This window comes from Psittacula echo (genome assembly GCF_963264785.1).
Source record: "Psittacula echo genome assembly, chromosome: 20".
NCBI classification, from domain to species: Eukaryota; Metazoa; Chordata; class Aves; order Psittaciformes; family Psittacidae; genus Psittacula; species Psittacula echo.
The window spans coordinates 4767691-5030991 of NC_137756.1; the positions used below are offsets into that span (position 1 = coordinate 4767691).

At 43.3% G+C, this 263301-nt stretch overlaps 5 protein-coding genes and 1 long non-coding RNA gene across 19 annotated transcripts; 2 read left to right on the plus strand and 4 right to left on the minus strand.

Annotated features, from left to right (window-relative positions):
- Nucleotides 1–9429: 9429 nt before the first annotated feature.
- On the plus strand, nucleotides 9430–129480 carry UNC80 (unc-80 homolog, NALCN channel complex subunit; the record flags this gene model as incomplete). Of its 3 annotated transcripts, XM_080632001.1 has the most annotated exons (65): nucleotides 9430–9521; nucleotides 10872–10920; nucleotides 15885–16041; nucleotides 16942–17240; nucleotides 19832–19955; nucleotides 21734–21807; nucleotides 22233–22372; nucleotides 26377–26638; nucleotides 31451–31585; nucleotides 32221–32443; nucleotides 33833–33973; nucleotides 34818–35086; nucleotides 35727–36089; nucleotides 36887–37033; nucleotides 38929–39076; nucleotides 40402–40550; nucleotides 42317–42483; nucleotides 43177–43278; nucleotides 44580–44788; nucleotides 45319–45425; nucleotides 45932–46031; nucleotides 50776–50948; nucleotides 56387–56599; nucleotides 60676–60811; nucleotides 63331–63464; nucleotides 66568–66733; nucleotides 70229–70432; nucleotides 71926–72026; nucleotides 74846–75043; nucleotides 76497–76604; nucleotides 77333–77471; nucleotides 79021–79202; nucleotides 79574–79705; nucleotides 80252–80438; nucleotides 81456–81587; nucleotides 82098–82241; nucleotides 83739–83839; nucleotides 85214–85300; nucleotides 86066–86249; nucleotides 87265–87359; nucleotides 88260–88349; nucleotides 88752–88853; nucleotides 91687–91867; nucleotides 92695–92963; nucleotides 95032–95166; nucleotides 95912–96050; nucleotides 97680–97776; nucleotides 98450–98620; nucleotides 98821–98913; nucleotides 101032–101067; nucleotides 101406–101624; nucleotides 104684–104884; nucleotides 106826–106949; nucleotides 109229–109354; nucleotides 111207–111330; nucleotides 112045–112251; nucleotides 113822–114006; nucleotides 114900–115065; nucleotides 115889–116068; nucleotides 118097–118235; nucleotides 120255–120311; nucleotides 126367–126448; nucleotides 127050–127161; nucleotides 128377–128588; nucleotides 129211–129480. In XM_080632001.1, the coding sequence occupies 65 exons, from the start codon at nucleotides 9430–9432 to the stop codon at nucleotides 129478–129480; spliced, it is 9990 nt and encodes a 3329-aa protein (XP_080488127.1). The 3 variants fall into 3 exon arrangements, with proteins under 3 accessions (XP_080488127.1, XP_080488128.1, XP_080488129.1); XM_080632002.1 differs by lacking the exon at nucleotides 70229–70432 and having other exon boundaries at nucleotides 44580–44794; XM_080632003.1 differs by lacking the exons at nucleotides 70229–70432; nucleotides 120255–120311 and having other exon boundaries at nucleotides 36887–37018; nucleotides 44580–44794.
- On the minus strand, nucleotides 124447–132691 carry LOC308228626. Its single transcript, XR_013958219.1, has 3 exons — nucleotides 132184–132691; nucleotides 125108–125255; nucleotides 124447–124914 (listed from the first exon to the last, which is right to left on the minus strand). It is a non-coding gene; the product is annotated as an uncharacterized lncRNA (long non-coding RNA).
- A 119-nt stretch (nucleotides 132692–132810) lies between these two features.
- Nucleotides 132811–139084, plus strand: RPE (ribulose-5-phosphate-3-epimerase). 2 transcript variants are annotated; one of them, XM_080632101.1, is made up of 8 exons: nucleotides 132811–132939; nucleotides 133036–133115; nucleotides 133193–133332; nucleotides 133619–133753; nucleotides 133916–134002; nucleotides 134400–134952; nucleotides 135823–135936; nucleotides 138945–139084. In XM_080632101.1, exons 1-6 carry the CDS (start codon nucleotides 132818–132820, stop codon nucleotides 134520–134522), a joined length of 687 nt encoding a protein of 228 aa, XP_080488227.1. In that variant the 5' UTR covers nucleotides 132811–132817; the 3' UTR covers nucleotides 134523–134952; nucleotides 135823–135936; nucleotides 138945–139084. The 2 variants fall into 2 exon arrangements, with proteins under 2 accessions (XP_080488227.1, XP_080488228.1); XM_080632102.1 differs by lacking the exon at nucleotides 135823–135936 and having other exon boundaries at nucleotides 138945–139079.
- KANSL1L (KAT8 regulatory NSL complex subunit 1 like) lies at nucleotides 138337–204385 on the minus strand. 9 transcript variants are annotated; one of them, XR_013958227.1, is made up of 17 exons: nucleotides 204324–204385; nucleotides 200305–200510; nucleotides 196464–197581; nucleotides 180900–181041; nucleotides 175374–175571; nucleotides 172744–172865; nucleotides 168043–168244; nucleotides 156602–156737; nucleotides 153091–153201; nucleotides 152758–152895; nucleotides 150422–150546; nucleotides 148900–149024; nucleotides 147940–147994; nucleotides 142371–142483; nucleotides 140739–140919; nucleotides 139835–140137; nucleotides 138337–139743 (listed from the first exon to the last, which is right to left on the minus strand). XR_013958227.1 is itself a non-coding variant. In XM_080632093.1 (16 exons), exons 2-16 carry the CDS (start codon nucleotides 200380–200382, stop codon nucleotides 139889–139891), a joined length of 3090 nt encoding a protein of 1029 aa, XP_080488219.1. In that variant the 5' UTR covers nucleotides 200383–200510; nucleotides 204324–204385; the 3' UTR covers nucleotides 138337–139888. The 9 variants fall into 9 exon arrangements, 8 of the variants coding, with proteins under 8 accessions (XP_080488219.1, XP_080488220.1, XP_080488218.1 ...); XM_080632093.1 differs by having other exon boundaries at nucleotides 138337–140137; nucleotides 180900–181038; XM_080632094.1 differs by having other exon boundaries at nucleotides 138337–140137; nucleotides 150422–150501.
- Nucleotides 204386–204859: 474 nt separating this feature from the next.
- ACADL (acyl-CoA dehydrogenase long chain) lies at nucleotides 204860–222478 on the minus strand. Of its 3 annotated transcripts, none has more exons than XM_080632032.1 (11): nucleotides 222425–222478; nucleotides 220120–220281; nucleotides 216457–216594; nucleotides 215866–216030; nucleotides 214831–214897; nucleotides 213460–213624; nucleotides 212692–212793; nucleotides 211327–211440; nucleotides 209144–209271; nucleotides 207123–207209; nucleotides 204860–205436 (listed from the first exon to the last, which is right to left on the minus strand). In XM_080632032.1, exons 1-11 carry the CDS (start codon nucleotides 222472–222474, stop codon nucleotides 205343–205345), a joined length of 1272 nt encoding a protein of 423 aa, XP_080488158.1. In that variant the 5' UTR covers nucleotides 222475–222478; the 3' UTR covers nucleotides 204860–205342. The 3 variants fall into 3 exon arrangements, with proteins under 3 accessions (XP_080488158.1, XP_080488157.1, XP_080488159.1); XM_080632031.1 differs by lacking the exon at nucleotides 222425–222478 and adding an exon at nucleotides 222269–222365; XM_080632033.1 differs by lacking the exons at nucleotides 215866–216030; nucleotides 222425–222478 and adding an exon at nucleotides 222269–222365.
- A 14196-nt stretch (nucleotides 222479–236674) lies between these two features.
- On the minus strand, nucleotides 236675–254077 carry MYL1 (myosin light chain 1; the record flags this gene model as incomplete). The annotated part of the gene is made up of 6 exons (XM_080632055.1): nucleotides 236675–236703; nucleotides 237230–237307; nucleotides 237819–237992; nucleotides 239611–239754; nucleotides 242869–242896; nucleotides 253958–254077. 6 exons carry the CDS (start codon nucleotides 254075–254077, stop codon nucleotides 236675–236677), a joined length of 573 nt encoding a protein of 190 aa, XP_080488181.1.
- Nucleotides 254078–263301: the final 9224 nt, after the last annotated feature.

Consider the following 263301-nt stretch of genomic DNA (forward strand, 5'->3'; position numbering starts at 1 on the left):
CTGGCTTTATATGGGTAATACAACTGCAGTATGTTACATTGGACAATTATTGTTGCTCTGCTCTGTCTTGCATGGAGTACCGTACTATGATAAAATGCATTTTTACCTTTCATGTGCCTGAAGGCCATCCACCTCTTTCTGAAGAGCCTTGTTAATATCCCAAGTTGCTCATTTCACTGTTCTGTTGATAGCTGGGGAAATGAAAGAAATTGCCCATTGTAAGTTATGACAGGTTAAACGAACAGTTTGCGTAGCAGAAGGAAGGGCATATAGAGAAATTCAAGTTTAATTAAAAAAAGAAAAAAAAAAGTGTTATTTTGTATAAATGAGTAGATCAAAAGTTGAATTAAGTTATTAACATTTTTTTGGGGCCTGGTTAATTATGTCAGTGTATAGCTGAAAAGCCAATAAATTATTTAACTAATAACTAAAAGTAGTAGTTGAAAACATTCAAACCATGCTTGGGGAAGTGCCGTAATAAAGCTGTTGAAAGCAGCACTTCCACCCCAACAGACTTGTGTCTGATTAGAAAGTTGGTTAAGCGGCTAGATTTGTGTATGCACCACCGGTTTCACATCCTTTCCATCTGTTTGATACAGTATTATAGATATATATATATTTCTCTGTGGCCATTTGTGATACGCCCTCCTCATATACTTGAATATTCTACTTCTTTATTCACAGTATCTGTGTCTCTTGCACCCTTTGGTGTTGCAATTTTAGGTATGTAAAAGTAGATGTTAGCAGGGTTTTTTTTCCCTATTCGTAAGAATACATTTAAAAAAAAGATGAAAATTTTAGCATGAAGTTGCTTTCTGTAACAACTAAAAGCCGTGACCCTGTTTTAGTGCCAGATGCAAGTCTCTTCTGTGATGCTAGAAAAAGGATTCCTTCCCTCTTCCCTTCTCTCCCTTTCTTCACAAAGGTATGATTTTTGTGGGGTCCGGATGTTTGTAAAAGGGTCTCCAAAGATGGCTGAGTTTGGATTCTGAATTTAAAAAAAAAACCTCCACAATAGTTTGGTTCTGGGTTGTTTGGGTTTTTTTTTTTCCTTTCCTGTTTTATTTTTTATTTTGGTTGGTTGGTCTTGTTTTGGGTTTTTTTTAACTCCTGTAGTAACAGTGAATGTTGGATTTATTTATTTTTTTCTTTTGCTAAAGTTGAAACACAGAAAAAAAGTATTAATATGTTTTTTTCCACTCATTTAGGGATGACTTATACACTCAGGCACTCAGATAACAGTGATAAACATAACAGAGATGCCTGTAAGTTGTAGTATGCGGATAAATAAAATGAGCCCCCTAGACTGGGTTGCCATAGCGGTTCATTAATAAATAGGGCATCTTAAAACCTGAGCAAAGCGGGATCATACTGACTATCAAAAGTATAAGGAAAAGTGTGCATAAAAGATGGAAGGCAGAGATACATAAACAACCGATTACCTGTGGGAACTCCGACACTATCTTATGGACACTTAAGAGAACACTGAAGGTAATATGGTAGTATTACGCATCAGCAGATAATCACCTGCTGGTACTATATGTACAGTAGACATACGGAATGACCAGTTTACGTTCTTGCAGATTGTTTGATCTTTTCCTTTTGAAATCTCTCAACTAAACTTTGCACTGTCAGTTGAGCTATACTCGGTACATGTATTAGGTTAACATTGTGTGTTGGAAGCTTTTGATCTGTTCTTTTTCCTTCTTAATTTGTATGTGTGCGTGTGTGTGTGTTGGGCTTTGATCTGAAAAGACTCAGAGAGATTTTTATGTCTGTGGAGAAGCATTCTAATAAGTAATAGCACAGGATTCCCCGCCATTAAATTCAGGTAGTAAATGCAGTTACTAGACAGTAAGTGTTCAGTGGACCAAAGGGGGATTTTGGCTAAGCTGTCACAGCAGCACAAAGACAAAGCAAAAAGGTTACATCTCTAAAAATTTTACTGAAGATGAACTCCTAACAGCCCCACACATGACACTGCAGCTCTGCAAAAAGCTTTTTCACACTGTGAAGTACCTAATACTGCTTGTAAGTCAGTTGTTTTATACAAAGGACAGGGAGTTTAGAACCATGCTAAGTACATTTGGATTTCTGCCTTGTATTTGTTATACTTTTGGTTAGAGTAATACTACAATTTCCATGGAAACAGTGTCAAGGGAGGTACATTAAAAGCCTCTTCCCATTTTTCCTGGAAAAACAAGAAAGATGGAAGGAAAAACAACAGCATAGCGCGTTGCTCTGATCATACTGTCAATTACTATAAATTAACCTTGAGCGGGGGTTTATTAATGCCTTTGGCCAATGTGGGAGAGAAACTACAGTACTACTGAACCTCAGCTTCTCTGAAGCTGAACACTAGCTAGTGAGAACACTGTTAACTAGGGAGTCAAGGTTTTTTGATTACCTTTTAAAATGGACAAATTCTAGAAAATGAAGCTTAGTTAATCCACCTATGAGTACAGAGTTAGAGAGGTGTAACACTCCAAGTCATTTATTTCGTGCATTAAAATGAGCTTTCTTGTCTTGATTTGAGCAAAGATCTTTGTAATCATAATCATTACTTCCATAGACAGAATGCTAGAACACTGTGGAGTTAGATGAAATCAAGAGTTTTGTGCTGTTAAATAAATAAATAAATAAAACCCCCAAGTTATGTTACATGATTCTAGATGGTCACTGAAATGCTCATACTAATCTTCTCAAGAAGAGTTTTTAAAACAACAGTTTGTAAATACGTAATGCCCACTAAAGAAGATAGGGCCAGCTTCCTGGAACCCGCATCCGTTGTGTTTCTTTTCCACAGGCATGTTGAGCCAGCAGGTATGCTGGGTGCCTAAGCCCCAACCCTGTAACAAAGCAGAAATAATCCAGATAAAAGGAATGGTGAAATCTTGTTTGGATAGATAGGGGAGAGCCCCAAATTAATAATGCATCAAGTTGTAGAGACAAAAGTGCTTCTGCCCCATCTGCAGAGTTCTGTTTCTATGTAACCACAAGCAGAAAGAAATCAAAGTTGAGCAAAGCTCTGTCCAGCAATTGTTAAGGAAAAACTGATACCGATGAGGGACATTGTATGCCCACAAGGGCTATGTATATTTTCACTGTACAGCAGTAAATGGTACTATCCATTCAACACACTGCTAAGGTACAGTAGTAGCCTCATCGTGACTGCTTACAGACCTAAGTTTGCCTATATGCACGACCCAAAGGGAGTCGAAAGGCAGCCTGTGTGGCCTGTCACACGTGAGCAGAAGTTTTTTCCGTGCTGGACCAAATACCGTTTGAAACCCAAGTACAAATATCCCTTCAAAGGCAAACGCCTTGAAGAGTAGATCATGTTTGCTATGAAAATCAACGCAGGTAGATTTCTAGCCTAGGTGTCTGTGGAGTTCACTGACTAGTCAGATTGCTAAAGCAACTCCCTCTGCAACTCCAGCAATTCCCACTACAGGAAGGTAAATTAGTTTCACACTTGGAAAAGTCAAGCACATAAAAGCCACTTCAACTTTAGCAAAGAGAAAAAGCCAACAAATAATCATGCTGTATGCTGGGATGTCAAGGAATACAGTCTGCTGTTACAAACCTGTGTTTTTCTCTGATAACTCTAGAGCCTGTTACCATAAGAGGCATTTCTTGAATGGCTGGTGGTAGGTAGTTCATGTTTTTCAATCCGATTTGCAATTGTATTTGTTGCTGTATAGTGATTGTTTTGCAAAATAAAATCGCTTGTCATCTAAACGCTTGTGTTGGTTTCCAGTGTTTGCGGTGCAGCTCCTCCTGCGTTCAACCACTGCGCGCTGCTGCCCTGCATGGAAACAAGTTATGGTGCACCCCTGCCATTGAGGTCAGCCTTACCAGAAGAGTCAGAGAGGATTAAATCCCTTTTCCTCAGTTAATCTCTGTTACTTCTTGCCAAAGGAATCAGTTTTTACAGCTGGTGCTCTCTCCTGTGGGGTGTATTTCCCTGCTTATGTGAACACACGATCCTGGCCTTCATCCTGGGGTCCTGGCCTACAGGTGAGGCTCAGCATTACCCTGGAGCTGCCCACTGAGCCCTCCAGGCCGAAAGACCCACCAATGAGCCGGCATCCCCCCCCTTGCCACGGTGTTGGCTTTAGCGCAGGGGTGTGTGAGGGCATCGCCAATGGCCGGAGCCTCCCTCTGTCCAAGCTGGTTGCGAGCGTGTCCCGGTTCTGGATCACGGTTCCACCACTCCGCCCACCTGGCTGAGCGGTCCGGGAGTCACCTTCCGCGGTCAGGCAGCAACCTCTGCCCATGAGAGGCGGTGGGGCTGGTGTTTTAGGGCTGATAACCCCATTTTCCGCTGCGGCCCTCGTGGGGAAAATGGCGGCCGCCGCCTCACCTCACGCCCGGCGGGGGCGCGGGCTCCCGCGAGGCCGCTAACGGTCGCCAGGCGGCCGTTGAGTTTGGCGCCATGAGGGGGCCGGCTCTCCCGCTCCCTCCTCTCCTCACAGCGCGGGGGGCGGCCTCGGCGCCATGAGGGGCTCGCAGGGGCCGTGTCGGGGGCCCTGCGGCCGGAGGTGCGGCAGAGCCTCCCGGGCCCTCGGCAAGCTGCGCTTTTCACGTGGTGCTGCAATATTCAGAAATAAATGCTGTCAGACCACCTGGAGGAATAATGAAGTGCTGTTAATTATCCATTAGAAGCGCTCTCCTAAGGGTGCTTAAGCACAAGGCAGAACTAATGTATCATCTGCTAAACGGATTGAGAGGTTTGAGAACAGGAGGGGTGAATCCTGATTTAAGTATTCACAGCTAGAGTCAACGGTTAAGGGCAGCAGGTAAGAACCCGTTTCCTCCTTTCCAAGTGAAGGAAGAAGAGCTAATATCGCTATGATTGTTGTGTCTTACTAGCAGCACGTGGTAGATGTATTTTATAGCTTGCTAGCGGGCTGTGATGGTGGAGCACTGAGGTGAGTACAAGCTGTAAATAAAACCTTAGTTACAGTGGTGTTGGCAGTGTGGGAAGTGCAGGAATCCTGCTGCAATGTTTGCTGGGTGTAGAGAGGGTCTGTCCTGCTTCTGCGTGTCGCGGTTCATGGGGTTTTCCTTGCATTGTGCAGGAATGTGGTAGAAGAGGCCAGTGGGTAGTTAAAAGTATGGATCAGAGCAGAGTGGCAGGCACAAGGCCTTTCACCTGGAGCTGGGTGGCCACACACGGAAGTCCTAGTTGATGCTTCGAAGATAAAAGGCTCTCTGATGGTGGGGCTCCCAAACCTGACTTGTGTGAGCACCCTTGGAAGGAGAAGTATGTGGGTGGAGGCAGTTCTCAGCTCTCTTCTGAGCAGCAGAGAGGAACATGTTTGGTAACTTGGTGGAACGAGAGATTCCCACTTCGTTCTCCCGGAAGAAGGGAGAAGGTGCTTGGGTGAGGTGGGGTTTGGGGGGAGATTTGTTGTGTTTATCCTTTTCCCAAAAGGAAGTAAAAGGTTTGCAGCTAATAACCAAAGCAATCACATCCCAGGGCTTGGAGAGCCCTCATGCAAGGGCTGGTATGATAACTTGGCAGTGAAAGCTTTACTTCATTTCCCCCCAAGGTCTTGTCCAGAGACTCCCTATGTTATCCTGTAGGATTTTGTTCCATCTCTCTGTGCCTTACCTAGTTGGAGCATAACCTGTTACGTACTTAAATGCAATTATATGGCTCTGTGAATATGATTTGTTGCTTGAATGTTATGCAAAGGCAGTAACTCTTTCTGCAGTGACTGCAGATCCTCCCCTATGGAGGATCTGTGTTCCTGCTCTGTTTTGAAATAGGATTCTCACATGTATGAGTACTATGCCACTCCTACTGATTCCAGCTGAATGTGGCCTAGGCATTAAATATATGATTGTCCTTGCGGAGTCTGATCCAGCTGGACTATAGCCTGCTCCCTCCCAAATTCATGTAGCAACAGCAGCAAGCCTCGTAGTTTTAGGGGTTCATTTATCCTTGTTTCTGAACACATTGGCAGCAGGGCTGGCAGCAAGAGTGTTGAATGAGACGTCTGAAGAACCTTAGTTGAAGTTTTTTTGTGACGAGTTTAAAAGCTTTCCTGACTTTCTTAAATTTTTACAAAACAGCTAGGAAGGAGGGAATCAGATCCTTGTTTTGAGCTCCCCTGAACCTCTCCCTTGTGTAGCTCATGATAGTGCAAAGAGGATGTATACAGTTCCTAGGCTGAAACAGCAGCCTTTGATCTGTTCTTTATACTGATGTGAATGACAAAGTATACAATACTGCTAGTGAAGTAGCCCTCTGAGCTCACTCTCTGTTGATGCTCTGTGTTCTAGTGTAGTTATTTAACAAGGTCCAAAGACTTCCTAGGAAGATAAATGGATAAATGAATAACTTTTGCTTCTACCAGACATACAAGAACGGGTAAAATGAGTGGTATCCATCAGTGTTGACTTTCTGTGACTGGTTGTCCAACTAAACTTGGGGTTTGTGGAGCGTTGTGTTCTTGTTTTCATCCTCGGCTGTTTAGGCCTAAACAGCTCCATTGGACTAACCACACTAAGTTTCTCTGGTGTCCCTGTAAATCAGGAGAATTTGTAGGAGCTTTTGGCTGCAGTCTGTGAGCAGGCTGCAGTGCTGTTTTGCTCTGGCATTTCCTGTTTTGTAGCAGAGCATGGGAATGATAAGATTATATTTATAGCAGCAAACAGGAAGCTATTGTAAGCGACTCGTTCTTGAATGTAGGAATAAGGAGAGAGACATGTAAAAAAAAAAAAAAGCAAACAAACCCCATATGTGAACTGTGCTTACTGATTACTGAGAGGATGCAAGTGTGTGTCGTGGTTTAAGCCCAGCCAGTAACTCAGAACCACGCAGCTGCTCGCTCGCTCCTCCGCTTCTTCCCCCACTCCCGGAGGATGGGGAGGAGAATTGAAAGAATGCAACTTCCACGAGTTGAGATAAGAACAGTCCAGTAACTAAGGTATAATACAAAACCACTACTGCTACCACCAATAATAATGGTAAGGGAAAATAGCAAAGGAAGAGAATATAACCACTCACTGACCAATACCCAGCCCGACCCGAGCAGCAATCTAGCCCTTCCGGGTAACTGCCCCAGTTTATATAGTGGGCATGACGTCCTGTGGTATGGAATGCCTCTTTGGCTAGTTTGGGTCAGGTGTCCTGCCTCTGCTTCCTCCCAGCTTCCCCTCCTCCCTGGCAGAGCATGAGACTGAGAAAGTCCTTGGTCAGAGTAAACATTACTGAGCAGCAACTAAAAACATTGGTGTTATCAGCGCTGTTCCCAGACTGAAAATCAAAAACACAGCACTGCACCAGTCACCAAGAAGGAGAAAAATGACTGCTACTGCTGAACCCAGGACATTCCATAACACATTAAAGGACTGGAAAAAGGAATTACTTAAAAATAACTTTATCACTCCTACTGTGTTTTCTTTCAATTCTGACTGTCAGTAGGCAAGCTGGCAGGAATTAAAACTCAAATTTGCTTTCCTAACAAGAAGACTGTGTATACAAAGTCCTGAATCCATTGAAGGGATGTGGAGTTGGGAAACATCTTCAATACATAACTTGCTTTTAGAAGTGATTTGTTTTACCCATCTTCTCTCTGTAGTTCTCATAAGATTATTTCTTTTCCTGTCTGAAATCATTTAACTGAAGGAAAGAAAATAGTAATTTAAAACTTTCCTGTCTGAGCAAGCTCATTCTGTGAATAAAAAGGCCTTACTTCTGTGCCCCAGCAGAAACTGACTGACAGCAAAAATCCTAACCAGCCGAATGTGACAAACAAACCCAGTCGGTTTAGCATTTCAGCACGTGGGCAGATTTTAATTATTTAAACTTTTTGTTTGTAAACATATTGTTTAGGTTTTGCTTAACAGATAAACTTCTAACTGACTTAGTACTCCTTTTGTGCAAGAGGGCGATGTAGACTGTGTAGGGTACTGTTCCTTGTAAGTGGAGATCCAGACTAGCCTAAGGCACTGCAACAAAGGGTTGGGTTGGGCACCAGGAAAAACGTTATCCCATTGGGAATACATGCAGATTATCAAAGGCACTGGGTTTTCAGCAAACCTGTTCGTCAAAGTACCCACAATGAAGGAAATAGGTGGTGTTGATCAGTTCAGCACCTGCTCCAAGAAGGAATTACCTTGGTCAGTCTTTTAAGTGCCTAATAGTAAGTAGGAAGGTTCAGTGACAGGAAGAAATATGGCATTGGCTTGTTGGAGCATCTCTCTCTGAACTTGCAATCTTTTTATATAAGCAATGGAATAGCACTTTTTGTGTGTGTGAAAAATTAACTGATAAGGGTCTTTTGTTATATTCTGTTAATTATTTATAGTAATATACTATCTTCTGATAGGTAGGAGAACTAATCTAACAGTGACTGAGAAGTATTTCCAGCAAACCCAACTCAAACATGTCTTTATATTAGTCAAATCAGTCTGGTGTCTAGTTGGAAACACAAGTATATCTGCTTTGGTGGTCACCATCCTCTTCACCCCTGTTTGTCTCAACTCTTGCTGTGTAAGAAAAGCCCAAGGAATAACTACCCAAATTTCCCTTGCTCCTACCACCAATCTTTGCTTTCAGTTACTGGCTTCCTTTCTCTCCCCACTCTTAAGATAAACGGTTATCTCCCCACTTAACAGCCTTGCTCCATGGTGCATCAGACGCTTTGAGGGCTCTTGCCGTTGTAGATCCCCAAGCAAGGTAACCTAGCCTTATAAACGACTAACGAACTCCCCACCACGCGCACGTTTTTCAGCCCTCTCGATTCTGTTCCTCTGCGGCTGTGGGGATGCTTGACCAGGCTTCCCCCGATTCACAGGAGCAGCGCATTTGAACTTCTCCCTGCCGCAAGCGGGCTTCGAGGGAGGGAAAGAGGAAGAGAGGTAGTCGCTCTCCTGACCCGCCCGTTTCTCGGCTGCTTTGCATCTTCCTCTCGCTGCGGGTTGGCGCGGCCTCGAAACTTTCCCGCGGTGAGCGCCGCGCCCGAGGGAGGGAAGGAGGGAAGAGGCAGAAGGAGCGCTGCTGCTCCGGTGCCTGGGGGAGCAGCCCCGCGACCCTCCCCAGGCGCTGAAGTTTTGCGGGAGGCCCGGGCCGGGCCGGGGTGGTGCCACCGCCCCCCGCGCCCGCCCGCCCTCCTCCGTCACCGCTTGCCGGCGCGGCACTCCGTGCTGGAGCTGTCCACAGAGGGAGGTGCTGAAGGCAGGGAGGAAGCAGAGGGACGCGGACATCTTCGCTCCCCTAATTTCCTCCCTGCCTTCTGCAGCCATTTTGCACCAGCAAAGCTGAAGGGAGGTGTAAGAGGGGAGGGAGCGGGTGGGCTGCAGAGGATGAAGGGAAGAGGGTAAAGAGTTGCGGAGAGCGAAGAGGCAGCCATGGGAGATCCCGACTGGTACGTCTGCTAAGACTGGCTCACAGCAGCAGTTATCATCAGCACCATGGTGAAAAGGAAAAGCTCAGAGGGCCAGGAGCAGGAGAGCGGCCGTGGCATCCCTCTGCCCATCCAGACCTTCCTCTGGAGGCAAACCAGGTGAGAGCAGCAAGCCCTGGGTACTTGGGATATAGCTGCAACAGGGCAGTGGGGGGGGATGGGGGGGTGGCGCGGGCCAGCTGCAGCCCAGTGGCTAGGAGGAAGCAGTTATTGCAGCTGCAACATGAAGGCATGAAATAAGCAGTTCTCTTTGCACTCAGTATAGAGCGATCTGTGTGTAGCGGGGATGGGGGAAGGACTGGAGGCGGCTTAACCTAGTGGCAGTCCCAGGCAGCTTCTTGATTTGACTTTAAAACATCCATGTGTATGTGTTTCTATGCACTTTTCCCCTCCTCACTGTCCCCTGTACCCACTTTCCCTGTTCTCTCCTTCCCCACACTTTTAAGAGGACTTCTGGAGCTCTGGTACCAGAAGCAGCATCCCTCAGTGCTGCATCAGACTTGCGGCTTTGCTTGTATCTCTATTTGCTTGTATCTCTATTTGCTTGTATCTCTATTTGCTTGTATCTGTATTTGCAGCCATCCTGGAGCTGTAATCTATGCTTTGAGAGGTCAGCATGCAAACAGATATGTCAAAGTCTCACCTTATTTCATTGGGTTGGAAAGTAATGATGCGTGAGAGGCAGGCTGAATGTATGGCTGGGGCTGTATGTTCCCTGTGAATCCTGTCTTCCTCTTGTCTTAACAGAATTCTAAACTGAAAACATTGCGGGAGCTGAGGGGGAGGTTGGAAGGTTTGAAGGTTGTGGCTCTAATTTAAGGCCTCAGTCACAAAATCCATTTATTCCACCTTTTGTGTCCTCAAAAAAAACCCCAACTCCCTAAAATAATGCTGTAATAAGGTGACCTGATTTTTTATTTTTTTTAATATTTAACTCTGATCACATTCTGGAGGGGAGTGATAGCAGAGGGTGGGTGTTCTCTACCTCTGGTGTACAGGCCTGCATTTCGTCATAAGCTTTCCACATCAGAAACTGTGGAGGAAAATACATAATACTAAACCGGCAAATGGAGCTCTTGCTTAAAGCAGAGGCAAGGGGAAGTTCAGCAATATTTAACACATTTTAAATAGAATATGTTGAAAATCTTTCACTCAGGTAAAATGGCTGAAAACTGCTGGGGGAAGATTTTAGTCATGGGGAACAGGACTTTTCTTGAGGGTGGATTAACTGCCTCTTGGCATATCAGTGTGGGTACTTTTGCCTTCTAGAAAAGGTAACAGCGTTTTGTCAGATGTCATCAACAGGTATCTGAGCATTATTATGGCCTTACAACTTCCTTTACATTAAATTTCTCAGCCTTTTGCTAACCTTCTGACATGAGAAAAATAACTAAGCAAAATCTACTTTTGAAGTATTGGATCTCTAACTCTTTTTCTCCTTTCCTTCAGTGCATTTTTAAGACCTAAACTGGGGAAACAATATGAAGCATCCTGTGTGGTATGTACATGTTTCTCTTTTTCAACTCTTATGAGTAACTAACTTTTCATGCAACTTGATCTGACCATGGTGGCTGATCAGAAGCTTCTCGGCTTACACCAGAAGTGAATTTAGTCTATTCAACTTAATTTTGAACTTTCAATCACATGAAGGATTTGAAGTTGTTTCCCACCTAGAGAATTTGGATATCATGTGCATCTCTAGACACAACAAAAATAAATTGATTTGGATATTATTAATTGAACCAATTAGTAATTAAACAAAGTAAATAATGGTATGGGCAGACTGATCTATGACAGTCTGGGTCTAAACTTGCAGTTCATCATGTGCGTATGTGCTTTCAGATTAGATTGATGTAATTTCAGTTTGCAGTCACTGGAGTTCTTTCAGACTTACAATATTGAAAATCTGAACATTACTGACAGGCTTTAAACAGTACTTTTACCATTGTGCAAAATGAAAATACCTCCTCTACTGGAGGGAGTTCTGCTGGAAAACAGAGGGAGTATGTCTTAGAAGCGTAATTAAAGAGGGGTTATTATGCAGATACTATTAACTCTTTATTTCTAACTGTATTTCAAATGAAACTTCAATCTACTTGTCTAAATGGAAGAGAAAAGAAACGCATGCAGCAAGTTAAAGTAAGATGGGTGTCTAGGGAATTTCAGAGTTCCGTGAACTGTTGCTGATCTTTGGATGACTTAAAGTACATTAAGCAGTTGCAGCCAGACTTGACAGACTGGAAAAACTTGGTCTGGACATGTATCTTAATAGTTTAAAGTACTTAGGTCTCTCTGCAGCATTTTTCTGACTTCCTCCTCACAAGATATTAAGCTGGTGAAGCCCTAGTTGCTACTGACTAATTTTCTTCTAAGAAATCCATAAATCTTTCAGGGTTCTTGCTAGATGCCAGATACTGATACACAAGGCTGCTGGCTTACTGTGTTGTTGAGTAAAATGAATTGCAGTTCTGGCAGATGGAGCAAAAGGCATTATCACTGGTTTTTACCATTTTATATCAGGTTTAAAACTCGCACAGAAAATGGATTTTTTTGCCTTATGAACTTTACCAGGAGCCTCAGCAGTGTGCAGGAGCCATGCCTCGAAGCACCTACTATCTGAGGCTGTGGCCTATCTGTGAGCTAATGTTTGTCTCTGTTGGGTCGAGGGACACAGCTTCCTTCTCTCTGTGTTCCCCAGGAGGTACCTGTCTGTCTGTGACTGCCTTGTGCTTCATGCTGTGCTGTTGGCATCAGGTCTTCCTCTATGTCCCCCAGGCTGATTCTAAAGCACCTTTCTTTTGTGAGCACGTATCAGAATTTACTAGGCGTAAAAACAAAACAGAAAGCCCAAACAAAGCAAAAAGCCACCAACCAACCAACCAACAACAACCAAACAACAAAAAAAAAAAAACCCTGAACTGCAAGACAGCATAAATCACATGCTTCAGACAAGGGAAAGGAGGCTCTGGAAAAATGCATTTAATGAAGGACAAATCCATTTCCATCCCTGAGATGAAGGAAAACTTGATTCTCCTCTAATCCTTAACATAATCATTAAATTATGGTAGAAGGCTTTCAAAGGTGGGGCATAGTTTTGAGCAATTGATGGGATACAGCCTGAGCTGCTGCATCTGCCATCTTCTTTTACTTACCAGTTTCCTATCCCTGACAATGCACTGGAGTGCATTGGAGTGTTTGCCCACATCAAAATAACCTGTAGTATCCAGTGGGGTAGCAGAGTGCAGTGTGCATGGGTGAGACAGGGTTTCTGGAACTTCACAGGTAGTTGGCTTGTCTTCTGAAACATCAAGCTGGTTATCTAACACCACTGTGTTGACTAATGTGCCTAAAAATACTGTGCATCTGTTATATGAGCTGTCTTTTTAAAATTCTCCAGCCAGAATTGTTCTAGGCATGTCTATAGGCTGTTAACTGTCTGACAATGCATATGACACAACATGGTGCAGCATTCTATTATTATTCTTGGCTCTAAACTTGCTGCAGTAGAACTTGCTGCATATTGTGCATTGAGGAAACAGATGCTGGAGGCCTAGATTCAGTGAGAACAGCGTCTGGTCTGCAAGAGCAGATTTCATTGCTGCTTAGAGCTTTGCTTTATGCCGTAATACTTGAGGGAAAATCTGGCCTTGTTTTCCTTACCTGAACAATTGCACTGACTTCAATTGGACTATGAAAAATAGCCTTTAATCTGGAGATAAATACCCTCTTCCCACCCTGCATTGTCTTACACTGTGTAAATGGTCTTATGCCTCAGTATGGACTCAATGTTCTTCCTTCTCTCCATTCTGAAGTTGTTCTGCCCTGACACGATGACATTGCTAATGTGCGTGAGTGAAACCTGTAAATGACCCCATGGGAATGAAAACAGTTCTGTATAAAGTCAATGCATTTTTTTGAGTGAGGATAAGTGGACTCAAGGATATGGTTTAAATTCTTTTACTCTGGATTTCACTGGGCATGGAAGAACCCAGATGTTTCCGGGAGCATCCTATAAATTCAAAGTTTACCTCTTTTCTGTTTTTTTTCTTTTTTTTCTTTTTTTTTTTTTTTCCCAAATGTAGTAATATGTTTTGTTGTTATGAATGATCAAAGGACAGATATGGAACAGATCTTAATAACATGCCACCTTTTTTTTTTATCTAGCCAATGGATGTGGTTGCAGAAAATTGATTTTTTTCTGAACATGGGAATTTTCTGTAAATAAAGTGCTTGGCATCTGTGTTTCATTGCTTTTCACTGTTAGTACTATTACTATGTTTGTGAATAACGAAGCCTTGCCACCTCTGTGCTATGAACCCCTAGATTAATGTTTTAGATCTTTCCAGGAACTCTTCCCTACTCAAAGGACCTTCCTCAGACTGATTATATTTCCTACCTGCATTTCAAGTTCTTTCCAGTCTGAAGTGACTTTAGCAATGGACCCTGCTTTCCACCATGATGCAGCCTGAACTTTGGAAGAACAGGGCGGTAAAGTTCCCTCCAAGGACAGAAGTCTGGTTCAGAAAGCACTAATAGTTTCTCTGTGTCTCTGCCAGGGTCCTGCTGTACATACAGTAGGTTAAGCACTGGGCCCTGCTCTAGGGCTGTTTCTCTAGAGGGTGCCTTCAGCTCATCTGGCACTCCTGAGAGCCATCCCTTCGTGTTCCCCCTATTCCTGGACTGATAGGAAGAATGGCAGGAGACTGTTTTCTTCTGTAGACAATGTGGTCCCCAGCAGATTGCTGTAAAGAGTGATGTGAAGCATCCTTTCCCTGGTAGATATATTATCCAGTCCTATTGTAAAGAAATACACATTGCTGCCAGCCTAATCCATGGCACATTATTTTTGACTAATCCTCAGGAATCCAGTGATTTTGTCCATGTATTGCAACTAATGCCCTCCAATTTCAGCCATTGCTCCATAAAGGGAGTCTGTTGAGTCTGTTGACTAGAACCTGGGAGTTCTAGTAGGTGGGCAGTGTGACTCTGTACACACGTAACGGTTGTTGGCAGCTTTCATGTTTATTGCCAGTATTTCCTCAGGTTCAGTTTGTGTTGCTAAAGGGCTTAGTCTGCTGTATGCACACTAGGTTCTGGATACCCCTCAAATACATTTGGATAAATCATACAGTCCATCTCACCACCTCTTTGTCTATGCCTGGTGCTATTGGGGAGCTTCTGTCTTAGGTGGTAAGTACAGATGTGTGTTTCTCCTCGTCCATGCTGGCCAGATTGGAGCTGTTATGGGAATGCTGTAAAACCATAATAGTGCAGCATTATGCCTGCGTTAGGGCATCCTGCCCTTCAGTAGAGGAGCTCATGTCTGCCCACAGTAGCAGATGTGGCCATCACATGAAACAAGTGTGCTGAGCTGCTGGGGTATGCAGAAGAGTGCATGTTAGCGCTGGTTAGCGTGCCATGCCTGGGAGTGACTGGTCAGATAGGAGAGCTGGGTCATGGCTGCTGCTCTGCTTTTCTTCTTTATAATGAAGTCTGTTCTTATTAACACCCCACCCCAGTTTTACAGGAAAAATCAGTATGACTGGTGTTGAAGGATAAGCTTTATGAATTTGGAGTGAGGGCATTTGGAGCATCCATTAGGTAGTGAATGCCAACAGTTAACTTGTTTGCCCAGAGCTTGATAAAATTGGTTTAACAGCTTGTGAGCAAATGGGTAGCCAGGAGGCTAAGCTGGCATTGTCAGCTTACGATGTGCATTGTCAGTAAGTGTTTCTTCTCTTTAGGAACTTCACTGAAGGAATATAACTGCTTTTGTGACCTATAATGAGATCTTTGTGTCTGAACAGAGGAACAACTTACCAAAACGGTTGGAGCAACTAGCAATAAGAAACTTCCTTAGGGATTTCAAAGGCAGATAGTCTTATTTTGTGCTGCTTGAGGTGGAAATAATGAACTTGCTGCAGCCATCAGCTCTTTTAAGTGTTCAGAAAACCATTACAGCATGGCTCGACAAAAAATTTTGTACATTGATTATTTTTTGTGGCAGGGTGTGAAAACATTTCCTAAGGCCTATATACCTTTAATGGGTTGCCCTTTATGTTACACTAAACCGAAAGAGCATCTGTGTGTGAAAAGAATCTCCAGCTCTCAGCTCCACAAGTACAGGCTTCATTAGCTCCTGTGACTTTCAACAGGATTACTGCATGCCAGATTAATGCCCAGCACAACTGTAAGTCTGCCTTGATGTCAACGCTTACTAATATACACAATGTTTGCTCTAATTCTGTTTTTATTACAGAAAGTATATTGAGTGGCCCATTAATTTCTTAGCCAAGTACGTCCATATGCCTGGTGAACTTTAGCTACAGTGTGGCTTTCAGGAAAAGTATTACACGCTGTGCTTACAGATCGCAGGTTTTGGCAAGAGAGCATTCTATGTACTAGAAGGTATGTGCAGAAATAGATACACAGTGTCTTTTTTTTCTTTGTTCTTACTTTTAGTCTTTTGAAAGAGTTTTAGTAGAGAACAAGCTGCATGGCCTTTCTCCAGCTCTCTCTGAAGCCATCCAGAGCATTTCTCGCTGGGAACTCGTCCAAGCTGCGCTCCCGCATGTGCTGCACTGCACCGCCACATTGCTCTCCAACCGAAACAAGCTAGGTTAGTGCTCATGTGAGTCTGGTTTTCCGTTCCTGAAGTTATCAGTCAAAATATGACACACTGAGGCTCAGGGTACCAACCTATTCTAAAGCCTAGAATCCCACTTAGTTCATTCTGTGGAATTGCCCTTTCTTCATCTGTTCTCCTTTATAGCAGGGTTACCTGTGGGAGCTTCCACAGTAAAACTTATGGTCTAATGAGCTGAAGAGTCAAAGCAGTTAAATAATAATTTGCTAGTTATTTTTCAGAGATAGTAGAACTAGCTTTAGCGAAAGACGGATTTACCCAGCAGGCATGGCATTCTTGAAGGAATAGATACTTCTTCCAAGGCGTGCTGCAGTGGCCAATTGCAGCAGGCACTTCTAATATTTTCAGTTCTTTTTATTCTTTTCTTTAATACTCTTTTTATTCAGGCCAATGCATGTGATTCTCAGCAGATAAGTCAATTGCGTAATAAGGATAGGGCTTGCTTTGTTAGTCTTTTACTGATTTCAGCAGTGATTTCAGCAGGAATTTGCTTCATGAGACATGCCAGTAGGGAACATTAACAGAGCACAGCTTGAGCACCTTGCAGTGCTCACTTGCATTTCGTCTTACTCATTAGAGTCAAACAGACAAGACTGTCGAGGTTGCGTCTTTTAGGACCACTCTATGTCCCCACATTCAGCTTGCGACTGACGTTTCAGCGACTGAAGTGCAAATGCTGTGAAGTAAATGGAGACTTGTGAATTAGGTTTCAGACATAGAGAAACACTATGCTGATACTTGTAATGATGGAATTTTAATTTTCCAGTGCTCATCAGGAAGTTGGATGGCCACTTCCCTATGCAGTTCTGAAAGTCTCAGCAGTACCATTAGTGGAAACCCTGTGAGATACTGTGATGCATTTTTTCCATCCAGGACATCAGGATAAGCTTGGAGTAGCTGAAACAAAGCTTCTACACACTCTTCACTGGATGCTGCTGGAGGCCCCTCAGGACTGCAGCAACGACCGATTTGGAGGAGACAGAGGCTCTAGTTGGGGAGGGAGCAGTAGCGCCTTTATCCATCAGGCTGAAAATCAAGGATCACCAGGACATCCCCGGCCCAGCACCACGAATGATGAGGAGGAAAATAACAGAAGGAAGTTCTTCCAGAACTCCATGGCCACAGTGGAGCTTTTTGTGTTCCTCTTTGCTCCCCTTGTTCACAGGATTAAAGTAAGTGGGACACTGATGGGCTACATGTGCAGAAACAGCTCTGAGCCAGAAAAGAATGATTTTGCCTTTGAGATTGTTATTTAATTCAGCCTACACAGTGGGAGACCACTAGAAATGCTTTAATAAGTTGGCAGAATACCACTGCCATCAGGAGGAAATACTTCCAGTGACATGAACAATCATTGCAGCATCAGGCAGACACAAACGCAATAAATCTGAAGTGAGCCATTTTAACCCCTCTGGAGTGACAAAGATCCGTGGTCTTTGGGAAGTCTTTGGGACGCTGGAACTTGCAGAAAAGATTGTGACCTTTAGCTTGCTCCTGTGATTCTCAGCCACTGGTTAGAAGGGCCTTGCTAGTTTTTCAGGGATTCCACCGTGAGGCTGCCACTGGGATTTATTATTGTCATTACTAATCATCTTTATGCTAATTACCAGGAATGCATGATATTGGTACAAGCATGGCAGTGGCAAAGGCTATTGAGCATTCCTTTGTTCTGAAGTTGGAAGCAGGCTGCAGGCTTCCTGTCTGCTGAGGTCCCTCTATTGGTTTTGGGCTGAGTGCATTGGGCTTTGCAGAGGGGTGTGATGAGGAGCATGCTTGGCCTCCTGCCTCTTGTCTTCAGCCTCTCTGGAGAGCTACCTTTACGTTTCCAGCTGGGCCTCAGAATAGAAACTGGTTCTGGAGAGTAGGTGCTTGGAAAAGGTCTGTAAAGTCATAAAGTGATGGAGGCTGTTAACTCTTTGAATCCTGCCTTGTGTGCTGCAACAGTTGAATAAGAAAGTACAGGAAATAAAAGGTCATCTTGGTTAAGGCTGGTGAAAGCAGGTCTGGAGAGCTAGGTTTTTTTCCCTGCTTCTGCTGTTAAATTCATGTACAGTACTGCTCAATTCATTTAGGCCAAATTTTTCATACTTCTTTGCTAGTTCACATTTTCTCTGTAAGCTGCAGGGCCATGACAGGAAGAAATGCTGAATTCTTCCCATTGCTACACATACAAGTGTGGGCTGCCCTTTGAATAAGTTAAATGAAACTGGAAGGAGACCCCAGCTGTTAGAGATTAGGTTTCCATTTTTTAATATTAATCTTTCTGGGATGTAGTTTCCCATTTAGAAGATGGGATTGATAACAATATCTCCTGTTTACCTTGAAAATTTCTGAGATTTCTGAGATACTGTAGTGATGAACATTGAAAAGCCCATGAAAACATGCCTATTTCTGTCATCAAAGCAGAGCTCAAAAATGGTGAGGTAAATGAGACGTGACTGACTCACTAAGTCAGCGTTGTCCCCTCTGTGTTTCACAGTGGTAGAGGTCTCAGGGGAAGAATATTGGTCTGATCAGACAACCAAAGTTGGGCCCAAAGACTTGCAGAGGCCAACCTAGATGATGGAATTCGTAACTTCTGAGAGGATCTTGAGTATTTAGCAATGAGCTTTTAAATGAGGCTTTTGGAGGCTGAAGGGGATGCATGTAATCCTTTAACTTAACAACTGTGTTGGCATGACACCAAAAGCTAGCAGTGCAAAGTAAAAATGCAGCTCGTTACTGCTACTACTTCCAAAAGCTTTGCAATATGCTCCATAGTAAAAATAGTAATTAAAACGAAGCCTAGTTTATAACAAGGCTTGTGAGCTCAAAAGGATGAGACAACACTAATGAAAAGTGGGGAATAGAAGGGCTGGATGGAGAGCTACAAGCAGGCACCTTCAGCTCTTCTTTTAGCTCTGAGACATGCGGAGCTGTGTCAACAGGAAATGATGTTGCAGCTGTAATTAGGCTGCCAGAACTGCTATTACCATGTTTGTTTGCTTTGTGGGGATAGCTGGACTATACCAACAGCAGTATCTCCTAATGTAGATCTGCCCTTAGATCAAGTAAGTGCATACCTGTACCTTGATCCTGCTAAGATTTACTTGTGTACTAATTTACATTATTTCAGCTACTTGCATACATAAAACGATGATGGCATGAGTGTAAGTAGTACCAATATCTCATATATATATACACATATATGTATATATATACCCATAGCTCAGGTACTAACAGTGCAAATAATAATGACATTATTGTATACTGCTAGTTCAGAGTAATTTGTACTCAAACAAAAATGACAGAAAATTTGTAATCAAACTCAATTTCTAAGTAATGTTTTAATATTTAGTAGTATTATTCTTTTGGGGCAAGAAGTTCAAACGTCAGAGTGTAAATCCTAACCCTGAGATTGAATACTGTGGTTATATATGGTCAGAAGGGATGCTCAGTGATACACGAATGGCCTTTTACAGCTTAATGTCCTAGTAAAAACAGGGTTCATAACTAGTATAGCATTTTTATTTGGAAAAAGCCTCTTGTGTATTTTTCCATTGAGATTTCCCTATTGTTTTTTAATAGTGATACTTGAAATGTATTAATGCCTGATGAACAGTGTCAGTGGCCCTTGCATTAGCATATACTGACCTCAGAACTGCACATGGGATCACTCATTTCTTGTAGGACCTGTGCGTCAGAGATATGACAGTCCTTTTAGACTGGAAACAAGAATCTTTCATATAAGCTTGTGTAATACAACTTCTGTTTGTCTTCCTAGGAGTCAGACCTGACGTTTCGCTTGGCTAGTGGCCTTGTTATTTGGCAGCCTATGTGGGAACACAGGCAGCCTGAAGTTTCTGCCTTCAATGCTCTTGTAAAACCAATCAGGAACATCGTTACAGGTCTGTGAGTTTGCTGTGGTAATGTGGCTCCTGAGAGCTGAGAAGCCTTTCCTTTGTCTGATGATGCCTTATGTTCTGTGGCCATCATATTTGAAGGAGTATTTTGATCTTGTTGGAAATAGTCAAACTTTTGAGAGTAGTTTAAAGTTGTTCCCCCTCAGAGTCAACTGACATTTGCATAAGAATTAAATAGGAAATGAGAGAGAAATCACAAATAGGAAATGAGAAACTCTTCAGTAGAGTTATCATTTCCTGACAGTCTCATATCTCTGTTTCACCATATGTTCCTTAGTTGCTAAGAAGGGCAAAGGCAGTATCTGTTAGCAGCCTGACACGTGTGGGGAAGGCCTTCCCAGGCTGGCAGTGGACAAAAATGTGAAGAGTGCACAGTTGGCAGTGTAGGTTCTCCTCCTATCTCGAATGTGAATTTCACCATTTTATGAAATTAAACAAGGTAGTTTCAGGAAGCTCCAAAGAAGGCTTAGGTTGTGAATTCTTTTTTGCATACTAGAAGGGGTTGCTTTTTCTTTGTACTTCAGCTATAATGAGACTAGAGTTGGGTGCTTAGGCTTCCAAGCCTTTGTGTCTGGCCTAGTTCTAAAAACCCCTTTTTGCTTCTAAGTTTTTAGACCATAGTTTTGCATAGTTCCTACAAGGTAATGAATTGAAATCGAAACCCAGTGAATTGCTAGGTTTATTGCTGTAGCATTGCTTGCTTGTTCTCAAAAGCATGGAGCTGGAATTTTCACAGTAGTTCGCCAAATCAGACTTTTTCTGGTGGCAAGTCATTTTGGATGTCATATTTTGTTCTGAAGGCTTTGTAGGTCTCTGGGACAGTCCAGAATTGAAAAAGAATCAGGTCTTTGAAATGATTTAAGCCGATCTTTGGTATCTAGCTGTTCCTCCCTCTGCTTCAATTTCTGGAATTCAAAAAATAGGATTTCAGCCCTGGAAAGTTTTCTTTGCCTGTTGGTATTTTTTTCCATAGGTCTGGAGCATGGTCAGTAAATCCCTAAAGAATAATTTCATGTGTAAAGTGAAATGAAAATGCTCTGTTATGTTTTGAAAATGGTTTCAGCAGAAGAGAAATAGAAATTGGAACGAGGTTCTTTATATCAACGAAGATTTTGTTGTCTCAAATTGGGTCAAAAAAGTTTCATTTACTTAAATTTTCCTTCAAACAATGAATTAAAAAATTCTACTGAAGGAGATTCAAATAGTTTTGTTTGGAGTCAGTCTGATACCGAGTCACATCTGAACAGCTTGAGATGAGACAGGATTTCAAGGACTGTCATCCTGGCCTTTGTGATGCCCTTGTTCTGCTAGAGTATCGCTGATTAAACTTTCTGCATGTCAGTCGTGTGTCTCCTGTGGTGAAGGCATTTGTCAAATTGGAAATCACGATACATTCTGAGAGATGTAACCTAGAAAAGGAGTGTAATGTATGTAAAAATAACAGGAGGAAGAGCTCAAAAATAAAAGGCACTAGTATACATAGGAAAACACTATTTGTTGCCAAATGGATTTAGGATAAAATTTATATTCAAATTTAATTAAAAAAATAGAGATTTTCAGCAGATAAGATGGTGACAATAAAACTGAGAGGATTGTGCAAAAATTAAACCAGTTCTTTATATGGCTGTGACTAATGCCTAGGAAGTCAGGAGCAGAAAGATACTGCTTTGGAGTTGTTTTTGTTTTCTGGTTTATCCTTACAGTGGTATGTTCTAATATTAGAGGTAATTCCTGAAATGTCCTCCTTTGCCTCCTTTTCTCAGCTAAGAGAAGTTCTCCCACCAACAACCAGAGCGTGACCTGTGAATCCCCTAATCTGGACAGTGCACATACCGAGGTAAGTTTTATGCTAAGGTTAGACAAGCTTGAATAAGGAGCTGAGGGAGGGGGGAAATTAATATTGAAACAGCACTTGGAGTTGCCATCCGAAAGTATTGCATCTCCAGAAGTTAACCCTTCTTCACAGTTCTTCTGAATGCTCCCAACCCTGTCTGCAGTGCAACCAATGGGTATGGGGTATACTTCTCAGGATCTCCTTGGCCTTATTCTGTCTTACGTATTTTCTGGAGCACGAGCCGTGTCTTACCCTGTGCCTCTACAATGCCTAATACTGAGAAGCCCCAGGCTTGATCAGTCTCTCCCTGGTATTACCATGGTATTATGGTATAAGTAATAGTCATGTCTAAGTATAAATTGCAGTAAGAAAACTAATATGGAAGAGATAAATATATACCTATTTCTTTTTATTAAAACTATCCAAAGGGACTGCAGGTGGTCTGTGAGACAACCCAGCCAGATTCTGTACCTCCGAAGGCCACTTTTTCAGCATGTCATCGTGGAAACTCCTTGGATGGAAGCGTATCCTCCCAAACCTCTCAGGAGAGAGGTACTGCACATCCCAGGTACAAATCCCTTCAGCAGAAAGTTAGGCTGGTGTGACTCAATGGTGGAGGTCACTAAAGTCCTTTGTCTTGAATCTGCTGTTGTCCATACACACCAAGGGTGCTGAGTGTTTATGTCAATTCAACAAATCGCAGTTCTGGGTGATGAGCAAGGTGGTGGCACATGATATTCAATGTCACTTTCATTGGAGAAATCTCTAGCTGGTCAGTTGGAACAGTTTCTTTGATCTTTTCTAATATGTTAGTTTATTTTAATCAAAGACACTAACATATAAGGTGCAGGTTCAACACTACTTTGGAGCTTGGATTCAGTCTTAGGCAACTGGTATAATTTCTGGCTTCCTTCTGGTCAAGTTTCCTTTAGCAAAGGACTGTTGCAAGTCTCTCTCCATTGCCCTTACTATGCCTTCTCTGCATCCTGCTGCTTAGCTTGCTTTAGAATACTGGCCCAAAGGAACAGACTAATGAAGAAGCCCAGCCATGTATACTTCCTCCCAGCTTGCCCTGCAGAGCTCAGGCCATGCTTTTCCAGCATGGCGCTGATAAATTAACATCTTTTTATCTAGATTTGTGCACAGAAAGACAGAACCAGATTTTCAATAGTGCTGGACTCTCGGTAGTGCCATAAAGTAAGTGAAGCTGATGAATGTTTTCAGGGGATGGAGAGGGAGGGAACCCTAGCGTATTTTTAGATCCTTATGGATTTAAGAGTGTCATTTAAACCCCTCCTGAAAATTTTGGTCCAGTTGTTTCTCTCTTTTGGAAATGTCATATCCAAAGCACTGCAGTGTTTTATGAAATTGCTTCATTACCGCAACAGAAGAAATGTGGGATGGAGTGGGTTTCTGGATATAGTCTAGGAAAGGCTGATTTCTCAAAAAGGGCTTTGGTGCACCCTTTCACTCTAAGACTCTGATCCCATCAGGAGGCGTCCCTAAGGATTTTATATCAAGGCTGCTGTTAGTTGTGGGTCTTTATTTAATTTGTATTAATGGGAGCCAGTAAAACTGAAGCTGGGGACAGAACTGCCTTTCTGTGTCTGATCACTGCTGCTCAGAGTGCACAGCCATAGAAAAAATAAGCAGTCTTTTAAGAAGACAGAATCAGGTGATCGATTTGTCAGGCTGGTTCTGGTGGTTGCTATGGGGATGAAGCTTCAGACAGGCTTTGAAGAGAGCATCATTATGCCTCCTCATTTGCAGGACTCATTGATCAGTTAAAACTGTACAGGGAGCTTTGGTTGCCAGGCAACAGACAACTGGGGAACAAATGTTGTTTACTCTGCTTACCAACAGCCGCAGTATTCCTTTGTCCTTGGCCCGGGTTGAAGGAAGGCTGCCTTTTCACTCTCCCTGTAGTCACAGGCCGATCATATGAACACTACATTTCCTTCTAAATGAAGTACAGAGTTTAATTTCTGGTTCCTCAGACGCTTCCTGAGCAAATGGCTTCTTCCTCTGATCCTGGCTGATTATGCCTGCTCCACACAGTGAAATTCTCCATTTACAGATGATGTAGTTTAACACTGAGGCAAGTAAAGCCAAGCCCTTTATCCAGCTGCTGCCTTGAACACACTGTCTGGGAATAGACTTTACAGGAAGGACTTCTGAGATAAATATTTCATAAGGAGAACATGCCTTGCTCCAAGCTGTGTGGTGCCTCAGGTTTGCCTGCGCTGCATACAGGGGAGCATGAAAGGCTGTTTAGAGTCAGACACTGATCTGTGTCCTGCAAAGTGACCGAGAGCAATGCATCTTCCTCTGCAATTGCCTGAGGTGGTAGCCTTTATTTCCTTTGCTGGGGTGCTTTGAGTATCCCAGCTATCCTTATGTTTTTTTACAGACCTCATCTATGTGACACAATCTTGACTGCTACAAAACCAGCCTTCACATTAGGTTTATGGGGAAAACTTTATAGCATATCCATCTATCATGGTTTTCTCCTTCCTAATTCAGCTTTTCAGGGTTTTGTAACAGCTCATCTTAAAGCCATCAAACTTGTAACATTTTTGCCTTGAATACACTGGGGGGAGAAGCTTTGAATCTATAGATTGCAGATAGTGACATATGCTGACACAGACGGGCAGGTCTGCAGTCGCCAAGTGCCTGTGTGGCTGGCAGCTAACCAGCTCCTGCAGGTTGGAGTTCTAGATGCATGCATTGCTTCAAGCACAGCCTTGCCACCTGCCCTCTTTTTCCAAACATGTAATATGGGGCCGGGTTCATGTGATTCCAAGTGGTGTCAAAGTTCATAGGCACTTCTTTATCCTTTGCCAGTTCTGTATCTGCCTTGGATGCACAGGACAGCTTTGTGGCACTTGGCAGTGATCCAGCAAAGCACTTCAAGCATGCCTTTTACTCTAGGCACTTAGAGGTTCCACTGGTCAGTATTGTTGCTTGTTCCCCAGTGCTCTGCTGGACTGTGGCCTTGGATGCCTCTGTTCAGAATGTGAAATGGGGGTGTCCTGCCAATGCTGTTTGCATGTTTGTGTAGCAGAGTTGAGAGTAAAAATGGCTTTTAAAAAAACATAAATACCTGATGTTCTTGTGATGATTCCCAAATGCCTGAGAATACAAATCATGGAAGTGCTGTTCATTTTTATAGAATCCAAAAATCACAGCAGTACTCAGCTCAGTGTGTTTCTAACACCGTGAGTGGAAACATCTAAAATGGGTACTTTGGCAGGCAAAAAAAAATAGACAAATCTCCAGAGCTCCTGCCCCACCCCCAGCATTTCACACCTTTCGCCATGTGATTTTCATTCCTTCCAACTCTCTTTCACTGCTATATTTCTGACAGATTGTCTTTTAACAGCTAGTGACTGTGCAGGGGGTAGGTCAGGCCAGTTGTACTCTGCTGGCTGGGAGAGAAATGGTATCAAAAATAAGTAGTAAAAAAGTTGGGGCATTTCAGTGCAGTAAGATTGGCTCTGGAGACAGACATGATTTTGATCAGAGCCTTGGGCAGCATGGTCTAGGGTGAATCAGAATCAGAATTACCAGGTTGGAAGGGACCTTCAAGATCATCAAGTCCAACCCATGCCCTACACCTTGACAGGTGTCTCTGCCCATGACGGGTTGGAACTAGATGACTTTAAGGTCCTTTCCAACCCAAACTATTCTATGATTCCTTTAAAATCTGAAATCCCTGGAGTTTCATTTCTGAGGCTTAGTACAGATATCTTGCTTTTGCATGCACTAACTTCTGCAATACTTAGGAAATTCCATACTAAAACCCATCAGGAAATGACACCACCTGAAAGGCAGAAAAATTATAATGAAGGCTAAAAATGCTCCTTTTCTCCAGCACACCCTGGCAAAAGAGTGTCTGTAACAGTTTACTTGTATAAGAATCAATTTAATTAGCTTAAAGGGTTAACTAACTTAGCTTAGCCTGCTCCTTCTTAAGTAAGGCCTGATTTGTACAAATGTAAACCATTCCTAAACATGTATTACTAGTATCTGAACAGCAGAAGCTCAAGGGTTGTTTGTTTCCAGCTGAACAAATTACTCAGCACAAGTGCTGGAGGCCTGCCTTCACACCACAGTTTAAGGAAGCAAACCTGTTCAAGAAAACACTTAAGAAAGCATGTACTTGAGTCCTCGAGGGAGCTCAAAGTTAGATATCCACTTACGTGTCTTCAGTAATGCTTTCCTCTGTCAGGGCCTTACTCCCAAAGGGTCGGTATCAGATGTCTCTTTAAACTCAAGCAGGCACAGCTGTGTGCACATCCTAGTGATTTCTGCAGAGATTGGCTTACAGCTCTTGATGAGTGCTTAAATTTTAGGCCTTTTAGTTGAGCTCTTGAGTCTTTAAGGGTGGACCAGCTTGAATGCTAGGACAGAACTGGTTTCTGGCTATCCAAGAAGACTTTGTGGTATCAAGCATGATCCCTTAAAGAACAGCTGAACATACAAACCTGACAGATCATTGTTGAGTAGTTCTTTATTCAGAGAGCTGAGGAACCTGATGACTAACATTTCTACTCCTACTCTTTGGAACAGGGTGTCCTTGGTGATCCCACCATGCCAGAAGTCTCGCTATGCCACATACTTCGATGTAGCAGTGCTGCGCTGCCTGCTGCAGCCACATTGGTCCGAGGAGGGCACACAGTGGTCACTAATGTACTACCTGCAGAGGCTGAGGCACATGCTACAGGAAAAGCCAGAGAAACCACCTGAGCCAGAGATCACCCCTTTACCAAGACCTCGCAGCAGCTCCATGGTGGCTGCTGCGCCCTCTCTGGTGAATACCCACAAAACTCAGGTAAGCAGTTGCCATCAATAAGAAAATAGGAACTGTTGTGGTGATGCTGGGAAGTGATGGCTGGATAACTAGTGAAAAACACCACTTTGGTGCTGGTTAAGCTGCTCAGAGATCAGATATGTGCATCACTTCAGAAGGAGACCTTGAGAACAATGAGATGTTTGGAGGCAGAATGTGATGCAGAGAGTCAGAGCTGGTGCTTGATTAAAGTTCAAGGGTTGACTTGGGATAATTAATCTCAGGTGAACTGTGATAACATTAGTTTTTAATGTGAGAATATACTAATGTAGTTGTCAGAAGAAACCAGGTTGCCTGTATGTTATGTTGTAATGCTCAGAACTCATGGAGCTTTGGTGTAACTCCTTGAAAGAGAGAAAAGGAATCACAGTTAGTATAGCACTGAACACTCCAGGCAAACATCTGGGTTAAAATACTGGAGTAGACTTTGCAAGCAGTGGCAGTGAGCAAAAGCCCTCCACATTGTTATGTCTTTTCCTGCTGTTGTTCTTCCTGCATAACTTTTACCTCTGTATTTGCCAACAAAACCTCTGTAGACAAACTGTCCTAATAGGTGTCAAGACTTGCTCTCTGTTCTGTTGGAAAAGGAACCCCAGGCTCCTGACCTTGGTACAGTAAAGATCTTCATGTTAGAGCTTAAATGTTTTTTTGGTTTGGGTAGCTCCCTTGTGTATTCCAGGGATAAAAAGGGGATGCTGCTGCAGTTTCATTTAATCTCCTTGTTGATTTGTGCTACTTTTAGGTTGTGCACTTTTTTCCTGTCATGTGGGCTCTTAACAGCAAATTCTGATTTAGTGAGTAGATGGAAATGCCTAACTGAATTTAATACAGATGCTATTTTTGCAGTTCAATTTTATGCCACACCTCAAGTAAAAGGCTGTACCTTCTGTTAATATTGCTGTCAAATGTCTGCCTTGAGTCAGAATTCTCAGAATTTTTGGTGTTTTTTTTCTTAAAATCCTTGCTTCCAATATTGTAGAGCTCTGGCAGTTTTTGAGATGTCAGTTTGTAAGGGAGAAGGGTGAAATATCTGTTCTCCTGTATAGCCTGGGTGCTTGTAAGCCAGAAGACAAGCATAAGCAGTGTAAATATTAGTACTGTTATTTTTAAATCTCAGGGTTTTATAGGCATTCTTATGTTTTTTATGGAGGGCTGGTGGTAACTTGTGGTTTTAAGGGCTTAGCAGGGCAGTGTTTTTTAAACTGTGTTATACTTTAGTGTCATTTCTATAAAACGGTGCCCATTTCATCCCTGTAAAACCTTGACATACCTCCATGAATTCCAGGTGATATGAAATACTCTTCAGTCTTAATCTACGTTTGCATGGAGATTTTATAAGATTGCTGTGCATGTACAGAAAAGCCTTCCTTAATATCGTCTCCTGGAAGGAGAATTGGAAGATATTGCTCCTTATGTGATTCACTGTTTCCATGCATCTACTGTCCTTTTGCCCTTGCTCAGAAGAACCCAAATTCAGTTACTGGTGCAACAGTGCAGTGGTTCTCAGCACAGTGGCAGCATGAATGCGGTTGTTTTCCATAGGCACTGTTTGCAGTAGTTCTGGTTCTTCTGTATATACTGTGAAAGGCTTCCCTCCTTTCACACACTTGGCTATTTCTTGCTTCTCCAGGCTGTTTCTCTTGCAAAAGATTCCTTTACATAGTTGCTGTTCACTAACATTCTTCTGTTAAAGCCATTTGGCAATTCTACTGGGTACTTTGTAGCTGTTGAGGACTGTGTCCAGGGCATTCTTCCCTCCAGGGCTAGGTTTGATTGCTTTTGGTAACCTCTGTGTCAGTCCTGTGTATTTTTACTGTACTTCATCAAATTGGAATTCTGTTTAAAAGGGTTTCCAATTTGTTATGCAGAACAGCTGTGATGGAGGAGTTGAAATGCTCTTCCATGTAGCTGAAGTCTCAGCTCATGCCCTGCTGCTTTACAACTCTGAGGACTGAAATCTGTGCAATTCACAGAGACACCGAGGCTGTCTTTCATCCCAGCCAGTTGTAAGGGCTTAACTGCCGTTGCCAAATTCAGAGTCTCATCACTCAAGGTTTTTTGCTTGTTAGAGGCAAGAATGCCACCTCCATTGGGTGAAGATTTGTAATTTCTTTCCATCCGAGTATATCTAACGATATACTTAAAGCCTGCTTTTTCTGTCTAGATCTTAAATTCCTGACACGGTCATCATTTCTGCTCAAAGACTGATCAATGGCTTTTCAGAAATACCAGCACTCTGTGTTTCAGCAGGCTAGATATAAAGTAGCAGGCAAAGGCTGATTTAAGACAAAACCAGCTGCCTGCAAATCGCATCAGGGACCAGTAGATTTTTCTGGTAAATCGACATTCTTTTTATTGTTCTGCAGTTTATCAGGGTAGCTTCCTGCATCTCTCTAAGCCTCAGCAAAACTCTCACATTTCTTCCTGGTTTCTGTGTGCCTGAAATCACGTTTCAAATATGGGCTAAAGCAGCTGAGATTGAGAGAACTTGAGTATTGACTAGTAAACTAGCAGCAAAGAATGTCAGCACTCCCTGTTGCATAGGAAAAGGAGTATTGAATGGAGTGTGAACGAAACAAATACTAGCTTCCTCTAGAAAGTGACTTTAGTCTAAACATATTTCAGACCTGGCAGCATATGCTAAAGGAAGTCTGCATTGCACCTGTACACAGTGAATTTAGTATGAGGAATTCAGAATAAGTATATAGGATGTGGCTCAGAGGCTCGCAAATCTCTGCACTAACATTGCAGGGGCAAAGAGCCAAAGCTTAAATTAAGCATAAGACCAATGCAGATGTAACGCTTGCTGCAATGCTAATATCAAGCCAAGAGTCTCAAGTGTAATAGCTTGAGAGCTGAGAAATATACTAATGAGCTGTAGCCATACAGTCATGCAGAAGGAAGGCAAACCAAAACTGAAACAACAAAACCTAGAGTAGCAGCCCCCAAACTGTTGTGTTTTCTTACCCATCTTATGCATACCATAATTGCCACATAGTCCCCTGCACAGAATAGCCACATTTGTAATCAGTTGTCAACAGGCATCCTAGCTTTATTCATTAAAATACATCACAGACCACACTGTGGATTTAAGGTGATTCTGTAATTTGCTTTTCTAGTGTTTGCTTGACACCTACCCTAAGCAGATTTCAGAACTGGGGCTGGGTCTTCCTGTGTGTTTGTATGGCTTCTAATCCAGGAGGCCCCGATCCTTACTCTGTCCTTTTGGTGACTGTAAGCACCTCATAAAACACTGATTTACAAACTAATGGACAAAGATAACGAATCTGAAATAAATCCATATGATGAGCTCTCTGGCTGTCTTCAGCCAGAAAAGGTCAGAGAGCTCTAGAAGCTAAGAACTAAGCCATATGGAGTACTTGCTGGCCTCACTGTTGAGAGCACCTAGGGTTGAATCCTGATTTGCTGTCTATAGAATTTATATATGACTCCTCCCCTGAATCTTTAGGGATATATGAAAACGGTTTAAAAGCATATCATGACTGAAAACAATGGTGAAGGGGAATCTTTCTGTTGTGTGTCCCACACACTTCTGAATGGGTGGTCCCCAGTAGTCCAATACTGCAAACACCATAACTGGTGCTTAAGACTTCAGCTGCAAAGACTGTCATTGGCTTTTGCTAGACCTTCATATGCATAAAACTGCGCACTTGTGTACTGCAGAGCTGGCTGGCTCTGCAGAATGCAGTATAGCAGGGCAGAACCTAAACCTCCTATACCATAGAAGTCCCTTCATCTGTTGTTGGCATATGGCTATCACTGGATTGAAAGCAAAGAGGTATTTTAACATGACCGAGTTGTTTAGCTGAACATTTCTGATGGGTGAGCAAGGAAAAGGAGCATCTCCTTTGGAAACATGCTGGTATTTAGGCAGAAGAAAATTACCCTGAGGGAGTTTGGTCAGGTCAGCTGCACAAACGTCTCATGAAGAGTGGCGTCAGATCTTTAATGAGAACAGATGGCCAGGAGCTGAGCTTATGCCACCTTTTGTAGCAAAACCTTTCTTTACAGTAGGCAGCTGTAACGCGTTTTCCTCAGTGCAGAAGGGGAGTAGAGTGCCCTCTACTGAAACCAGAGTAAATTAGTCTCAAGGTTTTCACTGCCGTGGGACATTCGCTGCTATAGCTGGGGAGGCTTTCACGAGTATGATGAGAACTATGACGGACAGACCTTGGAGCACTGTTATTACAAGTGAAGGACGTTACTGATGTGAAATTATTAGGTTTCTGTAGTGAGTAAATAGATTTTTTTTTTTTTTACAAATCCAGTCTGTTGGAATAAGTGCTACTTACTGCACTTCAGGTCCAAAATACATGCTTAAAGGCATATGTTATTTAGGGCATATTCTCTTAGATCTTAAATAAAGTGCTTCAACAAGGGTAGCCATTGTCATTGCTCATAAATGTAAATCAAGGTGTCAAGAAGATCATCAGCTACCCAGAGTCATACCTGGGATCAGAATCAGAGCAGAACACGGTCTTTCATGCCACTAGACCACGCTGGCAGCAAGACCTGAGGCTTTCTGTGGCAGCACAACATGCTGTACTTTATTAATGTGGTTACAGAAATGTTAAGGTCAATAATTCCAGGAGCTTCTAAATTTGGTTTGCTCATTTGTTTTTCTTTAAATGTGTCCATAGTGTCTTGTGTAATGAATTGAAGGTTCTTTTCCTTTACAGTGCTCCTGTGAAAGCTCTTGGAAGTAGCCTTGGTTTTAAAGCTGGTTATCCTCTATTTCTCCTTGTGCTTACTGTCTTCTTTTGGGAGCTGCAGGATCTTACAATGAAATGCAATGAGGAAGAAAAATCACTAAGCACAGAGGCATTTTCCAAGGTTTCAATGACCAACTTGCGCAGGCCAGCAGTTCCAGATCTCTCCACAGACCTGGGGATGAACATCTTCAAAAAGGTGAGAAGAAAATTGTACTTCAATATACCTGTGATTCAGCACCTCAGTGACCTGCTAAGTAGCAGCTGAAGGTCTGCTTGGACTATGTGTTCATGCCATATGTGAGATTGACATCTCTTTTCATTGGAAGTGATTCTGTGTGTTATTACATAGGTTTTTATGTGCACATTCTAAACACAGTACTGAAATCTGTATTCAAATAACTGTCCTGCTGAAATGCACGAGAGTAGGGGACTCAAACGCTGCTGATTTTTAAGTGCTGGTGCTCACTATAGTTCTGGCTGATTCAGTGAGTTCTTCCAGTGTTTTTACTTCATGAAGCTGTGAGTTTGCAACCATCCAGGATACTCAGCAGAGTTTTGTGGATTCTGTGAATCCAGCTCATGGTCTGAGGATGTCATAAAATTATACAAAGGCATCCATCCCAGTGTAAGGAAAGACTGAGTTCCTTTAAATGCTCACATGGTTCCAGAGTGCAATTAGCAGCCATGAGGGTTAAATCTCCCAGATAAAAAGTTTAGAGTAGAAGGTTATACTTCGGCTGCACATCTGTGTTATCCTTTTCCCTCAAATGGTAGCTTGCCATGCCTCAAAGCCTCTACCTGCTCTCATATCTTATCCTCTTCTTCCTGCAGTTCAAGAGCCGCAAAGACGACAGGGAGCGTGAGCGCAAAGGGTCAATTCCTTTCCACCATACTGGGAAGAAGCGGCAGCGAAGGATGGGGGTACCCTTCCTCCTCCACGAGGATCATTTGGATGTCTCACCCACTCGCAGCACTTTCTCCTTTGGCAGTTTCTCTGGAATCGGAGAGGACCGGCGTGGCATTGAGAGAGGAGGATGGCAAACCACCATATTAGGTGAGATGTTGTTATCTCTACCTCAGGTTCTGTCATTCCTATCCTGAACATTCAGAGAACACCAGAGGCTTGCTTTTTCTTCTTCCATCCTATTGCTGTCTTTTGTGTGCTGTTATATACTTGTCCGTAGAAGCGGCAACTCTGCTGACAGCAGACCTGGAAGGACTTCCATTTTAGTTCACTTTCCCTCTGAAAACTACCATCTGTACAGGAATAATAGCTATTGTAGCAACCTGTAGTGATATCTGTACCACTTGAATACACTTCTGAGTGGTAGCAAGTGTTGCACAACTGCAGCTTAAAATAGATTCAAGGAATGGTTGCATCCTTTTCTTTTAAAGAGAGATCTCTGGAGAGGCAGCAGCAATATGGTCATTAGGAGTATGGCAAAAAGATATTCAGTGTTCCTCAAGTGAATGTTGGATACAATATAAATAAAGGTATTGGCTAAGATAGTGAGGATTGCAATTTTTTGATATTGCAAAGGTACTATGCTTAAATATAAATATTGGCTTCCTCAAGCTTCCATGTTCGCTGAACAGTGCTTAGGCTTTGTTTCTGTTTCACAAACTTACTCATAGACTTTCATCCTGGCACCCTTTCTTGGAGACAATAGGCAGCAAAATGATTGCCTAAGGCCATGCCAGAGCCTTCTCATTTTCACTGGCTTAGATGGCATCATTTTGGTGAGGTTTCCATTGTAAACATCTTTTGGACACCAGACAAGGAGCTTAGCCAAGTGAAGCCTTAAAGATTTGTATGGATTTGTATGTATTTGTATGTATTCCTAGAGATTTGTACAAGCATAAAGAATCTAGTATCCAAATCTTCCTTTCCGTATGTTCAGTAGCTCAAGAAATCTGTTAAATTTTGATCTCAGGGGCTCCAGATTCTTCTCCTGGCTTAACTTACAGTTCCTTCTTTCTGATATCTCAGTGAAATCGTGTATTTCAGATTCATTTGTCCACAGATCCTGCCTACTTCAGATAGTCCTCCTCTTTCAGTAGGTTCTTTTGACTTGTAATTTATTGTTTTCCTTTGCTTTAGCACTCCCCATCCTAATATACCTATTTCTTTTGGATAAGAAGAAGCCAAATTCCTATAACCAGCCCCAAAGGATGGAGTCTTTCAGCACTGACAAATCTTTACTGCTGGTGGGTGACGATGTAGGTGTCGGCTAAAATCAGTGTGCTTAGGGGAAGAGCTTTGCGAAGAGTTTGTACATTCAGTCTTTATGTCAGTGAGCCCCACTATAATCTTTGGTTCTGCTTCACAGGGTCCTGAAAGGCCTTCACTTCTGCGGACTCCAGTCCTTCAATTTCTGACCTCAGCTACCTCCAAGCACGTTAGATGAGTAAACTAAATACCCATTTCTTGCCTTCACCCTAGGAAAGTTTACCAGACGGGGGAGCTCTGACACAGCAACGGAGATGGAGAGCCTGAGCGCCAGGCATTCACACTCCCATCACACATTGGTCTCTGATCTGCCGGACCACTCGAACAGCCATGGAGAGAACACAGTCAAAGAAGGTACATTTAACATACCAGGAAAAAAACCGTTTCAATGAAATATCAACTCTAAGAAGCTGAGGAAGGCTAACTGCTTCCTTTTCTGAGTATATGACTAAGTGTTATTTCCTTCCCCCGCCCCCTGCATCTCTTGAGAGGGTTTTTTGTTCTGTGTAGGAAAACGTTCCAAACCTTTCAGGTTGATCTGGTTCAGTTTGTAAAATATAACTTGGCAGCCATCAGCAGAGAGGAGGCAGGGTTTGGTTTTTTTATCACCTTACCACAACAGCACAAAAGTTTGGCAGAAACTTGGTCTTGCTAATTTTAGTGGCTTCCTAAGGAATCTGCTGGGATTCAATGCCTCTTTGCAGTCCACAGCTGCTGTATTGTGCTGAGAATCACAGGTTCTTTCTTATTTCTCCTGGTTCATGGCTTTGAAGCCAGGATAGAAGCCTGGCTTTGAAATTTACTTGAAGTCTTCCTGAGGCTTATCTGTCTTGGAGGCCTCTGCAGAAATAGCACTGCCAGGGTGATCATAATGGGAGACAGGATGCATGATACAGAGGATTCCCTATGCTCTCTCCGCCTGGCTGAATGAACACAGTGAATTAAGGGATAGTGGGCAGTGACAACAAGATTCTGCACTTGGATCACAATAACCCCATGCAGTGCTCCAAGCTTGGGGAAGAGTGGCTGGAAAGTGTTGGGGGTGTTGGTAGCCAGCTGGTTTGAATAGGGGCCAGCAGTGCTCCCAGGTGGCCAAGAAGGCAAATAGCATCCTGGGTTGTAAACAAGCACTGCCCCGGTTATCCGTTTCATTATCCTAGAGATGGAAATTTACAGGTAGCCATTTTCCTCCCTACAGTGCGTTCCCAGATCTCCACCATCACTGTGGCAACTTTCAACACTACCTTGGCCTCATTCAATGTGGGCTATGCTGATTTCTTCAGCGAGCACATGAGGAAGCTTTGCAACCAGGTGCCCATCCCTGAGATGCCCCATGAGCCACTTGCATGTGCCAACCTCCCCCGGAGCCTGACAGACTCCTGCATCAATTACAGTTGCTTGGAGGATACGGATCACATTGATGGAACCAGCAACTTTGTCCACAAGAACGGCATGCTGGATCTCTCGGTAATTGGCAAGGAATGAGGAAAGCCAGGTCCCTCTTCTGTCAATGTAGCAGTACCATTGAGATCAGGGGTTTGATGGGCTTTTCCTCCACCTCTTTATATGACTTCTCTCAGCAGTACATAAAGGTCAGTCAGATACATTTGTGCATATCATAAAAGTCTCCTCTGAGATACTGCAACTCCTGTTATTCCTTGCAAGGAGCGCATGTGCATGTGGAATGCACACATCAAATCTTAAGTGATATTATGTAATGGCTGTGTTCCTGGTGCATGCACCAAGTTCCCTACAAACCAGTATAAAACTGAATAGCACCTTTCTTCTAATGGCACCTTAAAACTCACCTTTTCTGCTTTCCCCTTAATGACTTGACAGCTCCTGGTGCACTGAAGCAGTGTTCTCAGGCTCACAGATGCCATCTCTTGGTTTCCTTTCTTGCCTGACTGTGCCCAGTCTGTGGTTTCTTGTCTTACACCTAGATTGTAAGCTTGAGGGGTTGAGGGTTGTATGTAAATTCATTCTGAGTTTGTACTGTGCCTGCTATAACAAGTCTCTGCTCTGCCTAGGATTTCCAGGCACTAAATAATTTAGCACTAGGAGAGAAAATAAATCAGACTTTAAATATGATGTTTGAATCTCCCAGGTGGTCCTGAAAGCTGTTTACTTGGTCCTGAACCATGACATCAGTTCCCGGGTTTGCGATGTGGCACTGAACATTGTGGAGTGCTTACTTCAGCTTGGTGTGGTGCCCTGTGTAGAGAAGGTTCGGAGGAAGAGTGAGAACAAAGAAAACGAGGCCCCTGAAAAGAGACCAAGTGAAGGATCCTTCCAGCTCAAAGGTGCTGCTTCTGGTGGTTCAGCTTGTGGATTTGGAGCTCCCCCAGTTAGTGGAGCTGGAGATGGAGGAGAAGAAGGAGGTGGTGGAAGTGGTGGAGGCGGTGGAGGTGGAAGTGATGGAGGTGGTGGAGGAGGGCCATATGAAAAGAATGACAAAAACCAAGAAAAGGTTTGTCTTGCTTCCCTTTATACAATTCCCAAAGGTACTGTAAGGTCTGTTAAGATGGAGTATGTGTGTGTATGCAACTGCCCTTCTGGTTTCCCTCCTTGGTTTTGCTTTTGCACCACAATGACAAATTAATTTGATTTACTCTGGTGCTCAGTTGGGGTTCCACAGAAGAAACCTGTTTGGATATTCAAGCACTGTAACTGCAGCGAAGCAGCTGCCAAAAGCACAGTTTGTGAGCCTTGCATGGACGTTTTCAGTATCTTGTCAGAGGGCCTGAAACCCTCAATCACAATGATTTTTTGGGGAGGTTATTATTAATAACTTCTAAGGAAAACCAGAATCCGGTGTGTGAGCAGTTTCTTTTCTTTGGTGGCCACAAATCATGAATTTTTCATTGTTGCTATGAGAATTGGCCAAGAGATGCTGTTGCTGACCCCCAGAGTCATCATTCATAGTAGCATAATACCTAAGACATTTTAAAAAGATGCTTGTTTTTCTGCTCAAGAAAGCCAGCTCTCTGGTTTTTCAGGCAGAATTCTTTGAAGTAAGTGCCGAGTGGTATTCATAGCAGTTTGCACAGGGCTTTGCATTCAAAGCATGGCTTTTTGAGGGGGGATGAAAGGGGCTGGTCCTTAAGCTTGAAAAATAATTGGAGTAAACATTTCAGGAGTAACAACTCAGTAACGGAGTATCTGAGTGTACTCCATACATGGGCAGCAGGATGTTAGAAGTAGAGTACTAGCAAGATACTAGTGGTTGTGCCCTGGTTTCACGGTCTTTCTCTCTGTGACCCCCAGGATGAAGGGCCGTCTGTCAGCACCCATAGGCTGGCACTCACAATGCTCATCAAAATTGTGAAGTCCCTGGGTTGTGCCTATGGTTGTGGAGAAGGACACCGGGGGCTCTCGGGAGATCGCCTGAGACACCAGGTATTCCGGGAGAATGTAAGAGAATTACAGCTCATTTTAGTGTCCCCCCTGTACTTTCGACATCAGCTGCTGATACTGCTGTCTGCCCCTCTGTAGCTTTCTCTGTATTGACAGTATATGTACTGGTCTTTGCCGCAGCTCACAGACTGTGTTGCAGCCCAGCCCTAGCAGATTTGCAGCTGTTGATGTTATTTTCTAGCCCCTGGGGCTTCCTAAGAGCGCACCTGAGGCCCAGGGTGCTTCTCACTTCTCCAATGAATGGGTTGTCTGGGAAGGGGCAAATGGGAGCAAATCCCCTGTGTGAGCTGGTATAAGTGTATTTTCACATTGGCGGTACCCCAACAGAGTATGCTGTTTATAAGAGGTGCAGCTATCGTGGGTTGCATATCTGAATCTAGAAGTCTAAAGTGTAGTTATGTCCACCTTTCTTAATGGTGATTATGACTGGTTGCTGCTGGGCTGCTCCTTCAGCTCCTGATAGTTGGAGTGCACTGTGCTTGCAGGCATGCTAGTGTGCTGCAAGGGATTAGAAGACCCATGCCCTATTTAGGTGCAGGGCGGATGGTCACTTTTGCTTCCTTAGATTTTTGATTCTGCCCAAGTTGAAGCAGTGGAAAGTGCCCAGGATGCAGCCCAGACATCTGACTTCATCTAGAAGTTTGAGTCCCTGAGATCAGCACAATGACCTGTCAAATGGGAGCCTTTCAAAGGCTTTCTCCAGCACATACTTGCTTTCTGTGTTTGCAGCAGGGAGCATTTTTGACGACTAATGAGAATTTACAGTGGTGTAGGTGGGAACCAAGTGCTGCTCCATCGCTTTGTTTAGCCTGAGCCATGCCGACAGAGCTATAATTTGGTTCTGGGATCTGAGCTAGGTGGCTCAGAGATGGATTGGCTGCCTCTGCATCGGGCAGCATTCTTCTCTTAACTAGACTCTTGGGTACTGGGGAGACTGCAGCAGTAGTGTTAGTTCTGGACACAGTGGAACAGATGAGGGTAAGAGAGTCCCCGTGGTAACAGTAAAAAGGTTCTGCACAGAGCACTGGTTGAACACATAGCGTATTCATCAGAATGATGGCTTTTATGTTGCGTTGGAGCTGAGCCAGCCAAACATTTAGGCCTATGCATAACATTAAGCATAAATTAATAGGTCTCTTGGAGCCAAGGTTCTTACCAGACTTATTGAATTGAGGTCCTTATTGGAAGAGATTTTCCTCCACGTCTAAGTCTGCTGCATCTTCTGTGCATTTGTCTGGCCAAACTGCTTTGCATGCATCATTTGTCTTGACTGCATGGACAATCACATGTCGTGAGTTTACTGGAAATTTAAGCCCCCTATTGCAGGTAGCAGAGAGTTCATGTTTCCCATAAAGCTGATATTTCAAATTCTCTAAGTCCAGCATGCATGGGGTCCCAGTAGGATGGATGCCTGTGATAAGAAGTTGACTTCTAATTAACAGCTTTTAAATAAAAAGCTAATTTTTTGCATGATATAAATTGGTCACTGGGTATAGGTGCATCAAATAGGTTGGGTCTGAGCCAGAGGCTGAAAATGCCTGAAGCAAAGAACCTTTTCACCAAGGCAGTAAGTGTGACTGAGATGGGAGAGTCCTATTTCATTCATATTCAGTGAGGTTTTACCCTGAGGTTGGAGAGAGGAGGGTAGGCCTTGAGATATGGCTGGCAGTGACTTCACCACTCCCTTCAAACAGTGGCACCCATACTGGTACACTGCCTCTTGTTGGCTTCAGAGATGAACCTGTCCTCTGTTATAGGACCCAAACCTTCCAGCTCCTAGGGGAGCTACTTTAGACAGCACAGCAGAGCACTGCCTAAGCAAGAGAAAAAAATACCCTGCTCCTCTTAGCAAAACTCAAACATGTACTTTGATGTGATGGATATCATTGCAGGCTCAAAACTGCCTCACAAAGCTGTACAAACTGGATAAGATGCAGTTCCGGCAGACCATGAGGGACTATGTGAACAGGGATTCCCTCAATAATGTGGTGGATTTCCTCCATGCTTTACTGGGATTCTGCATGGAACCAGTCACTGACAGTAAGTACAGCTGGCATCAGAAGCTCTCACTTGAATATTCCTAAACTGTACCACCAGAAAGAAGCCATGCCCTTATCTTTTCCTTTAAAGAGAAAAAAGTGAATAACTATCCTCAGAATATAGAGCATGCCCAGCCAGAGTGGGTCAGAGGAGTTGGATCTCTTCTAATTTTATCACTCAGTGATCTCATATCATCCAATGCACCTGAAATTGAAGGCCTCTCTTTTGATTCATCCTACCTCTTGTTCATGGCTTTTCAGTGGAAATATTTTCTTTCATTGAACTGTGCCTCATGGAGGGTTTCCGCTTCATGATATGGCCAGGCACCAGCTGCAGTGGCCTGCTTGATCCAGGATTTATTCTGACTGGAGGTATAATTGAGCATTAAAACCTTTGGTGCCTCAGGTGAGATAGTAAATAGCAAGAACAGATTGAATAAACAAGAACGTGAACACACAGATGCACATGCCTGCAGTTACAAGTGTGTGTGCATGTGTTTCTATATATATGTATATATGTTTTATTTTTAGTTAGGAAAAAATATTCCGGGTGCTATTAAAATGACCAAACATTTATTTTTTTGTTTAGTTAACTATTCTTTAGTTAACAATGACTGTTTGCAGAGTAGGAATAGCTCCTCTGAAGCACTTAGCGAGTCTGACTAGTCTACTAGTCTACCTCTGATCCCAGGCATTTCAAAGAAAGCATCAAAAATATTATCTAAGAGGCTTCTGTGAAGATGTCCGAGGTCTTTTCCCCAAGTATTCATCAAATATTGACAGGCTCATGCTTTGAAGCATGGCAGCTCATGCAGCTTTTGAAAGGCTTTTCTGTCACCTAATCAAACTGGGATGGTTCTTATTATAAATGTGTAATTCATTTTAGACTCTTTCTGAGAGCTTGGTCATTTTGTGCCTCTTGCAAAAACAGCATTCCTGTAGTGCAGAAGACTTTCTTTTCATGGGTGTTGTCACTTAGTAGCTTAATCAAACATCTCTTGTCCTTTAGAAGAGCAAATAGCAAAGCTGGAGGTATTGTTCACATTTTATGTCTTACTCTGTACATTCTCTAAATGAGACGTGGATAAAGGAAAGCCAGAATGGTCCTGATTGTTTCAGTCCTCTTTCATACTCCAGTTTCTGGAAGATTTCATTTTTTCTCATTTAGTTTAACCTTCCCTTCTGCTTGGTGTGGGATTGTGAGAACTGAGCATAAGATATTAGGTGGGGACTTGCCCATGTATCTGAATCCCTTTATATATGTTTTTAAGCCATCTTTTTAAACCATTTCTAACAATGGGGCTTGCTTGTACTTGAATTTTGCAGACAAAGCTGGATTTGGCAATAACTTCACCACAGTGGACAACAAGTCTACAGCTCAGAGTGTAGAGGGCATTATCGTGAGTGCCATGTTCAAGTCATTGATCACTCGCTGTGCGTCCACTACACATGAACTGCACAGCCCAGAAAACCTGGTAAGCACTTGATTTCATGTTAACAAAGTTACTTTTTCACTTGAGTGCCAACAGTAGGGCTTTACAATGAAGAATTAGTTCAGTTTAGCCAAATCCCTTGAGTGTAGCAAGCTATGCAGTCACAGTTGAAACATGATATAAATGTGATGCCCTTCTTATATTCCTGCCTTGGAACCTCGGGGCTTAGCCAGGATGAAAGTTGTTCCCTCTGAATTGCATTTGTCTCTCTGTTCCAGCAGCTTCTGTGTTGTGTTTTGTTTTGTTTCCAAAGGGATTAGTAGCGTAGTCTGGAGCAAGGGATTAATGAACAAGACCACAGCCAGCATAAATCAACTTTTAGCAAAGTTAAAGCCAGTTTATGTGGTTAAGGACACGCTTGTGGCAGCGTATGTGAGTTACTGAACAGCTATATGGTACATCTGCCCAAGGTATAGACAAACATTCAGTTTACCAGATATCTGGAGGAAAGTAAAGTGCTGCTGCTTGCTGCCTATGTACTGTCTTCCCAGAGCAGTCAATAGACTAGATAGTGTGAGCTCTCTTCTTCCCAATTGGTGCAGAATCTAGCAGCTAATTTCAAAACACCTCCTTTATTATCAGAAATTAGGATTCCTTATGGAAGCAACCAAGAAGCACTCTTGAGGTGCTCTGTAGAGTCCAGCTAAAGGGACAGCTCCATAAAGGGAAGGGAGAGGAAGAAGGAAAACAGTAACATTCTACACCAGCAGGATGGTTTACCTATGTCCATGTCTTCTTTTCCTGCGGATATTCGTCCTTTGAAATGTTTCTTGGCAGAGATGTGGTGGGACACAGAAAAACATGTGTTGTTACTGGATCTAGATTTGTAAATTTTCCTTACAAATTATATGTCTTTCTGGTTTAGTTAGTGTGTACCTTTAAGAATAGCATCATCATTTGTGCCTGTATAGAGAATACAGTACACAGAGTATATATGAAGATTTCCTGTTGTGTCACACTTTAAAGTCAGTCTTGTGTTACATATCTTATGAAAAAAAGCCTTAATCAGTACATAGATCCAATTATATGTTTGCTTGGGGTGGGGGGGTTGTTGTTGAAAGCTGGCTGTGCAGTTCCTAGCTGGGAATTTTTGCAATAACCCAAGATCTTTGAGGAAAGTTTACAGATCAAAAATCAGGACCTGTAAAATTGTTCCCTCCTTCTCCTTGCCCTCAGATATAGAGGTGATTTGTCACATCACAGATGTGCATGAATGTTCAGAACTAAAACCAGCCTTGAGTGTATGAGTAGGCTGGGGAATGAGTGAGTCATTCCTCTTTTTTTCCCATGATGTAAAGCTCTAAAATAATCAAGAAAAATCCCAAGACACCCACTGGTTTTGAAACAAAACATGCAATTTTTTGCACTCTACTGCCCTTTCCCTCCTAACTTTTTCATGTCTTTTAAGGTTTTTTGGGCTAGATGAATGGGATAAACCAGGCTTTAAGTCATCTTTGCAGCTCCCTCATCTTGCAGCTGTTCTAGTCTCTGATACCTCTACATCTGCTGTAGCCCATTACAGAGCATGTTCCCTAGCAATAATGCTCCTCTTTGTCTGCTTCTTCTGAGTGCACTAAATGGAGTTTCCAGCTTTTGATCTCAGCCAGAAAACACAAACCCTGTGGATGGAGAATATACCACACAACAGCTGGAGGCAGTAATGCTGAAGTACCTTAGAAATGACTGATACTGCTTCTTCACAAGCTGCAGACTGAATTCTTTCATTTCCATGATGTCTTGCTACTCAGGGGTTGTACTGCGACATCCGACAGCTGGTCCAGTTTATCAAGGAAGCTCATGGGAATGTATTTCGGAGAGTGGCGCTCAGTGCCCTCTTAGACAGTGCTGAAAAGTTAACACCAGGAAAAAAAACAGAGGAAACAGAGCAAGAGCCGAAACCTTCTGGGAGCAAAAGGTGGGTATGTAGGAGGCAGAAGGGAAATGACCTGCATATGGCTGTATGAATACCTGCACTGAACACAAATGTAGAAAGTCCGAGGGCTTGTGTGTTCTATCATGATAGCGTATGTCAGTTCTTGATGTACAGAATTGTACTGTGGCAGCAGTCTCCTTTAAAACTTAATGAACTGAGAGACAGTAATAGATTTGCAGCAGAAAGTGTTAGCCTAACTCATACATGAGGCCTAAGAGAACAGTGCAATAGAAACTCTGGGAGAAGGAAAGGTTAAGAAAAGTAGGAAGCATAGTGTCAATCCCAAAGCACTGTGTGGACATCGCTTTTAATGTGCATCACATCCTTAGTGTTGTTTATCTAAATCCTGGTTTGCAAAACAAGTCCCAGAATAAATCCAATCCTGCCATGTTTCTTTATCAAAAAGAAATTTTCTCTGGTGCTTTGAGGCTTGCCATATTAAAATATCGGGCAGAAGGATTAACGAAGTTGCAAAACTCATAAAAGCCTTGGCTTTGCTTCTAAGAAGTGATGACTTTTTCTTGAATGATTATATATAGAGGCAGTAAATTGATAAAGAGAGGGTACAAATCTAAAGCAGCTCAGCAGTGCTGGTTTCCATGTCATACAACTATGTGATGACCATGAGATGGGCTATCCATTCACTTTAGCTGATGATTTATATTGTATGTATAGATCTGAGGCAGGAAGTGTCATCATTGACAAAGGCCAGGCATCAGCTGCCCCTGATGAGTGCCGTAGTTACATCTCCAGCCGCCCAATGCAAACGCCAGAACAGTAAGTAAATATTGAGTTGTTTCACATGTTATTGCCAGTTGCTTCCTTCTGGGCTTAGTACAAATGGGCAGGACAGCAAGAGGACTTATCTCTTTGGGTGGTACAACAAACGAGTTAAGTGCTTAGGAGCTACTGATAAAATCCAGGTAATGCTGATCTTGCTGATCTTAGTGCTGCCAATTGGACCCACCCTGATTTTGATGGGAACCAGCAGAGATTTTGCAAATCGCCATGCAGTAGATGTGTCAGTATCTCATACTACCATAGCCATCAATAGACTGTTAGTTCCTCAGAGATGCTATCACAGCTGTTCTCCATGCTTTTTTTGTACTTCTAGGGGATCATTCTATTACTTTTCAGCTTCCAAATCGTTGCTAAGTTGTTCACTGCCTTCCAAGAGATAGCCCATCCTGACCTATCTTGGGCATGTAGTCTCCAAAGATTGGTGCATTTCCCTTATCATCACAGGTGATCTACCAGTTTTCTTAATAAGCAAATCAACCTCCTGTTAGGTATTGCAAGTTTGAAGCCTCTGTTATCCAAAGAGTTCAGCCATTTAATGCTGAAGTAAACGTAATCAATGTTATAAATGGTCACTGGTCCCTAATAACTTCGTACAAGTCATCTGACTTCTCTGTGCCTCTGAATACCCATCTGTCTTGTTAAAGTGCTTTGAGATGCACTGTACGAAGACATTGCACAAGGATACAGAGCTCTATATTCTGTATTCTTCTCCACTAATGGAGCCTGCAAAGTCTCACTGTTACTGAGACTTCAAGGGTAACTGTTTACTGCTCTGCAGAAAAGCAACAAAGCTATGCTGCTCTGAGCCCTGCCATAGCCATGGGAGATTTCAAGAGAATAGCAAAATATGCTGTCCCCATTCCAATACCTTAATGAGAGCTGTGACCCCAGCAGGTTCACAAATGGCTGTCGTGATGTCCAAAAGCTCTCCAGTGCGCCTGTTTATAGAAAGCACCAGTATAGTCTTACCAACGTGTGTCATGTGGACCTAAAGAAGATGATTTCTTTTTCATGTGTAAGAACTAAAAATTGGAATGATCTGTTCAATGGGCAAGTGCCTCAGGGCAGAGAAGATTGTTATTTTGTGCCTTGAACAATACTTAGCATGTTGTCGAACTTAATTGTGTCCCACTGGGAAAAGCATGTTTGGAATTCAAAATTAAACATCTTTAAAGAATAGAGAGGTTAGGAGGGGGCTGTGGGAGGGAGACCTCATTCCCTTGAACATCCAAACTTCTCTGAAATGCAGTTCATGATCTGCATCCCTTTTCTTCCAGTGATGAGCAAATCCAAGGGGCCGTTCTGGGTCGCAAGGACTTCTGGCGAAAGATGTTCAAGTCACAGAGTGCAGCGAGTGATACCAGCAGTCAGTCTGAGCAGGACACATCCGAGTGTACCACTGCTCACTCTGGGACTACCACAGACAGACGTTCCCGCTCCCGTTCCCGACGGATCTCCCTTCGAAAGAAACTCAAACTCCCCATAGGTAAATGTATGTCTCTTCCTGTTCTATATACTTATTGCATGTGCATAGAAACACAGATATACCTGTCTTAAGAAATATTGCAACAAGTTCCTTAGTGTCCAAGTATATTGTATATTCTGCCAAGGAAAGCTGGGAAATGCTGCTCTCCATTTTACAGATGGGGAACTGAGGCAAAGGGAAACGTAAGCAATATGCCAAAGGTACCAGATGATATCTGTGGCAAAATAGAGTATAGAATCTGTGTCTCCAAAGTAGTAGGCTAGTAACTTAATCTCACAGGCATTGTTCTTTGTAGAAGAGAAATATTCCAGATAGAATTCGACAGATAAAGAATGTATCCTTTACAAGTCCCACAAACTGGCCTTGCATGGTAGTTAATACATGTTACATGAAAAGGTTGCCTTCCCCTTTCCTTCTACCTTCCCATACCCTAGCATGGCCACTTTGGAGATATATGCTGGAGTTTCTAATGAATAGATTCTGCTTGGAAGCATTTTCAGAGTGGTCCTGAGTGGCTTATTCTGCAACAGGGAACTGGCTGAAGCGCTCCTCCCTCTCTGGCCTGGCTGATGGGGTGGAAGATCTCCTAGATATCAGCTCTGTCGACCGTCTGTCTTTCATCAGGCAGAGTTCCAAGGTAAATGTGTCAGGCTGAATTGCAGAGAACTTGGAAGGATGGGATCTGTCTGGTTTTATCTGTCCAAGGAAACATTCTACTCATCGTGGACATTGCAGCCAATCTGACTCGGTCATAGAATCTCCAGAGTAGAGTGCCATGGAAATTTTATACTGGACTTTTGTGGTTCATGGTTAGGTTAAACCTATCCAACACTGTACTTGTCAGTCTGCTTTGGTTCACTGAGAGAGAAATGCAGGCTCTGTCAACATGCTTAAGGTTTAATTGTTGGTCACACTTCTCCTTCCTTCTTTGTGCTTTTACAGCCTCTTGCGAAAGACCAAACCTTTAAGCAGAAAGCTTAAAAGATGAAGTGCTTCAGCGTACGTAAATCTGTGCAGACCCACTTGCATTTCTATGGTGATCCTCTGTGCTACAGCCCTTCTGTAGTTGCTTTATGGCTAAGCAAGGAAGACCAAGAGAAAGTGGTATGCTACAACCTCACCTGGCCCTTTGTCTTTGTACAGGTGAAGTTTACCAGTGCAGTGAAGCTGTCAGAAGGTGGGGGGCCAGGAGGTGGCCTGGACAATGGGCGAGACGAAGAGGAGAATTTCTTCAAGCGTCTTGGTAAATGGCGCACCTGCCGAAGACACCCATCCAAGCTTCATCACACAGAAGAAAAAGATGGTTAGAAATCAGGGTTCTCGTCTCCTTTTTTTCTTTCCTTTAAACTTTTTTATTTTTTTAAATCTCTTTCTTTCTGTATTTCACCCCTTTCCCTTTTTTCCTGCTTTTTCCATAGGTTTTGTATCCATTCCTGCCTTTTCCGACTTTTTAGTCTTTGTAACTGTTTTCTTTCCCTTCCTTCTTTCATTTGTTTTGATTTAGAAAAAAAAAAAAAAAGAAAAAATCTAGTAAAGTCAATTTTCTTTAAAAAAATCTAATAAATTCTGCAAATGCAACATTCGGGCTTTTAAAATCAAATTGAATTTGATCACTACACTTAAAAAAATTAATGCTTGCTTCAAAGCACTTACTCAGTTCCAAATTAGGTGTGTAAATCTTTCATTGCCTAATATAACAATGGGTGTTCCATCAGGTTTTCTGTTTGTTGTGTTTTTTTTCTCCCTCCCCAATTTGTGACCATTTGACAGTTCTAGCAAAGACCAGCCCAGAAATGGCAAACCCTGCAAAAACCTTGTTATAATTACCTCTTTTCTTCTGTGTTTGCATGTCTGGTGTCTGCATACCATTCGTTAGGGATGCGGTCCCTTTTTCTTAGCGCACAGCATCATAACGACAACACTACTTTGCCTTTCCACAGAAGTATATTTAATTGCAGTTTATTCTCAAAATCAGCAACGTTTGAAAAGTGCCTTTATGAATAATAGAAGGTCATGATATATTCTGTTTTAAAATGTCATGCAGTGATTCACATGCTCATGTCCTCAGCTCGGAGCTCCTCCTTGTTGTCAGGGAGACAACCTTGTTATCTTGAAGTTCTGTTGCTTTTTTCTCCTTTTTTTGAAGAAAACCCAACCTGACTCCCAAAAACACACAAAAAGGAGTAGATTTTCTTTTTCACCATGGTTTCTGTAGCTTTACAGTAAGTTACATTCTCTGTCATTGTGTTTTTCATTTTCTCACATTACCCTTTGAACACTGCATTGTACGCCTTTTTCACCATCATCCGTCCCAGACCTGCAGTGTAATGCATGTAAGGCATTGTTCAGGCAAGTGATTCTAGCAAAGTAGGAGCCTATCTTGCCAGTGTAAACTGGTCATCATTCTGCCACTGCAGAAACACTGGTGGTGGTTTTCAAATAGGTGATTTGAAAAGGTGAAAAGTATCCTTCCTTTTGAAGGAGAATGGATGAGCCCAGCAGCTTGCTGTACCTTGGTAGCTGAAGGTGAATATTCCCATGATGGAAGGAACTGCACTGTTTTCTTCATCTACTACTGTGAGCTGAAGTAGGTGTGAAGTGCTTCCACCACATTTTCTCCCAGCCCTTACTGGGAACAAACAACTGAGGGACAGTGAGACTTTTATAGGCTGCCACAGCTGTTTCTACAGTGCTCATGTGAGATGTCCTTCATATTTTCGTGTAGGAATTGGGTTTTTTTCATCTTGCTAATGCTGATTTTATGCCCCTGTGAGTTTGCTTCTGCCCAGAGTGCCCATATTCTTGATTTCATGGCACTGATTTGTTCTTGGCCCTGTGAGCGTCTTGTTCAGTGTGTGTGGCACATCTTCTGCTTATACAAAACTCAGATGACATTAGTATTGACTTTTTGAGCTTTGGAAGTGTAGCCCATTCTTCAGTCTTCTGTGAGTAACATCAGAATTTATGTAATGAAAGAAGAGAACTTGAAACGTCTTTTACATGCCAGAGAGAGAATAGATGTACGTGACACATGCTTGGTTTTTATATGCATGCATTAGGAATACCGTAATAGAAGTGATGCAGTGGGTTAAAGACAGACCCCTTGCATGTTAGTATGAGAAACAAGCAAATTGTCCAGTGATGCAGATGGGAAGGGTTGGGCCATTGCCTGGTCCCTAATTGAAGCAAAGAGAGGGCATTTTAAGTTTCTAAGGCAAAGTGTGACAGTTAAGGAAATTGTATCACTGTATCCACAAAGATCACTGGTATGCAATGGTGTGGTTAGCCACATACCCTTAACAAAAATACTAGAGTAATTGGACATGCCTGTGTGTGTACGTACTCACTTGTGCAAAGTGCAGTCAATGTGAGGCCTTTCAGGGTGGGACAGTTCATAACACAGTAGAAATTTCCAGTGCTTCTGTATCTTTCATAAAGATCGGCAGGTTTTATGTGCTTGTGGACAAGAGAATAAAAGCCTGTTGAAGGTGGATGGGCGTTGTATTAAATTCCTTGAGTCTAACCATAAAGCATTGTTTTGGAACCTAGGTCTGCCTTCCCATTCTTGTCATCCATGACACTATACATTTACTTTGCTCATGCTTTTTCCATATGGTGTTTCCTCTTGTGTTTTTGGGGTTTTTAACATAGTAGACCAAATTTAAAAGAAAACAGAGGAGAAATAGATTGCAGTAAAAAAAACCTAAATAATTGAACATAGAATAATTTGTTCCATCATTTATTAATTGTAATCTTCATTGTGATATATCATCTAGACCACTGGAAATTCTGTGTTGGATATGTATGTAAGCATACGTGTGTGTGTGTGTGTATCTGTATGTGTGCATATGTATACATATATATACACATATATATGCACATTCATGCATAACAAAATGTTTCTATTAATGATCTTTTTACCCATACTAAGAACAAAGCATACATACAGCAGTGAGTTACAGTGTGGTTACAGGAGACCCTTAACGTTCCTTCAGGCACTTCCTGAAGACATTGGAAGTGACCACAGAAGTTGCCAGGGTGTTCAGGGCACAACAGCACAGGCAAACCTCAGCACATACTTACTCCAAGTGGTGATCTCGCATTCACACAAGAAGCAACTGTGAGGATGGGAGCTTGGGCATTCAGTGTCCTCCTAGGTTAGGCAGTGGTCTCTGCTCGCTGGGTGAGATCTTTCTGCAGAGCTGTCACATTATCATTACACCAAGGAGGATTCCCATGCTTACAGCAAGGCTACTCCAGGATGGGTGTAGTGGAGGATGCTCATCAGCTGCGTCTGAAAGATTCTCTTGCAAAGCTTCAACAAAGTGCAAGCCAGGGACTGCAAAGGGCTGTAGTGACAGGCTGAGCCTTTGCTAGATCTTTATAGTGGGGGCTAAGGACAGGCCTTAGACGTGCCTTTCTGTGTCAGAAAGCCAAGTTCTTTTCTTTATCTCGTACGGGCATACGCTTAACAGGGCCCTGAATACGAAAACATTTGTTTGTACCTCAAATAAGTTAGTGTCACAACAGTCATAGCAGGAATGCTCAGATAGCCTGCTACAGGCTATAAGTAAACAGGAAGATTTGGAAGAAAAGGGTATTTGTTTATCTGCTCATTTATGTAAGTGTTCTACCTGTTCTTTCTACTTTGTTTGTTTGTTCTGTTTTGGTGAAATATTTCCCAACATAGGAACGTTTTGTTTACTGGAAAACTATGTACGGCTTCATTGGAGAGAGAAAAGCCACAGTTGTTGTAATCTGTTGAACTTTGATATACCTCTGTTTTCCGGGGAGAAGTGAAGACCTAAGCTGTCATTTTCTGTTGTAACTATTGTTTGTGGTACATAAGTTCTTTCCAAGTAATTCTGAGGAATACAATTTCAAAGGGGCTTTGAGTTTCAGCCATTCTTATTTCCTGAGGAAGGAGAAGTCACAAAGTTCTGTAGAGCTGACGTTTTGCCTCTTGTCTTTCAAATCCATGTTTAAAGCCAGTCTTGAATTCCCCACTTGGTGTTCTCTTCTTGTGCTTTTGTCCTTTAGTATTCTGTAAACTTTCGTACTTTCACATGTGAACAGGGTATTATGGATAAGGACTCCCAGAAGCTGACTAGTCTCGTTTTGACCCACCTCCTTGCACTTGAAACTGCTTTCCTGATTTCTGTGTCTTTCTACCACTCTCTCAGCTCTGGCTACCAGCTGCGTAATGGTCTTCTGCATTCAGAAGTGTTCATTCCAATCAGCAATGGAGTTAGTTTATTTATTATGTGAACTCTATACCTGGAGTTTAAAACCGTGCTTGAAAGAAGTCCTGGAGTGAGGTGCTAGCTTCATTTTCAAAAGGAATGCTTATCAGGGAGCTTTCCATCCCAAAGAGTGCACGTCAAGGGAGAGAGGCTGGGATGATGATGATACCTAGGAGTTGAGTCCAGTCTCACTTTGGCTGTTCTGGTAATCACAGAAGATGTATGCCTAAGAAAAGGACAGTACTTGATTTGCACCTAGAACATTTCCAGTATTTGCTGCTCTTTTCTTCTATCCTAGTAAATGACATATTGCTAAATTGATACATGAGGGACAAGATTTATGCATGCTCCCCCTTAAGGTAAACTTAGAGGCAGTAGAGAAGTAGAAGATTATTGAGGAAGAACAGTAAGTAAGACGATTCGAAGAGGTAGGGAAGAAGGGCATATTCTGGTTCACCTATTTTGGAGTAGATCTTGGGCTTCCACACTGAGTATGGTGGAATTGTTTTGGGCAGACATCACTATGACCAAGACCAGAATCGGGCTTGCTCTAGGCCTATTTCATGAGAGTCATGAATATTACAAAAATGTCCCTGTTATCTTCAAGATAGTGCATAGGTGAGGAAGGGCTTTAGGCCAAGACTGTACTCATAAGGATTTTTGTTCCACTTTTTTTCTTGGCGAGAGACTGTGTCCCCTTCTCCCTACCCCTCCCTGCATCCCCTCTGTACTCTGCCTCTTTAGGTTGCCATAGCTTCGATGATCACTTGACCTCCAACCAAGAAGGAGGAAAATCCAAGAACGTTGTGAACCTGGGAGCAATCCGCCAAGGCATGAAGCGCTTCCAGTTTCTCCTGAACTGCTGTGAACCAGGCACTATCCCCGATGCCTCCATTTTGGCAGCTGCTCTGGATCTTGTAAGTCATTCATTGGTGTATTTTTACCTGCTGAGTGAGAAGCACATGCATACGTGGTGGTCCATTGTCATTTACTAATGCTGCTCATGTCCACACAGAAAGTAAAGCCTCACAGCAGTGCCAGCTGGTGGTGTTGCTATTAATTGGAGTTTTAACATCTGTGACTGGAGGAGTATGCAGAGAAATTTGATTTATTTCTTATATGGCTTCCCATAACCAGATTATTGCCAATGCAAAGCTTTTATTGTCAGACTTCAAATTTTGCCCACAGCCATTCTGCTTCTGGTCCTAGTGTCAAAAATAATAGAAAGAATAAGGACTGAAGACTGGCAAACTACTTGGAGAGGCATAGGAATTCCACTCAGGAGTTCTGACAGAGTAATAAATAGCACACTGAATCACCACAGTGGAAAAAATGTCAAATGTCAGAGTGTGCATGCTTTTAAAGGCAGATGTTGCAAATTTGCAGATCCAAATCACTGAAGTGACACAGTTCAGTCCCTCCTTCCTGGCACTGTCTCTTCTGTCTCCCTCCTTTTCTTTGCAGTTGCTGGATTTTTATCAGTCCCTTCCATTTCTAAAGCAGTGGCCTTCAGCCTGTGGTTCATGGGCCAGCAGGGCTCTCTGAGGTGCTTATGTGACAAATACAGCTATGAAAAGCCAATTATTAGCTTCTCTGCACAGTGCTCTTCTTCCTTCCATAAGTGTTTGGATGTCTGCAAACTGGAAAAGATTGAAAGCCAGTGCTCTCAGAGCATCCATGTGCTCTCTATCCCTTTGTCTTCCCGCTTGACACCTCACCTCTGACTGTTGTGCCATTTGTGCTCATATTTAGTTTTTTTACTTGCTGCTCAAGATGCCATGCTCATGGACTCTCCCATTGTGCTAGTGCTGTGCCCTGAGCTGTGCTGCCTTGTCTGCTTCCTAGTTGTAGGGATGTTACATTCCTATGTGCACCACCCCTTTATACCTCCTTCTTGCCCTTGCATCCTTAAGCTGCAGATTCAAGCAAGTCTGCATTAATACTGGCCCGAAGTCGCTGTTGCCATCAGTCCACATCTAGCTCTACTGTTTGGACTGGTCCCTGTCCATCTTCCAGTAGAGAAATGATTTCTTCACTAGCTCCCATTCTTCTATTGTTGTCCTTCTGGCTGGGAGCTATGGTAGCAGTGACTGACAGGAAAGCCTCTCTCATGCTCTCACAGTCAGAAGTGGTTCCTGCCAGTCAGGGTTGCAAGTGTGCTGAGAAGGTTGCTGCAGGGGGAGATAGTCCCTCCTGCTGGTGTGCTGCACAAAGACAACTTCATTCTTCAAGCCTGCCAGGCTGCCACCCCATCATGAATTCTGAACAAACACAGGGAATGTAAGGCACATGGGCAGGAAGGAGCACGTTGCTCACTAAGATCCTTCTGGGGATGCACTACTCTGTGTGCTAATGAATCAGATGATAAAACAGGGGGTGGCAATTATGTCCTTATTGCCTGTAAATGTCTTTTAATTTGCCAAACGTTTAAGCTACCAACTTACTCTGTGCCCGTGTCTAAAGTCAACTGAAAACTACTGGTCAGAGTGAGCTATTTGAAGATGTCTGCTCTGACTGCCAGAGCTGACTTTTACGAAGTAGAGTTTGACCCTGTTTCCTTTCTGCTGAATGATGTCGAAGGCTTTGGTATCTGAAGTTCTAGAAGGTCTGTAGGTAGAGATGAAAGAAGCCTTGTTCTAATTACAGACTTGGGAGTCTCTGCTCAGCTGGCATTTTGTCTACAAAGTATTGGAGATCTATGGAAGTTAAGAAGTGACATGCACTGGAGGTATCAAAAGATGACAGCTTGTCACCTCACTGTAGTGCTTAATGGCAATGTATACCGTTATGGAAAGTTCGCACATTTTATATCAATAGAGCACACCCAACAGAAAACTCTGCTTTTTTAACTTCTGTTTTCAGGTTTTTGAAGTCACAGTTGGAATCAGGTTGGATGCAAATTAAAAAGCTTCTTAAGTAATTTTATCCAGCCTAGTTGCTATGGCAACCTTTAAAAAATGAAAGGCAAACAGCTCCACTTTCAGTTCTATCACAAACTTTTCAAGCCTGCTTTTTCATGCAGATTGTTGAAATTCCATTCATATACCAGTTTGAAGAGCTTTGATCAGCCTGGATGTTTATACAGGTTTGCCACAGTGATTTAAAGAAACTAGAACAGCAAAACAAAAGCATCCTGATAGAGGTAATGATTTGTTTTAAACCGAGTGTTGCCTTAGGTTTAGTAACTTAACGTATTTTCCTGGAAGCAGTGTCCATCCTTGACTGAATTTTATACAACTATAACAATTTATGGCTTTGCAGACATTCGATGATGATAATATATTGCAGACAGTTTAATCCTTTGGTCTCCAGCTTAAATCCAGACTTGGCAAAAGTGAAATTAGTTTTCTTCCTGTCCAGAAATGTTGGAGGTTGAAAGGCAAATAATAGGATATTTCAGTCTGTGGTCAAGTTTCTGTGAGGGTTCTAATAAACCGCTGTTGTATAAAGATGTTAGATAAAGTATCCTAATCGGACCAGTGTAAATGGGGAAATTCCCACGGGGAATGCAAGCTTTCCTTTGGCCAGTTCAGCAATGTGACACCTATCACCATTAGATTTCTCCAGTAAGATATGTAAGCTGATCTGTTCAAACATGTAAATCTCTTACCCTTGTTGAAATGCCATGGTGGCACTGCTTTATGGCAGGATAGAGTTTGAGAGGACCTACTGAGTATTGGAACAGCAGAAGCAAAGTCCAAACTACAAGAATACTTGCCAGCATCTTACTCCACATCAGCCAGGGTCTTAGGTGGCCTCTGGTGTTCCCATGTCCCTGTTTCCATAGCAGAAATATTTGTCCATAGGAGGGCATATGACCTGGAAGGAAATCACAGATTGCTCCAAACAGGTCCTCAGAGTAGATGGCAGGGAACAGGAACAAAGAGCTGTGACATGGATTGTACCTCACTATTTTTAGATATAATCAGAGAGATTTGAACTAGTGTTTTTGAGGCAATTCTCAAGGACACTGGTTAATACCCAGCCAGGTTATTGCTTCTGCTGTTGTTAGTATGGATCAGGTTATCTGTTGGAAAGCTCCAATGGGACCACTTGGAATTTTGTTAAGAAAATGGTGGATTCTTATTGATGTTAATCTATGCAGTACAGGAGCACTTTTCAAAAGGCAAAGCGATACAGTAGGTCTGGTGTTTAATGGACTTGTGAATAGTTTCCAAGGCACAGGCAGGCTTGTGAGAGTATTGCTTCTGTGTTAACTGTTGACAGTGACCATGGTAATTTGTGTTCTTTTCAGCTACGCATCACCTGCCTGATTCATTTCTCTCCATTTGTGATGTGTTTCTCTGTGGTGTGAATCCATCCCTGTCCATTCTGTCACATCTTCATCTTTCTCTTGCTGCTGCTGCTTCAGGTTTCTCTGAGCCTCAGGTAAGCAATCCCGGGGAGCTTGTGCCTCCTCCTTCATGCAGGAGGTCTTCAGTGATTATTAATTTGAAACTTCTGTCCCCCCCCATCCTAAATATCCTCCTTTAGTTGAGTGCTTCCATAATGTTTACAACACATCTTTCCAAGATTCCTGTATGCTAAGACATCGTGGCTTTACTAGTGATGAATTAAAACAGCAGGAGAATAAGGGTCAGGGCTTCATCTTTTCATGTATGGTTAAAGTTTTACTCCATGAGACTAAAGGGATAAAATCCTCTATTATTCTGTGTTCCATATTGCATGTAAGCAACAAATGATTTGGAATGGTGTTTCCAGATGCTAGAATTCAGTTTTGTTTCTGGTTGTCAGTGAACGTCTGGCTTCAGATTTGTGCCTTCCTCATCAGAACACCGGGCCAGCTTTAATGTTTTTATTCAAGAGAATTGCTGAAAGACTGCTGGTTGCTTCTAGTGTTTGAATAAAATAGGAGCAAAAAGCTGCAACAAGGTATTATGTCAGGAAGCAGTTAATGCATGTTTTCTTGTTAATGTGGGCAAACCATTATTTTTTATGCTTTATTTTTTAACGTCCTCTAAAAGACATGACTTCTTCTCAGTCCTGATGTTAGGAATTTCTGGCTGTGAGTTTAGCTGCAGCACAGAATTTCTTCAGTCAATTCCCAAACTTTTGGAACATTGGCCCGAAACATCTTGTTTTCAACTTTTGATTAAAGCACTGATTGGAGGCACTTTTTAATAATATTCTATAGGCTATGTTCCATGGTCTCAGGACTTGCCTGTTATTCATGGACCACAGATGAAGAGCCTTCCCTTAAAAGTTGATACTAATCTGTTTTAATTATCTCATTAAAGCTGTCAGCATCTAAATGTGTGGAGTATACTTGCGCTCTGTGAAATCCCTGCTAGGGAACCTTTCGAAGTAAATTGTGGACATTGTTGTACTTTGAGATACACAAACTGCTGGCCACAGGGTGCTTGTGAAAACTGTAGGAAGAGAGGGGGGAAACTGAATGGAAATGACAGAACCATTTGCTTTTAGGCACTTTTGGTGTCCGTAAAGATGTTATTTTTGCACAGTTGCAGACTTCTGGGAAGAAAGCTCCTTCCTGAGTGTAAGCTACCCTTTGGAAATGAATTACAGCACCCGTTTTTGAACATCTTTGAGAGTTTCAGAAGCATTCTTTTTTGGTCTAGCATGGATCTTGTTGTGGGTGATTTAATACAAACTAAGAAACACTCAATAAAATTTCTCCAATTAAAGAAAAGAGCTCTTCTAGGCTGAGGGCAGGAGGGTTTTCCTCTGAAAAATAGTCAGCCACTTCAAAACACAACTGCCTGGGGTTATTTCACTACTAAATTGTCTGATGCTTGCTAAGGCCATTGAAGTTAAGCCACCAAAATTTCATCGACTTATGCCAGCAATGGACTTCAGTCTCCATATCTGCTTGGTTTAAGTGCAAAATAGCTCTCTTCCTAGTTTCAGCAAGCCTCCATTCGTGCTTCCACCCCCAAGATGCGCAAGGAGAACTTGACAAACTCTAGGATTCATGTGGCCATGCTGCTGTCTGCACTTGGAATATTTGCAGCCTCACAAGCAAAGGTGAAAAGAAAACTTTTCTCATTCCTCCAGTAAGAGTGCCAGATGCACGCTTCTGGTTTCGGCAGTTACATGGTTTCTTAAAGAAAGCATTGCAGAGGGCTGCTGGCACAAGGGTGCTACCAGGTTTATAATGTGGCTCTGTCTGCCCCTCTAGTGGTTGGACTCAGTAGAACTGTTCACTGCTTAAGCTTTGGTGTCGTTAGCTCAAGAGGTGAGATCTACGGCAGAGATTCTTGTTTCGGGTTTGCTCAGTCTGTGTGACTCCATGGCAGGCTTGCAAAGCAGTGGATTAAAGCGCAAAATCCTCTTAATATGTTTGTATTTAAGGTGATTTTTGCAAACGTTTCAGGAGGCTCCTGTAGTGGCAAGAGCAGCCCTGTTCCTGGAGTGTGCGCGCTTCGTTCACCGCTGCAATCGTGGCAACTGGCCCGAGTGGATGAAGGGCCACCATGTGAACATTACTAAGAAAGGTCTGTCCCGTGGACGTTCTCCTGTTGTGGGCAACAAAAGGAACCAGAAGCTGCAGTGGAATGCAGCTAAGCTCTTCTACCAGTGGGGAGATGTAAGTGTTCGTTTCTCTTTTACTTACATTAAGAACTATACCAAAATGTAAAGGTAATTGGATCTTGTACAGAATTTCACTGCCAGTAAACTGAGGAATCATAAGTTTCCCTTCCAACTTGCACTTCACAGCCTGCCAGGATCAGCTCTTCTCTTAATGGAAAGAGACTTTGGTAGGAGGTAGCAGTGTCTCCTCCCCCTGAGGATTCCCTCAGACAATCCATTTCGTCCCCTCTCCTATTTCCAGTACTTACGCATGTGAATGCCTTGGAAGAGTAAGAGCAGGGCGTGTGATGCTACTTGCTTTTTTTCAAGCTTCCAAATATTTTTAGCCCAGGGCTGCTTGGGCTAGATATGGTGCTGTATATTTAGTAATGGATTTCTCTTTGACGAACTTAATTCAGTCTCTTTGCACCCATACCAACTGTTAGCACATTCTTTGGCAAGGAATTCTATAGGGCTACTACATGTCATCTAGAGAACTGTCTTGAGCTTAGCTCCTTCAAGTTTTATTTGATCGCAATCACTTTCCGTCCATAAATTAGGCGGTTGCCCTGTCTGGTGCTGTCAGTGTCTTTGGAAGGCCATTAAGGTGTACCTGCTGAAGGTCTGACACTCGCTGCAATCACTTCACAAAACAGTGGGAGAAGTTCCTTTGGCCTCTGCAGTGCCTGTTACATGTGTCTGTCTGGAAGTGAGCTTTGTGCTTCTCACCTCTTTTCACAAAATGAAAGATTTTTACAGTGAGCATTGTGATCAGGTTTAAAAACAAACAGACATAAATTCCAAGGCTTGGGGGAATTTGAAAACCATGTATTCCACAGTCTTGGAGTATTTACATAAGCCATCCCAAAAGAGCCTTACTGACCCATATTCTCCTAGGTTAAACCAATACATACATCTCAATGGAGCACATTGTAGGCCCACAGCCCAGGAGAAGAACATAGCTTGGGTGTGAGCACCCAAACTAATAAGCTTTGTCTTTTGGCAGCTCTCCTCGTTCCATTTCTGAATCTAACTTAGGGAATGCTACCTGGGCACCCTACTCTCTGTTATGTCTCAAACACAGGTGACTGTAACAGCACAAATACCAAAGATCCTTGAAAAGTGCATAGTGTGAATGCATTTGCTTCTGTATTCCATGAAGTCACCACCTTAGCCTAAAAACTTTGTGGATTCCAAGTGGAGAACATAGAATTACCTAGTCCTAGTATTTTTGCATACACTGCTGACTGTCAGGGCTATCCATTGCTGTTTGCAGACTCTATACATCTAGACATTTCTCTTTTCCTTATTATGACAAAAATGGGAGCAAGTAAGTAACTATTAGAAGCCAGTCAGATTCTCCCTCAGCTGCCAGTTTTACAAGCTGAAACAGTCCATGCTGGAAAAAGTTCAGGAAGGTTTTATTTTCAACATGTTAAAGTACCACTGCATGATGCAAGGTCACATGTGATGGCAGGCAGCATAGCATCATTCTTTTCACCCTGAACTTTAATGACATCATAAGATTTATCTGGATTCATTGTAGAAGCTAGAAATGGTGTGTGTGTGTCAGCTGCTTAGGAACATCCCAGAAGGGAAAAGCCTTACTTTTACTTTAAGGCAGGAGAAGATTTCTTCTTTTTTTACTGCAAGGTGTCCTGCTGCTCAGTAATATTTCTGTTTCTTCTCACTGGAGGCTAGGATGACATAGTTACCTATAGCATCACTGGCCCCCAAAGAGACTCATGCTTCACGATTGGTCTGCACCTAGCACTGCTGAGATGCAGTTCCTTTATGTACTTTATGTTAACTGCTGGGCAAGGCTGGTCCTCTGGCACTGCTTTTCTTCCCAGAAGCTGTTTCAGGTGAAGCTGGCTACAGCCAAACCTGTAGGGCTGGGACCCTGCAAGCTGCAGGCTTCTGTTGGTACTGACCAGGTTCCAACCAGATAAGCTGAGCCATGAGGAGAAACAGCTTGCTGTTGCTGTAATATAGGCACCTGCTGTAGAACATCTTGCTGTTTCTGTGTGTTAACCTGCCCATTTCACTGTGGCACTATCAGCATGAGGGGCTCTGCACTCACATAGCTCCTAAGCAGCTTCAGTACCAAGAAGATGAGCTTCCCTGCCCAGCCCATCTCTGCCTCCATGCTACCAGATGCTTGTCAGCACTAGAGCACACATCCTTTCTGCTTGGTGGCAGCAGAGCTGCGCTCTGGAAGGAAGATTCTTGGACAAAGAGAAGAGAAAATGCACTGAGGCCTTGTTCTGGTTTGGTTTGGTTTTCTTTTCAGTAAATAGGACTGGAAATCTGTGCTAATTCTGGATCCTAGCTTGTCTGTCATTGCTCACTTATTGTGATATATAGAGCTATTATCAAAGTTTAGTGAGACTGAGAATGAATGGTAAAACCTTTTTTGCCCACCCAACTCCTTTAATTCAGCCTCCCTAACATCCATCAAAGACTAACGGCAGTAAACCTCTGCCATGTGAGGTAGGGTTTCGACTGCCCGTGACAGTGATAAGCCTATTGAATCAAGCAATCTCACTTGTTATGCTGTCATTTGAAATAATACAGTGTTAAATCTATTCTGATCAGGTTAGTCTGTCACTTCATTTGGCTGTTTCTTTTAAGAGACATCTTGTTTTAAAGTGTGGCATGCTCTCTGCTGGGAAATAACACAATAGGAATTCAGTCCTCATTAGGTAGAAAGCTGTGGGATTATGTATGATTGCTTTAATATTAGGATGGACTACACAGCATAAATATTATGTGATAAATTAATGCTTTGTGGAGAGGCATGCAGAACATTTCTTCCTTTAAGTGCCTGAAACATGAAAGGGTAAAAAAATGAGAGATGTGGAGTTGTTATTTAGCAATGTGCAGGCTCACAGGCAGCTGAGATTGGCAGTTATTTGGATCATCTTGCAAACCACACCAATACCACCTTATTCTCTTTGTGTAGCAAAGTCTACCCTCTTCATTGTTGCTGGATTTCACAGGAACTGCTTAGTAGTGAGGAAGGATAGTTGTAATAAGTGACTGTTTATGTATTACTGCGTCACTTCAGCCCAGACAGGAAAATTACATAGTGCTGGCATGACCATCAATTCTGACTTGTAGAAGATCCAGAAATGCTCATCAGTATCTTTCTCTGAAGCTATCCCAAAACCAAGAAGGCCAAATGGCAAGTGCTGACAAAAGCTCTGTAATTAAACACATTTCCTATCTCACATAGTTTTACGTGCTTGTCTGTGCTCTCTTCACCTACCTGTAGCAAAGAAAATCAAGCAAATCCTTAAGAACTCTGAAGTGTCTTGGCAGGAAAGCATTCTTCTTGCTAACACACCCTTATCTGTAGCTTTGCTGACAGTACCATGAGGGCTGTTTACATGCTGATAATGATGCTTGCAATCAGCCATGAATAAGTTATCAATGTCTTTCTGGAGAACATAACAGTATCCAGTGGGAATCTGTCTGTGTTCTTTACGTGGATCCCCTCTACACCATTACCCATACACCTTGCCAGCTCTCATAACCGTATTTTCTGCTCATTTTTGGGAAGTGCATCAGGAAATCTTTCCTTTAAAGACAGAAGCAGACTTTCCCACAGTAGTTTTGTGGAGGAAACAGGGACTGCTACCAGATTCCTAAGTCAGAGGATAGTTTCTTAAACAGAAGGCATGCATTCCCAGTGGAAAAACTGAGCAAGAATCTGGAACACATATTTCAAGGGGAGAAAGAAAAGTGGGAGAAATTCATACAAAATAATGACCTGATCTCCTCCTGCCTGTTATGTGCTGGTTTGGGTTGGCGTTTTTGGGAATTAACCAAATCTACAAAAACTTTTTATCCTGAAATTTGACACTGTTTGGGAAAAAAAAGGGGAGGGGGGAATAAATGATGGGTTTGGTAGCAATTACTCTTTTATCTTCACCTTCTCTGCTGCGCTTCACAGACAATGAAACTTAAGCCAGGACATTCTGTTCTGGCAGGAACATCCTCACAACCTGCACTGGGCTGAGCCCTTGACCCCCAGGGTTGGGCTGAAATTCTCACCAGTGTGTGCTTTCTGTTTCTCCCTGTCTGCAGGCGATCGGTGTCCGCCTCAACGAGCTGTGCCATGCGGAGAGTGAGAGCCCTGCCAACCTGCTGGGCCTCATTTATGATGAGGAGACCAAGAGGCGCCTGAGAAAGGAGGATGAGGAAGAAGACTTTTTAGATGACAGTAAGGAGACTCCCTTTACTACAAGAACCCCCGCTTGTAAGAACCTCTGCTTTAGGAGCACTTAATTTTTCTTCTCTTTTCATCCTCTTACCACCCAGCTGTATTTCCCAGTCCCTCACCTTCACCCCAGCTTCCTTCCCTATTCTTTCCGTGCCTGGAAGTACAACATGACAAATGGGGAGCAGCACTGAAAGACTTTGAAGGAAAGGAGGAGGAGGGGGGGGAAGCCAGGCAGTGAGCTGCAATTCCTGTATACTGGCAACTGCAACTGTAAGCAGGGTAATAATTTGTTTCTTGAGTCTTGCTGGCACCTGAGTGCTAAAAGTGGTTCAGACTCCTTCCCGGTTATTTCTGCCAAAATATTTGTGCGAGATCAGCTGGTTTTTTGTTTCTTAACACTGAAGAGTCATCTCCTCACCTGATGTGAGTTGGCACAGCCCTACCAAAGGCTTTTAAATCTTGACTTCAGTATATTTGCCTGATTCTTAAGCAGAAACATAGCACAGTGGTATAAAAGGTATCATTGAAAATCTATGACTTAAGATGACTAAAACACACACATTTGCGCCTGTGTGTGCAGAAGGGTGGGAGGGGGTGACAGATCCCTGACTCTGAAAGTCTAGACAAGCATGAAAACTATAACAAACCCTGTGAATCAAAATAAGCTAAACCACATAGTGTTGTAGGTGTAGGTGAAGGTGGTAACAAACATGTCCTCTCCAGACACCATTTGTTTATACATGTGTGCTGTAACGTACTGCTTCCTGTGTACATATACTGTTGTTCACCATTGAATGTAGCGTGCTAGCACTTTTTCTGTGCCCGGTGTCTTTTTCTGTGGTTCTGGGTTTGTTCTTATCTCTAAATAAAGGCCAACTTTGAAGTCGAGAGGAGTAGGTGGGAACAGTGCAACGGCATTTTTGGGAAATGACCTCAAGAGAAGGCTATTAGCCCTAAGCTAGACCTTCACCCCTTCCACTGTGTGATGTGCCATCACTAGCAGCTTCATGAGTGTGGGCGTCTGTTCTAGATATGTTATTTGCCCTTTTGGAGATGTATCTGAAGCAGGTGGAGGGTGTACTCAAAATTTTCCCTCTCCTGCACTGTAAATGAGCAACTGCATTCCCATTCAAGGGGAGTGGAGTGGAGCTGCTATAAAGGGTGGTCTAAGACAAGCAAATGGACAGAACAGGTTGTGGTCTAGAAAGCCATTTAAAAGCTCAAGTATCCTCCTGAAAGCCAGTGTCTGAGAATAACTGAATCTGAGGGCAGAGATTTTCAACAACTGCCCTGTATGCTGTAAGGACTAGACTGAGGAGCAGGAAATATGCAGTTGAATATTCCGTTGCGCTGTATGTCTCATCTGTATTTGATAGTTCAGATTATTATAGTCCCTACAAAGTCCATAGTTCATTACTGTTAATGTGTACAGAAGAATTAGCAAGCATCACAGAATTAACCTGCTTTTATCTGATCCATGCAGTATCCTCTTACTTGTTTAGTTTGGACTATTTCTTTGCAAAAAGTAACTAGGTCATACATGGGGGAAAGCAGGTGAAAACAAATCTCTCTGACATGTATGTAGATGAAATATCAGGCATATTAAAAATAGATGTGATTAGTTGTTGTCACAACCAATTCGTTTATTTGCCATTTTTGCTGTCTGTTATCCTAAATAGGATTTTCCAAATCGATCAGGTGCTGAAGAATCCTTCTGCAAGCTTTGAGTGCCATTAGATGGGTTACAAAGTGTAGGATTTCTGAAGCTGATTGTTCAGACTCAGTTGAGACAAAACTTCAAGTGTTTCAATAATCCCTCTTCCCTTCCCCACGCTGCTTTAGGTTAAGCATTTGAATGCATAATTTGCTTAAGCAGTTTGATTTTGGTTGTTCCTTGATTATCCAAATAGCACTTGGATTCTCTGCGCAACTAAAGAAGCCTGAGGGGCTGTCGGGGGGGGCTGTCTCTTCCATTTGTCAGGGTAGTAATTAAGAATAGGCACAGTCTAGTCATAACTATGGAGTTTGAGAATTTTTCCTATATTTGAAAGGGGCTGTTTTCTAGAACTGCTGAAGATTTCACTGAGTGCAAAACTGTAAAGGGGAAGAAGGATATCTACTTCTTATCCTGCATTAAGTGAGACCTATAAAAAATGCTCTAAGATTACATTAGTTTAGTAGGTACTACACCCTAATATACTATCATACATGCTATAGTATATATGATATATGTATGTAAACTGTAGTATATATGTAGTGTACTATAATACACTACGGTGTTACTTCAATAGAATAGAATATATACTTTATTACATTATAGTGTGTTAGTACTATTGCAGGGCCTGGTAAATACATGAATTGATACTTGTTTGATTATGTTGCTTTTACTGTAAGAAGAGTCAGAAAAGACTCCTTTTCAGTGCAGCTTGCATTGTGCACCATATGTGAAAATGTCCATCACCTTTTGGTTCCAGGTTATGTATAATCTCCTCGCTCACCATAGAAATATTTTTTCCTAGGCACTGTGAATCCTACCAAATGTTGTTGCCCTTTTGCACTGAAAATGGCAGCCTGTCAGCTTCTTCTGGAGATAACCACTTTCCTTCGAGAGACCTTTCCCTACATGCCCAGGCCACGTACCGAGCCTCTTGTGGTAAGTGAACAGCACATACTGAAGAGGGAGCCATGCCCACAGAAGTTACTGGTCTCTGGCTTCTGTCTGAGGAGAGGTGGAGTGGGGTAGTAACTCAAGTGGACCTCTGATGCAGGAAGAAAGGTGTCATTGGTGAATAGAAGATGGGCGAGGCACATCAAATGGGTTGACTAAGAATATAAGACTGTGGAAGCACAACATGTACCAGAAGTTCATGAAAGTTTCAAACCAGAGAAGAGGACAGATTGAGAAACTGAGCGTGGGGACTTGAGTGGCATGGGAGATGGGCTGCAGGAGGTGACAGTGCTACCTAGCTGATTAGGAGGGACAGTTGACAGAGAACTGAACAGGGCAGCTAGGACAAAGGAAGAAGATGGTTTACAGAGAACTGGATGGAGAGTAAAAGTTGCAGATCTTTGGTTAGATGACAGAACTGAAGGGGAATTAAGGAAAGAGACAAGTCAAAGACACAAGGAAAGAAATAAGCTTCTGTGAGACCGAGCGAGGCACAGGCAAATCTTGCCATGAATAGGAAGCTAAATGACTGATTAGGGGAGAACTAATTTTGTGAACTCATGAAACCTTATTTCCAGTGGTTCATTCTCGTGTGGATTTTCTTACAACTGATAATGCAGTTTAACCTTGCCTTCAGCCCGTTGCTTCACAAAATGCACAGGCACTCAGTTATCTTTTGTCAAATTGGGTTGAAGATGACCATCACCTTTAGAGGTGGTTAGCATGGAATGAGATGAGAATTGAATAGCACACACACAATTTCATCTTTTAAGCCTAATTTATTTATGAAACCAGAAGAAAAATTAAAGAGTGAATGAGAAGATAAGTTTTTCCAAGAGCCCATGAAGGATTTAGCCCTATTATTCTGTTTTTTCTTAATCTCAGCCTTAGATCAAATTTTGCTGATGACAGTTGTGCTTGACAGGCTGATTTGGCTGGGCATTATTGTCATTAGGTTCTGAAATTAATTTCAAAGGCCGTAGATGACCTATGACGAAGTGACTCAGCCCCCAGGCATGCAAGAAGGGCAATTTTAAAACATAGGGATAAATTCAGCTGAAGTCTTCCTAAACACTTGGTTGATATTTTTACCATGTAATAAATGACTGCATCCAAAAGCAGGATAATACCAGAGTTTGGAATTTAGCTCAGTAAAGTAGTTAGGCTTGAAACTAAGAATATGTGGAGTAATGAAGATCAACAGAAATTTGTGCTTTTGTGACAGACAGAAATGCAAATGATAAATAGCTTTTCAGACTTACATGGGAGAGAGGAGAAGGAGTCATTCTGTTATGCACAGGCAGAAGAAACCTTAAGGTCAGTCACATTATGCAAGAGGCTGTTAGAGAAAATGGCCACAGAGTGCTTCTTTTACCTTTGTAGTGGGGGGGGGGAAATAGAACTGACACACTCTGGGTTAAAATGTTAAGTCTCTGTATTTATGGAGTGATGCTTCCTTTCCAAGAGAATCAAGTACATAATGATCCATAGACCTAAAATTCCAGCAGAGGAAAACTCACTCCCATTGGTGTTTGTAGGCATACCTGTTCCATAGGTATGAGCACAGACTTAGCAGCCTAGAAAAAAGTGAAGCATTTGCAATGAACAAGTTGTGGTGGACCAGTTTAACTACCCAAGTCCATCCAGACTTGCCAGGCTGAGTGTAAGCACCCATACCTATACGTGAGTGAGGAAGGCAGTCCTGACTGAAGTTTCAAACAAAAGCCTTTTACTGAAGCTGGTGGAGTAGAGACAAGCTCGCTTTGCACATGTCTGGGAGTGATGAATACATTTTCTTGGAGCCTGCTGCTTCACAGTAGAGCCAGAGAACTGGAACTTGTCATTTGCTGTGGGTGAAAGTCATTCATTTTAGTTTAGCAGTTGCTGAAGATAGATAGACTGTGTGCATTGTCATTTAATTTGAGGGGGCAGCAATTTCCAGTGTCAGCATGTTGACAGGCAGCTGGAGGAGTAATGTGTTCAAGCACTCCAGGTAGGGAAAATCTGGCCATGCCCTAGGACTATACCTGTACTGCTGTCATGGCTTTGCGTATGCATGCTGATTTGTGAAGATGCTGTAATTCAGACAGATTTGATCACAGATTTTTATCCTAAAATACTTTAGCCTTTGTTTCATATCCTAAGCTCTGTCAGATGATGTTTTCATTCAGGTTCACCAGCAATTTACTCACAGCAAGGAGGTTTGTGTCATCTTAGATTTCACCTAGTTACATTTTGGGTGCATAGATCTCAAAGCTGATGATATCCCCAGTCAAAAGGTACAAATGATGTTCTTGAAGAGCCCAGCATTTTAACTGTTTGCCAGTCTGGGAATTCACAGTCCTTCTTTCACCTTTCTCGCTGTGGTTATGGAAAGAGGATGAATGTCCATAGCTTGTGGAAATTTAGGACTTCTGCTTTTTTTGGCTCAAATTAGTAGCCAGTAGGTGACACAAATGGTGCCATTTCTGTTAATAAGAGAGAATGATGGTGCAAACTAGCTTCTCCCTGGTGCAGTGTTTTTTATTTTCCGGAATTTAAGTGCAGCCAACGTTTTTATTACTCCCTGTTTTGTGCTGTGTCCTTTCAGTCTGATCTGCACACAGAAAGCTTGCTCTGGGCCATGCTTTCATGGCTGTCACACTGTCAGCTGCCTTTCTCAGCTTTTCTGCCTTTGATGAGAACAGATCAATGCATTCTCTGATCAACCATGGGTCCTTTTGGAGCAGAGACATAACCATCCACCCAGCATCTTTGGCAACAGCTACCGTTTATTGCCACCTGTCCATGAGGGACTATTTATGTGTTTTTCCCCTCATGAGCCTGCAGACAGGGCACCGATTCACTAAGCAGTGTTAACCTAATAAAGCGTGTTAACACTTCCTAACTCTTCCATCCCGACAGCCTGCCTCAGGGTGCTGCAAGCCCAATGAGTAACTGGATTAGAAAGTGTCAGAGTAGATGGAGAACTGTGTGATAGAAATAAAGTCCCATCTGAAGCAGTTCTTCCTGAAGCTTCTATGGTTGCAGTGGAAAGCATGAGGGCTCATACTGCTTGCACATCTCTGTGGTCTACATCCTGCTACAGGATCTGGAGAGCTGCAGGCTGCGTCTGGACCCTGAGATGGATCGGCACAGGTATGAAAGAAAGATCAGCTTTGCTGGGGTTCTGGATGAAAACGAAGATTCGAAGGATTCCCTGCACAGCAGCAGCCACACCCTCAAATCTGAGGCTGGCTTCGAGGAGAAAAAAGGTTTGTCAGCATAATACGGCTTTTGTATTCTCAGGGCTTGTGAAGTGGCGCTTGATTTTGTGTTTCCATTTGCATAGACCGTGTTAAAAGCAGGCAGCCATGGAGTCACGTGGCTTCGAATCATTTCAGAGACGCTTCTGGCCTTCAGGGTTAAATATAACAAATGTGAGAAGCAAAGATATTAAATTTTATAAAACGCTGCTGTGACTGATGCCAGCTGAGGGCATTGCAAGACTGCTAAAAGGGGGAGGGTGCCTTGTTTGAAACTGTCTCTCAGCGCGATGCTGAGAGGAGCATCGCTATTTGATTCACTTTAAAAATAAAGATCAAAAGTGTTCTTGTTCCTCTTTTATTCTGAGCACAGTTTCTCATTTTGGGAAAACCACAGATAGGAGGGATCTTTCTGTGAAAATCTGTACCAGTTTGGAAGTCAATGGCATCTCACAGAATTAGTGGTTGATCACTTGATCTCTGGAATTCTTTGCTACCACATGAAAAAAACACACATCTCTGTGGCTTTTGATGGCTAGCAGTTTAATGTTCCCAACATATTGTATACTGTACAAGCAAACCTCAAGCTCACTGTGTTTGCTAAGAACAGCAGATTGTTTCCATTTTTGAGCCATCTCACGCAAAACTCGCATACTCTCTGATGGTACAAGTGTTGCAATACAATATACAGTCATCGTGCGTATTTGCAATTAGAGGCTAAAGTGGCAGACAGTTCCTGTAAATGATTTTCCCTCTAAGAAGTTTTCTAAAACTGTTGAAATTCTGTCTCATAATAGCCATATAAAGGTGTTTGAATGATAATTCTGATGACTGTTTGAAAAGGATAAATGTTTGATTGTTTGGAAAGGATGGAGTCTGGCTGGTTATCCTCTAAGAACTGTAATGTGCATTAATGATTCAGAGGAGCTTTTATTGACTTCAGGGGGCTTTGGATAAAGTTTGTGCTTTCTTCAGCTGTGACTGCCACAATTACTGGAGAAGATATTAGAAAACATTAGAACTGCTTCCAAGACTTATGAGTGTGTCAGGTGGGACAGTTAATCCTGTGAAGACAGCTAGGTATACACCTAAGAAAGGTGAGCTGGATAAATTCATGCTCAACTTCATTTTTGGTACCCTCGGCACACTGGCAGCCCGGAGGAGCACACAGCCTTGTGGTCTGTCTGATAGTCTAAGTTCAGCAGGATGATATGTCTCTAACTATTTAGATAAGGAAAAACTTCTTTTCAGGTTTGGCTTTTTATTATTATACTTATGGCAATTACTTGAAACCACTTTTCAGCATCTCAGGCAGCAGTCTTGTCCACTGGGATGTTACCTGAGTGGGAGCGTGCCTATAAGCATGCAGTCCTGCTGGAAAATGCTAGTGGCTGTTCTCTATCCTATTTTTCTCAGAGACAGTGCTGACTTAGATTTTCCTTCATGTGTTACTGTGCTACAGGCAAAATGCAGAACTATTTTTGCAAAGTTAGTATTAACTTTCTGCATCCTTGACTCTGTTAAACTACATTTTCCCTGCAGTTTTGGTCGGGTTTTTTTCCTCATTCTCCCTTTTCCCTAAGCTGCAATGCAGTATTCCTTGACTAAATCTGCCTCTATACTACATGTTAGAGATGGGAAATGTGACTACGGTAGGAAGATTGAATCCTAATGTACTAATATACTCTTGGCAAAAATGGAAACTAAATAAATGCAAGATAATGTTATATTTTAAAATGACAGTAATTAATGTTCTTTTCTCTGGCCACAGCATATTCTTCTGGGGATCCAACTGGGCCAAACATTACAGATGCAGAGGCATCTTTTGTAATCTACACTTTCCTAGATAAGAAAATGTTGTTGTGCAAATGTAACTAAAACTGTGTTGCCTGCAGTGACAGGTTTCTCTGCCTTAACCTCTTTGATAAGTACTAATCTGTTTCCTTTCATTTTTTACTGGAGTGTTAAAAACTTTGCTCTCATTGCTCACCCCAGGTGTGGCTTAACAGCTATCCAAAAGCTGCAAGTTTACTGTATAGAATCTGCTCCAGGTAGGTCTGAAATACAGACACTAAAGCTAGGTAGATGCAGGCTCTCAGAGGATCTTATGTACTCTTTGGGTACTAAAATGGGATTCTACGGACCTGATGAAATGCAGTCACAAGTCCTTAAGTGGTTTGGCATTCGAGGGAAAAGAGCCACTGTATTGAGGCTGATCTGAACAGAATTCAGGCCGTAGTGATTGCTAAAGAACTCAGCATATTCACTTGGAGGGAGATTCTCTGTCACTCAACAGTGATTTGCCCAGCTGTTACATGAGGACTGAGGAGCAGGTCTCAAAACCTATCCAGATATCTTCGTCCAGGATGTTAGCCACTGGAAATGGGATTGGGAATGGGGTTCTGAAGGAATTAGGGGCATTCTCAGGAGTAAAGGTGTGTTAGATTTTGCCTGAAGCCAAAATATAATTCTGTTAAAATATTTTGCTTACCCATGGTATCCAAAAAGCTGTATCCTGTTCATTCTCAACAACACACCAAAATCGATCACACGTGGCCTTGCCTGATTAGATCTGCAGTAAAATGACTGAGTGTTGCAACATTTGGACTGACGTACTGCCATGTACTGCCTTTGAACTAAGAGGAGAATGAAAGTGCAAACGGTTGGTGCTTTGAACATTGAACCATTTCATGTCTGTGCTCATCAAAAATGCAGTGTCAATGGATGTTGTTAATGCCTGAAAGCTGCTGATTTGTCTGAAGGAGAGGATCTACGTGCTCCTGTTTCCTCTAAAGCATTCTAATGATGAAGAGTAACATGCAGAGACACGGATTTATGCAAATCTTACTTCAGAGAAGTCTCACGTGCTAACCCCATGAAGCAGACTACCCTTCTGCAGTCACATGTGCTGTATGAGTAAATAATTGATCCTACTGCAGAGCTCAGTGAGGTTTACAGACCCCAGGCCCACAGGAAAATAGGTTTGTCCATGATGCCTTGTTCATGTTTGGGATTCAGCCATCTGTCCCTAGCAAGAGGGGATTCTGCACTAATGTAAACCCCAGGGGCTGGCAAAGAAAACTGCAGTTTACAACCATTGGGCAGATCCTGTTTCCTGGCAGGAATTGAGTCAAATTGGTGTGAATCGTAAGGTTTTCCTTGTCCAGGTCTTGGGTTTCTGTTAGAGCAGCTGACTCTACTTGCTGGTGGGTGAACAAGGGCTAATTCCAAATACAGACAAGGCCTGAGGTGACGTACCAGGTCTCCAGGAAATGAGGTGCTGAACACGTTTCCATAAAGCATCTTTACTGCCTGATTGACAGAGCTGCATTGGCGGTGGCTTTGGAGGGAGCCTCTGGCCCCACATTCCTTGGTAGAAGAAAAGACGCTGCAGTACAGGCTGACAGCAAAGGGGAGGGAGGGAAGGGAGGGCCAGGATATCTTTCTTTTTTAAATGGGGAAAAATTAAGGGGAAAAAAGTCCTCTTTTATTCTTTTAATACAGTTCCCATCAGGAAGATCAGGATAGGAGGCTCCCGCTTGCTCCAGATTAAAGGAACCCGCAGTTTCCGGGTGAAGAAGGGGGGTTCCCTTTCCAGCATTCGCCGGGCCGGCAGCCTAAAGAGCACCAAGTTATCACGGCAGGACTCAGAGTCTGAGAATGAGGAGCTGCAGCTGTCCCACAGCAGGGACACTGTCACTGATATAGGTAACTTAGACAAGTGGGTGGAAAGGGAGGGGACAATAGGCAGGACCTAAACTCCTGATGTGATTGCAGCAGAGCTAGAAATGACAGGAGACCCTCACCCCAGCAGGCTAGGGGAAACCTAGAGTCCTCTTCAGGTGACTGCCTGAGCCAGGAGCACATTCAAATCCTGGGTGCAGCGTTGGCTCCGTGCACAGGTTAGCAATTCAGAGCTCCGTGTTAGAGCATGAACTCTTGGAATGCTGGTGCCTGCCAGCCAAGCGCATGCTGTCTTTAGGGGAGCACATGCACGTGTGTATATGCACATACACACCCCCCTAAGTCCTATGATACAATGAATACATGAGGTCATATGCATATACTGTCTGTAGTGGCAGGAGAGATATATATATGTACAGACATGCACTTCATATCCTCTGTAGGATATGATGTCATAGGCATGTTTTATGACATGTAATATATATATTCCTATATATAGAACATAACATGTACATGCTACATACTATATTTCTACATATTGGCATATACATATACTTTTACAGTTTACAGATGCCTTTCTTAATCTTCAAAAGATGGATCACCATATGTCTGTCTTACGGAAAGCAAATGAGCATCCTGCCATGAGAAATCTCCATCACAGTTGAACTAAAGGGGTTCCCTCTGCTAGAGATGTTAACCAAAACCTATGGTTTGGACACATTTGGAGCTGAAATAACCTCCCAAGCTTAATGGTCATTTTTATGTTCCCCAAAAGATGCTTCAGTAGGTGAACATGGAGAGTGGGATTGCCTGTTCTGTAGACTGTGGCAAGTCACAGTTAACTCAAAGAGGAGAAAGAAAGGATTAACCAGAATTCATCCCCAGCCATCTCTTTAGAGTGTTACGTTAGTTTGATAGGAGGCCTATGGGTTATGAAATGGCTAGAGGAAACACAGGGATCTGTAAAGTTCCCAGAGAAATCACTCCCTTGCCTGAGTTCTTTAGAACTAGTGTGCTAGAATCAGGATTTTTTTCCCCTTTTATCCCCATAGCATTAGCAGTTTCCATGGGCAATTGGCAGTGACTTTGCCCATTGGCATTTCCAGTTGGATGCCACTTCTGGTTGGATTTTTTTGTTGATGTTTTTAGCCACAGAGCCCAGTCAATGCAGATCACTAAACCAACCATTTGCAGCATCTGAATGGTGCAAAGAATTTGTTTCCAATGTTTTTTGTTTGCCTTCTCCCCTTCCATTGAAGAAAAAAGTGGGGAGGGAGCAGCGTTTGCTAGTGACAACATGGCCTGTGAGCCAAACCTAAATGGTTCTTGTAATTGTCAAGCCAGCATGATCCAAGGACTGGGGAGGGGTGTCCCAATGCAGTCTCTCCAATGTGGCATATTCTGTGTACTCTGGTGTATTCCCACAAGGCTGGCCTGGCTTACAAGTGCTGTCCCTAGTCTTACAGCACACAGGGAGCAATAAAAACAACCACCTTTTGGGTATTTTTCTTTTGAAGAAGGGAGCCCTTGGAGCGCGAGCGAGCCTAGCATTGAGCCCGAGGTGCTGAGCAACACAGGCGCGGAGGAGAACTATCATCGGAACATGTCGTGGCTGCATGTGAGTATAAGTCACCTCCAGTGCTCTCAAGGATGGCATTTTCAGTAGGAAAACCTTCCTGCTGGCAATAACCAGATCACAATCTGTGCTTTCTCCATGTAGCACCAAGGATCTCAAGTGTAAGTAAGCTGTGAACTTTGGAAATGTCTATTTGTCATTTCTAACATGGACTAAAACCAGAAAGCTTTTGTGTTGCTCCCTCTATTTTGTATATTTAAGTTGTATGGCAGAAAGGGACTGTTTCTCTCTAGTGTGCCAGGACAGCCATGCTACCTCAGCTAAGAAATCCATTAGCTCAGTGTTCTATCTTCAGCATGGCTAGTAGGGGTAGTTCAGGAAGAGTAACAGAATGGGCTGCAGTGTGAGCTGGGCTCCCAGCTTCTGGGAGATGGCATTTTAGAAGCTGCTTCAGCTGGAGGTTCTGTCATGACCATTATGTTTCCTAACTGCAAGAAAATTTTTCCTAGGGAGTTTTTCTAACCCCTTTTTTGAGCCAATTTATATACTTTTGTCTCCAGTAACTCTACAACAATGAGCTTAATTATGCACTTTGTGAGGGGAAAAAAAATACCTACTTTTGGAACATTTTCTTTGGTTCCCTTGGATATATTTTATCATGATGTCTAACAGTTTCTGCAGTTTCTGCTGTATCCAATAGATGAAGAGTACAACGGTGCAGATGTGGTTTGGTCATGCAGGGCCTAAGACATCCATTTTGGTGATCTCTGTACCTGTGATTTAGGCATGTCAAAAGTCAGTTGAGCAAGTCTTTACACAGTTCAGTCCACTGGTATCCAAAGACTACACCTTGACCTCTGTTCTCTCATGACACACTGTGATGGTGCAGTATGGACAGCATCTTTTGGAGCAAAGTTGGGTTAACTCCCTGTACACGGACTGATTGTATCCTGCACATGTGTATGAGGACAGATGCTTTTTTGACTTCTTAGTTGCCTTTGAAAAAGATAGCTGCCAGTAAAGAGTTGATGCCCCACACTCTCCCCCAAGCACTTTGCACAGTCTGCTCTCAGCTGCCTCATTCCTATGAGGTTTGGGCAAGAACAGGCTTAATCCAGTACTGTGATGTGAGAAGTTCTTGATAGTTGTCATTTTTGGAAGAGGATGGCAGAGGAGGGAACTCAAATGTCATGTCTTGCAAGCTAGTACTTCAGTCCCTGGACAACCCTGCTTCTCTGTCAGTACTCTAATGCTGTTGGTAATGATTACACTTCCTTTGGAAATTCCAGTGTACTAAACTGAGTACGTTAGTCATGAGAGTATGTATGAGGCAATGAATTGCTAAAGGATAAAGGCATATCCCTAGCCAGCAGCTTAGGATAACTCATGGTGCCTTTGCTCAGTGTGGGAGGATGCATGGACTCATAAACATGAGGCATAAACTGAAGGCAACTCAAGATGTTTGTCTCGCTTTGCATGTGATTAGCCTGCATAGGAGAAGGAAAGGTTTGAAAAATCACCTGTTCCAGTTAATATGAGCACTTTCTGGTTTTGTTTGCTGGAAGGAAGGTGTGGGTGAGTGGGCACTAAAACTACAGGCAAAAAACCCCTGCTTTACTTCATATTCACAAGCAAACCACTCAAAAGGATCACTGGTTCCAGTTGCTTCTATGCAGGCACCAGCATTTCCTTTACTGTCATTTATGGCAACCCAGTGTGTGATGTCCTTACTCTGTGTCTGAGTACTGAACTAGAAGTTGTAACAGTGGAGCAGAGGTGGGGTAGAGGCTATACAATGCTGATCAGATTTATACCATTTGTGTATTGACACAACACCAGCAACTTGAGTTATTCCTGGTTGCCTGTTCTGGCCTAATGTTATTTTGAGGTCAGACAGAGACAAGAATCCCACATACACAGTGCAGATTTGTTTTAAATTAAGCTCCTGGCTTTTTAGAAGCCTAAATATTTGAGGATTGAGAGTGCTGTGGCTCCCTTGCTTTAAAAGAGCCAGCACAGACTGTAAGTGGATGGAAAAGGTGGGATAGCTTCTTTCTGGTAGTTCTGGGTATTTCTACACTAGGTCTGGGATGAAGAGGATTCATAAAGGCCAGTTATGACCCACAGTGTGAATGCTTGTGTATTTTCATCAAAGTGCTAGAAGTGGCTGGGTTTGTGTACTAATATGAACAACGATGTCCAAAGAGCTACTGGACTGTGCTTTGCTCCTCTGGGAAGAAACCCTCTGAGTCACAGCAGAGAGCAGTCACTGTGTATAGACTTACCGAGGCTGTCTTTAGTTAGGTAGTTTAGGGACTAGTAGCAGTGTTGCTGCAGCAGAGCCCAGAATAGCTAAATGCCCAAATATTTACTGTTTCTTAGACAGGTTTTAGAACTCCCTACTGCCATATGGCAGCACCACCAGAAATAGAATGTAAAGCTAGGCTGGATGAGCCTACCCAAGCACAGGGAAGGAAGCATATATAGAACAACTGGCACAGCTTATTCCTACTTGAGAGCATACTGAGACATTTCCTTTCATGTTCCTTGAAGGAAACTAACCCCTGAACCTGGTGGGTTTGCAGCTTGAATGATGATGGAGTAGTTGACAATTTCCAGTGTAAGCCCTCATCTCAGAGTGGTAATACAAGAGCTTTCCTGCAAACTGTTTTCCTCAGCCTTAATCTTGCCACCAGCCAGCCATACACATCTAACAGCAACTCTGTATCTTTGCTTTGTTAACACTAATGTTTCTTTAGCCATGCCTAGCTAGTTAGCTTGAGTGTTTCCGTCACTGGCTGCCTTGTGCCGTTCTCTGTGTACTGCTCTTTTCTGTAGGTAACTATTCTCTTTTTTTCAAGGTTATGATCCTATTATGCAACCAACAAAGTTTCATATGTACCCACATTGACTACTGTCACCCACACTGCTACCTCCATCACAGCCGGTCCTGTGCTCGCCTTGTCCGGGCCATCAAACTCCTGTATGGAGACACAGTGGACTCTCTGCGAGAAAACAGCACATTGAACACTGTGGCAAGAGGCAAAAAGCAAAAGGAAGTGAGTAGCTGGAAAAAGCAGAAGGTTTGGGGTTTGTCTAGGAAGGTCATTATTACCTTCAAGAACTGCATCATGTGCTAAAACTGTTCTTTCACAACAAAACTAATACAGCCTTTCTTAAACACAGCTTTGCATTTAGCGTTATGGAAGGAATGTAATCTGTATTGATTGGAAAGAATCTTAGTTGCTGATAATGTCATTTAAAAGCTTGTAACCTGTTCTGTTATAGCCTCTGTCAGCCACTGGGGGCCCAGTCTCTTTTTCCACGTTTCTTCTCGTCTGTTAATAACTCTTGAAGTTCTTGTGAAATCTTGCATAATTTCTTTCTTTTCAGTTTGAACTCTCACAGCTGTTCCAAGGGCTGTGTACATTAGTCTTTAATGTTGCAGTCTTTTCAGTGGCACACTTTTAGTACCAGTTCAGGAGGATAATCATACAGGATTGTGCCTTTTTAGCCACTTTAGTGGTGCCTTTAACTTCAGTGGAAATAAATCTCTGCTGTCAGTGAAGTGCCCACCCAGGTACCAGCTGAATCCTGTCAATAGGTGGTTAATACTTTCATATACCTGATCACAGCAGACAGACTACAGTTATTCTGAATACTTGTAATGGTGGAGTCATTCAACTGCTTTACTGTAACATTGAAAACTAAAGTGTTCATAAAACTCTTGTGAAGATTTCGGCTGGATAAAGAGGTTATCATCCTGTAAGAGGAAAAGGAAGAAGTAGGAAACAAGTTCATAATGTTTCTTCATCAACTAGCAGATTGTTTCCTGTCAAGTTAGAAAATCAAAGGGTATTTGTATGGAACAAAGCACAGAGCAGATGAAACAACAGCTAATGATTCGGCTTTCCTGGAAACTATAACCGTCCTCTAGCACAGAAAGGTAATGTATCCATTATTTAGAAAGAGAGGCACTCATTTCCTCCACAGAAGGTAGGTTTGAAATGAGCAGCTGGCAGTGTTCATGAAAGGCAGCGGAACAACACCGTGCATTACTGCTGTTTCATCTCCAACTTTAAATTGCAAGGCAAAGTGATACACATTTCATCATTCATCAAACCATCAAAACCTTAGGGAACAGCTAGGAAAAAAGAGGGAAACTATAGATCTCTTACCTCTACCTTCTTAAAGCACTGTTCTCCTGAAATACATGGGTATACCACCTGGAAAGATTGCACAGAGCACATTCACATTCCTTATATGGTTTACTGGCTTCTGCTTTGAGCTTTTATTGGTAAAAACATTGTTAGAAAGAGAGGAAAATTGGATGAGACATTTTCTCACTGATACCAGGCCTTTTGCCAGCACAGGAGAAGGCTTTGAGCTACAGCTCTGCTACTGTATGACTTGTAGTTTATGGAAACCCCTCTTGTCCATGATGTCCCTCTCCACATTTTAGGAAATCTAAATGTGAACTCCGCTTCTTTCTTTCTTCTTTTTTCCTTTCAGTGCTCAGACAAGTCGTGCTTGAGAACTCCTTCTCTAAAAAAGAGAGTGATTGATATCAACTTGGAAGGGAAGAAGGACTCTGGGATGCTAAAATACATCAGGCACCAGGTAATTACTAGGCCATATGCTAGTTAGGGAGGCTGATACTTAGATGCCAGGTTAGGCTGCAACAAGAAGGGAAATACATAAGAATCTCCAAACCCATGTGAAGAACTATTCCTGAATATCAATCAGTTCAGCCCTGCATGTTTTCCTCAGCCAAGTCATGCTAATTTAAGCTTCTTAAGGTATCCCCATCAAAGAATCCTTGAAACATGTAGCTCTATGAAATCGCATTCTGCATCTCTGGCTTCCCACAGCAACTCATGCATCAAAACTGGGGATACAAAACTAAGGAAAATACTTCAAAATTCCACAAATGTGTTTAAATCCACCCTGTCAGTTTACAGCAGCAGTTTTTTTTGTTGTTTCTTGTTCAGTGCTCCTGAAGAAGCAACAGGCTCTTCACAGGCCTGTTCTTAGGAGTCTGTGAGATTTTCATGGATCTGTATCACTGTGCACCACCTTGGGAAAGTTTGGCTTTCCTTTTGTCCTCTTCATCAGTGTTTTGGTGACATGCGTAACTAGCAAAAGACTCAAGGAACCAGTTTGCAAACACTGCTTTTTCATTGTAGGCTGGAAGAAACTGTATTCTATGGAGCATTGTCTGAAATGACTGAAATTAGAAGTTATCAGTGTGTAATCTGCAGACCAAAACTAGTGTAACATTACTGAGTGTTGTTCACTGTGGAGAGTTTGCACAACTCAGCTGTAAGGCATGGCTTGGTTTTTTGCAGGTAATGAGCCTCTCTCCTGCACCTTTGTCACTGCTAATCAAAGCAGCTCCTATCCTCACAGAAGAGATGTATGGGGACATCCAGCCAGCAGCATGGGAGCTTCTGCTCAGTGTGGATGAGCACATGGCTGGAGCAGCAGGTAGGAGAACAAAACCACTTAGTATGGCTGCCCTGGCTGCACAACTCACAGTAGATCACAAGACTTTGCAAGACAGCTTTGTAGTGGAGGAGTCTGAGTGCCATCGAAGGTTTCTTTGGTGCTGTTTGGAGTACTAGCTGGCTGCTCTTCCAAAGCAGCCTCTGACACAAATCTTCCTCCTCCTCCCCTTCCTGAAGGGAGGATTAAAATCCATTTGAGGGTCTGAACTAGCTTTTTAATTAAGAGTTATTTCAGCCCAGGAATAAATTACACTAGTCAAGGTCAAAACATGAAAACTCATTCCGTTGCTATTCACGAGCTGGATTAAAAAGCACCCCTATGTTAGTGTACAACAGCACCATCTACTGACCTCTTCCAAGCCACTATTGCTTTTGAGCCCACACTTTTAAATCAATCGTACTAAGACTTGCCGTAGTTACATTGAAAAGACCAAAGAGTAGACAGTTCCATGGGTTGGTGAAACAGGAAGGTCCCTACAGGTTTGGAGCAGGACTTTGGAGCAGGAACAGAGCCTGTGCAGTGCAAGGCAGGACTTAGGCAGTCAAAGAGCAGCCTTGTTTTTATATGGTGGGGGCTGCCTCCCATTATCACAGCTCTCCTGCCTAGCACCTTCTGAATAAATGTTGAGGCAAACAGGATGGCAGATGTCCTCTTTCTACTGTGGAGGAACAGCCACCAAACCTAGACAAATGGTCTCCAGTGCTCTGTGGTGAGTTACTGGTCAAAGAAGCCACAGACCCCCTCACCCACTGAACTCCTACAGCAACACCGTTCTCTCTGCTTTTGTTTCCTGCTCAGTGCCCATCAGACACTCATTTAGATTAATTGGCCTCCATCATCTGGAGTTTGACTATGCCTGTTTATATTCACAATGCTCAATTGAAACAACTATGGGTCAGTTCAGCCTCTATTGTGCTGTTTCCCATTGTGATCTCGTCCTTTGTCTTGCAATTCATAGCAACTCCGTTTCTAATTGGAGGCAGATTGCAGTCATTGCAGGGTGACCATTTAACTAAGAAACTTCCTTTTTGGTTTTATCCTTGAAAACAGACATGTGAGACCTCTGCTGGGGCACTCTCTTCTGCTCTGAGGGGAAGGCAGAGCTTCTGTTATACCAGCCTTTATTCATCATCACAGAAATCACTCAGAAGTGGCCTCTTTGAAAGCCAAACTCAATTAGTCCTGGTACTTCAAGAGCTGGTACTTCAAGAGCTGCTTTGTATTTTAAAGCAGTCATGACTGAGATTTTTAGTGGGAAGAGCAAAGCTGTATTTTAGTTTAAAAGCAGGTTTTCCAGAAGCTTTTACAAGCCTCACACATAGCGCTGTGTGGCTCCAGAAGGTAGAATCACATGTGCTTGGTTTCATGAAGCAGTACAATTTGTTTTAGGCCTGGCAGACTGCTGATCTCATTTCTGGAGTCAAGATTAGGTTTCTTTTGGTGGGGGTTTGTACAGCTGCAGTTTTTCTCTGCCAAATAAACACATTATTAAGGGAAACAGATGATGAGATGTTCTCTGTCCCTGCAGCTGCCATGTTCCTGCTGTGTGCTGTGAAAGTGCCAGAGGCCGTTTCTGACATGCTGATGTCCGAATTTCATCACCCAGAGACAGTGCAAAGGCTGAATGCCATCCTCAAATTTCACACGCTCTGGAGGTTTAGGTATCAAGTCTGGCCAAGGATGGAAGAGGGAGCACAGCAGATCTTCAAGGTAGATAGGACACATGAAGCACAATGTTGCCATATACAACTTGCCTGGTGGGCTGGATGTGTAATAATGAGTGCCATGAAATCGCCTGAAAATCTGTTTAGAGGAAAAAAAGTGCTTATGTAAATCACACTAATGGGGGAGGTGATGTGTAGGACTCCTGTATAAAATGGGGAGAGGATAGTGGGGGAACAGGTCAGGAAAAACATCGGGGAATGAAAGAGAAATGTGTGTCATGGTGTTACAGTGCAGTGAGATACACAGTTGGGGAAAATTTGCAGATGTAATCTTGGGTAATCTGGGTACTTGTGATTAGCAGTTCTGCCATTGCTAATAGTCTGCTGTATTAAAATGTCTTTCATGTTTTTGTTTAGATCCCTCCTCCAAGTATAAACTTCACTCTGCCTTCGCCTGTCCTGGGAATGCCATCTGTGCCAATGTTTGACCCACCCTGGGTTCCTCAGTGCAGTGGGAGTGTGCAGGATCCCATAAATGAGGATCAGTCGGTAAGCAGTCATCACAAGAGTAAGCAGTGTTTTTTCTCTGTAGCAGCATGGGGAAAGTTAAGCCAAAATATGTAGACTAAATTCTTGAGTTTTCTTGTGTTCCTCAGGTGGGAAAAACCTAGTACACAGTTTGTGTAGGGCACACCGAATTTTCTACATGGGCTTAAGGCTTTTCTGTGTGCTCACTGAGATACTCTACTGCATGTCATATCCCTGGGAGAGATGGTAACTCACATCTTAGAAGCAGACAGCTGTTCTCTCTCCAAGAGAAGATCAGTTCACTCTAACTGCCTGACAGACTGTTCCGTGCATTTTCTGTGCCACTGGTTCATGTGGTTTCTCTTCGGAGAAGTCTGCAGTGAGGCTTATTGTAGACATAGCTGCAAGAGGAGTCTCCTGGTGAATCTCTGGTCAGCTAGCACTAGTCCGATTTGTATTTAGAAACCGAATTGCTGAATGTCACTGAGGTCTCTGGCAGAAAGCGCCGGATGTGTGCATCTCAACTAACACCTTCAGGCCGTGCTCCTTCTCTTTTCTTCCTGACAGAAGTCATTTTCAGCCAGAGCTGTGTCACGTTCCCATCAGCGAGCGGAGCACATCCTGAAGAACCTGCAGCAGGAGGAAGAGAAGAAACGCCTGGGCCGAGAAGCCAGTCTCATCACTGCCATCCCCATCACTCAGGAGGCCTGCTATGAGCCAACCTGCACTCCAAGCTCAGAGCAGGAAGAAGAAGGTGTGCTCCAGGGCCAGAAACTGCATTCCAGGAACCTGAGAGCACCTACCACCAACACAGAGCACTGCTTAGGGGTGTGATGTCCAGGAATATAGATTGTTAGTGTTAAGGAAGTCACAGCCACATCCATTTGTTGGAAAGTCCAAGTCATTGAGAAAAAATGTCATTAAAAATTAGTGCAAGGAAAACATAAAACCTTGGACATACTGAGTACCCGCTGTGTGACTTGAAGTCCCTTTCTCCTTATCCCCCCAGCTTCAGTGAAACTTGCCAGCATTTAACATCTCAAAGCTCCCATCATCTTGCAGGATTTAACACAATGAGAAAAGGCAACACTAGGAATGAAATTTGTCTTTCCTAACTTTAACCTTTTAATAATTACAGGGCAGGAGGAATCTCCCTTTGCCAGTATCTGTCTTAAGACACAGCTTAGGATAGGCTGAATTGCCCGTGCAGTTTTCTACCTTTACGTTGACTAGTGGGGGAGCCTGGCTGACCACCTCAACTTCAGTACTAATCTTTCAGACAGCCTAAGTTACATGACATGTCATGAAAAGCTTAGTCTTTGGGTGAAGATCTTCATTGGTCCAGGCTAACAGAGCACAAAGATGTCATTAAAAGCATTCCAGTGTGTGCCATTAGGTGAGTACAGTGATATTCAGATCTCAGCATAGATTGGGAAGTCTGTTAGCAGAAATCCTAATTCTTAGGAAATACTAAACACCAGCAACCATAGTGGTTAACAGGATGTAGATGAAAAGAAGTATAGAGCTGACTTGGTTACAGGCTGACGCACCAAAGCACTGAACACTCTTAATGGAACAATGCTCTACTAGTTCCCAAAGCATGTGCAACTTGCATGTCTGACTGCTCTTCATAGATGGTAAATTGTGCCTTTTAAGTGTTACCTCACTTGAATCTTCAGTGTTCCAGTTTGGTTGTAAGTGTTGTCCTTCACAAAGTTCCCTAAAATCTATCAGTTGGATCAGGATTGACATTTCCCATTCTCTTTGTCAGTAGAAGAAGTTGCCAACTTGGCCTCCCGCCGTCTCTCTGTGAGTCCCTCCTGCACCTCCAGTACATCTCATAGGAACTATTCTTTCCGGCGTGGCTCTGTCTGGTCAGTGCGGTCAGCAGTCAGTGCTGAAGGTGGGTTGCCTTTAATTTGGAGTGTCCTTTCCTAAGACTTCATTCACTGGAAGCCTTTTCTGTTCACCCGTAAACCTGGTGGCATTTCCTTTTGCTGAATGTATTCTGAAGCTTGAGCCACTTTCTGATAAATTATTGCTCTGCTTTATTTTATTCACCCCTGCTATCATGATGTCTTCTCCTACCGCTCATGTTTCATTTAGACAGTAGTGCCACGGGGAGCACTCTAGCTGAAAAATGGTAATGAGATGTGATTTTATCAAATCCTACAAGAAAAGAAATGTAAATTGAAAAAATGTATATTTACAATGGAAATTCTTGACCGAGAAGTTGGCTTGAGGCTCACTTTCTTCTTAGAGATAGCAGTAAACCCGGTGCTCATCAAATCAGTGATCAGACAGCCTATCATTTTGTTCTGTTTGTATAGCACCTAACATAAATGTTTATCTAACCTAATAATACCACAGCTTATTCACTAACACTCACCGTCTACTGTTCTTCCTGCTCCAGATGAAGAACACACTACAGAGCATACTCCAAACCATCACGTGCCACAGCCACCTCAAGCTGTGTTTCCAGCCTGCATCTGTGCCGCAGTGCTCCCCATTGTCCATTTGATGGAAGATGGAGAAGTCCGGGAGGATGGAGTAGCTGGTACTCACCTAGATTAAACTTCAAGGGATTCTTGCTTAAGGGTGGCAAAACCTGCCAGCACTTTGAACACTTACTTTTGCTAGAAGCCATAACTAAAGTGGAAAAGAAGTGTAACACAACCTTGTATTTGCTCACAGTTCATGTTTCCTAGAAGTATTATGTGCTATATATTGTTATGAGCATATGTTTGTTAAAAACTGAATAAGCTATTAAATCCTCACAAACTATTTGAAAGTAGATTCATGACAGAAACATGACTCTAGGGTTTTCCCTTCTTTTCTTCATAATTTGTGTTTGGTTTTGAGGGGTTTTTTTAATCTTTGGGGGCCCTAAAGAAACTCAGTTCAAGAAAGATACTGAGAAGTTGGAAAGGGACACTAGGATGGTAAGAGGCCTAAACACATGTTCTGTGAGGAGTGATTGCAGAATCTGGGCTTGTTGGTGTGATGAAAAAGGAAACAAAGAGTTAGAGGAACTCTGACTTATAGGTTACAATGTGGGAAGTGTTCAGGTTAGAAATTTGGAAGGATCTTCATAACTAGGGGCGTACTGCAATTTCCATTGATTCTCCATCCACAGTGACTATTAAGACTTGGCTAGTCAAAGCCATGGTCAACATAATCTGGTGTAGATGACAGTCCTTCTCTGTCTGGACTTGGGCTAGTGGGGCTTAGACTGAACACCTCTGGAGGTCTATTCCCACCAAAATTTCTTGGATCCCATGACTAACAGAAATCCACCTATACACAGCTTGAACATTCTGGTTGTGGTCTATGATGTATTTGTAAAGTAATAATGCAGTTTTTCTGTGTTTGTTTCTCTAAAATGTTTATAGATGGTGGACTGTTGCCCTTCCTTCCTTTCTCATCACTCAGCATGTCAGCTGATTGCACATTTAACTTTCTGTTACATTTTTTGTTCAGTTTTGGGTGGATGTAGTCAGCCACCTAAATAATGTACATCTCATTTTGTGATCAGGAGCTGAGTACTGAAGACAAAATAATGAATAAGTCTCTATTGTTTTCAGTCTTCACAGGATTCCAATTAATTACACTTTGGAGAGTTGTTTATCAACACAATTCCCTGCTGACTGTCTAATACTGTTCACCAGTACCAGGCAGAATCTCTCAGTGCATCACCAGGAAATTGAACTTACATGCATGAACAAAAAAGTACATGAATTCATGTTTTTTAATAGCCAGGTTTGTTCGTCTGGAGTTGTGAATCTGAACAGTTATTTCTTTATTATTCCTCTGACTTCAGTGGTGAAGTGCTTGCTGTCATAGCACCAGTAGTTAGGCAAGGTTCAAATATCAGTCCCATCATTATTGCTTGAGATGACTGCACTGGTGACCAGGAATCTTAGTGCATCAAAGAGGCTCCTGTGCGTTTCATTCCAAAACATGACAGTTGTGGTAGGAAGTTAGGAATGTTTGTGTCATTTCAAGGCTTTTCCAAGGGAGACAGTGCTCACCTTGTCTTCTTTCTCTTCTGCAGTAAGTGCTGTTGCTCAGCAGGTTCTGTGGAACTGCTTAATCGAAGACCCCTCTACAGTTCTGCGCCATTTCCTTGAGAAGCTCACAATAAGCAACCGACAGGTAAACTCTTCCTCTCCCCAGTGGGTTAGAGCAGGGGACTGCTGTAAGCACAATCACTTTGTGGGCATCACTAGAGGGAAACATTTGCTATCATAATGTAGATGGAAGTCTTTTAGGCCGTATCAGCAGTTGGCTTCAATCTCTGTCCACTAATGTAAATGGGACACAGTTGATTTACCACTACTATGGATCTGACTTGCTCTAAGCCAAGTTTTGAACAGCTGCTTAATAAGGCACAACACTATCTAACATAGACAATATTGCCTCCACCCGTGCCACTGTGTTGAGCTTTCTCTGAAAGATGAGGGATGGCCTTGTGTCTCCCTGGATTATTAGACTGCCTTTTAGTGCCATGGCTGAGCTTTAAGGAAGAAAGGCACACCAGTTCTGGCTGGATGAAAGGCAGTGAGACTCTCCATAACACTTTCTCAAGTGTACACTTGGTGTAAGATATCAATAATATCACTGTCCTCATCTGCCAAGCCACCACCTAAGAACTGACTACAAAGTGAATATTAAACCTTGAGAAAGGCCAGGAAAGGCTGCTTTTCAGTTCCTTGAGTAATCACGTCTCAGTGGCCTCACTATTTCTGAGACTTCTCAGCCATCTCCCCAAAGCTTCTATTTAAGTTCAGTTCTGTTTGTTCAATATCTTTGAGAAGGAAGCTATACACCTTCCAGCCTTAGAGGCCTCTAAGCTATCATAATCTGTCTTCAAGGGCCTTCTGCAACCATGAGTACAAAATACAGAGAACAGGTGCATTTCCTAGGAAGTTTTAGCAGATGTGTTGTTGGCATGAGTAGCCTTATGCATATGCATGCCCATAACACGAGCTCAAATTTGTTGTGGGTAAGAGGATGAGGACTATATAAGAAATCTATATTACAGTCTGCCTGTCCTTAGCTGAACGTGAGATTCCTTGCCGTCTGCAACCCCTTCCCACCATGAGAAATTAGTCTACATTTAAAGCAGAGTTCATATTCTGCCCATACCTCCTACCCAGCAGCCACAGCTATTGAGTTGACCTGAACTTTACTGATCTCACAAATCATTGCGATAGTCAGTTGTGATAAGCAACACAGGGATTATCACAGGGAGAAGAGTGCAGAATCAAGATGCTGCAGTCAGTGCAATTTGCAATAGGAGGCATGGGTCTCTCTGAGATAGAAGACATTGACCTGGGTGCTGTGCCCTGGGCCTTCTTTTGGGAAATATGGGAGCAGACACAAGCATATAGTTCTACTTCATGCACTGAGAGACATAGCTGAACAAGGGAGTATGGAAAAATGGGAAGAAACAAAGCCAGAGAGGACAAGAGTGTGAATCCATTCTCTGTTTTGTGATGGAAAGAAAAAACATTTGTCTTCTTCCAGGATGAGTTGATGTATATGTTAAGGAAGCTTTTGTTGAACATCGGAGACTTTCCTGCCCAGACATCGCATATCCTCTTTAACTACTTGGTGAGTAGCTTCTGGGTCCAAGTGCAACCCAGAATCTCACCTCTGCCTGCATGTGTCCTATCTTAGATTAACTTTAGATCTGCAAGGAGATAAACACTCTTAACTTTTCCTGTATAGCTCATATCTCCTGATCATATCCCTAGCTCAGGCCTTCTAGGGAGAGGAAAAGGAACCTTTATTTTCTGTGTTAAACCCTTAAGCATGGATTTCTAAATTGAACTATAGAAAATGAGTTGTAGACCAACAGAAGGATGCCAGTGCCAGAAACCTTTAATTATTTTACTTTATTTTGCTTCAGAAAGTGCTTTGCTTATGGACAGTCCTTTTGGAGCCAATAATAGCAGCTTATTTCAAGATTGTGAAAAATGATGAAACAGACAAGATGTAGGCTAGGCTCTAGGAAGCTATAGATGGCTCTAGGAGCCTTCTGTGTTTGGAGGTGTCTATGTGGCAGAGCTCCAGAGCAGAAGGCAAAGGGAGTCTCTTACTGCAAAGATTCTCCCTTTTCCTCACCTACAATGGCTTTTAAAGCTTGGCTGGGCTACAACAGTACTTTTTGCCCACAACCTTTATCCTCTCTAGGAAAAGGAAGAGCAGTACAGGCACATTGTTCTGTAGTACATAGAAACTTCCACGATGTAAGGTGAATGAGTTTATCCCTCTGAGTGAAGAGAGGTAGAAGAACAGTGTTCTTGTTCTGTGTTTAGACAATGCCCTGCCTAGTTAAAACACTGTACAACCTGATATTATTCTTACTACCTGCAGGTAGGACTGATCATGTATTTTGTACGCACTCCATGTGAGTGGGGCATGGATGCCATTTCTGCCACACTTACCTTCCTTTGGGAAGTGGTGGGTTATGTAGAAGGACTCTTCTTCAAGGATCTCAAACAAACAATGAAGAAAGAACAGTGTGAAGTGAAGCTGCTGGTGACTGCCTCAATGCCAGGTATAAGAAATGAGCCTTTAAATCTCACTCATTCACTTCCAAGTTCATGACACACTCTACCAAAAAGAAGATCCATCAGAACTGGATCAAAGACCTGCTACAACTGGCTGCATATTCAAAGTCAGTTTTTCTTAAGCTGAGGACTCAGTCAGTAAATTCCACCTCTAATTCACTGAGATTCAGGAAGCCACTTTAAGAGCTCTAAAAGAAGCAAACAGAAAGTGAGTTAGAACAGTCTTTTCAATTCAGAGCTTCGTGACAGTTGAACTGTGAAAGGCTGCCAGGATGATCATTGCAAGACTATACCATTCAGACTCAGCTTGATTTGATAGAACCATAGAATGGTTTGGGTTGGAAGGGACCTTAAAGCTCATCCAGTTCCAACCCCCTACCATGGGCAGGGACACCTTCCACTAGAGCAGGTTGCTCCAAGCCCCGTCCAACCTGGCCTTGAGCACTGCCAGGGATGGGGCAGCCACAGCTTCTCTGGGCACCCTGTGCCAGCGCCTCAGCACCCTCATAGTGAAGAATTTCTTCCTAAGATCTAAATCTACCCTCTTTCAGTTTAAAGCCCATCCTCCTTTGTCCTATCATTACGTGTCCTTGTAAAAAGTCCCTCTCCAGCTTTCTTGTAGGCCGCCTTTAGGTACTGGAAGGCTCCAAAAGGTCTCCCCATTTCTCTCATTTAAGTCTCGAGAGAGCCCAAGAAGAGCATGCTGTGATCTTAGGCTGTCACAAGTCAGGCAAGAGATATCATGCTGAAAAACAGATCTGACCTTTAAGTTTTGTTCCTTACTCAGAGTGACAGTTGCTCCTAAAGCCACCTCATTTTGTAGGAACAGATCAGTTTCTCATTAACTGTGAAGTGTGAGACTATGCTAACACTACAAATGGATTCCATTCAGGGCTGGCGTTGTTTGTCTGCCCAGGAATGAGTTTTAACTATCACTTTTCGTCCATGGGCAGTCTTTTCAAATTGAGGCCAGAAAGAATATAACTGTTTTTCTTCCTTTAGGCACAAAAACCCTTGTCGTGCATGGGCAGAATGAGTGCGACATCCCAACGCAGTTACCAGTCCATGAGGACACACAGTTTGAGGCTCTTCTGAAGGTAGGAGTGAGCTTTTGAACCTGACAAACTGCTTAATAGTACATTTACCTGTCATACCTGCATACTAGCAATACATTGTGTCTGATCATCCTGTTTCAATGTTGGGGAGGGAAGTTTTGCGCACAGGCATTTCTGTCTGCCTGTGAGGACAGCTTGGTTGGCAACAAACAGGATCCCATATTAAAGGACAATAGAAATGCCCTGACCTCACAGACAGCTACAAAACCCCACAAATGCAACTACATTTGAGGACAATGCAGCCTGTTGGATATTTGCTGTATACTGTCCTTTGGATAAATACATACGTCATTTAAATGCTTCGTTTTATCAACATGAAAGACAATGGAATGGTCAAGATGAGAGTGGAAGTGGTGGTTCAGTAGCCATGATGATCTAGGAGATGTGACATCAGTTCCCCCTTCTGCCAAAGATGGCCTTAACTGGGCCACATAGGGAGCAGATTTGTAAATGCCTTCAGTTCATGCAACTATGGTAAATTTGAATGAGAATCACATCTCAGTGCTTTGAAGGATAGGAACTTTAGTGTTTCTATACATCACCTATCACTAAAACTTGATAAATACATAGTATGGAAATGGAAGCTGCAATACCCATGTGGCTTATATAGCCAGACAAATATGTGCAATGTAAAAACATGAAAACAAGTTAGATCAGTCTTCAGGACTGTGATATCAGCATGCCTTGATTATCAAAAACATGCTCATGTGCTTTATGATTATAAAAAGATACTAAGACTTAATGCCAGAAGAGTGTAGCAGTCTGAGGTGTGCTGGTTTGTGCCTTTATGCATTATTAGCGGGATATTCGTCCTTTGGGTATTGTGGCCTTTGTACGAGACAACTCATAAGTAACAGGATGGTTTTCTTTCTTCCTTTTCAGGAGTGTTTGGAGTTTTTTAACATACCTGAAACTCAGTCTTCTCATTACTTTTTAATGGATAAGCGATGGAATCTGATTCATTACAACAAGGTAAGGCAATGGTCAGGTCCAGATGACTTTGTTCTTCCCGTTTTGAACCTTTTTTAAACATCAGGGTTATCTAAAAGAGAACAAGCAGCCCATAAGTAGAGAAAATTCTGTCCTGTGGGCACAACATCTCCGGTGGTTAGTTGTGTATGGTGAAAGATTGGAGTTTGACAGAAGAGGGAAGAAGCAGAAGTGGAGTCCCTTGCTCTCAAGTCAGTATCATCTAGCTGTCTTAGAAAAGAGTAAATTTCCTTTCTGTTTATGTTCTTCCATGATGACTGACACTGCCTAAAAGCCTGTACCCAGAAGCTTCAGGAAGGGCTAAAGGGTCTTTTATTTAGTTCTGTTGAGTGATGCTGTTGTGACTACATTTGTTTAAAACATACTTGTTTCCTTTCCTGGCAGACCTACGTCCGTGACATTTATCCTTTCCGGAGGTCAGTTTCTCCTCAGCTCAACCTGGTGCAGATGCATCCAGAAAAGGGTCAAGAGCTCATTCAGAAGCAGGTATTTTACTGTCATCAAACACCTCCACCAAAAAACAAACCCTGTAAATAAACCTTTCTTTTTCTTTAGAGTCCTCTCGTACTGCATGCAGATAGAGAGCGTTGCTGGAGAAGTAGCAATTGGCATGAGATCTGCTCTGGTGCCACTGGACAGGTGTATAGTATTTTAAGAAGAGTCAAAGAATGCAGTGTGAATTCCCTCCCACTTTCTCCAGCCAGCTTCTTTTAGACGAATCATTTTGTGTTCTCCTACACTTAGCCAGAAAAGCTTCAGTTGCCTTAGCTTCAGAAGTTGCTTATTCCTTTCCTTAATGAGACCTCTGTCTGTAGAGCAGGAATTCTTTCTTCTACCTTCCTCTATGTCCTCTCACTGTAGAGAATGTTACCTGCCTCTCTTCCTTGTCATGCTCTCAGACGCTAGTCTTTTACCATAGCTGCTTCCAGAGGCACAGCAGTAGCAATTATTTTATCAGTGGAATATCTGCCCTCAGAAGAGCACCATCCTCCCTATCTTCCAGCCTCATGACCTGATAATGTCTGATCCTAATGCTCTACAGCTCCCAGGAGCTCTCCCTTAGGAGCTAAACACTAAGTGGCAGGGCAGTTCCTAATGTGCTGCAAACCCCTACGAGTATCAATTCTTTTGACAGTAAGGCAATGGTATTGAGCTCACTCTACCTTTAGAAGCCCCATGTTCTGTTTTCCACAAAAGCAAAGTTGTCTGAGTAGCACAGAGTTGTGTATTTAGGGAAAAGTTGCTCCAGCTGTGTCTGCAAAGGATGATAACAAGCAGGAACTAAAATACAGGGGGTGAGAGGAGGGTTGTGGTTAAACAGTATGAGTTTGGTATTATTCCAGCCAAAACCCAGTGACTGTAGTTATGTCCCTAACATATGAGTGCAGGGGCAAGAAATTATCATCAGGAATGATTTAAAAAAAGCACCTATAAAGCTTCTTAAAAGAACTAGCAGCTAAAATAACAGAGAATATAGTTAATGTCATCCCATGTGCGTACAGTACAGAAGAGGGAAACGTTTCCTGTACTGCATCTGTTAGTAGAAACCCTATAAAAGTCTGAAATTAGTTGGGATCATTTTGGTTGCTTTTGTAACAGAAATCATCCTCACTCTGGTTCTAGGAGATGTGTCCCAGATATCAAATAAATGAGTTTGATATGCCCTACATGACCCAAAACTATTAAAATGGGCCTGTCCAGTTTTTTGAGGGCATTACTTTCATTCTACATTTTCCTATTTGTAGTACTTTAAAGGCCAAAATATTTCTAAGGTAAAACTTAAATCAAGCATCTACCAGCCTCTCTGTAGTCATGCAAGAAGTTGCTGGATGACATCCAGCTTGATCAAAGAAAATAACTCTGTAGAGTCTATCCAGGGAGCAGCAATCCATGGAAAACTTCTTTCTTTACTGTTGATTTGATTAAGCACCCAGAGCAAGGTCATAGTGACTGCAGGACACAGAAAGGTGAGCTTGGTCACATGTTAAGCCACGCACTTCAAGTTTTGGCTTCATCCCAGTAGCTAAGAATTGTCTTAAAACTGCTCCCAAAGAATGTTGCTTCTCCTGCTGAGCATCATTCTGCCTTATGGTTACTTTGAGCATCAAAATGAAGTAGCTACCCTGACTAGTCCTACCAGAATTTCAAAGGAGGCTGGTAGAATGGAACTTGGTTTCCCAGTTGATGTAAATCTGAAGCCAGCAGGACTTTGCTCATTTGCGGTAACTCAGAATCTGGTCTGCTTTGTTTTATTGGCTACTTTTCTTTTGCAACTATACATACACTTTCTATGGCCAGACGTGAGCAACCTCAACCCAGAGGGTAAATAACAATTCCAACCTCATGCTGAGTATAGTCCAAGACCTTGCAGATAGCAGCTGCAACTGCATGGCTTTCAGTTAGGAGTTCGTTTGCCTCTGACCATCTTGGGGCTCACATTGGCAAAGCTTACATTAATCTACAAAAAAATGCATGGCACAGTTGCAAAGTGCTTGACAGCCACTCAGGGTCAAATAGAAATAGAAGGTGGTGTTAAAACCTTTTAGAAGCGTGATCCATCTTTGTGGAGCTAGGCTGAAGGACAGTGGTGTCCTGGGTTCAGCAGTAGCAGTCATTTTTCTCCTTCTCAGTAGCTGGTGCAGTGCTGTGTTTTTGACTTTCAGCCTGGGAACAGTGCTGATAACACCAGTGGTTTTAGTTGCTGCTCAGTAATGTTTACTCTGACCAAGGACTTTGTGAGTCTCATGCTCTGCCAGGGAGGAGGGGAAGCCAGGAGGAAGCAGAGACAGGGCACCTGACCCAAACTGACCAAAGAGGCATTCCATACCACAGCACGTCATGCCCACTATGTAAACTGGGGGCAGTTATCTGGAAGGGTTAGATCACTGCTCGGGTCGGGCTGGGTATCGGTAGGCGGGTGGTGAGCGGTTGTATTCTCTTCCCTTGTTATTTCCCTTATCGTTAATATTATTGGTAGCAGCAGCAGTGATTTGTGTTATACCTTAGTTACTGGGCTGCTCTTATCTCAACCCGTGGGAGTTACATTCTTTCGATTCTCCTCCCCATCCCTCCAGGAGTGGGGGGAGGAAGGGAGGGAGTGAGCGAGGGCTGCGTGGCAGCTGGGCTTAAACCACAAGTGGTCACACAAATTCTAGTGAAAGGGTGCAGCACTGCCCTATGAATATCAACAGAGTCCTCTGGGCCATGAGTGAAGCATGTTTCCCGTTAGGGAAAGCCATCAAGCTAACCTAGAAAAATGCATATGTGTTGTAAAGAACTTTTTGTTTGGATTGGCTGTGATTTTGTCTCTTTCTCTCAGGTTTTCACCCGCAAGCTAGAAGAGGTGGGGCGGGTGTTGTTCCTCATATCACTGACACAGAAAATCCCTACTGCCCACAAGCAGTCCCATGTATCTATGCTCCAGGAGGACCTCCTCCGCTTGCCTTCATTTCCCCGAAGTGCCATTGATGCTGAGTTCTCACTCTTCAGTGATCCCCAAGGTATGGCCTTCGATAGCTTTCTCTGGTGGTTGGATGGAGCCTGACAGGTTTCTGTGAGGCACTTAATCTGCCTTAGAAACACACAGACCTGTAGCATTACTGAAAGATGATAAATGATACATAGCTGTTGGTTTGCTAGCACAACAGCAGAAAGTGTTTTGCTGTCAGAGGTCTCCAGACAAAGCTACTTTCTTTGGACCCACATGAGAACAAGTTATAATTATGAATTAGAATTACGCATGAGACTACAGCAGCAATACTTTGCCCAGTAACATAACTGCAACTGAAAAAGGATTGCTTAGAGTCCTTTTCCATTTACTTTGAGGAAGCAATGGACTTCCAGTGAATACTGGGTCAATTCTGCAGCAGGGATATAGAAACAGCCCACTCTTTTAGAGACTTTGCTCTGAAAGTCAAGTAGAGTTTCCAGTCTAACTTGGGGATTAAACAGGCCACTCTTGCAGGATGGTAATTGGCAAGTTCTGTAACAGACCCTACAGGCACTTGCTTTTAGAAGCCTTATTGTAACTGCATCAGTGTCTTGTAATGTGTGGGACATCTGAAGGAGAATTTTCAACCAGTGGGGATGAGATTTAATGAGCTGTGTGATATCATTCTTCATCTTCATGTATGTTGCTTTCAGTCAAAGTTTGCTCAGGCCCTGTGGGCACTTCCTAAAGTACAGGATGGGTGAAGTAATTTTACAAAGGCAGAATGATGGTCAGTGTTGTGGGATGGCTCTCTGGAGAAGCCTTTGGTCTCTGGGAATGTTGTGAAGCTGGCTGTGGTGAACAGAGCTGATTGCTGTTGCCTCTTCTCCGTGGCAGCTGGGAAAGAGCTCTTTGGTCTGGACACTCTTCAGAAAAGCTTGTGGATTAAGCTGCTGGAGGAGATGTTCCTTGGCATGCCCAGCGAGTTCCCCTGGGGGGATGAGATCATGCTGTTCTTGAACGTCTTCAACGGTGCCCTGATCCTGCACCCTGAGGACAGTGCCTTGTTGAGGCAGTATGCTGCCACAGTCATCAACACAGCCGTGCACTTTAACCACCTCTTCTCCCTCAGCGGGTACCAGTGGGTTCTCCCCAGCATGTTGCAGGTGAGCCACTTCCATGAGCATTATAAGGGAAGACTTCTGAGTAAGCGCTTTGTTATAGAACTGTCTCCCTCAGTGTTTTTAACTCTGGGGATGGCTGAAATCTGGGGAATAGTTGAAATATATGGATTTGCTGCTAGCTGAAACTAAATGACATTCACTTCTTTAGGTATGATAATTGTATTCCCATGTATGTTTATTTTAACACAGTTAACAGAGCAGAGTAATTGGGATCAGTGATGAATATAATCATCTAAAGAAACTCTTTAGTAACTGAAAACTCTGATACCATGTCTTACATGGTTAGACAAGTATGTATTGAATCCAGGTCTGCACTGCATGGGCTTATTCATTAGAAAGAAGGTATTTTGCACTAAAATAACTTAATAGCTTAACTTGAAGTACTTTGAAGACAATTTGAAGACAGTAACCATTCAGCATAGTGAGGAACTCTCCATTCTTGCTTTTCATATTGAGAGAAATTAGTTTTGCAATTCTTTCCTATCCCTACTCCCTTACCATTTATTGTCAACTCAATAAAATACCACTCTTAGGAGGCAAAAAAAGCAATTCCAAAAGAAAAACCAAGTGATCAGCTGGCTTCTTTGGGGTCAGCACAAACAAATTCTTGTACCGCTTCTGGGCTTGAACCAGCCATTAATAGCTGAATTCCTGAAGCATCCATGCACATACTCTCCACAGGGCTCTTTTTGTTGCAGGTTTTCCCATATGCAGTTAATTATTTCCCTTTCCTCAAGTAAATGGCATATTGCAAGTGGAACAGGTCATGGTGATTGACTGTCCTCATAAGCATGCTGGAGGCTTCTGGTTGTATTAAAGACACGCTATTCTCTTCAGCCTGCTAGGCTACTAAGAAATGAATACATCTCTGTAGAGATCTCACACTCTTAATAGTATCTTAGAAACCTTCAAGAGCCCTGTGCTGTAATGTGAATTGTGCACTACCATAAAATCTCAGTGTTTTCTGTTGCCATCAAATAGCAAGAAAATCCTACCTGCTGCCACCCCAAACCTCCCACAGACTTGTACCAGCAAGTGCAGACAGGCAATTCACACGGACAGAAGGAAGAAGCACGGTGAAGTTGTTCCTAACAATTTATACTGTTTACATAACTGAGAAACAAATCCCACGTCTTCAGCAACACATTGGCTGCCTGGTTCAGTGGCCAGCCCTGAAGGAAGTGCCACTCTAAAAACCTTACAGTATCTTAGGAGGAGGTGGAGCTGTCAGTGTGTTGGAGGCCAGGCTGGGAGTTCAAATTATCTTGACAAATTGGAGATGCTGTCTGAAAAAAGGGGGAAAAAAAGGCAGATTTTGTTAATCGGTTTGGACACACACAAGTCCTCATGAATAATCAGCCACATAAACATGGAAAGGAAGATAGCTGATTCAGTAGCACTTCTGCAGGGCAGAATACTGGAGTTGTTATAGGTCTGAAGCTAAACATGAATCAACAGTGTCTTTCTGTTGAAGGATAAAAAAGAAAATATCTCAAATGCCATTCTGGGGTGACTATACAGATCTGTAGCTTGTGAAAGAAGTATGGAATGATTCTGCTGCTCCAGTGAGCAGCACTCGTGACTTGAAGCACTGACTTTGTCCAGCTGTGGGCCCAAAAATGATCAGTTAACTGAAGATACTGCAGATCGGAATGGGGGTTTAGAAAATGTCACATGAAAAAGGACAGAAAGATCTGGGATTTCATTGACTGAAAAAAGATGAAGATTGAGGAACAAAGCACTAACTGGCTTCCAACAAGTGAAGTGCTTCTAGGGAGGAGAGGGAAGGGATCTACCTCTGATACATAAGACAAAACATAATGCGCTAAAGCTGTGCACAGAGAAGGTTCAAGCATGACAAGCAAACCTCTCTTCTCAGGATAGTTTGTCTCTGAAATGCGTTGCCAGGGAGCGCAGTCAAGTCTCCATCTTTAAAACATGTTAGGCAAACATACCAGGAATGACAAGGCTGTAGCTGATTTGGTCTGAGGTAGGAGGTGAAGAGCCCTCCCACTGGAGTATCACTTCCATGTCCTTTTCATTTGCTCAGGTATATGCTGACTATGAAAGCAACCCCCAGCTACGTCAAGCAATCGAGTTTGCGTGCCGCCAGTTCTACGTTCTGCACCGCAAGCCCTTTATTCTGCAACTGTTTGCAAGTGTGGCCCCTCTCCTGGAGTTCCCTGTGAGTAAAAACCATTCCCTAGCCTCAGCCTGGAGAAGCCTGTGTGTGCAGCCAGCCCCCCATCAGAGATCACAAAAAGAAAACAGCTCTTACTGAACATGTGCTTGCTGCACTTGATGCTGCAGAGAACCGTGTCCTGAGCTTATTTCTGCATGTTTCTGATCATCAGTTGATTTGAGCAGGATGCTGAAATAACAGACCGCTGGTATCCAGGCTAGTAAATGTGGTCTCATTTTAAATTTCTCTGTATATATAGGTTATAAAAGAAAAATAATGTTTTGCAACTCTTTAAATGCAAATCCTTTCTTAGAATACTTCAATGGGAACTAAAGCTGAATGCTTTAGTTTAGTTTTAGTACATGTGAACAATAAGGCTGAATTGAAGCCATGTTTTGAAATACTCACTAATTACTTTTTAACATTTTAGTGAATTAATGACCAAGTTAATGGAACTTCAGTTTTAAGTGGGACTGCCAAGTCTAACTGCATATACACCATGAGCACACGCATTTTTCTCCTTCATAGGGCAGCGAAGATCTCCTCTTTCTGGGCAGTTTTCAGATGATGCTTCCACTGTAGCATCAACCTGTTGAGTCAGGCAAGGTTTCTTGTTTGATAGCTCTAAGCTCTTGAACTCCATATAGGCCCTTTGTCAAAACCAGGTTGCTCACACATGCAGATAAAGATTCCTGGGGTGCAAGCAGGTCCTCAGAAAATCAACCACGAATGTCTGTTGTTGAAACAGGATGCTACAAACAATGGAACCGGCAAAGGAGTGTCAGCTCAGTGCCTGTTCGACCTGCTGCAGTCTTTAGAGGGAGATACTCCAGACATTTTGGACATCTTAGAGCTGGTGAAAGCAGAAAAGCCTCTCAGGTCATTAGGTAACAGCAAAGCACCCTTTATTCAGTAACTCTGGTTTGGTTTTTATTGATTCAATATGCATTGATGCAGGATGATTTGTTTGGGGCCTTCTTCTTCTCCCAGAATGCAGTCATATCTGGGGTTTATGCCTTGTGAAGCTTTTAAGGTTAGCTTTTTCCCCACCATCTTTTTGATATTGTTTGCAGGAGGGGAAGTAATAGTTTATTTTATTCCAAAGCTACTTTTTCTGAGCCTGCTAGTCTGAGACTAGCATTTTAAACTTTATCATGTGTGGGTGAAGAATGAAGATGCCTAATAACTGTATCATGCTGAGAAGATCAGTGTCATTCTTTCCTCTGCTCAATGTGGGCAGGAAAGAAAAGCATCCTCTCCCGTGGGCAGACTGTGACTAGTACATGATGGATGCCATTCAGACATTCAACACTGCTGAGTTCCAGGTGGAGGTGCTGATTTATCACAAAGCAGAGTATATATGGCTGTATGATGTATCCAGCACACTGTGTCTCTTGATAGTTACACATGCAATGCAGTATTAAAGAATTTGACTGCTTTGTGATTTGCAGGGAAGTAATTTTTGCTGGGTTTATAAGAATCTTCAACTTCTTTTCCAAATTTGCACTTCCTTTGAATGATGATGAACTGTGAGGCCTCAGAGATAAAAGTTTGTTACATACTGGAGTTCTGTGATGTTGCACAATTATATCACAAGTTGTAACATAAAATGGTACAGAACCCGAAGATATTTCTCCCTCTTTGTAGATTGTAGTGAACATTTAGATAAAATCTTTGGGTTTCCTATGGAGGATTATTGAAAGGCATCTGAAGATTCCCAAGTGTGTGTTGATGATGAGGCTGTAGATGAATATGTTTCGTGCCTGGTATTTTCCATATGAAGAGCAGAATTACCTAACACACCTGACTACTAAGTTCCATTGTTCAAAGTGATTTACATGCTTTGGGAGCCAAAGTTTGACTTGGGCTCCTGCATACCGAAGTCACTTCTGAAGATGGGACTATGGTTGTATTATAGATATTCTCTGGATACTTCAGTTTCTTGGTGCCTGGCACTATTACCCCCAAAAGCAGTATTTGTGATATGGGACTTAAATGCTTTTGAAAACTTTTCCTTCAATCACTAGCAGACCAGACTCACTTATGTTCTGGCATCCATGTGGCTTCCAGAATAGAAAGGGCTTGATCTTTCAGAAGTAAAACCACCTCCTGCCTTCAGTGGTGTATCAGCACGATTTTTAGTGCAGTAGAAACATCTAGGAGAAAGCAGAGGGAGCATAAAAATTGTCCTTCAGTTGACATGTGTCCTTGTCATACATGAGCTTAAGATTCTGCTGTTGATGGGTGGTATTTGAAATGGGACTCCTTAAGCTCAGCAATGATTTGACCTACTGAAAAGTGTTTCTCACCTACTGAGTTCTTGGATGGCAGGGTGCAAGTGGGAGTGCAACATATGGTTCCTTTATATAGACAGATTTTTTGTCAAAAATTCCTGTTGTGACTTGTTAACATGAGAAGCAAGCAATTGTAGAGGGAAAGAGGAAGGAGTGTGCTAGCTCCTTTCATATTCAATATGTTTGTGTGATAAGTCTTCTCATATTGCTTTACTCCTTCAGACTTCTGCTATGGGAATGAAGATTTGACCTTTTCAATCAGTGAAGCCATCAAGCTCTGTGTGACAGTGGTGGCCTATGCTCCTGAATCATTCAGAAGGTGCTGATCTCTTTTCTTGGTTTGTGTAGACTCAGGAAAGCTGCATATGGCATGTGAAAGCAAGGCTGACAAATAGGGGCAGAGGATATAGAAATGCATGGGGCTCCTCCGTGAGGCCAAGCCTCTGCTGTTGGTACCTTTCTTAGGGCTCTGGCTCCAAATCCTGCCAGCCACTGGCTGCAGCATTAAGCTGGATGGCAGTTGGAACAGCAACATGTAAGCTGTATTTCCAAGTAGGTATCATGTTGTGTGCTGCAGGTTTTTGTTGTCAGAGAAGCAATGGGGAGGGGGAGAAATGGGCAGCTGGCAAGAGCAGGAAGATACCAGAGAGAGGAGAGGTAAACTGCTAAAGCAAAAAGGTTAGTGTCTAAGAGGGAACCAGAGAAGAAAGGTGTCTTCGGAAAGGAAAATGAATGTCTGCAAATGGATGACATATTCAGAAGATACCCAGAAGTTCAGGTTGTTTTTATTGTTTCTTACATCAGCTAATTTTCCCCCTGAAGTCCATGATCCAAGGGTTTCTTTGTCCTGGGACTGCTTATCTGGTGAGAAGCCATGAAATCACAAGGCTAGTGAGAGATCCAGGGTTCTTCAGATAGAAAATTAAGCTTATGCCTGATGTGAGTTTCAGGATTGACAAAATAAAGCAGACCAAGTATTGGTTATTTTCCAGCCTCCAGATGCTGATGGTCTTGGAAGCACTGGTTCCCTGTTACTTGCAGAAACTGAAGCGGCAAACCTCTCAAGCAGAGACTGTGACAGCAGCCCGTGAGGAGATTGCTGCTATGGCTGCCCTTGCCACCTCTTTGCAAGCCCTCTTGTACAGTGTAGAAGTTCTCACCAGGTAACCCACAGAGTTCAAAGGTGCCTGTGTCTGGTTGTCAGTGTGGGAGAGAGAATGCGCAGGAGGTCACCATATGCAGCTTAGCTTGAATAATGGTTGAGTTTTAGACATGGTAAAATTAGTGCCAGATTTCACCAGATCACAAGTAGTGTGCCTGTTAGATTTAATCTTCAGTGTGCTCTTCGCCTTCCCTCTGCCAGGCCTATGACAGCCCCACAGATGAGTCGATGTGACCAAGGTCATAAAGGGACCACAACAGCAAACCACACCATGTCAGCCAGTGTGAACACCAGGTAGGTCAGTGGGATTTTCTTTCTTTCTTATTTTTCTGAACAGCTTTTTTTCTTTCTTTCTTTCTTTCTTTCTTTCTTTCTTTCTTTCTTTCTTTCTTTCTTTCTTTCTTTCCTTTCCTTTCCTTTCCTTTCCTTTCCTTTCCTTTCCTTTCCTTTCCTTTCCTTTCCTTTCCTTTCCTTTTCTTTCCTTCCTTTCCTTCCTTTCCTTCCTTTCCTTCCTTTCCTTCCTTTCCTTCCTTTCCTTCCTTTCCTTCCTTTCCTTCCTTTCCTTCCTTTCCTTCCTTTCCTTCCTTTCCTTCCTTTCCTTCCTTTCCTTCCTTTCCTTCCTTTTCCTTAAGGTAACATTTATTGCTCAGCTGTCTGAGGAAGTGCTGTAGGAGAGAAAACAGTCAGATGAAAAGAGCACACAGGACTGCGTTTCTGACACTAACCAAAATCCTCAAGACTAGAATTTCTAGTTTAAAAGCATCTGACTAAATAGAAGAATGGGGTGTCAAAATGGAGGACACCCATCCTAAATGTCTTTTTCTTTGTTCCCCTTTTTGCACTCTAGAAGTATACTGACAAAGCAACTGTGTGCCTCCGTTCTCTGCTTCCTTCTGAGTCCACTGTCAAAATGACTACTGAGAGACTCAGAGACTGGCACCTCCTCTAGTTGGTTTTTTTCTTCCTTTTCCCATCCCTTTTTATTTTCCTATGGTCTCTTTCTGCCATCTTTACCCCCACATTGGTCTGGGTTGGTTTTTTTTAGGCTGCTGAAAATTAGACAAGGCCACTGGACAATTTACTCCTAGAACAAGGGCTTACAAAATCTTGTTACAAAATCCACACACAAGCACTTGGGATTAGGAGGGTTTTCTCTGCAGTACTGATTATGTTTCTGGGCAGCCCTGCCTTATCTTGACCAGGCTGTGCCTTGCTGTGCTTAAAACCTGCATGTTTGTGCTGACCTGGAAAGGGTCATAGCATAAAAAAGGGTCATAGCATAGCAAAAGCTGGAATAGCTGTTCTTCCAAGGCAGAGTATTTCCTCTGGATTTCTCTTCTGTCTGTAACAGCTGATAGTAAGTCTGTGCATAACCAATAGTGCAGTATGACACCATGGCCTGTATAGGACTGTAAACTGGGAACACCTTTCTGGCAAGCCATGCTTTCCAAATTTTTCCCTTTTTTTTTTGTATTGAAGGGAGATAGAAGTCACTCTCTGCATGAACCATCAAAGGGCTGTTATAATGAATTATAGGTGTGTAGTGTATACATCTTGGTTGATAACTCCTGGAAACAATTTGTTAATCCTTAAGATGGATTCATGCATGGAAAACACAGCTTTGACTTTAGATCCTGAGAAGCAGACAGAGCCCTTCATGCTCAAGTCTGAAATGGATATATGCCATTTACTTCCATTGCAAGGTTGCCCAGTCTAAGGAAAATAAGGTGTAATGGAAAGTAATGCTTTATTATCTGGGAGAGCAGTTACTGTGTATCTGCTGACAGGCAGCGTAGAGACTCCTGATGCTCTGTGACTCAACCATCTTGGTTTACATTTCCAGATCTTTCTGATTATCAAACATTCAGTCTCTGATCCAAAATATTTTTGCACTGCTCCAGGTTTCCTGTTGTGTTATCCTTGCAACAGACATCTGCTACCAACAGCAGGAGCTCATGATGGCAGAATGATCACTGTTCCAGCACTGGATGTGTTAGCCAAGGGGTGCAGGGTTTGTTCATGTTTTCTCAACAAGGAGAAAATGACAATAAATCAAAGAGTATTCCTTCCACTAAGTGAGCTCTGGCTTCATGAAACAGGCTGAGCACTGGGGTAAAAATCAGTAAGAGAAATTTTTGGGAGAGATTTTAAGCCTGAATTTTTCCTTTCGTAGCAAGGGAAATAACTATAGGAATCTGTTGTTTGCTGCTATTTGGGAAATAAAGGCTATCCAGTGTTGCCTATGTATAGCCACTGTTCCAGTGACACAAGATACCATCCTGCCCATGGTGAGTATATACTCTGGGCTAGAACAGTGTGACCTTCTTTCAGAAAGGCACAGTTCAGGCACTAGTTGCTGTTTACAACTTCAGGAAGTTGCTGTTTATAAGTGCACTGTTTCTGTTTTCCCAGGTACCCAGAACAGGGAGCCAAACTACACTTTATCAGGTACAGTGAAATCTTCACCCCATCTTCCCTGACACGTGATGAACTCTTCCCCAGTGGTTTCCAGGTTCACCCACTGGGTCTCACCCACTGTTGCTGTGAGAGCTCCCTCAAGGATGGGTAGCAAAGGATAGTTCATATAGAAATTATTTACATTTTTTCACAAGACACTGCACTTTATCATTTCCCTTTTTTAATTCATTGCAGATGCAACTCTCTCTCTTTTCAATGGCAGTGGAAAGCATCTGTTGCAAAAACAGTGTGGAGAGGTTGTTATAACCTATCCCTGCTGTTCCACTGCATGTAATGCTTCCTACTTCTTCTCATTTTATACCCTCCAGGGAGAATCTTCACCTGCTGGAGGAGGGCCAGGGTCTTCCCCGAGAGGAGCTGGATGAGCGAATTGCCAGAGAGGAGTTCAGGAGACCCCGGGAGTCATTGCTGAATATCTGCACAGAGTTCTACAAGCACTGTGGTCCGAGGCTGAAGATTCTGCAGAATCTGGCTGGTGAGCCACGAGTGACTTCCCTGGAGCTGCTGGATGTGAAGTCCCACATGAGGTATTCCACAGGCATTCTGGTTTCACTTACTCATTTCAGGGGGATTCCTTTCTTTTAGCTCTTAGCTTTTTGTAACAGCAGACAGAATACCTTTTTGGTAGTGTTGCTGTCTGAAACATGCAGAGCTTTGATGTTCCTTAGATTGTACCTGATGCTGCTTGTGTATAAGGAAGGTTTCATATAGTCTCCTCTGGTCTCATTCAGACCCCCATCTCCAGCAGATGAAATAGCTCCATGGAAGCCCATCTGATCTTAAGGTCTTTTCCAACCCAAACCATTCCATGATTGTAAGATTCTAGGATTCTGGCTGTGAATTATTCCTCTCTTGAGTGCTATACTTCCTTCCTCAGGAGTACCTCATATAGGAAGTTGAAGGGTGACAGACAGATCCTAGCAATGCCCTGAACCAGCTGTCTTCCTGCCCCTGGACTCTAAAAGCTCTTCTACCTTTTACACACATGCTCTTCAAAATCTGGCAAGGGCCCTTAGCTGGCACTTTCTGTCACAATTGGAGATCTTTGGATTGAGGCTGTCTCTTTAGAGCACAAAGTTGTGTTTGACATTAATTTAGGTATTACTTAACAAATGCCCCAGATTCCTTTGGGAGTCGGGAGGTAGCTTTTGTTAGGTTTGTGTGGTTGCATATGAATTGAATGTTGCTGTTCCCGCCCCTCTGGCAAACGTTTCATAACTTAGAGGGTAATTTTACAGAGATGTCCGTTTCCACAAAAGCATGCCATTATGTAGTGCTGGCTGCAAACAAAACCTGATGGGCTTGGCTGCTTTTGCAGTGTCACCTCTACATGTTTTCTCCAAGGGCCGCAAGCCTCAGAAGTCAGTACTTCTGTTTAGCTGCATTGCAGCCTCCATGACTGAGCGATAGAAGCCTGAGATAAGAACTTTAGTGTTATGTTAGAAACAAAGTGAGATGCTCAGGACAGATTATCTCCTTGGTTAAACATGTTAGGTTGGGGTTTTTCATGATTTCAGTGGGAGTGAGGAACCACGCGTCTGATGAGTGAACTTTATTTAGTGCAGTAAAGCTAGGGGCTTGCTCCTTTTTCTACCCTAGTTTTACGTATGTAACATACGGATACTCCAGTGTGCTACCCAGAAGCATTTGTAGTTCAGCAGTTATGTGGGAACTTCACTTCTACATGTTTTTATATTCCGGAGTAATTTAGTTTAACTGGTCTTACACTATTTCATGTCACTGTCCTAAAAGACGAGTTAACCAGCTGAAATCCGTATGTACAGAAGGTGTTATTGGTATATTTTCTGTGAAGATACTTTCTTGTGAGAAGCTTTCTGTGAAGCTGAGTCACAGTACACGGAAGAGGCTGGTGAATACTGCATTCTTTTCAAGGGAGAAGGCTTTTCATGGTCAAAGGTTACAGCAGTAAAACTAAGGGATTGATTTGCAGAGGATAATGAGTCGTGCTCTGATTCTGTTGTGGCTCCTGGAAAGTGCTAGAAATAACTGCCTTATTGGGGTTAAAATCTGGATTGCTTTATCATAGTTAGCCTAGAACAAAGCAAACATTATCTTGATTCTTACAGAAATTCATTTCCTAAGTATCACTGAAATGACTGACAGGATTTAACCGCTGTAGGAAAAAGAACCCCTGAGTTCTAAGTGGAGAGCAGATGTACCAGAATGTGATGTGACAGCCATGGTATTGGGAGGCTGACAGATGCCATTTCAGAGATTTCAAAAAACAAGGTCATATGCTAGTCACTTCAGAAAGGATTAATCTCACCCAGTTTTAGCCATTTAAAACTTCAGTGTTTAGACTGCAGAAGTCCTAAAGATCTTTTTGGACCCAGTGAAAAGGGAGCTGCACATCTACTTAGCTGTTTATCCCGGTTTTTCAGGAAGATGAGAATTTCCCAGGTTGTTTATTCCCACATGAACGGAGCTAGAAGATTAATTGAGGTTGATGTCTCAAGTCGGATGAGATGGATCTTGCACTTTATAACATAAGAAAGTCTTCATATACCAATATGTACCGCTGATATAGTATTGCCAGGAAGAAGCAGAATCATATGATGATTTAAGTTCCACAGTGTTTAAGGAAACAGATCTATTCCATAGTAGGACAAAGTAGTTGTAAAAAGTAACAATGAAGAAATACTGCATAAAGAGACATTTCTACAGCACTTTTGGTTAACCTGAGGAACCTGTTGCCCTTGATATTGCTAAGCAGATTTTAAAGAGAATACAAATATGTCCCATTAGTTGAAGGCATTACAGAAGAAGCCCCCACAATACAAATAGGATCGTACTGTAATCTTACACTACAAAGTCTATTGATGTTCCAGGGAGTATAAATGATTTTATCTCCTTTAATTAGTAGATTTAGCTTTATTGTCTTTGTCTACTGCAAATATTCAAGTCTTTCAGTAGATCTTTTTCAAACTGCAAGTGCAAGTTCAATGTTGCCATGGTATTTCACAGTCAATACAGAAAATGCCATCAGCGAGGCCATCTGGGAGAGTTAGAAGAAGCAACAGCAACACAATCTGTAGAGGTGTTAGGAGAAACAAATCAAAGCTGCAGGAAGTAATGATACAAAGCGCATGTTGTGTAAACCTATGGGACAGCACATTAGTTTTTGATTTTAACACCTGAAAACTGCAAAGTGAGACCTCTTAAAGTGCTGGTGCTGAAAACAGGCACGAAACCAAAACAGATCACTCATTAATTGACATACAGGTGATGTCAGGTATGTGTTTCGCAGGCATTTGCCATGTTGTAATCTTACTAATAGCTCAGTTACTTTTATTTTAGCTACACAATTCTGTGATTCCTGATGTTTGTTTGGTGCGTTTAATATCAGTGTAAAAAATATTCTTTAAAGCATTCACGTTTTTTTATATAAACAGCTATTCCTTAACAGGCCAGGAACCGTGGTATCAGGTCTAAGAGTTTAAAGAGCAGCACATTTGACTTTTGCATCTTCTTCATTTTACTAGGTTATTCAAGATCTATCTGTTAGTTCATTGACACACGTGGAGAAGTTGTACTTGATTTTCCTCCTAACAAATCCTGGTTTTAGATTGGCAGAAATTGCACATTCCCTGCTGAAACTGGCACCTTATGACACACAGACGATGGAGAGCCGAGGCCTCCGGCGCTACATCATGGAGATGCTGCCCATCACTGACTGGACAGCTGAGGCGGTGAGACCTGCCCTTATCCTCATCTTAAAGAGATTGGATCGTATGTTCAATAAAATTCACAAGATGCCTACTTTGAGGTGAGCAGGTACAATGGAAACCCTCTGGGGTCCGTTTCTGATGTTGCAAGCCTTGAAGTGTGGGTATGTCATTAACGAAAGCTGTCGTGTTGCAGTGAACCTTTACAGCGTATCAGCAAACGAACAGATGTTTTTATCTCTGTAAGTGTGCATTTATGTTGACATTTTTGTTGTGTCTTCCGGTAGCAAAGAAATTCATGGTATTAAGAACTACAGAGAGAACTTCCAGAAATCTCAGTTTTCTTCCTCCAGAATAAGTCTTCAGATCTGTACCATCACACTACTCTCTTTATTTTAGCTGTGAGGTGGCAGTCTCAGCTGAGAAGCCAAATGATGTTAGAGAACATCCTAATTTAGGACACAGACACAAAGCTTTAGGTCTCGGCAGTAATCATATGTACCCAACTAAGATGGCGCAAATAATAGGGAAGTGATCTCTTCTGTCTGGCATCGCTATCTCATTTATTTGGCTAGCAATCTGCTTTAAGAAACTTTGGCTCTTACAGGGAATTTAGTGGCAGACATTTTAATGCTTCTCCTTCCTGTCTGATTCTTTGCCATGTCTTGCCTACTTCTTGCTCATTCTTTCTTCTCTTGTTCATACTTTCTGCTGCCTCAAAGGCAGCTTAGGGGTCTTCCCGTTCCTCAGCATCTTTCCTCTTTGGGTAAGCTGAATGAATGCTCATAAATTAAAATTCCCTTCATATTCTCTCTGTGCCTGTATCTATGTGTGGCTGAAATTGCTCTTCTGTACACAAGGGACAGAGACAGTAAAGCCACTGGACCAAATGCAGCTGATTGGGCCACGGAGTCTGTTAGAGAGGCGGCTGGATGCCAGACCCCAGAAGCCATCCATTGGGGTACTCACATCAGAATCTTATATGCTACCTCCTGTGGGCACCCCACTCCAAACCCAGTGTCTGATGGAAGTAGGATATGTGTAAGAACAAGTACTAGAACAGACTGTTCTGGAGATTTAGGAACAGTGGCTGCTGAAAGACAGCGTGTACGTAGGTCTGCATGAGAACGTATAGTGAACTCTTGATCCCCTGTGTGTTTCTAAGAAGTCCACTGAGGAGCTTGGCTAGGATGTTGTTTAGTCTTGAACTAGCAAGTTATGCAAGCCTTGTCTTTCTGTCCCAGTAAGTGCACAGTCAGATGCTGGCTTCAGAACTGTACTTACTCCAGAGAGTCAGGCCCTGACTTCACCTGAGATGAAAGGTGTGAACCACTTTGATGTTACCTAAGCTGTGGCTGCTTATGACTAGGAAGGACTCCATTCAGCATCTGTCACAAGCCCTGAAAGCTGTTTTTCTGAAAAAAGCAAAGTATCAGGGAAGCAAGGATCCTGGAATGAAGGACTCTGGTGCTGATAGGGAATGAATCAACCCTCCTGCACAGGGTGAGGAAGGTGAAGATTGTTCTGCTGCACCAGTTTACCTTTAGGGCAGACTGTCTGGAAGTTCACTCTGGCAGAGCAGACTAGACTGCAGAGTAGCTTACAGAGGGCACTCACAGATGATGGAGTGAGGACATCCACAAGGCACAACAAGAGCTGGGAGCACAGCACAGCAGACCTTTTCCCCACACAGGCACACCTGAGGCAGCTGTCTGGTGGCTCCTTTCCATTCTCCGTGTGTCAGAGGGAAGCATCAGGGAGTGAAACCCAGCTCATCCGCCACTGCTGTGTGAGGGGGCTTGTGTTGCTAGCACAGCCCTCTCTGCTTCGTCTCCTGTCTCTCTCCAACGCCCAGTGTGCTCTGTGGCTCTGTGCTTTCCTGAGCTGCGTGGGTAACACCTTTTCTCTGTGCTCATCTCGGACATGGTCGCTGTCTGAACCGTTTCCTCTGTGGGCGTCACTGTGTGTCGGTCGCCGTGTGTGCGAGCGTCTGGTGGGGGGCAGGAGGCCCGCGGCTAACAGCACCTACTGTTGTATTGCAGGCGCCAGGTTGAGTGGGAGCCTGCCAGCAGTTTGATTGAAGGGGTTTGTTTGACACTTCAGAGGCAGCCTATCATATCCTTCCTGCCTCACCTTAGGTCTCTGATCAATGTGTGTGTCAATCTGGTGAGTAGCTGAGCGGCAACCCGTGAACCTTTGCTAAACCTCCCCCTGCTGTTGCCTTCTCTGGATTGAAGATGACAGACCATTCCCATTCCTGTCATTTTACCTGTCCCCCTTACCCCTCGCAAGGGGACTTCGCAAGTGACACTAGAGAGAGCAAGGTTCATTTTTGAAGTGGTGCATGGGGAGACACAGTGACCAGTAGCAGTGGTCAAGCGATTCATCTCCGTTGCTTCCCACGCACCACTTTGAAGATCTACCTTTGCCAGATTGAGCTGAGAGTTGAGGGCTGCAAGTTGGAGAGTGGGGTGGTGGAGACTGCACTCACCTGGTAGAGACGGGGAGAGGGTGGCACTGGGGATACCTACCGTCTCCAGTGGGGAAAGGACCCTGGTGGCTCTGTCAGAGCCCGTCAGATGCTGACTAGTTAAAAGGGTTTATATGGGTGAATTCGCTCCACTGCAATGTCCGTGGCTTGATCTAGTACAGGTTTGCACTGTACAATGTTCAGATCCCACTCTTAGCAGAATTCATGCTCCTAAGTGTGTTACAGCAGAGACACGATACAGATGGAGTCTGGTCATTCAGTGATAGGTTGCGGTGTTTCTGCAGCTGGTACACTGGGAGCAAACTCTCAATTTGATATCAGTATAGCCCCAACCATTTGAACAAATGTGTGCTTTCCTTCCATGTGGGAAAAATGCAGATAAAGGGGGAAAGGCTTCATTAGCATTTTTATTGTTATTGGGCTTTATAACATTTTATCCTTAGAACATAAATGATGTAACTTTTCCTAGCCCCTCTCAGCTCTGAGGGGCTTTGAAAACGATGATTATCAGCTGAAATGCAATACCAGTTTTTACCAGGTTCTTTCCTGCAAGTCTATTCAGCATTCAGCGCTGCAAGGGCAGAAAAGCTCCAACCTGTGAGAATCCATAAGACATCTTCCTTGTTTAAGCAGGGATAGCTACTTGGAGGTGCTGCAATTCTCGGCCCTCAGACTACTTAGGGTTGCTACATGGGGAAGTTGCTACTGATTTAGCTCGAAGAGCTTAGAATGGACTTGCAGTTTGGCAAGCAGGCATGGCAGGGTGAATCACACCAGCAGCTTTCCAAAGGGCCTGCATTCAGAATTAGCCAATGCTCTAAAAATAGCAGGAAGCTCTGCAGTGCTGCAGCGCAGTCACCATGCGTATGTTCAGCTGGCTGGGAACATCAGGGAAAGCTACCAGGACAAGACTACTCTTACTGTTACGAGTGTTTTGGCTTAAGCTGTCAAAACTATGGCCACTGTTGGCTGTGGGAGCATGCCTGACTACATGCTGTATCATGTGTACACTAGTTCATGAAGTCCAAAGTAAGATTGGCCAGGAAGGTGGGGAAATGTCCAAATTGATAATCCATAGTGATATAAAGAAAGGGCTCTGCCTCTTTCCCTTCTAAATTGTCCTTTGGTTTTCCGGCATAAAACCAGTTACTGCCTTTTTCCCCAGGCTGAATTTGGGAATAAAATAAAAGAGTGAATTCATCTCCCCTAAGCTTAGGCGTCTGCCAGGGAGCTTCTCCCTGTTCCCATCATTTAGATGTTTCTAGTCATGAAGAGAAACAAGCATGTGCAGCCTGTGATTTAACTTGTCCTGTGATTTAACTCATCCAAAACCAGTTCAAGTAACTCTCACCTATAAGTGCTATGTGCTTGTGCTGGTATGTCAAGTAGTTCCAGACAACCAGGTCACATGCAGGTGACTTTGTTTCAGACATCTAAGGTCAGGTAAGATGAATCAGAGTTCCTAAGAACAGACTGTGAGAGGAATCTGAACATTGTACAAAACCCGGCTTGGGTCAGACTTAGGACATTATTTCTCAAATAGATCAGCAAGAGAAGGGAAAAGATGTCCAGTTTCAATGCAGACTTTTTGCTTTGATGACATACTTTTATTTGTTACAGTCGTTACATGACATATCCTCCAACTCTAACTGTTCCACCAGTCCAGTGCTGGTCATTCAGGGCTGGTACTGGGTACATTTATAAATGTACCAGGTTACCTGTGCACTTCTCCCATCCTTGCTGGTTCCTTCTTCTCCCCTCCCTTTCCCCGCTAGAACTCCGTCTTCTCACTGGCCCCAGCTCACTCAAGGACCACTGGGGGGGCTGGTTCTCCTAGATCCACCCCAACTCAGTGCTCGATGGAAGGCACCTCCATTTCACTGCCGTTGGAGGATATGGCATGGATTAAACTGTAAGTAGTCAGCTGTGGTGATGTGCTCTGTTTGTATTGCAGGTGATGGGAGTGGTAGGACCCTCCAGTGTGGCTGACGGATTACCCCTTCTTCATCTCAGCCCTTATCTCTCGCCACCTCTGCCCTTCAGCACAGCTGTTGTCCGGCTTGTAGCATTGCAGATACAGGTGTGTCTGCCCTGGCCTGTGGCCAGGCCTGTTGTAGCTTCTGGTTGAGACACCAACTCATCGGTGCTCTGTTTGCTTTCTGCAAAAGCTGGGCAAAATCTGTGGAATATACACCAAAAATGAAAGAGAAGCAACATGTAAATTCTCCCTTCTTTATGAAGGCTTGAACTGAGCTCAGAATTCACCTGTTGGGACCAAGTCCACAGCGAGCATCCATCAGCTTAACACTGCGATTGAAGTCCGGGGAGTTCGGCTGATTGATGCTGTTTAAGGCTCTGACAAGCACATTAGAATTCTCTGCAGGGTCAAAGGAGTTAGCATAAGCCTCCAGCCACAAGGAGATGGGCCCTGGCTTAGGTCATGTCCATTCAACCCTACCTCTTTTCCCGTGGGACCATGTGTGCAACTGAGAGTGGAGTTTGTGCTCTTGTGCTCCTACCTGAGCCAGTCACACACTGTGCCAGCCAAAAAAAGCAGGGCAACTTGGCTTTTCAGCTGCTGACTCAATAGCATCTCCTTGTTGTCCAGAATTAAACCCAAACCCAAACATCCCAGCCTTTTTAGAGATTTTCATCATTATTCCTTTCTTATAGCAGTGCCATAACTGTTGCAGTCTTTCTGCCTCTATATCCCTTTCCCTCCCCATTGGCATGAAATCAGACAGAATGGTGACCAAAGAAGGGACAAATTTCCTAATCTAGCTCCAGCTTGCATGCTTTAATATGCATTGGCACATCCAGTTGAATACTTCAGCAGGTATTTCTGAGCAGCAGGGCAGCTTGGGAAGGAGGTCCCATAGGGACCAAAACACAGTGCTGTCCTCAGAGCATGAGGCACAAAAGGACATTTTGGTACCAGCCGACACAGAAAGAGGACAGTTTTCTTCCAGCTCTGAGGTAATGGTTGTTTAATCAAAAGCAAAAAAAGGGCCACCTTCACCTTCTCTGAACTCTTTTCTCTTTTTTAAAACCAGGTGTCAAATTAATATATATATATATATTTAAGTATTGGGTAGTTTTACTTTTATTATCCTCTTCTCCCTGTTCACTCACTCACAAGGGCTTTAAATGTAGCGAAAACAAAACATGCCAGAAAAACACATGAGTACTCATAATTCCTAACACTTCCAGCAGAAGCACTTCACACCCCATCAGAAAACATCTTCTCCTGGAATTTCTCAACCCAGGTCTGCAAGGTTGAGGGGTTGCAAGGTTCAGTTGCATTTCACAGCTAAGTCTGTAGCAACTGGGAAGTTGTAAATGAGCAGAGGTTCTAGTGACACTCACTTGTACTACCTCCTCTCAAGAAGACAAAAGACCTTTCCATTTAGGCTTGACTGTGTGTCAAGAAGTGCATTGTTTTATTTTTCAGTTCATTCTTTGTGATAGGCAGGATGATTGGGCAACACAAAGCGAGGCAGAACAAAAATGTCCATGATGGGACAGCAGAATATTTAGATCATGCCATTCATGCAGTTTCGTCTGCTCCTTTGTTATATTCCCCATGATCTGAGTCAGATCCTGATGCCATTCACAGCAGTGCAGAGTTCAGGACTTACACTAAGCTGACTCCTGTGGGATACATCTGATTTTGTTAAAGATACCTATGAGTTAGGAATCTGGGCTTTTTGCATCTTGGCTATGACAAGAGCAGGTGACACCTCTGTTACTCACTCTGTGAATTCCTTTTACTGCTGACTAAGTGATCTCAGGGCTTCTGGTTCAATCAGGTCATCAATGCCAGTGTTGTGCTGTGTAAACAGGATGCCCAGGGGACCATCATTCCCTGCAGTAACTTGTGTTTGTGATCTGCTGATGAAATCGTTTAATCCTTTCTTATTATTACTGCACAGGCTTTGAAAGAAGATTTCCCCCTAAGCCATGTCGTCTCCCCATTCACCAATCAGGAAAGAAGGGAAGGAATGCTTTTAAACCTACTGATTCCATTTGTGCTCACAGTAGGATCTGGAAGCAAAGGTCTGACTAATTTAACAAAAAGAATTTTTCTCCCCCTTTTCTGACAACCGCTGTTTGCACTTTCCCTGCCCCCCATTGATTTTTCACTTTTATATTTGAATTTGGTTTGCTGTCGCTGGCAGTGTGTCAGCCCTTTGGGTCTGAGGCTGAAAAGAGCCCCGTTGGGAGAAGTTGTTGTTTCTTCTCTTTGTTTCAGCTGTGCCATGGTTCTTGAGTCAGATCTGACACAGATGTGCTCCTTTTGAAAGTGGAGTGCAGGGCAAGACGAATCTGTTGTAGCAGAAGCCACAGAGGGGAGCAGAGGTCACAGAAATTGTGTGTCCCTGTGAACCACAGTCTGCCCAATCTGTCTGGCACAAGCCCTGCTCCTTGCTTTCTTCTATAGAGGGTGATCACTGGTAAATCCCTAAAGGAAAGCAAAGAGTGAAGGGAGAGGGAAATATCAAAAGGAAATGAGATCATGAGGCCACTGAATGGGACATTTCTTTGTGCTGCGTAGCTCTGCGTGTGTGTTTGTGTTAATGCTAAAATAAACTTTGCCTTTGCTTGCAGGAGGAGAAGCAGCATAACAAGGTGTGGGGGACAGAGTTTTGGCTTAGGGAACATTTGAGATTGCACCCCATTTTGGAACTCAACCGGGTCTGGATCTTTTGGGTGTCTTTGATGGAATGTAGCCTGATCTTTCTCTCTCTTTCCCCTCCCAATGCATCTCAGACAGCCCCTGGCTGGAGCAGCCTGAGGTCCTGCTGCTGCTCCAGACTGTTATCAATATCCTCCTGCCACCTCGCATCATCAGCACTTCCCGCAGCAAGAACTTCATGCTGGAGAGCTCCCCTGCCCATTGCTCCACCCCAGGGGACGCAGGGAAGGACCTGCGGCGGGAAGGGCTCGCAGAGTCCACCAGCCAGGCTGCCTACCTGGGTGAGTGATGGCTTCTGCTGACCACTGAGAAGAGACAGAGATAAAATGGAGCGTTCAAGACTGTAGACAGCACCAAAGAAAATCATCTCAGGCAGGAGCTAATTGAGCTCTTTAGAGCTGCTTTAGGTCTTGTCCTGAACAAGGAGCCAGGCCAGAGCATGAAGCCAGGAGTATCTGTGGAACGTTCAGCAACGTGAGCAGTGTCTGCACTGCAGCTGGAGGAGATTGCAGCAGAGGTAGAAGTCGCTCAGTTTTCATACTGCCAGAATCTAGCAGTGAAGGCACAGAAGGCAAGTCAGGCTGCCTGTCAGCCCCTAATGCCACAGCTTCACTGGCCCTTGGCTCGCTAGGGATGATGATACATGATACATGATACAGCCTGCTGCCTGCTGGTCCTGCACACACATGGTCCTTACTGACTGGTCCTGCCTCTGCTCACTGTATGCTGCTGCAAGGTAGTACTGTATTTTCTCACATATGACTCACAGGTGAAGGGAAAGCAAAAATAATCAAACTGGAGATGCAGCAGCACTGCAGGTTGTTGGGGCTAGCTATATGGGCAGAGTTTGTCTCAGAGCTCTCTCCTTCAAAGGAGGAGAACTCTTCACAGCTTCTCTGTTTCTGATTATGTGAGGGCATTTATCCAAAGACCTCTATCCAGGTTTTTGCTAGCCCATATCGGAGCAATGGCATAGTACTGATGAAAAAATGGCAGTTCACCACTGATTTAGCACCTCCACCCCAACAAATGTGGATACAGATGTGTGATGGCTGAGATGTTTTGGGCATCCCATCAAGAAAGAAGGAGGAGTCAACCCTCCTCTAGCAATTTCCAGGCCTCCCTGTTTGTTCCAGACCAGGGGAGCATGGAAAGGGGGAGATTCTTTCCTCTCCTGTGAGCTAACGGTTGGTCACTGCTGACTTTAATATAGAGCACTGGTTTGAACTTCACTGCTGTTTGTCCCCATTTCTAATGCAGTGCTCTTGTGAATTATGGCCCTTGGCTTACTGGACCATATTTTTTGTTTAGATTACAGTTTGTCCATGACTCATGCAGCTGCACTGCTAGAAAGGTTCTTTTCATTACGCCATAAATAACCTGGAGGTTATTGTGCTCACAGGGTGACTCTCTGTGTGGATATGCTTGGTCAAGATTCTTGAGGTTGTCTGATCAGCCAGGGCTGTTTCCACCCCTGAGCTGCTTTCAAAATACCTGGATTCCAGGGAGACAAAAGAACTCTGCAGGGAGGGAGAGGAGAAGCTAGAGCAAGAAAATACAGAGGAACTTAGGTGTGAAATAGGCAAATCTCTCTGGAAATAGGACTCTTGAGTCCTGATCCTAAGGCCTCTATTACAAGAAGGTTGCCCTCCTTCCCTGCCACGTTTGGAGACTGATATAAAGACAGTTGTGACTCTAAGGTTTGTGGGTGTGCATGTGCACGTGCATGCATGCATGCATGCCTTTGTAGGTCTGTGCCCACTCTGCCCCCTCCGTTCCTCCTTCAATGCTTGTAAGGGGCACGGATAACATCTCTAACTGCCCTTTGCTGGTGTGTGTGTTCCCCTGTAGCCCTGAAGGTGATCCTTGTTTGCTTTGAACGCCAACTGGACAGCCAGTGGTACTGGCTGAGCCTGCAAGTCAAAGAGATGGCGCTGCGGAAGGTGGGAGGGCTGGCCCTGTGGGATTTCCTGGACTTTATCGTACGAACACGGATCCCTATCTTTGTGCTCCTTCGGCCCTTCATCCAGTGCAAGGTAACAGTTGCTTTGGCTCCTGATAGATCACTCCCTGAAGGGAAGGTATCCTTTATTCCCCCGCTGAGACCAGAGGAACAGCACTCCTGGAGGAACTGTGTTGTTTGTGTAGGGAGCGACTTTTCAGAGTTAGTAAGTCTGAGAACCCTTTGAAACTACATCACAGGGCTTATACCTAGACAGCACTAAAAAGTAGTCATACAGGAGCTCTGATTCATGGAGTACTGCTAGTCTTAGTTCCCAGGATGGGAAACTAGAAGGCTTGATCAAGAGGGTTTGCAGGTGAACTTAATTTGGCAAGCAGAGTCACTCAAAACACTTGGAAGTGGTGTGGATGCTCTGAACATAGGAGGGGGTTGGCATGGCTGGCAGAAAGCTTCCAGAAATCTCTCTCTGCACAGAGCTGGCCAATACAGCTGACAGCCAGGAAGGAGCACTCCGCTTTCCATCTCTTGGATGAAGGTTCTGACAGGGCTTTTGTGGATGGACAGGCAGCTGCTAGGCTGAGGCTGCCAGGGCTTAAGTTAATCACGACTCTTCCCTGCTTACCAGGTAGACTAGCACATGGTGCTCCACCTTACTTAGCTCACCATGGCTCACCGCCTGGACAGACTAAATCAGCTGAGAGGAAGGAGCCGTCTCATGTCTCAGGGTAGAGCTTAGCATAAGGAAGCCCTCATCCCTGTGTACCAGTGTCAGCAAGGTTTTGATACCTGTTCAGTCAAACACAAAGTTGTCCCTGAAAGAAAGGTGGAAACATCATAGCTGGAGTCAAAACCTTGTGCTTACAAAAGAGCACGGTCTGCTGGCTGCAGGCTCACGCTGGTCTGGAGACCAGCCCCAGGTCCCTGGACACCATTTCCCTGCAGTGCTAACGTGTCGCAACTTTGCAGCTGCTGGCCCAGCCGGCTGAGAACCACGAGGAGCTGACTGCCAGGCAGCACATCGCCGACCAGCTGGAGCGACGCTTCATCCCGCGCCCGCTCTGCAAGAGCTCCCTCATCGCCGAGTTCAATAACGAGCTGAAGATCCTCAAGGAAGCGGTGCACAGCGGCTCTGGTAAGGAGGACAGGGCAGAGCAAAGGGCCATCAGCCCAATCTGGCCAGTGTGAGGAGGCAGACCTGCCTAGGAGGGGAATAGGGTAATCTACCCACACCCCAACAGCCTGCCCCTGGATCGAGCCCTATGCCCAGCCCAGCTTTGCCACTGGACAGCCAACAAATCCAGGTTAGTTGTCAAATGCATCTTGTCATGCCCATTAATTCCACTAAGTCCAAGTCCTACTTCCCAGCAGCTGCCTCTCTCTGTATCCCTAGCCCACAATGCAGCAAGCCCCTACCTACATCTCTGTGTATTCAGAGCTGCCTGTGAAGAAACATCTGTTTGTCAGCAGCAGATCTGTTTCCTCCTTTCTCCTCTTGATCTCTTTATGATTCTTCTCTACTGTGAGGTCTAGATCAGGGTCCCGGGGCAAAGGGGACACCTCTCCTGTAATCATTGCCCTTGTTGCCACGAGATGGCAGCCACTGCCTACACATGGCAAGAGCTTTTACGTGCTTTGTTTTTAAGAAAAGAAAACAAATTCAAAAGAAAATGCCTCAGCCTTTTTCCTTGGTAAAAAAATTGCCTTGTTACTAAATGCTGAAGCTGATCTGGAAAACACGGTGCTAAGGTTAAAGGAGAAAACCAGACTGCGTAAGAAAAACAGATTTTGGAGAGATGAGGTGAGCCAGGGCAGCTGTGTCTGTTTTATCACATCTGCCAACCCCTGTCCCACCAGTCCAGGCAGAATCCAGTGCCTGCTGTGACAGGAGCGCTTGGCTGGCTATTGGTTTCCAGAGCCATCACTGACTTGGATTTGGTTTTCCCACTCTTGCGCAGCGTACCAAGGGAAGACATCTGTCAGCACCGTGGGCACCTCCACCTCTGCGTACCGCCTGAGCCTGGCCACCATGTCCCGCTCCAACACAGGCACTGGCACGGTGTGGGAGCAGGACAGCGAGCCTTCCCAGCAGGCCTCACAGGACACACTGAGCCGCACGGATGAGGAGGATGAAGAAAGTATGTGGCTACTGATTCAAGTTAAACCCCCAGCATTGAATCGTAGAATGGTTTGAGTTAGAAGGGACCTTAAACATCATCTAGTTCCAACTCCCACTGAAGGTGGTTTCTTGATGCCCCAGAGGATGGCTGGGGGGGAAAGACAGTTGTCCCACTGTGAACAAATGGCCCGTAGGGGCATGAGGCTAAGAAACTAGTGTGGTTGCTACAGAGTTCCTGGTGTTAAAGCTTGGGTTGTTACATACCTCTTCATTCCCTCCTGATCTGTGGGTAGGGAAAAGGGAAGGGCACAGGCCGATTTTAGTATATGGGACCTGGGCTGACGGGCAGTCTTTACAGTGCTGACACAAAGCATTTGGCCTTGTGAAGACTGATGTCTTGTGAAGACTGATTGTCTTCTCTTTGACTCCATCATGACAGTAGACAGAGGCTGTGCCTGCTCTGTTGTTAGGATCCTGTTCCTGCAGGATCTGAGTACTTCCTGTTCATCACTTCTGTCCAGACGCTCTGACGTGGAATATGTTGTCCTTGTGCTGCATAGCATCCAGCTGTGGCTTTCTGCAGAGAGGAATGCCTGTGTGCTCCTGTCACTTGATTAACAAAGAGGAAATTAAGCTTTAAACCTACTGACAACAAAAGCTTGATCTCTCTTTCGGCAGCTGGCAGGTCCTGGAGTTGCCAGGCTTTCTGGTGCAAATTTAGAAGGAATGGGATGGTGAATCTTTTGGAAACTGATTTGCAATGACCTGAATGTTGCTTTCTCATTTCAGCTGAGTTTCATTATGTTCTTGGAATTTTGCCTTCTCTCTGCTTCTGAGCTGTCCATCACTGAAAGCCAGGGTAGAAAACTGCTCTTATGTCATCAGGCTTGGGCTTCCCCCTACTTTTTTAGCAGGGATACTGCCTTCTGGTGCTGCAGTGGTTGGTTGCCTCTATGCCTGGAACACAGGCGCCTCACTTCTGTATTTGAGGACTGCTGCCTATTCCCCAAAGACATTAAACAAAAGGAGTGAAAATGGGTGGCACAAAAGAAAAGCCTGTGCAGTTACAGCAGAATTGCCTTTCGGGAAAGCCTGAAACTTTCCAGGCTCAGCCCAACCTTATTTTAGCTGGGTTCATCACTAAACATTGTACAATCCACCCAGCATTGTACTGCTGATACAATGCTCACATGCTCACTGTGGCAAACTCTGGTTTGAGCTTCAGATTCATTAGGAGCCACTGTGTGGAACAGTGATTGCAATCTTCCTATGTGCTTGCTGCAGTATTACCTCAGCCCTGCCTTGGCTTAATGCTGCCATATTTCAGAATATCAAAATTGAAAAAGGTCAAAAAGAAAAAATGACACAAAACTTGCCCTTTATTTTATCTGTTTATTTGCAATTAGAAATTGTTGTGGTAAGAAACACAACAGTCATTTCTTTCCAGGTACTTTATACAATCTGCAACAGCACTGAAAATTTCAAGCAGTCCTGATCACAACCCAGCTGGCTCCATAGTTCAGTTATAGTATGATGTAATTGAGTCTATTTATGTAATTTTGGGGTGACATTTCAAAATGCATGTCCCAAAGGGTGTTAAAGGGTGTCAGTTCTGCATTTTGCTCTTATGTAGTTTCTATTCGGTAGCAGTGCTTTGCTCTATCATAGCAGCAGTTCATTTCACACCGGCAAAATGTCCAGTTACAGCTTTTATGCCATAAAGCACTGTATATTAACAAACAACTTCTTAATCGCAGGAATTAAGCCCTAGTGGAAGCTGAATTCCTCAAACACATTTTCCTGAGAGCCATGTAAGGTGAAATCATACATAAATCCCTGCCCCATGTGTGCTGGGTTCATCATCACATGTCTTTCTGAACCGTGACTGTAAATCTAATGGAAGTGTTCAAACTTGCAGGCTTTGGGTGTTGGTAAGTAAATGCTGGGTACACCTTTGGCATCCTGGTATCACTTGACAACTGTAAACACATAGGTGGGGGTTAGGATGGTTGTTTCCTCTCCTTTCCTGCTTTTTCTTTCTTTCTAGATGACTCCTTGAGCATGCCCAGTGTGGTAAGTGAACAAGAAGCATACCTTATGGGTGCCATTGGGAGGAGGCGGTTCTCCAGCCATCTCTCCAGCGTGTCTGCACCTCAGGCTGAGGTGGGCATGTTACCCAGCCAAAGGTAACAACATGAGCTTTTCACCTTTCCCATTACATTCACAAGAGCAGAAATGGCGCAGGTATCTTATGTGCACATCAGGGATGTGGGATGGCAGAATCAGTGCCAGCACAGTGATGCTAAATTTATTCATCCTGCAATAGTGTTGGACTAAGGGGGCAGAGTCAGAAATAATGACTTTCCAGGATGAGCTGTGTTGTGTAAGGTCCATAAGAACAAGCTGTCATCCATAGAAGCCTTCCTCCTGAATGGCTTCAGAAATCCTCAGCACTGTTGTTTTCCTCTGCCACTGCCGTGGATAGCAAAAAGACAAGACATGATTTGGGGGGTTATGCATTGATCCAGGGGACCGTACATAACCTGTGTAGGGAGTGGGGAGGAGTCCTCAGAAGCTGGGAAGTGGGGCAGAGCCATCCTGTTAGATTTACTTTGTTTTCTTCCATGGAGAAAAGTCTTTCCTAGAACTGTACCTGGCTCATCACAGAAACAGAATGTTGAGTTCAAAGATGGGATTAAATACTGTTTTAAACCAGAAATGTACTTGTTGATAGAAACAGCTTTGAATGCCTTATTCCTGGTTAACATGGAATGGTGAGAAACAGACTGGAATTTGGGAAATCTTTAAAAGATGCAGAGAGAAGTTTTGCATTTAAATGTGATTCCCCCTTTCCTTTCCCCCCCAAGTAAGCAATGTTTATTGCTTTACTTGTCTGCAGCATACTTATCCAAGGATATCCAACAGTGGACAGATGAATTTATGTTATTTCCTTTGAACCTTTAAAGAATAAATTCTATGTTATCTCTTGACCAGCCTTGGAAAATCAAACAACATTGCTCCCTCCCCAGTCTTGCTTGGAATAAAAGAAATAACCTTGATAGATGAAGGAATAGTAACAGCTGCGGTACATAACAGCAGAGAGAGGAGAAGTGATTTACAGCAGAGAAGTTGCACAGATTTTATCTGGGAGTTTTCACAAAAGGGCTTACAGGAACTCATTTGACTTTTGAACTCAATTACTTCAGTCCCTTTGTTTCTAGAAAGATTAACATGCAAGATGCATTTTCCTGAATCTTTCACTACCATCTTCAATGCATAAACTTCCCAAGAGTCACAGCTGACTGACAGCAGTGTTTGCTTTGTGCAATCCCAAGTCATGGTGATACTGAGGAAAGAGATACTGTAATTACAACAGAGCTTTGCTCTCTGCTTTTTAAGTGCATGGTATGCCAGGAGAGTTGTTTTTCATCTTCGTAGGGAAACTACAGGCTCAGTAGGCATAATCATAGTCCACAGCATCATGCCCTTTTTAGTTATGGATGCTCTCTGAGCTTCCAGCCTGCCTCACAGATGTCAACTCATTAATGTTAAGTAATATTATTATTGCTTTCCTGCTGGTAACCCAGCAGACTGCTTCCTTTCTTTCATGTTTTTCCTATGGGCTGAGAAGGCTGTTCCTGCCCGAATGGTTGAGGTGTAGGAAAGCAAAGGGATTGTGTACTGGTTTGCCAGGATCCACACCACTGCACTACGAGACCTTGTTTTCCAGATGTTTATCCTTAGAGTTGCACTAGGAGAGTGGTCTGTAGCTCATGGGAGATAGTTCAGCCCTCCCTCAGGAAGAAGTGGCTCGTGGGGCAGAGGGAAGAAAAAAGCTTTCTATGAAGCTGCAAGTAAATAGAACCGATATAAATGAGAATGCTGCAGGAAAACGGCTTTGAAAATAGTTCCTTGCCCTTATTTCCTGTGGAAACCCATCCTACCAAACTTCTCGGCTCCTCAGTTCTCAGCAGAGATGTAGAAGTCTCCAGGCAGTGTAAACCCCCTCTCAAGACTGCTCCCGTTACTAGATGTTCTCTCAGTTCCTCTGAGTCATAGGTGTGCTGTTGAGCGAGACCAGTTAACGTTACCGTCCTTTTTTGACTTTATTCCGTTGCTGTTTTTTTCCCTTGAAAACAGAGACAATCGCATGCTTTTTTGCATTTTCTTTTCCTAAATTCTTAATCTCCCTGCCCCTCCTGCAGTGAACCTAATGTCCTCGATGACTCCCCGAGCCTGGCCACTGAGGGCAGCCTCTCTAGGTACAGTGTTAACACTACCTGTCTGTCAGTGTGTGTGCTGGGAAACGAGCCGTTTCCAATCTCCCCTGTCTCTTCCCCTCACCTTTTGTTGCTCTCTCCATCTCTGTCTCTTGTGGCTCATTGATATTCAGGCCTGCAAGTCAAAGGTGTAGCAACCCACCTTCAGTTTTCAGCTTTGATTGCCAGTAACTTTGAGAACGCTAAGGGGTAGGGGAAGGGAAAAGAAGGAGCTGTAGCAAGTGAAGCAGTGGTCTGGCTCGCTAGCCTCGGGGTTTTCCCCTTCTTTAGCAATTGCTTGAAAGGCATGAGAAAGATTATCCGCAAGGCATTAGCTGGAGCCTGTTATAAGCATTAGTCTGGAAGCTTATATAAAACAGAGACATCTGTTTTTCCATTCGTCTCACAATGCTGTCACCGCAAAAGACTTAATATCAAGCTGTGTTCTTGAACATCCGCTAATAAAATTAATTATGGTAAGTCCTGTGGAATACAGTTCTCTGTGGATGCTTTACAGCAATACTTGTTAGTTTTACAGTGTTTCCAATTCTCAAACGACACCTTAGAAAGCTTGCAGGTGAACACCATTAATACATATTTAAAATTGCTCTGTCAGGACTGGAGTTCAGGTCCATTGCCCATGGACAGGGGAGTTTGTATGCAAACACTGGTAAGGCTGTGCCTTGTCAAAGGAGTCAGGAGTGAGCTTAGAAGAGAGGTCTGCACCTTTAACAGCCAGCTCAGTGGTGATAATCCCCCTTACTGTCCTGCTGCTGGGCTTGCATCTCACAACCTGTCCTCAGGAGGTTGGAGAGCTGTCATTAGTCCCCAGAGCATCTCTGTTTCCTTCCAGAAGAACATGGCCCTCACACTGGCAACAAGGAGGGTAACACACTATTTCCTTACTTCACCACAGCTGAAGAGGTGAATATGTTGAAGGGCATTTGTGTGAATGGCTTCTATTCTGTTAGCTTGGTTTTAGCTATCAGTAGTGACCTTTTGGGGTGGGGACAGGCTGCTTTGTTCGTTTGTTCATTCTTCTTGGCAGACAAATGGAGAGTTTATCATTGGTGGTGTCAGTGAGATCATCCCATAATTCATGGTGTCCTTTGTGTGTGTGAATCCTGCTTCGGCAGATCGGTCTCTCATTGGTGCTGCTGTAGGAGTGGTGTTCGGAAAAGACATTGGCTTGTTGGCAGAGGCAGGAATATTGTTGTCTGGCTTTGTGATAAAGTAAAATGGATTGCCTGGTCATCCAAGCATGTGCTTGGGCCAAAAGAGAACAGAAGTCATTCAACTGAGGAAGTTAAGTGCCATTCTTTAAATAGAGCTAAAACCTAACTACAATTGAGGAGGATGACAAAGGAGAAGGTCCGTATCTGGGTTGAGAAGCCATAATGATCTGATACCAGGTTACATCAGTGTTGACTTTGAAATGTTTCAATCTTGTTTAATGGGGGGGGTCACTCGTAATAAAGGTGAGGCTGACTTCAAATGAGAGTTCAAATGAGGTGAGTTCAAATGCAATAGTTTAGTTTGAATCCTGAAATCAGCTGTACAGTGGGTTCCTACTTATTTCTGTCGCATACATTTTTGCTCAGGACTAGGACGCTGTCGTCCACCCTGCTCTATGGAACAAAGATTTTCCTTAGGCAAAAAGGTGACCAAGGGTACTTGGGAGTCAGATCTATTGAGGTTTATTATTGTTTTCAAGGATACGTAGGAAAACATCTGAAGCAGGGACATCAGGGCTGAAAAGCCTTAGAAAGAGCCTTAGAAGACAGGGAAATACTGCAAACTGTTATGGAAAAGCTACGTTAGAATTCTGTGAGGAAGGAAAAGATGTTTCAGCTGCGTTGTTAAATGTGCAAATTGGATTCCTCCTCTAAAGGACAGAAGTAATAAAGCAGACATTATAGGAGCTTATTGTGCTGTGGGGATCATAGGACAGAATTAATGTTATTCAGGAGAATTAATATTAATTATAATCAGGAACACTAGATTTGAATAAAGCAGGCTTGGGTTTTTCTCATGAAACTTTGATTTCAGCTGGAGCTCAATGATAACAACTGTTTAGAATTGCCTTCTGAATTCAAAAGCTGATGCTTAGTCATAACTGGCATACAGAAATAAATCATGTGGAGAGTAGACCCTTATGGAAGGTAGGAGTTTTAAATGAAATAAATAGTGACAAACATAGAAAAAGAATAAAGTCTGTTTCCCTTTGTTCTATAGCAATTAGAGCCAGCCATGGAGAAAAGGAGAGAAGACAGGAAGGGGACAGCATATATGTGCTCAGAAGTAAACAGATAGCATGGGGTATACAGGGCTGAGAAGCATATGTGTCCAGCACTGTGATTTCTTGTGGTTACAATGAGAGGAGAGGATATTTTCCCAAAGCAGAAAGGAAGAAGAATGAGAAGTCATTGTAATGGAAATCTGTTGCACAAACATGTTTCCCTTTAATGTTTGTCGTTATGCTTTAGTTTAATGGTGCTTAATAGGGAGAAACAGAGTGAATTCATACTGCCAGGGCAAGTGTAGCAGCTCTAACGCTGACTGGGTGAGGATGTGTCTGGGAATACAAGAGCTGGAGTTCATCTACATTTTAACCCATTCTCCCTTGGCGTTTGTCCACTAACCTGTGTCCTGGGACACAAAGTGTGTGTGTTCTACCATAGTGGTGTGATGAGCATGTACATCTGTTTAACAGACATGTAAACTCCTTGCTCCCTTTGTCTCTGTTTTTGGGTTTTCTTGGTTCTTTCCCTTTTTTTTATGTTTTTTTGCTGCATGGCTTCTTGTAAACCATGAACGTCACTTACCATAATGGCCAACCTGACAAAGTTTCTTCTAGCCCCCACCGTGTGACTGCACTGGTTGTCATTTCTTGCAGTGCTGGCAACATGCTTCCACAAAGTTGGGTTGGTTTGATCTTTTGCTCACCTGTCTCTGTCCTAACTATGTGACACTATTTTGAAGATAAAACCCTTGGCAGGTACTCAGAGAGTGACAGAGCATCTTTTGTGTTGGGCAGGAAAATATTCTGGTTCATTATTCCCAAATGAATCTGGTTTATGTACTGCAGAAAAACCCTTCTTATTGATCCCATTGCTACAGGAGGGCTGAAATGGCATTTGATTCAATGTTCCTTGATTGGGTGCCACAGAAAACCAGTAAACTCCTGGTCAGGTCTGGTAAACGAGATACAGAAAAGAAGAAAGGGAGGGAGGGATGGAGAGCTCCACAGAGCCATCAGGCTGCCTGCCACACTGATTTTCGTGGAAACAAGATCAGTAGTGCTGTTCTTTAATGTGCAAAGAAACCCTCACAAATACTCCTGAAATGAAAGGTTAGATGTGAAAATTCAGTCACTCATCTGAAACGTGTGGCCTTTGTGATCCTCTCTCTCTTTCCTTCCCTTCTCCAAAATTTGGGATAGAAGGCAAAAAGACAGCCACAGCAGGACTGTGCTGTACGCAGGCACCTCTGCAGAGCTCAGCTGCTCTCGGGTCCACCATTTGCCTGCAGCAGATACCTGCAACTTTCAGCTCCTCAGATCATCCCAAATTACACCAATTTGTGTAATGATTCAGTACTGGAAACAAACATCCACCAGATCACTAAACTCATTTCATTTATGACATAAGCCAGGCTGAAAATCCCAGATTCCAGCAGGAAGATACAAAGGCCAGCCTTTCTTTTGCTCATCTATTGTTTGCCTTCAGATTACTCCATGGGAATCAATTTTCTCCTCATGTATAGCCTCCGTGCCCTCATGCAGTCCACGTACTTCCTCTATCTAATGACTTTTTCAAAGTGTTCTCATGATGCATGTGAAATAAGTTTGTTTCCAAAACATTGTTTGTAGTGGTGAATGAAAACCATTGTAGTCTTTCTGCTCCTCACTCATAGAACTAAGTTACTGTTCCTTCCTCAGAAATGGCAACAGTATTCTCAAGATCTATTCCAATAGAAAATGATTTTTCCAAGGCCCTCCCCAGTGAATTCCTACATAATTCATGACTGGGAACTGCTCTAAAAAAACTTCTTCAGATTCAGAGGAATAAGTTTTTTATGGAATCCTAGAAGCAGAAGATTAAGAAACTGGTACAAGCTGTAATTTCAGGTAGCCTGAATCACAAATCTAAAGAGTAACTTCAGCACAGTCTTGTTGCTTTGATAAGGAATGATGTGTTGCTTCTGGACCTACCAGTCACACGTGCTGCAGTCATTGTCTGGGTCAAGAACACAGTCCTCCTTAGAGGAAGTATCTTCGAGGACTCTGCTTATTCATAGGCGGGTGCTTGCTTGATGTTTAGGATGTTCTATATGTAAATCATGTCAATACCCTACGTAAAAGCTGGAAAATATGCTCCAGGGACTGGTGATCTCATTTGGAAGAGCTGTCCGAGTTAAAAAGGGCTCAGATACATCTTGTTTGTTCTGGCTTTGAGCTTGCCGCAGCTTTTCCAAGCCAGTGCAGCTGTGGTGAGGCTCCTGAGGGCATGCCTAGGATTATTAGGCTGTGATCAGACAGAAGAGAAACAGCTTCATGGTCTTGAGACACCTCTCTCCTTGGTATCGCACCGTCTTCCCTGTAGAGCTGACAGAAACACATGCATACGGTTTAGTGCAAAGTCTGGCTTCAGTTTAAATTGATAAGGGAAGAAGGAATAGGTCAGGTAACCTGACTTTGACGCAGAGCAGACCAGGAAGCTCTCATGTTCGGTTCCACCAAACCTTCTAAGGGCAATAGCTTCTACCAAAATGAAGAATGAACTTTCCAGGAGACAGACCTTTTTAAGCCTCTTCATGGACATCCTCCATGTCTTGTCTGACCATGTTCTTAGGTTTGTCTTCTTCCTCCACTCCTGTAAGGTCCGGCAATAAACCTTCACTCTGATGGCAGTACTGAGCATCTCAAGGGAGATCCAAGGAATGCAGCTAGAGAAAAGAATGTTGTTTTCCTTTAGATAAATGCAGCCCAAAGGCAAAATGGGTTGTGACACTGAATCTTCAACAATGCATACCAGATATAGCTGGAAGTTGCTTAACTAGGATATGTGGCTGAGTGGATTCCAGTCTGTCCCAGAAGAGCAGCTACCTGATTTAAAAGTCCATCTTAAATGTTAGTTGCTATTGTAACCATATGTCTCTCAGACATAGTTCATTGAGCTAACGTGTTCTGTGACCACTGTCTGCTAAATGACCTGTTTGGAACTGTTTGGAGGAATACCGTGCTTTGATAAAAACGAGGGGAGGGTGGTAATCTGATAGTAAGTAGATGAATCGGTCAGCTGAATGGTAGGATGAGATGCTATGTAGCTGGGTATGTTTTATTGCTAAAGATTCTTTTACCGCAGATTTTCAGATACCTTGTACCGAGATATTAAAACCTAAAAAGCTGGGTTTATATCTATACATATAATTTGTCTTTTTTGTTTGTTAGCCACAGAAGGACTTAAGGCTGCAAGTGTTGAGTGTGGGGCCTTGTTCGCATAACTCATGCATCCATTATGTGAATGGATCCTTTGTCACTTTGTGTTTGTTTTTTGTTTGTTGACTTAAATTGAAATGAAACCCAGATGACAAAATTGTGCTGAGGCTGTGGAGTCTATTTGGGAGGAAACAAAAACCTGCTTTTACAACATCGTCCTTGAAAAAAGAAAAGCAAACAAAAAGGCTTTTGAGCTAGGATCCGATATTCTTGCCTTTAATGGCTGTGGCAAAGGATGCAGACAAGTGAGTGTTGCTCAGTGGGATGCATCAATCAATGACTGAAAACTGAAATTTGCAGTTATTTATCTTTGGATGCTACCTGTGCGTGGCCACATCCTGAATGCCATGACTCCACCTCCCACCATTTCCTAAGCCCCAGAAGTCACAACCCAATAGACACGTCCCCCCATCCTTCAAAGGCAGTACTGCTCTTTGAAGTGACTGTGCCATTAGTGGTTGGTTTATTTATTGATTGATTTGAGTCATGATTGCCAGGACACCTGCTAGGCATACATGGTGCTTCTGCACTAGGCCTAATGCTGTCACCATCTAACAGGGTGGCAAGCGTGCAGAGCGAGCCAGGCCAGCAGAACCTTCTCCTGCAGCAGCCCCTGGGGCGGAAGAGAGGCCTGCGGCAGGTGAGAACATGGGGAGTGAACAAACCTTTTCTCCGTGAGTTGGTTTGGTTTTCTGTGTCTGGTTTGAAATGATTTGTGGATGTGACATGTCCCTTTCAGCTGATCTGTGATACACTATTTGAGTCAGCAGGAACCGCAGCACGTGTCGTAGCTGTGACAAATTCTAAGAGAGGAGGTGCACTTTGTTTGGAATTCCACAATCTTTTCCTCTGCAAGCTGGTTTATTATTATTTTCCTAAACGAAATGATGGTCACACAATCTGCATTGCCTTGCATTCAGTATTTGAAACTGAAAAGGCACAAACCCCACAAGTTCATAGGAAGGAGATGTCTGAGCCATGGACACCCTAAAATGTAGTATCTGCCAAAAGTAGAGTGAATAGACATCTAGAGGAATAAACAGTCATAGAATCATGGACTAGTTTGGGTTGGAAAGTACCTCAAAGCTCATCCAGTTCCAACCCCCTGCCACAAGGAGGGACACCTTCCACTAGAGCAGCTTGCTCCAAGCCCCATCCAACAGCAGTGTGTTCCCCTTACAGAGGAGAAGTTGTATAACATGTGAACATACATCAGCTTAACTCTTTCCTCCATTGTTCAGCTTCGACGACCACTGCTGTCACGTCAGAAAACTCAGACTGAACCTCGCAGCCGTCATGGAGCTCGACTGTCAACCACGCGGCGCAGCATCCAGCCCAAGCCTAAACCCAGCGGTAGGGCAGTGCTGCATACCCACAACTTCATGTCTGAAAGTAGATATCTGTGGTGCTGGTTTAGCTTACAGGAAAAGTTAGCATGATGTTAGTAGCCTGTATTAAAGTGAAGTCCCAGAAGTTTCATCCTTTTTTGCTGTAAGTGGATATCCTATTAGAAAATCACCCCCTCAAAACACTTGGATGGTTTCTCCAAAGGCTTTCAAGGTGAAACTGCACATGGATGGTGAATTGCCATGTGTCGCATTGAGGGAACGGTGGTGTCTGTTCAGGATGCCTTGTTCAAAACCTCCAGATGTGTAAATTTTGAAGCTGCTATTGATAGTAGTGGAAAGAAGGAAATTTCCCATCATTTTTAAGCTTAGCAATGCACAGCTTTAGAGGTTGTACATGGAAACGAATGGAGGACTGTTCTAGTCCATGCCATATGCTTCCAGGAGTCAGCACTGCCAAGCAGAGCAGGGGGCTGTATTCTGAACCATCTGAGGTGAGCAGTTAACTTTGGAGGAAACACTCTGAAGAGCAAAGGGTGCTTGAGAACTTCCTATGTTTCTAACAGCCAGGACCGTGCTGGGGCAACGGCACTGTTGGAGATGTCTGAAACAGAAAAGTGGATCCAACATAATTAAGAGCTGGAGCAGGGATATCAGTTTTACTTGTTAAGTTTTAGCTAGCTGCCTTCACTCTGTGCTGGTCTGTTACTCCCAGGTAGCAGACTCAGTCTGCAGGAATGGGGGGCAATCAGTTGCCCTCTTCTCCAATTTCCTGCAAAACCTTGGGCAATTCCCTTATATATTCGCATCTCAGCTTTCCCTGTATAGCTGAGGGCAGAAATGCCTGACTCACATGGGAATTCAGTTCAGGATGTTCTTCTGGGATGGAGAAATGTTATGGGTGGCATTTATCTCACCAAGCCACGACAAAGATAGGTAGGGTGACTAGTCCTGAGGTGATCCCTGACTCTTGCTGTGGCTTTAGAGGAAGCCTGGGGTAAAAGGCTTTTAGACTACACTCCAATTAGACAGCTTATAAAGATGGAGTGAATCATGCATCTTCTCTTAGCTGTAACAACTCCAGGGATTCTTTCTCCTTGTGTTTTCCTTTCCAAACTGCAGCATTTTACTACTCGATTGATATTTATATTGAATATATATTTACATATATGTTTGTATTATATTTAATACTTGATTTTAATACTCCGCTTTGTACCCTCAGCGGAGCAGAAGCGGTCAGTGACCTTCACTGAGGGGCAGCCTGAGGCACCAGCAGCCTCCCCAGGGACCACACCGGCCCTGGCAGCCCAGCAGCCTGGCTGCAGCCGCAGCAGCCCCCAGGAGCCCAGCAAGCAGGACCCGCCGGGCCAACCTGTGCTCACCTCCTCGCCTGCCATCGTTGTAGCTGATCTCCACAGCCAGAGTACGGGCCAGGTAACGTGACTGACACTGCCATCGCCTGCCTCTCCTGCATCCTCCCTTTCCATCTTCCCATCACACACAGCAGTCCTTCTGGACCTGCCCACCAGTGCGATTGTTCATCAGCAGGTTTTGACAGCTTGCTCTCTGAGAAGGACTTCTTCAAAACCTCAGGGCTCTTTCAGCAAAATCATTGTATTTCAGAAGAAATGGCTTGTCCAATTGCTGCATGTGTTGGACACCAGTGAGGACAGTGCAGGGGCAATCACAGTCATCCCCTCAAGACGTTAGTGTCATTGAGATCATGTTTATACACCAGATATACACACATCTCGTGCCTTTAGGGGGTTGTGTCCTTTGCCATGGACAAATTAAAGACACCCGTCTACACTAAAAACCATGCAGTGTTAATGACTGAAATCAGATAACCTTTCTGATCACTGCTACAGATTTGATTCATCAGCAAAAATACAGCATTACAGCAAACTTTTAGGCATTTATAGTCTGCACGTGCCTGGCCCTTTATGGTAAAAAGTATTTCTGACTGAGAAAATACTTTACAGAAGTCCCCTTGCTTTTTTTCCCTGGCTCCCTCCCACATTCTCTGAGCCTGACCATGGGCTTTCCTCAATTGCAGAGCGAGGCGCTTCCTGCTGAGAAGGAGAAGGAGAAAGAGGAGGGCTTGGAATCCCGGCCAACAACGGCACAAAGCACCCCACCCACCCAGCTCTCCGACTCCGAGGACTACGCTGGCCTGGAGACCACCAGCTTGCTGCAGCACGGGGACACTGTCCTTCACATCAGCGAGGACAATGGCATGGAGAACCCCTTGCTGGCCACCCACTTCAGCTTCACGAATGTGGAGCTTGGGGAGACTGACGTTGACCTGGACGAATCTCATGTCTAACTCTTGGGGGGAAGTGCAGCAGTGGGAGGAGGAAGGGAAAGCGCACCTTCCCCTTTGAGTTCCCTGGTAACTAGTAACTAACTAAAACAAGAGCACTTTATTACCCAAAAGCAGAAAATAGCCGTCAGCTGCTTGCTATAGGCTGGCGAATTCCTGTTGGTAAAATCTATTTCAGTTCAAGGCAAGGCCACAGGAACAGAGAATTTTGAGCAGATTCTCAGGGTAGGGATGTCTGGGCAAATACGTGGTCCATAAAACCTTGCCCTGGCAGCCATGCACTGTGAACAGCAAGCTGTTGTACTGTATGAGACAGAAGAGAAGCCTTTCTTGAGATCGTGCCCAAGGTTTATTTTTGTAGTGGTTTTGAGAGGGGGGCTAGATAGTGACTGAATTCCAGGCTCTGACACCTTGGTACTGACAGTGAAAACACTGATGAAAAAGTACCAGAGATTGGTTCCAGGCTTGTGAAAATCATCGTTTCTAACTTACAGAGCAATGATAAGCACCATGGAGCAATTAGACCTGTTTTGTTGTTGGGTTTTGGCACTGCAGACTTTAGTTGAGTTTACTTTTGTCTGTCGGTTTCATTCCACTCCCTGAGACTGTGCTACAAAAATATTTGCTCTGTAAAACTAAATAGAGCATATACATAAGAAGGAATGCACGTGCTGTGCACAGATAGAGATGGGCAGGGGGTGAGTGGCCTGCAGATGGTATAAATAGCCCATGCTGTCCTGCTTAAATGTACTGAGTAATTCATTTCCACAGCTTCAAAACCACTCCAGAAACCACATCTGGAATGGGTGGACCTTGTGGTACCTAGCAACTGCTCCATGGATGCTGGCGTATGTACTTAGCTATAGGGGTTTAAAGTTAAATATTTATATATGGTATTTTCATGTTCCTATACATAAATATATATGTACATTGTAAACAAAAGATGGCTATTGCAGGGCAGAAACTTGATGAAAGAATCTATTTTTGGCACGTTGAGATTGTATTTCAAAAGGTTCCATTTTACGTACGTAACGTTCATGGCTGCAAAGTACCAGATAGATATATATATATATGTAACATTTATACGTAGGTGGAGATCCTCGTGGGGGATCAGCTGAAGTCACTGCTGAGTTATGGGCTATGCTGCAGCACCATGGAATTACACTGGAATGTGATGGTAGCCATTAGGTGCTTACAGGCAAACTGCACAACAGCTGTGAAACAAACCATGAAATCATAAGCAACGCCCAAAGTTACCCTGGGCTTTGGGAATCACGTCCTGCCCTTTGCAGCGTATGTTAGAAGAGCCTGAGTTTGTAATCATGGCATTATCGTGCTGAGGAAAATGCTTCAGATCATCCTGAGATGAACCGTGCTCATTGCCAGTCTGGCTCCTGAGGGCTTGTCACTTGGACACACGCATCACAAACCGGCCTTACTGAGGAGACAGAACGATACCCTCCTGTCCATCTCCATAGAAAGGACTCTCCATAGAAAGGACATCTCTCTTCTACAACTCAGCTGTTTAAAACACTGCCAGACAAGCCACTGCCTCACTGCTGTAGCGCAGCACGCAGTTGTTACCGGTGTGTGTGGAAAAGCAACCTGACAGCAGGTCTGAGCCTGCTGAAACCCATGGAGCCTTCGGGCTGTGCTGCCTTCTACTTGCCAAATGCTCAGAGGGGACGGGAGCTGTGCACACCAGCCTGAGGAGGGAACTCATGCACTTTACACCTCTGAAGGTAGCAAAAGCCATCCTTCCCCCAGGCTTGGGGGTGTTGAGCATGCTCTGCTCCCTCTGCACTGGGGACAGACGAAGGTTCCCAGCACCTCTTGGGAAGAGCAGGGCTGAAAAGGCACCACTTGCACCACCATATATGTATTTATAGATGGGGCACTAATGCAACCTAACGTGACCATGGTTCTGTCAGAGCAATGGTGAGGTGAAGATGGCAGTGTCCTCAATGACAAACCGCTTCCTGTGCTGACCGAAACACGCTGTACCGCTTAGCTCCTCAGCACCAGCTACCTAGAGACTGCTTTGGAGCTGCTCCTAGCCTGGAGCTCGCTCCCAGAACAGCTAGATTCCAGATGCTGGGGTTTATTAGTAACAGTGACGCACAAGTAAGGGAAGACAGCTTCACTTTCAGATCCCAGGTGCTGGCAGTCATGTGGGGAGGAGTGTTTCAGGCACAACACACAGGGAACGCGTGGTGCATTTGATAGTGACCTTTGCTGCTGAAACTGAGAGGGAAGCATCTTCCCTAATGAAACCTCACCATGGTTACTCCACTCTAACCGTAACGAAGTCACTGTGATTTCCTTCATTAATTCAGTCTGTGTAATACGTGTTTCCATCCAGGTTTCTCACACCCGTGAATCCATAGTGGTAAGCCATAGCAAGGACTATAATGCCTCTTTTTAATGTCTACCCTGCCAGAAATCAGCACAGCTTATCAGTGATGTAATACCCTGTAATTCCGCTTGATTCAGGTGGCCGTGCAGGTGGCTTTGATTGTGTTGGGCAAGTGTTGAGGTGGCACAGTCCGCCTAGTTCTCTCTTGTGCTTTACTTTCCTATCGGTGGCACTTCCTGTTGTACTCATGAGGTGCATACAGTGTACTCGGGCTGGTTTCCTGCTCTCCCCCAGTGTCTTTGTGACAGAACTGGTGTGTTTCTGCTGTGAAGACAAACGATGCTGCTTACCTAGTGTTAGAGGCCTTAAGCGCATGTCATGTCCAACACTTATCCGGGCTGTGCGCGCCTCCTCCCTGTGTCGGTCCCCTCGCCTCAGCGTGTGATGCAAACCTTGTTCCGAGGACTAAATACAGAGCGATGGCAAAAGGGCAGTGTTCTGAGTTTGAGTCTCTTGCGCAACACCGCGTTCCTCTGTTTCTGGAGCAGGCTTTGATGTGCTGTTCGCGGCACTGTTTGTTAACGTTCTCACCCCCCCCTGCTCTAAGCAGCCCCAGCCGGGCGCTGAGGGTGCCGCTGCCTGGAGCTGCCTCAGGACTGACAGAACGCACGTTCTTGGGAACCTCAAGCACTGCCCCAAGCTTCCCCCGCCCTAGTTCAAACCTTGGTGGGGGGGGATTGGGCCTTCCTAAGCGCCAAAGGCGACTTATTCGGGGAACGAGCCTACAGAACCAGGCGGTTGGAGCCCTTCCGCCGGCCCCTGAGCCCGCGGGGCGCCGAGCCGCTCCATCCGCCCGCCCCTCACAGCACCCCCTCCACAGCACCCAAGATGGCGGCGGGAGGGGCGACACCGCACCTCCTCCCTCCCTCCCTCCCTCCCCGGTCCCATCAGGCAGCGCGGCGGCGCATGCGCGGGACGGCAGCGATGGCGTCGGGGTGCCGGGTCGGGCCGTCCATCCTCAACAGCGACCTGGCGGCGCTGGGCGCCGAGTGCAGCCGCATGCTGGACTGCGGGGCCGACTACCTGCACCTCGATGTCATGGACGGGTAACGGCCGGGGCGGGCGGGGAGGGAGCGCGGGGGGCGGCCCGGGGGCGGCCCGCGGTAACCGGCGGTGGCGGGTGTTCTCTCTTCGGCCCCAAGACACTTCGTCCCGAACATCACCTTCGGCCACCCCGTCGTGGAGAGCCTGCGCAAGCGGCTGGGCCAGGACCCCTTCTTCGGTAAGGGGCTGCCGGGGGGACACGGAGCTCCCCGCCCGGCTGCCGTGCTGCCTGACGGCTCCGCTCCCCTCCTGCAGACATGCACATGATGGTGGCCAGGCCGGAGCAGTGGGTGAAGCCGATGGCTGTGGCGGGCGCGAACCAGTACACCTTCCACCTGGAAGCTACGGACAACCCGGGAGCGTTGATAAAGGACATTCGGGAGAATGGGATGAAGGTGAGGGGAGGTGGGGCTGGAGCAGCGCACTGGGCGCAGCACAGCCGACAGCCGCGTTTATCGCGATGAAAGAGCCCTCGCTGCAGTTTTGGGTGGTCAGAGAGCGGCTGATGCAGTCCTGACATTGTGTGAAGCTGGTTTTCCATCAGGAGCCTTGACTTACAGCAGCCTGTGCTTACCGTGCTTGCACAGACACATCATTGTTTCCCTAGGAGTCCATTCTGAGCTCAAGCCGGTGCTGCTGTCATCCTAAGGCGCACTTGGAGTTGTCTCTCCTCTGCTGCAGGTTGGCTTGGCGATCAAGCCTTGCACCACGGTTGAGCACTTGGCACCTTGGGCCAATCAGATAGACATGGCTTTGGTGATGACGGTCGAACCTGGATTCGGAGGGCAGAAATTCATGGAAGACATGATGCCAAAGGTCAGCTAAGTTTCTCTTCCCTTATTTATTGAGCATAAAGCGAATTAACAGTATGGCGTATTGTGGGGAAGTGAATAAACCTTGGCTGGGTGCATAAGCAGCTCTATGTAACTGGCAGCTGAGTGTGGATGTTGGGGTCAACCTTTTTGTGCTGTTCCTCAGGTTCAGTGGCTGAGGACGCAGTTTCCCTCACTGGACATCGAAGTGGATGGAGGAGTTGGGCCCGACACCATCCACAAGTGTGCAGAGGTAAGAGGCTGATGCAGGGCAGCGTTCTCAATCGCTGTGCTGAGAGACTTCCCTTGGGAAATAAAGCTCAGGAGGAACTGCATTTTGTCCTGAGCTTTCAGAGGGAACAGCAAAGCAAAGCACATAGGATCAGTGTTTTCCTGTGGTCCTGTCTTGTGCCTTTTTAATAGCGGCTACTGAAGCCTCCCCTGAAGCTGGAGAAGTTGGCTGCTCCTTGTGTGTTTGGGTTAATGCAATGATGAGGCAGTTACCTACTTGGGGAAGTTCCCTTTTCTGGGCTTGGGTTGTGGTTGTAGGTAGGGGTATGTTACCTGTGTCCCACCTGTTCTACAGCAAGGAAACTCTTTCAGACGTGGATCTGTTCTGTGTTACTGAATGGGTGTTTGATGTCTTTCAGGCAGGTGCAAATATGATCGTATCCGGCAGTGCCATTATGAAGAGTGCAGATCCGAGATCTGTGATCAATCTCCTAAGGAACGTGTGTTCAGAAGCAGCTCAGAAGCGCTGTCTGGATCGATGAGACCCACCTAAGCGGTGTTCCAGCAGGCTCTGTGCGGGCAGGAGATCCCTTGTTTCTCGTGCGAGGGAGGGCTGGATGAACATCCGAACATTGACTATGGAAACGTGCTGCTGCTCAACAGAGGAGTCGTTCCCTCGCTGCAATGAAGCAAGCAGCAGTGCAAAACGTTCTGGCTGGGTTTCAGGGCTGGAAATGCAATGGTTTGAACCTGTCTCGTGATTCTGAGGAGGCACAACCTAGGACGCTGACTGGATTGACCTAAACTGCAGTCAGTTATTTGCTTGCTAGAAGAGTGTAGCATCACTACAGGCAGTCTCTCTTGTGGAAGACTCTAATCAAAACTGCCTTCTGCTGTCTGTATTTGGTATTTGATCTGTGCATTCCTACAAAACTTTTCCACTTCTGCATTAAACACCCCTTCCTTGGTGTGGTAAGTGTCCTTTTAGCTGATTGCCAAAAGGGAGTGGGGGTTTGGGAATCAGTAAGTTTGGGAAGAATGCAGTTTAAGAGGGCAGAACAAATGCTACAGCTGCTAGAAACGTGCCTATGTCTTGTTTTACTGCATAGAAGTGCTCAACTGATGTTAGGACAAGCATCCTTTGCCAGTCACAAAGTGGGAAATACGTCCTTATTTATCTTTCAGCTAGCCAGTTCAGGTAGCTGTGTCTGCAGTCCCTAGCAGTGATGGGGTTCCATGGAGGAAAGATGCTTTAAAACCCTACAGATGGTGGAAAAAACCCAAACCCTTATTTCGACCCCCAGGCTCCTTGGTTTGTGTATGTGCCTCAGTAAACAGTTTACATAGTGATGTACAGTAATGTTGTCTACCAAGTGATTTCAGTGTATGTAGGCTGAAGCCACTACAGGGAGATGGCTCTGCAAAAGGCTTAATGCTTCTCTTAACTATGAAGCCAAATAGTTCTCATACCTTCAATTTGCTTGTACTGACCTCACAGCCTGGCCTGCTTGAGCATGGGAATGGGCAGAGCCCACCAGAGGAAGAGCTGAGCAGGTCATTTTAATTAGACCTGCCTCCCATGGCTCTAATTAGGACTGCTGCCTCCTTTGGTAGTTGATGGTATTCTGCATGGTGCTTTTTCCCTTTAACTTGTCATTACAGGAGGGTTGCAAACACTCTGCTGCTGCTGTAGGGGAAGAGGCTCAAGAGCTGCAGGCAGTTGCACTTCTGCAAGGCCAAAGTGTTGTCCTTGTAGCAGGAGCTAGGGCTAGTTCAGACAGTAGAGAAGTGTCTGAAATGGCTAAATTGCTGCTTTTTCCTGTGTGGTCAATTGTGGTTTAGGTGAACAAATGTCCCATTTGAGAATTAGCAAAAGAAAAATGGAGTCATCGGGACCTACTGCACTGAAGACATCTTTTTCAAGAGGTTTGCCAAGAGAAAGCTTGGCTAGGAAAGGTAATTGTCCAAATGGCTGTTCAGTGTGTTAAAGCAGCTCATTCATACCTCTGGAAGGAACCTGTGTAGAGTCTAATACAGTGTGCATAGAGAAACAGGCCCGGCTCTGGTATCAGTGCAGGGCAAGCAGCCACAAACAGGCCCTGAAAACAACAGTTTAGGATGTGGAAGTGCTATTTTCATGCTATTGAAAGCAGCAGGAGGACAGCTGCAGTGGCCTTGCCTCCTGCAGCTGGCCATAAACTGGGCTGAAAGGGCAATCAAACCATTTCTGTGTTCTCTAGTTCGTTAGGGGGACAGGGGACATCCCAAAGTCCTGCTGGTTAGCCGAGGCTCTGTGCTTTGTTAACTGATTACTGTGATTAATTACTGTGCTTCGGTCTGAGCACAGACCCCTGTGGTACGTTTGCTTTCACAGGTTGTATCACTGTGTTTTAAATCTGGCAGTTTGCACTCCCACCGACTCTCAGGTCAAGGAGTGCTGTGAGAGGGAGAAATTACACACACAGTAAACTTATTCAGCTGCTTCTTTCCATCTAAATCCCACCCAGGTGTGTGCAGCAGCTGTTTACACACGTAAGGTTCAATCTATTGGTGACTGCAGAGCATCCATGGAAATACCACTAATGATAACTTGTTCTTTTAATGCTTAAGACCATTCCGGTTTCTTGCCTTTACACATTAACAGAAGTAATCCGTCAGGCTCTGTTTCAGCCTGTCCTCAGTAATGTAACCCCACAGGGGAAGTGCCACAGCTGCAGGACTTGAACCCAGCACTGACACAGAAACCAAAAGAGCTGCTTGCATGGTACGCACAAGGCCAAATAAACCCCAGGGGCCGTTAGATGTTGCAATACTCTGATAAAGTTTCACCAACAAAGGGGAGCACGCTCTGATGTTGAGGCATGTGGGCTCAAGCGGTCCAGGGTGATCTGTCTGCATGGGAAAACAAGGTAAAAGAAGCTCTGAGGTAGCTGAGTAAGGCTGTGCTTGGGCATGTGCCGCTCAGGGTGGTGCAGCACATCCCTGAGCAAGAGAAAACACTGCAGTAGATGCACACAGAACTTACTTCATTTTAATAGGGCTTAGAAGTTTGTGTTTGTACTTCCCGTTAAGGTCCCGGATGCCGAGATGAAACTTTTAAACCCTCCTAGCAGCAGGGAGCAGAATGGAAGTGGCTTTAAAAAATGGCTTAGAAAATGGTAAATGATGTGTAAGGGAAATGGCTTTGTCAAGCTGCAGCACCCGCTTTCATGCACCGGGGGACCTTGCTGCATTGTACAGTTGCTGTTTCACAGTTAGCCTTTGTAATACCTTCAGCCCACAACAGTAGGAGCAGTGCTGACAGCCGTTTCCATGGCTTAACAGCCACAGCAGACACAGTGGTGGTTGGTTTAAAAGGGAAAAAAACCAGCCAGGGGTTTCTTACACATTTTATGGCTTCAAACATGAGCCTGGCTCTGCTCTGAGCCCGCTCTTACCCCCAGTGGCTTCCTCATGACACCAGCATCCATCCAAAGCTGCACTGTCTGGAGATGGGAGTCCAGCTCTGCAGGAACAAGGGCTGCAGCAGTAAAGGAGAGTGCCAATTCCAGCTGCACACAGCACAAGGGGGCAGGTCCCGTGAGCAAGCTCAGTTAAGCTTTCTAACCTGGTGTCTGTAGTGACCTGAGGCTACTGAAAAATGGAGTGCTCACTGGCTGGAGTAAAGAAGCAGAGAGCAGAGAGGGCAGGGCAGAGTGTCTGGTCCGCTGCAGCAAGGTAGAAATCATGATATAGGTGCTGTGGGTGAGGAACACAGCCTAGGGCTTCCCAAAACCCATCATCTCCCTTGCCGTGCGCACACAGCGTTCACCTGCCCCGTGAAGGGCTGCTGGAGGGAGGCAGGTGATGTCAGGAAAGCAGATGCAGCCTGTTCTTGGTCCCTCTCGGTCCTATCCATAAAATGCTGGATTGCATTTCCATTTCCTGAGGCACCTTTAGGACATGGAAGGCAGATAGCCGGATGGTTTATTGGGTCCTGAACTGCAGAAACTCCTCACACTGCCCCCAGGGATCAGGCAGAGAAGGAAGTCCTGACCTTACCACAAAGCTGGATGAGAGCTGGTTGGATGAGGCTTCTTAATGAATGGATACAGGCCTGGAAAGACCTGCAAAGCATTTGAGGCATGTAACTTTCAGAAACCTTTTCCCAGGGGCAGATGCACCCATAGGACAGGAAGGATGGAAAAATCCACCTTTGTACTGAGACACCAAAGGGGGGCCTCAGCCTCACAGCACCAGCGCAGCGCTGCTGCCACTCCAGTGTGCTTGCAAAGCCATTCTGGGCGAAGCAGGTCTCTGTGCCAAGAGGACGCATCGCTGCCTAAAGGCCATCAAATCCAGACTGTATCCAACATATATAGAAATAACTTTTAATTAAAAAACCAACCTTGCATCAAAGATTATTGTATCAGACATTGAGGCAAGATTCAAGTTTAAGACAAACCAGTGTTAAAAAAGTGTTTAAAAAAATAATCAGAATGTGCAATAAACTACAATGTAGCAATAGGTTGTAGTGTTGAAACTGAACTGTTTTCAGATGCCCAGTGTGTATTTCCTGTCGTTTTGACCAAAAAATAGAAACTGACACTAAAACTGGGTCATCTGTCCAGTGCCACTCCAGCTGTTACACATGGAAGGAATTTTGCACAAAAGCAGAGACTCCTATTAAATTGCCTTCAACTGTCCTACACAGAAAAACTTCCTGTTGATGGATTATACCTACATTCAATGTTTAATCTTTGTTAATACCTCTTGAGATTGTGGATACATCGCAAGCTACGCTATTTAGATGCAAGTTTAAACAACTGGGCTTTTGTTTCCTCACTGTGAACTGGCTGGGAATCACAATGGGAAGCTTTGGGGTCTTTTTCTTTATTGGTCTTCTATTCTAGATGTCATGGTTTAAGCCTAGGCAGTGACTCTGAACCCAGGACATGAGACATCAGTCATCTTTTCCTTTTCAGCTAGTTACCAAATGTTGGCATACTTACGAGACTCTTCCAAGGCACTGTACAGAAACTGGGACAAGACTTTGTCTTTAACGCATTAAAGCAAAATATTATGAGCCTCATTTGCTACTGGAGGACTAAGGAAGTAAGATGACCCAAACCACAGTATTCAGAGAGCTGCGTCACTGATTTGACTCGACTGCTCTTTCCTTCTGTTTCTCTATACCCACCTGACTGAAGCAGAAACCCTACTTTGTGAGTAGCAGATACAGCGGCTATTGAAATGCAGTGGTCTATCCCTATTTCACTGCTTGAGGACACCTATATGAAACATGTCCCGGCACTACTGAGAGCTGAGTACAGGTATTAAGCTAGATGCAAGGCTTCCAGAGCGCCTGCTTTGAAACTGCCCGTTCTCAACCTACCCTTATCTTACACATGGGTACACACATGCACTTAGAGAGGCAGATGTCTGCCCCGTGGTCATGCCACACAGGAAAATAATCTGAGGCTCTCTCTTTGCCCCATTGTTTCTTCAAGTAGTTTTTCTGTGTTCAGTTGAAGTTGTTGGTTAAGGTAGACAGCATCTCCTGCTGCACCAGAATCCACTAGGACCAGAAATGCATTTGAAAACAAACAAACCAGAAAAGGATGATTATTAACAATGTGGCAATATGAGAACAGAAAGTGAATGGTGCCAGCAATTTATGTGCGCCCACTCCCGACATTGGGAATATTAGACTTCCAGCTTGAAATAATTACTTTCTCTTGGGGTTCAGGAAGAAGAAAGTGTTGTCTTTGGGATTAATCCTGCCTGTTACAAAGCAAGAAAGAAAATATATTATATGCAGCTAACGTACAGGTTTTGAATTGTTCTGTCATATGCTGAACAAGAGAGATTTTACCTTACACTTTTCTCCACCTTAACTGGCTTTCTTAATGAACCACATTATTCCCTGTCACCTTTGTTTTCTTGTATTGCTGATTCCCAGGCAAGCGTTTTCGCAGTCTTCTGCCTCTTCAGTGGATTGTTTCCTTGGTGGATGGCCATTGTCTGTCAGCCCAACGGGTGTGCAGGAAGTACAGAGAGAGTCGCTGGGCAAAGCTGCACTTGACATTTCAGTCTGGTTCGTTACTTGGTCTTGGCACAGTAAAGCTTCTACCTCTTCATCTTTTAGTGGAAAAACTCGAAGTTCCCACAGCCCAGACTGAAAGGAATGGGAAGGGTAGGAGTGAGGGTGGAAAAAGAGGAGGGAAAAGGGATGTCAGCTGAGTCTGAACTGATTAGCTATGTGCAGAATGATCTGCTATCAAGTAACAAATGAGTGTCTGTCTTTACAATGTTTGCAGTGCTCTTCACATAAAGAATACAACACTGCTAGGCACCAGCTGTCAGTGTAGGCTGGCTTCATACAGTTTTGAACTAGTTAACAGAGCTACAATTGAATAAGCACAATACAGGAGCAGGGGAAGCTCTTTTCCGTGATGCCAGACCATCGGGATACCTGACCCTGTCTGGAACCCTGGCCAACATCTCTGAATAAAGATCCAGTATCCCTGAACTCAGGCCTGCCATATTTGCCTCAGAAACATGTGGTGTGTACTGAGCAATGACATTTTTACATAAGGCTTCATTAATAAAGCTCAGCAGTCTGGTTTCTAAACAGGAGCACTATGTTCATAAACAAGGGTGTCAGCCTCAGCTGCTGCTCAGTGAGACAGGAGTGTATGTTCAGGTTCTTTGTTTTAGGTTAGAGATAGTGGTCACTGAAGACCTGACCACACCTGGAAGCTCTCAGAAGCACCCACCTTTGCTTCCTGGTTCTCCTTGCAGAGTTGTGCAGTCCCTGAACAAACAGAGCTGGGGGTCTCTGAAGTCAGGTTGGGCACAGGCTCAGCAGCGCAGTGCAGCGAGGTGCAGGAGCTGCTGTGCTGGTCCTTCTGCGCCGAATCTTGGCTGTGTCGCCCGTCAGCACTTCTGCTGTAAGACCTAGTGCAGGGTAAGAGATGAGAGTCTTAAGAGCTACTCCCTGCCCCTTCACATTGCCAGGAACAGTTTAGATTACTTTCAGAGCATTCAGTTTCTCCATACATGCTACCTACATTCTGCTCATTTAAATCAAAAGAGCAGATGAAAACACATAGTTCTTGACAACCTTGTTGCCAGAAGCCAAAGCAAAGTGTGCTACGTGGAGGAACTAACTGGGTAAAACAGGGTGCAATGGGCATGCTGTGGCTGCAGAATAGATGGTGGCTGCTCCCACTCCTGCTCCACACGCTCGCCAGAACTGTAACTTTGGACCAGAGAAGTCAGGGCTGTTCCCACTCAGGAGAAAATGGCACCCCTGGCTGGAGCCTGTGGAATCCAAACTGCACTGTTAGTGGATTGTGCCAGTGGAACTCCAGAGGAAACAGCAGGTCTGTGGACTCCCCAGCTCTGCTCTGGACCATCTCCAAATCAGTCAAAATAAGATTAAGAATGTTGACCTTGCCCTTAATGCAACTCTGAACTAGATCTAAAATACTGGCACACATCTTGAATGCCAGGTGGAAGCGTGACCTTGCTCACATCAACGGCAGTTTTACTTCTGAATTCAGATAGACTTCACCAAGAAGTTTATAGTTTCAAAATTAAGGGTACATACAGAACTTGGATTTTTCAGTACACTTCCTACATTTTTTATGTTCAAAACTGCTTAAAAGAGAATTCCTTAATACTGTTTAGCTCTAAATTTATCCTGCATTAAAAAACATTAAAAAAATATTTGTACATATTTATTCACAGTGTTGTGGTTCACTTTCAGCCAAGAGTAGACACAATCATACGATAAATAGCAGAAAAACTTATCCCAGCATTTATAGGATGCTTTTTGTCGTAGCAGATTCTGAAGCAATTTATGGGAATCATTTTCCCTGAGCCAAACTGCAGCTACAGCTTTACGATGTTTGCTCTTATACGTACTACTTTCTGCAAGGCTTTTAGGCGTTATATTTAATTCTACTGAGTTTTGCACCAGACAGCAAGCCTGTTGAGAGTTAACCATTTTCACACAATGGCTTTTTCAAGCCTGGCATAGCCCAAGACCCTTCAGTAATGGTCAATGTAGTGCACTTTCATCTAAGGTAAGTGAAGAAGGGCTCGTTGGTGGCTAAAGCTGTAACAACTGGGAGTGGTGCAAACTAGCAGAGCTGTGTGCTCAGTATGGAAGTAGATTTTTATTCACTAATACCAGGTCACTAACATGCCACATTTCTGTACGTATCCATGCTTCAGAACTGCCTTTCCTTTCCAGCCATGACACCAGACATACCCAGTACTGTCCCTGATGAAGAATGCCCTCATTTTCCAATGTTTCTGTGACAGCATTTCTGAAACTGCTGAGCCAACAGCCAACACCAGTGGTTCAACAGGAACCCTTTGATCAAAGTCAATACACCTGCCTGCTATTCCTCCTGGGCCAGCGGCTCTGCTCCCACAGCGACCACCTTGCTCTCTCTCGTTCTTCATACTTGCTGTGACGTAAGGCAAACACTTCATCTGACAGGTCTTCTATCTGTAACAAAACACAGGGATAGCTGCTGCCATAAAGATGAACATCACTAGAAAGACAGGCAGCTAATATTAGATATAACTCTGCAGAGGTCTGTTACCAAACAAGAGGGGGTAGCACAATCCATGCTTGCAGTAAAAAGGCACATCAAAATACATGCATTCAGCTTATATTCTCACTACAGCTCTGGTATATGGGATGCTGTCACTTTCACTTTATTTCTTTACATGTCTGTGGTTGATCTGAATGGATATAGAAATTATACCTCCCCCTGCAACTAACACATTTTTCTCTATGGTGAGAGGCAGAAAATTAAGAGGACAAGTATTCATTTGCAAATCAGGGCAGTATTAAAAGCACACAATAAAGACAAGGAAAAATTCCAGGAGTTTCCAGAGACTGCTTTAGGAGGAGGCTGGGAGGCAGCAGGATCTGTCGGGTGCTCTTTAAGCACAGAGAAACAGGTCTGAGATCACCAAGGACCTCGACAGCTCTGCACCGACAGGAACTCAGCAAACCTGAGGTGCTGCATTCCTGCTACGAAACCAAGCAGAAAATGCTTTCTGCTCTGCAGGGACTATTTCTTAGCCAATGATTTGCATGACCCCGGTACAGCTTTAAACAGTCCTAATGTGAGTACTTTCAACTGTTCGTAGTCGGACAAGAGCCAGCGTTTTAGGTAAAACTCCTCAGATGAAGCTATCACCTCTGACCTTCCCTTAGAAAGAACCATCTTCGTTTTGCTTTTGGCAGCACACAGGAAGCTCCTCAGACCCGGCTGGACCAGCAGCACTCTGCTGCCCTTCCCCCTCACTCCCCACAAGGCAGAGTGAGTTCTTGGCTGGACCCCTCCAGCACAGCTCAGTTACTTCAAAGTGCTCCAAACCATTCAAGCTCTTCAAAGTTCACCTAAAACGCTAAGGTTGGCGAGAGCACACGAGTACTGCAGCCATGGACTTGATGCCAGCTGCTCCTGACTCACAAAAGCAGAGGAATTCTAGGAAAGAACAATTCCTGGTCATAGGCGCTGTACAGCTGCATTGCCAGATCAGTCCTAGGTAAGACCTGTAACAATAATTGGGGGGTCATGGAAAATAAACTGAATTTCTTCTATAAAGCAAAATCCCCTGTGGTGTTACACAAGTAACACCATTTATCTTCCAACTGAGACTACTGAAATACAGACCCAAACGCCAAGTCCTCCCTGCAGTGCCAGACAGCACCATACAATGCAGCTGGAAGTACTCCACTCCAAACAACTAACAGCCCATAGGTTTTCTGCAGAGGCCGTTCTTCGTATCAAGTCTTGCAGCACTAAGGTGGTTTATGACTATCATGAGCACAAACCCAAAGCATTACAATGCATTTATGCTGCTATAAACTACCTGGTAGTGGCACTCAGCTTGCTAGAGAGCACACTTCCTAGGCAGCTGGTCACGAACTACAGCATCACAATGAAATCTAATGGGGTCAATGAAAAGGATCCCAAAGACTTCAGAGTGATCTGAATTGGCCACAGGACCTACTTATTATAGCTGTAGCTGCCTGGTTCCTCCTCAGCCCAGCATTCAGCAGGAACCTTCATACAAACAGGCCTACTTTGTTTGCCCACCTCATGACTGCTTTTTGAAGATGCCTCACTGCTTTTATTTATTTATGTTAAACACAGAACACTTTGTTAGTTGCTGGTTTCCTTTCATGCAAGTCAACAGTCAACTTAATGGGTTTCCTCCTCTCTCTGGAATTCACCAGCTCTCCCACTTGGATGGCATCAGTGTGGGGCTGCATCTCAGTTCTGATGCTGACTTTCCAAGGTCAATGGTATATAGCGTGAAAGTGACAATTTTATGAACTACAAAAGTGCTATTCCCTCAGGGAAAATTCAGCATTTTTCCTTGTGCTCAGCTTTCCTTTGAAGTGGAAACAAAAGATAATTTTGAAAGAAAAACTCAAGACTTTGAAAATACTTTTCTTAGCAAATTGCCAGAACTTTTCATGCTGGGAAAACTTCATTTCTAACGTGCTTCCGTTCAAAAAATCAAAGTCCACATTCCTCTCCAAGCCTTGGGTGCCATGGTTTAGTGTGAGGTGTCCCTGCCCATGGCAGGGGGGTTGGAACTGGATGATCTTAAGGTCCTTTCCAACCCTAACTATTCTATGGTTCTATAACATACAGATAATAAGCCTGTTCCTTTTCCATAGCTGGTGATAGCAGACTTAACTACTTGTTTATTTAGTAACACTTTAGATATTTCCTCCGCCACCTTTGGGTTCATTTAAAGTTGCTAAAACGGGAGAATTTTTATTTCCCCCCACTAAGGTTGGTTTGAAAAAGGACAAAAGAACTGTCATTCCCCAGTGGGTGGAGCTGGCAGAGACGTTAAGAGAAAAGACTATTAGGAAGGCCTGTTTGTGAGGCATGTATAATGATTTCACTCGAAGAAAGACTTAAAGCAAACTAAGGTTTGGATCCTCACATCACATCTAGTTAAGGTACAAGACACTGGGCATTAAGGTTGAATAGCACCCGGAATGTTTCTGAAAGGTTCTCAAAACAACAAAGTCTCTGTGCTTCAGTCCTTGGCTTCCCAGGAAACACTGACTCATAAGCCATGAAACACTCAATGCAAAACTAATTACACACAGAACTCTTCCAAAGGATTTGTCATGACGAAAACAACTACAAACTAAACTTGAACGTTACTTTACAACTGTGCCTTGCCAGAGTCTGTCACCTGGACAAAGCAAACTAAACCCAAATTAAACCAGGAAAACCCGTGCCACACCCTCCCCTGCCTTAAAGCAAAGCAGATTGCAAACAGGAAATTCAATTGCTCTATTTCCAAAAACTCAGTATTTTTAGGGCAAGAAACAGAGCAGAAATAGGCAGTAGATTAACTTTTGCATTGCCCAACTGTTAAGTTTGCACTTGTTAGGCAAAATGTCCAGAAACAAAAATCTGGCACTCAAAACAGGTAAGCTTCTTGTACTCAAAGTGACAGCAAATAGGCCTGAACTTCAGAAAGTGCTGACTTCCCATCCTTGGAGTTGTGGCTCCAAAGAGGATGCCAAATTTGGGACCCCTGTTTTTGTAACTTGTGGAAACTCTGGGTGCAAGTCTGTCATATGGATTACAGGCTGTTGTATTGAAAGCCTTTAAATGAAGAAGAAAGAGAAGAGAAAGAGCAGGAGGGGAAGATATCAAGCAGAAGTAATCCGTAACTGCTGGCTGACACAAGGACAACTCCAGAAGTTTTAAATTTAGCCACACAGAGGAAAAGCAGAGAAGAAACTATTATAGAGTTCCTCCATAGGCTACTATGCAGTAGAAAGCAAAGAAAGAGCTTACTTTATATAAAAGCAGAAAGTACATTTTGCCCTCTCTTGTCCTTCACGGATGATCTACTGAAGCTCGCTTTGATTTCAGTCCAAGGAACAATTTCAAGAGTGTCAGAGTGTGAGAGCAGAAAATGCAAGAAGGAAAATGCTGCTGTTTCCTCATGTCTTTTTTCATGCTCAATCAGTAACGAATCTAACTCAGCCTAAAACCTAAATCAAGGAAGTGGAAGAATTATGATCGGCAACCACCTTTTTCCAGTGCTCTGAAAAACACCCAAACCAATTAACACAATCCCAAAAGAAAGGGGCGAAATTGGCAAAGGATGATTTCGACAAACAGATCTTTAGCATTTTTCTCTTGTCTGACATCTCTCTCATTCCACCCAGCAGCTGACAGACAATACAGAAGCACTGGACCACAGCAGGAGGCAAAGCTGCTTTATTGTTAAACTCAAGTTATTTCCTGGCCAAAGGATGAATCATACAGGATCAGCCAGTCATGCCAAATACAAATGTACAGGGAGGGCTACTAAACGAGCGATTAGCCCATAAGCTTCACAGAGAGACACCTTGAACTGCCTCCAGCAAAATACACTAGAGGTATGCGAGATAAGTCATCCGTATGGGATCTGCAACTTAAACAAGAAACCCACTGAGTTCTCCAAGCAAGCCCCTAGAAGCCCTGAAGGCAAATCACTAAGTGAAAGTACTGAACAGCACATTCTGAAGGGACAGCGCACCCTTGCTGCCTTATTAGATGCTCTCTAAATGGTTTAATTAGATATCCTTGCAGGAGAGTTCTCCTCTGTATGTAGAGGAGTTCTCCTCTGACCTCTCACCACAAAAGGTCAGACATGTTTCCTGCTAGCAGACATGGTACCAAATCCAAAGGCGGTGGTGGAGGTGATGTAAATCCGAGCACCAGAATTTCTTAAGTGTGTGAGAAAAGACAGGGACAGAGTTAAGTTTTTCTCTTCCTCTTGACCTGAGAGTGTGGTGCCAAATGAGTGCAACTGCAGTAGGGAGGCAGCTGAGAGCACAATGCTCTTGGAAGGAAGAAGCTCCTCCCTGTGATGCTGAGGCATTGGCACAAGGTGCCCAGAGAAGCTGTGGCTGCCCCATCCCTGGCAGTGTTCAAGGCCAGGTTGGACACAGGGGCTTGGAGCAAGCTGCTCTAGTGGAAGGTGTCCCTGCCCGTGGCCGGGGGTTGGAACTGGATGAGTTTTAAGGTCCCTTCCAACCCAAACCAGTCTGTGATGATGATGACGATGAAGGTAGGAATACAAGTCCTACAGTTACAACAGTTGATAGGGGCCTATAGCAGAGACCGGAGGGAGACAGAAATGTCTGAAGCACAGCAAAACTGGCAAGTTTATGGAAAAGGAGCCACAAAGAAGGACAGAAAACAAGCCTAGGGAGAGACCTGCTGGTACATTTACATTGGGATTAGGAAATTCTCAAACCCCTGGTTTGAGAAAGGGGAGAAAGGGAACCCCAGCTGCAAAGTCCAAGGACATTCCCTGGACGAAAGAGGTAGATTACGTCTGGAGGAAGAAGCAGTAGCATTCGATGTGCAAACTTAGCTCAAGGTGCAAGCAGGAAATGCTAAAAGTGACATTGTTCCTGACAACATCAAAAGAAGAGAAGTTTGCTTCCAGCTGGAAGGTTGCAGGAGAAGAAAACGTAGGAAAACATGCTGGGCCCACAGGCAAAATTCTGAATGATCTTCTGAAGAGCAACACACCACGGGAACTGGCCATGAAAACATAAGATGAGAGAGAAGGCCAGACATTACAGCACAGGTAGCTAGGAAGAGACCCAGCATCCCAGTGCTTGGGAGCAGAGAAGGTGGAAGCCTGAGCAAAAGGGCCCCTTGGGAGCACTGACTGTGCCAGCAGCAAGGGACACAGGAGCCAAACAACCAAGTGAACAATGATTATGAACAGATTTACTCCCATTCCTGTCATCCACTATAGGGTCAAGTAGGTTGGGATGAGACACGTTTTCAGTCTGATACTTGCATGAAGTCAGTGACTTTGGAAAATACATACCAATTATCCCAATTCTGTATTATAGCTCATTTAATTAACAACTGCTGATTTAATTAAAATACAGCTTACCTCTTCTTCATCTGTAGGAGAGCTTTCTAAAGGCTGAAATTCAACAACTCTCCAGCTGGAAGTGAGACAAGGAAAGTCAAATTAATTAGCCTGAACACTGATCATTATTGCAGCAGTAGGGATGACTCTCCTGTTTCTACACTCTATTGTTAGTTACTCCTCCTTCAACATCGCTTCTGCTTCAAAATCCTTTCAAATAAATTAGTTTCAAATATGGAGAGCTGATAATAGATGCCTCAAATTTAGGTTTTCCTTTCCCAAACCAATATTTAACCTTCCTTTTTCCAACACAGCCTTTAAGCTACCCAATAGTCTTAATAAGATTTTTAGCTTCAAAGACAATATAAAAAGCAAATACAAATTAGAGAGTTAACATATGGAAGTGCATTCAGCCATCTGATGCAATTTGCTAGTAATCCAGCACAGGAGATGAATTACCTTGTTTTAGCAAGCCAAAAAACCCCAGATGTTTCTAGAAGATGTTTCTAGAATTACAGGCTTACACTTTATGGAAAAAAAATAAGCTTATTCTACTGTATCAGAACTGATAAATTTTACAAATATATGCTGAAACCATTTCTGTTTAATTCACTGAAAATAGTTAACTATGTTCTTATGAACCGTAACACAAAAAAAGACAGCAAGCTCCAAATGACCATTCGGAATACGTCAGCCTTATGGTGCATTTAAGGTCATGAATATGACTACAGTCATGATATAAACCCACTTCTGTTTTTCGCCAGTCTGTGCATCTGCCACCTCCCTGTGTGTATCAGACTATTTCCCTTGTGCTATCAGCTGCCCTGTCTTCCTACAGCTGCAGCCACACAAACCGAAGTACATGAGATAAAAAAAAACAAGTGCATGAAAAGATCATCTTAATACTATAAATTATCTCAGAATCATGTTCTCACGTTTGTTTTAATATCTTCTTTGCAACTAAGGAGGTCATGAACAAACCTTGGTGTGAGGATTTCTTTGTACTGCAGTTTCTCCAACTTCGATGGTGCCACCAGCGACATTGGAATAACGATGTTGTCTATATCATAGGAGCTCTCGCTTCTCAACCTCCTCCTGGAGTTATGCTGTACAATATAATCAGGACCAGAGGAGATTCGTCAGATCAAATCATAGGAACTGCATGTTAGCTGAGAAACATCGGAACTGCACGAGGAGAAAGTCTGTAACTCAAACACATTTTCTAGAGGCTTAATAACCTCTGCCCCTGCTCCTCCCCTCGATGGAATCCCAATGAATCTTAAAACAATCTCCAGGATTTAATCTTTTAGCATAACTCTTGCTGAAATCAGTGAGCCTCTTCTCCTGATTTCAGTTACAGTTAATTCTGAATACTCATGAGAACTCTGAAGTTAATGCATTCTTCATATGGTTCAGTCTACAAAGGCGACCTTCTATAATCTATCTACTAACCCATAACCTAAGTGATTCTTCAGTGTGATACAATTCAGAATTCCCAAAGAATGAAGCTACACTGAGCAGTGAGGAACAGCCTATATGAAGAGTGGTTTTCTCAAAGAAGTACAGAAGACACAAAGTGCGTTTCTTTGCTGTGATCACAGTAGGATTCCTGGTGATCTCTGCCCACCAGTGCATGGAACCCACATGGGTCAATAGCTGAAGTTCCTCAATTACAGGGGAAAATTTAATTTTAAATCATGATACATTCCATATTACAAGATCTCACCTTTTAGCTGACCTTTAAAGGAAGCAGCCTATTCTAAATGCTCTTTTAGGTGTTCTTTGATGGTGGTCTGCTCAAGCAAGGGAAAAAAGCAGGAGTGTGCATTGTCAAAACTATGTGGGGGACACAGACTTAAACCCAGCCCTCCAGGAGCCATCACCAGATTGAAACATGATGACTTACAGAGCACCAGTATACCACTAGGCTTAGCAGAACCAACGGACTGAAAAGCAAGTATTATGATGAAATTGTCAATGAACTCCAATAAAACAAAGTGTATTTCTGCAGGAACTTCACTGAACCAGAGCTATGCTGCTCCTCAGCAAATTTATATACCCAAGAGTTTGCCTGTAGGTTTTAAATAGTGAAGCTAAGAGTTAACAAATTCTGCAACTATATTTGCACCATGAGGCCATTTTATGTAGCTGCACCAAGACAAAAGGGTCATAAGAGCTTTTGTGTAAAATTCAGAACATAAATCACAGTATATTTAATAAAATTTGGAAAAGAAAAAGAGAAGGGCCCAATGACCATAAACTAAACTTACTCTCTAGTTATATGAACTGCAAAATTCCTTTACAAGAAAATATCTGTTTTAGGAACACCACATACTCAATCTGGAATAAATTACTTAACATAATCCACATAGTTCATTGTGAAAACGCTCTGTACTGTAATTTAACACTAATTTAGATACAAAAGGCACATGGTTTTGGATTATTAATCTGCACAGCTCTCTGTTGATAATTCAGTTAAGACAGTGATACGCTTTTGCTTTACCTGTGATGAAGTGCTGGGAGAGGGCTTAGACATCACATTGACATTGGTCGCGGCAGCAAAACTGCTGTGGGATTCAGGTTCTGCTTGTTGAAAGGAGAATGTCTCAAACCTAGTGTTATGTTCTCCTGTCACGAAAAATAGTAATAAAAAAAAGGCATACTGGCTATTGTCTATTAGACTAAAGATATTTTTCCATACAGTAATAGTAAAGTCATTTCTAGAAGCCCACAGCTAACCACTTAATTTACCAAATACTAAAAAAAGCCATCTAAATAAACACTTGCTACTTATCCTGTCTTGTTGTTCCACAAAACTCATCCCTTTCCTTCTATGAAGGATTTCTTCTTGTGGAACTAGCTTCATATGGGCAAATCCTGCTGCTTTGTTTCAGGAGCTGCCATAGACTACACACATAGCAAATGCAATCAGACTTAGAGGAACGGTCCCCAGTGTTCCCTAAGGGTGCTTCCCCAGCTGGGGTGCATCTCACTAATGTCCACTGAGCCCTCACTGACAGTTTCTTCCTTGATAAATGATAAAAGAAAACTCGCAGCAAGGGTGAAAAACAAAATCAGTTTCTAGATCTCCATGTGTGGTTTCTTCTAGTAGAGGTCTATTGTTCCAGACAAACTGTTAATTCTTGTTTACTCTTATTCACTCCCAGTGTAAAGAGAATTTAAGGGTTCAGAATTTAACCACCCGTGTTCTGCTTTCCCTCTACCTTAATTTCCAGTAAGAAAAGAAAACTCACATTTAATATACTGACTAATAAAAAGAATCAATGAATTCCAACACAGAAAAAGAGGTAAGACTGATCCTAAAGATGGTATTGCACAGGCTGGGTCAAGGACATGAACTCTCATCTCCTAGGCAGCTCTGCAGCTTCCTGGCACACAGCTTTTATTTTTGGCCTTGTTCATCAGGCTGACCTTCCCCATGGATAATTTCTCCTAGGCAGAGCCCAAATTAGGAATAAATATGTAGTACTATACCCGTAGCACTAATAAGCTAGAACTGCTGCTGCTACTCACAAATACATCACATAGCAGTTTTCTGGCACTGGGAAACTGATCCTCATGATAAAAGATTGCTTTATTTTTTTTTGTTCCATTAACTCCAAGAACTAAATACTATTGGCAGAAGACTAATTGCAACTTCAAAAGGTTTATAGCAAGCAGTTTTCTCTCTTACTAGTGCACTCAAGTAACTTCAGTTGTTGATCTCGGCATACATGACAGCACACTTAGGGAAACGTTTAACACCTAAAGCTGAGACAGTTTTCAGTGTGTCCAAAACCACCTTTTACCCTCTCCTGTAACTTTTTGTTTGGTTGGTTATGGTGTGGCTTGGTTTGTTTTTTTAAATAGATCATAATTTTCAGTTAGATCAGCTCTATAGTAATTCCCCTATCTCCACCTCTATTGCAAGATCACACTAACAGTTTTACCTGGCTATGCACCAGAAGTGATCTTTTCCACAATGTTAACTATCATTTATACCTTTAAATTCTTTCTTAGGGGAACTTTTAAACTAACAGAGTTTGTCCTCTTACTCAATGATTTATTTTCTTCAAATGTCTTGGGAGGAATTTTGCCAGAAGTTTTCCACATAAATGAATCTGTAATACAATCTGTTAGGTTTTACATTCTAATAGCCTGGAGAGGTAAGGTGGTATTTATCTTTACAATGGTATGCTGAATTTTTTGTCCCCCAAATATCATATTACCCTACAGAACTTTCAGGGCAATTTCTATTCATTTACCAAGTGCTTAAGCAGAGATTCAACGGCTTAAAATATGAAGGTAAGGGTGAAAACACTAATTATAAGTACTGGCTACCCCTAAGTCCTCTTCACAGTCTGGAAGTCTCAGAACCACAAATGACAGCACACAACAAATGAAACATAGCTGACCAAAGATGCCAGGAATAGTAAATGCTTGGTCAGGCACATGATTTGACAGATAATTTTGCAATTCAGTCTGTTTCACTGACTACTATAAAAAACTCTTTCATATTAAAAACGACAACACCCACTATTAGAAAAACACAACTGGACTGTTGAGCAGTTTCCTTCAGGAGTATTCCAAAAGTGAAACACAGAAGGTTATCTCTTTTTTGTAATATACACTCAAGAAGAAAGATTGCTGCACTTTGAAACAGCGAATTCTTTTACGGTGTCCTAAGTCCATCTCTCCACTCCTGTAAAGTTTTGTAACAATATCCTTTTTAGAGACAACTTAAAATTAATTCTCAAAGCTCACTGATAACAAATTCATCTATAGAGCAGATATTATAGAAGAAGTAGTGCTGCCTGAAGTAATACCAGTTTTTCTTACCTACTGCTGTCTCACTGAGATGTCTTTTCTTTCTGCCTTCTGACAGCTGGTCAGATGTTCCTGACACTGACTGAGATTTGGAAGTAGGTAAACAGCCATCGCTCCATTGCTTGACAGAAACATTACGCTGATTATGGTCTACAACAGAAAAAGCATGTATCATCTTGAAAATACATTTTCCACTGGTGCTATTTACAGGCAATCTCAATTCCTGAACTATTTATAATGGAAAAAAACCCTCAGGCTTCTGATATAAATCCACCTAAAGCCTTGCCAGTTACCTTCCCTGATAACCTGCTTTGTGGCAAGTTTATAAATTGAACATCTACATACCATTTTCTGGAGATGCTTTAACTTCCGCTCCCGAAGATGAGGTATCAACAGGTTCTCCTTTGACGTCATCCTTCTTTAATAATGTTTCAAAGTATATGTGAAGAGGAATATCTAATAAAAGAAGAAAAATCCAAATGGAATGGGGTCTGTCTGTCAGAAAGATGGCAACCTCTGTGTCAATAAATTATGCATCATCACTGAAGGTCTAAAAATCAATTTACATCACACTATGTACTCTGATGTATGAGCAGTATCACTGCCTTGAGTCCTTCGACTCATGAAGAACAGCAGTGCCCAGTAATTTCCGCAAGGACTGATCACTTGGATATATGGCAGCAGTGTCTTCATACTGTCAAAGCTGAAGACAATATAGGAAAAGATGTCCTGAAACTGGTGAGACCAAAGGAAAACTCAACAACAATATTCCAAAAAAGCCCAGCCACACATTTGAAATAAGTGATTTTTAGATGACTAAAAAGAAAATTTCAGGCAAGGTAATTCTCAGCAGGATATTTATTTCATGAATGAGATCTCCCATAATTATCCTTGTTGTCTTTTCTACCAGTTATCTAAATACTGTACAAGATAATCTCCAGTAACTGCCTGCAGGTGAGACCACAAGCATCCCTCTTTCTATTAACCTGAAGTGAGGGTTATGCCAGGGTAAAACCAAATTCATTTTAGCTGTGAAGCCACACTGCCATACGTGCTGACCAAGGCAGTATCCTTAAGCGGTTCCAAGCTCTCTACCACTCAGAACTCCTAAGGGTTGATGGGACAACTCAAGATCAAGGTAGGATTCAAACTTAAGGACTGTTCTTGAACACATCCCAGTGTAGGCACATGCCTTTAGTAGATTAACAGCACTTATTTTTTGGTGTTCAAAATTTAAGTAAGAAAGAGCAAGTTTGTGTCATGTCTGGAATAAACTATGTCCATACTGCAATTACTCCAGAATTAAGAAGGTCAAACTAAAACTAAATGCCTCTGGAAACTGTTACTGCTGGGAGCCTAGAGGTAATTTCAAGGTACATTCCTTCTTTCCCTCTCTGACAAAGGCTACAGCAGGGCAATGCAATTCATTTCCTGAGCGAGTTCTAACCCAGACTTAGTCTGCAAAACATCTCAAGTGGTAAGGAATTTACCCACTGTTGTAAGGCAGAGAGGCTTAAGAAAAAGAAAGTCTCTATCTGAAAAGCCTTTATGGAAACAAAATTACAAGAAAACCAAGAAATTAAGTAGAAATAAATATGTCAATGTAAGAAGCAGGTTTGACAACTATTACATTCAGAATGAGGACTGAGAGCAGGGCCAAAGGGTGGGTATTAAACTGGTTTTATTTACATACAACCCTAGCCTCATGTGCCTTCAAGACGTGCCAGGGAAGAAACTCTCAACATATTCTGCTAACTAAAAAGTGCAATTTATTTCAATGTGATAAGGATTTAACTCGTTATTTTTTCACAAGACCCCAAAGTATTTGCTTTGTTTCCTGTTCTACTTCTGAGTAAAACATAAAGAAGGTCTGAAAGGTTTATCAGTCACAACAGTTAAGTAAAGAAACAGAACATTTCTCCTGTTGTTTTTTTGTGAGTACACCACTCCCATTACACTATTTACTGGGCTGCCTGCAGATTATGATTCTCCTTTGAAAAGGAAAACTACTTATCCACAATAATTCTTTCATATGAAAGAAAATGACAAATAGATCAGTGGTCTTCATGAGGAGGCAGAGACAGCAAAGCACACAAAGCACAGAGACGAGCATAAACCTAGCCTCCCTCAAAAACAAGGACTGCATCTGAGCAGGAGACTGTAGGTCCAGCACTTTTTTCCTGTCTCAGCTATTATTAGCAAGGCTCAGGCTCCTCGAAAACAGAATTAATATTCCTCAAAATGAAAGATGTTCTTGGTATTGGAACGAAGCTAAAATAACATTTTTCTTCCTCCATCCTGGCAAAGTGGCCAACAGTTGCCACAGTGCAATCCAAAGTCTTTCAGGTTTTTCCATTATGATTAATTTTTCTTTTAAGAAAAGAAAATGTCAATATTCTTGTTACACTTCCTAGTCTCCCTTAAAGAGCAAGGTAAGAATGAATGCAAGGGGCATAGCCTTATATGACGATCCTTAAACAGACTTCTAACCCCGCTGGCTCCTGTCCAGCTGGGATGTCAGAATCACACGGAGAGCGTGTGTAAAGAAGAGAGACTTAAGAGGTGTTTTTCTCTCCTCTCCTCAACAGCGTCCTCCTGACTGGGATGTTTGCTGCTGCACTCTTGCAGTGAGTGTTCTGTTTCCCCTATGTGCTCCTCAAAATAATCTCTTTATCCCACACGTGGGATGTAAATGCTTGTAAACCTGCAAGAATTGAGTCCTCTGCAGGTTTCCATGTTCATACTTCAGTCTTCTCTACTGGCCAGTGACAAGTTGGGGCTGTTCAGCCTGGAGAAGAGAAGGCTGCGTGGAGACCTCATAGAAGTCTTCCAGTATCTGAAGGGGGCCTACAAGGATGCTGGGGATGGACTCTTCATCAGGGACTGTAGTGACAGGACAAGGGGTAATGGGTTCAAACTGAAACAGGGGAAGTTTAGATTGGATACAAAGAAGAAATTCTTTACTGAGAGGGTGGTGAGGCACTGGAATGGGTTGCCCAGGGAGGTTGTGAATGCTCCATCCTTGGCGGTGTTCAAGGCCAGGTTGGATGAGGCCTTGGGTGCCATGGTTTAGTGTGAGCTGTCCCTGCCCATGGCAGGGGGGGTTGGAACTGGATGCTCTTAAGGTCCTTTCCAACCCTAACTATTCTATGATTCTAAGTTCTCCAAACAAGCTTTACTTTAACCCCTGAATTCCTAATACCAGGCTGCAGCATCTACACTGTCATTCTGGGAAGACGTTGGGTTTGCTTAAAGACTCAAACACTTCTGTGGAGATCCCATCATCATGTTCAGGATTATTTTGTGGCAAAGACGACCACCAGAACAGCAGAATTCCTGTACTGGTCAGCAACCACCTGGAAATAGTTTTTTCCTAAAATAAATAACCCAAACAACTAAAAATCCAATTGTATGCATCCCTTCCGCAGACAACAGCATTAAATATGCTATTTTGAAACCCCAAGAGCTGTCAGGCTGCACGTGCACTAGTTTCAGAGCTGAGCCACAAACATTATCATCTGCATTGTTGTTCAAGAAGACTAAAGAATCAGTTGACAGTAACCATAAACTTCAAAGATCACAAAAAACTACTATCACAAAAAACAATTAGAAAACCTAAATAAAGCTTTTTGGTTGTAATCACATTACTGGTATGGGAAACGTAGAACGCTTGTTTTTGAAATGTGAGGATGAAGCTAAGATTTTCATTTAGTCTGAACTCACGTATTTTGCCAATATGAGGCCAAAGAACTGTAAGAGAACTATGTTATAAAAACCACTGAGAAGATGGTCCATAAATTCTACAGCTCTCACATCACAGCTACCCTCTGTTATAGTTAGGTATGGTGTTACTTACCTGCAGGGAATGATAAGACTGGATGGAAGGAGGAGTCCAGCTCTTGCACGTAATCTAGTATTTTAGATTCTGTGTTGTACTCACTATATGGGAACTGAGTTTTATATGGAAAGGAGACATCTCTAGATGGCAAAGTCTGCAAGGATATACAGAAACAGGTTAACTTCTACTTCACTCACTTCCTTCAAATTAGACCAGAAGGAAAACAAAAAAGAAAGAAAAATGTCAGTGAGAGACACTCTTTAATATGGGAATAGCAAAACTATTCCTACAGACTTCAGATACTCTAAATATGACTTACCTCCATGTACGGACTCTAGTGCACAATACAAAGAACACAGAAAATGAAACTATTTCCAATCATTACTTTGATATATCCTATGCTAAACAAACATCCTTTAAAATTCCATTCGAGCACAACGGGAATAATATAGATACACAAACAAAACTAACACCAGACTAAATATCCTTCATTCATTCCCCTTAGTCTTAGCAAGGTTTTCAGTATGTCTAGACAGTTTGAGCTCATCCATTTTCATGCAAGAAACAATATTAAACATTTTGAGCACATTGTGTACTTATACAAAGCAAGGGGGCAAAGTCCTAACCTTGTTAGAATTCAAATTATCAGATAAGCAACACAAACAAGAGATGCACAGCAATAAATATGGAGAGGGACACATTGAGGATTGACTAATAGGTAGTAAGAGGAATTACTAGAAAGAGGAGAGCTGTAAAGAAAGATTAATTCAGCTGCTTATTTGCAAGGGTCATTAAAATACAGAAGGTAAAATGATGGATTGCACAGAACTGGTAGGTGCGAGGCAGCAGGCCACTAAGGAAAAAGGCAGAGTGAAAATGGGCAGGAATAGCAGCAGAGTGCAGGCAACATACTGAGCTCTGAAAGACAGGAGGACTGTGAATGCGGTACTACAAGGCAGCAGTTAACAGCAGACTTTGCCTCAAAATGAGCTACAAAAGCACTGCAGGGAAATAGTGCTGCTTATGCTACTTTCAGCTTTACTGGATACTAGCAGTAGTAACCCCAAAGATCCTACAGAGAGGGAAGGACAGGGGCAGTGGGGTACTTCAAGGGTCTCAGCCTAACACTGCGCAATCACATTTATCATCTCCTGGAACAGGATTTTCATGTAAAAAACTGTAAGAATCAATATAAGAGTGGTTGTCTTGATTTTCTTATGACTCCTCATGGAATGAAAGGAAACCATCTAGCAGTTCCATTGAAGGCAAGGTGATGAAACAAACACGACTTGTATTTTCAACATTTCTGCTTTCCAAATCCAAGAAACCTCTTCAGATGCTTCCTCCTGCCTGAAATATTCCAGGCTGTATTTCAGCAGTGCCACTCATGTGTTAGTGATGCAGTGATTATATCCACCACATAAAATCCCCCTCCACTCACTGAAATCAGTCCTGTCAAGCGGCATCAGTATTTAACAACCCACACTAACTCAGAAAATATTTCATTAAAAAGTTCCCCTTTTCCACCTCTTCCCTTCTTCCGAACTGATAAATTCCCTATGCTGGTATTGCATTGCAGGAACTATTAAGATCAAGTAAGCATGTTATGATGCTGGAGCAGAGAAGACCCTGTGGTGGTGGGGCTCTTGTATTTCACTTCCCAGGAAAACATTCATAGTCCTAAATCCACCTTGATCTCCATACACAGGTGCATGCATGAGCACTTCCAACCTCATTTGGAAAGAATTCTTTCCTAGCCCAGGACTCCTTTAAATCTATGTTCTTTTATTTTCCTGTGACAGACATATGGGAATCTTCATCTGTTAAACTTTAAACATCCATAAAGTGTTGGCAGAAGTGGGACCTGTGTTTGGAAACACTAGAGGAATAAATGCTAAAGCGAATTTAATGTTTCCCATTATATGGACCATTAAACTAAAGCTTAAAGGTAGTTGCTCTACCTTCAATGCAATAAGGGCTTGCTTTTCAAAACTGCAAAAAAGAAAATTTCCTCTTGATATTCCGGTGTTAGATATTAACTATTTAGTGAATCTCCACTATTTAAACTCTAACTGCACTCTGTCTGCTGGCACGTGTCTTTTTTACAGGAATGAATCCACATTACACTAAATGATAAATCTCTCATTCTATAAAAAGATATCCCCAAACACTCATCAGTAAAATTACCTCCAAAATATATACCCAGAACCAACACAAGTGACATCCATCCAGTCTTTAGTCCCTGACCCACTTTTTCTTGCTTTAACTTTAGTCCCAAACATATTTAGACACTAGCTTAAAGCTACGCCTGCTCAAAAACATGCATACGTAGTCAAACAACCTCCACAGACTCAATCTATTTTGAAACGATACTAAAAGCCATTTGCCAACATTAGTAAATGCAAAATTCTTTTCCTCATCGTGTCTGTGGTGGAAGTTACAAAACCTTCTGCCTGAGTTTGTGTCTTATTTCCTTGATTGCTCTGCCATCAACACCTAAATAATGAAGTCTTTCATGAAGTCAGTTCGTAATTCAAAAGAAAACAAGGACTTCTATAGAAGCGAGAGTAGTTTTACTCAAATGCCTGTAAAGTTACTAGAAAAGAGCTAAAAATTCTGGCAGTGCCTGTGTCCCCAGCTATCGGATCTGGTTTGTATTTCTGATGGAGCAGCTTTCCACTGGAAAATGCTGAATTAGTGAAAACATGATGTTTGTCAAGAATGTCGATTTAATCAAGCCTTGATGAGAACATTTCAGAAGCCCTTCATTCTGCAATGAAAGCGAGTTGCTCAGTCAAAGAAAGAGCTTCAACCTTATTGAACCAAAACTGAATAACTGTTTATTGGGAAACTGAACTCTCCTCCCTTCCAATTCAGTGCAGAACAGAGCCTACAGCCCAACCGGCTTTTACAGCTGTTAATTATTGATGTTGTAACACAACAACAAAAAAATCCACCAAAACCCAACTGAAAACAACCCCACAAATATATCCATTCAGCCACAGCAATGACGAGTGGTTTCAGGAAAGCCACAGTGCGCAGCTTTTAGAAGACAAGCCTCTACATCAAGCCTGACCATAATGCCAACCCTTTCAAAAGCAAGAAAGATTACTAAACCCATCTTGTTTTATCCCTGCAGTACCCCTTGTACATCTCCTGAAACATTCTTCTTCATTATTGAACTATAAAGCCTCATGTTTCCTCAGCTCAAGTAGATATGAAGAATAACATTACATTAAATCGATTCTATCATGGAAAAGAAAATACACTGTATTTTAGAGGAAATCAGAAGTGTGCCGGCCTTAAGTCTTCATTTAAAAGAGCAGTTCTCTTTTAAACTTGCTAAGGATTGGTGTCACCAACAGAATCTTATTTTCTGAAGTATTATGAATTTTAACCTTGGATTTTTTTCCCCTCAGTACTGTTTTACTGGGTCACACAAAATACCGTGAGCAATTTCTTTTTGATAGTCAAAACAATTCTTGCACTTGCTTGTGATAAATCGACGCATTACAGAAGACACAACCGGCTCAAGCCTCTCTTCCAGAAGGGTCAGAAGGCTGAACACCACTGAACACTAAAGGTTGAGGCTATGAAGCTGCTGTAATTGAGAAGAAATATGTTTCATGCTCCCAGTTAAAAACTCTGAAGTGAATTCTCATTTCATGGTTACAACTACTGACCATTAAAACTCCTACCATTTCTGGAAACATGCCTGAGTATAACAGTGCAGGGAGCCACGGTTCAAGTATCCTGATGTGTATGAATGCAGGAAGCTAATGAAGTTAGCTCAAATACACTCTGCTGAATACCTGTCACGTCTGTTTCCAATTACTCTTATAAGCTGAAAAAGGCAAGAAAAAAGCCTTTATCCTCCCTAAACACACACACTCGGAACTTCTCAGCAATATCAAAGAGCTCTCCCCCTCAATATTGAAACTGTTCTTCAGGAAACGAGTAGCCAACTAAATTGCAGAGTTAATTATAGGATCCAAATGAACCACCAGGTGGGTGGCTGATACCTCCTCTTTGAACACCAAACACACTGCTAAATTGGAATCCTTCAGAAGTGCTATGTACAGCTCAAACCAACACAGCACCACGTTACCTGCTTGCTTCTGTGCTACAGCATCTGCCTTAAAGGCAAGCCCACTCCTCCATGGCCTCCCTCTCCTGCGCACAAGGATCTGCTCTGCACAGAGCTATGCTCCTCTGGCAGAACACAAAGTTAAATAAAACATCTTATTTCACAAACTAAACATCAGGGGTTCCCTAAGCAGGCCTTAGAATGCTTTTGGGAAACATACAATACATGGATAGTGGAAGGTTAATCTGAAAGCCCCTTCTCTCTTACAGACAGGTAGCAAGGGAGAAGGCGGGCCAAGCATCTGAGACACCCCTGTGCGGGAAGGTGCATAACAGATGGTGCTGATGATACACACTACATGACAGACTCTCCCTTCCTGATGAAGCTTCTATGCATGTCAAATGGACAGGCCTTTCCCACGCACTTGCCTGCAATCTATATACAGGTCAGGTCCAGCAAAGCAAGGATGTAACCAGATGTGTTTCCCTCTGGTCCCTCTGAAGCTGTGGATAAGGATAAAGTGGCAGATCCTGTGGCAAAGACCATTTTTTTCCAGGAACAGACCTGAGGCTTTCACAAAACGCTAATGACAACTTACTCAGCATCCGGCTTGTCTCAAATTCAGACTTTTAGTTGGTGTCATAAAAGGAGTAGTAGGTTCTACTAGTGGTTCTGGGAGTACCCACCTCTCTTAAGTATACCTGGAGTTTAGTTTCTTTGATCCTGTTATAAACCAACTGGAGATGGACTTTCACCTGCTCTGTGGGAAGTGTATGCTAGCCTCATCATTCTGAAAGAAAGACCTTTTGTTCAACTAGCAGATCAATTGAAAACTCAAGGCTAGTGCCTAATCTTTGAGCAGTCAAACCCAAAGAAGGAAAGACATGTTAATCCACAGGGATAACTCTTCAAAAATACCATGCAGGAATTAAGAGTAGATGTGATCAATAAAACACTGCAGAAATGTCATAATAAGCTGAAGGTGCAGGACTGTGAAAGGCACACTTCAGGTTCTTCATTCTGGGATAAAAGAATGCTCAGGATGACTGGCTTGCCATAACCTCCAAAGGATGGATTTAGTTCGACTGGCAGTATCACAGTATCACAAAACTAAAGGTATTCTCCCTTCCTTCCTCCCCAGTAGACAACAGTCCTGTCACACATTGAGAAGAGCTGAATCTGTAGGTGTATTTCTTTTTTCCCAGGTTTTGTTGATTTTTATCCAATAGAAGACCTTCTTCTTTAATTACCAGTGTTAAAACAGTAATTTTATCAACTATTGTTTTCACTTACAAACTTGGGAAACCATAACCAAGGAATTCTGCTTCCCAGACCAGAAGACTGACATCCACAGAGGTACATTTTCACTGACGCAGGACGCATCCTCTTCTTGAAACCAGTTTGCGGGAGACTTGGCAACACAACATTCCCTGTATTCAGGGCTTTTAAGGAGACAGCAATGCCAGGAAACCATACAGAAGCAAGTGGCAGAGCCAGTATCTAGGGATACCAAGGAGGTGGATGACAACCAATAGATTTCTTTCAGTGCAACTAAGGGGAGATGACTTTCACTGTGTGAAAGGCATAACTTATAGGTGGCTACTGAACATTATGGTTGATGATTACTACTGTAGACAGTGCTGTTTCTTCAAATTTACAGACCAAGGGAGGTAGAGAAAACAGGAATTGGTAATGGCCAGAAAGAATTCACCTGCATCTCCTTCAACACAAATAAACCACAACATGGGATTTTATGGTAGTGGAAATGGGATTGTATTCTAGGAAGTAGGTGCTAAATTATTCATCCCCAGACAAATGTATCACCTGGCAGCAAACAGGGTACAACTTGCACACTATAGGCAATATTAAGATTAAGCACCTTATCTGCACGCACACCCCTCTGCCTGTCTCCTGTTCTCCTTTCCTGCTACCCGCAGACCACTTGCAGATAGATACCAGGCATTTAGCAAAGAAGGTAAAGGCTCTGCATGCTGGGAACTATACAAATTATAAAAGCATGTGTATGTGTATACCCTAAAGCCTGAAAATTAACATGACTTGGTGAAAGACCCCTATGTATTTATCAAGTGGCATCTACAAAGCACATCACTGGCCCTAAACATGCGCTGGGAATGCAGCAGGCCATGAAAATCATAGAACCGGCATCAGATTTAGACTGAAATAAGAAACTTGACCCCTAGAATTTAAATACTTCTCTCCTGTCTGTTTTGGAGCCTTCTGGAGAAGCACTAAGGTTTTTTATCCTCCCTTTTTGTTTTAAGCCACTAAATGAAAGCAGACACTCTTCTGGTCTCACTTAACTCCCGTTTGAGGCTGAAAAGCCAAAATATAGCAGTACTCAGCTGCAAGAGTTGGTGACATTATACCAACTGTTTGCTTGTGTATGTAAAATGTGAGCTTTTGCACCTCGATTCCCAACTTCCAGGGTGTTGGCACCTCTGCACATTTCAATTCCAGTTTTCCTCCATGTGTCCACACAACCAACCCTTCCTCCAGCAGGTAGAGATACAAATACAATGAGAATCTTCAGGTTAAAACACCCCACCGTGCCCTACAACCCTGCAAAGAAATGGATAGGACCAAATGTGATAGTGCTCAGATCTCACTGCTCTGTTGACTCCTACCTTTGTTTCTAGCTGTATAAAGTGTTGGTAGGTTAGAACACTACCTAGCCTCAATGCTATCTCTTGGTGAGGCAGGACTTGAAAAGAAAAACAGGTGAAACTGATGTCGTTGGTTTGCACGTTAAACGAGAAACTAACAAAATATACTGGCAAAACAAACTCCCTCCTACTGACAAAACCCTGCAGGAAGCCACACAGATAAAACACTAGAAAAGAAAACTTCAGGGCATATCAGCTAGGCAAATACCTCTCTGAGGGTTTCTGACTAGTAACAGCATTTGTCTGCTTTTAAACAAACTTAATGGAACTTTCACTATCTCACAGATAATTCAGTTCCTTCAAGTTTAGGCAAAAAATAGCCAGAGATGGGGATACTACACGTTTTCCTTATAGGAAAGGCATTTGCAGAAGCACTCAGGAGGTTTGCAGTTATAAATGCAACAACCGCTGGGAAATGATTCAATTGCTGCTTATGTTTTAAAGTTCTGACACTGACCTGCTACTTACAGACTTTCTTGGCCTTCTTTCTTAGTGTTATCCTACATTAAGGGTGATCAGGTATTGGAACAGGCTGCCCAGGGAAGTTGTGGAATCACCGTCCCTGGAAGTGTTCACAAGCTGTGAAGATGAGACCCTCAGTGACATGGTTAAGTGGAGGCCTTGGCAGTGCTGGGGTAATGGTTGGATTTGATGATCTTAAAGGTCTTTTCCAACCCAGTTAATTCCATGATTTTATAGGAAGAGACAATAACCCAGAGCTTGTTTGACTTGGCAGCTGTGACAATGCAAATGAATGGCAGATCCAGCATTTTGATCCGGCACTCTCAGACTTCCAACCCCTGCCTGCAAGCACCTGTCCTCCTACTAGACCACGCCTGCAGTTTACTCCTTTGTGTTATCCTGCTCACAAGTTTTAATATTCATTCAAAAATCACAACGAAGAAAGGCACCACTACAATCATGTCCTCTAGACAGAAGCACAGACTGCAATCCCAGGGTTTCTTGTGCATGTCCGTTATTCTGAGGGGTTTGTGCACTGACTCACAATCAACAAATGGCCTAAGCTCTTCCCAAGCTATTTAGATAACGAAAGAAGAAAGATACAAAACAGATTCCACGGCCAAAAGATGACTCACAGATCATCTGTGGTACGTAAGTCATTCCGAATTAGGGGACAAGCGGATTTGGCCCCAAAGGATGTTTCAAGTTCCTGAGGATACTGGATGGTGATAGATAAACCAAACACCCTGCATCCTGTTTTATTTATCTGCAGTGTAACTATCCTGTAGATCTTCCAGGTCTTCTACAGTTTCGTGGAGTTCTATTTTTTTTTAGATACTACAGTGTGTAAGCATTATTTTACTAGCACAGCAGCCCTCTTCAGAAAAGAAATACAGCAGAGGACAATGTAGGGCATCTCTCAACAGGCACTGGGAGGCTACTAGGTCACTAAATACTCAAACTTTTGACAGCACTGTAAATGTATGTGGCATGGCAGTAGATAAGAGGAAAAATGTGGCTGCCTTCCCAGTGACCTTATGAACTGGCAGATGGGATAGCAGTTCACAGTTTCAGACTTTGCTTTTCCTAACATGGATGCTGGGGCGTGGAGAGAAAGACGAGCTTTCCAAATGAATCTGAACAGATGTGGAGTACAACACTCTGAATGCCACTCAAAGCACAAAGGGTACAACCAGTCACCCCCAAACCTCCAAAGTCCTCAAAGCTCTCCCAGCATTTTCTTAAACGTCCACACATGGGAAGCCTGCAGTTTGCTGTGATTCCCTGGTCAGAACTCTTTAGTTATTGTCCCTGCCCATGGCAGGGGTGTTGGAACTAGATGATCTTAAGGTCTTTTCCAACCCTAACTATTCTATGATTCTATGATTGTCTTGCTCAGATTACTCTGCAGAGCAGCATCACCCATCAGCATTGCCAGGCACTCGCTCATTGGCTGTTTGAACCAGGCACCAAGAGGAATCTGACGCAGGAGCTGTGATGTTCAGAAGATTCAATCTTCTCCTCAGGCTTTGGCAAGCAGGTCTCTGTTAACTTCACATCTGCTGCAGGCAGGTGGCAAGCAAGTCTGCCCTACCTCCAGCTTGTTCTCGGGCCAGTGACCTTAAAGAAATGGGGGTCCTCACAGGCCAGCGGCTATAAATGTTAATCTTGATGAAACAGTGGAGAAGCACTTGCTAGAGATGCCACACTAATACTATATTAAAAATCCAACTCTTCTGCATGCTGCTGAGAAGTAACTCCTTTTCCTGTGAAGGGCTAGAGGAAATTTGCTGGGTTACGGTTGGGAATATAAATGCATTTTCAAAGAAAACTAGGTATCAGTCTCAGAGGCCATTCCTCATTTTACATCCTTACCCTTAGACATCTGTCTAATGTAGCAGTCAGCCTGAGCTGATAGCCAGTGTTTTTCCATTACAAGCTGAGCAATCTCATCAACAGCTGAGTAACCAAGTGTAGCAAGTGCAGTACTAAGAAAGAGACAAGCCCTACTAGAATAAGAGTTCCTGAATGAAAATATACACTGATGATGGCACTTAATTCAAAGACTCGATACCCATTTAGGTTTGACTGTCAGAATGTGCTGAAACGTCCAGATCAATTTTATCACTTTATGCCCCAGCAGGATCCCTGCTACTCTGTTTTTAACCAACACTGTGTAAGAGGCTTTGTTCACTGCTTTACCTTAATTCTGAAAACTTTAATTGAGTTTGGCACTTGCACAAAGTCTGAAGCTGACAGGTCGATCGCTGCCACCACCTCTTATTTTCTCCAAGCAGAATATATCTGCAGTGCAATGACACAGTTCTCCATGTTGCCTCTTGGTTAACTTCCCCATGGAAAGGACATTAGAAAGCAGACTGGAAACACAGGTTTTTGTGCCAAGAGCTGCAGTAAGCATAAACAGCATTCCTTACAGCAGTTTTTACCACATGGTCTTTGGGACATCTCTGCACTTTCAGTACAGAGACACTGGAGGTGGTTTAGCATATGGTAACCCAGCATTAGAAATGTCAAGAGCATGGGGCAGACACACAGTTGCACCAGCTCCTATATTTGAAGCCTTAACTAGTAACTTAAAGGCACTTTTTTATTGCAATCTACAACCAAATGTACATTATAAATATATCTTTCTAGTCTACGAGTCAAGGTAAACTACTGAGTGTGCAAAGCAGCTCAGCTTTATGGCTGGTTGAAGATAAAAATGTAAGCTCTGCTTTGAACTCCTGCTGTCAGGCTGCAGAAATGAAGTTTCCCTTCACATACTCCTGCTGTTACTCTCTGAACTGCACTAACTCTGGCCCAGCTTTTCAAAACACAGAGACATAGGCAGTGCTTGCAGAAATATGAGATACTTGAGCCTGCAAGATGCAGGCTTTCAGAAGAGCCTATTATTTAGAAGTTGCACCTGGAGTGGAAACCCCTTATGTTTAAGCAGAATGAAAGGAAAGTCCTGAAGTCTCTTGCCAAGGAGCACTCTTCATAGAAGGACTTGTGGTACTGGAGGCACCAGGAAGGGAACAAGGCCCCAAAACTCTTTAACAGGACATGGATTGGATTGAATGGGAAACAAGGGAGTCTGAGTCACTAACAGTCTCCTTGGTTAATGCAAGGAAGATGAAAAGCCTAAATGTCTTGGAGGTAGAGCTCTCAAATGCTAACCCTCCACCCCTATCCCCCACCATCAACCCCTTCAGGCAGACTGCCAGGTCTCTAAGCCCCACTGCCAGGAAGCTGGGAAGTCAGGCTAATAAGAGACTGGACAGGTTTTCAATAAGCTATCTTGCTAAAACTAGGACACTTGTGCAATTTTGCAGAGGATGCTGAGTCAGCACACTCACACGGAACAGCCTCGCAGGGGAAATTTCTCCCCAGACCACTGGCACACTTGGTAAATCCTAGGCAGTCAGCTGAGGAGACAGGGAGATTTCTCTCAACATAACCCACTTTTAAAAGGTAAAGCAAAAACTGAGACATTAAAACCGCTTGGGATTAACACTGCTCTACAGAATGAGTTCATGCCATCTCTGCCCCCAAATTGAACTGCTGCTTTAAGCACCACAGCTAAATTCATTGTATATCCTTACCAGCAATACGCTATTCATGTCAGACATGAACAGATATGCCTTGCCCTGCATAACAATGTCTGTTTCCCCATTTTAAAACATTAATTCCTTTGTAATGCAGAAAATGTTCAGAGTTTTAAAGCATCCATCAAGTGCAATGAAAAAAGCAATGTAACTAATCAGAAACAGCAAAACCGGAAACAAGATTAAGATATTGCAATTTAATTTCCTAGAAAATAATGTGCCAGCAGCTGTGTAAACTTTCTTGTAGCTAAAATAAATATGCTGAAAACAAGCAGGCAGCTGATTTACGCTGTAGCGTGTTTCCTCAGCAGACGAGCCTCCCAAGGAAGCTCTCGAGCTGTCCTTTACACACTGTACAAAGGCTTTAACAATAGCTATAGAACAAACTGATTTGATAAGCAGGATGCTGAGCCATCTTCATTTGTTATGTTCAACTCATTAACTCTGAGCTCCTGCTGACACATCCAGTACTCCCATCACATATATATATGCTCCCTGAACATAACAAATAACCAGCACAGCATGCATTATTCTTCTGACATACCAGACAAGACACATGCAGCCTCTAGCAGCTGGATTCTTTGGTTTTGTCTCCTGAAGAGAGAGGCAAGGGCTTACCTGTTGATTCCAGTGACAGGCACCGTGCATTCTGTAGAGTTTCCTCTTCTGGAAACTATGAAGTGGCCTTGTCCGGGCAGATGTGCTCCCACTAGCCACAGTGACAGGTCTTAGCCTTGTCCTGTCTCTTCTTCTTTTCTTGATGTGCTGATGATCAAGCAACCAGCTGCCCGAAGAGGATACCTCTCTGTTGTCTGAAGCTCTGTAATTTCATGATTAATGGAGACAGGAAATACAAAAAGTTAAATATGCTCCATATGCACAGGCCAAGATTTCATACACTGATCAACATTAGCTAGCTCATTCTGAGAGAATTTTAGAAACACTAAAATGTTTTAGCACACTGTTTCAGGAAGCCATGCATGTGCTTTGTTTGCTCATTGATTAATTCTGTGTTAGGTCACGAGAGGAAGCTCATCATTCTTGATCACCTTTCTGCTTGGGGAAACAAATGTCAAAACTAAGTGAAGCTCTCGAGCATATCGTGGGTTTTGGTTTTCCAAATTCAAGAGCTCTCTTTCTAACACTTCTAACACGAGTTATATGTTGCAATATATTGCAATATGTTGCAATATATAATATTTCCCTACAAACTTACATTCCATTCAAGACAGCAGTCATGTGAACATAAAGGAGACCTTGAGTCCTGCCCTAATACTTTCAAGATTTTCTAAGCTGAAACTTATGTAAAGCTTTACAAACCAGTGTCTATTCAGTGTAGGGGTTGCAACTCATTGTGAAGCATTTGTATCAAAATCAAGAACTCTGCATGCTTAGTTGAGCCAACACAAGGCCATTAAACTTCACTTCCAGGGCTGTGCCAATAGAGCTCTCCAACAGAGCCCAAGCCCAGCCTGTGTGAAGCTCTTGAGGAAGAAGGAAAACCCAGCCTGTTTGTCTGTCTTTACAATCTAGAAGCTGGTTAGATCCAGAGAATTTGGAAGAATGCAAGCTCAGCTCCAGTCACACTGTGACAGGGTCTACATGAACACATGAAAAGCTTCATTTTAAGTTTAAACCTCACTCTTCCCTGCATTTCCTCAAGTCTGTCCCTTTCAAATCCCCCCTCAGTGTTACAGCATCATCCTTCCACAACCTTATCTACACATACACTTGCTGTACTCACATCCATAGTAATACAGTATGCAATCATGAAAGTTATATGACAAACAGGGCCAAGAGCAGTAGAAAACCTTATGCATCTATGTGTAACACCTTTGGATAACTGTCACTAATCTATCGCCTGCCTCCTCACCAGAACAGAGAACACTGCAAGGCAAAACTCAAAATACCCTTCCATTTGGGTGGGAATGACTCCATGGGAAGAACACACTTCACTTTTATAGGTATCCTCATTTTACTTTGTTGCTGCAGCAACATCTGCCCGCAAAGCTGAAGGCCTGCTGCAAATAGCACTCAAGTGTGCATCTATTTTTACAGTACTGAAGACCTTGACTGTACTGTTAACTGCCTAAGGAGTGCAAGTATAGGAGAAATTTTGGCCTTGGTTCATAGCAGGTCATCTGTCTGCACAAATGATTGTTTTCTCTTATGAACTTTATCTGGCAAGTCATGGCCTTATTATTAGTAAAGTTAGAAGACAATTAAATCTGAAAATGAATTCATGACAAGGCCATTTATCGATCTTTTTTGACCAGCAGTACTCTTCTAACAGCACATTTTGATTAAGTAGAAGTGCCTGTTATGGAAGTGTGATTAAACACCATCCCATGCTGTGCTGGTGTGGTAATAAGGTTTGATGGGTTTGAATCTGAGTTGTCCTTCTGACACATCAGAACAATCTCAATAAGCAACAGAGACTCAATGAAAAAAAGGTGCTAATTAAAAGAGGGATGGTAGAAAGTATTTAAAGGAACATATTAGTAAGTGCCAAGAAAAAGCCCCAGATACTGAAGCATGACATTCTTAAAGCTAACACCATTCTGAAAGCTTGGGAAAGAAATACAACATTTGAAGCCCATGGAAGAGATTTAAAATACTTTCTCTGAATTCTCAAAAGCATTTTCTCTACAAAGTCAGACTGTGCCAAGCTCAACTTCTAGATTTCCCCTTATCTCCCTCTTACAAGAAAGACAACTTGGACAGTTAAATTATCACAAAGAGCTCCTTAGTTTGGCTCCTCAACTATTGTGATCCCTGCTCTTGTTCTGGTGGTCTGCCCAGATCTTTGATAATCTCTCTTCAGTCTCTGCCAGCTGCTCTACCCTCCTGTGCCTTACAGTAATGCACAGCTCCCTTTTTAGACAAAGCAGAGATCTCAGCTCTGTGGCTTGAAGGTCCAGTACACAGCAGTATAGTTTTCCCGACACTTGTGTAAATAGGCTTTCCAGTCAAGGTCTGAGTTCTCCATTTATTCTGATCTTAGTTTGGGTGATTCTCAAACTGTGATTCTCCAGAACAGTCAAATGAACCACTGCCAGACGCAGAATTCATTCATTTGCTGAAACCCTCATTTCAAAGCTCATAGGTCGGCCTTTCTCGCTCTGTAGCCAGCTACGGAGAAGAGACCTTACTCACACACATACACAGCAAACCATTACACAGGCGCTATTTGTACTGAAGTAATACAGTTTTTCATTCTTCTCCTCTCATAAGAAAGTGGTTATCAGTAGCTTAGGGAACTGCTTCTATGAGCATCTACTCTCATACAATCCATCCTGCTAATCTTGGCATCTAGACTCAATTGAGCAGAGAAAAGCTACATAAGAAAATGAAGCCACTAATTAAATTAGACCTTGACAAATGGCAACTCAAGGTTACCCACAATTAATCAACCAGGAAATATACACGCACCTCCACTTCCACTGGGAATAAATAGCCCAAGTAACCAACTACATACTGCAATCAACCAACCTCAAAGCATCTCATGCTGAGACTTGCCTTAAACATGCACTATTCTATCTTTCACATCAAAAGCCTACAACTAATTTCAAGAATTTACTTAAGTAAAAATCACTATCACCCATTTTTTTTTCTATTCAAAAAGAAAAAAATCACCTTATTCTCTACTTGATTTTGATTTCTATTTTTTCAAGCCCTTAACACAGTCAGAGTGAGCTCTAGAAAGAGCGAGGAGAGAAGCAGCCAAGAAATGAAGTTACATGCAGTATATAACTTTCCCAACTAATTGCACACAAGACTGCTACAACAAAATACCACAGAAAACCGAAACACTCAAAACCCCACGAAATAGGCAGCAGTGAATTTCCCTGCATGAGTCTCATAACTACTCGGTATCGTGCTTAATTACCACCTTTAATGAACAGTATTTATCTGCAGACTTCTTTGGGCCTTCCTAAGTCACAAGTAGAAAACAACCAGCCTTGGAGACACTGGCCCATGAGCAAACAGCTGTGCTGGTCATAAAATGGGACGACTGATTTTGAACACGGTGCCTGATAGATCAGGCAAGAAGTGGCTTCAAGTTACATCATTAGAGTCCCTAATCATGAAGTCAACGTCACACACTCCCAAAAACATTTCAAAAAGCAGGAACCCTTTCTCATCTGTTTTGAGACAGAGTCAGGCTTTTAAGAGCCTAAATGACTCTCTTCTTCCACATGCCCATCTCCATTGGCAGCTCCTATTTCAGGGCTATTTTTATTCCAAAACTCAGAGGAATCTTCCAATTTTCCCCTACGTTATCTGTAAACAAGTGATACATCGGGCTCATGACTGCTACGTGACAGGACCCCTTCATCCTGAAATTCAGGGCACAGTCACACAATCGCTTTGGAACAGACGGCAGTTAAAGAAGCTGCCCATCCAAGCTGCTCATTATAATCTCTTTTAGGGAGGCTACGGCAAAGCTGCTGAAACAGACGGCATGGCCAGCTCTTCCTGGAGCCGGGAGCCAGGGAATTATGTTCTGTTGCACAGACTGCCAGAAAGCCCCAGCTCTAGTAGGGAACACTGTCTTCATCCACCTGATCTCAAGATCTATGAATAACAGCAACCCCTCCATCCTCAAAAACTGCATTACCAATATCTCAGGAGAAATATCCAGCAAACCTAGGTCTTTTGTAAGACAGAACTATACTCAGTTACCTTAATGCTGTTTTGAGACTAATACTGATTACAGCCTGTACTCTTCTTTCAAAACCTTTGAATAAAAAATGGAATTACTAAGAAGTATGGAGTAGCACTGAGAAACACTTGTCTGCAGTATTAATTTCAAGCTGCTACATCCATCAAGAACAAAAGACCACAACTGGAAAAATGCTATCTCCACATTCCTGAAAAAGTAGCTGGCAAACACAAAATTTGGCCTTGTACTGAAGACTGATGTGCTTAAATTTATGTAGCTACCACAAAAACTGACATATTCTACTAATCTAGTAAAGTCTAAATTCATTGCTTTTCCAGAAATAAAGTTGCACTTGTCAAAACAGAATCCATTACGTCTGAAATCATCAGAAACAGTGTGTTACTTACTGTATCCTTTCACTACTTCATGGATATATTCATCTTCCCAGCACTGCATTGCTGTCATTAAGAACAAAACAAAACCCTACTACTTTCAACCTTACCAGCAGGACCTGACTTCTCTCGAAGCTGGCAGTAAGGAGTGCTCTTTTCCTGATTTACTGCTGGAATAATGATCAGTTCTAGCTACATAACTTTAACAAAAGTTATTCTCAAAAAAATAAGAAAAGAAAGAGGTAACATCCTGTCACCCACCTGAAGGAGATGCCATTAACCAGCTGTCTGTGCCTACAGGCCTTGGATGAAAGAGATGAAGAAGCCGGAGACAGATTGAGTGGAGCAATCAGGCTGCTGATGATTTCGCTCAGTTGTGCACTCTGGAAAAGAGTAAAACAACAATAAAAGGCAGTGAGACTTTTTTCCAGACTCAATAGCTCAAAGGTCCTAGGCTTCTTTTTGTTGTTTTCCTACTTAGGATTCCAGCTGCACACATCACGGAATGATGATATTTAGTTTCTTGTGAATAATCAAGTGTGGCATGGTTTTTTCTTTCACAATTATTATGTTCAACTATACAGTCCCCCCCCCGCCCCCAAACACCCCGACAACAACAGAAAACCAACACAGCCCTGAACAACAGCCAAGGACATCTGAAGATGAAGTACACAAAACACGTAACTCATCTTAGCACTTAACCAAACATTTGTGAAAAGGCAAAAGGAACCAGAAAACCTTACAGCAGATATCACAACAGTTGCAGCCCAGAGCTGCTAACTGGCCATTCAACAAGCATTTCAATAGGGGAAAAAAAAACAGTCTGCTGTCTACTCATTGTACATTTTGTTCACTCAAAGTAAAACTCTTGTTAAAAGACTCCTCTTCATTCCTCACTGTAGTTTGACAAAGGTGTCTGTATAAAAGGAACTGTAAGTACAGGAGGACTATTGTAACTACAGACAGAATGGCTAAAATCTTCTGGTATCCTCAAGAACAGCAAGAAGCAGCCGCCACCCTATAGAAAGCCAGACTTTCAGAACTGCCCTATAACTAATGCAGCTAATTTTTAAGATTAAGAGTTACTCCTTATAAAGCAATGAATTGTGGACTGCCTCCAGATTAACATTTCACAATGATTTTTTTTTTGTTTTAAACGTCAAACCTGACAGGCTATTCTGACAATAAATGTAGCTTCCTTAGAGGAAACTGCACTCTGCACACTAAACAGAAATTGAATGTATCTGAAAAGGCACACTTTATTTATAGAACTTGGTAGGATTTTCATTCAGAACAAAGATTGTTTAAAACAAGAATTGCTAAAGGTTACCCAGTGAGTTTTCTTTACATTTTGAGGGCCTACCATTTATATAGAAAGAGGCAGAAAAATTGATTTTCCATTTCATTACAACTACTGTCTTTTCTGTTCAGTCAGGTTAAAAAGAATCATGATTTTAAAACACTGCATAGATATGAAAAGGACTTGAAAAACAGTATGAATAAAAATTGCCAGGCTCAGTCACTTTGTATTCCTTATGATTTGGGTTTTGTTCGTAAGTAAAATTACTTATCTTTAACATGGAAATACTTTAACGTAGGACTGAAGAATTCTGGGGCAATATCTATGGATGTTCTCCAGCCTACAGCATCGCTACTCCTGACACTGAGCAAGAAGAAACTCAGCCCTTCAGAGTTCAAGTTAATTTACAGAACTGGGACTCAGAGAGCAAATCATATCCCGAAGATTTTTGTAGTGTAAGGGAAAGAAATCTGATGCAATCTGTGAGATGCATCAAATGAACACCTTTACTTCCAAGTAATTTTCAGATCATCAGAGTTCTTGGACCTCTGTAACTACTTGGGGACCAGGAAACACACCACTATTTGCCTAATGTCTTACTGAAAAGTGCATTTAATTCTCCAAGTAATCACTTAATGAGGGGACATTCACCACATTCTAAAAATGCTCCCTAGTCTACCTTGTGCAATTAATTGCCAGCACTGTGCATATAAATGTCCCATATCATTGCTTCCTCACTCCTGTCTGTCGTGGGTAAGATCTATCGGACAGGGGACGCATTTTAAGAACCGAAAAGTGTGACTATCAAATAAGAAAAACTGGCACAGAGATCCAGGAACAAGCATTAGTACCTAAAGCTACTTTTACCCCATTTAAAAAACGTGTCTCTGACCAAGAATTCATGGACAGCAACAGAGAAACATACTAACGCACCACACTGGCTTTGCCAGGTTTGCTTTATACTATCTGCATGCTGAAACCAAATTTCCTCTATCTCCTTCAGCAATGTGATCCTACCACATTCTTTATGTACTTTCTAGCAAAAGAAAGCCCTGCTGGAGTCTAGATCCTACTTCCTGGAATTAACCTTGGAAATGACTTGTTTTGAACACGGTGACCCACAACTCCACCCGAAGCTATGCCTGTTAAGTACCTGGAATTCCTCAGCTCTGAGCTGGAGCTTGAAAAGGTAGACCAACAATTACATTCTGTTGGGGCTTTTTGTTTGTTTCAAGTGCAACATACCTCCATCTTCAGCTTTTCTCTTTCATCTCACCAAAGTACTTCCTGAAACAATCTGTGGTAACTCTCCACTGCCTCTATACAGCAGAGGCAGGTTTGCGGATAGCTGTTAGAAGTAGTTATGTGGCCACTTTGATGGAAACAAAGCGGTAACACAGACACATCAGAAGTAAAAGCTTAATTTGTAAACCTGGTGTACAATGTAGTTATTTAAGCCCTTCAATTCATCAGCACCCACTTCGGGACTGCAAAATATCTTCCTTTTTGGAAGTCATCACCATGGAACCTGCCCTATTTCTGAAGTAAATCATTTGGCTCCATTGACCATTCAGTTCTCATTTTACTTTACCTGTTTCTCTATGTTTCGTAAGAGCAGGGTAGGACTGCTGGGTGACATTTCAAAGTCATGCTCCGGCAAAGAATCCTGTCTCTCAATGGCAGCTTGCGAATTCCCTGTGGCGTTTAATATAGCTTCTTGGTCTGTCAATTGTATTTGCTTCTTCAAAATGTCTTTTGGAAATGGGAATTCTTCTAAGATCACCATCCCCTAGACAACAGCAATTGAACACAGTTGGTTGACAACGGATTAACCCTCCTAAATAATTTTAAAGGGGCAATCAAACCAGGCACATCCACCTTAAATCCTTCCAACAACTCTTTGGAACACGTAGACTACCAAACTAAAGATTTTAAATACACTTCATAACTAAAATATAGGAATGGTAGGTGTTTTCATTAATGAAAAGCTGCACCATATGTACTACTCCTCAGATCAGCAATCACCCTAAGTGCTGTACCACTGCTTCAACAACTGTGCCAAAATTCAAATCAAAAGCTCATACTTACTAGAGCAACAATATGATCATTTGCCTGCTGATTTAAGAAGAGGTTTTTCTGTAAGGAACGGCCACCCTTGGATATGAAGTTAGTTATAGTCTTTGCAGCCAATAAACTCTGCAGAGGCATTTTAAAGTGCTCTATTTTCCTTCTTTCCACCCATGCTCTAAGCAAAACATCAAGGTTGGGAGGGGGTTATGTAGCAGAGATGTACATAATTCAAACCAGAAACCTTTTATTTAATTTCATGATATATATATTTTAAGGTGAGCATTTTTAGAGTTTCATAATGACAGGAGTAACTATCCTAAATATTCCAGCGATCTCATTGCTTTTCAAGACAATCTGCACAAATGTGGTAGCAGACATGGTCTATTGTCTAGAATGCCACCTCATAAGATAAATATAACTTTACATGGTAGGAAAATAAGAAAGTTTCATAAATGGAACTAGGCAAAGAATGCCCCCATTGTGTTTTCCATATGACAGATTTAGAAAAACAGAAGTGTCAAATACACTCCCAGGTAACATCTCACTTGGTTCGTTTTAACAACTTCAAATGCTAAACAAAGAATAAGAAAAAAACCCCTTTGTAACAGTCAAAACCAGTTCCTCAAATAGTCCCTTCATTTGTCGTTATCTTGAGCAAATAAATTTAATACTTAGAAAAGGCTATTAAACCTCTGCAGGCTTTTTCCAAAACAAAAAGGAAAGAGCTTACTTGCTTTTAAGTACTGACTGTTACTCAGCTATCGAGCAGATATTGAAAGAATGGGACCATTCAATTACACTGCCTCAAATTTTTCTTTGTAGTGAGAATATTTGACTAAAACCAAGGAAGCCTGTCATTGTGTGAACACAAGGAACCTCCTATGCTATTTCTTTAAGCAAGACAGACCTCAGCTAGGTGGTGGCTGTGTAAAATTCAGGATCCTGTAGTTTTACTCACACCTTGATTCTTGCCTCAGCAGCAACTTGCCCGAATGCAAGGAAAGCAAGTCTCAAAAAGACTTAGAATCACAGAATGGTTTGGGTTGGAAGGGACCTTCAAAGCCCACCTAGTCCAACTCCCCCTGCAATGAGCAGGCACATCTTCAACTAGATCAGGTTGCTCAGAACCACACCAGCCTGGTCTTGAATGTCTCCAGGGATGGGGCATCCACCACCTACCTCTCTGGGCAACTTGTGCCAGTGTTTTAGCACCCTCATTGTAACAAATTTCTTCCCCACGTCCAGCCTGCATCTCCCCTCTTTTAGTTTAAAACCATCACCCCTCATCCTGTTGCAAGAGGCCCTGCTAAAAAGTCTCTCTCCATCTTTATAGGCCCTCTTTAAGTTCTGAAAGGCTGCAAGAAGTTCTCCCCAGAGTTTTCTCTTCTCCAGGCTGAACAAGCCCAGCTCTCTCAGTCTTTCCCCATAGCAGAGGCGCTCCAGCCCTCTGATCATTTTTTGTGGCCCTTCTCTGTACTCTCTGCAACAGATCTGTATCTTTTCTGTGCTGAGGACTCGAGAGCCGGACGCAGGACTGCAGGTGGGGTCTCACCAGAGCAGAGGGGCAGAATCCCTCCCTTGACCTGCTGGCCATGCTCCTTTCGATGCAGGCCAAGATACAACTGGCTTTGTGGGCTGCAAGCGCACACTGCGGGCTCATGTCTAATCTTTCATCCACCAGTACCCCCATGTCCTTCTCCTCAGGGCTACTCTCAATCCCTTCATCCCCCAGCCTGTATTGATACGGGGGGCTGCCCCAACCCAGTCTTTGAAGTGGAGACTAGGAGAAAACATTTAATAGTCCTGTTCTCAATGTCTCTCTAACTTATTCCCCTGTTCGAGTTACAAATTTAAAGCTGAGAACAAAGATATTCTCTAAAACCAAACATAGTTGCTCAAAAACTTGCTTGAGTTCCCAAAAGGGGCACAGAGACTCTGAATTTCCATCAGGTCAATACTAGATTTTTCCACATGCCTTATCAGTTAGTAGCCCATCATCTGTGCTTTTCCATGTACAGAAGATGGAAACAAACCCTGACAGTACCGTACTACAATCTGTAGACCAGCAGCAGTTACAAAGTAGGCAGTATGTTTAAGGAAATTCAAGTATTGATATACTTTTCAAGTGCCACAACAGGAGGAGAAGAGAAGCTAGCTCAACAGCTTTAGACTCTTCTAGAAATCAGAATCTTTATAGATTTTTTTAGTAAAGAATCATAGGTCATGACTACAGAGAGAAGAAAAACCCCCCAAATGTCTAAACCACAGATTCTGAAGTCAGAGAAATAGAAAGACGCACAGGAAAAGTGGTGAAGGAGGGAGACCACACACACACACACTTCCAATGGAATTCTTTTTAAGTTGCAGAATCTTGTTGACCAAACATGGAAATGGGAAAGCAGAAAAGTAGGAGAAAACTGACACTGTATGAAAAGATAGAGATGGAACAGGAACAGAAGAAAACTAATAGTGACTATATAGAAATTCTAAGTTAAATGGGTTCCATCCAGAGTGGGTTTTGGCAATAGACTCCCTCCCTCTGCCCCCATCCCCCACCCCCCAAATGGAATTGTTTCGTTTTGCAGATACAGGCTGGATCAGTGGGCTGTGGCCAGTGGGATGAGGTTCAACAAGACAAAGTGCATTTGGGCCACACCAATCCTATGCAACGCTCCAGGCTTGGGGAAGAGTGACTGGAAACTGCTCATGGGAAAGGAGCTGGGGGTGCTGATTGACAGAGCTGAACATAAGCAGCTTGTGCCCAGGCAGCCAAGAAGCCACCGGCATCCTGGCCTGTATCAGCACCAGTGTGGCAGCAGGGCCAGGGCAGTGACTGTCCCCTTGTACTCAGCACTGGTGAGGCTGCGCCTTCAATCCTGTGTTAAGTTCTGGGCCCCTCACGACAAGAGAGACATTGGGGTGCTGGAGCAGGGCCAGAGAAGGGCAATGGAGCTGGTGAAGGGTTTGAAGCACAAGTGTGACGGGGAACGGCTGAGGGACCTAGGGGGTTCAGTCTGGGGAAGAGAAGGCTCAGGGGGGACCTGATCGCTCCCTGCAACTGCCTGAGAGGAGGATGGAGCCAGGAGGGGCTGGGCTCTGCTCCCAAGGAACAAGGGATGGGAGAAGAGGAAACGGCCTCAAGCTGTTCCAGGGGAGGTTCAGACTGGGTATTAGGAACAACTCCTTCCCCAGAGGGTGCTCAGGCATTGGAACAGGCTGCCCAAGGGCAGCGGTGGAGTCAGTCACTGGAAGTGTTCCCAAACTGTGTAGATGAGGCCCTCAGTGGTTTAGTGGTGGTCTTGGCAGTCTTGTGGTAATGGTAGGTCTTTTCCAACCTAGTTGGTTGTATGATTCTACACATATATTTTTAAATGCAAGGACTCTCAAAGATGCAGATCTGTTATTTCTGTGTGCACAGAGATGGAGAAGACACAACGTAGTAGCCCACAAGTCAACCATCTCACTTCCTATTGCATTATGGTGTTAAAGAAGTGGTGTTTTGCTTGAAGTCATTGTTCACTTGCTATGAATCACATTTTTTTTCCACTCAAAACACATGAAAACCACTCTGAAACCATTAGACAGAGCACACAAATTCTAATGATATTGTGTCACTACTTAGCAGCCACTAATGAAAACAAAGAGGTCTTCTGTCAGTCTGCATGTCCTTCTGTAGTTGCTGCTGCTCTGGTGGGCTACACAGAAAAAACACAGCCAAAGAAAATATGCATCTACCTTCACTATGGGACATAATGCCAAAAACTGAATACAACAGCTGGTAAAAAGGGCATGAAGTGTGCAAAAAGGAATGTCACTAAAGATCTCCACCAGGAAGATGACTAGGCTCCAAGCCAACACACCACCTAATGTGAAGAAAATGCATGACTAAAGGAATGTTTTTTTCTCTCATTTCTCTGTTATTTATCTGTCTTCTGCAGCTCATGAGACTTCTGCCACCCTAAAGGCTGATAGCTTTTGTGTGCAGCAGTGTGCATGTACCTGGTATTTAGGACAGCACCAAAATACAGGCATTCTCACCCTTCACCAGAATACAAAATCTCCTTTCACTTCTGTGGCTATTGAGGCAGGACAGACCCTCAAACAAAGGATTTTTTAAAGTAAAAACAGACTGGGGATAAGTTGTGAGCAGGACAGGGATGAAAAGAAGGGCTTTGAGGGGGAGAGGGAATCATTTTTCTTCATGTGATCAGAGGGAAATGCTCTGTGGAGTCCTTTTAACCTCCCTGTAAGTCTCACGTTCAGCCACATAAAGTCTAAAGGATCTTCTGGCTCCTCTCCATCACTGCTTATCTGACCCCAGCATAGATCAGACCACCTACATGAGGCTCTAAATGGAGAGCCAAAGAGCTCTTCTCTAAAACCTCTCACTATCACACAACCAGAATTACCACAGGTTTTGGCTTCTTGCACATGAGAATGACCTGGGGAACCCACTGAACTGATACATAGATTATTAATGTTTTAGGAATGTACCTTTCCCACTGTCTAGCCAGTTCCATTTACAAAAACTAGTACATGAGTTACACACATTGGAATTTTAGTAATAATTAATCCTTGACCTGTTCAAAGTGCTGTACAAACATTAACTAGCTAATCCTCAGAATAAACATGCACTGTAAGTAACTGTAAGTAACACAAAAACCCACCCTGAAAGCCCACAACACAAAAATGAACAACCTGAAAAGGAAATCTTGCCTCTTCTGCAGAGGGAAAAACTAGCGTGATAAATGTAGTATCTTGTGCTGGGCCCCTGAAAGTCACTACCAAAGTCATTAACTATCACAGATAGTTAATGTAAGGAAGGTGAGAGTTCCTAACTCCCAGTCCTGTACTGGTGCCTCTAGGATACATTTTAGCTCTCGACGTCTTCTTTCTCATTAACCTTTGCATGTCATGGCCTGCACGGATACAAGAACTCTAGCACGTAACAAACAACAATAACAACAAGGAACCAAATAAATAAGTATTACACGAAACACTGTCCAAAATTATTTGAAAAGCCCATTTATGAGCTTACAGACAATACCTTGGTGGCACGTATCTGCCTGTGAAGGTCAGTTAGTTGTTGGATTTTGTATTCTAGTTCTGTAATCTGGGCTTGAAGCCATGTCCAGCGGCTGCCAATTCTAGCTCTGTCTGCAAGCCACTTCCATTCAGAAGTATAGCTGCTGTGAAGACAAAATGCTGGTTAGTCCAAAAATAAAGATAACCACATTTGCACAAGAACATTTTTGACAGCTGCTCTGCCTCATGTTGTAAGCATCTCAGTTGCTTTCAGAAGATATCTGATTATACCCATCCAGTTTCACATCAGCTTATTTCTGTAACTACAGAGCTTGCCCAAACCAGTACAATCAATGTTCACTGGCTATTCCCAGGCTAAGCCAGTTTACTGTTCTGTATTAGAAAGCCCACAGCTAGAGAAACTATCAGTTAATGTAGATTACAGATTTGTAAAGAATACCAGTAACTCCACCAGCAAGAACCGACATTCTTACACCACACTTCCTCCCACAAGCTTCCATGAATACTGTTTGCTAACAACCGGAATCTAATAAAACACCATCCAGCAATGAGCAGCTAGATATCAAGTCACTGCCCCAAAACCCAACTAAGTAGTTTAGATTTCTTTTATTCAAGCTAGTTTATAAATATAGCTGTGGCAGTATAGGATACTTAGAGGCCACTCTTACTAAGAGGTCACTGTTCTTTACTAAGAGGTGTATATGCCTCCTTGTACTTGACACTGTCATTAGCTTAACTTTATTATGCTAAATTCATCAGCAACTGTTACTCAACCTACACATTAAATACACGAATGACATAATGGCACCACTCAACAAAGAATCTTAATATCCAGTAAGTTTAAGCAACAGAGACAACACAAAGCAATATTTTAACATGCAACTTTGACTATCATTAACTGAGTTTATTTATTTAAAGAAAACGACTGGTGACTTTTTCCCACTAAAGTTGTCAAGTAGTTTGCCACAGCTAACTTAAAAGAACTATCAAATCAAAATCAATCTACTTCTGGAAAAGAAGTGCTTTTACTCAAGTTACTGGGATAAACTGCTGGATCTAAATTCTAGGTGACACTGTAAGTAAGTTTTGCACATACAGAATATATAATCCCCTGTTCCCCAGGCAATGAAGAGTACTGAAGTATCAAAAAAGATGCAAGAAAAAGCAGACGCCACTGAACTGGCATAAGAACATCATATATGTGCAGTTGTTGTATGCAGAATTTTGTGTCAACTACCTCAACAACTGAAGAAAGGTAACATATCACCCTGCAGAAGCTGCTAGACATTTACTGAGTATCACCAGATTTGAGAATCCTAATATTTTCAGGGCAAAGAATAAAACATACTATAAATCAAAACCTTAGAACCTTCAGTCTACTTTAGCTACCATAAACAGCAAGAAGACACAGTCTTCAGTAGGTTACCTCTAAAATACGTAATTTCCCCCCTTTTTAACACAGATTATATGCCTACATAATTTACAGCTAGTTGAAATTCTCTCCTACATAGACAAAATGAAAGTATAAAATTAGACAGGAGTTTGAAATGCCCTATTTAAATCCAAATGCTATGTGCAAGCAAATAAAGCAGATTACCATCAAAACCAAACTGGAAGACCTCTATAAATAGACACCATATTAAATTATTTACATTTTATACATTCTATTAGTGATTCTGTCCTAGGAAAAAAGGTGTATGAAGTCATCTTGTGAATACCCATTTTTCTGACATCCCCTTCTTGTATATTCATTATCACCAGCAGCTCATAGTACGTAGCCCTGGTTACTTATGCTTTAACCAGGTCTTTTTACCAAGACCTTTCTGGGAATGACAGCTTTTGCATGTTTGTGCTTCTGGAAGTCATAAAATACAGTTTACAGGAAAAGGAGGAAGAGAAGGGCAAGGCAGAGCTCTATTAAATAATGTGTTTACAACAAGTGTGGTGGCTCTTAATACTTCAGATTTGTCACAGGACTCTGGGATGGCACAAAGCTAGTCCTAAGAAAGAGCTGCTTTATGAGGCTGCAGGAAATCCCTTAGTTAATCATTTTAACACAAAAAGGTAAACAGGAATAAAGGAGATAACTGAGAAAAAGCCAACAGTAGTGTTGAGGTCCCTATTTCTAACTCCTTTCTCAAAAGACAAATGAGCAACCAAAACCCAACACCCCACAAAACCAAGACACTGCAGCAAGAAAGCTCAGGTGAAAGCAAATAAATCACACTGACAGAATTACCTCCCAAAGCTAGATGCAACTATTTGGGAGTGAGGAGGAAAGGGCAGCAGGTGAGAGGAAGAAGCACCCACACAGCCAGGAAACAAAAAGCAGAATGGAAAGGGCTGGAACTGGTCTGCTGTCATATATACTGTATGGAATCAGCATGGCACTAAAGAAATCACAAGAGCACTAAGGGTATCAACAATCAACGTGTTTGCAGGGTTTTTTCTTAACCACAGCATTAAATCTTGAATTGATGGCATTCACTGTTAAGCATATTACATATATTTTTGCTTCATTGTAAAACACTATGCAAGTATTTCAGAAGGTTTTAAAGTGTACCATATAATTAAACTAACAGGACTTAATTACACTGTAATAATGATGTCCTTAGGCTCCTCTGTAAGGAAGAGTTTCCACTGAACCAAGCACAAACATTCTAAGCTCATGCTAAAACACGTAACTTCAGCTTCTCCCTCCTGCCAGCCCAGGCTGCCCCATGCCCAGCGCCTGCACAAGCACTTGAGCAGCTTCATGGTGACATGGAAGAGAGCTGCTAATGCTTCACTTTAACTTTGGAGGCAGGGTGAACAAAGCAAGGTTAAGTCGAGACCCTCTTCCCAGTTTTCACGCCTTGCAGACAGACAGATATACACAATTTTGCACTGCCACACGGGAAGGGGTATGAAGCTCAGGGCAAGGCAGCAAGCATGAGCTCACATTAATGGGATAGGAGGTGAGAGCACTGCTAAATTCTGTTCCTATCTCTGTCACTCATATTTGTTTGATCCTGCATTATTTACCTGCCATCTTTGCCTTTAAGTCTACTTCTCTATAAACTATTTAGTAACGCTTGTAACCCTTCAGAGGAAGATGAAATCACGCTATCCTCACACTCCTGAAGTGAGCTGTCTGCATGCAAAGTAGTATGGTCACCCAAGTGACAAACGATAAACTATTGCAATTAAAACTACTGCAATTAAAAAATAACTAACTTTAAAACTAGATATCTGTAAATCTGTTGCTGGGATGTTAGAGAGCACAGCACAACATTCACTCACTGAAGAAAGCTGATTCAAGGTGGCACCTTGAAAAACATCCAGAGAACGAAAAATAAACCCATGAAACAACCAACCACAAACAGCTACAAAAATAACCAGGCCTGTTATTGAAGGAGGAAGTCAGAGCAGGTGCTAAAGTAGAAGCTCCTTCTCTGGTTCTCTGTTGGGAATGAGACAAGAAAAAAACCAGTTTCTGTCTGTCCTGCTTCCTGTGTGTTCCTCTTGCAAAGCATCTTTACTTAGTTTCTGTGCTTGCAATTCCTAACACCATATATCCTCCACAGGAACTGCAAACTCATTCTGCTGGCAACTCAATATAAACCACGTTACATGCACAAAGTTTCCCATGTTCAGAACTGTAGCCCAGTTATTTTGTTATTGCTCTTACGATGACTCTAAACCTGCAGATGATCTCCTGCATTCATCCAAGACTATTAGAAATGGAAGAGAACAGAGCAACGCAGACTTTGTATGAATGAAACATCTCATTAAAAGTTCCCTAGAAAAACATGCTGGAATTGCATTAGAGGCAAAAGCTGTTTCCACATAAGATTCTGGCTTGCATTTCCCCTGTTCTGGTTGAACCACAGGAGGTCAATCCTGTACAACTTGCAAGCAAAGAAAGAAAGAAAGAAAGAAAAATGCAGAAGAACAAACAAGCCATGAGGAGCATGGCCACAAATGTAGACAATCAAACCATGTACCTAGGAAGGAAGCAGACACTCAGGCTGTAGTGTGCTCCCCAAAGCATGGGAAAGAACTCAGCTGGGAAACAGATTTATTGAAGAGCACTAAATAATATACTTCTATTACAGTCCACACTACTGCTTGAACTGAAAGAAGTCTTCAGCTATGATCTGTGGACAGAATATACACATGAACTCCTCAGCACTCTCACCTTCTCCAGAAAAGGAAAGAGAACTGAGAACAAACCTCGCTTTTATAGAGCCAAACCAACATCTCAGAATGCAACAGGACTATGAAAGTATTTCCAGGGCCTCCAAGATGTTGTAGGTGAGTTTTATGTTTTCAAAACAGCAAAGATCAGTCTGTCCCCCCAAAAAAAACCCCAAACGAGGCAACCTGAGTGCAAAGAGGAACTGCTAACCGAGATAAAAATGCTGTGCTAGATGCACACACTGTTGGGTTTTATGCTTGGGGGTTTCTTTGTTTGTTTGTTTAAAGGAAAGGAGAAGGGGTGGAATTTAAACCTCTCGGGCAAATTTTCTTTCTATAAACAAAACAAGAAGCCTGAAAACTAGTTCATAAATAACGAAGGAGAAACACAGTGGTGTTTAAAATGCACAAAAAGTATAGATCCTGGGATTAATAGTACGTATCCGGGCAGGTTGATTCAAACAGGTATGGTGAGCAGGCAGCCCGGTGCCAAGGTAAGGTTCTCCACAATTTTCTTACATACTGAGGCCTTCAAGCCTCCTAACTCCCAGTGAGAACAAGCAGCATTCCCCTACCATGACACATCTGCAAGGACAATGACAGGACGCTTCCTATTCAACAGGAAAGAAGCGTGCTTGCAACAGATCCACATCTAAACTCCAAAATGCAGGTTTGCCAACCCAAAACACAGTCTCCTTTCAAAAGGTTTGTATCAAAGAACAGCAGAGTTTTCAAGTTACAACATTCTTAAACACCAGCAAGCCAGGGAACCAGGCACCCACGTAGTGTGGGTGGGAAAAACTTCTCCAATCCCAAACTCCTGCATTAAACATTAGAACAGCAGTTGTTCCTGACATCCCCTCACACTTTCATTTCCGTTCAGTCTCCTAACACAATGTATTTTGCTCTGTCTTCCAGGCCATGTCCTCTTCAGTTTAATCCACATTGTCCTGGCATCCAGTTTTCAGATGATTTAGTCCTAAAGTGACCCCATGATCCTGATCTCCGCCATCCCTGTTGGTTTATCTCCTCCTCTCACTAGGAGCTCCTGGGCTATCAGAGGCCTGTTGCCAACTATGCGACAGTGCAGTATTGGGGAGCAAAAAGCAGCGCATAACCTCCAGACTGGTTACCCTCAGGCCAGAGCTGGTCACCTTCCTTGGTGGGAGGCACTGAAACAACAGCAGAAGTTTGTAATTTTGATGGAGGACTCAATTCTGGAAACAGAAAAGGGAAAAAATAAAACCAAAACAGGAAGTTCTCCATATCTTTAAATCCCATCCAGATATCATATGACTCACAATGAAATTCATGAGACTTAATGCACTGGGAAAAAAACCATACCCCCTCCCAATTCTCTTGGGAAGCTGAGTTGTTCAAAAATACAAACCACTTCATATTCACCACGTGGCACTATCACAAACGCTCAACAGCACACTAACATGGGGGGTCCCCCAGCACCAGAGCTGCAAAGCTGTGAACTCCCTGAGCTGCCCCTAATTTTACACCAGCATCACAGGCAGTTTTCCTTTGACTACACACAGTAATCCTCAAAAAGCAGCTGGCCTGAGTACAATCATTTTCTTGCAAGCCATTAAGGTGAGCGCAGAGCTTGTGATACCTTTTGCCAACACACTGGTGTAATTCAACATGTCAATTTTTCTTCTCTCTACAGACAGCGGCAGTAAGCTAAGAGATTACCTGTGAAAACTAAGAGGTGGTATCATAGAAAACATTTAAACTAGGTGAATCCAAGTATGCAGCCCATGTATTTTAGATAATCTTATCTAGATTTTACTCATGAGATAAAATTGCCCACTCCCAACAAAAACTTCCACCACTTGTAATGGCTGAACAAACATGCCCAACTATGAAATGACCCGTAAATGCTTTCCCAAGGACTAATTCATTCAGCGCACCTCCTTAATGTTTGTTTTCAGAATGAACTAACCTTGGTTGCTATTGAAGTATTAATTCCCCTGGACCAGTTAACTGTTAAACCCATAACAACCACATCATTAAAAAAACCCAGTGAGTGCTTTTTATGAACTCAAATCTCTTCTACACATTCCAGAGTGCAAACAAGATTAAAACAAAGTGCAACAAATATCATCCTCTGGTATCATAGCCCATCAACGCTACACAACACAATACTGTTTACTCTGACAGTTCACCATCATCAGCCTTTGTTCGGATCATCCAGGAGTGCTCACCACAGCCTGACTGCCCACAGAGCCAACTTGTGTCCCCTTCCTCCCCCCAAAATCAGTTCAGGGAAGTTCTCTGGTATTCAAAATGACACTGCAATCTCTGTGAAGATCTGCAACCAGGCCATTTCTCAGCAGCCTCCGGGGTTGCTATCTGGTGTTTAACAGCAATTTTTACCTGGCAGAGATTTTCCTCTGAAACACCACACAGCTTCAGAATAGATGGGTTACAGTTCTCCCTATCGGCTACAGACATCAGCAACTGCTTATCACAACAATTTCTGGCACCCGCGCCTGGTCACACCATCTCTGACATCCTGTTGCCATTTAATACTTTCACAATTGCATCCAGTAGCATATAACACATAATACTAGTCTTACTTTCCCAAACCAAAAAACTGCATCCAGCCGAACGTTTCTACTAATCTGTCAGGCCTGAGGAATTTATGCAGTAACACCTGAGATTATCAACCACAGCCCTGATTTTCCCTTGAAGAGAAAAATCATGGTACAGGGGAGAAGGGGAAAATTGATACTCAGGAAAAAAAGGCTATAGAAGAAAACTCCGCGCTTGGATACCCTAGCAAAGGAGAAGTTCCATAACAATTTCACACTGGAGGTCTATATGCTCCCTCAGCTGAGAAATCCCATTTTCCAAACTGATGGGATGCCGCTGGCAGTACTTGCCTGCTACAGGGCTTCTGAAAAGACTCACACTGTTACTATGGGTTTTCTATTTGAATCTGAACTGTTACACTTGCACTGCATTGTTAACTCAATGTAGGCCTCAACAAAAGAAATTTAAAAGTCAGCATCTGAAAGCAGTTTTGTCAGTTAAAGTAGTACTCATTTTTTTTCCCAGTGGTTGGTTTCAGGTGCTTTTCATCTTCAATTCTGTTTACATCTTTCTTTAGAGCTGTTAATGATAAAAAACCAAACTGGTTGGTGGAGGTGGGGTCAGTTAGAATATTAACTGCTCAAGTAAAAACCTGCACAAGGCAAACAACCAGCACCATTTCCTCTTTTAATACAATAAATACTCTTCAAACATACATATTTGCCAATGCCTTCTGTTAAAAGACTTTAAAAATCATGTTTAAGATGTCACTGGCTCCCCCAGCACCCCAGCTTCTTCCACTAAACCTTAGCATGCTGTTGATCAGACCCACATAGAGCAGAGAACCAGGTAGCGTCAACACACAATGAAAGAAACTTCAGGAACACCAGGGCTGCCTGGAAACAAGCTGCTTTTCTTGCCTTTGCAATGGCACAACATCAATAGACTAACAACAAAACACCAGGAACACAGGCCTAGAAATTCTTTGTGAGTATTACACAACTGCCCTTGAAAAAGAAATCAAGAAAGTAGTGCTACGCCTGCATCCCATGCTCAACATAAGATTGAGCTTACAATATATTCCTTTAAAGATATGTGCAAATGGAACATTATTACAGCATATGTGCAGCACATCAATGCTGTTGAGCCATTAAAGTTGGTCCCAAAATACGTACATATATTCTCACAAGGAACAGGTAGGTATGGCATTGCTCTGGGGCCCCCAACACAAGGACCTGCTCAAGTGAGTCCAGAGGAGGCCACAAAGATGCTGCAATGGCTGGAGCAGCTTTGCTCTGGAGGAAGGCTGAGAGAGCTGGGCTGATTCAGCCTGGAGATTTGACGACCTTGTAACAGCCTTCCAATACCTAATGGGGGCCTATAAGAAATCTGAGGAGGAACTCTTTACAAAGGAATACAGAGACAGGACAAAGAATGGCTTTAAACTTAGAGAGGGAGATTTAGATTAGACATTAGGCAGAAGCTCTTCCCTGTGAGGGTGCTGAGGCACTGGCACAGGGTGCCCAGAGAAGCTGTGGCTGCCCCATCCCTGGCAGTGTTCAAGGCCAGGTTGGACACAGGGGCTTGGAGCAAGCTGCTCCAGTGGAAGGTGTCCCTGCCCGTGGCAGGGGGTTGGAACTGGATGAGCTTTAAGGTCCCTTCCAACCCAACCCATTCTATGATTTTATGGTATTCATATAACACCTAACTCCATCTTTTAAATAATTTCATTTTAGCTACATACAGTATCAGATTTTGATGTAAAAATGGATACAAAGCATATTCTTGAGACTTTTTGGATAGACAACTAACAGTTGATCCAGAACTTGTATGCTGGGGCACTGGAGATGATCAGCAAGTTTTTGGAAGCATAACAAGGAAAACTGCTGGGCAGAGACTGAGAGGAGACTCGAAAGTGGCTGTGACTGGTGGGGAAGCCCACAGCAAAGCAATCAGGTGAGAAATGAGAAGCAAGAGCAGCAACAAAGGTACACTGCCCCCCACCGAACTGAACATGCCTTGCTGTTATGTGATGCGAGCAGTCTTCCCACCACATGTACGGGAATGGGCTAATAAGAAGGCTGGAAGGATCCTCCCTTCAGGGGAGAAGGGCAGCTGGGTAGAGCTGGGATGGGTCCTGCTTCAAGCCCTGAGGTCTGGACCCACCGCTCCTGAGGGCCCCAGAGGAAGCTGCTGAGGGGTTGTGCTGAGTGTAAAACCCCTGTTTGGGGTGAGCCCCAGCAGCACAGCCCAAGAGCTGCCCCAGAGGGAACCTGGCACTTGCCCTCGGGACATGGGACATCAGAAACAGCGTCCTTTGGGCCCTCAGTTGCTGTAAGCATGTTGTGATTAAGTAATAGAGGAGTAACCAAACAGTACTTGGCTGTCTGCTTTGCGGGGCAGGGATGGAGTTTTTTGAGGTTAAACCCTGTAGTCTGGTCCACAGGGATAATGGGTGGAGAGTGTAATGAATATAGGTTTGAATCACTGCAACCTTCTTGGTTTGGGTGTTTTGTAGGAGCTTGGGGTGGAGTTTCAGACTTCTACTGCTGCCCAGTCTGCCCCCATGGGCTGGGAGTAAGGGGAGGTTAGAATGCACACATATTCAAACATGGACCTTCAGGTTTACATTTTTTTCAATACCAGAATCAGTATTTAAAGTTTGATAACTGAAAATACCATTGATTTAAATTCCTCAACAGCAAACTTGTTCTCACCCCCAACAGCAAGGCAAAATGCTTGGATGAAAATAAAGCAATTTACAGCTATTTCAGTTTCAGTAAGAAAGAGCACAGGTCAATATATTTAAATGTGATATCTAAAGTTACATTCCTAACCCATATTTAGCAGTATGAATGAAATCCTGTTACAGGACAGCATTCCTATTTTGGGAAGTCTTTATGCACACTTTTGATTTCATGAGAAAAGGAAAGCATTTAAATGATTTCCTGTATCAGGGGCCCACGTACACTGATTTTCAAAGGCACTGGATATATCCCTTTGAAGTAGCTTCTCCTGGAATCGATGTTATCTATGAAATGAAATCATGCTGCCCTCACTTTGTAAGATGGTACAAAAAATTAGTTCCTTGTTGTTTGTAAACAAATCTTTTAATTAGACACATTTCACAGCTTAGCAAAAGAAAAAGGGTGCCCGTAACATCTTGATTCAGCAGCAGCTGACATCAAGCACCAAACTCTCCTTGTCTACCATTTAATTAAGCATGAGAGGTTATCATGCACACATGTGTCTGATTAAAAGATTTTCTATTCTACTCTACCTTGAAGGTGCATGAAACTGTCATTCAGAAGAGTAATGCCAAGTTTTTATTTAACATGCATTCAACACCTAACTGAAAAGCATTGACATTCCTGGCTCTTAGATTCCTTTGCAGGTTACAACTTGTCAAACCTTCTACCTTTCATTAAAAGCTTTCAGCAGCTGCAAAAATGTTAATATAATTACAGGTTAGAAATCAGGCTCCTCACTCACACGAACACTATTCTGGTACTGTGAAAAGGAAGCCTTGCTCAAAAGCAAGCCGTTACTGCTGTACATGAGACCTCTAAAAAAAACCAGTAAATGCATATGGGACCCCCTAAAGAAGTTGTAAATCCTTCTTATGGAAATCCAACCAAGTGAGGTTGAATATATTCTGAAATAATCCATGTATCCTGGAATGGAAACAGAAGGAATTATAAAGCTATCTTTTCTTTAATTCCCCGTAACAATTCTCCTCCCACATCCTAGTGACAGGAGCCAAGAACTGAGAGAATGGAATTCATGAAAAAGCAATATACAAAACATTTCAGAATCAGCGTATTATTAGCACCTATGAATTTATACTCATTCAAAAGCCCTCACATTAATCTTCTATGCAAACAAGACATTTCCTAGACTTGTAAACTAAAAAGGTCTTAAATAAAACACGTGGAAACAATTGGGGGTTTGTGCTTAAGAAAAACTGAGACAAGTATTCAGTCCTGGCAGACTCTCTTCCTCCCTTTCCCAAAACAAGAATTCAGTTCTCATATCAGGTATGAAATGAAATTACAGCTTGAAGTGGAAAATTAGGACCTGACCTTGCAAAAACTAACAGCTTCCACTTACAATGTTGCTCAAAGACATGCAATAAACTCTAGCCCTTAAGCAGTGTCTCCTATAGCAAGGCTTGCAGAACTGCATTAATGTTGCTCATTTGGCCTTGAGAAAAAATGCTAGGAAAAATGGAAAATAATCTAGAACAAACAGATTAGATCTGGAGAGATTAGTTATAATATTTTCCTCCTTCCTGTAGTCTCTCTGCATCACTGCTCCCCTCCCCAGCAAGTACATGTACTAAAAGCAGATTTCCCAACTTCACTCCAACTGGCAATCTAAGGGGGGTGCGGAGGGGAGGGAAAAAGATTTACTATCTTTGCACATTCATTATAAAAGTTTCCAGGCACAATAAACCCTGTGGGCATGGAAAAACATAACACTGCTTCTTCGTCAGGCTTGAGGTTGCTGAAGGATAATCAGTAAAACATGTCTTTCAAAAAAATCAAGAGAAAAAGCAGGAAAATAATTCAGAAGGAAAAAATCCCATCAAATCATGCAAAAGAATCTGTGTTCAGACGGGGGATCTGGGGCACAGGACTTTTCATGAGTAGACAGCTACTTATTTTGCAGCAAACATCTATTGTAAGCAGCTTTTCTCTCTAATCCATTAGGTACGTGTATTACTATTTGATGGAGTGAGCAGCAGTGCCTTCGGATATATCTTTGATTCTGGAAGATCATGCATGATTTTATGTAGAAGAAAAACTCTGTACCCTGCAACTATAAAGGTTTCCCAAATAACCACTTCAGCATCAGATTTCTTTGTGGCACATGGTAAACAAGAACTTCTAAACCGCACCAGGAACACACACAAAATACATGGATAAAGATGTGGAGTTGGCCTGGAAAGATACAATACATAACTCCCACAGCAGAGCTGTGCTGCTGAAAAAACTCTGGGCTCACTCCCTCCCCCATTTAACCTTGCTGGAAATCTGTGACCATTTCTACAGATCATCTTCCATCTTCATTAACTACAAAGATGATCACCAAGTTCCAAGTAAACTCCTGTAGTGAAATGCTGTCTACGTTGCATTTCAAGTGGTTATGTTAGTTGTGAATTCCTGAATGAATTAACTTATTGTCAGCTTTGTAATGCCCTCCTCAGCCCATCCACTTTGGCTGCTAGTGCCTAGCTGGGAGCTAGTGACCAGCACCTAGCTTCTGCCTTTGAGAAACCAGAGAGAAGTACTATCATGATTCTCTCTTATTATATCCCTGTGCAGTGTCCAGGGAATTTCCTGCACCCAAAGGCTGTAATGGCAGTAGAATACACTACAAAGTACTGATGGAAACTTGGTGCTTTACCTAAGAAACCTTCCATGAAAACTGACAGGTTAAAAACATGAATGAGCTGAAGCTGGCAGCAAAATGACAAAATTCCTGAAAAAAGCCAGCTGGTTTTTTGTATTTCTTTTTAGCAAATACTCAAAGGACCAAATATGTTTTGATTAAGCTCTTGAAATGGGAGGAAGCTTTCCAGTTGCTCTAGGAACTAGGGAAGTTCAATAAGTGAACTGTCAACTAGAACAATTGCCTTCACCAGAAGACCTAGGAGCTTCTTTTTGGTGTTGAGGCCAAGACCAATGTAATGCACAAGGGATGAGCGGTAGCCTAAATATCTTACAACAGCTATTTGCAACGAAACAACAAAGGTATTGAAATAGATGGATAAAGACAATCTTACTTGAGACACAAAGCACTGAGATAACACTCAGAAGAGCTTATGTCAGCACTCATTGGGCAGAACTCTTTTCAGAATAATGAGAATGAACAGGTTCAAACTGCTAAAAATTGCTCCAGGTTTTTTGCTACCATGAAGAATTGGAGCTGGAATCAGCTTCTTCCTCCTGACAGGAAACAGGCTGTTCTCAGGTAAACACAGTAACAGCAGGTTCCTCCCTGCGTTGGATTGACACCTCCTCCCCCCATAAAAAAGATAAAAAGCAATGCAGGCATAACAGTGACCAGCCATCAGTGTGATTACACCCTCAAGTTAAATGCAAGCAGTAAATTGTGATATAGGCAAACCCAAAACAGTTTTCCCATTCATCACTGCATTAATAGAATCTTCTGACATCTACAGTTAAGTACTATGAAGAATTTCACCAAGGTCTTTCCAGGTCATTAAAAGTCTTCACTATGAAAAATAAGTCGCAAGCAAGGAAATCAGTGTTCTCTCATCCACATGATCACATTATTTCTGGAAAGCACCACGAGTCAATTCCTTGGAGAGAAGAAAGTCATTTAAAAGTATGTAAATCCACTTAGTAGAAATAAAAATTGATGTTAATTTTGTTTGTTTCTTTTGTCCAGGTGAAAGGCAATCCAAAGAGCCTTAAAGTGGGAAAGCTCAGAAACAGCAAATCACAGCAGCTGCACTGTGAATTACCTTTGGCACTAGAAGAAAAAGCGCAACCATTCAGCCACAAAGACAGATCTTAGGGAAGTTGGAGAAATGAAGAAAACCCTTTCAAGCTGAATGATAAATTCAAATAAGAGACAGCCTGTCCTCACTGCAATGTTAATTCAAGCACTGCCTCAGCCTATGCACACAGACCTTCTCCCTCAATTAGGCAGTACTTAAAAAATGAGCTTGCTGGCCCTGCAGCACAGTTCAAACCCCAGTGATTCTTGCACTGCAATGTCTTCGCTAATGCAGACTGCCAACCCCAGCGATGCTGCTTGACTGCTGTTCATCAGTAAGAGAGTAAACAAGGGAGATAAAACACAACCTACAAATAAAGGGTCACAATGAGTAAGACTATGGATGGTCTACCCAGTCTGTGGACTTTTAGCAGTAGTGGTCAAGATACCAAGTCCCACAACAGGGCAGGCATGGAGGGAGCAGGGCTTTTGCAGAACACTCCCATAGCTGCCAGCAACAGCAGCTTGGGGATTTCCTGAGCCAAAGGTGGTGTCTTTGTACTTCATAATCCTCTGGGGATTTTTTTCCTCAGTGCAACAAAACAAACTGAGCAAGCCTGAAGTGGAAAAGACAACTTAAGGAATTCAAAAGCCACAAGAAGAAATAAAGGTAAAAGGACTGGCAGGCAGAGTTAGAAACTCAACTGCCCCTGGCAAGAAGAGAAAAAACAACAACCCCTCACACAGAGCTCCAGTCCAAGTTTTACATTATCCACTACCCTTCAAGAATTATGAGTTTCTCATCAGTTTTTCTTTTCAGTTCATGTAATCACAAGATAAGAATCCGAGAGGCAGAAATATTACTCAGAAGTTCAAACGTTATCAGCGAGAATGCAGATTCTCCTATGCTGGGAAGGGACAAAAATGCTGGTTTTTCTTTGAAATATTTCAAAAGGAGAATACAACTTGCACAAACTCAAATATCTAAGGTGATCCCAACTTAGCTGGCAAGTCATTATGCTTTGGTTGCATTCCAGTGCAGTATTTACCATTCTGTGAAATCAAAACTAGATTTTACTTCATACTTTTTCTCCTCTCTGGTTTCCAGGCATACATTTAAGGAAATGCAGCATGATTTCATACAACCATGCTACACTGAAGCCTCCCTCACTGAAGCTATGAACACATAACAGGGCACAGCTCTTTTTCCAACTTCCTTGACTTCTTCTAACATTATGCCTTCCAAGAAACAGGCCAAGGTAAGTTTTTCAGTATTTATTTTTCCTCAAACACCAGTGTGGCTCTTAATGCTTTCTAGACACTTGCTAACAACAGTTTAAGAAGAGATCAGGAAAGACAAAACCAATCCTGACTTCAAGTGCTAGAAATGCAGGTGCGACGTAGCTCCTAGCAAGCTGCTGTGCTTATATGAAGCTCTATTCCATGTGTCACTGTCCTGACTACCATATCCTAACAGACCTCGAGACATACTCTGTTCTGTTCATCTCCCTTCAGAAGGGAGAGTAGCTGTCCTTTCACTGCTTTCTAACTCAATCTCTTCGGTCATGACATTTTAATAGTGTAGCAAGGTAGGGGACAAAAAAAAAAAGAAGAAAAATAAAAGAGGCTGTACCACCATAAGGGAACAATTTTACTATCTAGTTCTCTTACCCGTTACTGATTTCCAAAGCTACAATAATTTGTACTGACAGGATCGCTGTGAAGTCAAGACAGTATTAGTTCATAAGACCGATTTCCCTCTGGTTCTTCTTGAAAAAAGACACCAGCAACAATAAAAACACCAGTCCTACCTTCATTCCCAGCAGCAGAACAACTAACTTCAGGAAGTAAACTAACATTTTACAAATCACAATTCAAAGCAGCAAACTTTTTCAATATACAACCCCAAAACACTGTATGGCTTGACACCTGCATCAGATAACTATTTTTATTCTTTATCACATAGCAGTGGATTTCAAGATCCTAACATTGACTAATTCTTAATAACTCCAGAATAAAATTAGAACTATTTTCATACTGGCCAAAAAGCACTGCTATTACTATTCAATTTACAGCACCACCTGAGTACTGAATCATTAGCAGTACTAATGTAATGCAAACTCGTAAGAGTGCACTACAAAATCTAGCTCTACAGTCTAGTAAAGTAACTGTTCCTTAAACACTGTAATTAGGAGTTCTTACTCTCTGCCTGGCCTCTGACAAACCTGGCTCACACAGGCAGTCCTGCTGATTTCAGCAGGACTATCTATTGAGTGAGGGGTTACTCACACAAGAAGGATCCTGCAGGTCTAGACCCTTCCATCTTGATTTTTAAGCATGAAGCACATGAGTCTAGCAGGAATTTAACACTTACGCTTCCACAGTTGTTCTTACAGTCTGTTCCTCACCATCTTCATCTGAGCTGCTACATGTTGCGTCGGAGTCCAGATCCTTCTCCACACGAGACAGCAGGCCTCCAGTATGAAGTGCAAATCCCCGGATTTCACCTGGTGCAATGTTAACTCCATTCTGTGGGTCCGTACTTGAACTACTCTCCAAAGTAGTTGTGTTGTTTTCTGGCCAACCTTCAGTGCACCTGAGGGAGCTACCGCTCAAAAATCTGGTTGGCTCATGAAAAACCTTCATCCTCTGTAGGTGATGTTTCACAAAGCATTTCAGCTGCTGATCGCAGTGTTTGATAACATGCTTGGCCAGAAGCATTTGTAAACGTTTCTGAGTTCTTTTGGCACGACTGATTTCCATTTGTTGCTTAGTGACACACTGGAGTAAGCGAGCATACACCTCCTCTGGGGTGCAGCTCAAAATCCCTTCTGAAGGCCTGTGAAGAATTTGGTGTAGTAAATCCCCCTTTATTGTTTCAGTGCAGACTTCCAAAGCCCTACCCAAAAAACCATTCTTCTTGTACCATTTCCCATTTAAAAGCTGCATTTCTTCTGCATTACTGGACTCAGTTACATTGGACTCCAAAAGTCTCTGCGTTCCTGCCAGATTCGAAGACGTGGTCTGTGAAAACGTTTGCCCTTTGACCTGTTCCTCAGGTTCTGAATGACTAATCTGCCCAGCTGAGGTGTCAGCACCATTATGCAATGACTTTCCCATCCTGGAGCAGCCCGGTTCTCCCACTTTTGTCTGCTTCCCGGTTTTGTTGTTAAACGCAGAATTTGTACTCATTAACAAGACAGACTGATAGCGCTTGGAGGATGGTGGAGAACCAAAATGCTGCACACTGAGGATATCATTCCTGAGGTTGGGCTCAGCAGTGGGGAACCCCAGGACTGAGCAAGTAATCTGTGCGATGGAGTCCTCTTTTATCTTCTCTTCCACTGCTCTGGAATTTTCCATGCACAAAGCTGTATCAGACTCCATAGCTCTAAAGGACAAAGAAGGTGACAAGTGGATACCATGACCTTTTGTTGCTGCCTCTCTGAGGGCTGGTGTCATTATAGCTACGGTAGGTAGTTTACAGCAAACCTGAAAATAACATGGGCCATGTAAATTTTCTCATTTTCATGACACAGTACAAATACAACAACTGTCAGTTCATTCTTTCAACATTTCAACATTATTCAAAGATTCCATTAAAAAAGGACATTATCTAAAGCACACGGATAGACTATGCTCCCCGCCAAATCAAACAAGAACACTCTTTTGGGTTTTGTCTTTATTCCGTTCCGAGGTTGTTCCATGTGCAATGAAAGCCTTTATCTCTCATGGGAGTGTTTATACCTCACTGCATTTCTGATCCTGTCAGTCTGAGAAATAAGACTCACAAAGTTCAAGACTGTCATCTAACCCTGCCCAAACTGAAAAACATGACCATAAGCCATGTGACTGAAAGAATGTGTTTTAAAACACGTGTGAATGCATGTGTATGTATAGGCACACACAGAGGTGCACATCTACACATGCTCACCCCAGAACTCCGCCTGGATTTTCCTGTAACCTGCTCTGGAGAGAAGTTACTTGATGAGCTGCATTTGCTTTTTGTTTGAGTATATTTTTTATACTTAAATGAGTTAACAACAGTATCCCAGCAATGGCAGCTAGGCAGCTACCTAGGGCAAGTTCAGCACAGCAGTACACCTACCACATAATGAAACACTCTGAAATAAACCCAGAGGCTCCACTGAGAGAAACATATTTAATGTAAATCTATATAAAGCAAGCATTTGATAAATTAATGTATCCTATATTCTCAAAAATAACACTTTAGAAACCAATCATCAAGGCTAATGGTTTAAAAACAAAGAACCGTAAGTTCTAAATGTTTCCTAAAAAATCTTTCCGTGCCTTTGTACCCAGTTCTTTCTTCATCAGGCACTGCCTACATACTAGACCCACAATATTCTTTAATTATTTTCTTTACTATTTGAGTAAAGACCAACAGTTTTCCCTTACAAACCCTTCAGCCTGTGGCTTGCCGTGGCTTAGGCAAAGGGTTCCCTAACTTTGGGATCAAAACACCAGTGTCACCCTCCACCTCTTGTCAGCAGCTATGCTTTCATATCATACTATATCTATTTCACAGCCTACACAGCAGGAATCACTGCCTTACACTGTACTTTCAGCACTGTGTAGGAGATAGTTAAATAAACCCAGTGAAAGATTTAACTGAACATGGCCTGCAGAAGCCTGAAAGATAAGATACGGTCAGTTCTTCCTTAAGAAGCTAGAGACAAAGACAAAACAATAAGAGAGTAATAAACAAGAGTGAGTGTAGCACAGTAATTCCACAGTAAATTCTCTGTTTAACCAGTGTACTAGTTGAACAGTATTTCCATTGCCCTCCTTTCAATGTCTTCGGTTTCTTTGATCTCCGCAGCAGCTGCCTAGCTCAGCAATTTTCAACGCACAGATCCCATAAGGGGTCAACAATTCCAAGACTGCCATGTATGGATCCTAAGAAAAGCAAACTCCCTGTCCAGAGCATTAGCTTGTTTATAACTACAGGTTTTACACTGAAGGTGCAAACATTAGAGGGAGACGTGGAACACTACGGAGCTGAGAAATACCAGTCTGGATGCTTTCTCCTTAACCCTCAAATTACAAATTAAAATAGAGTACCACATGCGCCAGTACTGCCTTAACACTCTGTATGGTTTATTCACCTTTCATTACTGCATTATACTTCAACCATGAGGTTTTCATACTGTACATTACCTACTCAGCATCACAAGGACCAGGTTTGGTGGTCCTAATGCTAATCCTAAACTATACTATTCAAATCCCCAGGATTTTAACCTTTATCAACAAGCCAGTAACTTCAGACTATAAAGGAGTTCAGAATAAAGTCCTTCCCAGCAGACAGCGATTCAGTAAGAGCCCTGTTACCAGGATCAGACAGGGAAATGCACTGATGAGAGCTGTAGCTCCAGTTGCAAAGCTTCTGGTGACTTGGTAGTGCTCTCAGCATCTGACTGACCCCCGGTTTTGTGTCTTTCAGCTCTTGCTAGCAGGCACAGGAATTTTTAAATCCAAAGGAGTATGGATTCAGACACCTATGCCTCCCCCCATCTCAGCATATGGCAAATAACTATAGTAAGTCAAAGTGATTTAGGATGGCTAAGCCATAAGGGGGAGAGAACTGAAGCCCATGCTTTCTCTGTGGGGTTACTATGTACTCAAGGGGGTCCCGTGTTAGACCTGTCCCTGGGAATTCCAAGACACTCTCTCAGCACACTGTCAGTCCGATACACTGAGCAATGAGTTTAGGACTAGTCCAACTTCACCACCTACCTCCCTCAGCCTGAGTGGGTAACAGTCAGAGGTTGCTACTCCTGAAAGCCAGGAAACATCCACACACAGCAGAGCTGCTGCTCAAGCAAACAAGCAGTTTGCAGGTGTGTATCTCATACCTATGTGAATATGGAGGCTATTAAAAAACTGGCACCAAAAATTTCTAGTGTCTTAACTTGATTATATACCCTCCAATACTACAAACCCTTCTGGTACTGCCTCAAATGTCCTCAATTGCAATGCATACTTCTTTTTTTTTTTTTTCAGTTTAGGGGACTGTTTTTCCCCTCTTTTAGATTTCTTCCCCTCTTACCTGCAAGTACCTTCAAATGGAACCAGAAACTGAAGAGCACCAACAAACCACTAATTACGTGCTCCTGACAGATGATGTTGAAATGACAATATAGCTAAAAAAAAAAATGCTTTTGAGGAGAGAAATCGCTCAATTAGCCCCTTACCGAGCAAGGTGCAAACTTCACACGATGTTTCTGCCCTGAAGACAGTCGTGTGAGACACTTCAGGTGCGTTTCTCTCATTTCAGTGCCATCAAAAGGACTTTGCAAAAGCTGGTACTGTCCCAGTCTCCAGTCCTTGGCATTTCTCCAAGAAGTTTACAAACACAGACACAAATAGTCACTGGTAAATGAGCACAACGGAGTATCAGCTGCAAAAACATAAAAATCAAAAATGAAACCCAAATTCTAGTACAAGTCCTTGGCTCAGTGAGAATGGTGCATTTTCATTTTGACACATTTTATTTCATTTTGGCAGAAAGCAGCAAAAATAATTTCACTTCACCTTATTGGAAGTGAGTTTCCAGAGCCAAACCTGCTACCTTCTAGGGACAAAAAAACACCCCAGAAAGTGCAGAGGGAGGGAAGACAAATACTGCAGCACGGTATTCAGCAAGAGGCTGCATTTTCATTCTGGAAAAGGCTTTCTTGTCCTAGGTAAACCATTTCAAGGATTTTTTCCATTGTGTACCACTTGCGGTTTCAAAACCAGACCAGCTGAAATGCTACTAAACTGGCAACCAGTTTGCTTTTCATCTGCTGAATACGCACTCTACTTGAAAGACAAGAAAGAACTGTAAAAGGAAAAGCTGACGTAAAGTAAGTACCGGGGGAGGGAAGAAACAAGTACCAGACACGCACAGTACAGCAACTGATGTTTAAAGCGACTTTATGCTTATCCTCCCCTAACACCCTAATTACCTGGGAGGATATAGCTGGGAATTGCAGTTTACCTCACCCAAGAACTCCCTGCTCCCTTCTCTCCCAACAGCTATTGATCCTTAATTCCCCAATGACCTCTGCTCCTTTCCCTATCCTCTCTCCCCTGCTACTTCTGCTTATTTCTTAGTCCTCACTCGACATTTCCATGTTATACCCTTCTCTCCCAGGCTTACCCCAACGGAATTTGTCTAAACCCTGAAACTAGTGTCTTCACGTTGGCAATGAGCAGCACCCTATTCAAATAAACACACCAAACCCCAACCACAAACCTGTTTGCACACAGGGTGGCATTCCCTTCCCAGCTTTTGTTTATGGTCGCTTCACTTTTTGACTCTTCCCCCCCTTGCATAACACTATCACTTTAGTTACACAATGCTGCAGACAACGTTCTGGGGGATTTTTAATGGGGAGTGACTGTTGTGACATTTAGCGGGGTTTTTGATTGTGATCTTCTAGTTTTCAGTGACAATAAAACTCCATTTGCATGACAGTTTGTAAGGCTCCTCTCTACAAACCTTCTCTCCTGAATGGAGCCATCTTTTGTCATCTCAAACACCTGAAACTTTCTTGTTAACAATGAGATTCCTGGAGGCCAGGAGAAGACTTTTACATTATATATATATATATACACAAAAAATAGTGTGTGTGTGTATATATATGCTATTTTGCTTTCAAATTCAGGGTCTACAAATAATGCTTAAAATTAACACAACTGTTTCCAGTTTATTCATAGATGAACAGTGTTTCAGGTAAGCAAACTTCCAATGTTTATTTCTTGCCTAGAAGGCATTTCAAAAGCAAAGTGAAGTCTTTGGCAGCAAACAGCATCTGGTGACACACCTCAACTTAAGCTCAGCAAGAACGTTCAAAAATACTGTATTTCAAACTGACAAGAGCTGCCTTCCTGCAGAAGAGACGGCAGCTACATGAGCAAGCTTGATCTGCCTACATCACAGCTGACAAAACCTGGTTTCCTACAGCTTTGTGTTGTTTGCCCCCTAATCCCTAGCAACTCTTGGACAGCCTCCCTGATACTGGTTAGACAAAAATAAAGCGGTGTGCTGGCAGACAAGCACTACTGCAGCACTGCCCTCACTGTGTGCCAGGACCCAGAGCTGGAACTGGCTTTGGCCAGCTCTAAGCTGTGCCTGGTGGGAGGGTGGCATCCACTTGGGTAGTACTTGACCTACCTCTCCCACTTTGCACAAAACTCACAGGACCATATTAACTTCTAAGAATAGAGAGAACAGCTCAACAGCATAAGCTGCACTTTCTCATTGAACAGTCTGCAGCAACAAAGGCAAAAAAAGAGATGTTGGCCCCACTGGGTATGTCCTGATTAGGAGTATGAAAGAAAAAGGAAAGAGGTCCATATTTAACACACCAGGGACTAGCCTTTAAGAGAAAGGAAAATCATCTCAGTAGGCAGAGCTTTTGTTTTCAGTTCAAAAGCAGCCCCGTTTCTCCTGACGTGTATTTAAACATTTTAGTGTTTTGTTCTATTAATAGATTGGAAAAAAACCCAACAACCCAAACAGGATTATGTGGGGAGTCTCAGCTTTCAGCAGCGCTCACTGTGCAGGCAGTACTATACAGATAAAGCTGCAAGCTCCAGTGTTGCGCACTCCCCAGAAGATACAAGCACAAATTCTACCTCCTTGAGGAAAAAACCCCAAACTAACCATAAGACACACACACATCCTAAAAGGATCTCTCTTTGAAAAGAGAACTCAATTTTAGACAGACCACTCAAACACTTTTACTCATAAAAGACATCAAAAAGGACACACTTCGAGTGGAACTCATTAGTATTCATTTATGATAAAATACATGGCTCATTAAAATCCCTGAACAGGGTTGGTTTTGTTCATAACTGCTTCTGAACAGAGTTGTATCTTATTCCCAAGTTTATATACTATGCCATCAGCTAATTCCTGTTCTGTCTATAATGCCATGTATTTGTAATATAACATCTGAAGTTGGTTTTAACATATGCTAAACTTAAAACACTTTCTGCGGTACATGACAGGTGCCTCTCTATGTAGGTTGCACATATCTCTAACATAGACACACATCATGCTTTCAGATCCATTTCCCTATCAACATTTCAGTTATCCTTGCAAATTTCACTCTTTGAAGAGTGGGCCATAAAACCTGGTCTGAAACAACACCCATTCAGCTCTTAGGCACTGATTCAGGTGACTGGAATTTAAATTCCCCAAACCATTGACAGGATTTCACAATGTGATCCAATAAGAAGGGTCCTAAGGCACACAGAGTAGCTTCCTGAGTCGGTACACCTATTAGCATTATAACCATGCTTTACCCAGTTTAATTTTTAGTATTTCCTTTTTATTAAATTAAGCACACAAAAGAAATATCACTTGGGAAAATCCACTTGGATTTCTTTTCTTGTATACTGGTTACTTTGCTTCCCACCGCTAACGGGTATCAAACACCTCAGTGTTTTACAACCAGGGAGCCTGATGCTCAAAGTGGATTAAATCCTTGCTCAAGAGCACACGAAGCTGAGGGGACTGGAGCTGGGCTGCCGTCCAGAGCTTTGCTATCTACTTTATCTACTCAGTTTTATGAGTAATGATCTGGCGGCTGGGAAGCCAACCGGGTCAGGGTCACTAGGAGGCAAAGGAATCTGTGGTAATCTGTTTACCACAGGGAAGTTTCAACGCGGGAACTTAAAAAACCACCCGAAAATCACACATGAAAACGCAGGGTGAAGCTTCCCGCCCATCTGCTGACCCACATATTAAAAATAACGAGGAAAAAAGGTCAAGGCAGCACAACAGCGTGTACCCATGGACCACTGCGGACCCCGCGCACCCCGCACGGCCGAGGCGGGCAAGGCCGCCCTGGCAGCACCAGACGGGCGAGATCCGCCGTGGAGCGTGGAGGGAAGGACGGGAAGGGCCAGCGGGGCGGTGAGGCGCGGCCCCGTCCCCGCCTCAGCGCTCTTGGCTCCGCCCCGCGCCCAGACCGTTAACCCACCCCCCCCTCACCCCGCCCCCACCCCAGGCTCCTCCTCGCGCACGCGCACAGCGCTCGGCGGCGCCACGGCCGCTCCCGCCGCGGGAACCGGCCGCCGCCCGGCCCCGCGTTCTCTTCCCCAACACACCCCCCCCCACCGCCGCCGCTCCGCGCCTCAGCGCGGTGCTTCCCGCTGGCGCGCAGCGACGGCCTCGCCGCCTGCACCCCCCACCCGCCCAGCGAAGCCCCGCGCTTGCCTCTGCCCGCCGGCTCGTCCCCGGCGGCGCTGCTCGCTGCGTCCCGCACTGCTCCCGGCGCGGCTCCCACTACCGCTGTTGAAGAGTCCGCGCCCAGCTAAAGCGCAGCGCGGCGAGAGGGGCGGGGCCTCCCCGCGCACGGGGAGGAGCGTGGCCAATCAGCAGCCCCCGGGGGCGGAGCTCTGCGCAGGGGCGGCCGCCCGGCATTGGCGGGGGTCCTGAGGCGGGGCGCTGAGGAGAGGACGGCGGCCAGACCGCTGAGCCCTGCAGCGAAGAGGTCAGATCCAATCCCCAGCGCGTAAATAGCGATAAAACCACATTTTCCAGCCTTTTTTAACGCGTATAACTTGGAAACGTTCGATAACATTCACCAGCCTCACAGTCCCCTTCCTCAAAACTCCTCCTCGGAGCCCTGAGACGAATACGGGCACAGAGGAAGCGACTCTCCCTCAGGCTTTAAAGTAATTCAGACAACCGTAAGATTGCATAGAAATGCTTTATTATATTTATTTGACAAAGTAATCAAAATAAGGCAGCTTGGGTTACATGTAAACATCGAGGTCAGCTGTACACTCCCTCCCCAAACTGTATAGTGACAGTAGTTAAGTTTGTCAAAGGGGAATACAAATTCAGTGATGAATGCTAATGTAAGTTCTGTTCATTTGTGAAAAACGTGGCTTCTCTGGAGGTGTGATCCTGAAAAGCGAGGGCTGGATTCAATATAATGGCACCAAGTCTGAAATGCTACCCATAATGTCCCAGACAAAAAACTGCCTTTCACCACCAGAACGGTTGGAACCCAGAGGATTACTCTGTGTTGTCCCAAGATATCTAAAATAAAAGGTCATTTAATATTAGATATTCTGCATAAAGCACACTGTTGTTACTATTTTTTAATAGTATCACTTCCTTGAAGGAATACAATATACCACATTTATTTTACTTACATTCTGATGTCTGATTTTATACCATATATTAATATACAGGATTCTGGGAAGATTTTTCAAACTAGTAAGCACCTACTTGTCACTGACAATGTCTCTAGCAATAAGTTCTTTCATTATTTCATTGGTGCCACCATAGATTGGCTGAACACGGGAGTCCACAAAAGCTCTGATGGGAAAAAAAAAGAACAAAAAGGAAAGATTAAAAACAACTCTTCAGAACGGACACACAATCAGAATAAAAAGATACCACTATCCCCCTTAATTAAATAATTACATTAATTAAATAAATTAATCAAATAAAACTCTATAAAACAAGACTCTTCCTACTCTTCCCCTCCCAATTCTTATTCCCTCCTTTCCTCTCAGCACCTGAGCATTAACACAGCTCCAGACACCAAAGCCCCCATTCCCCCACCACACTCATCCTGCAGAATAGTATGCGTGCATGAGCTGCTACACCCAGGTGCTTCCTTGTTGTTAAAAAACAACTCCTGCAGAGCCAAACTGATAGTTATCGTGGTAAATTGCTCTAATGCCCTAGCCTGTCTGATCCTGTCGAGAGGACTGCTGATGGTGCTGTCAGTTCTTTCTTTGAGGTGGGCCTCAAACACCCTGGGAGGAGAAGAAAGTGTCAATGGTTTTCACATCAGCTGGCTACAGCCTTCTACTGACACCAGCTCCAGCTCTATTTGGGCCAGCAGCCGAAAAGCTGCATGCAGCCAAACCATTCCATCCTTGTGCTGGAACTGGACCCAGTACATGCACAGCTGGTGAGAACACACAGGACAATGACAGCTTGCTGTTCCATCTTAATTCTGCTTCATTATTCAGAGAGCAGCCCAGGAGCAATACGGCATTCTCTGGAAACAGGCATGTTGCTGAACCACGGGGATAATAAAACCCTGTATGGACAACTACTGCACACACAGATAAGCAGCAGTTTGAGGACACCCTAAACAGGACTTGCTGGTCTTCCAACTTAGATAGGCTGCAGGACACTCACAAATTATACTCATCAAAAACATGCAGAAAAGTTACTTTAAAGCAACATTTCACACTCAATATATTTAGAAGAAGAATAATTTTTTAAAAAGTCAAACCTACTCAGTTAAACTAATTTAGTTTGTTACTTGAGACAACTGCACAGCACTCCTGGTTTTCCTATTCCTCCTATCAGATCACATCTTCTTTCTGTTTTATTAAAAACAGCTCCAGAAAACTCTACTTAGTGTGGCAAATGGCATGTACACAAAAGGAAACACATCTTCACAGATAATACACAAGGAAATACATAAGAACTCCATAAATACACCTAAATTCATAAAGTAAGCCAAAAATTTGGAATAGCTAAATCCTCTTTTTACACATAGATCTCTGAGCTTTTTCACTTAAAAAGATGTAAAAAGCTGAATGTAGTCAGTCATACTCTTGTTTAGGCAATTTGTTATGCTAGAGTATTACACAAGATTTAGACTGACCAACAGGTTTTCCTTCCTTCATACACATGCATTTTATTTCAGATAAAGCATGCTAACTACCTCTCCTCATTTTTAGTTTTACATTGCTTCCCTTTTTTTACAGTTAACATTTTCTTCCAGAAAAGCAACTTTTATTTTGTGGAAAACATAATAATATAGGTAATTGCTCATCAGCTTATGAATTCGTTGGAGAATCAAAACAAAGCCTTCCTGCAAACATCCATACAGTAGACTGCCTTTCAATAACCACGAAGAGAAAAGAGGCAGTAAATCAGTTCTAAACATTAAACAACTGACAAGTAGATGTAAAGGGGATGCCTCATTTTAGTTTGCTGGTAATCTTTCATCATTCAAGTCTGAAATGCTACACTTACTTTGCAATTGGATACTCCCACATGTACCCCCATCCTCCGTGCAGTTGCACACACTGAGTAGCTATGCTGTTTTGGAGATCAGAAGCCCTTAAATAGCCAAAAAAAATTGGTTTTTAGAAGAATGTTATGCTATGAAACATCACAAGATACACAGATAACTGAGCAAGTCAAAAATAGAACCAAACTTTTTATTCTATATACAGACAAGCTTGCTTACCTTTCTCATAGTTACACAGATTTCTTTTGTAAAGCAGGTTGATATAATCTCTTTTCTTACCAAATCCCTCAGCTTTGTCAAAAAGTAACAGCAATCACAGGCTGCCCCCTACACTCCCACTAGCAACACACCACGATGTCCTTGAGTATATCCATCACCCGAGCATAATTTATTTTTCCCAACAGATGTTATAGTTTTCAATTCTACAAAATACTGTAATTCTTAAACAGGATTTCTTGCTGCAAAATACAGATTTAACTGCAAAATAAAGATTTGAACTGCACTGGAAGCTCAAGCTAAAGTTGAAAGACACCAACGCTCCCACACGCACTTTCTAAGCATGTAACTTTCAGAGAATGAACAGAAAGAAAATAACAATTCAAGTCAATTTATTCTCAATTAAGAATGTAAGAGTCCTTTTCTTCAAACTACTCCTCTCCCATTCTCCAAATCATTCCCTCATTCAGTTAAATCCTTACAGTTTATTATACGAACTTTTAGTCTGCAGCAGTGAGCTACTGCAACTCTCTTTCCTAAATACATGTTCAAATTAATTTAGGTACACAATACAAATTGTCACCACAAAATAAAACCTTCAGACCTTTCATCACATATTGGAAACGAAATGCACAAACTGTGCTTTAAAATCCTTCAAAGCTCTAACTCAAGTCAAGGACTGTACAAAAGGTTTGAAGCAAAACTAACTGGAGACAGTCTCCTGAACTAATAGGGAATAAAGCAATTCTACATTCTGGCATTTTCTAGACTCCATTAGGGAAAGGGGAAATCCATAACAAATTGTGCCACTAAACAGTTGGGAATGTAGGGGAATTTCAAATGCTTTACTCTGGGAAATTTGTTGAGGAAGTGTCTACATATCTGAGCTGGCACTAGTTGCTTCCTGCTCCTCAAAACTGAATTCCTCTGCTTACGTACCTGGTACTTCTAGGTAATCACTGCCAAGAACAGCACTCAATCAAAATCCTTCCTTTCACTGTAAATACTCTCTGGATTTCCTCAGTATTCTCTGCTCATTTCTAGGAGCTGTAAACCACTGCATCTTCCACAAAATGAATTGTTCATGTCTGATGTGCTTTTGTTTCCCTCCCATCTTTGCAAGCAGAAAGAAAACTATACAAATTTATGTGCCACTATCTTGGATGTTTCTACCCATCCAGCTTTCTCTGGTTAAATGTAAGTTAACAGATAACACCACCACGTACAGGAAGAGAAAGGAGTAGTTCTGGCCAATAAAGGAAAGTACTGCTCAGTCTCAGTTACAGCAGTAGCTATAGCCAACTATTTCTTTCCCAAACCAGACAGCTTCAGAAACTGGGTGGGAGAAAGGGCTATTGCTAAGTAAAATTAACTCATTAATGATTAATAATCATATGAGCTTCAAATAAACCTGTGCTTTAAAAAAAACAAAGATCCCCCATTAAAAAAAGAAAAACAACCCCCCAAAAAACCTCAACAATTTGCTACAGCAAAATACAAATGTTTTCCTGAATACCAACAAAATACTCACTTCTACTTGAAGCTAAAGCTGAGTCCTGATCTGGTTATTAATGGAAGCCTGTTTTAGAAGCACACTATTGTTTGGAAATTGATCTGTTTAAACAACACTGGTTTTCAATGTAACAAAGATTTTTGCTGGCTACACCATTAAATCTAAACCTAGTGGTCTGTATTAGAAGCTGCCTACCTTGTTATTAATCAGCCTGCAATGTTATCTTTTCAGTAGATCTGAACAGTTCAGTATTTTTATCAGCCTCCTGTCAAGATCATACAAGTAACCACATACCAATACTTTGCCATGGAAGCTGTGGAGGAGTCCAGACGTTTATCTGCGTGCAGCTGCAAACAGCTGTCCAGAAAAGCTCGGCCCACACAGATCTGTGTTTTCATTTCTGCCAACTTGTGCTGCACCGTCTGATGTTGGAAATGGATAAAGAAAGAGCAGAAGTATGACACTTGTAAGTTGTAAGTGATCCCTGAAGTAGAAAATGGAGCATTTTCTAAAAGGGTTTATGTTAGAAATCACCATTTCAAACCACTTTGGCTCTGTACACCACAAGACAGCTTACTTTCCGTACAATTATGGCTTTACCAATCTTATTAGAGAAAATTACAGCCCTTTACTTCTCAATACCAACTCAAAACATGACTTTACAAGAACCTGAACCCCAAGAACCTGGATGCAAATTCCTAGAGAGCAGAGAGTAGGAGGCACTGGGTGCTCTGTCCCTCTCGGCTCCCTCTTGTGGGGGAATGTCCCTTCACTCTGTAGAGCCACCAACTTCCCCAACCAATATCATTTCATCATCTATTGAAAGCTTTTTCTATGCATTTAGTTCTTGAGAGTTTAAGTCATATGCAAAGAGAAGCAAAATCAAAGGAATTTTTAGATTAACTATCAGGAAGTTTTTCAACACTGAGTTCTGTCACTTTGGACGAGCTTCTAAGTAGAAGAGGTAAAAGAAACTTAAATCCATTGCTAAGGTTCTGTAAAGTCAAGCCACGCAAGCATCCACCCATCTTTGTATCATTCTGGTAGGAAGGAGATAAAACCACTACTCAGTAACAACAGGGTTTCTAATTTCACAGTTCTGAAACTGTGTGCATATATATACATACAAATATATATAAATAAAATCTTCTTGCTTCCCTTGACAAGAAATACAATGGACCAGTCTACTATTACAAAGATTTGATTTCAAACACTGTACTGTGGCATGACTAATCGAATTAGACAAGGCAGAGTTCTAATTTGAAAGGATTTTTCATTATATGCATATTCTAGCCATCAGCAACAAAAGGGAAACTGAAGAGATATGCAAGAATGGATTACTTCAGCAAAAATAATACACTTCATTAAGTTTATTTGCCACCTGGTGGTTGGTAGCGGGCTAGCCTAAAAAAGGGGATTATTTTGGAGGTCTCTGCACAGTGAACTATCAGAATTAGGAAGCATCCTTTACCTACATTACAAAAAAGGTAAAATATATTTCTTTTATGTTAAAGCTGCACACTGCATATACTACATTTCTGAATGCTAGCTTTAAAAACAGATGAAAATCATAATTTTCTGAAAGACGCCAAGCATTCCAGCCTCTAAAGGGCCTGATTGTGCTGCTATTCACAGCTAAAGGTTTGATTTTGACAAAGGAAGTCTCAACAACATCCTCCAACCCATATGAATCACTTCTGTCCTATAAACCAAACATGCAGGAGCTTGGTCTGTTCCAGTCCTAACAGCTAACATGGTTTTCAGGAAAGTTTGAACATCGTAGTACTGCAGAAAGCAACATTTGTTTTATGACTGCAACTAAAGAGCGTAGGCAGAAGTGTCTCAAATCACGATTAACTACCACTGTCAGGAGTGAGGTAAGCTCACAGGGAACGATCCAACACTTTTATACGCAGTCACTTGAATACCCAGCTAGCTGGTAGCTGAGGAATCTCATTACAATACCCATAAAGCTGAATACAAACACCTTTGCATGCAGGCAGCAAGGTCACTGCCTAGGAGCAGCCCCCAGCATCAGCCTCGAAGTTTATTTTTCTGCAATGCATTGTGTGCAAAGGAATGCAGCACCTGCACATGCACCAAGCTCTTCTGCAGTCTGTAGAACTCCAGGCAGATACAGACACATACACAGGTGTAACAGACCCTGTGGTTAAGACCTCCGACAGTAAAACACAAGCCTAAGAGCAACAAGGTGATTTTGTCTCGCCAGCAGCAAAAGGCCTGTTTCACCTTGCACATTTCACTTCCAAAAGCAGCACTGCTGGGAGGCATCTAACTGAACACGTACATTAAGGCTTTTGTGGTGTTTGGCATGGAAGCAAACAACAGCCATGGTCCAACAGTGGAACCATGCAAACAGTCCTTTGAAAACAGCCCAGTGATTTTCCTTTGCTCCCTATTTCACATAGAAAAAAGCACACTGGAATCTGTACACAAGTTTCTCAGTTCAAACTCACCTGCAAGTGTGCAACTGTCTTCCCAAAAGCTTTTCTTTGCTTCACATAATTCCTTGTTTCTTCAAACATGAATTCACAGCTGGCAAGAGCTAAGTCAGCAATTAGCAGTCGTTCCTTTTGAAACACAAATTACAGAATCCAGCTGAATGAGACATTTCTCCATATCAGATGCACAACTGGGGCACAGATGTTCAGTGTTGTTCATTAAGGGAGGGCAGCAGAAGTCACATGAAGTATCAAATCAGACACATTGCATTACTGAAATTAACGAGTGGGACAAATGCCTCCTGCCTGAAGCTCTGTTAAGTCTTTTTCAGGGTAGTATTCTATCACAACGACTCAGAAAATAGCTACAAATCAACCACAGGACTCATGCTGACTGAAAAATTCACACCAAATTCTGATTCAATCTTTGGTTTTCACTGCTGAGGTTAAAGAACAACTGTATTTAACCATTTCAATAGGACAACTCAAAAAAACCCAAACCAAAACCTACCAAAAACCAACCAAAACCCTGCCTGTTTTTTCCTTCCTCGTAACATGTTGATAAAACAGGAGCTAAGTACAGAACAACTGCTTCTAGTACCACTGAAATCATCCGATGCATCAGATTGAACCTGTTCATGAATACATCTATTTCTTTAAAGCAGTAAAACTTTTCCTTTGATCAGGTTTTGTACTTGCTCACAGCATAAAATTAAATAAACGTGTTCCCTACCAGATAAGGCAAGTACAAAGTCATCGTTTTGACAAACCAGTCATGCTTTGAAAGACCACACTGCTTCTTTATCCTCTCAAATAATTACAAAACTTCATAAACTAAGTCGTAAACTATTATTTCCACTAGCAAGGTATTTTGGCAACTTCTTTACTTTGCTATAGGGACAAAGAAAAGAGTTCCTTATATCTTTAATATGCTTCTGCTGGTGTAAGAGCTAAAATAGCAGTGTTTGCTTGTTTCTTTAAAGAGAATGCCAAATGCATCTGACACCTCCAAGCTGTATTTAATTTCCTAAGCAAAGTGGTTTCATGATAGAATTATACAGGAAAACTGTGGTACGTTCTTTTAAATACACTTACCTTCAGCCTCTTCAATAGCTGGGGTGCTGATTAAGAGATTGGGCTGAGCTGGTGGGATATCAACATTTTTATCAATGCCCAAAGACCTGCACCATTAGCATTAGGAACTGTGTACTCCAGCTAAGAAGCAGTAGTTACCAACAGAGTCTTGCCTACAGACATCCCCATTCTGAGCCCAAGGTGGCTCCCCATGATACACAATCATCAAGACTGAGGCAAATTCTAATGATGACAAAAATCATCCTGTATTCTTCCTACAGACAGCAAACACTCAATTCCTCTTACCTGAGGGAGCTCTGCCATCAGGTAATAGAAGCCTTTGTTCTCTTTTCCAAGCAAGGCACTGGCTGGCAACCGCACATCTTCAAAAAACAGCTCTGCTGTGTCCTAAGAGGATTTTAAACACAACCATTCAGAGCCCGACATCCTCATCTCTTCATTCCACTTCCTTTGCCCCATTTTTTTCTTGCTATTGTACACTTTAATCTGAAATCATAGAACCATTTAGGTTGGAACAGTTCTCCAAAGATCACCTTGTTTCTCTTCTTCTGACAACAGCTCCAGCAAAGCAAGCAGCTGAAGGCCTTGTCCACTTCTTTCCAAAGCTCCTAAGATGAAGGCTCCACAACCTCCCTGACCCCCTCTTCCACTATATGATCACTCTTATGGTGATCTTTTTTCTTAACACCTACTTAGAATTTTCCTTAACATAACTTGGGTCCCTTGTCACTCTCACTATGCTCCTCTGAGAAGAACCAGGTGCTACCACCTCTACAGCCGAATGTTAGGTAAGCTGAAGACGCCAATAAGATTCTGTACTTCCAGGCTTCTTCAGAATGAACAAATCTAGGTTCCTCAAGTCTCTCCTTACTCACTGAATCCTTCAGACTTACCTAGCCAAACTCAGCATCATACCTTGCATGTACATCACTTGTGCTCTAAAGCCTAAGAACTTGAATAGCATCACAGTTTTTATATTTATTTAGCAAATGCCAGGCATGAAGTGATTTTAGACTTCCTCCAAGCTACTTGTTAGGGATGGTAGGATCTCACCTGAGCTTTCAAGCCAATTTTGTTCAGCTTGCGTCCCTTGATGAAGCCTTTTGTTCCATTCTCCACCAGGAAAAGGCTGATCCCATGAGCAGGAGTTCGGGCCTCCCGGTTGGTAACTGCAACCACGATCACTACATCACTCATCCAACCATTAGTGATGAATACCTGTAAAAAAATGCAACTTGGAATAAAGCAACAAGCTAGAAAAATGGCATTAGCTCTTTCAAGGGTGAGCTGCAAGTGTCCAGAAGACTGTAAAGCTTTCAGAATTAAGTGTTTTGAAACCAGGTCTATGAAACCAGGAATTAGTTTGAGAAGTGTTGCGTGGGTCAGAAGTATGAAGTTAAATGCAAATATCTGTTTCTTTTGCCTGCCCCACAATAAAGAAGAAATATGGTATTGAATGCAGAGATTAAATGAACACAGAGGATCTCTTTCCTAGAAAATTAAATTAGCAAGGTATAACATGCAAAACTATCAATGGCTCCTTGTCACAACTGCTTATTATAATCCTGCAGAATGACTCATGAACCTGCCAAAGTGATCCATCTTAACTCCAGCTAAAGAAATGAGCTATCTGTCCTGCTTGGCCTCAACTGTGCAGCATGAGCAAATATCCTTTTGAACACCCATACATACATATTTTCTTGCAGACATTCTCACCACTGGAAATTCTGCTAAGGAGAGAAGTCTCTATCAGAACCATGTTATCAGCAGGAGTACAAAAGAAAGCGGGGAGAAAGAAGACTAAGACATTTCATAGCTTTAAAACAAACCCTGTTGAACCCACACTTCCATTTGCTTTTTTATTACGGCAGTGAAGTAGAGGTTAATGCTGCCAGGTTTGCAACAGCTTGACAATACACACAGAGCATCTGATCCAGTTGGGTTCTTTCTCCTAACACAACCAGTGGGTTCCTGAATAAAGATTCCACAGCCTGCATTATGGCAACGCAAGTTTTCACCTGGGCCACAGAAGATTTCACAGTGATAGTACATCTGTTTTGTTGTTCAACTTCAGTACTAAAAACCAGCTCTGCTGCTGCTTATTTCTATGCAGAACTTATTTTTTCCCCTAGCCCATTTTCTTCCCAGTTTAAGAGAAAATGGACCTTTTGATAAGGTTATTTAAAAGCTACAAAAATAATTTACTCAAGCGCTTCCATAACTTGGTCTGTAAATAGCCAGCAACATCTCAAGTCCTAGGAAAAAATAACTGGGGAACAAAAAAACCCACCATCACAGCATAACCGACAAAATCCCCCAAAAATGAAAGGACTGGGGGGAGATACTAACACTGGAGAACATCCTTCACCGTCTTAAATGCATTCACTTCCCAAAGCCTACGAGGCACGTAATCTGTTCGCTTACCTTGCTCCCATTAAGAATCCAGTCATTTCCATCTTTTTTTGCATATGTTCGGATTCCCTGCAAGTCACTAAAACGAAATTCAAAATGTTCTTCAAGAAACCATTGCAGAAGCTTCAATTTGCATCTTGAATTCTACCCAATATAAAAGAAAGCAATTTTATACTGTCCAGGAATGGGGTCAGTGAAAATGCAGACAGTGAAACATGGCGAAAGAACCTGGAGTGTAACACAGAAACCACAAGCACGTTGTGGAAAAAGGGATGATAAATCCATACAATTGTACAAGAACAGGAGGTCTCGTTTTAACGGGTCTGCTTGTGGAAGGTGGTGTCATAAGCACTAACACCAACGGATCAGTATCCCCTTACACAAGTATGCCTTAAATGATAAACACCAGACAAAACCACATCTTCTGAGCAGGCTCAACCCTTATCAGGAGGTTCTGTAAAAAGCCACTGGCGACATCTACCATTTGTAGAAGCATGACACCAAGTTTTGCTTTTCACCTGTCCCTCTCTGTTTTGGGAATTGGCCAGATCAGCTGTGTCTACTCCAAACATGTGCTGTCTGCCCTTCAGTAACGATGGTCAAGGAGGGACACTTCTCTGTTTTAAAGGATTCAGACAAGAGGAAACAGGGCATTCTGTTCCACAACAAAAGCTAATAGTAAAAGTCAAGCCCTCTTTACCGAGGTATGTAATTTTCTCCTGACTACCTTGGGTATTAAAATTATGCTCACATGACAAGCAAGTTAGTAACTATAAACTCAGACTATATAAGCAAACACAAAGCATTATTTGCCCACAGTGGGATGATACAGAACTTGATTGTGATCAAGTATCTTGAAAATGACAAAGCTGTAAACTGTTAACACGGTTTTTGAGCTCCTACCTAATCAAGGTACCTATAAAGGTACATACTATAAAGGTATATCAAGGTCTAGTAACTAAAATGACCATATAACCAGGAGGCTCAGAATTGTTTTCACTGACATAGCACATAATGCTAAGACCATTGTTTTAGTATTTAGCTTACCTGCCAGCCCCAGGTTCTGTCATGGCAATAGCTCCAATGCATTTGCCTGCGATCATTTTGGGGATAAAGTGTTTTATCTGCTCTTCAGAGCCATAGTTTGCAATGTAAGGCATGACTATATCTGAATGAAGGCTGAATCCTGGGCCAGTACAGTTAACATACATCCTTGGGGAGTAGGGGAAAAGAAGTTCAGAAAAAGTACTACAAAGATTAAACACTGAGCTTTACACCGTTACAACACAGACCCAACAATGAAGAAAGCCCCACCACACAGAAGTCTCGGACAATCTGAGCCACGGCACTTGCACTGTTATTTATAGAATGTATTTTCACAGCCAAATGGGTATATAGCTTACTAGACTAACAAAAACCCTCCTCCCAGCCACAAAGCCCTAACAGTGGAGCACAATGACATCTGTTACTTAAAACAATCATCCACAATACTTAAACCAAGAGGGTCTAAGCTATTATTTCCACAAGGAAGATAACAGTTTTCTGTAAGCAAACATATTCCACAATGAGGGCACCTCACAGAAAAACAAGTCTCTTGATAACATCACTGAAATTCTTCCCAAAGCATGTGATACTCACTGCTCCTCCAAAACCACGGCTGAAGAGAGGATATCCGCTCCGATGCCTCCATGCTTTTCAGCAATAGCAACACCCAGCAATCCCTGCTGCCCAGCCTTTTCCCAGAGCTCCCTGCTCACCTGGCCATCCTTCTCCCACCTGCAAAATGAGCACAAGGACAGCCATGCATTAAGTCCCTCATGTGCTACTGCTTATTTGTCACGGCTGCTGCTTCACACTGCAACACCTGCAGCCAGGTTTCACTGCATAGGAAGAGGCTTTCAGTCTCACCAACGGACAACATGTAGGGTATGTGGACAACGATATTTTGCAGCTAAGAAGTGATGGTTTAATAACAGTTCTTTTATTCTTCAAGTCCACAGATGCCGCTGTGGACACAACAGGGCACCAACTGTACAACAAGTTTGAACTCCTGCTTCCAATATATAACCTGACATCTCTTTAACACTTGCTATGAAAGTAGTGCTGTCTATGGGACTGAGTACCAGACTGCTTTAGCTACAACCGGCTGGGTAATGATGAGCAGGTCTTTATCTTCCTGATATTCCATTTTGCCCATGTACAAAATGAGTGTAACACATCACTACCTTTTGTGAAAGATTTAAACTCTGCCAATGAGAACTGATTCATCAGAACCGAGCATTAACATATTAGTCACTTTTATATAAAGTCAGCCCCTGTGCACTTATCACAAGTCAGTTCTGTACCATGGTAAACTACTGCTTTAAGGAAGTTTCAAGATGTAAATAGATACTTGAGGCTTATTTGCTGACACTTTGCAAACTTTAACCCCACAGGAATCACTTATTCTTGGAAAAACAGTGCCTCTTTATGGAGTTTGCCAACTCACCGGGAAATCAGACAGACATTAATGGCCCAGCTTTTGCTTTTAGTGTCTTTGTTTTTAAACCACAATTTTGAAGTTTATGGTAGATAGATTATACCAGACCCTCTCCTCTGACACACCTGTGTGCAGCGGAGCTATGCCATGGAACTTTATCCACAGGTAATCAAGTCTCTTATCCTACATATTTAAGCTCATTCCCAGACCTTTTGTTCTTACATGGGAAATCTTAAACAAACCCCTCTCATGACCATCTTTGCTTCCCCACCACCACTTTCAGGGCCATTCCCGTCTCTACTTCATAAACTAAGCCTGAAGCCTCCTTTAATTGAAAGGTCTGAGAAAAGAACAGTTCATAGGTTGCTGAAGTGATACAAAAACACAAGTCCAACTTATTCCAGTTTGCCTAGCAAATCATTCTATCAGAAAGCTAGCCGGATCTTCACCAGTCTCAAGCAGAGCCAGTAACCATTCACAGACCTACACTAGAAGTCATTCTAACAAAAGATGAGGAAAAACATCTGGTTTTGTGGATAGGATATGATTGTTCAGTGGAAAAGCATACTGCTTTGAGGTCATGGTTGGAGGATGAAAAAAAATAGCTGGCAAAAACCCTGATGCAAGCTGTTTCCATCGCCTCCTGCTGTTCATTTCTGCCCCAGAGCCTCAACACTCCACCCATTCAATTGTGCCACCTCAACTGTTTGTGGAAACACACTGTGAGTTGCATCAGGAAATTCATCTAGCAGTGAGATTCAAGAACAATGTAAGTGCAATAATTAATACTGCAAGGCCTGGGTTGGGGCAATCCCAAGTACAAACAGGTTGAGCTGATAATGGATTGAGAGCAACCCTGAGAAGAAAGACTTGGGAGTGTTGGTTGATGAGAAGCTCAGCATGACCCAGCAGTGTGCACTTGCAATCCAGAACCTCGCCCGTGTGCTGGGCTGCATCCCCAGAGCTTGAGCAGCAGGCCAGGGAAGGGATTCTGCCCCACTGCTGCGCTCTGGGGAGACCCCCCCTGCAGTCCTGATCCAGCTCTGGGGCAACAGCACAAGAGGGACGTGGAGCTGTTGGAGCGAGTCCAGAGGAGACCATGGAGATGCTGCGAGGGCTGGAGCAGCTCTGCTCTGGAGCCAGGCTGAGAGAGCTGGGCTGGTTCAGCCCGGAGAAGAGAAGGCTCCTGAGAAACCTTAGAGAATCCTTTCAGTACCTGAAGAGGCCAACAAGAAACCTGGAGAAAGGCTAGCAACAGGACAAGGGAGAATGATTTAGACTGACAGAGGGGAGATTTGTATTATACATTTAGGCAGAAATTCTTCCCTGTGAGGGTGCTGAGGCTCTGGCACAGGGTGCCCAGAGAAGCTGTGGCTGCCTCATCCCTCAAAGCATTCAAGGCCAGGCTGTGCAGAAGAGTTGAGCCCAATAAATGGCCAGGTCAGCATGTTTCAGGGATTTTGGTCCAACAAAGGCTGTCCTTGGGAAGGTGGTCTGAGAGCAGGGCAGAGCACAGGAGGAAACCTGGAGTGAGAGTGCAGGAATGTCACCAGCAGACAGTCAGGGCACCATGGGATTTGCAGATGGTGGACAATAGGGCAGTGATGGATGAACAATGGAGACAGCATTGTATTTTATTCTTTACTGCAAGGGTGCTGAGGCGCTGGCACAGGGTGCCCAGAGAAGCTGTGGCTGCCCCATCCCTGGCAGTGTTCAAGGCCAGGTTGGACACAGGGGCTTGGAGCAAGCTGCTCTAGTGGAAGGGGTCCCTGCCCGTGGCAGGGGTTGGAGCTGGAGGAGCTTTAAGGTCCCTTCCAACCCAAACCAGTCTGAGATTCTATGAACAAGGCCTTCTCTAACCCCTGGTGTTTTTTGCAGGACTATTTTTCAGGTAAAGTAAAAATTGCTTAAAGACACTTCTGCATCTTAATGTTTTTTGTTCAAAAAAATGTTCTTAGTTAATTTACTTTCCCCAACTATAACATGATTTGCTGTAACTAAAATAAGGGAGAAAACCATCCTCCAGCTCTAGTTCAATGGAATTACAATGCTTCTAATCTTTGCAAAGACCACACATTTCCATGGAAATAAATAACAGATAAATAATAATAGATATTATAATAAATAATAAACATTAACAAATATCTATACATACATATTTGTGTATTTATTATATATTAACATTATAAATTATATATTGCTATATGTATATTTTATATTTTTATATTTTTATAAATATATAAATGAATCTAATATTAATAAGTAATAACTAATTAATGATTTCCGAGCAAAAAATTAGAGACAGAAATGTAAACAAAGATAATCTGTGCAAATTTGTTGGTAATACATAATTACCAACTACATTGGTAATACATAATTACCATCCTACCTGTACCATATTGACAAACCTACTGCAATGTAACCCAGACACAGTGTCCATGGTTTTTTTAGATCGCAGCAGTGCAATAGCAGAAAAACTGAATTCTTTCCCTAATTCCACCCCCAAGACATTAGTGTCAGAGTTAATACCTACAAGCAGGGATTCTTTTGCTCCAACGCAGCAAACTGCATTTGTCTGCTCATAGGATTAAGGACAAGATTGCCTGCACTGGAGCTCAAATAATGCAGTGAATTTTGTTTAGGTCTCCTCCCCTCCCCCCATATGATTTTCACAGGCAGGTTTGTTTTAATTGAGTAAGTTGAAATAGCTTGTGATAAAAACAAATAACCTGTTTATCCTCTCCTATTAACACCCCCAAAAAGCATTTTTGGGGAAAAATGCACATTATTTGGCAAACCAGAATTTGTAAGAACTATCTTACTCTGCATGAAAAGGCAGCACTTCTTCCTGAAAGAACTTCCTGGCACTCTCCCTGAAGATGTCATGTTCTGATGAGAAGATCCTCCGAGTGCCTATATCAAGCAAGCTTTTAGCAGAAGACGGTTCAGGGCGCTTTGTGCCATGCTGCTCAGCTTGCAGAGGACTAAAAAAGACAAATGAAGGCATCTGTTAGCACACCCCATTTAAATAACCCTTTAAAAGAAAGGGGACACCTGCGTTGTTAAACGTATTTCACGTCCCAAGCCTTGCACACTGTTAGGTCTAAAGGATACCCACGATAAACGTAAAACTTAACAGACATTGTACTTCACCGGGCTATGAAAGGTGGTAAAAGCAAGACCAGTTTGTCCTTAACACTTCAACTAAACTAAAACCGATAATAATACATACATAGGTGGGAGGATAAAGTTTCTATTCATTAGAGATGCTAAAAATCATCACTGCCTTCTCTCCCTGCCACCCAACCTCCAAGATGCGCTTCAGCTCAATTTAAACTGAAAGGGTAACTTTTTGAACAAGTACACCTTTTTGGTCAGTTTTGTTCATTCTCTATATGCCCCCAAAAGTCTCCAAACCATGACACTGAAAACTCACACACTCAAAATATAAGCAAGTACGATATGGATTTGTATGCTCTGAGGGCTGTAGTATACTCTGCATTCTCATATATACCTGCATAGTTCTAACCTTGAATATAATACTTTTTAATTCCTTCTAGCTTTCAGTATCTTTGCTGTAGAGGAAGGCGAATCCTCTTCTGATACAAACAAACCTAAAAGCAAAAAAAGCTCCCTTAACAATAAGTAAGAACAGAAACAATGGTAGATGTCAGTAGCTGAAACCACACAAGGGAAGTGCAATTACAAAGTAACAAGGAAGGGTTTCAAGCTTTTGAAGGGGCTTAGAATGTCAAGGATGACATATTACTTCAGGGCTGAAATGAAAAGTCATTTCTTTGTGTTCTGTGACTTGCTTTTATTTTATTGCCACAAAACACCAGAAATTAGAAATACAGAGCTGAGATGTATTAAATGGAAAAGCATTCACTGTTCCTTTCTCAAACTGTTTTGTTCCTCTCTCCTCAGATCCTCAGCACAGCAATTTTGTGCAGTCCCACAGAGCTTAACAGAGCCTACGCTTACTCACTCCATTACCGGGACAAAGGTCTTTATTTACTGCCACATGAAGTTACTCACGCTGTTCCTGGTGCAAATGATCAAACGTGCCTGAAACACAGACTCTATTTACTCCTAGCGATATCTGAAAGCAGCAGGCTACTGCAACTTGCTTTGGACCCCCAAGCACAGGCTTTCTATGCTGGGCTCTCCCAAAAGCTCCATCTTATGTTTAAAGCTGTTTAAGATGCTGCTGAGCTGTATTTAAGACCACTTAATTGTGGCTCACAGCCCATGCGGCACACAGGAAGGGCCAGGCTGCTCCGGCACACCAACCACAGCCCTAGGAGACACAGCCTCAAGGTCAGAGGAGGCATGAGGATGAACCTGCATTTCTGCTCCCCAAAAACCCCATTCCAAGTACCCTGCTGCCACGGGTCCAGTGCTCCCAGGAGAGGGCAAGTCCAGCCTGTCACCTGCTGCCACTATGGGACTCGATGTTCCCGGAGCGTGGATGGGAAATGGACCAAAGGTCGGCCCCATCACGGGATACATAGGGACTCCCGAACCTGTCAGGCACCGGGGGCTCCGCAGGCTCCCGGGCCTGGGGCAGGGGGGGAGCCATGCCACAGCCCAGGGTATCCGGGGTGCGTGTGTGTCCAGACCTGGGGGGCACCAGATCCCAGCTACCTGCTGCAATGGAGGCACAGGCTCACACGTACATCAATATATACACATAGACCTGTGCCTATAATCTGCCTGCCGCACATACACATAACACACACCCGCACCCCTCCAAATGCATACACAGTGACAACCACCACGTATGTATATTCGCTTAGTATACATACGTATATATATACACATAGTATATATACGTACGTATATACATAGAGCATGTGCAACCCCACCAACACATACCCCAGACTCTGGCACCCGGGCACCCCCACCACACATCCACCTCCCCACCCGCGCCTCAGCCCCGCTGTATCCCCGGCCCCGCGCCCCGCTAACCTGGCCTGGGCAGAGAAGGGCCGGGGGCCAACGGCCCGCAGCAACCCCCTCAGAGAAAACAACCGAGCCGCCATCTTACGCCGCGGCGGGATAGGGCAGGGCGGGCCGGCAGCAGGCGGGGCACGGTCCTGGCCCTGTCACGTTACTGTTAATTACAGGTTATTGTTTTCTTTCCGGGTCGTTCCATGGCGGCTCCTGGGTTCCATTCGCCTCCCGTCAGCTTCTGTGGTGAGGAGGTTTCTGGTGCCCGGAGTCTCTGTTATCACACGCACCCCCGGAGTCATCGTGGCTCCCGCCTTCGCGGGATACAAATCCTCGGCTCGATCCGAGCAGGATTACGCTGAAACATCTGTATTATTGTTATAATAACGTCGTTTTGAAATCACGTTCCAGAGAGGAGCGGGAACAAAGGCCGCTCTGGGGCACCGAGGGAGGGAGCGAGAAGGGGATTATGGCTCCAGGGGTTCCCGTTGTTGCGCGGGGTCACAGCCGCTCCTGGCTTTGCCCTGGCTCCGTCCGTGCCCCCTCCTCAGGGGCGGGTCTGTCACCTCTCCCCGCGACGGGGGGAGCCTGCGTTCCCCTGCGGTGCGGGACCGGATGGCACCGCCGGGCGCAGCGACGGCCCTCGGGGCCCGTATTGGCGGGAGGACCCCGGCGGCCTCATGTCGGTGGGTGTTGGTCCGTGGAACCTGCACACCAAAATCCTTCAGTGAAGGCGAGGAAGGTGTTTATGATCGTTGTGTGCAGGAAGGTGAGAGAGCATTACTGTCAGGAAGAGAAAAACAGTGGAGGTGGGGGAAAGAATAAAGATTTAAGACATAGTTCTTCCTCCCTTCAGCTCATGCGGTCACCAGGCTGCACAGGGGATGGGTAATACTCTCCTGAATCCACTGTTTTGAGCTGCAAGTGGTCATCTGGAGAGGGGCTTTGGACAAGGGCCTGTAGGGACAGGCCAAGGGGAATGGCTTGAACCTGCCAGAACAGGGGAGACTGAGCTGAGCTCTTAGGCAGAAGCTCTTCCCTGTGAGGGTGCTGAGGCGCTGGCACAGGGTGCCCAGAGAAGCTGTGGCTGCCCCATCCCTGGCAGTGTTCAAGGCCAGGTTGGACACAGGGGCTTGGAGCAAGCTGCTCCAGTGGAAGGGGTCCCTGCCCGTGGCAGGGGTTGGAGCTGGATGAGCTTTAAGGTCCCTTCCAACCCAAACCAGATTGGGATCTTTCACTGCAAAAGGAGCACCTACCTGCTTCCTTTACCTACAAAACCCTGAGCTGACTAGAACTAGACTAGAACTAGCTGGCTAGAAACTGACTAGAAACTACAACCATCATTGTGATGAGGATTGGGTTAAAGCGATATACAGGCCCCATCAATAGGGTTTTACCTGCTTTTCTCACTCTCCACACAGCATTGGGGAACCGTCAGGCGTTCCGGAGTCATGAGGTGGCACAAAATCTGTAAGCAAGCAGCCTTCGTGTTTGCTGAGAAATAGAACAAAATCTAAAAAGCAAGATTGCAGTGGCTCAAAACACAAAGCAGATTGAGCCAGAAAATAATGGTCAAAATCTTGTAATTTTAAAGCTAATAATTGATTGAGAGGTAAATTGGAGATAATCTGTTGAGAGAATTCCCATGGTTTGGCTGTTTCTGTGTATTGAGCCATAGTCTAAAGCTGTTGTAATAGTTTTTAACAGATAAGTATCTTTTGATCAATCCGTTTCAGCTAAAGTGTTCCTACACCCTAATCCAGAAGATGGCACTACAGGAAAAGCTGGTATACGTGTGTTCAGTGTGATACAGTGGCAATGTAGAAAGCTGTCTGTTTACTTACAGCCAGAAGCACCCATGTTACCAAACCAGTTGCAGGCTGAAAACTTGTGCTCTGTTTTCTTTTGGGAGTCCGATACTGTATTTTATCACACTTAGGCAGGAGGGAACCATGCAAGGGCAGTTGAGAGGAAAGAAGTGAAATAGAGTTTGGTGGGAATTACTGAATCTGGGTGCCCAGAGCTGTGATTTGGGCATGTTCTGTCAGGTAGAGCCTCCTAGGGAGTGCCCTCCCTAGGCTGACATAGGCTACTGGGTGAGCCCATCACCTTGGCCTTGGGGCTGTTAGCAGGCAGGAGGCTGGCAGGGAGATTCACATTCCCGGGGATGCCAGGTCACCCAGTTCACTGCCTTGTACAGTCAGCTTTGTTGCAGGAAAAAAGATCTGGCAGGACCTATTGCATCAGCCACGCACAGGGTAAAGTGATTAAGGAACTGAGAGATGGTAGATCCTGCCCTAAGCCACAGAAAAGCAAACTCTGTTCAGGTTGCAAGTGTCAGTTCCTGGGGTCAGAAAGTACCTCAAATGGGCAATGACAAACAGGTTGACATTTTTCATACCATTTTGGGGGGGGAAGGGTGGTTGTAAAAAAATTGGTCATTAAGAATAATGTTGGATTTGTTTGGGGTTTTTTTTTGCATGTGCTTGCAGAAAACAGAGAAGAAATAGATTTTGCAGCAAGGCAGAGAGTTAAAATGCATTGTTGGCCTTCTTCCAGATGCTGTTTCCAGTTTGGGATTGTGCTTTTCGTGCAGCAGCCTAATGGGACTTTCCAGAGACACAGCATAGCCAGGGTTAAGTGACAGTGGTGAGCTCCTTCCATGCAGGCTGGTCCTGGCACCTCCATTGCTCAAGTGAGTGAGTTTGTGAGCTGATTTTCCCCTTTTTCGTGGTGCTGCCTTCTCTTTGTTGTGGTTATCTCCCACACTAGTAACTGTCCTGTTCATTCTTCCGGACCTGTAGTACAGATGGATCAGGGGAGGGGAACAGTTTGCCATGTTATTGGGTGCAAATTCTCCTGAATTAATAGCTCTGCTGCTGTCATATTGTGTGGCCAGTGGTAAGCTTTTTCCTTTGAGAGTTCAAACTGCTGGAGACCTCTGTGTTACACTGGGAAACACTGCATCCCCCCAGTCATACCCAGAGCTAGCAATATCCACCCCTCTCATATTATAAGTATTGCCAGGCTGATGTGAAGGCACCAAGTCAGTGGGCTGCTGTACAGAGTATTCCTGCCCTGACCTGAGGACTCTGACGTTTGGGCTTTGTTACAGATTGGTTTGGTTGAACAGTCTCTTTTGAGTCAGATATGTTCTTTTTTATGGTTTTCAGCGTAAATAGGTTATTGCTACAGCTGGAAAGGACCTGTGTCCTCTTCAGTGCCTGCTTTGTTGGGAACAATGTCCAATGTGTTTAATACAGTGAGAGTAACTTAAAGCATTATCTTCCTGAAAAAAAAAATGCATGTCTTGTAAGACACAAAGTTAGCAAATAAGGGAGTTGTAGGTTACCTGGAATAAAGGTGTTCAAGTGAAGCTCTGTGGGTAAGACAGGTTGAAATAAGATTTGCTTTGGTTCTGATCAAACTCAGTGTTTCTGATGTTCATGTGAGGAGTACTTGTTCTCCAGACACGAAGACTGACAGGTATATTTAGGTCAGAAGAGTCATAAAAAATGAATTATGTTTTTTTAGGAGAGATACTCTTTGCTGTATCATTCCTACAGCAAGTCAAAGAAATGTTAAAGGAATTGAGCACACAAATCTCATTGCATGTTTTTTCTGTCAAATAAGTCACCTACAACTCTCCAGGTGTGTTCTTGAGCTGGGACATCATTAGTCCTATTACATCTGCAGCAGCATCTGCTGCTGTGGAAGAGTGTTCTCCTCCAGGGTTAGGTGTGTTGGATTTGGGTTTGATAACAGACTGCTTAATGTGGAAAACTACCCTTGGATGCAAATGTCCTGTTTTTATTCAGAGCTTTTCTTGTGACACTGGATTGTACTTGGCTTTTAATAATTTTTGATATCCAAGGTACAAATCTGTAACTGAAGAACTGCTTATAGGTGTGTTCTTCTTGGCTGAGCAGTCATTTAAAAGAGAACCTCTGCCAGTTGGTAAACATCATATACAAGCCCTGCAGGTGATTCCTGCCAGATGGCTGGCTGTATATTTGGAAAATAGAGACTCCTGTTAGAAGAGCCATGGTTATGTTTATTCCTGTGTGCTACATGTGATGGTGATACTGCCTGTAAAGCCAAGCTGCAGGATCTGACCAGAAGTTTTGAAAACACAGCAAGGGGCAGCACTGACTCCTCTCACAAAGCACTTTATCTCCTATTTAGACTTCCAGTCTGTGTTGCAAATAGTGTGTCCAACTATTCATGTCTGATATGAATAGCCTAGAGGTTTGGTTTCTGAGTAGGTTATTTAAAGCTTATTTGCCGTCTTCTTTCAAGAAGAAGGGGACCTGTGTGCTCTTCGTCAAACTTTTTTACGTTGGCATTATAGTGCAGAGCAAGCTGCAATAAGATGCAGAGCTCTCAGCTTACTTCTCCCTTGATATGTGACTCTCCTTAGTGTGCCTTTGCATGGGGTCACACAGTGTCAGTCATGTGGGTGTGACATGAGGTGGCCAAGAGAGATGGGCTGCAGCTGATGGCTTGTTCCTTCAAGTGGGTCTCCTTAGGGCACAGACCCCTGGTAACCACCTCTCCTTCCTCCATCCTGTTCCAAATTTCAGCAGTTTATCTCTTAATCAGAGCTGTTGTCCTATGTAAATCAGCTGCACACCATTAAAAATGCACTTAATTTTCAAGTAACAGATCAGAGCAGCAGGTTGTGAATATAAAAGGCGTGTAAAAGCAATCACTGAACACAGCAAACAGTAGTATTGCTGAAGGTTGAAAGTATTTGTGAAAAGGCCTGTGCAAATATGGCATCGTGTCCTAGAACAGGACTACTCCCTGTATGTATAATCAGTATTGTATTTGTATAAGGATGAACATATACTTTTGTACTTCTTATTAGAGCAGAAGCAAAGTGAGTGGTATCCTGTGTGGTGGCAATAAGCACTTCCAATGGTATTTTACAGTGTCTCTGTTCAAGCGCTATTGATGCTTCCAGTTTCAGACTTCATATTTATTATTTGCTTGATATTTGGGAGAAAGCTGCTCCATTTGGCTGGTTTAGTAGAGCTCAAATGATGAAGACAACACTGAGATTAGCCTTCGTGAACTGCTTTTTCTTTGTAAGTGACAAGTAACTTTGATGCTATGGTTTCCTAATCCTAAATTCTGTAACTTTACTGCTCTTTTAACAGTCTTTCATGTGCAAAGACATATGTATCCTTTCAGTCAAGAATCACTGTGAGTTTGAATACAGTAGCTCTAGTGAGCTGCTGTGTCTACTACTGTAGTAGCGGGTCTTTAGTAGCTCTAATGAGCTACTCAGAGCTTCCTCCACATGTCTTCAGCTGAAATTCAGCCATTAACTAAAGCCATTCTCACCAGTTCAGAGTTGGTTTTGTGAAAGGAGCTTAGGAGGTCTCAGCTTCAGCTTCTGGTATGAATTCATTCCCATGCTTTGTGCTGGTTGTGTTAGAGACCAGGAGTTGTTGAGCAGCCATGGCTGCACCCATTTGTCCAGGCAAATAGAAAAGTAAGTTTTCTTATCCACAGTTTAACAAGAAGCTGGGAGAGAGCTGGTCTGCGTGGCAAAAATGGTGTGAAGGAAGCAACTATTGAACTGGGTGAATTAATGTAATGGGTTTAACCTGTGCTGAGGAAAGGATGCTTTGCTGTTTTCAACAGCCTGGATTAGCTGAGTACTACCCTTGCACAGGTGTAGGTGTTGAGCTCAGAGGATGTAGAAAGTTATGCTGGGTGGCTGCATTACTACTGTGGGGATTAGTAAGGCTGTTTTGTGGTTGTAGGGATGTACTCTGACCTTGTGTAGGTAGTGGCCTGTCTACCTTGTGTGACTTGGTTCACAACCTTAGCAGACTTGCTAGAAGGTAGATAACTTCTGCTCTTCTGAAAGCATGTTTTTGCTATGTGTAGTGTAGTTTATATGTATTCAACTAATTGCTGGGTTTTATTCTATCAGGGATGTGTGGGAGATGCAGATTAGAAGATCAGATGCGTTTCTGGATGACTGAGGAACAGACCAGAGGAAACCTGGTATGTTGAAGAAAAGCAGAGGTGTTTTGTTTGTTGTCTTCTGAAAATAAGCTTAACTTTTTAGATATACAGGAGTGTTACAGATGAGAAACTCTGAATTGAAACCACTTTTTAAACTAACAAGGCAGTTAATAAGCACTGTCATTTGCATGGAGGAGAACAACTTGAAAAATGGTGGTATTTGATGTAGCATGGAGTAATAAGTGGATCTGTTTAATTCTCACAAAGAGCCAAAGAAAATGCTTTGCTGAGCAAACAGGAGAGCTGATATTTGGAATGATAAAGAGAAAACTTATTTGGTTTTTATGCCTCGGAATTGGTAGAGGTGAGTTGTGTAACAGCCTAAGGAGTAAGCATAAAATTCCCATCCCCACTTTCCTCTGGGATACCAGGTGATCCTGGCACATTAACATACTCAATACTTATGTTTTTCCTTGAATGATACCAAGTTTAGGATATGCACATCTTCTGTAACAAGAGTGTAGGAAGCAATTAATCCCTTTTACCTGGAATAAGGTGTAGCTTTCTCTTATTTTTGCTGGCTCTTTTGGGATTCTGTGGAGCATGTGTTTGCTTGAGCCCTGGAAAAGAGTTTAGTTAATGGGGACAAAGAGCCTGTGAATAGGAGCTTTCCCTCAGAGCAAAGAGACCTTTTATGAGCCCTGAGTACCAGGAGCTCTGGCAAACAGTCTAGAAAATTTGCCTGCTTACTTTAGGAAGCAAATCTTTATACTATTCTGCACTTTAATGTTGGGGTGGATGGCAGCTTTAGTAGCTATTTTAAAGCCTTATTTTGTCATAATTTCTTGTAAATTAAGTTTTAGAACTGACCCACAGGTACTCTGTAGCTTTTCTCTAAGCATTTCATACTGTGTGGTATCCCCAGACATGCTAAACTTACTGCAGGGTGGATGAGGGTCATGTTGTTACCACTGGCTACTTAGGAAGATTGTAGAAATGCTCTCTCTACAACTACCTAAAAGGAGGATGAAGTGAGGTGGGGGTCAGTCTCTTTTCCCAGGGAAAAAGGGATGGGACAAGAGGAAACGGCCTCAAGCTGCACCAGGGCAGGTTTAGATGGAGCTGAGGAACAATTCCTGCCCCAGAGGGTGCTCAGGCATTGGAACAGGCTGCCCAGGGCAGGGCTGCAGTCACCGTCCCTGCAAGTGTTCACACACCGTGGAGACGAGGCCTCAGTGCCATGGGTTAGTGGTGGCCTTGGCAGTGCTGGGGAATGGTTGGACTGGATGAGCTTAAAGGGCTTTCCCAACCTGGTTGTGTCTATGAAACTAAATACCACCATCCTCACTGTAGGTGTGGGCAGAGATCTTTACTGTTACATTGCTTTGGAGCATATGCAGAGAATATTGAATGAAGGAGACATCTGATGAGTTTTTTGTGATAATAAGCTTTTGAGGTTGTGAACCCTGTGCTATACTGACCTTCCTACAAGCTACACCTGACTTCAGTATTTTCTTTCCTTATATTCTGCTGTGAAAAGTTAAGTGCAGCTGTGTTGTAGTGATTTTTAAGCAAACTCAAGCAACTGTGCCAGTTCAGGAGGGGCTTTGAATTAAATAATACATTTATTCTGAAAATTAACTTCTTTTTTTTTTTAATTGGCCTTATCACAAGGCTCCTTCCATGCAATGAAAGCATTCTGTGGCTCCCAACTGCAAGGCTACATGAAGTTTCAAGTGACTGGCTTAAATACACAAGACTTGGTTTTCCCCAAATATAACAAATGATGGGTGCTTTGTTTCTTCACCTGTCCACTTCTAAGCCTGCTTCACAAGTTTAATGGCAACCATGACAGAGAGGGAGAGATTTACTCTTTTTTATTTCATGTAGTGCCTGTCACTTGTGACCTCCTAGTCCTTGTAGCTGAGAAAAATAACCTCAAGTGTGGCCAGATGTGGTGAGGTAGAAGCACTCCTCCTTGCTTCTGAGTCTCTTAAGGATCTGCCTTTGTGAAAAGTAGATGTGACCTGTACTACATAGCACTGTCCTGCTAAGTATGCTCAAAAGTGGTTGGAAGTTGTTCAAACTATGTGCTCTGAGGTAGACCAGAGGCACAGCAGTCTATCCCTGGCATACAACAGGGAGGCAAGGAAGGAAAAGGTCAGCACAGAGAACAGTGCCCCCAAGGAGAAATGTTCCAGATGGCTGCAGAGAACATAACTGAGGAGCCAGTGTGTGGTGCTGCTTTTGTCCTTGGCTTTCTCAAGACTTTGTGCTGTCCACCTGTCCTGATCCCTCTCTTAACGTGCTCCTCATTGCCCAGTTTTACTCATGAGACCATGAAGAGGCCAAGTGAGCTTCAGCAGATGGTTGTGAGGTTGGGCAGGAGCTGAATTCCTTCGGAGCCATGCCACTGGTTGCAGTTCACCCCCTGACATTTCTCTGTGCCTAAATGCTTTTCACCCAGCAGAAAACTGTACACCCTGAAGGAAGTGCACAAGGTATGTAAACTGTGGAGACACAGTACAAATAAATTTGTCTGTTTAAAAGTATAATGGCAAATAATCATCATAGTTGTTCCGTTTAACCAGCATAAATAATCCCTCTTGAAATCCTTTTCATGCACATTTTTGTTGCTTTTATCCCCCTCCCTCATTCACTTCTTAGTGCAAAGCCTTTCCAGAGGATTTGCAATAGCCTTTCTTTTACAACAAACAGTTTGATTTAGGAGTACTGCTGCCTGTTATAGCCACATTGGTGGAGAAATGAAATGTTTATGGACCAATCTATACCATCCTCCCAAACCATAGATTTTGGTAATGGGAAGTGCAGTTTAATGCTTTAATAAAGCATGGTCTGATATGTACTGTGCCAATTAATCTAGAAGGTAGATGTGAGAGAAAGATTTTACGTTTTCAGCAGTATTTCAGACTTCATTTTGAAGTAAATGTAAGTGCCTTGCTAAATGAAAGTGTTGCGTTTTTCATTCTAAAATAAAGGAGGAATAGTAGGTTGCTAAGGAAGCATTTCTTCTTCATTACACATTTGAGCACTTCCTTGTACCACTGTAGAAGTCAGCCTCCCCAGCATAAGAATGGAGCAGACTTAAAGCTGTAGAAGATAGTACTTGGAAGAAGACTGTTTGAACATGTCATGTTTAAAGCCTGAGATTTGGTTGCAAATCTGCTGAAGTGGAGCAATTGTTCTTGTAATAATGGTATGAAATACCTGTAAGAGGGGAGCTATGGGAAAGGAATGTATTTTGGTATGGAAGCAACTTTACATCACTGTGAGGGTTACACTTGTGGAGTTTGTTCAGACAGCAGCGTTATACATACTGTGGCTTTTTAATACCTCAATACTAATGGAGAGAAGATGGATGTGAAGGCTTAGACGGCTTGGTGGTGTGAACAGCCAAGTTTGCCTGCCAGAAAGAGGATGTCTTTTTGCCAAACTTTCTCTTCTTGGTTTTGCTATCACAGCATGAGGGTCAGGACTAGCAGATCTTTGTGAAGATTATCTTATATAGTGATGTCAGGCACCTCAGGAATAGGGAATAATCATGTATGCTGCTGTTTAAAAGTGTTGGAGATGTCTCCAAATAGGTGGCAAATTTTCAGAGCCTTGGGCTGCTGCTGTGAGGTGGCAGTGAGTATATATGCTGCTCCTGCGCTGTTTGGGTCAAGTGCTCCTTCTTGCTCTTGGTAAAAGTGATGCATCTGTTGTGCTTCCCCTGTTTGTTAGTTTGTAGTTACGCAGGAGAGAGGGTTGTGAGAGGGGGCATGTCTCAACAGCCTTTGCCCAAATGAGCTTGGGGCAGTAGGTGGAGTGTGCTGTGTACAACACTCGGGTGCTATAAGACCAGTAAATAACTCCTGAACCATCAGGCACACCTGACAGCTGTGTTTTGTTGCCATGGATAAATGCCCCTTCCTATCCATCTGGTCTGTCTTTCTGCACAGAACTGCACCAACCACTGGCTGGAGACCATTCTTCTAATATAAAGTCTGGTTCAAGACTAGGGAGAACATCGATGCAGTGCAGAAACAGCTCTTCATTTTAAGAGCCCAGTGTCCCTGGTTTTGACACTCAACTCCTGCATGTAAGAGGAAAGCACCTGTAATGTAAGTGGGACAATGTGGACAGGAAACTGTGTCTGATGGTGGTCTCTTTGGTGGGTGTTGATACTGTGGATGGCTGTGCAAGCCCACTTGGGTCTGGGATATTTCTAAAGCAAAGCACTGTGAGTAGTACAAAACAGCTTCTGCCTTCTCCTAGCTGAGGATCCAGACCTTCAAGTGGTGCTAGACAGAGGGGCACTGTTCCTCTTGCAGTTCCCCTGCCCTCTGAAATCCATCCTGCTCCATGTGGATGGATCCCCCTCTTGGAGGGGCTTCTTGGCTATCCCTGGCCTGGCAGAAACAGCTGTGGGGATGTCTTTGCTCAAATGTGTGGTGGTAGCTTGTTCTTGATGAATACAGCGTGCGTCAAGAACAGAGCTGCATCCTTGGGCTTGGTGACCACCTTTCTTCAGTTGTTCTGACCTTTCTGCCTAGGTTTTGTAGAGTGCCTGCTCATGGTGCTGGTCTAGTGCTGCATACCAAGGACCGCAGTTCTGCAGCTTGACCTTTCTCTGGGGATTTAGCCCTACTCCCCAGGAGATAAACTCAATTGTGCTGAGTAATGGAAAGGATGTACATTAACAGTGTTCTATTTAAAATACAAAGCAAATGGAATGATGGCAAGAGGTGTCGCATGGCAGGGACTGAGAATTACTTTTTCTATTTGGAGCCTGAGCAGATGCAGGGCAGCCTTCCCCAGCTGCTCTCTGTGGGTAAAGGAGGAGCTTGCTCAATGGGGCATCATGTGCTGTACGGGACTGAGTGGTGGGACTTGTATTTCCCTCCTTTGGTGAATGGAAAAGCAGCCTTTTTTGAGGAACTTTCCCCATGACAATGCTCATGTTTCAACCTACTGTCCATACTAGAAATAAGTTCAACTTTTAAATGGCTTGGAGGCAAAGCAGGAGGTTTCCCTGCTCTCCTGTAGATGAGGCTTTTCCAAACTGTGCTTTCAGGTTGGGTATCTTCTGGATGGGATTTACTGATGAAATTCAAGCTGACTACCAGAGAAGGTTTGGTGTGTTTCTCAATTAAAAAATCCCCACAGCACGTCAGGAAAGTTCCAAAATGCCTTGGTTTTACGTTTTCGAAGTAAGGAACAGAAGAAGTTAGTTTGTGTTGGAGCTGTCACTGGCTCAAATAAGCTGCTGTATAAGGAGTTTGTAAATGACTGAATTAATTAAAATCGCACCAAAATGTTTTTGTCTTGTAAAAACATGAACCTTTCTTTTTTTTTTTTTTTTCTTCAGATATTTGCCTCTGTCTAAACTTGGGATCTTTTAAAATTGCTAAAACCTTTGAATAGCGTAAAAAATCTATTCCTTGTGCAGCTCTGTGAAATACTTTGAGACTCAGTTTATTGGGAAAGGAGTGTTCGCTTTGTTTTCATCTGATTTGTCTGTCAAAATGATTTCTGGTTTAATTTTTGAGAGTAGAGTGTAGGTGATGTTACCTTCATTCCTTGCAATTATCGTTCAGAGAGATACTGTCAGGTTGGTGATGTCTCATAATCCAGTTCCAACCCCCTGCCACAGGCAGGGACCCCTTCCACTAGAGCAGCTTGCTCCAAGCCCCTGTGTCCAACCTGGCCTTGAACACTGCCAGGGATGGGGCAGCCACAGCTTCTCTGGGCACCCTCACAAAGAAAAACTTGTTCCTTATATCCAACCTGAACTTCCCCTGTTTCAGTTTGAACACATTACCCCTGAACGTGAGCTTTTACAAATGAGTGGCTTTAACAACCTGTATACTTCTGCAGTGGTGAGGAGTCATCTATTTTGCTTGTCCTGACAGTTTGGGCCCCAAATAGTTTAGAAATCAGTAAAACTTGTGATTTCAGCAAGGAAAATACAATGGAAATTTCAGCCTTTCCTTTAGGGCTGTATCCAGTCTCAGACTAGGCTGGTTCTGTGACTACATGTCAATGCAGTGTGACAGAGCAGTGTAAAAAGGAGGCTGACAGCCTATATGGTGAGATGTTTTGAGTTTTGTTTGTTTGCTTTCCCAGCAACTGAGATCTGGTGTGTGTGTGTGTAGGCAATATGTTGAGGAGCAGCAGGGTGTCTAGCGGTCCCCTGAGAAACACCCTATAAATAACTTGCTTTAATGTGTCTCTCACTTATTTTGGCTGCCTTTTTAGGATGAGGTTAAATAACAGCTTCTATCGAGTGTTACCCAATGTGCATGTGGCAACCATAAGCCCCTGTAAACTACCTGCTGGCCTAAGTCTTTGGGCAGGTATAATTCAGAGATTCATTTAGCCCTTCCTACCAGCACGGTGAGGGTTTAAATGGGAGGTGGTTTGGGGTAGTTTCAGGAAAGCTGCTGTTTGAACGGCTGCAGTTTGCTGTGGTGGCAGCCACCCTGCTGCACCTGCTGGAACTTGAATTATGGTTATCCCATTCATAGTAACTTCAGATGAAATTGGAATGTAATAGAACAATCTGACACTCGGATGGGGATTAAGGTGGTTTCAGGAATGCTTAAGGAAAAGAGAGGAGCTACATTTAGGATTAGGGTGTGTAGGGAATGATTTCCCTGAGTGATAGCTATTCCCGTGTCAGTGGAGATGAGGTAGTTGGACTCTTCTTGCCATGGCCCAGGGAGTGATGGCCCCAGGGCTGGTTTCCAGATAGAATCCTTTGAGGTGGCTGGAAACTCTGACTGGTTTTTCTAGTTGTCCATAAAGCTATAAACAGACGCAGTAGCTAGGATCCTTTCCTAGTAGTGCTGTGGGCCTGCTGTTACAGCATTTTGGAGGAGGTTTTGTTGAGAAACCCAATAAAATCTCTTCCATGGGCCACCCTGGCTGGTTCTGGGTCTTGCCTGGTGCACAGAGTGCCACCCTGAAAGCTGTTCTGACACCAGCTACCAGGTCTCCTTCTCCTAAAACTTTAAATGCTGCTGGAGGTGGTAGTTCCCAAATTACTCCTCTTCCCAGTCCCCAAAGAAAACACTTTTCATTCAGATTAAGTAGAGTAACCTGGAGATGTCTGTCTTTTCCTTTTTCCCTTTTTTTTTTGATAAAACTTTATTTTGTGAAATACGATATACAGAGAAAACAAATCAGGTCCTGAGTGCATTTGAGCAGCTTTAGAGGAAAGAAGGTACTTTATAGCCACAAAACAACCACCGGGATTTATTGATGCTTTATTTTTTCCAAAAGATTCCATTGTTTCAATGCAAACAACATGGAAAGAGATGCTCGGGATGAATGGATCCTGGATGGCAGCTTGCCTTGGTGAAAGTTCATGTTTTTGAAATGGAAGTGTATGACCCAGAGGTGATACCTATGGATGCACAGGTAAAACTGGTGGGGTCGGAGGCATGTATCATCCAGTTCCATTCAGTTCCCATGTTGGTGACGACAGATTGAGCATGAATTTCAGGCAGATCTCAAGTGCCTTCTGGTCTTCCTGAATTTGGCTTGCTCTGGGAAGGAATGGGAGAGTTGGACTTGAAGTTGGCTGAAGGAACGCTTGCAAAATGACAAACTGAGACGTTGATTTCTGTTTTAAGGTGTTTGTTGCTTCATACGAGAGTTGGCAATGTATTTTTCTTGGGATAGAATATCTAATAGGTCAAATAAGACCACACAGACATTTTAAAGACAGCTGCTGGGTTTTACTTTGGACAAGATAGCAGCATATCAAGGGTTGTGTGAGGGTTTCTGTTCAGCTGATTTTTACCTCCTACTTGTAGAACAACTGCTAAATGATTGGGTACTTTTGAAGCCCTCTTTTGGCTATTGATCGTGCCTGTTAAAATACTCTTTTTCAGATGATTATTGAGGAGCTGTTCTGAGTAGTTCGCACAAGTATTCAGGCTACATAATTTGTTACAAATTTCTGTAACATTATCAGAAGGTGTTGCTTTGATTTCCTCTAGAAAACCAAGCAAACCACAAAATCTCAGAGTGCTTGCGGGATAAATATCTCAGGCTGTCAGTTTGCACAGCTCAAACTCTTGATTTTTTTTATGACAAGATCTAGGGTGATATTTAAGCGTGAGCATTTCCATGCTTGTGAAAAAACTGAGCATTTCTTTTCACAGTTTGGGTATGTTTGAAAAACCCACTAAACACAGTTTCCAACCACTTACAGAGCTGTGAGCAAGACCCAGGGATTTGCACTCCTGTTTTCTTTGCTCTTAGATAACAATCTCATTTTGTTCTATTTGGACTATTGAGGAGAAGGTGTCGTCTTGGTTTTGTAACTTATACTTGGCCACAGGCATGTAGAAGGCTTTAAGCATAGCAAATGGACCAGGTTAAGTGTGCACATGAGAAGAACATACCGTGTTGGCATCTGAGGAAGTCCACTTAGACAGACAAGATGTGCTTTACAAATGCTGTGGGGAAAATACAGATATGCTAGTTAGAAGGAGCAGCAAATGTTAATTTGGGAAATACCTTTAAAAATAACAGCTGTTCCTGAGCTGATGGTGTTAAAAACACACGTTCCTGATCACATTTGACCCAACAATGTGATAGAAAGTTCTAAGTGTAGTGTTTATTGTAAAAATGTATTCTCTTCCTGCTTAAGTGTGGTAAGACTAAATCTATGATGAATAGAGCACTTTGTCTAAGCATTAGCTATAGGGTTGGTTCCAATCACTGCAACTGCTCTACAGAAGGTCAGAGAGTTTAGAGATAAGTGTTGACCAGAGTAGCCTTCTCTGTGACTGAATCTAGTCCTTTCAGTGGTGTGACTGTAGGCTAAGCATGTTGCAACAGTCATTTCCACACATAAGCCTTTCAATTTAACTCAGCTGTAGTTGTGTATATTTGCCTGAGAGGCTAAAAGCAAACTGCAATGAAGCTCTGCGAGAGGAAGAAGAAATGTAGGATGAGAGGGTATTGAGCTCTTGCACCTACCCTCGTAGTTGATGCAGCCGTTGGAGTCTTCCTGACCTTTCATAAGTTCATCTACTTCCTCTTCTGTCATCCTCTCACCTAGAGAGTTGAGAGACCTCTGTTAATTCTTCCACAGACAACTGAAACCTACAGCTTTTCCAAAGGCTTTCCTTATTTCCTGAGTTAATAACAAAAAGATCTATGCATGAACTGAACGTTAGTAGTTTTCACTTTCAGTAGCAGTTTTACATATGCGTATAGACACAGGGATTCCAATTATTCCTACAGAGTAAAGAAATTATGCAGCAAATCCTCTACCTTTGTCCATGTGTGTTATGTCCCTGAGGTATGCAGCCTTTTCTCCCTGTTCTTTATATAACGAGCACTCAATACTTCCTCTGAATTTAGAAGTAATAAACCAAGCCTTTTCCTTTGGGCTTTCTACTGAGTTTTGTCTTTGCTTTCTTTGTGGGTGACCAGTTAGGAAACCCAGTTTTGTTTGGCTTTGTAGCCTCCTACCTCTCCAAACTGGTTAGAACATCCTTCCTCTCTCTCATGCCATCTAACAGAAGCAGTTTTTAAAGTGCTTGTAGAGAAGATAATCCCTTACCCAGAGTAGCCAGTACGTGACGGAGCTCAGCCCCCATGACCGTGCCATTGCCTTCCTTGTCGAAGACACGCAGACCTTCAACGAAGTCTTCATAGGTACCCTGCTCCTTGTTGTTAGCAGCTGCTTGCAACATGGGCAGGAACTCCTCAAAGGTGATTTTCTTGGCATTCAACTCTGGAAAGAAAGCACAGGTTGCTACATGCTAGACACTTCTATTTGTGTTCTTTTGACATATCTGCCCTGAAACCTGGGAGAGCCTCCCACCTCATTTGCACACCTCTTTCTGTCCTTTACTCTAGTCTTTGCCTGGGGGTTTGGCAGTTCCTTTGCAAAACCTGCATTCTCTCTTATGGGAGTTAGTTTTCACATCCATCTGATTTTTCACCTACTTGCTCCAGCGCTCTTCTCATATAACTTTATATGCTTACATGCACATTGTATTGCTCTTTCAGAAATGAAACTAGCTGGCTGAGTTATCTTTGAAAGGATTTTGTGAACAGGGGAACTACAGAATATGATAAAGCAGAAATCTTGAGCCCAAACAGTGGGGAAAAAGTAGAGAGTGGGGTGGACAACTGAGATGAGCCCCTGAGGTTGCTGGCATGTTAGTGACCTCTTCAGGGTCTCTTGGATGTGGTAGCAGAGGCTATTAGCATAAGAGCATAGAGACTATCAGCATATTAGCGTAAGAGCAGAGACTATTAGCATAAACTAATTGAAAATATGAATGTCCAGTGGGGGTGTGTCCAGATTTACTACAGACACGTTCACTTTGGAGGTTTAAAGACTTGCAAGCTCTGTTCATCCAACCCCTTTGTTCTTATGAGCCAGAAGTTGTCCTTGGTGAGGCCTTCCCTGAAGGTTTTTTATTGGAGCTAGGCTGTCGAATAAAAGGATCTTTATTTTTCTCTTTTTAACTTTCATTTTCTTTCTCCTGGATCTTTTCAAAGATCAGCCTTCATCTGGGCAGCAATGGAACATAATAGGTGGAAATATGCAAGAGATTTTTGAATATACAGTTGTTACAGGAACCATTTGGCTACTCAGCTACATCAAAATCACTGGCAGTTATTGCTGTAGTCACCTAAAGTGTGGTCATGGTCTCACCTCTGTGTTTGTCTTCTGCTCAGTGCTTCCTGCTTGTGCTAATGCTTAACTCAGCCCTTCTGAATTGTTCCTCAGAGCTGCCTTTACTAGGCTTGAGGGTTTTGATATAACTTAGCCTATCTTAGTGATGTGAAGGGTATGATTCAGCATGACTGAAATCCAGGATCACTTGCACTAGGTCCTTTTTAGGAGGCAACCAGTGTTTTTTACCATTTCTTTTACCTCTAAGAGGGGAGAAAAGGAAATGGAAAATGACTGCTATATAAATGGCCAGCAGATGCCTCAGCATGCTCTAGTTTGTGAGAGCTTTGAGCAGACCACCTCAGCCAGCAGAAATATATGGGTGGGTTTCCAGTCCCAGGGCATGTCTTGGCTCATGCAGAAGATCCTGCACTAGAAGCATCTGAAGAGTATCAGCTATTGGAAATGAACTTAGCAAGGGCTGGAGCATAAATGGACTGTGTTGCACCTACGTCAGGTTGGCACCAAAATGGTCCCTGCAGGGACATCTGAAGGAGGTTCTCCTCCTCCTGAGCATGGAATTCATCCTCTTCAAAAGAAACCAGAGAGTTTCCACACTCTTTCAGAGCAAAAGATCTTCTCCCTCCTGCTGTGACTGCTGATGTTGTCTAATGACAGTTCCCCAGCCTCAGGAAGGGCCTAGGAGAGACTGCAGGATACTTACCCTCTTTGCTGGGGTTGCCCAGGATCTTGTTGATCTCGGCATTTGTAGGGTTCTGCCCCAGCGCCCGGATGATGTCACCAACCTGGCTCAGGGTGATCTTGGCATCACCAGTCCTGTCAAAGAGGAGGAAGGCCTCCTTGAAGTCTGCAAGGGAAGGGCAACGGTTAAACTGAGCACAGGCAGCTCCCTATTGACAAGTTGTATTGACAAAGATGTGAGCCTGTTGTCTCACAGCTGCTCCACCAGCTCCAGGGGAGTTAACCAGGGGAACCTTTGGTTCACAATGCCAAGAAAAACTCCTCCCCTCTGACATTTTGGTTTCACTATTTTTAAACTTTTATATCTACATTTCATGGCTTTCCTGGCTCTAATAGCTATCAATAGCTTTCTGATTGACCCCATGGTTATTTCAAGCATGGGGCAAGATAAGCTTTCTGCAGACACTGCCATTCAAGGACAGGTGTTTTTGCATGACACAGCAGCAGAAGGTACCTCACCAAGGACTGGGATTCTTCTGTCAAAGCACCTTGCAGTGCAAAACATCTGCTGTTTCGATGGGTACTGCCTGCAGTCCCAGTATTTCAACTACACAGTGCTAATGGGAAACAAGAAGGTGGATTTCAAATGCTTCAACTTTCGTTTGCCTTTAAAGTTGCCTTACAATAGCAGTTCTGCCCATGTTTGTTCCCTCTCTTCTCTGCTCTTTGCAGTCCGTCCCTGCTTCTTACAGATGCACAAATATCCAGCTTTTCCAGTGGTAATATGTGTGTGGTGCCTTATTCCAGTGCATTTCCAGTGTGTACACTTTGACATCCTTCTTTCAGTGCTGCCAAATGATCAGCCTTCACTTATTTCCCCCTTGCTCCTGACCAAGGAATTGGGTTACATACATTTCTACTACAAAAAATCAGCCCAGGTGGTTGCCTCATCTCATTGCCAGTCTTCATCTTCTGTTGCAAAGCTCCATGTTAATCACCTTATTACATTTGTTGCAGTGAATAAAGAAGTGTGCTTAAGGGAGGCAAAAGTCCAGGGTCCAGCTGAAAAAGCATCCTTGAAACTCATATATCAAGAGCATCTCAAGACTGCTGTTGATCTCTTCTGCACTGCAGTATCTGACGATGCTGTGTTTTAGCTCCAAGTAAACCAAGTGAAATGTCTTTCCTGTGGTTGTGATGTGCTTCCAGCAGCTAGAAAGGCTTTGTGTTTCACGGCTTGTGTAGGTGGAATGTTCCTTCTGCCTTGGGGTAAGTTTAGAAGCAATAAACCACATTTCAAATCATGTCTTCATTCATCTTGCACTGAGGACAGGTGACGCAGAGGTATTTAGGTTCTTGCTTTAGCCATCCATATGCCTATGCCTTAGTGGGGGAATTGCTGGCACCAGTAAAGCTGCTGATACACAATGTTGGCCTGCTAGGCTGTAATCTAATACATCTGAAACTAATCCTCTTACTGTCTGATGTGAGAGACCTATAGCCCTTTAGTGTGAACCCTCTCCCCTTACAGCTTTTATTGCAGGATATGAAATGAAGGCCTTCTGGACCTGTGTGGAGCTTCCCCTTACAATCTATCAGCTTAATATCAGCTCCTGCTCTAGCAGCTGAGGTCGATAGAGCTATAGTGATTTATACCATATGATCCAGTCTTTCATTCGGTGCATTAATGACATTTAGCCAGACTGAGGTATAAAACAATGCCAGTTTGCTATTAGCAAAGCCATCAGGAGAGTTTCTCTTGTTTGTAAATCCTATGAAGTTTTATCTTCACTGGGTTCTGAACACTGGGAGAAAAGGCCTGGTTTTATTTTTGTGTCTCAGGCACGCGTTTCACTGAGTTATCTTTGCTGTGGGATTTATCTTTTTAGTTTTGGGTGGTGTGTGTATATATATATCTAGTCCTATTTTATACCTGTGCTGGAATAAGCATGTCTCAAATCCCTCTCTGAGGAGGGTACCACCCAGCTGCTGGTGCATCAGCCTGTGTGGATGAAAATAGTTACGGAGGGTGGGACATCCCTTTTACTGGGAAATTCTTCCTCTCAAGTAGCTTTAATTGCTCTGCTGCTTGGATCAGTTACCATAGCATTACAGCAGCTGGATGAGCTGAACAAAGCCTCTTTCTTTGTTACAAATGCCAGCAGCTTGGAGTTGATGGCATTTTTCCATAAACTCTCCCAACCCTTTGTTAAAAGTTATGGAATTAAAAAGTTAGGAAGAGTCCAAATGATCTTTTTTGTGACCAGGAATGTTCAGACTGCAGGAAGAGAAACATTTCCAGTCTCACTTACTGCATTATACCTGTCCTTTATTGCTTTGATAGTGTAACCCAGAGCAGGCTGGTGTTCAGGAAGTTTAGGTCTCTCCCTTAAGACTTGCTTCTAGCTATTCCTCTCCCTCTGGAATTCTAGTAAATCCCTGTATCTTCCTTTCTAAGTACTTTGTTCACAGTGAGAAGTCTACTATATTTGCTACTGAATTTTTGACATTTCTTTAAAACCTGTATTATTTAATATAGCCTAAATGTATCTCTTGGAATATTTGAAACACTCCAGCATTGATTTCCAGAGCTTCAGTGGGGATTTTTGTTCGTGCCAGAATTTTCAATCTCTTTCTAGCAGATTTAAAAACCAATTTGTAACTTGCTGGTGAAGCAGAGAATATAGCAAGATGCTCAACAACTGCAGCATACCCACACTGCGTTCATAAGTAGCAGTTTACAGAAGTCACTTATTTGCTAACTGTTCCCGTGTGTCATGAATGTATTTACAGTAAAGCAGCCCTTGTTCCTCCCTTCCACAACACCTTCTGGTAAAAGTGACATACAGGCCTCTTGCATCTTCTGTTCATGTAAAATTGCAATGTCATTGCAGCTAAGTTAAGTTTTCAGCCCACTCCCTCCTCCTGTCCTTGATCTGTCTATTCCCGCTATGACTTCCAAATGCAAGACTTGTTTTCAGCATCCTTGGGAACGGCCAGTACAGGAGCACAACTGAAAAATGTTTAGTAGGTAGAGCTGGTAACATGGCATAAACTTCTCAGCTTAGGCAACATCTAAGCACCTAGATAAATGATATGTAAATCTACAGTCACATTCTTGTACAGCATAAGTCAGCACTGCTCCTCTGAAGTCAGGAGTGTGGTGATTTATAGCAGCTGAAGTCCTAGCTCGTCCCTTCATAAGGGTTGAGCTTCTGAGCTTGTAGCTCCTCTCTGAACCCACGTACATGTACAACACATCAGCTCTCTTGTAACTTACCATCCTGTTGCTCCTTGGAGAACTCGATCTGTTGGAAGGAAATCAATCACAAAAAAATAGCTTAGGAGGGGGGGGCTGGGGGAGAACCTGTTTGTTTCCTAAAGCATCCAGCTCAATCCATGAGTCATCTTCCAAAACAGCAAAAATGGGTCTGTCAGATGCGCAGAAGTAATGCAGATAGCAACAGAGCTGTTAAGGCTAGTGAATATTTAGCATTTGGTGGCCATTATATACCCCCTCCTGCCCCATGTTAAAGTTTAACTTTTATTTCACTTACCGTTAATTTGGTCAGGAGTGAAGGACTGCAGTTGGGAAGAAAAAGAGAGAAAAGAGAACTAGTACTGCTGAAAATGCACTGAGAGAAAGCAAATAGCACAGAGCAGTTGAGTGCTCACATCTGTCTTGCCTGGTCTAATGAGGCCATAGCAACCTAAGCCAGCAACTTCCCATGTAAAAATGTATCACCAGATCTATCTTTAAAGATTCCATTAAAATCTGCATCCCAGGGCAAGCCAGGGTTGTAGCTAGAAGCAGCAAAAAAAAGTCTCTTGGCTAACAAAGAAGTCACTAATCAGGGCCTTTACTGTTTTATCATAGACCCGTTTCATTAAGATCATTTGAAGCAATATTGCTTAACAAGCAGCTTGGGTTTTTTACATGAACATAGCAATTAAACCAATCTTTTGAAGTTTGTGTTTCAGATTACTTTTTGGCAGTAAATTGTTACATAAAGTACTAAAAATTATATTTTCTTATATTAAATATTATTCTGTTCCTTTGCCACTTCAGCAGGTTGCATCTGATTTTAGAACTAAACCAAAACGCTTAGCAGGCAGCAGTAGCAAATTGTAACCCTGCTGTCTGGAGCTATAGGAGCTGCACAGTTACCACTGCCTGCTGCAGAACTTGAAACTAACTGGAGAACCTCGCATAGCCCTTTAAGTTTAAGGAGGAAAGCCAAGCAAACCTAAGCTGCCTTCTGGTCTGTCCTTCCCCGCCCCAGAACTACCTTGAGCAAGAAGCCTGATTTACTTAGGTAAAATACACTGGCTCGCTGCTAACCGTTAGCTTTCCAGTGGACCCACCATGGTTGAGTTGGAAAAGCAGAGCAGCAGACGGGCAGGAGGGATTAGCTGAGAGGTCTTGAGAGTGGTCCTGCTTTCCTGGCCTTTCTTCCCCTTATTTATCCAGCGGCGCTGACGGCATTGCCTGGATTAGGTGTCAGAAGGAAGCAGTCCCTCCCCTTGGCGAGTTCTTTAGCTTTCTTAGGGCAAAGTGACAGAAGGCTCCATGTCTTGATGGACATCTGATGATGGCTATTTTTAGGAGGCTGGAGAGGGGCAGGGAGCAGCAAGCAGTAAGTTTGATTCAGGTCAGCAGTTTCTGGATCCATACTGTCAAGAGGAGATATTCCTTGTCCAGACCTACCAAGACTTCCTTCTAGGGAAGGACTCTTATTTCTCCAATAAGCTATAAAGTCAGAGAGCAAGGAGAGTAGGAGGTGAGAGGTGCCATGTGTTTGTCCAGCTGACTGGTTTTACACATGGCTTGCAGATTGTATTAGATGCAGCTGGATGGTCCTCATACCTTTGCTGGGCTTTGCTCAAGCCCTTAGATGTTAATAATGCAGTGCTCAGAGTTAGATGAGTGGTGCTGCTGCTTGTCTGCTCAGTGTGATCCAGTTGTTGGCATTGAACAAAAGATTAACCTGTTGATGGAGGTGATGTCCAACTGTGAAGCTCTTCATCTGCACTGGTTATATTGTCCTGTTCCCAAAGCTGGAACATTTTTTAAGGCAGAATTTATCCAGTTTTGGACCCAACTGTTGGCAGAGGTTAGCAGCTGATGCGTAAAAGGTACTCTGCAGAGTGCTGGGAGAGCCTGTACTCTTTAGGACACTTCTTCTAGGGCTGGGGTTGGGCAGGGCACCAGCCTGCCAGCTTCAGAGCTCACTAGTGTGGTGAGAGTAGATATTGCTGAGTTTTTTGTGATGTGGAGGCAAGGGAGAAACTGTGATAGGAGCTAAGAGCCTCAAAAGCTTTGTGAACTGGAAGGATGACTGTTCATGGTGGGGACAGGAGTTGCAGAGTGAAGAGGCCATGGTAGAACTATAAATGGTGAGTTTCTAGGTGGGTTCCAGGAGGTAGAGGTCGCACCTTCTTTGGTGGCAAAGACCATGTAGCATCCCACCATGTAGCATCCTCCAAGGTGAAGGTCGAATCTCTGAACTGATGCTGTGAGACATTGTAAATAGCTTCAAAAACCTTGCTCCAAACTTCCTCCTTTCCCTGTCACCTCAAGCGGGTCAAGCATGTCATGGAGCCGGGGTTGGAATTGTTATGTGACAACAACACATTCCCTGTTGCAAATTGAAATCCCCTCTCTAAGTTCTGTTGATTTCTTTTGTTGAGCATTCCCTGCTCCGATGAAATTAGTGAGGGACATTTTCTCCTGTAGCTCACTTCATTACCCTGAAGATAAGCATAATGCTTGTAAATGTCTCTTTGCAGTATATTGAGGGCTCTGAGAGCAAGAATCAAACCTAAGCACTGGTTTGCTTTGGTTTGCTTTGGGTTTGGTTGTTTTTTGAACTGTGCAATCAAAATAAGTCAAAATATTTAGTTGGATTTGAGACATAAACTTCCTACCTCCTGCTTTAAAAACTAAAGATACAACTGCAAAGAGCTCTCAAAGCTCAGCATTCTAGCTGGGAAACATTCTGAACCAACACATTTAGTTGCATTTTTGAGAAATAGTTAGAAAATATGCTGAATAGGGAAAACTGCTCCACTGCCAACCTGCACGTTTGTGTTTTCTGCTGTTTGCAAGCTATTCACCTGTGGGACCAGGTATGTATTGAAAACAAAGCTTAGCCGTGACCAGGTGTGGTTGTATAGAAAAGGGGGTTGATGCTTTTTTCTGAATTGGCTAACATAGGTTAACACAGTGCAGACCACCTGGTTAACACTGGCTGGACCTCAGTGAGAAAGCTAATATAGATCTTGGCCATCAGTCCCACTGCATTAATAGAAGAGCTTTCTAAAGACTTTGGCAGAGCTGAAATGTTGCCTGGGTCAGTTCAGTGTGTTGCCTTTGGTGGAATTTTCCTCCTGCCCTCAGGCTCTTGCTCCCCAGTGCTGCTACTGGGAAATGTTCCCCTGAAAACAGGATTTAAACTAAATATATATATATATATATGTAAAAAATTAAGGAAAACTTAAAATAATTTTCTTCAATGTTTTTTTCTTCCTTCTAGATAATCTTTATGGTTGGCTACAGCAAAACTTGTCCCAGAGGACTTCAGATGCCAAGCAGAAAATAGTTTGGGTGTGTTTGGCTTGGGCATAGAAAATTGATACCTGGATTAGCCGTGTGGCTTGAATGGGCTATCAAATATGTATAGATTGAGAGAAGTCCACATGTAAACTGTGAGACTTTGGCTCAGAATTTAGATGAGGAAATACTAGCACACCACATGAGCCTTTTATAACTGATTCTGAATAAAACCTCACAAGAGTTTTGCTGGGAAGAAATATTCTAACATGGGCATGTTGCATTCACTTGAATTAAGAACCACCTTGCTTTAAGCCAATTGAGTGCTGAAAATGCTACTTGCTTTGAGTACGGCCACAGTATAGAAAGTATTTCAGCCTTAAAAGAAACAAAAGGTAGGATTTCTGATTCTCTAAGGAGCTCTCATGAGCTTCAAGAGATAGAAGGAAATATTCTGCAGTGATCTGATCTGTTTTGATCCTGGCAATGGTCTCTGCATTATCAGAGCATGCATCTTGGGGCTTTAGGGAAGATGTTGAAAGTTTAAGGAGTTTGGCTTTACAAAATAGAATGCATCTCCCCCAGAGGAATAATGAAAGGTTGAAGGAAATGCAACATAGGGAAAGACCACAATGACCTGGAGTTCTCTAACTTGGCTTAGCCCTTGTTTATGGTCAAAGTTATTATCCAGAAGGTTATCACCAAAGGGGTGTGTGTTGTTTGGGTTGGGAATTTTGTGATTAAGGCTTTTTGTTGTTGTGTTTTAAGAATAAGGCTTTTACCTGTATAATATATGACCACCTTCTAGTCATCTTGTTGCTTGATAGAAACATTTTGACCAGGTCTCAGTTATATAGGGTGGGGTGAACACGGTTGGTATGCAACTCTCTATTGACAGCTAAGCAGAAGACCCAATCCACACACATCTTCATTTCCAAATTATTACCAAAGTTCCTAATTTCCCAACAAATCACTGGTTCATGGGCCTTAGGGCCCTGACCCTTGCAGCATGGTGGTGTGCTCACCTATTCACCTATGAGACTAATACAGCCCTGCTGAGTGACAGTCACTTTGTGCTCCCTGTAAGTGTGTAGGTGTCTGGCCAGGGTGAAAAGCCTTGGGAAAAGATGCTGCTGGGAGTTAAAGCATTCAGCTGCTCCATCCCCTTGTTACCCTTTGGGTGAATATAAAGAAGGGAATCATCTTAGCATTTTATTAGAGAGTCACCAGGTATTTCGCAGTACTCTGTCTGTAGAAGAGACCAAGAACATATCAGATGCCTTGGAAAATCAGAGAGGGGAAAATCTGAGAGTCCCCCAGGATACTCACTGTATATTTAGCTTTCTGTTCAGGACTGGTGGGATTTCTCTATTTTTGACTGGAGATAAGGTAGGATTGTGCCTACAGCAGTTCATATGATACCTACTCACCATTAGTGCCTGCTCCTTGATTAATACAGCTGCACATCTTTTCTCGTAGACATCACTGAGTGCAGGATTACACAGCTCTCAAACCCCTCTGCAAAGCAGGCTGTGATTCCTCTGTCCCTCACCCCAGTTTGATAGCTCTTGTGATCGATGCCACAGATCTAAGAGGCTACTTCCCATTTAAGTAAGAATCAACAGCCTGATGGATTTAGCCTCATGTCTTTTATGACGCAGAGGAACATTAGGAGCAGATATGCCCTTGAGAAAGAGAACTCTGTTTTGGGATCAGAGCTGCCTGGCAGCACAGTTGAAGGAAGAATAAAACCAACCACCTTTAATATAGGTGAGAAAATTGGGTGTGCGAGATACCATCAGGTTTGGAAGAAGGGTTCAAAACCTCTTTGAGTTGAATGGGCTTAAGTGCGGATGAATTTGACCTTTTTTCTAGGCATTCCATGTAACTTTCCCGTTTGTTTATTTTGAAAGGGTTTAGTATTGGTTTGATTTGTATCGATGTGTATCGGTGAGAGGAAACGCGAGGCTCTGGAGCCCGAGGGATCTGTTGTTTTAACGTGCCTCCCAGCGGCACTGTTGGAGTACTGACAGTATTTAGACTACTGCTGCTTGACATTTGAGTGCTATGTGGCAAACCAGCCCGGTGAAAGTGCTTTTTGGCAACGGGTATAAGATGTAATAAAGCCTCAGTGACGTGGGGCGAATTCCCAGATTGGTTGTTTCATATCTCCTTACAGACAACTTCTTTCTTTACTTGTCATTGGCTAAATTAAGTCACCTTCTTGCCTTATGTAAGATGAACTCAGATATCTTGTTACTATCTGTTACAATCTCTCTGTGCTCCAAGGGGGCTTAAACCAGTGTTTTAGACATATTGGGGGGTTGTTTTGATGTATTAGTTGATAGGAGAAAGGCTCTGTCAACAACTGCTGTTAACACTTGAAATTACTCTGTGAGCTCTTGAAATGGTACTCCCTAATTTGCTTTAAATTCCACTCTTTTTGCCAAAGTGTGTTGCTCCCCAGACTCTCCAAAGCCTATAGATAACGTTTTAAAATGCTGCCAAAGCTGTGAATTACTAAGAATGGATCTTGCAAACAATTCAGATGATTTTTGAGGTTAGTAGACATAAAGTGTCTCCTATATATATGGACATTTATATAGTAGTGTATATATATAAATTGAAGGATTCCTTGTTTAGGAAGAAAAGGAGGCAAAGTTCTTCTGGAAACCTTGTAAAGAAAACTAAGTGGTGGCTGTTCAGTTTGCTTTTCCTTCTGGTTTTCAGCAGTACCTGAAGGGATGTCTTGGTATGTTGCTGAGTCTGATGTCCGAGTTGCTTGTCCTGGGATACCTTCATGCCATGCCTTGCCCATGCAGTGATTTAACAACTGCTACCAATGCGGGTCTAGTATCAGTAGTGAGATTCATGGGGGCAAGGGGGTTGGCTGGGGTGCTCTGCTCTGGGTTGAACCCTGAGTGGTGCTATACCTCAGTCGTCAAAGCAGTAGCAGGAAGCTGGTCTGGATGGCATCAGATAGGCACCTTTACATTTCTTAAGGCTAAGTCATGTTTGCCTTTGTCTCCTTCCTACCTGAAAGAGCGCTTGGTACTGGTGACTTTATGCAATGGGTATATCAGTCCTAGAGAATCCTTCTGGAGTCATTGCTGGAGCTAGATCAGGCATAATCTGAAGGTCTGAGCCAAAAAGTTCAGGGAAAAACCTGCCCAGTTCCCAAGAAAGCCCTTAGCGCTCTGAGCAAAGCTACTGTTACCATTCCTGTTCTGACACCACAGCTTCACACAGAGTTTGTCTGCAGTGTAATAGTGTCTTGCAGCTGCAAGCGCTTCGCAGCCCTGCTTGCCCTCCAGCCCAGAAGGTTTCTGTCAGTGCATTTTAGTGAGTTTCTCTCTCTGGTTATAGCCAATGCAATGTCTGTTCAGAGATGACCTACTTGAGTAGCAAATGTCATAAGAATTAAGGACACTTGGTGGAACACTTTCTACTGCCTTAACAGCTCTGTATTTAAAACCAAATAATCACACCAGTTTGCTTCCATGCAGCAGGCTTCAGCATGCATCACACAGTTACACAATGTCTTTGCAAGTCTTTACTAGTTGATAGCTTCTAATCATTTTTCCCCTAAAGATGTAGGTAGCTTATCTGCAGTACGCCATGGAATCCTGGCATTTTGGTCTTGTGAACACCAGCATGAGAAGCCTTGTGTAAAGGCTGAAGTAGAGGACCTGGTGTGACACCGCTTCAGGGTGTTACATGTTCAGAGCACCACGTGCAGAGCAGAAGCCTAGAAGCGCTGCACTCAACATCTCCAGCACCAAAACATCACAGTGCTAGGAGCCTGGGCTTGGTCCAAGGATAGGTTGTGTGTGCTGGGAAAGGCCCTTAGATTTCCCATTAAAAACCACCCCACACTTAACATGTTGGTGATAGGGACAGAGTTAAACCAATTTGGGCAATATGAGATTTATCCGTTTCCTACTGCCTCAATTGGAAAACCAAGCATGAGACATCTCATCCCAGTTATTGCAGACACAGACCCATAGTAATGCTGTTCCTCAACTCAATGTTTCTTCTCAGCCTCATGTGGGAGAAGAAAGTTAAAGCAGATAAGCCATCTTTTTGGGAATGTCCTTGGCTACAGTTTTAAGAGAACCCCAAGAATTCTGTAGTTAAGAAAAGGAACCATACAGTCATTTTGCTTTCAGTTGTGGTTGGTTCCTGGTGGTAACACTCAGACACATCCATTACCATGTTCATGATTTAATCTTTGTATCTATTGCTTAAATCCAGGCCATGCTAGTAATAAGGAAAACTGAAGATGTAAGTTTGGTCTAGAACGATTTGTGCAAAGCAGATTGAGTTTTATGTTATTTCCTGAGTAGTGGAGAGAAGGGTCTTTACATCTCCATTTAAGCCCAAATTCTTCCACTCTGCCTTGCCTTTCTTCCTGTGGTTGTTGTAGTCTGAAGTGAGCTGAGAAAGGGCTGAGTTTAGAGATTTGAATCCTTAAGTTAGGTCTTCCTGTTACTCAGTTTTATAGTCAATAGATGGTGCTCAAAAATAGAAAATCCCACACCAGCTGCTATCAGTATGAGAAAATTACCAACTGTTTGCTTTGATTGGGTTAATTTAAAGTGGGAAAAAAAGAACAGAAGAGGGTGAAAGACCTGTCACAACTTCTGCTGGTGACAGGCAATTTGGGGTGCCTGTGTTTGCAAGAACACAGCCTGAGACTTCTTAAGAGAAGAAAGAAAAAGGCACCTAACTGTCAAAGTGTGCACCTCAGAAGGCCCACAAAACCAGATTCCCGGAAGATGGAGGGGTACCGTTGAAGGAATGGCTACCCATGTTTGTAAACCACCTTCTTGTTTGTTTTGGAGAATATTATGATGCCTGCTAATTCAAAATGAGGTGCGCTGCCAAATGTAAACCCCTTATTAGGCAACTCTACCCTTGCCTGCTCCAGCTGTAACAGTTAAAAGGGGGTTGGGTGTCTCCTTATAAAAGCTAACAAAGCCTTTCTGGGTGTTTGCCCGCTGTGTGACTCCCTAGCTCATCCTGGTGCTGCCGCCTGGCATTCCCAGACACCTCTCATCAGTAGCAAGCTCCTGCATGGCTGCTAATTCCCCTGCAGAGTGGATGCCCTTATTCAAAGTGCTGGAGGCTCTGGCTCCACACTTGGTAAATCAGCACAAAGAGCCCCAGGACAGGATCATTCACTGAATCTCAATCAAAAGCTTAGCTTTGAGTACTCCCTGGCTCCAGAGGTTTGCTGGAGGTGGTGCTGTGACTTTTCTAATGCTGAGACTTTGGTGCTTGAACAGAAGGTTTAATTAATGCTAATTAAGGAACTGGGCTAAGACTCTGCCATGTCTCCGAGGAAATGGCTTACAAGAAGACATTGTTTCCCTTCACTGCCTGAGCTCCCAAAGAGTGAAAAAGGATAACACAGGCTGGCTGGCTGGGACCTTGGGAGGTTGTCCGGTCCCTGCCCTGCTCCAAGGCAAGGTGGAAAGCACCATGGTTGTTCCTTGTGCCTCTCAAAGAGCCCATCACTGAAGGTGCCACAGTCTTCCTGGGCAGCCCTTGACCATTGTGGGGTCTCAGGTGAGAGAAGGATCAGGGATAGAGGGGATGTGGGTTTCTGCATCACCTTGCAGCCAGAGCTGCATGGTTGGGTAGAGTCCCCTGCTGAAGCAGGGGAAGTCTAATCACTCCTGCAGCAGCTCTGAGGCACCCTACTCCTTGCCTGGTAAGGGCATGATGAAGAGAGGAGGAGATACTTATAGAAAGAGATCTGGTAGCGATAAATATGTGGGGCAGGAGGTTGGGCCACCCACTGCATTGCAGAGTAGTACTGTAATCTCCATTAGGCTGCTCATGTCATAGAATGGTTTGGGTTGAAAGAGACCTTAAAGCTCATCTAGTTCCAACCCCTTGCCACGGGCAAGGACACCTTCCACTGGAGCAGCTTGCTCCAAGCCCTATCCAACCTGTCCTTGAACTTCTCTTCGCTTATTCACGAATAGGAATAGTAATGCTTATGTGCTGCCATTAGTGTTAAAAGACAAGTTTTCCTCTTACAAGCCCAGTTCCCCCCCTCCCTTTCAAGGAGGGAAATATTTTGTCTGATATTAGCTTTCAAAAGAAAGAGACTTCAAGGAGGCTATCTTCCCTTAGCAGTCTGACTATGACAAAACCTGTGCTACCAGGATACATTTCCTGCCATTATAGAGAGCTGTCTGGGTAAAGGAGTGAACAGAGATGTCTCAGACTGCAGCCAGCCATTTTTTTAGCTGGTAATGTGCTATTAAGCCTATTTAGCTAAAGATAGATTAGCTAGGATCACTGGAGTTGAAAATTCTATTTTCTTCTAATGAACTGGCCATAGAAAGCTATAAAATCCCATTAAATTATTTAGTAGAAAATCTAGCTTGCATTCCCTTTCATTTCTGGAGATGAGTGAAATGTGAGGTGTGATCTGATTTTCAGACAGTATTCTAAGAAACCAGTGGGCTTTTTATATAGCCTTTACTATGATCACCCAAAGTGTCTTTTTTCCCTCCTCTTGCACTTGTTTTTCTTTGCCAGCAGGTTCAGCTTGTGTCTCATGGGAACCTACAGACCATTCCAGAAAAACACTGACTACTGACTGTGAAAATTAAACTTCAAGAAATCTCATTAAATGGGTCATAATCCTGGGACTACATGTATTAAGATACCTGAAACAGAATTTATCATGAGATGAAAATGAGTATGTCCTATTAGGAGTCTTTGTACTCCTTCTTTTCCCCTTAATAGGCATGATTCCTTATGTAGAGTTCAGCAGATGGGTCCCAGGACCAATCAGCTTGGTAGGTAGGTGGAGAATAGCTATTTATAGTCCCACCCAGAGAAGCTGGTCCGACTTCATCTCTTTAACCATTTAACCTGCTGCTTCTCTTTCCCAATTCTTTAATTGCCCAACATGGAGGAGTTTTCTTTGAAGGGTCAAGCCAACAACGAGAGATGTAGGTTGGCATGTGAAGCTATGAGATGCCATGAGATCAAAGGGAAGCGCAGTCAGAGGGAAATCTCCAAAAGACTCTTCCTCTTTGTTGCTTTCAGTTTGCAGCAAATGACAAATTCTGAGCAAATCTCTAAAGGTGAGAGGAAATCACTTCCTTTCATGGCTTTCCAGCTCACGGCCTCGACTGACCAATGTTTGTTGTACAATGCAAATGAAAATAGGCAAAACTCCTAATTCATTGAATGGCTCCCTCCTCTTTAATCTGTTTTCTTTCTGCTTTTAAAGATAAGCCATGCTGACCTCGAAATACACGACCAAAGGGTCATCAGGTGCTAGCAACAATTTGAGAAGGAATTTGAGGACAAACTGCACAACAAGGTTTGGTTTTAGTACAGCGCTATGGGAAAACATTGTGCTTCAAGCTTCAATAACCCCTTCCTGTCCTCATGCACCTTTTCTGGGGGGAAGGAGAACAGGGAATGGGGATGTTGTTGCTGGTTTTCATTTTCTTTTATGTTTAGTTTTATCAAACAGGTCAGACTGATCCTGATTTGGTAAAAAGTTCTAAGGGCCACACTCCAAGACACTTTGGAAATCATCAGGTTTCCCTCTTGTGTTAAATCATGCTCCATGCCTTACACCAATCAGCTACTAACACAATCAAAAGCTCAGGCAGGTCAACAACTCCATCCACTGAGGTTACTCATTCATTTCACTCCAGTCCCCAAACCGGAACCAACCACACACAACGTTTCACTGCAGGTCTCTGTTAGCTGGGACTCTGCTAGCTTTCCCCTTTAGAAGGGCTTTGGCTCCATGATCAGCACACTTTCATCCATTTACCTTGATGCTCTTGAGGTCGATTGCGGGTTGTTTGGGTGCTGCTGGCGCAGGTGCTGGTGCTGGCGCGGGTGCTGGTGCTGGGGCTGCTGCTGGCTTCTTTACGTCCTTCTTTGGTGCCATTTTGTGTTGCTTAAACTTGAAAGTAAAGGTGCCCCCCAAAAAACCCCTGCAAAACCCTTAAAAGTGATTCCTGGGAGAGGAGTAGTGGTCAGAATGAGCTACAGCCTGTGCCCTGGAGGTGGACCCAATGTGTTAAACTCTATAAGGGCATATATATATTTCACTTAGTGCCTCGTACAGTCCTGACACATCCAGCTGGATTGGACAGCTTGGTAATCAAGGGGGATGTCATTCCAGCTCGAGCTATAAATGGAATGTAAGAGTTCAGGGCTTCATAAGATCAAGGGACTTCAGTGGCTTTTTTTCCCCCTCTTTAAGAACTCCAACCACCTCCCCTGTGTGTATGTGTGTCTATATATATATATATATATGTATATAATTATTTTAATGCAGGCGAAGGAGAGGGCAATATGACAAACCCAGTTTTGGATCTGCTGTTGATATTCGGGCATGGATTGAACAGTCCTTTTTCTCATCAGAATTTCAGTTCTGCTTAAGTAATAAATCTTCTTTCTTTCCTTCCCTCCCCTTTTCCCCCCATGCCGCTGTAGTGCTTCAGGAGGATTCAGTTTCAAGTAGGAATTTTGACTTTCGTGGCTGGGAAGATCATCAATTTCCACCCTCATTTGCCTATCTCCCCACAGCCCCTCACTCCTCCTCTGGTTCCTTCTTTTACAAGGAAGTGTTGATCAAGCAAAGGCTCTGGGTGTTTAAAAATAAAGCAGACAAATATGGAAATCACTGCAGGACCTTCAGCCAAGGCATCTCTCCCAGACCCTGAGTGTTCTTACTATTTCAGCTCTTCTTACTATTGCTTTCTATCATGTTAAGACTGTGCTTAAAATTGAAAATAATTTCCTTTAATCTTTTCCCGTTAACTTTTTTCCTCTCCTTAAGGATAAGCTGTGCCCTGATAGAATGGAGATCAGCTGGATGGTATGGTTTCCCACACGAAAGGCTTCCTTTCATAATGTAATTATGACTGGAAACTAGCCATGAGGTAAAGGAGGCGCTTCTGTTTTCACCTTTTTTGCTTGCCCATCCTGTGACTTTTGCGGCTCTTTCCACTCCTCAGTCTTCTGATGGACCTCCCTGCTCCCCATGCTCTCCAGAAGACACAGCTTTTAGGAGAAGATGGCTTTTCTGGTTTCAGTAAACTTTTTCCAGCACAGCAAAAGAGCTTCTAACTCTTTAAATCCTGATGGTTCCCCCGGGTCGGTACATTGAGATTTCCTGCAGGAAAACCCATGTCTGCTGATTGTTGCTCCGTTGCCCAGCAATCTATTCCTCATTTACTCTCCAACCTCCTGAAGTTCTGTGCTACTGAGTGCAAGGCTTTTGATGGGCTCCTTATTTCCATCTCGTGAACACTGTGGAGTGTTTTGTAGTGAGAAACATAGAGCCTGAAGTCCTGAACAGACACTTTGCTTCCAAAGGCTGGCAGTGTATCCAGGCACGTTCATTTTAGTTTAATGGGCTTTAAGGAAGGTAAACTTAAAATGCACACTGATGCAACCAAGTGCACACCAAAAAAAGGGATGAAGAGTGGGTAAAGGTGTATTTTCATGTAAGAAAACATGTGCTCAGGTTTAGCAATATCCACCAGATCCTGGAGGTATGGAGAAGTGGATCCTGGAGCTATAATTTGAGGGTGGAAGTAGACAGTGTTTACGAATAGTGGAAATAGATCTACACCAATGAGAACTTCAGTTGCAAGGAAGAGCCGGTGATGATCTCGTCACTTCTACAGTCACCTGAGGTTTGCAGTGAAATAAGACTGAAAGCCACCGTCAAACACATTTTGAAAGGAAGGCAGGTTTTCAGAAATGAACTATGAACATAGTGCTGGCTCCACACAAGTAAGAACTCGGATGTGTCTGAACATGCTTTATGCTGCCAGGAAAGGAGGGTATGTGAGGAACTGCCATAAGATAAGTGTGTGTTGATCAGGTGAGAAGATAAACAGGTACAGAGGAGGATGGCAGGTCATCGTTTCAATTGCTGGGATAAGGATTTGGATCCAGTCAGTTCTTTGAGCTTGGGACAGGGTTCATCTGCCTGGCAAGCTTGGATGTATCCCAAGACATCTCTGGGAGTGTGTCAGGTCTGTCCCTAGGGAGCAGAGTTGTCCCAGGTGATGCAGAGGGGATGTGTTCCCGTGCTTTTGCATGGAAGCTGCTGTTGTTGTACCATCTCATCCAGGGCTGCAGCAGGAAGGCTCCTTTCCTGCTTTTAGCAGCAGCTTGGTGTGAGCAGAAATATAAGCACAAACCCCTCATGCTTGCTGGAACTTGCCCAGATCCACTTCTAAGGGAAAGCAGCAGCAGCTGAGGATGTGAGTTATCACTGGCATCTGCCTTGTCTGCTGCACAGCTCCTCGGGAGTGCATGGATGCCCCTCTCCTGCAGGAGAATCCATGTCGAGGGGAGGCATAAAGAACAGTGACAGAGCTTCAGATTTCTTAAGGCCTCAGAAAATCCAGTAGTGAGAAAGCTGCTGGTTGAAAATCATGCCCTGGTAGTCCTGCTACTCACTGAACCAGGGGTCAGCTTGCTTGGGGCTTGCCAGGTTTTTACAAATGGTTTAATTGGTAAGGATGAAGTTCCGGTCAAACTCACAACTTCCACGCATTTGGGCTGCATTTAGTTCAATTAATACATGGCAAGTGTGTTTTCCAGCCAGAGCATTGATAGGATTTATTCTGACGCTTCTGAAGTGGCATATGTTCCTTTTCTCAGGCTGAAGTCACACAGAAGTGGCATTGACTGCAGCGCCAGAACGGGAGTTCCTGCGCTGCTGGATTGCAGTTACTCAGAAGTCTCTGCGTTTCTGATCCAGTTTTAAGAGGATGCCTCTGTCTTCGGGTTTAGTGTAGCCCAGGGAGTCAGACCCTTCTTGTGAGGAGTGAAGCAATGGTTTAAATCCATACAGTGAGGCAGGAGACTAAATCTCCCTATTTTAGGGGAGCCTGCAAGTCATGGAGCTGTTTGAAAGGGTGAGCGCTGCTGCTTCTGTTTCACAATGAACTAACTCCCTTTGAGACTTTTGCCTTTTGCTGCCCAAAGTGCCTGAAAAAGCAATTAACTTCCCATTTTGCCAGCAACTTAAAACCAAAGTACTTGCTTTTTCATTATCCACATAGGAGCTTCTCTTTCCTTTTACACTGTTGATACGTCCACCAAGCCCCACATGCTATAGTGACTGCCCAACAGACATTTGTGCCAGTTACAGTGTTGTGCAGGGGTCAGAAGATAAAGCATGCTTCTGTCAGAGTAAGTTTGCTCAGAGGAGCTTAGGCCATTGGCTTCCTTCTGAGTGCTTCACTCTGCTCAAGATAGCCAGAGGACCGGTTTAGGAGGCCACAGAGGAAGAGATGCTTTTTGGGCAGGCACATGCTAATCTATATGCTGCTATTCTACGGCCAAAAGGGCCACTGCAAGTTTAGTGCATCTGTTTGAGTGCCTGTTTCAAATGTGGTTTCCTTGCTTGTTGTCAGGTTGATCCCAGGATGTCAGATCAAGCGCTTGGGGAAGTGTTGGTTACTCAGAAGGCTCTGGTGGGAGTTTCCTTTCAGATAAGGTGTGTACCACTGAGAATACAGACTGTTTACAAGTACCCAAGGACAGTCAGCCTATTCCGGTCTCTTCTTGGAGCCTTTCTCCTGTCCCATGCACACTTATCTTCTATGGTTCAGCTGTCTGACATGTTCTCTCTTTCCTGCGATCAATTCCTGTCTGACACCTGTTCCTGTTACATATTTGCCATGTTCTTGTACTGAAGGTTGGGCGGCTGCAGTGTCAGCAGGAAAAATCCAAGTGTACGTGTACCATGTGGCAAGTATGAGCTTTGAGAAGGACTGCAATGGTTTGGAGTTACACCCTGGTACAACAACCTGCTTTATTCAGCCCGTAAGTGGGAAGTGATGCCATTATCCAAAGTTACCAGAAGTACAGGGAAATTCATGGAAAAGCCTTTTGAATGCAAACAGGGGGAGGTTTAATGAAATTGAAAACTAATACATGGGAATTGTTTTTTTCCAGCACCAGTGTCCTGGTTTTGGCTGTGATTGAGTTAATTTTAGATTGTGAAACTCATTGCTGGGGGACTATTTAAGGCAAAGAACCTAATAAGATGCAGGAAGGAACTGGCCGTTTAGGCAGTTATCGAGATTATCAGTGTTACTGTAATTCATAACAAATGTGGAAGGAACATATATTCCATTTCACTGAGCTTAAAGCAGTTCTTGAACCTGACAGAGTCTGGGTGCGTTTTGCCAGATGATGTAGAGATCTCTGTGCTCCCTCTTAAACGCGTGCGCTTGGTCATAAAAGAGAGCTGACCACCTCTGCTGGCTGCTCCTCTCGTTTGATTCTCACACGTTTCACCACACACTTAAAGGAACAAGGGACCTGCTGCCAGAAAACTCTCTCAGGACCTGGGCTTCAGGCTGTGTGCAGCAGGGTGCCTAAGTCACCTGCTAGTGACCTGGATTTGTCAGTGCTTACAGTGTGTGAGGCACTGTCAACACAGAAAGGCAAAGCCATTTGCTGTCCAAGCTGCTCGCAGCTGCAGGACACCCTGATGAGGTGCGGAAGCTTGTGCAGAAGAGAGTCAAGCCTAATAAATGGCCAGGTCAGCGTGTTTTGGAGATCTTTGTCCAAAAAGGGTTGTCCTTGGGAAGGTGATCTTGGGAGCAGGGCACGGCACAGGACGTGGTGTACACTGGGGTGAGGGTGCAGGAATGTCACCAGCAGACTGTCAGGGCACCATGGGATTTGTAGGTGGTAGGAAATAGGGCAGTGATGGATGAACGCTGGAAACAGCGTTGCATTTTATTCTTTCACTGTGAGGGTGCTGAGGCGCTGGCCCAGGGTGCCCAGAGAAGCTGTGGCTGCCCCATCCCTGGCAGTGTTCAAGGCCAGGTTGGACACAGGGGCTTGGAGCAAGCTGCTCCAGTGGAAGGGGTCCCTGCCCGTGGCAGGGGGTTGGAGCTGGATGAGCTTTAAGGTTCCTTCAACCCAAACCAATCTGGGTTTCTATATAATGGCACAAAGGCTGGATTATGTGCACAAGTGAAGGGCTCCGTTGGCTTGAGGGAGGTGATGAGTGTGTTTTGGAAGGATTCACCTCTTGGCTCTTTCAAGTGCTGTGTAAGGTGTTGGTAGCCTGAACGCAGCCAGGACCATGAGGAGTCACTGGGCAGTGTAGGGCTGAAGGAGCAGGCACAGGAATGAGTATGTGAAGAAGGGGAAAGAAGGCACCAACTGGTGCACCGCATATAGCCTGTGGCTGACTTAGCACTTGTGCTGCATTGCCCTCCCGCTCAAGGTTTTCTAATTCTGTCCCAGCCGATGTCAGTGTGTCCCAGCAACTGGCAGTGACATACAAGGCATTCCTTGGAGAGCCTGCAGCATCTCAGTCACGGGCTGATGGTTGGGAGCAGCTTGCTGAAGATGTGCTGCTTCTCACCTCTGCTGAGTGACTCAGGGCTGCCTTCAGGTCACCTTTCCAATGCCATTGTTCCCTGAAGAAGAAGGTGCCACCCAAGTGCTCTTTGCAGCTTACCTTCCACTGCCCTCTAAAGCTTTCGATCATTCCTTTGCTGTCTCGGTTTCCTTTGCATGAGCATCAGTTTATAGATCACTGAGCAGCCAGGCTCTGAAATACAAGTGCCTCGTTGAAAGGTAACCAAGCTATGCAGGAGCAGGACTGTGCCTTGCTCCTGCTGCTCAGCTCTTTTGGCAAGGGCTGCTGCTGAGGCAAAATGTGTGTATCAAATCCTACTGCACAGGACTCTTTACCAGGGAAAACACAGGCTGACAGGCCCAGAGGGGTACTATGTAGTTTTAAACGTAAAGGTTAGGCACTACCTAAGATGTTAATCTCTGCATGCTTTCTCGCACTACATGGGATAAAATACCCAATGGCTGCATTGGGAAATTGGGATTCCTGCAGCTTCAGTGTCTCACAGCCTGTGTGTGAGCTGAAGAGATTCGATGCCTTTCACCTCCTCTCTTTTCCCTGGAGCATGCAGCAGAGGAGTTAAATTGGTGCCCATTTAAGAGGAAATGTGTCTTTCTCAGATCCCACTCTTTGTGACCGTCCATCCTCTGTCCCTGTTGTTGAAATCCTGCCTCTGCCAAGCTCGTGGTCTGCATTTGCTTAATATTGCTAAATGCCCAAACACTGCAACATATGTTCAGTGTACCAGAACACCCTGTTTTCTAACTGCATGAATAAGTCTTGCTGTTGTGTTAGGATTTAAGTAGCGTGTAGCTCAGTCATATGCAGACCTTGAGACAGCCCAACAAGAATGAAGCTGTAGGAACTAAAATTTTCCAGCTATTTCAATGTCTAGCAGTAAGTACTTCAGAGTTATGGAAGCTGTGTAGGTTTCAGACAATAACTGTGTGTTTTGCATCATATCCATGAAGATGATGTTCTTTGGGCAGAGAAGGCTATAACTACATACTATGATCAATTGTATGTATCTCAGAAAACTATTTGAAGAATCTAAGTAGAATTGTCAAGGTTTATTAAACCTGATGGAGATCCACACAAATATCTAGAATATAACATGTACCACGCTCGTCTGAGTGAACACAAATGAGCATATCACATTTGATAAGCTCCTTTGTTCTCATGAATCGCTATGAGAGTGTTTCTGAGCATCCTGCATGAGAAGTGCCTGTATGTGGAGAATTGACATGGAAAGATTCTATGATGCTAAGATGGAGCTGCCATCTTGCTTTGGATGGTTGGGGATTTGAGGCAGAGTGTTCTCTGTGTCACTCCAGCTGCAGCATCCTTGTGTAATTGACACAGCACCTTTGGTCCAGCCTCCCAGCCAGGCTGGATGTGGTTCTGGACAACCCGGTCTAGTTGAAGATGTCCCTGCTCATTGCAGGGGCTTGGACCTAGATGAGCTTTGAGGGTTGCTTCCAAGCCAAACTATTCTATGATTCTGTGGTGGTCAGCTTCATGTTATCTATGGACTTGCAGTCTTCCATAGCATTAACAGGTGCTTTCTGATGATATCCTGTCCTATTATCCCACTAGGATTTCTATTCTCAGTGCCCAGCCCATGGCTGGAGAGGCCTCCTCCAGCCAGCAGCCAAAAGATGCTGCAGGCAGGGCCTGGCAGGGTTTCCTTGCACTCCTCTAGCCAGCCAGGGATAGTGAGCATCAGCTTAGAAGTGTCATGAGAAGATGATGTGGGTCCCTTAAGGATTTCTGTGGGAGAGAGGATACTCAGCAACCAGTTGTACTGTGGACCAAGGGGACAGAGCACACCGTGAGCTTCCATGTGCTTCTTACAGGAGGCAGGAAGGTCTCCCTTGCTGCCAGCCGTACACTGGATAAACCTGGCCAAGTTGTTGATGGAGCTTGGCCTTTTGTGCTGTGCTCGTGACACCTCCGTTCCCTCTGCATGTGGAAACAGACCTTGGTAAAGCACTGCAGAATCCTCCCATTGAAGCCGCTTGTGAGTGCGAGGCCGCTGTCTGGGGAGCAGTGATGCACACACGTGTCACGTCTGTCCTCCAGGATGTGTCAAGTAGCTCTGCTGGCTTTCTTTAAATAGCCTGCTGCTGCTGCACCCCTTATTTAGCTGTAGGGAGGCAAGTGGCACGGTGATGCTCAGGAATGTCATTTTGCTGCTTGTGTGACCTATGAGATCAGAGGTGGTTCGCAGGAGATCACATACATGCCCTCACAGAAGCTGCTGCTGGATCGAGGACCTGGAACTCCTGCAAGGTTGGGCAAGATGTCAGAGCACAAGGGCTTAAGGAGACCCTCTGGGGGGTCCCTCTGGCCCTAGGGAGTGACTGAGCACCTTAGACACCCTATGGAAGTGGTGTGTGCCCCATGTTGGGCAGCGAGTGCGAGCTGCCTCTGCCTCCACGTGCAGCTCCCTGAACTATTGTGTTTAAGGATGGTATTTTGTAGAAGATGCATGGAATCAGGACTCTGGAGGTTTGCTTACAGAGTGCAATATGAGCAAGGCTTCAGTTTCAGCCACTTCTGCTGGAAGAGCCAGCCCTGAGAGCTAATCTCCTGCTTGTTAAACCTCTGTCAAAGTCAGTTGCTTTGCAATATGAGCTGCTGGTGAGAAGCTGATGACACACTATGTGAAGACTGTTACCCCCAAAGGTAGTTCAGAAATGCCTGTTATTTTTATTAAATACCTTTCTCCCAAACTCATCTCCCGCAAGCGACTCTGCTGATAGAACTGCAGCAGTTGGCTGTGGGCCGCTGTGTGTGTACGTGCGGGTGTGACTTAACCCTTCTTGCTTACAAGGTTCTTTCTACCTTTCTCCTTGAGAAATATTGGATCATAGAATGGGAACAGCAAGTGCAGCTGGACCCTAAATGCCAGGCTGATTTGGATGACTCTTTGTAGCAAGAACAGCTTAAATGACAGTGGTAGGTATTGTGGCAGAAGCTTTCATTCACACCTTTTGGGGGCTCTGAGTTAGGTGAGAGATCGGATCCTGAAAGGTGATGCTGCCACGCAAGTCTCCTGACAGCCACTCCAACCTCATGATGTCAAATCAATCGAGGCACCCTTTTTCTTGGGCAATGGTCAAATCTGATTTCCTCCCCCTTCTCCCCAATTCATTTTGGCAATAAACTTGACTTTCCGGGTTTTTCAAAGAGGGTTAAACATAACTATTCACAACTGAAAATCCAGACAGGCTTGATTAACGGGTAGACCTCATTGTATTTTTACTTCCTGCCTGGTGTGTCTAACTCTCAGCATGTGATGTTGATACATTTCTGCAATACCAAGTTCATCTTGAGTTTTAAGCAAATATTTTGGAAAGCTTTTGTCAAGTAAATAGATTTGGAGAAGACTTTTGCTAAAGACTATAAGACATTTCCACAAAATGGAAGTGATGTATTGAGCAGCAATTCCTCTACCACCACCACCCCATACTCAGACAGCAGCATTATCTGTGAAGGTATCTAGTGTGTTTGACAACATTCAGACATGCTTTTCACCTCTTATGTAAAATGAAGCATCAGTTTCTGATATTGGCTCGCTATTTCAGTGCCAGTCTGCGGCACCCTCCTGTCCCAAGAGAGCAGAATTCTGGTAGTGTTTTGCAACTGGTGTGATAAAATGAATTCAAGTTGGCTTCATCATAAAGGAGCTTCCTCCACCTTTGCCAGTGGCTCCTTTCCGTCTTTTCCCGAGTTGAATGTCAGTTTGGCACAGCTTT

What these genes read in the sequence shown, in the direction of transcription:
- RPE (XM_080632101.1), top strand. Translation starts at nt 132,818, where the DNA reads ATGGCGTCGGGGTGCCGGGTCGGGCCGTCCATCCTCAACAGCGACCTG. An exon ending in CACCTCGATGTCATGGACGG is followed by an intron (nt 132,940 to 133,035) that starts GTAACGGCCGGG and finishes TTCGGCCCCAAG; the next exon opens with ACACTTCGTCCCGAACATCA. An exon ending in CCATCCACAAGTGTGCAGAG is followed by an intron (nt 134,003 to 134,399) that starts GTAAGAGGCTGA and finishes GATGTCTTTCAG; the next exon opens with GCAGGTGCAAATATGATCGT.
- KANSL1L (XM_080632092.1), bottom strand. Translation starts at nt 200,382, where the DNA reads ATGAGAGAAACGCACCTGAAGTGTCTCACACGACTGTCTTCAGGGCAG. An exon ending in AGTCTTATCATTCCCTGCAG is followed by an intron (nt 153,202 to 156,601) that starts GTAAGTAACACC and finishes TTCTTTTATTAG; the next exon opens with ATATTCCTCTTCACATATAC. An exon ending in AGGAGAACCAGGAAGCAAAG is followed by an intron (nt 140,138 to 140,738) that starts GTGGGTGCTTCT and finishes CATTCCTTTCAG; the next exon opens with TCTGGGCTGTGGGAACTTCG.
- ACADL (XM_080632031.1), bottom strand. Translation starts at nt 222,342, where the DNA reads ATGGCGGCTCGGTTGTTTTCTCTGAGGGGGTTGCTGCGGGCCGTTGGC. An exon ending in ACAGAACCTGGGGCTGGCAG is followed by an intron (nt 214,898 to 215,865) that starts GTAAGCTAAATA and finishes ATTTCGTTTTAG; the next exon opens with TGACTTGCAGGGAATCCGAA. An exon ending in TGGGAGTATCCAATTGCAAA is followed by an intron (nt 205,437 to 207,122) that starts GTAAGTGTAGCA and finishes TTTTCCCATCAG; the next exon opens with AGCTTTTGTGGACTCCCGTG.